Source organism: Phocoena sinus, chromosome 4 (assembly GCF_008692025.1).
Source record: "Phocoena sinus isolate mPhoSin1 chromosome 4, mPhoSin1.pri, whole genome shotgun sequence".
In the NCBI taxonomy this organism is placed as follows: Eukaryota; Metazoa; Chordata; class Mammalia; order Artiodactyla; family Phocoenidae; genus Phocoena; species Phocoena sinus.
The window spans coordinates 11,432,766-11,721,123 of record NC_045766.1 but is presented as its reverse complement, the minus strand read 5'-3'; the positions used below and the strand labels follow the sequence as shown (position 1 = coordinate 11,721,123).

Here is a 288,358-nt window from a genome sequence, read left to right as displayed (position 1 = left end):
GTGTATCCTCCCTCCTCCCTTACCTCTAGGGAGCAGTCCCTAAGAGCAATCTGAGAGGCTGTCTTCTGGGTTTAAGTCCTCAGTATGTCTGTCAAATAAAACATAATTCTCAGCTTTTAGATTGTACATTGTTTTATTCCAATGACAGTTCTGGACACCATGAAGGGACCTAGAGCAGACTTCTCTCCTTTGCCTAAATGCTATGAAGATCCAAAGCCTGGTACCAACAGAGGCCTCTTGTGCCCTTCCGCCTCCTCCAAAAGTCCAGATGAATTTGAGTGAGTCTTTCTTGGTTCTTGGATCTCCTGTTACTGGCTGCTGATTCTAAGTTTTATTTGGTGGTGTTAAACTTCTCTCTGGAGGAGTAAGTTATCCTTGAAACTTAGTTTCAAGAAGAGGTACCTGGGCTATCCTCAGGTGAAAGACACTGGGAAGATTTTGCTCAATTTTGATACAGAGCGAGTTATCCTCAGTTAATTGGGAATTAAAGGAACTCTCAGAGAACTTCAAATGGTGGAGGAGTGAGACGTGGAGATCACCTTCCTCCTCACAAATACATCAGAAATACATCTGCATGTGGAACAACTCCTGCAGAACACCTACTGAACGCTGGCAGAAGACCTCAGACTTTCCAAAGGCAAGAAACTCCCCCATGTACCTGGGTGGGGCAAAAGAAAAAAGAATAAACAAAGACAAAAGGATAGGGACGGGACCTACACCAGTGGGAGGGAGCTGTGAAGGAGGAAAGGTTTCCACACACTAGGAAGCCCCTTCACTGGCGGAGACGGAGTGGCGGAGGGGGAAGCTTCAGGGCCACGGAGGAGAGCGCAGCAACAGGGGCGCGGAGGGCAAAGAGGAGAGGTTCCTGCACAGAGGATCGGTGCCGACAGGCACTCACCAGCCCGAGAGGCTTGTGTGCTCACTCGCTGGGGGTGGGGGTGGGGGGCTAGGACCTGAGGCTCTGGCTTCAGAGGTCAGACCCCAGAGTGAGGACTGGTGTTGGCTGCATGAATACAGTCTGAAGGGGGCTAGTGCGTCACAGCTACCCCGGAGGGAGTCTGGGAAAAAGGGTGGAACTGCCTAATAGGCAACAGACCATTATTTCCATGTGTGCGAGGAGAGGGGATTCAGAGCACTGCCTAAATGAGCTCCAGAGATGGGAGCAAGCCACGGCTATCAGCGTGGACACCAGAGACGGGCATGAAACACTAGGGCTGCTGCTGCAGCCACCAAGAAGCCTGTGTGCAAGTACAGGTCACTATCCACACATCCCCTCCCAGGAGCCTGTGCAGCCCGCCAATGCCAGGGTCCAGTGATCCAGGGACTACTTCTCTAGGAGAACATATGGCACTCCTCAGGCTGGTGCAACATCACGCCAGCCTTTGCCGCCGCAGGCTCTCCCCTCTCTCCCTGCAGCCTGAGTGAGCCAGAGCCCCCCAGTCAGCTGCTACTTTAACCCTGTCCTGTCTGGGTGGGGTACAGATGCCCTCAGGGAACCTACACACAGAGGCGGGGCCAAATCCAAAGCTGAACCCCAGGAGCTGTGCCGACAAAGAAGGGAAGGGGAATCTCTCCCAGCAGCCTCAGGAGCAGCGGATTAAATCTCCACAATCAGCTTGATGTACCCTGCATCTGTGGAATACCTGAATAGACAACAAATCATCCCAAAATTGAGGTGGTAGACTTTGGGAGCAACTGTAGACTTGGGGCTTGCTTTCTGCATCTATTTTTGTGTGTGTGTGTGTGTGTGTGTGTGGTACGCAGGCCTCTCACTGTTGTGGCCTCTCCTGTTGCGGAGCACAGGCTCTGGACGCACAGGGCCTGTGGCCATGGCTCATGGGCCCAGCTGCTCTGCGGCATGTGGGATCTTCCCAGACTGGGGCACGAACCCGTGTCCGCTGCATTGGCAGGCGGACTCTCAACCACTGCGCCACCAGGGAAGCCCTAAGAGCTAATCTTTCAGCAGAAACTCTGCAAACCAGAAGGCAGTGGCAGGACATATTTAAAGTGATGAAAGGGAAAAACTTACAACCAAAATTACTCTACCCAGCAAGGATCTTATTCAGATTCGATAGAGAATTTAAAACCTTTACAGACAAGCAAAAGCTAAGAGAATTCAACACCACCAAACCAGCTCTACAACAAACGCTAAAGGAACTTCTTTAGGCAGGAAACACAAGAGAAGGAAAAGACCTACAAAAACAAACCCAAAACAATTAATAAAATGGTAATAGGAACATACATAATGATAATTACCTTAAATGTATTAAATGCTCCAACCAAAAGACGTAGACTGGCTGAATGAATACAAAAATAAAACCCATATATATGTTGTCTACAAGAGACCCACTTCATACCTAGGGACCCATACAGACTGAAAGTGAGGGCATGGAAAAAGATATCCCATGCAAATAGAAATCAAAAGAAAGCCGGAGTAGCAACTCTAATATGAGACAAAATAGACTTTAAAATAAAGACTATTACAAGAGACAAAGAAGGACACTACATAATGATCAAGGGATCAATCCAAAAAGAAGATATAACAATTGTAAATATTTATGCACCCAACATAGGAGCACAAAAATACATAAGGCAAATGCTAACAGCCGTAAAAGGGGAAATTGACAGTAACACAATCAAAGTAGGGGACTTTAACGGCCTACTTTCACCAATGGACAGATCATCAAAAATGAAAATAAATAAGGAAACACAAACTTTAAGTGATACATTAAACAAGACGGACTTAATTGATATTTATAGGACATTCCATCCCAAAACAAGAGAATACACTTTCTTCTCAAGTGCTCATGGAACATTCCCCAGGATAGATAATACCTTGGTCACTAATGAAGCCTTGGTAGATTTAAGAAAATTGAAATCATATCAAGTATCTTTTCCAACCACAATGCTATGAGACTACATATCAATTGCAGGAAAAAATCTGTAAAAAATATAAACACATGGAGGCTATACAATACTTAATAACCAAGAGATCACTGAAGAAATCAGAGGAAATCAAAAAATACCTAGAAACAAATGACAATAAAACATGATGACGCAAAACCTATGGGATACAGCAAAAGAACTTCTAAGAGGAAGTTTGTAGCAATACAATCCCACCTCAAGAAACAAGAAACATCTCAAATAAACAACCTAACCTTACACCTAAAGCAATTAGAGAAAGAAGAACCCCAAAACTGCAAAGTTAGCAGAAGGAAAGAAAACATAAAGAAAAGATCACAAGTAAATGAAAAAGAAATGAAGGAAATGATCACAAAGATCAATAAAACCAAAAGCTGGCTTTTTGAGAAGATAACCAATATTGATAAACCATTAGCCACACTCATCAAGAAAAAAAGAGAGAAGACTCAAATCAAAACAATTAGAAAAGAAAAAGGAGAAGTAAAGATTGACACTGCAAAAATACAAAGGATCATGAGAGATTACTACAAACAACTATATGCCAATAAAATGGACAACCTGGAAGAAATGGACAAATTCTTAGTAAAGCACAACCTTCCAAGACTGAGCCAGGAACAAACAGAAAATATAAACAGACCAGTCACAAGCACTGAAATTGAGACTGTGATTAAAAATCTTCCAACAAACAAAAGTCCAGGCTTACAGGAGAATTCTATCAAACATTTAGAGAAGAGCTAACACCTATCCTTCTCAAACCTTTCCAAAATACAGCAGAGGGAGGAACACTCCCAAACTCTTTCTACGAGGCCACCATTACCCTGATACCAAAACCAGACAAAGATGTTACAAAGAAAGAAAACTAAAGGCCAATATCACTGATGAACATAGATTCAAAATCCTTAACAAAATACTAGCAAACAGAATCCAACAGCACATTAAAAGGATCATACACTATGATCAAGTGGGCTTTATCCTGGGAATGCAAGGATTCTTCAGTATATGCAAATCAATGAGTCACCATAGTAACAAATTGAAGGAGAAAAACCATATGATAATGTCAATAGATGCGGAAAAAGCTTTTGACAAAATTCAACACCCATTTACGAAAAAAACCCTGCAGAAAGTAGGCATAGAGGGAACTTACCTCAACATAATAAAGGCCATATATGACAAACTCATAGTCAACATTGTTCTCAGTGGTCAAAAACTGAAACCATTTCCACTAAGATCAGGAACAAGACAAGGTTGTCCACTCTCACCATTATTATTCAACAAAGTTTTGGAAGTTTAAGCCACAGCAACCAGAGAAGAAAATGAAATAAAAGGAATACAAATCAGAAAAGAAGTAAAGCTGTCACTGTTTGCAGATGACATGATACTATAAATAGAGAATCCTAAAGATGCTACCAAAAAACTATTAGAGCTAATCAACGAATTTGGTAAAGTAGCAGGATACAGAATTAATGCACAGAAATTTCTTGCATTCCTATACATTAATGATGAAAAATCTGAAAGAGAAGTTAAAGAAACACTCCCATTTACCATTGCAGCAAAAAGAGTAAAATACCTAGGAAAAAACCTACCTAAGGACACAAAAGACCTGTATGCAGAAAACTATAAGACACTGATGAAAGAAATTAAAGATGATACAAACAGATGGAGAGATATACCATGTTCTTGTATTGGGAGAATCAACATTGTGAAAATGACTGTCCTACCCAAAGCAATCTACAGATTCAATGCAATCCTTATCAAACTACCAATGGCAGTTTTCACAGAACTAGAACAAAACATTCCACAGTTTGTATGGAAACCCAAAAGACCCTGAATGGCCAAAGCAATCTTGAGAAAGAAAAACAGAGCTGGAGGAATCAGGCTCCTTGACTTCAGAGTATACTACAAAGCTACAGTAATCAAGACAATGTGGGCCTTCCCTGGTGGCTCAGTGGTTGAGAGTCTGCCTGCTGATGCAGGCGACACGGGTTCGTGCCCTGGTCCGGGAAGATCCCACATGCCGCGGAGCAGCTGGGCCCGTGAGCCGTGGCCGCTGAGCCTGCGCATCCGGAGCCTGTGCTCCACAACGGGAGAGACCACAACAGTGAGAGGCCCGCATACCGCAAAAAAAAAAAAAAAAAGACAGTATGGTACTGGCACAAAAACAGAGATATAGATCAATGGAACAGGATAGGAAGCCCAGAGATAAACCCATGCACATCTGATCACCTTATGTTTGATAAAGGAGGCAAGAGTATACAATGGAGAAAAGACAGGCTCTTCAGTAAGTGGTTCTTGGAAAACTGGACAGCTACATGTAAAAGAATGAAATTAGAACACTCTCTAACACCATACACAAAAATAAACTCAAAATGGATTAAAGACCTAAATGTAAGGCTAGACATTATAAAACTCTTAGAGGAAAACAGGCAGAACACTCTATGACAGAAATCACAGCAAGATCCTTTTTGTTCCACCTCCTAGAGAAATGGAAATAAAAGCAGAAATAAACAAATGGGACCTAATGAAACCTAAAAGCTTTTGCACAGCAAAGGAAACCATAAACAAGATGAAAAGACAACCCTTAGAGTGGGAGAAAATATTTGCAAATGAAGCAACTGACAAAAGCTTAACCTCCAAAATGTACAAGCAGCTCATGCAACTCAATATCAAAAAACAAACAACCCAATCCAAAAATGAGCAGAAGACCTAAATAGACATTTCTCCAAAGACAATATATAGATTGTCAACAAACACATGAAAGAATGCTCAACATCACTGCTCATTAGATAAATGCAAATCAAAACTACAATGAGGTATCACCTCACACCAGTCAGAATGGTCATCACCAAAAAATCTGCAAACGATAAATGCTTGAGAGGGTGTGGAGAAAGGGAACCCTATTGCACTGTTGGTGGAAATGTAAGTTGATACAGCCACTATGGAGAACAGTATGGAGGTCCCTTAAAAAACTAAAAATATAACTACCATACGACCCAGAAATCCCACTACTGGGCATATACACTTAGAAAACCATAATCCAAAGATTAATGTACCACAGTGTTTATTGCAGCTCTATTTACAATAGCCAGAACATGGAATCAACCTACGTGTCCATCGACAGATGAATGGATAAAGATGTGGCACATGTACACAATGGAATGTTACTCAGCCATAAAAAGAAAGTGAGTTTTTTGTAGTGAGGTGGATGGACCTTGAGTCTGTCATATAGAGTGAAGTAAGTTAGAAAGAGAAAAACAAATACTATATGCTATCACATATATATGGAATCTTAAAAATAAAAATAGCTATGAAGAACCTAGGGGCAGGACAGGAATAAATAAGCAGATGTAGAGAAAGGACTTGAGGACACAGGGAGGGGGAATGGTAAGCTGGGGCGAAGTGAGAAACTAGCACTGAATTATATATACTACCAAATGTAAAATAGATAGCTAGTGGGAAGCAGCCGCATAGCACAGGGAGATCAGCTCAGTGCTTTGTGACCACCTAGAAGGGTGGGATAGGAAGGGTGGGCGGGATCGCAAGACAGAGGAGATATGGGGATATACCTGACTGTGTCAATATTCAGGGGCTTTTTGCCATCTTAACTTTCATCGTGTTAACCTATACAATGGAGGCCTTTACTTTCTTAGACTATTTTTGGAAGTAAGCTTTCTGGATCTTGTTTATGTGGCATCCTTTGCACTCTTTTGTGGAGTTGCCTCTTACATCTTATTGGTTTGAGTCACTGTTATCTCATTAATGGACAGATAATGGATCCTTTAAATTGGAGAAACTTCTAAATTGGTGCATTTTTAGAGAGCTCAGTATAAACAGCTGTTTTATTTGTACCTACCAAGAAATTATATATATATATATATATATATATATATATATATATGTATATATGATGGTGAACCTAAGAACTCCTTTAGTCTAAAACAAGCAAACTATATTTAAAAGGCTGAAAGAAATACCTGAACAACAATTACTTTGGTCAACAGTTAGGCCAATTATTCAAGTTAAAAGATTGACAAAAGAGTCTGAGTTCCTTGGCTCAACACCTCACTAGGGACCCCAGAGCCTTTTATACAATATAGATTAAATGGTTGGGTGATAAAAGGTGAGGAAAGCTTCTAGGACTCCTTATAAGACCAAGACTTGGTCTTAATGGAAACTAGAGTTAAAGGTATAAAAGTTGATAGAATTGAGATGAAAGTTTATAAAAATTGATATATTTAAATGGGCTTTATATAAGAAGGTTATATCTCTTTTTCTTAGTTATATTGTGGGATAGACATGTTTTACTGGGGAATGCTTCATCAGCTTGGTGTTATAAGACAGGTCATATGAATCTGCCCCTCAGGAAATACTAACTAAACATGCTAAAGGAAGCCAGTAGGGTTACCTGAGCCTGTACAATATACAGTAAAACTGAGAGCTAATATTCAGAGGCTAATACAAATATTAATAGAGATTTTGCTCTGGGTCTAACCTGTGCACTCAGTTTGAGGGCCTTTGGTGAATGCCTCATACAAGGCTTTGAAGGCATGATAAATTAAACCCTAAAGTTCTAGAACATGGAACTCTTCATTTTCAGTTTAGTTGGAAATATTCTCACCAATATAAAAATATTCTCACCAATATAAAAATATTCTCACCAATATAAAAAATTAAGGAAAGTATAGTTGAGCAAATCAATCTTCTAATGTCATTTAGGCAGCAGACCAGTTCTTTGGGGAATTAAAGGCAACTGTCTTTGTCCTGCAAATCTCAACAAATCAGAAATGTAAATACAGCCCATTGTAACTGAGTCAAAGCCTAATTAGCTTAATCAGGTAAAACCTGAAACCTAGAGGAAAAAAATAGGGAGGGGGAGAGCTTTTTAAAACTCAAACCCCTGAAAAGGCTCCCTCACCCACACTCTAATTCATAGTCTCCTTAAGGGTTTATCAAGGACAAATACAAATCTTAAAAAGTCTTTTCCACAAATAGCAAAGCCTTAGTCATCTGAGAAAAACAATTTTAACTTACTCCAACTGTTTTTTATAAACTAGTAAGTTTATACTGTAATAACTGATTCATAATAAAGTTTTTAAAGTGAAGCTATGAAATCTCTAGTTTTGTCTGTTTGTATGTCTGTGTATACATTATACATATGAGATGTCTCTACCTCCAGAACATATTATCAAAATTAAATTTATAGAAGAGCTCTATTTAATTGATTTAAAAGTAAACACTTACAAAAGAAATATTTCTAAATATGAAAGAAACTGGCCAGAATGAATTTCAGGTTCACATGATCTAGGAAATAGTCAACATTAAATTAATATCTGGTATTAAAGCTAGCTGGTTTTTGGTTTTTTTTTTTTTTTTTTTTGCGGTACGCGGGCCTCTCACTGCTGCGGCCTCTCCCGTTGCGGAGCAACAAGCTCCAGACGCGCAGGCCCAGCGGCCATGGCTTACGGGCCCAGCCGCCCCGCGGGATGTGGGATCTTCCCGGACCGGGGCACGAACGCGTGTCCCCTGCATCAACAGGCGGACTCCCAACCACTGTGTCACCAGGGAAACCCAAGCTTCCTGGTTTGATCAATGCAGATATGTCTTACTTTCATTGTTCCTAAGTTTACTAAAAGTCAATAAGGACATATTATTTCTGTTACAGAGTTTGTCAATAAGAAAAAAATTTACTTGGTATGGTAATATTTTCCATAAGGTATAAAATAAAGATAAATGAGATAAGAGATTTTAGGTGAATTCTTTAGGAATAATTATGTCTTGGGTACCTATCTAAAATAGTTTCTCCAGATTTTGGGTAACTTGAGTTTTGCTAAGTTAAGTTAAATGATGGGAATTCATTGACTATCCAGGTCATTTCAAATAGAAGAAAATACTGGAACATTAATTGCTAAACAGATCTAAATTTCCCTAGTTTTGTCTCTTTACAAGAGGGAAACTAAAGATGTTCGGGTTTATTAGACACATGTCTTGTACCACATTAAGGAAAGAAATTATGGTATGAGAAGTTTTATGTTTCTAGAGGTTATGGGATAGTCAAATCAGGAAATGCTGATATGACAAAGAGTCACAATTACTTACTGCTTGTCAATTTTCGCTAGAGATTAAGGTTTTTAAGGGTTAAAATTGTAATATATAATTAAAGCTACTAAAGTTAATAAGGTAAACATTTCAGTATGCAAGAAAAGTAGAATGTGTGTTTTCAGCAAAGGAAGGTATGAGGAATAGACATACATTTTGTTAAGGGAAGGAATAATTTTGTCTTAGAGCTGATTGTTTCTGGATGGAAAAATAAGGACCAAACTAATATGAATACAGAAAATCATGGAAGGTTTGTAAAAAGGGAGCCCTTTAAAGGAGTTTTGTACCTGGTCAGGCTGGGATTAGATTTAATTAGGTAAATGGATTTTGTTATTAAAAGTAGGCTGGTGCAAGACTAGATTTGGTTCCTCTCTCTCTTAAGAGGATAAAGTTTTCTTGGAATACTGCTTTGGTAACAGATTGTGTGAGTTTCTTTGCCTTTAAGTAATCTGTATTTGTTTTTTGAACTGTTTTGTCACTTTGGTTAGGTGAATAATTATTGTTTCACAGTGACCTGTGATTCTATTTGACCAAGTTTTTTGAACTTTTTTGATAGATTGACAAATTTCCGAAATATCAAATTCTAACTAAAGTTCTTTTGACCTCCAGCTAACTCTGGGATGCTTCAAGGAACCCTGAGACATCTCAGAGAGGAATATTAAACCAATTAGGCTTATTTGGTATGTTATATTCCTTGAGGAGCATTGTCAAGTGATTGAAGATAAACCTTCTTAGGTTATGTTGTATCAGTAAATGTCATTAATATATATATTCCAAAATTTATACAGAATTCCTAAAAATCTGATATGTCCTAGTATAATTCTAGTTATCATCTTAAAATGTTGTATTGTGGGGCCTTTAGGGACTTTCCACCCCCTCACTTGTTCCCGTAAACCAACCTCTTGCGCCACTCCTTCTCCCTAACGAAACCAATTCTTCTCCATATCGTGCGCCACTCCTTCTCCCTATCGAAACCAATTCTTCTCCCTATCGAAACCAATTCTTGGAGTTTTTTAGTTGACGGGGACTTTCCAGCCAGCGGGTAATTTTCCAGTTGCCCTAACAGGTATACGCCCTAACCGCCACAATGAACAAACTACTGTAACGGCCAGAAGGTGGGGCAAAAGTTCCTAAGCCAATGAATTCAAAAGTCACCACATTTACCCAATCATTGTGAGAATATACCCGCCCTATGAGTAAATAAACCTATAAAAAGTATGTGATTCCGCTTTTAGGGGTTCCCCATCGGCCTCCTGCGTGAGGTTCAGGGAACCCCGGTGCATCGGCTCCTAATAAACCTCTTGCGTGTTGCAACGGCTCTCGACTCTTGGCGGTTCTTGGGCGAGTTGGAATCCCTCGTAGACCGTTTGGTTCTAACATCTGGGGGCTCGTCCGGGATCCACACTCGCCCCGTGCCACAAGAATATCGGGAGTTGGAGGTATCAGGTAGGTTTGAGCCTAATTGTCTGTTTGTCGTTCGTTTGTTGCTAGCCGCCATTAGGAAAAAGCCGTGTGAACCGGCTTGCTGTGAAATCTGTATTGGACTCCTGGCTAGGCAGACGTGCCGATAGCTGGTGTCCACGGGCCCCAGGGGACGCCCTGGTGGTCCATCTGGAAGGAGAAACAAATTTTGTCTCCCCTTCATCTGGTTCCGGCAGGTTATATAAGCTGCCATCTGAATTTGAGTTGGTTTCGGTTTTAAGTTCGCGGCGGCAATATCAATGTGTGTCTTTTGAAATTTTATTGTTTTTCTGTACTATTATCTTTCTTTTGACGGACGACAATGGGACAAACTATGACGACTCCTCTTTCTCTCACCCTAAGCCACTGGACCGAAGTTAGGGCTAGGGCCCACAACCTTTCAGTAGAAGTAAGGAAAGGAAAATGGCAAACGCTGTGTACCTCTGAGTGGCCTACATTTCAGACAGGGTGGCCACCCGAAGGATCTTTTTTGTTAGATAAGGTCGGGCCAGTCAAGTCTAGGGTCTTTAATACAGGACCCCACGGACACCCAGACCAGATACCATATATTCTGGTCTGGGAAGATCTAGTTCTCTCCCCGCCTCCGTGGGTCCGGCCCTTTGTTTCCTCAACAGGCACGTCTGCATGCGCTCCAGCACAATCGGAGATATTGGCCCTGAAGAAAACCCCAGACACGGAAAAGTCACCTGCTGCCCCGGACCCGCCAAAGGCGATATATCCTGACCTGCAGTCTGATTTGCTTGTTCTAGATCCCCCACCTCCTTATCCTCCGGCCCTAAATCCCATGCCGCCCCTAGGACCCCCAGCTTCACAACCCTCCGCACCAGTAGGGCCACCTGTTATGGCGGAAAGGGGGGGTCCCTCGGCGGGCACCAGAAGCCAGAGGGCTATTTCCCCGGATTCCACTGCTTTACCCCTTAGAGAATATGGCCCCCCCGATAACCACGGGAATAGGCCCCTTCAATACTGGCCCTTTTCCTCTGCAGATCTTTATAACTGGAAGATGCATAACCCTACTTTCTCTGAAAATCCACAGGCTCTTACTGCTCTAATAGAGTCTCTTGTCTTCTCCCACCAACCCACCTGGGATGATTGTCAACAGCTCCTCCAGACTCTCCTCACAACTGAGGAGAGGCAACGGGTTCTCCTGGAGGCTAGAAAGAATGTGTTAGGCGCCAATGGACAACCTACCCAGTTGCCTAACGAGATTGATGCCGGGTTTCCACTCGTCAGGCCGAATTGGGACTTTAATACCCCGGAAGGTAAGGAGCACCTGAAAATGTATCGCCAGGCTCTGGTGGCGGGTCTCCATGGAGAGGCCAGGCGCCCCACGAATTTGGCTAAGGTAAGAGAGGTAACTCAGGGGCCCCAGGAATCGCCAATCGTGTTCCTAGAACGCTTAATGGAGGCTTTTAGACGATTCACTCCTTATGATCCAACCTCTGAGGAACATAAGGCCACCATAGCAATGGCCTTTATTGACCAGGCGGCCCCTGATATTAGAAAGAAGTTACAAAGGCTGGATGGCCTACAAGGTTTCTCCCTTCAGGACTTAGTAAAAGAGGCAGATAAGGTATATAATAAGAGGGAGACAGAAGAAGAAAGGGAAGAAAGAAAGCAGAAGGAACAAGAGGCTCGTGAGGTAAGACGAGATAAGAGGCAAGAAAGACATTTGAGTAAGATACTGGCCACTGTAGTCAGAGGAGGAAACATTAGAGACAGAAATAGACAGGAAGGGCGAACAACGGATAGAAGGCGGCCATTAGACAAGGACCAATGTGCCTACTGTAAAGAAAAAGGTCATTGGGCAAGAGAATGCCCTAAAAAAAGGAACGGGGGAAGGCCAACCAGAGATAAAATCTTAACATTGGAAGAGGAAGATTAGGGAAGTCAGGGCTCGGACCCTCTCCCCGAGCCCAGGGTAACTCTTAAAGTGGAGGGGGAACCCGTCCAGTTCTTGGTGGACACCGGAGCCCAGCACTCAGTCCTCCTCCACTCAAAGGGCCCCCTTTCAACTAAAAGGTCATGGGTCCAGGGGGCTACAGGAAATAAGCAGTACTCATGGACCACATGAAGGACAGTAGATCTTGGGGTGGGACGAGTAACCCACTCATTCTTGGTCATACCTGAGTGCCCATACCCTCTGCTAGGCAGAGACTTACTCTCTAAGGTGGGGGCCCAGATCCACTTTCAACCAGAAGGGCCCACCATAACTGACAACCAAGGGAGATTACTCCAAATTTTGACCATGAAGCTGGAAGATGAACATAGGATATATGAAACACCCTCGCCTCCACAAGTTGACATGCAGGATTGGATGACCAGGTTTCCACAGGCTTGGGCAGAAACTGCCGGTATGGGAATGGCAAAATATCGCCCCCCCGTGGTGGTAGAACTTAAAACAACCGCCACCCCGGTGACGATCCGTCAATACCCCATGAGTAAAGAAGCCCGAGATGGCATCCGTCCTCAAATACAAAGGTTGCTGGAATTAGGGATCCTGGTAAGATGCCAATCTGCATGGAATACCCCTCTTTTGCCAGTCAAAAAGCCAGGAACTAATAATTACCGGCCGGTACAAGACCTACGAGAGGTAAATAAGCAGGTAATGGACCTCCACCCCACGGTACCCAACCCCTACAATCTCTTAAGTACTCTTCCACCTCAGCATACTTGGTACACTGTTTTGGATCTTAAAGATGCTTTCTTCTGCCTGAGACTTTCTTCTCTCAGTCAGCCTTACTTTGCGTTCGAGTGGAAGGATCCAGCCTCTGGGATGTCAGGCCAGCTGACATGGACTCGGCTGCCACAAGGATTCAAGAACTCCCCCACAATTTTTGATGAGGCTCTCCACCAGGATTTGGCATCTTATAGAGAATCCAATCCCCAGGTAACTCTACTTCAATATGTCGATGATATTTTTTTAGCTGCTGAAACCCAAGAGGACTGCATCAAGGGAACTGAGAGGCTGTTAACAGAACTGGGAACATTGGGATATCGGGCTTCAGCAAAGAAAGCACAAATATGTCAACGACAGGTTAGTTACCTGGGGTACTTGTTAAAAGGAGGACAGAGATGGCTTTCGGAAAGCAGGAAAGACACCGTTGCCCGGATACCGGTCCCCAAGAGTCCCAAACAAGTTAGGGAATTTTTGGGGACGGCCGGATTTTGTAGGCTATGGATTCCGGGGTTTGCTGAATTAGCAGCCCCTCTATATCCTCTGACCAAAAATGGCATTCCTTTTGCTTGGGGGGATAAAGAACAACGGGCTTTTGACCAAATTAAACGAGCCCTGCTATCAGCCCCAGCTATGGGGCTACCAGATATTACTAAGCCTTTTCATCTGTACGTGGCCGAGAATAAAGGTATTGCAAAGGGAGTATTAACTCAGAAACTGGGCCCCTGGAACCGCCCAGTTGCGTACCTATCAAAGAAATTGGATCCTGTGGCAGCAGGATGGCCCGCCTGCTTAAAAATAATCGCCGCAGTGGCCGCCTTGGTCAAAGATGCTGACAAACTGACTTTGGGGCAGAACTTAACGATAACAGCCCCCCATGCATTAGAAAGTGTGATTCGCCAGCCACGCGACAGATGGCTATCAAATGCCAGAATGACTCATTACCAAACCCTGCTGTTAAACTCAGATCGTATTAAGTTTACATCAGCCACAGGACTCAACCCGGCCACCTTGTTACCCGACCCTGACCTGGAAAGCACTACCGTCATCCATGATTGTCAGGAAGTACTGGCTGCGGCACACGGTAGCAGACCAGACTTGATGGATCAGCCCCTCCCCAACGCCGACGTTACCTGGTTTACTGACGGAAGCAGTTTCCTAGAGGAAGGTAAGCGTCGGGCGGGAGCAGCCGTGGTAGACGGGAAAGAGGTCATCTGGGCAGCCGCATTACCGCAAGGGACATCGGCCCAACGGGCTGAACTAATCGCCATGACTAGAGCATTGGAACTAGCAGAAAACAAAAAGGTAAACATCTATACGGACAGTAGGTACGCATTTGCTACCGCCCATGTCCATGGGGCCATTTACCAACAAAGAGGGTTGCTTACCTCGGCGGGCAAAGAAATTAAAAACAAAGAAGAAATAGTGGCACTGCTAGCTGCCCTCATGCTCCCCACTAAAGTCAGCATCATTCATTGCCCCGGACACCAGAAGGACAATACCCCGGTGACAAGAGGCAACAACATGGCAGATAGGGTGGCACGAGAAGTGGCTCTACGGGAAATCATACTAGAACTATCAGATGAGAGTGCTGGGAAACCAAATGATAGGGGAACAATTACCCCAGCCATAACTAAAGGAACATTATCTCCTCAACAAGCAAAATCCATGCTACAACAGATTCACAGATGGACACACTTGGGAACCAAAAAGATGGTGTCCCTACTACACAAGACAGGTTATGATACCCCTGGACTAACTAAATTAGCTGAGCAGATTGCACGAGAGTGCATTCCATGCCAACAGGTAAACTCCCATAAAGGAAAACTTGAGGTCGGAAAAAGGCTCAGAGGAGACCGCCCAGGAGCCTATTGGGAGGTCGACTTCACTGAAATACGCCTTGGAAGGTACGGTAACAGGTATCTTCTAGTTTTTATAGATACCTTCTCAGGATGGGTAGAAGCTTTCCCGACGAAGAAGGAGACAGCTACTGTGGTGGCCAAAAAGATCTTAGAAGAAATTTTCCCCCGGTTTGGGGCACCAAAGGTAATAGGATCAGATAATGGTCCCGCCTTCGTCGCCCAGGTAAGTCAGGGTGTGGCCAAATACCTGGGGACTGATTGGAAATTACATTGTGCCTATAGACCCCAGAGTTCAGGACAGGTAGAGAGAATGAATAGAACTCTAAAAGAGACCCTAACTAAATTGTCCATAGAGACTGGCGGTACAGATTGGACGGTGCTCCTTCCCTTAGCCCTGTTCCGGGCTAGAAATACCCCCTCCCGCTATCACCTTACTCCATTTGAAATACTATACGGGGCCCCACCTCCTCTTTTTACGCTAAGGGAGAAAATAAGTCCTGACTGCCAGAATAACACTGATTTATATGCTAGGCTGTTGGGACTCCAGTTGGTCCAAAAGGAGGTGTGGTCCCAGCTGGCAGAAGCTTACCGACCAGGAACACCAGCAGAGTCTCATCCCTTCCAAGTCGGAGATTCCGTGTACGTCCGTCGGCACCGAACCCAGACTCTAGAGCCTCGGTGGAAAGGACCATACATCGTCCTGCTCACCACCCCCACGGCTATAAAGGTAGACGGCATCGCTGCGTGGATCCACGCTTCACACGTGAAGGCCGCACCAGCATCTGCAACATCGGAATGGCGAGCCCAAAAGACCAGCAACCCGCTCAAGCTCAAGCTTCTGCGATCATCAGATTTATAACTTTAACTTTGTTACCCCTACTGACTGTGAGTAATTTTAGTCCTCACCTGCCCCAGCGTTTAACCTGGCAGGTAATTTCCCAAACTGGAGATGTAATATGGTCTGTTAGCCATACTGCTGCTCCTTGGACCTGGTGGCCAGACCTTTTCCCCGATGTCTGTAAATTAGCTATAGGAGCTCCCAATTGGGACACAGCACACTCCCATGATCGTCAAAATGCCCCATCCATACCCGGTCGAGCCGGCCAATACGGCTGCCAAAACTCGGGTACGCGACAGAAACTTAGCAACCCTACCTTTTATGTATGCCCAGGATCTCATCGCCATAGGTCCCTAAATTATCAATGTGGGGGAAAAGAACATTTTTATTGTAAAAGCTGGGGATGTGAAACCACAGGAGACACCTATTGGAAGCCCACCTCTGGCTGGGACTTTATTAAGGTGACAGCCAATTATACACACCCAACCAACCCCTTAACTTATAGGCCTGAATGTACTAAATGGTGCCATCCCCTTAAGATTTCTTTTAGTGAACCAGGAAAAAAGGATAAAAATTGGATAAATGGCCATTCATGGGGAATCAGGTTTTATAAAGAAGGATATGATGATGGATTACTAATGACCATCAAACTAAAAATTGAAACCCCTACTCCAGTTCCTATAGGCCCCAACCCTGAGATAGGGCACTCTTTGCTACCTTTGGCCCCTCCCACAGCGTTACCAGAGATAAGAAACCAAACTTTTGAGCCAAAAGGAATGACAATCAAGCCCAAGACCCCCCGGGACCGAATGCTCTCATTGGTCCAGGCGGCTTTTGAGGTTTTAAATGCCACAAACCCGGAGGCTACTAAATCATGTTGGCTTTGCTATGCTGCTCCTCCCCCTTATTATGATGCTATAGGATATAATTCTAATTATAATAATGTTAACACTCCAGATCAATGTCGATGGAAACAAGAAGGAAATAGTAAATTGACCCTGGCCTCAGTATTAGGAAACGGTACATGTGTAGGAACGCCCCCCTCGTCCCACCGACATCTTTGTGCCAATTTAAGCCTCCCACAGGGCTCAGGGTATCTCCTCCCTCCTCCGGATGGATGGTGGGCATGTAACACAGGATTGACCCCCTGCATTTCTTTAGAGGTCCTTAAAGCTTCAACCGATTTTTGTGTGTTAGTTCAGCTGGTCCCCAGACTCATTTATCATTCAGATTTATCCTTTCTAGATGAATACGAAGGCAAAAGAAGGTTTAAGAGAGAGCCCATAACCCTCACCCTGGCTGTACTCCTAGGACTAGGAATGGCAGCCAGGGTAGGAACAGGTGCAACAGCCCTCATTCAACAGCCTCACTACTATGATGCCTTGAGACAAGCTGTAGATGTCGACCTCCGGGCATTAGAAAGTTCCATAACTCAGTTAAAAGAATCCCTCACCTCGCTTTCAGAGGTGGTAATGCAAAACAGGAGGGGATTAGATCTGCTGTTCCTTAAGGAGGGCGGACTATGTGCTGCACTAAAAGAAGAATGCTGTTTTTATATTGATCATTCTGGGGCTATTACCAAAACTATGGACAAACTTAGGGAGCGCCTGGACAAAAGACAACAGGAAAGGGAAAATCAAAAAGGATGGTTTCAATCATGGTTTGATAAATCTCCCTGGCTTACTACTTTAGTTTCCACCTTGTTAGGGCCCCTCATTATTTTATTGTTGCTCTTAACTTTTGGACCATGCATTCTGAATCGCCTGATAGCCTTTATTAGAGAACGCATTAGTACGGTACAAGTTTTAATGCTAAGGCAACAATACCAAAACTCGCAAAAAGAAACTGAAATTCCATGATTGAAATTAGTTACAAAAAAACAAAAGGGGGAATGTGGGGCCTTTAGGGACTTTCCACCCCCTCACTTGTTCCCGTAAACCAACCTCTTGCGCCACTCCTTCTCCCTATCGAAACCAATTCTTCTCCCTATCGTGCGCCACTCCTTCTCCCTATCGAAACCAATTCTTCTCCCTGTCGAAACCAATTCTTGGAGTTTTTCAGTTGACGGGGACTTTCCAGCCAGCGGGTAATTTTCCAGTTGCCCTAACAGGTATATGCCCTAACCGCCACAATGAACAAACTACTGTAACGGCCAGAAGGTGGGGCAAAAGTTCCTAAGCCAATGAATTCAAAAGTCACCACATTTACCCAATCATTGTGAGAATATACCCGCCCTATGAGTAAATAAACCTATAAAAAGTGTGATTCCGCTTTTAGGGGTTCCCCATCGGCCTCCTGCGTGAGGTTCAGGGAACCCCGGTGCATCGGCTCCTAATAAACCTCTTGCGTGTTGCAACGGCTCTCGACTCTTGGCGGTTCTTGGGCGAGTTGGAATCCCTCGTAGACCGTTTGGGTCTAACAGTATGTCACAGAAATATGCAAGTTTCTTGTCAATTGTATTTTAATCAGATCTTTATGCCATTTTAAGTCTTTCATTTTTTATAGACAGTCACTGTTTTATTCTGGTGCTTTTACAAAATGAATATCTTTAAGAAGATTCATCAAAAGGGTTTTTTTGACAAATATAAGTTTCTGATAACTTTTAGATTACATCACTGAACTGGGTAAGAAATTACAAAACTCTAATGGAAAACCTGACAACTTCATCCAGATAAACAGGAATTAATTACATGGGACTGAATGAACTGATAAATATGATATATAATTGTTTGACTTTTTTCCTGAAATATACTGGCTTTTAAACTTTGTTTTCCAAAAAACCTTTCCTGTAACACTAACTATGACCTACAAGTTGATAAAATATACCTTTGTAAACAAAGATGAAACTTATCTTTTCTCTCTACCTGATCCTTCCAGAATTTAGCTTCTCCAGCTGGCTCCCCGTGCTCCCCTGTGGATTTGATGGTTTATTGCAACCAGATTACAACTAGTTATACTAATCATTGTTTTAATTTGTTCTCTTTGTTTTCAAATTGTTTATGCTTTGTGTCTCTCTCTGCTGTACTATGACCTTATTAATTTTACTAGCTATATTACTTATCCTGTCTATTTTATAAGATTGTCTCTTGCATTACCCAATGGGGCCAGGTCTCCAACAAAATTAATGATGGCTAAAATTCTTGAGGCAGTTTATCATATATATAACTCTACATAGAATAATTTTAATAGGGCAACTCTGGATATGGGAAGAAGCAACAAGGGAAAATATTTCCTAGACCATAATAGAATAGTAAGACAGGACCTGATCCAAAAATTAGCACTTTGAGTGGCCTATTAACAGAATTTTCACCTGATCTAGGAATGAAACTTCCTAACACAGTGAGACAAAATTGATCGTAAAATGCTTCCCAAACATTGGTCAAATTTACAACCAAGAGGAGGAAATGTGGACTAAGAATGTCACCTGCCATATCAGTAAACAAAAGATGTTGTGGTCATCAAGCCATCAGCCACAATAACGGCCCTTCGTGGTGCACCCTGAGGAGATTCAGGATTTAGAAAAGCAGGATACTGGCCCTAGATAGTTAAGGTGCATATCAAAGGAATGATTTCATTGAGCCCAGACTCTTGCATCTTCCCATACATAGAAAAGTGCTAAATTCATTAATTTGAGATATCTGATTTTCTTTAATTAACAGTAATCTTTTGATGTTCCGATTACCTGTTTTTTGTTTGTTTGTTTTCTTTTGCAAAAACTCCTATATATCCTGGCTTCTCCCTTCCCTCTTCAGAACAGTCCCTGAGAGCTAGCTGAGGGGTTGTTTCCTGGGCTTAAATCCTCAGTGTCTGCCAAATAAAACATAATTCTCAGCTTTTAGGTTGTGCACTTTTTTCAGTTGACACATACCATAAAATTTACCTGTTTTAAATACACACTTCAGTGGTTTATAGTATTTTTTTTGTGTGTGTGTGGTACACGGGCCTCTCACTGTTGTGGCCTCTCCCGTTGCAGAGCACAGGCTCCGGACGCACAGGCTCAGCCATGGCTCATGGGCCCAGCTGCTCTTCGGCATGTGGGATCTTCACAGACCGGGGCACGAACCCGTGTCCCCTGCATCGGCAGGCGGCCTCTCAACCTGCGCCACCAGGGAAGCCCGGTTTATAGTATATTTACAGAGTTGTGCAACCATCACCCTGTTGGGGCCCTGGGTCAGCTGCCCCAAAATGTGTCTCAATGGTACATGGATTATTTTAAATAAAGTACTTAAGAAATGGCCAGTGCAGGAGGGACACTCTGACCCTGCTTTCTGTCTTCCTGAAAGCGGACATATATCTCTCATGTGAAAAGTGCCCTCCTGTTACTGAACCAGGTCTGTTTGCCTGACGCACAACAAACCAAACACTGAGACACCCAGGTGCAGCTGAGAAAGGGTTTGTTCTCGAGGCAGCCAAGGGAGGAGATGGGAAAACAAGTCTCAGGTCTGCCTCCCTGAGGGCAAGGGCACTGGGAGAGTTATAGGAGGAGCATGGGGAAAGGTGATTGGAGATAGGGAAAAAGGTGAGGTAACCAGTGTTCTGTGCCGGTATGTCTGGTTTACATGTTTCTGCGTATTCAATAATGGAGGCCCTTAGCATGATCTGAGGGTGGAGTTCAAAAGGCCATTGTTCAGACACCTTTGCAGGCCCAGTTTTTGGGTCGCTCGTCCCAACCAGCCTTACCTGGCTTGCACTGGACAAGAGCTGAATCCAAGTTCTTATAAAACAACTGGGCTCGGTGAAGCTGGGAAGGTATCCAATTAAAGAGAAGAAAAAAAGGAAAAAAGAAAAAAATAACTACAGCAAGCTTAATCAGTAAGGCAGTTTACAAGTAGAGGGGTTTTAACAGCTGGTTTCCCTCTCTGTTGCTCTGAAAGACAAGCTAAAGAATTCCCGTTAGTCATCAGCTTCTGTCCACTCTATGGGGCATGGTTTCACTCCTTACATCTGGAGGTAGAAGGACATATTTATCACCAGAGGTAGGGAATGCAGCTGGAGAGGCCTGTATAAACAAACCTTATGACTTCTTTAATTTACTACCCTAAGCCCAAACTATGTTTAGATTCTTCACTGGATGGATACCCAAAACTGAAGTTTCATTGTCCTGTCAATTCCTTACAAATGTATTGTTTCTTTGTCTAAAAAGTATAAAGGTTGCCTGCTTTGGCCACTTCTCAGGTCCCTTTTCTATGAGACCTCCATGCATGGGATTAAAATTTGTTTCTTTTTCTCCTGTTAGTCTGTCTTGTATAAATTTTATTATTAGTCCAGCCACAAGAACTCAGAGGGGTAGAAGGGGGAAATTTCCCCTCCCTAACAACTTTGATCCATTTAAAAATATTTTCATCATCTCAAAAGGCACGCTGTACACTTTAGCTATCATTCTTCTATTTCCCCATCTGTCCCAGCCCCATACAATGTTTAATCTACTTTCTGCATATATATATATATATATATATATATTTGCCTATTTTGGACATATCATTTAAATAGAATCATACAAAAATGTGGCTTTTGTGATTGGTTTCTTTCACTTAGCATGTTTTCAAGGTTCATTTATGTTGTAGTGTGTATCAGTACTTCATTCCTTTTCATTGCTGAATAATATTTCATTGTATGGATATAGCACATTTTATTTATTCATTAATCGGTTCATCGATATTTGACTGTTATGGCTAATGCTGTTATGAACTTTGTGCATAGGTTTATGTGTGCACATACATTTTCAATTGTCTAGGGTATATAACCAGGAAAGGAATTGTTGGGTCATACGATAGTTCTATATTTAACCTTTTGACGAACTGCCCAGTAATTACCCAGAATGGATGCACCATTTTACATTCCCAGCAGCAAAGTATGAGGGTTCCAATTTCTCTACATTGTTTCCCACACTTATTATTGTCTGACTTTTTGATTCTAGTCATACCAGTGGGTGTGAAGTAGTATCTCATTGTGGTTTTGAATTGCATTTCCCTAATAACCCATGATGTTAGGCATCTTTTCATGCGCTTGTTAGCCATTTGTGTTCCTTCTTGGGAGGAATGTCTATTCAAATTGTTCGCCCATTCTTAATTTTGTGACTTATCTTCTTGTTATTGAATTGTAAGAGTTCTTTACATATCCTGGATACAAGTCTCTTATCAGATATATGGTTATCAGATACATATGATTTGCAAATATTTTCTTCTAATCCATGCATTATATTTATTGTTTACTGTGTCCCTTTGCTAAAACATAAGCTCTACAAGACCAGACATCTTTTCCTGTCTTGTCCAATGATGTATCCCAAGTGCCTAGATACACATAGCCATTGTTTAATAAATATTTGTTGTTGAATATATTAATCTATTCTTCAAATAGTAACTGCTATATAAGTTGTTGTTGTTTTTCCTGCGTGGAGAATGCAATTCAAAACATGGTGCTAAAATCATCCTATGAGTCAGATCCATAGACCCTTGCTAAACAGGCTCCTAAGCTCCTTAAGTGTTTTTTCCTTCACCTTTAGGAGCTTTTGTTTCATCATTTATAAAGTAAGGAAAATAATATCTCAGTATTTACTCCACAGGTGATATGATCGTGCAGTGAAATAATATATGTAATGTGTGATTCAAACTAGATAGAAGTTTATTTCTTACATAATAGTCTGAACGATCAGGTCTTTCTGCTCCATGAGGAGACCCAGGCATCACATTCCTTCCATCGTTCTTCTTCCACCTCTTAGAGTATTGTCCCTTATATCAGTTCGCTATTGGTGCATAAAAAGCTACCCCAAACTTTATGGCTTAAAACAGTAATTTTTTTTGCTCATGGTTCTTAGGATTGGGAATTTGGTTTGTGCTCAGGTGGGTGGTTCTTCTAGTGGTCTCACCTGGGATCACTCATGCAGATATAGTCATCTGGTGGCCTGATTGTGGCTGGATACTCTAAAATTGCCTACTCCCTTGTCAGCTGTGGTCTCTCATTGCCAAGGAGGCTAACCCAGGCATCTGTACATGGTAGTCACAGGGTTCTAAGAAAAAAAAAACAAACTAGAAGTTGAATAGCACCTTAAGACCTAGGCTCAGAACACTGTTATTGTCACTTGCAGCTCACTGTATTTGCCGAAGAAGATTAAAGGGGTGGAGAAAGAGACTTCTCTTTTGACAGGAGCAGCAGCAAAGTCACATTGCAAAGGGGCATCCATATACAGATGGGATAAATTTGTGGCTACTGCAATCTATCACACTCCCCCCTCTGTATAATTGGAGTTATCTCTTGGGTGTCACATTTTCATTTCAATTCACCCTAGATCGAATGAATCAGGAGCCCTGCAATATGCATTTTAACAAGCTGCACAGGTGATTCTGATGCACCCCAAAGTTTGAGAAGCATGCTCTGTTAAATATGGCAGTGCTGGGCCCAAATAACTCCTTGAGGGCCAAGGTACCCATCCTCAACCTGCAGGGAATCTTGGCTGCTGACATAGTTGTGTTCGTCACTGGGAATTGCCCTCAATTTCAGGGACATGCCTTGCTCAAAGTTACAGTCCCTACCAGCACGTGGTCCATGGCCAATAACTGGCTGAAGCAGGGATGCAAAGGTCCAACCTCTCGTCTCAAATTGGGACAACTCTAAAGAGCTTTCTCAACTCCAGAGCTCTCCATGGATCAGCTAAAACCTCAGTGGTGACCACATTGCAAGTCAGCTTCTTTGCCCAATTTTACAGGCACGCCTCGGAGATATTGTGGGTTTGGTTCCAAACCACTGCAATAAAGCATATATTGCAGTAAAGCAGTCACATGAATTTTTTGGTTTCCCAGTGCATACAAAAGTTATGCTTGAGGTGGGATAGGGAGGGTGGGAAGGAGATGCAAGAGGGAGGAGATATGGGGATATGTGTATATGCATAGCTTTACACTTTGTTGTAAAGCAGAAACTAACACACCACTGTAAAGCAATTATACTCCAATAAAGATGTTCCTGTAGTCTATTAAGTGTGAAATAGCATTATGTCTTAAAAAATTACATACCTTAATTAAAAATACTTTATTACTAAAAGGTGCCAACCATTTTCTGAGCCTTCAGCTACTCATAGTAGTAACATCAAAGATCACAGATCACCATAACAAATATAATAATAATGAAAAAGTTTGAAATATTGTGAGAATTACCAAAACGTAACACAGAGACTTGAAGTGAGTAAATGCTGTTGGAAAATGGCACCGATAGACTTGCTCGATGCAAGGTTGCAACAGACCTTCAATTTGTGGAAAGCATAATATCTGCAAAATGCAATAAAATGAGGTCTGCCTGTACTTTCCTTACTCCCTTACAAGTGTAGCTCTTGAGAACACCTCTAATATGTCTTTTACACACAACTCCCATCTCACAACCTATTTCCTGGGAATGAATACAAGACATGTTTGAAATAACATATGCACAAAGATTTATAATAGCAGAAGTTCAGAAACAACTCAAAGGTGAACAGTAGAGGACTGGTGAAATAAACCGTGCAGCCTCTGAAGAGAATTACAGCTGACATGGAAAGAGCGCTGAAACTAATAATAATAGTGATAAAAGGTAATAAGTATATAGCACTTACTATGTACCAGGCACTGTTCTAAGGTCTTTATGTGTAGGTGCTCTTCCTGTACCCAGGTGAAGAGTAAGGAACAGATCAAGGAAGAATCTTCCAGGTAAAGGAGATTGCATATTTGAAGGTCCAGGGGCAAGACAGGACTTGGAATATTTTTAAAATTCATATTATACACACACACACACACACATACACAATATACAGTACACTAGCAGTATATAATGTAAGTGGAAGAAAGACCAGAGATGAGGCTAGAGACTTAAGATGGAACCGGTAGGAGGATGTAGCGTGATTGGGGCCCTAGGACCAGTTAGGAGGTTGTTATTCTGGTCCCAGCAAGAGTGCCTTGGGTAGGATAGTTTTAATAGACTTAGGGAACAGATTCATGAGATCAAGTTAACCCAATCTGGTAACTTGAACCGGATGTGGGAGGAGAGGCGGATTCGGGTTTGTGTATGAAAGTAGTGAGCGTGCTTTCAGGAATTGGGTTTGAATATATTAAGTTAGGGAAATCCCTAGTAGACATCCAAGTGAAGCTGTCAAGTAAGCAGTTGGATATGTAAATTTTGGATTCAGTCTGAACTAGGGATTGAGTTGGCATTGTGTCCGTGTTATTTACAGGCAGAGATTAGATGAGTTTAGGAAATTAGTGTTGATGGAGAAGGCTTCCCTTCTGATTACCCTGAGGACTGACAGACCAGTCGTTTTATATATATGTATATGTGTGTATATATAGATATAGATATAAATCTATATCTATCTATCTATCTATATAAATCAATATCTTTCAATAAGTGAAACTCTGTGAAACACTTATCTTTAAGGGGGAGATGGAAGGGAAATAGCACAACAAAGGTGATTGTATAGCAGTGTGGAGATAATGAGAAAAGAGTGCTCTAGAAATTCAGACCAATTCAGAGAATTGGAAGCTGGGCCCTGGGGCTTGGCACTTGAGGTTATTAGTGATCTCAACAAGAGCAATGCAGGGTAGTAGAGACCAGACTGTGATGGAATGAAAAATGAAGGTGGAGAGCAAAGGAAACAAGGGAGGAAGGGAAGGAGAGAGGAAAGGAGGGAGGAAGGAAGAAGGAAGGGAAGGAGGAAGGAGGAAGGGAGGGAGGGAGGGAGGGAGGATGGAAGGGAGGGAGGGAAGGAGGGAAGATGAATATGGTGTGTTTGGAAAGAGGTCATTTAGAAAGAAATATATAATATTCAATGACAAATTTCCCATCTAAAATGTCTATTAAGAACATAGCTGTATGACTTTAAACAAGACACTTAACCCCTACTTCATCTAGTAGTTGAGTATTAAATACTTTAATACACTATTAAATGCTTATAATAGTATCTAGTGCATACTAAGCACTTAAAAATGAAAATTCTTGAAATGAAATAGAAGCTATCATTATTATTCTTAGCATTATGTAACTATCACAAATGCCTCACTCTTGTAAGACAGGAAGTGAGCTTATACTTGAAATAGATTTAAAAATAATCTCATTAGTACCAAAAAAAACATAGACAAAGAATGATTAGAGAAGAGCCACAGGGGTGAGAATTTATGTCCTTATTACTTGTTATTTGTCATCCTAATTACCATCAATATTGTCTAACAGGTAGCCTGATCTCTTAGGGAATTGGGGTGACTGAGTTTCTGACTGGAAGTGAAATAAATGTTCACTCCTGAGAGGTGTTATTTCTTTCCACTCCAAAGAACCAGCTGGTGCTATGAAAACAGTTAATTGGATTTAAGCTTCTAAAAGAGCTAATTTTCTTTTCATATGGGAACATTTTATTCACAAAAATCTTATTTTAGCGACTATTCATCTAGTCAATTCTTTAAGAGTTTGGTACTCCAATTATTGTAGCCATTTTCTCCAGAATGAATGCAAATGATTGAATGATTTTCCTTGTTGGGAGCGAGGGGAAATGCTTTCAAGAAAGTCAATACAGATTTTTTTTTTTTCTGAGCAGAAATAAATGTTACTGGCTCTGTGTACTGTAGACCTTACACAGAAAAACCATAGTTATAAGACCTCTATCTATACTGTGCTGTCCAGTACAATAGTCACAGTGGAATATGGCTAGTGCAACAAAGGAACTGAATTTTAAATTTTATTTAATATTTATTAATTTAAATTTAAACATGAATACTCAATTATGCTATGGGAAAACTCTTAAGTAAGTTTTGAACAACTGGAGTATCTAAATTTACTTTTTTTAACTGTAAATTTTATGTAATATAAATACAGATCAAGAATTTTTTATGGAGGCTTCCGTGGTAGCGCAGTGGTTAAGAATCCGCCTGCCAACGCAGGGGACACGGGTTCGAGCCCTGGTCCGCGAAGATCCCACATGCTGCGGAGCAACTAGGCCCGTGTGCCATAACTACTGAGCCTGCGCGTCTGGAGCCTGTGCTCCGCAACAAGAGAGGCCGCGACAGTGAGAGAGAGGCCCACGCACCGCAATGAAGAGTGGCCCCTGCTCGCTGCAACTAGAGAAAGCCCTCGCACAGAAATGAAGACCCAACACAGCCAAAACTAAATAAATTAAAATAAATAAATTTTTTTTAAAAAAAGAATTTTTTATGAAATTAGCATCTGAATTAAGATGTACTGTAAGTGTAAGATACACAATGGATTTTGAAGACTTGTTATGAAGAAAAGAATGTATGATACCTTATTAATAATATTTCATATTTATTACATGTTGAAATGATAATCGTTTGAATATATGGGATTAAATAAAATATATTATTAAAATTAATTTCACCTAATTAATTATTTGGCTTTTTAAAGATAGCTATTGGAAATATTTTAATTATACTTGTGGCTTACATTATGTTTTTATATATACATTCCAAGCTTCATTGAAATCTATCAAAACTACTAGGTAAAAAGATAAAAAAAACAGGATGACTATCATTTTATTTCAAGATAGTGAACTTTAAATTAAAGCTATTGTGCTAATTTTGAAGACATTTTTGGTAGTGACTACCTGAATCAGGCACATTTGAAATAAATTATAGTGGAATATTTGGGAATTAGTCCTAAGAAAATATCAAAATACAGAGAAAGTTTTATGTTAGCTGAAATTCATGGTCCAGAAAAATATGTTAGAGTGAGTGGAAAAATTTTTAAATTTCTTTTAGTGAATGAAAATGTTCCCAGTAAATCACAATATTTGAATTGAAATAGTTGGGTATCTCCATGTAATATAGGGTAAAGCTTCTTTTTCTTCTAAAACTGTACCATGGCCAAATGTTTTTCTCAGGGTCGCATATCTTACTGACTCTATATTCTGCTGGTGGTTTTAGAAAAAAAGAGATCAGAAAGGCTTTGGAAATGTAATGAGAGCTTTGATTGTTAGAGGAAAGACCAGGTTAAGACTGTCAGAAACATTTGCAAATGTGTGAATGCATTCCACCCAAAGAGAGAAGAAAAAAAGTGTCACCAAGAGGATAATTTTGTGCTAATGTCGGGTGACAGCACCTTGGGGTTTCCCTCTCTTTTCGAGACCAGATTTTTCATTTTTCTTGTTCCAGTTCATTCTGACAATGGTGTGCAGCCTAATTACTTTTTTGGGCACGGCTTTAATTGAGGCCCTTTGTCTCTTAAACTCAACCTTACATAATTGTTTGCATTTTTTTTTCCTTTTAACCCCTTCCAACACTGCTTTATTTAGTGAATCTCTATTGACTTTGAAAGCAAAAGGTATTCATTTTCCTGTATTTTGAAATCTAAGTAACCTTGTCTAAAATCAGTTAATCAGCAAGACTTGAGGTGGTGTTATAAAAATTTTATTAGCATATGCAAATCATTTCTATATTGTAATGCATTTCACCCATATCACTTCATAAACTTAGCTATAGAGCAGAATTAAGTGATCTGAGGGTCACAGTCTGAATACTGAAGAAGGATAGTTTGTCTTAATATGTTAACCTTGGAATAATTTTCAAGTGACAGGTTTACAAGTGCTGGTACTGACATTTATACTTACTTTATATTTAAATAATGTGCAGAATAATTTTTATTCACCAATTATACTCAGCATTGCTCAAGCTTAGACCGTCAGTGTTTTAGAGGCTGTTTGGCTTAATGGAAGGAAAGTAGGCCTTGGAATCACAGAATACTGGGTTCTAATTCAGTCCCTGCTATGCCATGCTTTAGGGCAAGTAACTTAACCTCTTTGAACTTCAGTTTCCTAAACTTTAAAATATAAGTAATATCACATATCTCATTGTGTTTTTGTGAGTATTAAATTAGCTAAAGAATGAAAACTACATATACCTTACTGGCACATAATAGGTTCTCAATTAATGGTAGCGACAGCAAGCATTGGGTTACCCAATGAGCTTGTTCCTCTACTTTAACAAGACATTCTGAAACACTTAAGAACATCCAGAGAAGAGAAATAAAAGTCCTGAAGTAGATAAATAGGTAATTCTCAAGCAGGTTTAAGAAATGAGAGGAACACAAATTATTTGAAGTGAATGTGTGACAACTGCTTGCGTTATCTCATAGCCCTCTTCAGATACATGAGGGGTGTTAGGAGGGGAAAAAAGGAGTTCACATCTTTCCAGATACATTTTCCAGAAAAATAAATTAGCTTAAATAGCAACAAGTGATTTAGGGTCAACAAAATGACTACCATTTTAACTGTGAAATGTTAGAACCAATTCTTTTTTTTTTTCTTTTTAATTGAAGTATAGTTGATTTACAACATTGTGTTAGTTTCAGGTGTACAGCAAAGTGATTCAGTTATATATATATACATATATAAATAAAATATATGTTATTTTTCAGATTCTTTTCCATTATAGTTTATCACAACATATTGAATATAGTTCCCTGTGCTATATAGTAGATCCTTGTTGTGTTAGAACCAATTCTAAGAGAGATTTCAGAATTTCCTGGGTGGATATGAGCAGTTGCCTACACAGTGTCCATTTCCCTTCCCCCCTTCTTAGCAGTGTCCAGATTCTCTTTTGCTTATCTAACCCTCATTCATGCAGCCTGAAAATTTTGGGGAGGGAAGCTCCCTCTTTCCTTAGTTCTAGGAGTGGATTTGCAATTGCCTTATGATAATGAACATATCCATCACCCAGGCAGTCCTGGGAGTTAACATGTCTAATCAGAGTGAAGTTTAGGACTCTTGCTTGAATTGCTGGGAAATAACCTCTTTCTTCAAGAATGGTCATTGTATACACTACAATATATAAAAAATATATAATATATTTTAAATATATATGTGTATATATATAACTGAATCACTGTACTGTACATCTGAAACTAACACGACATGGTAAGTCAACTATACTTCAATTAAAAACATCGTTTTTCGGGCTTCCCTGGTGGCGCAGTGGTTGAGAGTCTGCCTGCCGATGTAGGGGACGTGGGTTCGTGCCCCGGTGCGGGGAGATCCCACATGCCGCGGAGCGGCTGGGCCCGTGGGCCATGGCCGCTGGGCCTGCGCGTCCAGAGCCTGTGCTCCGCAACGGGAGAGGCCGCAACAGTGAGAGGCCCGCGCACCACAAACATTCTTTTTTTAAAAAGTTCATTGTGACGTTCATATGGGAAGCCTGGAACTGTGGCAACTATCTCAGTATTATGAGAGAAGCCAGCCTAAGAGACGAAGAGTGGAGAGAGGCCAGAAGAAATTAGGACCCTGATGACATTGCAGCACTGACCAGTCAAACCAACAGTAGCCCCCCGACCTTTGGACTTTGCAGGTATACAAGCCCAAATACCCTCTATTGTTCAAGTGGTTTTCTCTTACTGCAACAAGAAGATGTCCTGAAAGTTACACGGTGGCCATCCATTCTGAAGGTTTATCTCATTTTCAAGTGTTTTTCTTCACCTCCAAATGGGCTATAAGTATCCTCAGGAGCAGCAGTTGTGAGTTATTTTGGATTTCCTATCACATCTAATATCCTGCCCTTTGTGCAGTACATCCTCTGGAAATGTTTACTGAGGATTGTGGCTGACTGGCTTATCTTCAAATCATATTGTATCCTACAAATCTCAGCAGGAGCACAGATTGGTTTTTAGCTTATCTTCAAACCCCCTTCCCACGTTGGGCTCTCATGTCATTATCTTTCAGATGGAAAACGTTTCAGCAAATGAGTTTGCTACCTCTCATTTAGCTCTCTGCCCTTCCAGTGTTAGCCAGAACCTGGACTGTCTGGAAAAAAAATAAAAGGTTTTAGGGGAATTCTACTAAGACCATCACCTCAGTCACAGCTCATTTTAAGAATGTGCTAAATATCTATAGAAATAAAACTTGCAACTCCCAGAACTCTTAGAAAATTTATATTTGAATTCAACTTTATGCATGGCTGGCTATTGCCATATTATGTCAGTAATAGAAAAACTGAACCATTAACTAATTCTCCTTCAAATAGCTTGTGATGTGAGCATTTGAAATATGTCTATGGTAGGAAAAATTATGTGTGGCATATATGTGATTAGCATAGTTTATCACATGCCATGGGCTTCAAAAATCAGTGCTGGGTGAATGTAAGATCCTAATCCTGTGTGGTTCCTAATGTCCTGCTATTGCTGGATGTTTCAGTGTCCCTGTCACTACTGTGCTTCTTACCAGTCTTCTCTTAAAGCTAAAGCATGGGAAGGCTTTCTTTCTCTCCTTCCATGAAAGCTCATGACCAAAAGCTTTTGTAATTAATTTATGCACATATGTAATGATAATTTAGCTAACTCTTTTCATTTCTTTGAAGCTACTTTGACATAACAAAAGCTGTCTCCATTGTTTCCCAGTGAAAACAACAAACACCACTGAAATCACATTTCCATCCTTTCCCAAATGGGAGGCTCCTCTAGTTCCAGGTGGGAGCTTGTAGGACTCAGGACAGGTTACAGAAAATGTCCTGGTTTGTGAGACTCATGGTATTAACAGAATTGAAGTTCTTTGTGTTTGCATAGAATAAATAAAGAGCCAGGGCTGACAAAGTGCAGGCTCATGGCCGAGTTTCTGACCTTTTTAAGACTTGAAAGATGAGAATGTTTTCTCAAATAGTGAGGATTCAAAGCCACAAAGAAAAATGAGACTATCAAATCTGATTGATTTTTTATCAGAATGTCCACAGTCCTTTTCTGAAGACACCCAACAGCCTCTGGTAAGATACTATATTAGTTCTGCTCTTAAGCGTCTTTCCTAGCTCCCGATTTGAAATAACTTGCCTGATTTTCTGGTCATGTAGCCCCTCCCCCCATACTACTTACAGCCTCCACCCTAACTAACACTTACATAATCTTTACCATACATGAACCACTCCAGCCTCTTCGCATGTATTAACTCAATCCTCCTAATAACACTATGAAGTAGATGCTATTATTAGCCCCAATTCACAGATGGGGAGACTGATGGATTTGTCCAAGAGCATACAGCTAGCAAGTGGCAGAACCAGGATTTGAGCCCAGGAAGACTAGCTCTGGGAGTTTATACTTTAAACCACCGTGTTCCATGGTCTCACAGCTGACCTCAGCATTGAGAATCATACTGACCAGCAAATAGGAACAATTCTAAAGCCAGATCAGCAACGTGTCAAAGCTGCAGTTTTGCCTTGGACCTCAGTTTCCATGATCAGGTCAGTATCTTGATCAGGTCAGTATCTCAATGTCACCACTTAGTTTCCCAAGCTATGGTCTTTGTCGAATATAGCTAATCCTTTGGAACTGACGTCTGGGATAAAATCCCCAGGGCCTGATGTGGGAGCTGCCTGATCCTAGCTTGCTAAGCAGTCTTCACCTCCTTACCACCTTGCAGACTCTGCTGCGTACTTCTGCCTGTGTCCCATCACCAGGCCTCTCTGTACCTGACTTGGCCCAGTCATTGCCCAGTTTGTTAGCATCTATCTTTCCCAGAGATGGAGGACAGCTCTCCAGAATTCTTTCATGCTTATGCTGGGAAATTCTTGATGTCTTGTCTGCCTAGTTGTAAGCAGATAGGGTAGAGGGTCCCCAGAGAAAGAGAACCAGGCACAGCTTTCTTGCCATAGGAAAAGCCAGTTTTGGCCTAAACTATTTTGGGTCCTAAGCCTGGCCACAGTGCTTACCCTTGCACAGGTCTCAGTAATTAATGATCTTAAGGGAACAAAAGAACAAACAACTGTTACCAGGCAAGAGAAGTAACAGTAGCAAAGATAAAAAAATCAGATATAAAGGCTCCCAGTTCTGTTTCAATGGTAAAAATTAGTCTGAAGCTTAACCACCAGATCAACTGGAACCTAAGGGATGATGATGACATTTTCTGAGCCTTGTGACTTCAATCAACTAAAGCTTGGACTCTGTCAACCTTTGCCCCAATTCTATGCTGAATTCTCCTCTGCTCAAGCCCCTTCATGGATATGCATGCACCCTTAGCTTAAAAATTCCCCAATTTTGCTGTTTGGGGAGACACTGCTTTGGGAAGATCCCTGGTGTTCTCTTTACTTGCTGCAAGTAATAAATCCTTCTTTCTCGTGCTCTTTGGCTTGTCTTTTGGCTCAATACCCACCAAGAGGCAAATGCAGTTTTCAGGTAACATAATGAGTCTGTATTGATTATGGCCCTTTGTTATCCTCAAAAGTGACCCACCAGCCTTAGTTCTGACCTTTTTTCTTGCTGGGTCTTTACCCCCTCCACCAAACTTTCCGCTCTCTACCTTTCGACCTTTCTTTGGAATCACATCATTTTCTATCTTCTCTCCATTTTGCTTATTTTCCCAACTCTTCATAATATCAACTAGTTTGGTTTCTCCTACAAACGTCCTATTTTCTCGTTGCATATTCTCTTCTGATTTTCTCTGTTTATCTCAATTTTCACATGCTTTTCTCCTATTAATAACTATCTGGTTTGGAATCACCAATTTTCTAAGATAACAGATCATTCATCAACTCTCTGCATGCTAGAAAAACATCCATATTTTAGAGTCATATTTGTCTAATTTGCAACTTTCAGAACTTCAGTTTCCTCATCTGTGAAATAGGATAATAATACAGAGATATAGTAGGAATCACATAAGATCATGCACTGGAAAGCACTTTGAAGATCGTATGACCCTAAACAAATGTTAGGCATTATTAGTACAAAAAACACTAGGGAGTCTTTAAAATATGGAAAGAGTAAGTGATTTCCACTCTGCATCATAAACCAGCCCAAGAATTTGCCACTCTGTTCCTGTTCTCTAATCTTTATAGCCAGTGTTGACATATAGAGCAGAAAGAAGCAAGTGCATTAGGAAAACTCAGAGCTTATAACAGCTGAGAGGATTATACACACAGATCTCTGGAGTCTCTCAGCATCTTTGTCAAATTCCCCGGCACCCTTTCCAAGTCTCTGCTTTCTTCACTAGACTGGGAGTAAAATTTAGATTAAGCCAGAGATTGCAGACTGGTGGTTCACTGGCTAACTCTGGTTTTCTGATAGACCTTGTCTGACAGAAAAATAACCTTTTAAAAAAGATGTATGTGAATGCATTTAGATAATATCGTAGGGTGGGTTTTCCCAGAAGCAGACCCAAGGATTTGGGTACTTGAGTGCTTCCAACAGAAACTGATAAAGGGGTCAGCAAGCAGAATAAGGTAGTAGAAGAAGTCAAGGCAGGGTGTGATTTCAGGTGACACCCAGACTCAGCCTGATCCTACAGGGAACACTAGAGCATAACTGATGTTTTCTCCACCTAGGGTTTATACTTCCTAGAGGTACAGGATGTGGGCTTTTCTACAACCCACCCCATTGGCTATGGATGACCAGGAAGAGGGGAGGCCATCATCTCTAGGCACTTCTCCTGTCCTTATCAGGGATTAACCCTAAGGCCCAAGAACAAACCTCTGAAGGTCACAGAGGTGAAACACTAGTAGCAAAGCATGTAGGGGTTGGGAGATGGGCACACACAGCTGGTAAAAGTGATCTGAGTGTTCCTGTTAGAGTGCCAGCAAGGGTCCATTACAGATGGGCTACATGCTCTCCAGTTTGCCAAAGCCCAATACTTGCCCTTGGTAGCTGCAGCTCCAAGGTTTCTATAATGGAGGGTATTGGACACGACACTGTGGTTGGAAGTGGGGTGCTGGCGTCAGGGACCCTGACTTGAGGTTATGTTTACTTAGCACTTTATACAAGATGAGAAAACATCAGTTGTTCATGTCTAAGGATGGAAAATGTAATGGAGATCATGGGAGTTGGTATTAACGTCTTCTTTTCCCAATATCCAACCTTGTCTTCACCACCATATTTGGCACTTCATTTATTTGGCCTGGCCCCTTTAGGCATTTCAGCTTGGTGACTATATAACTTGTGTGATGGAAGATTAATGGCATTGAGGAAAGTCAGATCTAAAAAGCCTTAGAGTTTTGGGTCCCTCCCTTAACTTTACAGATTTTGAAAAGATGTTCCTAGAAGTTGTGACTTTCATAAGGTCTCAGAGTTAGTCATGGGAGAGACCATGGTAGCACCCAAGTCTCCTCTCTCCATGGGGTTGCTTAGTCCGGAAGGTGGCTTCATCCAGCGCCTCTACACGTGGGTTAGTACGCTGACTCCACAGGGAGACTGAGGGGGATGAACTTATTAAACTGCAGAACGCAATGTAAACGTTTGTGTGGTTATGACCTTGAGAATTATCTTGTCCTGCTGAAACTGATGAGTTTTGAGGGGCTGCAGCTACAGGTTATTACACAGAAAATGGAGGGCATTAAACCTAACTCTCTCTATGATGCCTTTCTAATATCTCCTAAATGTGTTTTATATCCTTAACTTTTCCCACAAATTCATCTGTGAAGGCCTCGCTTGATTTTAGTCCACTGCAGCTGATGACTGAGGTAGCTTAGGAAACTGGCTTATACTTTACATTTTAAAAATGTAAGTGATTCCATCATTGCAACCTTCTGAACTATTCCAAACATTAGTTTGTTGAGGATACGTCCCTAGAAACATGGAAATGCCAATTCAATGAGATAATGCCCAAACCAATATTTAGCACTTTGCTTGGCATAAAAAATGTAGCTGATAAAGTTTTTAAGCAACAGCAAAAATATGTAAAGGACCATGGACTTCTGATTTAGGTTGGAGGGCTATCTTGAGATGCTGTTCATTTAAAAATTTTCCAAGATCTCCATGGGAAGTAGGAAACTTGACTTGGCTGTTGACTGAGACAATTCTCAAGAGGAGATCCAGGGAGGTCTGGCTGACTGGTAGACATTCTTAGAACCTGAATCCAGGACAAAGCAGATGATGATGATGTAGAAGACAAGTCTGTGAGCTGAAATATGAGGGTCCAGTTTGACTGATGGGCTGAAGCTGGAGATTGGATGGGTACAGCGGGAACCTGGGAAGGCACAGCAGGGGAATAGAAAAAGAGAGGCAGAGAGGACATCAATTCCAGCACTTTTGTAGCATGGTCCTGTTCTGGGGAGAGGGCTAAAAGCAGGAGGCTCTGGCCCGAAGAACTGAGGATCACACACTTTGAAAGCCTGCAAGTGAAGTGCTACCTGCAAACCCCCAGGTTATTTTAAGCAGCTAACAATTAGCTTGGCACCAAAAGCTCTCTCATTTATCTATCTTCACCGTTGACATCTGATGGACATTTGGTTCACATCAAACTCTTTGACAAATGATGCTGGGTATGATTTATTTAGCTCTTAAACAATATAAGTGCAACAAACCCAGATCCATGATCTCCCTTCCTTCCCCTTTCAGAAGGCACTATCATTTCAGCTACAGGGACAAGCAGAAGATTCCACACTACGGGAGCTGCCCCCAGCATCCCAAGTCTTTCCTTCTGTTCTGTTAGCCACCCTCCTCCTTCTGTGTGTGGTGCAGGTGTTTCTGAGTTTCAGGCACATGATGGGTTGAACTGGCATGAGGATTGGGTGGTTTAAGCCTTCCTTTTTTTTAATCTCCTACTTTTTTTTTTTAAACATCTTTATTGGAGTATAATTGCTTTACAATGGTGTGTTAGTTCCTGCTGTATAACAAAGTGAATCAGCTATACGTATACATATATCCCCATACCTCCTCCCTCTTGTGCCTTCCTCCCCCACTCCCTATCCCACCCCTCTAGGTGGTCACAAAGCACCGAGTTGATCTCTCTGTGCTATGTGTCTGCTTCCTACTAGCTATTGATTTTACATTTGGTAGTATATATATGTACATGCCATTCTCTCACTCTGTCCCAGGTTACCCTTCCCCCTCCCCGTGTCCTCACGTCCATTCTCTAGTAGGTCTGGGTCTTTATTCCTGTCCTGCGCCTATGTTCTTCATGACCAATTTTTTTTTTCTTAGATTCCATATATATGTGTTTGCATACGGTATTTGTTTTTCTCTTTCTGACTTACTTCACTCTGTATGACAGACTCTAGGTCCATCCACCTCAAACTCAATTTCGTTTCTTTTTATGGCTGAGTAATATTCCATTGTATATATGGGCCACATCTTCTTTATCCATTCATCTGTCGATGGACACTTAGGTTGCTTCCATATCTTGGCTATTGTAAATAGAGCTGCAATGAACATTGTGGTATGTGACTCTTTTTGAATTATGGTTTCTCAGGGTATATGCCCAGTAGTGGGATTGCTGGGTCATGTGGTAGTTCTATTTCTGTTTTTTTTGAGGAACCTCCATACTGTTCTCCATAGTGGCTGTATCAGTTTACATTCCCACCAACAGTGCAGGAGGGTTCCCTTTTGTCCACACCCTCTCCAGCATTTATTGTTTGTAGATTTTTTGATGATGGCTAATTGCCTACTTTGAAAAAAATTTATTTTATTGAAGTATAGTTTACAATGTTGTGTTAATTTCTGCTGTACAGCAAAGTGATCACACACACACACACACACACACAGCACATCCTTTTTCATATTCTTTTCCATTATGGTTTATCACAGGATATTGAACATAGCTCCCTGTGCTATACAGTAGGACCTTGTTGTTTATCCATTCTCTATGTAATAGTTTGCGCCTGCTAATCCCAAACTCCCAATCTATCCCTCCCCTACCCCTCTTCCCCCTTGGCAACCACAAGTCTGTTCTCTATGTCTCTGAGTCTGTTTCTGTTTCATAGATAAATTCATTTGTGTCATATTTTAAATTCCAGATATGTCATATCATATGATATTTGTCTTTCTCTTTCTGACTTACTTCACTTAGTATGATCATCTCTAGGTCCATCCATGTTGCCGCAAATGCAAGCCTTCTTTTTTTGCCCATTAGATCATTCAATTGTCGGAAGACCATCAGACCAGGCCAAGCAGGTAGAGGCAAATTTCATTTACGAGAGGCACAACTTTATAGGGAAAGAAGGTGAAGAGTCAATTTCTTCCTCCCCTGGATGAAGGGGTAATGGGTAGGAATGCTTCCTTTTGGCAGCTCCCTGTGTGAAGTACAAGACAGACCACTTCCTTTTTGTTAACAGGCCTGTTATACCAAGTACAGATAGATATCCCAAACATAGACATTCTCTTGGCAGACTGGGAAAACAGCCTTTTCTGAGGAAAGAAAGTTTTTTTCAATTAGCAAAAAATATTGTCCAGCCCTTGGAGTCAGTGGGCTCCACTAATTGTGTGTGGAAGTGCATTGGATTTCTGTTCTGCTCTGTTCCTATACCCACCAAAATAATAGAGGAGCTGTATTATTAGTCTTTAATGACTAATTTCCTTTTATGACATAGAACTCTGGATTAAATTCTTTTGGTTCAGCAGTGGGGAGCTATTTTAATTCTTCTTTGCATCTGCAACACCCTAAATGCAAAAAAAGTGTTCCATAAATGCTACTTATGATGTTAATTAGTAAGGGAGTCTTGGGTCTTTTTCAGTAATCATGCTTCTCATTTTACCAGTGCATCTCTTTCTGGAGAGCATTGGCTCTAGATTGAATTGCAAAATAGGTTGAGATGTCCCAAGCCGTCTTGGCTCTCTTCCCTTGCTGTCTCCCAACATCACTGGCAGAGAGGCCTTTTCCCTCAGACTCTGGTGGTCTATTCCTCTCCAGTAAAACCTGCTCTTGGTTATGTGTAGTAGAATTCATAAGAGCTTAAAGAGGTACCCTTCCCAAGCCTGTGGTTAGCACAGAGGATCCCAACTAAGATTCCCACGGAGCAGACAGATGACTTAAATGAGGAGATGGAGGGCTTCCCTGGTGGCGCAGTGGTTGAGAGTCCGCCTGCCGATGCAGGGGACGCGGGTTCGTGCCCCGGTCCAGGAAGGTCCCACATGCTGCAGAGCGGCTGGGCCCGTGAGCCATGGCCACTGAGCCTGAGCGTCCGGAGCCTATGCTCCGCAACGGGAGAGGCCACAACAGTGAGAGGCCCGCATACCGCAGAAAACAAACAAACAAACAAAAAATGAGGAGATGGGGTGGATAGTTCCTCCTCAGCTCCAGTCAAATGTGACAGGAAGGGGATGCTGACCCAGTATTGCCAGGTCGTTTTGTTTTTCAAGAGAAGCTGAAAAGCTCAATTTTATGTGAAATCTCCAAATTCTAAAAGTTATATATATATATATATATATATAAATTAAAAATTTTTTAATTTAGGTCAATTAGACTATACACACACAAACCCACTCTTAGCTATCAACCTAAGAGAAATGAGTGGACATATCCATTAAAAATCCTATACAAGAATGTTCAAAGCAGCTTTATTTGTAAAAAGCCAAACAGGAGAAACAAGCTAAATGCCCTTTGTTGAGTGCTGGCTCCTAAATTAGCACCAAAATCACCCACTGATGAGACAAAACTGAGTCAAGAGCTACCTTGATAACATCTTTGTACTGTCTCAGAGCAGGAAGGGTGAAGTCTAGATATTTATTGAAATTTTGGGGAGTGAGTCGTGGTTAGGACCTGGGAAGGGTAATGATAATAGCTTAGGACTGATAGACACAGACAGGCAAGACAAGGGTTTAAAGGGACTAGGAGTGTAAATTATTGTTTGAAGAGTTTCTTTCAGGAAGTTCCCAGAATGAGTAAAAAACTGGTTTGCAACCTTTATCTTCCTGGACAAGAGTTTCCTAAAGCAGTAAAATTATACTGATGAAGCTAGTGGAATAGTTAAGTCATGTTAACGTAGACTGTGATGTAGCTGAACGTAGATGGTTTGGGTTCTCACCTTCAACAAGAGAATGGATAAATTGTGGTATATTTATAAAATGAATATTACTCAGCAGTAAAAAGTGAATAAATGATTACACACAATAATATGCATGAACTTTACAGGCATAATGATGAGTGAAATAAGGCAGATGCAGAAGAGAACATACTGTGTGGTATGTTCAAGAGCATACTAAAAGTTCAAGAATAGGCTAAGCTATAGAGAGATAGGTGCCAGAAACCTGGCCCCTGTGAGGGGAGGAGAAGGGAGGAGAAGAAGCCTCGAAATGTCTTTTATGGGGCATTGGAAATATTCTATGTCTGAGTGGTGATTACATGGAGATTCATTGAGCTCTATACCTAAGATTAGTATACTTTTTCATTATATATATATATATATATATATATATATATATCTTAACCTCAATTTAAAAACATATGAACACATTCAAAGAAAAAGATATGTGGTATATACATTAAAATAGTTGTCCATGGAGGGGGTAGGAGAGGAATGGGAGTGAAGTATGGGGATAAAAGGAAATTATGGAAACAAAAAAGGGACCTTGCAAGAATCAAAGATGACAATGCATCATGAACTACAACAGTGTAATGATTCACTCAACTGTCTCCTCTTGAGATCCAAAATTACGTACATTTAAAAGATACTTTTTAAGAAAAAGTAAAATCAGCTCTGTACATGTGTCAAACACTTTGTCAATTTGTCCTCATTAATGAGGTACCCAGTAAGACATTACAAGCAGTTCAAGGGACAATTTAAACAGCAGAGGTTAAAGGGAATAAAGAACTCTGCAATGAATTTCCAAGTAGATGCAAAACAGATCTATCCACAAAATGGATCTATTTGTTCATCTATGTATAATTAATACATTTCACTGGATACAGTTATTTTGCATTTCTCTGGGCAAGAATCATTTATATTATCAGTTTTCTATTAACAGAACTATTTAAAAAAAGAAACAAAGATAGTGAAAGGAAGAGTTAAGCTGGATGGGTGAGCTACAGAGGATACTACCATTTAGTATTTTAAACTTTTTCTGAGTATATATACATATATATCCATAAAAATATACACACACATAAATTTAACACTAGGAAGTCTGAATAAAACATATATACAGGTCTGTTTTAGCACGTGAACCTTGAGTTTTCAAGTGCTGATTTAGAATGTTAAAGGAACCTTAAAGATCATCTATTTTAAAAATGCCTCAAGCTACAGGAATGGCACTTTCTTGTAGATTCTTGGCCACCAGTCAGCAGGATGGATACATTTTAAGATACAGCCTGTTCTTCCAAATGTCTAGAAACCACCCCATCTCAGCCACCTCTCTTCCTGCTGGTGTGGTTGGCCCTGCTTCTGGAATCTGGTTTCATTGTGCAGTTAAAAAAAAAAAAAAATCTCATATGAGAGGTGTTTGTGCAGATTTCTGATAGAATATCAAGATGCTGTTTTCATGGTTGTCTATCTTGCTAGGTTTCTGTCTCAGGTCGCGGGAGAAGGTGCAGCCCAATTCTTGATCACGAGCCAGAAGGAAAGACAGAGAGCACTCAATTTTACGAAAGGAACAAAGCTCATTTATAGCACAGCACTGCGCACGATAGAATTTCATGAGTCAGTTGAAAAGGATAATTAAACAGTGGAGGTCAAGGACTAGACACAACCCTTCAACCTCCTGCAAATTCATTAGGCAAAATATTGGGCTTAAAAGCTGCAATATTTAATCATTGGTGCATTTTTAAACTAGCTTTATTGCTGCTAAACAATGGTGAGAAAATAATAAAAGCCAAATCCTCAGCAATATTACTTTGTCAAAAAATTATCTTCAGAACATAGTAATGATGTTTCTTTTTTCTCATTGCGTGAATTCCCTAATCTTCTGCTTTGCTCCTGTGGTTTCTTCTCCCTGGGCTGCCTTCTCTCTTCTCAAAATCCTTCTTCCAGGAAGCCCTCGCTGGGGATTGTAGCATGCTAATTTTTCCCCCTGTCTTAAATCCTGAATCCTTTTAGCATTTTTTAATACATAATTTCTTCCGGTACTTTTAAAAAATATTGACTTTACTGAACTGTAATTCATGTATCATAAAATGCACCCATATTGAATGTAAGTTTGATGGGTTTTGACAAATGTATACAACGCTATAACCACCACAACAATCAAGATAGAGAATATTTCCATCACGTCAAAAAGTTCCTTCATGGGCTTCCCTGGTGGCGCAGTGGTTGAGAGTCCGCCTGCCAATGTGGGGGACACAGGTTCGTGCCCCGGTCCGGGAAGCTCCCACATGCCGCAGAGCGGCTGGGCCCATGAGCAATGGTCGCTGAGCCTGCGCGTCCGGAACCTGGGCTCCACAACGGGAGAGGCCACAACAGTGAGAGACTCGCGTACCGCAAAAAAAAAAAAAGTTCCCTCATAATCTGTTTGTTTTCCGTCACTATAGATTCGTTTTTCCTGTTCCCAAGTTTCACATAAATGGAATCATGCAGTATATTCTCTGGTGTCCAGTTTATTTGGCTCAGCATAATGTTCTTGAGATTTATCTATGTTGTTGTGTGTGTCAGTATTTTCTTCCTTTTGATGGCTGAGTCGTATTCCATTGTACAAATATACCACAATTAGTTGGTCCATTCACCTGTTGTTGGAGATTTGAGCTGTTACCATTTTTTTGTGACTGTAAATAAAGCTAATACGAACATTTCTGTGGATATATTTTTTCATTTCTCTTTGGTATATACACACGTTCACAGATACATACATATGATTGTATGGTAAATGTATGTTTAATTTTATAAGAAAACTGCTGAAAAAAAGTCATTGTACCATTTTCAGCCCCACCAGCTTCGTACTAGATATTCTGTTCTTCCACACCCTCAACAACACTTGGTATTGTCAGATTTTTAATTTTTTGTTGCTCTAGTGGCCATGTAGTGATATCTTATTGTGGTCTTAATTTGCATTTGCCTGAATGCTGACGATGGTGGGTGTGTTTTCATATGCATATACCTTCCTTTGTGAAGCTCTAGCACTGTTATGCTTTGCAGCTCAAGGCCTTATGTTCTATTTCTTAAACACTTCTAGCTGGTTCTTCCTCACTCTCATTACCTTGCAGTGCATTTGGTTTGAAGTTCGTTCCCCAGATTGTCACGCACTGGCTCCTTCTCATCAGTAAGATCATGAATATCACCTCCTCAGAGAAGCTTTCAGTTACTCTTCAGCACCTTACCCTGTCTGGTTGCCTTCATAACACTTTTATAGCTGTCTGAAATTATCTTATTTATGTATTGATATTTGCTTATCTTCTTACCATCTATCTCCACTGGAATACAGACTCCACAAGAGTGGGTCTTTTGTTTGTTTGGTTCATGGTCAATAAGGACAATTAAACAGTACAGATCAAGGGCTAGACACAACCATTAGACCTCCTGAAAACCATTAGTCAAAAACCTAGGAAATATTATTTAAAAGCTGTATATTAAATTGTTGGTACATATTTAAAAGAGCTTTATTGCTGCTACTAGTAAAGTGCATGGAACACTGTAGCTTTTCAGTGGGTATTTGCTGAACAAACAGTGGTGTAGATTTCACAAAGTGTTCTCAAGGAGTCTCACCTCCATCATTCATTTATTCAATGCACATTTACTGAAAACTGTGGAAATATGCCAGGCATTGTGGAGCTATAAGAAGAATAGGGATTTCCCTGGTGATTCAGTGGTTAAGAATCTGCCTGCCAATGCAGGGGACATGTGTTTGAGCTCTGGTCTGGGAAGACCCCATATGTCACAGAGCAACTAAGCCCATGCATCACAACTACTGAGCCTGCGCTCTAGAGCCCAAAAGCCACAACTCAGTAGAGCCCTTGCACTGCAACTACTGAAGCCCACATGCCTACAGCCCATGCTCTGCAACAAGAGAAGCCACCACAGTGAGAAGCCTGCACACTGCAACGAAGAGTAACCCCCGCTTGCTGCAACTAGAGAAAGCCCGCTTGCAGCAATGAAGACCCACTGCAGCCAAAAATAAATAAATAAATAATAATTTTTAAAAAAGAGAATAATTATTCCTACTCATAAGTTGCTTATGATCTTTTTTTAATGCACTTTTATTGCAAAATTAATACATGTTAATGATAGAAAGTTAAACAGTACAGAAGAGAAAGTCACGGCTTCTCCAAGACCTAAACTTCTCAGTGATAATTATTAGTAGTAGTTTCTTTTGTATCCTTCCAGAATTTAGACAATCATACACAAAAATGGCATCATAGAAAACATACACTTTTAAGTTGCTTATGGTCTTATGGTAGAGACTAGGACTGCCAGATTTAGTAAATAAAAATACAGGGAGCCCAGTTAAATTTGAATTTCAGATAAACAACAAATAAACATTTTTAGTGTGAGTGTGTCCTAACTATTGCATGGATATACTTCTACTAGACATTTATTTGCTTATCTAAAAGTCACATTTAATTGGACACCTGTGTCTTATTTGTTACAACATGGTGCTGTATCTGCAGTCACAGAAGCCAAGGCACAGGTTGAGGGACCACAGAGGAGAGACTGACTGAGTCTATCAGGCAGAATGAGGAAGAGCTTACAAAACAGACATTTGCACTGGGACCCAATGTATGCATAGGAGTTTGACAGTTGGAACTGGAGAAAAATGGCAGGAAAGGAGATATACAAAGGACAGAGTTGTGGAAAGATTTGGGTGGGTTTGGAAAATCGGATGACTTTTAGTGTCATGGAGGCTTTAGTGCCCAAGAAGTCTGTGGGTATAAAATAGCTGGAGCAGGAAGAAGCAAGACCACAGGCAGGGTCAGACAATGAAGGATCCTGCACACAAGCTACCAAGAGGAGTTTTTACTCTATAGACCAACATTTGCCAGCCTCTTCCTACTTCTACCTTTAAAAAAGGAACTCTGGAACCCCTTTCACAGAAATGTATAATATTGCAGATCCTTTTTGGAATCATTTTTAAAATCATTTTTATGGTATATTATAAGTGAGTGAATGAAAGCAAAAACATATAACTATTGTGTTATAAAGTTTATTTTAAATATACTCCTTAATATCAGTAATATACAAAGATAAATGTTGACTATCTCCCAATTGAAAATAAACGCATGCTGTTTAGTTTACTTTTAACTCTGTAATACGTGTGATTTATCAGCTAATAAATTAGGATATTGAGACAGGCTAGGACTTGGGACACTTTACTGCAGTGCTGCAATGCTGCACCTGGACAAACATCTCCTTGAGCAGCAAAATACAAAGAAACTATATGGGACTAAAAATAACTGTATGCATGCCCACTTGGGGCAAATTCTGGACAAAAGATACAAAAGACCAAAAAAGCCCAACTGCTACTTCTGAAGAGCTGGGAGCAAAAACAGGGTGTTGGGAGCAAAAGCAGGGCACTGTGCATGCCCCCTGCACTCAATACCACCAAAGGGGTGGGCAAACCACCTAAGCCACGCCTCCTGCCCGACCCCTGGACACACCCCTCCCCTCACCCCATATAAGGAACCAGCTCACCCTGCTCCCCACTGCTGAAGCAGGGGCCCCAGTAAAGCCTTGCCTGAATTTCTTGTCTGGCCTCTGATCGATTCCTATTGTTTGGGGAAGGTCAAGAACCCTGGTTGGTATCAATATGACTTATTATACTGTGTTTGTCTTTGATGTCAAGTATACACTAAAATGTTGAAATGGAATTTAATTTTGTTCTATGGCATCAAACCGATTTGAAATTCTTTTCATGACCTGATGCTTGGAATTCTTGCATTTTAACTAAAATATCAACAGGTTTGTATTTACCATTTTATGTTTGACTTTTTAAATGACATGATAAAAGGGCTTCTCTGGTGGTGCAGTGGTGAAGAATCCACCTGCCGATGCAGGGGACACGGGTTCGAGCCCTGGTCGGGAAGATCCCACATGCCATGGAGCAACTAAGCCCATGTGCCACAACTACTGAGCCTGCACTCTAGAGCCCAAGAGCCACAACTACTAAGCCTGAGCTCTAGAGCCCATGAGCCACAACTACTGAGCCTGCGTGCCACAACTACTGAGCCTGCACGCCTAGGGCCTGTGCGCCTAGAGCCTGTGCTCCACAGCAAGAGAAGCCACTGCAATGAGAAGCCCGCGCACTGCAACGAAGAGTAGCCCCCGGTCACCGCAGCTAAAGAAAGCCCGTGCGCAGCAACTAAGACCCAACACAGTCAAAAGTAAGTAAATAAAATAAATAAATGACAAAAAAAGTAAATGACATAAGAGACAAGGTTTCAGACTTCTCTTGGTAAATAACATACATATGTGCTGTTTATATCTAGCAAATTAAAAGCCAAATGAATATAATTGTCACTATATTCCCTCTTTTTAGTACTGTTTTTTTAATTCCTTGATGTGATGTCAAAGCTTTTGGTAAGAATTATACAATTTGCAGATCTACTGAAGTTCCACTTGAGGCAAATTATTAGCAGTATTATTTATTCTCCCTCATCATCTTGTTATATTTCGATACTTATGTTCTATAGGCTTTCTGTCTTTAAGCAATGGTCCTTACAGCTTGATGAATTATTATAGGGCAAACATCCTTGAAACCACCGTTCATGTCAGAAGACAGACTTTCTAACATATGTCCTGTTCAATTTCAGCTCATCCTTATCCCAAGAGTAAGCACTACCTTGACTTTATGATATTTACTTCTTCATATTTTTAGATGGTTTCCTAGCCCAAGGGTGCTGAACTAAACTCGTTAATTTAGTTTTGCCTGTTTTTTCTTTAAAGTTTGTCTTTGAGACTCCTAACTTACAGGTTTCCTCTTCACCTCTTTTTTTCCCCTTGTAATTATTTGTTATAGAAACATGCTGATTTCTCCTGTAGTTTCCCACAGCCGGAATTTTCTGGTTATATTCCCCTTCTAACATGTTGCTCTGCCCTCTGTGTCCCTGTACATTGGTGTTGGATCTTGAGGCTTAGATTCTGATTTGATTGTTTTGGCAATACTGTTTCACAGGTAGTGTGATTTCATCAGGAAATACATATATCTGATTGTCCCTTTTTTCTGCCCAGAGCAGCTATGGATGTCTAATGCCCAGATAATTTAATTCTTTAGGGCTTGCAAAATGACAATATTCCCATTCTCACTTTACTTCCTCATTTATTTGTTGGAAATCATTTATAAAGAGAAACTTTACCATATCTATTATTTATCTGGCAACATAGCTCACACAGGAAAGGCAGGATAAATAATTCTTTCCTTTTAATTACCAATTTTTAAATGAATAGCACTTCCAAGGTAACCAACTACCTGCGTGTATGTGTGTGTGTGTGTGTGTGTGTGTGTGCGTGCGCATGTGCAGCAATGAACTTATGGGTTTAAATATATTTGATGTGTTTAGACCTCTGCCAACTAAAGAAGAATGTCCCTCACCATGTGGTTCTACAAGGATTAAGTCATTAGTCACTGCAGTCACTGACCTTTAACACACCCTGAAAGGAGTTTAAGGTGGAGATCAGGAAGGAGACACTCTGTGCTCTGGGAAAACTGGCAGAACAGGCCTTCAGATAGTGACATATTTTCAGGAGAAAATGTTATGAACCCAATTTATTTCATCTTCCCATATTTAGAAAAGTACTAAAACCATTCACTAAGATATCTGTTCCTCGTGACTAGCAGAAACTTTCTATTGAGATGTGAGCTTGGTTGCATGTATCCACTTAGTCAAAATCAAAAATATGCTGACCTCCTTCCTTACCTCTTCTGAGTGGTCCTTCGGAGCTCTCTGAGAGGCTGTCTCCCAGGCTATAGTCCTCAGTATGTCCCCACATAAAACTGAAACTCACAGCTCTCATGTTGTGAGTTTTTATTTCAGTTGACACACCTCTTATAGATACTACCCTTACACATACGAAAAATGTCCCATCTTTGGGACAACTCTTCAAGTTGGCTCCCAAGTCCTCAAAAGATATATTTTTAAAGTCTTTTAACAACAAGAATCTGGATGTAAGAAAAAAACAAAAAGGAAATAAGAATTTTGCACCAGGGACTTCCCTGGTGGCGCACTGGTTAAGAATCCAACTGCTGGGCTTCCCTAGTGGTGCAGTGGTTGAGAGTCCGCCTGCCAATGCAGGGGGCACGAGTTCATGCCCCGGTCCGGGAAGATCCCACGTGCCACCGAGCGGCTGGGCCCGTGAGCCATGGCTGCTGAGCCTGCGCGTCTGGAGCCTGTGCTTCGCAACGGGAGAGGCCACAACAGTGAGAGGGCTGCGTACCGTAAAAAAAAAAAAAAAAAAAAGAATCCATCTGCCAATGCAGGGGACATGGGCTCGAGCCCTGGTCCAGGAGGATCCCACATGCTGCTCAGCAACTAAGCCCCTGCCCACAACTACTGAGCCTGCACTCTAGAGCCCACGAGCCACAACTCCTGAAGCCCACATGCCACAACTACTGAAGCCTGCGCGCCTAGAGACCGTGCTCCACAACAAGAGAAGCCACCACGATGAGAAGCCCGTGCACCACAAAGAAGAGTAGCCCCTGCTCTCTGCAACTAGAACAACAACAAAGACCCACCACAGCCATAAATAAATAAATAATTTTTTTTAAAAAAAGAAATTTGCACCAAAACGATTTGGTTTGGCTCAGTTAAGGAATTTTGTTTTATAATCTATGCCTCCCATATTTTTATTGGAAACTGAATATTATTTAGTATTTTCAGTTTCATGCCTGTGTGGGTGGCAACATTTATCAAAGACAAGTGACATTAGAATGTGAGTCACAGAAATTCTACCTGACTTTAAGAGAAATTAGAAGGCTGTTTGACAGATCCAAACTATCTTTCTTGTTGGGAAATGACCATGACTGGTCTTGAGGAGGAACTGCCCTCTGACCTAGGGGATGAACAGCCAGGTTTTGATAATAATTCACAGTCTCTGGAGCATTGGAGCTGTCTGGATCCATTTATGTCAAGACTCTTTGTCCTTAATTGCAGCTTCTCTTACTAGACTGTGGGCTGAACTGCTTTGAAAGTGCTTAGTATAGGGAAATGGTTTTTTACTGAAATATTTTAAACACACAGAGAAACAGAAAGGCTAACGTTACAAACAACTGAACGGTGGCTATCTAGACTTCACAAACTTTGTTATTTTGTTATATTTGCTTCAGACCATTTTTTAAAATTTATTTTATTGAAGTATAGTTGATTTATAATGTGTCAATTTCTGCTGTACAGCAAAGTGATTCATTTATACATATATGTACATTATTTTTCATATTCTTTTCCATTATGGTTTATCACAAGATATTGAATATAGTGCCCTGTGCTATACAGTAGGACCTCGTTGTTTATCCATTCTCTATATAAAAGTTTGCCTGTACTAACCCCAAACTCCCAATTCATCCCTCCCCCAACCCCTCTCCCTCTTGGCAACCACAAATTCTCTTCTCTATATCTGTGAGCCTGTTTCTGTTTTGTAAACAAGTTCATCTTGTCATATATTAGATTCCACATATAAGTGATATCATATGATATTTGACTTACTTCACTTCGTATGATAATCTCTAGGTCCATCCATGTTTTTGCAAAAATGGCATTATTTCTTTCTTTTTCATGGCTGAGTAGTATTCCATTGTATATATGTACCACATCTTATCCATTCATCTGTGGATGGACATTTAGGTTCTTTCCATGGCTTCAGACCATTTTTTAAAAGAAAGGAAATATTAAACATATGGTCACCTTTGTTTTCTTCACTAACCCTAGTTCCCTCCCTCATTGTAGAGGCAGCCGCTATTCCAGTGTTGATGGACGTCCTTCCTGTGCTTGTTGTTATGCTAATGTTTACAAGTACATATCTGTGAAAAATACTTAAAACTGTGTGTGTTTCAAAGTTTAGATAAAAGTTATCATATTGTATGACATTTTGTCCACTAACTTGCTTTCCTCATTGAACATTTTGGTTTTGGAATCTATCTTTGTTGATATATCAAGTTTATTGATTTCACTGCTACATAGTATTCCATCATTTGAATATACATGAATTTATTTATTCATTCTGTTATTAGTGTACACTTATTTTTTTCTATTACAACACAATGCTTCAAATAACATCCTCGAGTATGCATATGGTGGAGTTTCTCTAAGGATATATGTAGAAGCAGAATTTCTGGGACGCAGAGTATCATAAATCTTTAACTTCAATAAATATTGCCAAATTACTCTCTGATATCGTTATATATATATATATTTTTTTGTGGTACGCGGGCCTCTCACTGTTGTGGCCTCTCGCACTGTGGAGCACAAGCTCCGGACGCGCAGGCTCAGCGGCCATGGCTCACGGACCCAGCCGCTCTGCGGCATGTGGGATCTTCCAGGACCGGGGCATGAACCCGTGTCCCCTGCATCGGCAGGCGGACTCTCAACCACTGCGCCACCTGGGAAGCCCTCTGATATCGTTATATTAATACATGCCCACAAGCAGGAGTTGAAAGTTCCTATTTCCCCACGTTTGGTGTTATTAGACTTAAAAATTTTTGCCAATCTGGTGGATATGAAATGATACCTCATTGGTGTTTTAATTTTTATTTGCCTGATTACTAATGAAGTTGAATATTTTTTCATTTATTGGCCATTTCTTCTTCTGTGGGTTGTAGGGCGGGGCACCCCAAATTATTGGGGTGTGATGGCTGTAACAGGGATGTACTTACACACTGACAGTCCTCGTATCTTCTTCCCTGACTTACATATTTACCTTACCTTGAATCTATGTGTCTCCCCATTCTTCTGTACATTTCTTGTATCAGGTATCTGAGAAGATAATATAAGGCAAATGAACTGGAATAAAGAGGAAAAATAATAAGCTCGAGGTTAACAAATAAAAAGAAAGATAATAGAGACAGTGAAATCTACTTGGACATAAGAATTGTAAGGCTCTCTCACTCTCTATTTTGTCCATTGGCTTGAGTAGCCCACTAGTACAATATTTCACTAAAGAACTGACAAGGGAATCACAGAATTTAGATTTTAGGCTTTGCCTATACACTCCATAACTTTGCTTTCTGAGGTCTCCTCTTCCTTCTTTATAGTCTTTGAAGGTGTATCTTCATTGTCTGTTTTTTGGGTAGACAAACAGGTTATTGTCTGAGGTGGGCTATGCTGTGGGTAAGATTGGGGCTCTGGAATCTGGTACTAGGTTCATTGCTGGTTCTCTCACTTACTAGCTTTGTCAGTTTGGAAAAGTTTCTTAACCATCTTAGATTTAGTTTCTTCAAGGTAACAATAGTACCTACTTCATAGGGTTGTAGTAATGATTTATGGAGATAATATATGTAAATACTAAGAACAGTGCCTAGGACACAGTAAGTTCTTAATGTCAGTTATGATTAATCATCTAAAGAAATAACACATAAATGAAAATATACTATATAAATTCAACATTCTTATCTTGAGTGAAGAACTCTGAAAGTTTATATGACTTTTCTAGAAGTACATGCATTATTTTCTGTGATCGATAGACATACCAGTAACTTCAGGGTGATTTAAGTGGAAATGATTCAGCTGATAATAGAATTTCAGCCTGGTGTTGGGGAAAAGTTGATGGTATTATGAAAACAGTCATTCATTTATTTATTCATCAAGCATTTATTGAAGACTTAATGATGTGCTGTGAATGCCCTGTATAAGACAATGGGGAAATTAAAAAGTTAAATGATACTTAGTATCTGCCATTAAGAAGTTGAGTAGGGGAAATAGCCACATAAGTAAATTAATTAATTCAACAAATTTTACAACAAGTGTATGTACAGTGGGAGCACAAAGAGGAGGTTGCCAATGCTACATGAATGCACTAGGAAAGCTTCCACAGAGAAGCAAGAAATGAGGAAGGAGACCTCCTCAGCGCCTTTCAAATTCCAAGAGGTAGCTGCTGTTGCATGGAGCCAGGGGAGACCACCATGGTGAAGGGTGGTATTGGGAGGAGAGTCAAGCTAGGAGGGTGCTTGAACTACATTATCTACAGACTCATTGCCAGGCCAGAGATGCAAGGTAGTCATTGAGAGGAACCAAAATCATGGTCAGGAATGTGGAAGCATGGTCAAGTTCAAGACAGAGCCACACCCCCTCTGGAAAGGATCAGTGAAGTTGGAGGTCCAGCCCAGAGAAGCAAGAGGAGGTTTGTGGGCCAGAGCTAGCTGCAGATTCAGGCTTGTTCCATCCATAAGGCTCTTTAGCTTTGCGAAGCACCAGCCTTTGGGATGGTGTGAAGTTATTTCAAGAAGCTATGCCAAGTTGAACAGATGCCGCCTAATTTGCCATCTCATGAGTTTGGTTTTCTGGTTATTTTTCCTCTTTACTCTAGTTCATGTGGGTACTATCATCCTTAGCACAATTTTTACTAACATGTCCTAAAACGCTAAAATCCTGCTTTAAAAAAGTCTCTTCTCCGTTGAGCCATATTCAGGTAGTAAAACACATGACTTACCTGTATTCTGTGACATGTGTCCTATGGAATTGTGTCTAGTGTGTTAGATATAAAATTACATCATCCTAGTTAAGGCTAAATGAGGAAGTCTAAGAGAAGAGGAGCAAAATGTGATGATTCAATGTGGAGAGTGGCCCAAAAGAGAGAGTTGCTTGATGTCCCAGCTACTGAATTCATGGGCCAGATTTAAATGCTGCAAGCACGTCCAGTACTGACATCTATCACCAAATGCATGCCAGAACTGCAGTCCACTTGGCAAATAATCCACATAGTGTGACTTACCTTCCTACTTATGCTATTAATTTGCTTTCCATGGATCAATTACGGTAAAGTGTGATGAGAATTCTAGCCAGATCAAAAATGACTTATCAGTCTCTACAGGAATGGTCAGCTTGCTGGCAAGGCAGTAGCACTTCTGTAACTTTGCCAAAGTTCCCACCTGGGGAGAGATAATTAAACCCAGGCATGAAGCTCAGAAGTCTTTGAAAGTTTACTGTAAGGTTACTTTCTGCTTCAGGATTTGAGGCTGAATTCAAAGGTCATCCTCTGAAAAGCCAGAAAACACCCAAATCACATTTAAAATAATTCTACTAATAAAACCCCCAGATAGCTTCCTTATCATTAATTCAAGGAAGACCTGTCTCTCTTACATCGTCTTAATAAATTACTTTTGCCCCTGGACAAACATATCCTCTGTCGCTCTGCCAAGTCCCTACCTACACGCTGGATCCACATTAACAGAAGAACATAGATGGTGTCAATTGCTGCCATAAGAGAGCTCAGCCTTCCTGGATATGAGGAAGTTAGATTCTTTGTGGTTTGGGCCTTTCCTGGAATCCAAAGTCAGACATAGTACAAAGCTATACTGAATCTAAGGTATTAAACTGAACAGAAAGAACCTTGCTCACATACTAAGCATAGTCTTAAAATTCTGTATTTTCAACTTCCTACCCATAGTGGAAAAGCTTAGGAGAGTGAGCCCCTTCCAACTTGTTTAAATCTCTCTGACCTGACAGATGAAGGCCAGTGTGCTGTGCGTGGGGACAATGGAAGGACACGGTATGGTACTCAATGTAATTGAATGAGAATCCAAAACCAAAGACGAGGATCTAAGGAAATATGAGCAGGTATATGAGGGACATTATGGGCAAATCTTGGGATAGGCTGTGGGCACTTGTGTGCATTCCTTTGCTCTCTGTAGGGCACTATGTAGGTAAGTCAGATCCACTTAAAGGACTGGCATGGGATGTGTTTTCTTATGTGTGTTTTTGTTTTGTTTTTGTTTTTGACCACACTGCGTGGCTTGCAGGATCTTATTTCCCTGACCAGGGATTGAAACTGGGCCCTCTGCAGTGAAAGCACAGAGTCCTAACCACTGGGCCACCAGGGAATTCCCAGGTGTGTTTCCTTTGATTCCCTCCGTTCATTTGGCTTTACATGGTCTGGTATATTCCATTTCAAAGGTGAAACGCAGAATTCCGTGATTATTTTGGCAGCCCCTCCCTTCCTAGTGAACCAAGCACTGGTTCAAGCTTTGATATTCTCGGGAGCCCACTGCATCTTTTCAGTCTTGGTTCAGTGGGTCTTGACTCTGGGGTATGAAGTGAGATAGGGATTTTGTGGCCAGCAGAGAAGAGTGTAATTTCAGTGCAGGCATGTGGAAGGGGGATTCTGGAATACACATAACAGGCAGACTATTTCTGTTATCCAGGAGTGTTCCCAGCAGAGGTCCTCTGGTCTTCGGCAGAGGTGGGGGTAGTAGCAGTGGGAGGAGAGTCAGATGAAAGTTACCACTTTGAGTTTCTCTATACCTCTCTGGCATGCAGGCCTTCGTGAACTGTAGGTATGGCGTCTTGGCACAGACTGGCTCCTAATTATTGTGGAAGGCCATATTCTGGGTGGAGAATTGTATCCAAATGTCATGGTAACTCGATCAGCCTTTAACTCCAGGAGTTCTGTCTCAGCAGCTGTTTAGCAACTGAGCAACTTCAGCAACTTCAGTTCTGTTCAGCAACTCTGAACCCAAATGTTGTGCTCTATTAGGTAAATGGTTTATAGAGGGTAGGAAGTGGGAAGATGGGTGAATGTTTTGAGATCTCTGAGTGGTATCCTACAGAATAAAAATATAATGAGGATGCTAGAGTCAGAGATTGTGCAGTTGGCCATGGAGAGGGATGATATGATGGAGGAAGACAATGGTGAGGAGGGGACATAGCCCTTCTTTTTGAGGATACAAGTAGGAAAGTCTTTGTATGGTGGTGGGGGCAGTCTTAAGTGAAGTTTGTTTCCAAAGTGTCCCCATTTAGATTTAGAACTGGGAAAGGATATATCAGATTCTTACATCACCTTGGCCTTTTCTTTTTATGATTTTATAAAAATTGAAGTATAGTTGATTTACAATGTTGTGTTAGTTTCAGGTGTACAGCAAAATGATTCATATATATATATATGTGTGTGTGTGTGTGTGTGTATATATGCATATATATGTGTGTATATATATATATATATATTCTTTTCCATTGTTACAGGATACTGAATATAGTTCCCTGTGCTATGACCTTGTTGTTTATCCATTCCCTATATAATAGTTTGCATCTGCTAATCCCAAACTCCGAATCCATCCCTCCCCTCCCCGCCCCCCTTGGCAACCACCAGTCTATTCTCTATGTCTGTGAGTCTGTTTCTGTTTCATAGATAAGTTCATTTGTGTCCTATTTTAGATTCCACATGTAAGTGACATAGTATGATATTTGTCTTTCTCTTTCTGACTTACTTCACTCAGTATGATAATCTCTAGGTCCATCCATGTTGCTCCAAATGGCATTATTCCATTCTTTTTCATGGCTGAGTAGTATTCCATTGTATATACGTACCACATCTTTATCCATTCATCTGTTGACGGACATTTAGGTTGCTTTCATGTCTTGACTATTATGAATAGTGCTGCTATGAACATAGGGGTGCATGTATCTTTTTGAATTATAATTTTGTTTGGATATATGACCTTGGCCTATTCCTAACTCCCAAAGTCTTTGTGATTATATTAAGGTTTTAAATGGAGTCGTCCAGGGTAGTTTCTGGGTGAGAGTCTTTCAGGCTGTGAAACAGAGCAGATCATCCTACTGGATTAGAGACCTTTGAAGCCCTTGACCCCTGGGCCTCCTTTGCATAGCTCTGGAGCTCCAATAAAAGCTACCATATCTTCTTGGTCAGTAGAAAACTGGGGCTGGATGATAAAAGATTTCTTGCCCCAACACTTTCCTAAGGCCTGCAGGCATCCTGTTATCATCTATTGTAGATTGAGTTCCCTGCCTGGTGGGGCCAGAGCTGAGCGAGGAGAAGCCAGGGATTCCACCTCAGGCTCTCAGGCACTTATTTCCTGGTGTGGTCTCACAGCTGTTCTATTGTCATCAGCCTAAGAATACTCAGATCGGGGAGTTCTGTGATGTCAGGATTGTTGAAGAGCTGAAACTGCCATCTGTATCCTGTGGTGCTCAAGCATAGAGAATTATCAGAATCACCTGGAGGAGTCTTTGAATGATAGAATCCCAAGCTTCTAGAACTTGGTTTTTTATTTTTAACATCTTTATTGGAGTATAATTGCTTTACAATGGTGTGTTAGTTTCTGCTTTATAACAAAGTGAATCAGTTATACATATGTTCCCATATCTCTTCCCTCTTGTGTCTCCCTCCCTCCCACCCTCCCTATCCCACCTCTCTAGGTGGTCACAAAGCACCGAGCTGATCTCCCTGTGCTATGCAGTTGCTTCCCTCTAGCTATCTACCTTACGTTTGGTAGTGTATATATGTCCATGCCTCTCTCTCACTTTGTCACAACTTACCCTTCCCCCTCCCCATATCCTCAAGTCTATTCTCTAGTAGGTCTGTGTCTTTATTCCTATCTTACCCCTAGGTTCTTCATGACCTTTTTTTTTCTTCTTAGATTCCATATATATGTGTTAGCATACAGTATTTGTTTTTCTCTTTCTGACTTACTTCACTCTGTATGACAGACTCTAGGTCCATCCACCTCACTACAAATAACTCAATTTCATTTCTTTTTATGGCTGAGTAATATTCCATTGTATATATGTGCCACATCTTCTTTATCCATTCATCTGTTGATGGACACTTAGGTTGCTTCCATGTCCTGACTATTGTAAATAGAGCTGCAGTGAACATTTTGGTACATGACTCTTTTTGAATTATGGTTTTCTCAGGGTATATGTCCAGTAGTGGGATTGCTGGGTCATATGTATTTTTAGTTTTTTAAGGAACCTCCATACTGTTCTCCACAGTGGCTGTATCAATTCACATTCCCACCAACAGTGCAAGAGTGTTCCTTTTTCTCCACACCCTCTCTAGCATTTATTGTTTCTAGATTTTTTGATGATGGCCATTCTGACTGGTGTGAGATGATATCTCATTGTAGTTTTGATTTGCATTTCTCTAATGATTAATGATGTTGAGCATTCTTTCATGTGTTTGTTGGCAATCTGTATGTCTTCTTTGGAGAAATGTCTATTTAGGTCTTCTGCTCATTTTTGTATTGGGTTGTTTGTTTCTTTGTTATTGAGCTGGATGAGCTGCTTGTAAATTTTGGAGATTAATCCTTTGTCAGTTTAGAACTTGTTTTATAGAAACAAAAAATTAGCCTTCATCAAGTGGTTCTTACTATCAGCCAGGTTTAGGAACCACTGTATACAATGTCTTTTACATCTAGAATATTGAGCCAAATCCTATAATTCAGCAAATTATTGTTCTTACTAAACTGGTCAAGCTCATTGATACCCTGGAAGCCCAGCTCTGTGTAGGTCAGGGCCACCAAAAGGGCAGGGATCAGAGACTAAGTAAGTTGAAGCAGCTGTCATGTTTTATTTACACTGTTTATTTTTCTCCTTGATACTTATGGAGGCCCTTGTTTTCCGGAGTATACCCTGGTCCTGAGAACTTTCCTTGGAATCCATCGCAGTACATTTGTGATGGGCAAGTATGTTGGAGGACAGTACCTCAGCTTTCTGATCTAATGGTGTTTCTTAGTGGTCATCAGGAGCCTGATGTTCTAAGACTCCATCCTGGTTTGGATATGGAGGTGACTACCTGTCATCATTAGTTTCATAAGAATATATTGTAATTTAAACCTGAAGTTAGAATACAACTATGAAAAGGAAATCCCTAGCCAATTTCCCTCCTCTCTATTAACTAAACATGTGGGATCAAGTAAGTAGGGAGATTTAAAAAAAGTGTACAATGAGTTAGTCAAGGCAGAGGAAGTAATGGTGATGGTGGAGATGTTGGTGATGGTGCTGATGTTGGTGATGGGAGATGGTGGTCATCTTGGTGACACTGGTGACGGACATGATGTAGGAACGGTGGTTACAATCGAGGCAAATCTAGCTGTCTGAGATGACAGCTATTGCCTGGGGCTAGCCTGGGGTTAGCTTTTATTTGATCTTTTTCACATGATGACTGGTGGTGAGTCAGCTACTTTTAAAAGGCTAGGAACAGTGAACAATATATAAATCAAAGCTTTATAAATTAAATATTTCCAATTTGACTCACCATAATTTCTGAGGCATTAAATCTTTATTTCTGAATGACCGTTCACTGTCAGTGATGGAATATTTTAGCCTTAAGTTACTCTGCCCTATTTGCCTCTGTAACATATAGTTACTTTGTAAAGAAACTCCTAAATGATTATTGGAACTCATATTTGAAGAATCATTTTGTGATGAGTAATTGGCATAGGTACAATCTATTAAATATTTCTATTTTCCATCAGATAAAAAATTTTTACACTGAGAATTCTAAGAGAAATATACTGTACCATCCTTGAGGCTACAGAAGTCATGAGGAATAATATTTAAAAGGCTTAGAAGACAAATTATCTATATATTACATTTTTTTCCCTTGGGATGTTGACAGATGATTCAGTTAGGAAATTTTTAAAAGCAGCAAAAATGTGGGACTTCCCCAGTGGTGCAGTGGTTAAGAATTCGCCTGCCAATGCAGGGGACACAGTTCAAGCCCTGGTCCGGGAAGATCCCACATGCCGCGGAGCAACTAAGCCTGTGCACCATAACTACTGAGCCTGTGCTCTAGAGCCTATGAGCCACAACTGCTGAGCCTGTGTGTCACAACTACTGAAGCCCACACGCCTAGAGCCTGTGCTCCGCAACAAGAGAAGCCACTGCAATGAGAAGCCAACGCACCACAACAAAGAGCAGCCCCTGCTTGCCGCAACTAGAGAAAGTCCACGCACAGCAACAAAGTCCCAACACAGCCAAAAATAAAATAAATTAAAAATTTAAAAAAATTAGTATAAAAAAATAGCAAAAATGTGATAATGATATTCCAGACATTAAAATGACTAAAATAACACTTTGTAGCGACATGAAAAATTTTTACTCTTAAGTTTAAAAGTGCTGAAGATAGGATATTAGAAAAAACAGAATATTTATCTAAGAGCATAATTTCACTTAAAGTAAAAATATATTCCACCACAAACTCTCTAATATAAATTTCAATAAGATAAAGCAATTCAATAAACCTATAAAGAACTTAGTCCAATAAGTAAAATTATTTTAATTGTCTTATACTCCTTTTTAGTATTTTTTGTCATTATTGTCATCAACCTGCATTTTTCGTTGAGCAATACTGTATGCTTGGCACCATGCTGGACATTTTACATATATGATCCCTTTGAATGCTCATAGCAGCCCTAGGTGGTATCTGTAATTGTCTCCATTTAACAGATGAGGAAACCGAGGCTCAAGTGTTTTCTAGCAACTCATCCAAAGACACAGGGCTTGTAAGTGAAGACAGGGATGATTCCGAATAAGATCAAGATTAAGCTCTTAACTACTATGCGATGCTTGTCCACAAAAGCATACATAATTCTTAGAGTATCTGAATTCTATTTTTTTTTTTTTTTTTTCACTTAACATTATATCGCAAACATTTGCCATTTTTGCTACATTCTTAATCCAACCCCCGGGCACATTAGCCGTGATCCTCCCCGGGGCTTACTGCCCTCTAGTGGAATTCTGTTCGCAAAGCACTGTGGCCCACTCCCCAGCCCCTGGGATGAAGAGGGGTTTTCTATTTCATTACTGTCTATCGTTACTGTATTATCTTAGATATGGTGAAATGTTAAAAGGTCTTTTCCCTAGCTCCTTTAATGTAGAGAGAGATGATTATGTCCAATTTTCTGCGTTGGGGAGCTGGAAAATAAAGTGAACCCCAGAGAAGTTCTGAAATGCCCTCTAGGGAATGAGGTAAGAATTAGTTGTTATTGGTGTTGAAATCTCCATGACTGCTTTGTTCCCTGAAGTAACAGGATATTTCAAACATCTCCCTTCAAATTGCATGGAAAGGCTCGAGGATGTGTCAAACTGTGTTAACACCAGCACTGGAAGACGAAGTAAGACTTTACTGGGATCCATAAAAAAAAAACTTGTATATTTAAAACACAGGAAATTCAAACAGATCAGGATTTGTTTTCCTCTGAGCTCATATTAATTCTTCAGTTTTCATATTTTTCTAAAGAATCTCTTTCACTTTGATATTGCTAAAAATCTTCATTGGATTAAAATGCATAACTTCATGGACTTGGTTTAATTAGGAAGGACTTGGGTTAATATTGTATTGTTTTGCAGACATACATAGATCTATCTACAGACATAGATAACAGACTTGTGGTTGCCAAGGGGGAAGGTGGGTGGGGGAGGGAAGGACTGCGAGTTTGGGATTAATAGATGCAAACTATTACATATAGAATGGATAAACAACAAGGTTGTACTATATAGCACAGGGAACTATATTCAATATCTTGGGATAAACCATAATAGAAAAGAATATGAAAAAGAATATATATATATATATAAATGAATCCCTTTGCTGTACAGCAGAAATTAACACAACATTGTAAATCAACTATATTTTAATTTAAAAAATTGCATTGTTTTGGAGAAAGCGACAGGGATGGGTTTTTGTTTTTGTTTTTAGTGAATTAGGCCATTATTTCTGCCATTGTTCATCCAAAAAAGAAGCCCTGAGCAAAATTGCTGACGCTATCACACAGGAAAGGCCTAACTGGTGAGTTGTAATTGCTTTGTGTGCCACTGGTGGGACACACCGTGGAGAGGAGGGGGGAAACCTGCCAGTTTTATCTTTATTAGCAAGCTGGATCTTAAATATTAGATGTCTTTTTATGCTTAGTGAATGACCAATATGAAAAAGGAGAAGCAGCAAAGACAGGCTTACATGGCATGTATAGTGTTTAATAAAAGACAAAGAGTTATCCAAGTGTTCTTAAGGAAATTGTATCTCTTCATGCCCTCCCATTAAAATTGCTGATTTCTTCTGAGCTTAGATTTCAGGATAGGGAAGGGGATGGTCAAAAACCTAACAAAAAAGAAACAATTTTTAAGACAAATAGTCCCCCAAGTAATACACAAGTAAATTACTCACACAAAGGATAAAAAAGTCCATGACAAAAATGCTCAATGTAGAAATAAATGTGAAAGTCATGGAATATACATATAGTAAACTCATTTTGTTCACGGAGAGTTTTTCTTTTCCAGCTTTATTGAGATGTATTTGACATGTAACATTTTGTAAGTTTAAGTTATACATGTGTTATACCTGACATATAACATTGGGTAAGTTTAAGGTGTACAGCATGTTGATTTGCTATACGTATATTGCAAAATGGCTACCTTCATAGTGCTAGCTAATTCCTCCATCACCTCACATAATTACCATTTCTTTATTTGTGGTAGGAACATTTAAGATCTATTTTCTTAGCAATTTTCAAGTATATAATACAGTATTATTAACTATAATCACCATGTTATACATTAGATACCCCAAACTTACTCATAACCAAAATTTTGTACCCTTGACTAACATTTCTCCATTTTCCCCACCTCCCAGCCCCTGGTAACTACCACTCTACTCTCTTTTTTAATGAATTTGGCTTCTTCTGATTCCACATAAAAATGATATCATACAGTATTTGTCTTTCTCTGACATTTCACAGCTCACAGTTCTCAAGGCCCGTCTGTGTTGTCACAAATGGCAGGATTTCCTTCTTTTCATGGCTGAACAATATTCCATTGTATGTCTATACCACATCATCTTTATCCCTTGACGGAAACTTGGGTTGTTTTTATATCTTGGCTACTGTGAATAATGTTGCAAAGAATTTGGGAGTGCAGATATCTCTTCGAGATCCTGATTTCATTTCCTTTGGACATATACATATAAGTGGGATTGCTGGATCATATGGTAGTTCTATTTTTTTTTTTTTTGAGGAACCTCCATACTGTTATCCATAAAGAACATATATATATATTATACATATTTCATCCCACTTGCTCTTCTTATAATGTGACCTTGACATGCCTCCACTGAGAGGTGTATAGTCAAGGGAGGGGGTTTATGTCCCTTTCCCTTGAATCTGAGTGGACCTTTGTAATTGCCTCACCCAATGTAAGGTGGCAGATGTGACACTGTGTCACACTGAGGCTAGATTATAAAAGGCAACACAGCTTCCCCTTGGCTCTCTCTCTGGATACCCACCCTGGGAACCTATCTACCATGTTGTGAGGAAGCCCCGGTCATATGGAGAGGCTCTGTGTGGGGCTGCAGCTGACAACCGCAGCCAGGCCTCCACCACCGCCAGCACCAACCTCCAGACTTGTGAGTAAAAGAGCCTTAGGTGATTTCAACTCCCAGAATTTAAGTCTCCAGCTGAGGCCCCAGACAAGTAGAGCCGAGACAAGCTGTCCTCATCTGAATTCCAGATCCACAGAAACCATGACAGATAGTCAATTCTTTTTATTTTAAACCACTATGTTTTGAGATAATTTCTTATATAGCAATAGATAACTAAAATGTGTAGGTCCATATATATATGAGGGTCTCAATCAGGAGAAAGGAGTCTCAATCTTCCTGAATTTCATTAAATACAAAACAAAACAATCAAAACAACCATACCTATCCTATAACTACCAGATTCTTCCCTATACCACCATCTTTATCAGTAGTTCACAAAAACATCATGGTATTGATTTATTATGTGGCAAGCACTGTCAAACTGAATCAATTAACATTTCTGGGGAATTTTCATTCCTGCAGGCAAACCACATTCAGCTGCTAGAAACACATGAACTAAAGGCCATGGGTTTAGTTTTATTTTTCAAGCCACATGGGCATCCCTACCTGCTATAAACAAGAGACCTGTAAATGTCAGACTATAATATAAAAGCCAGCTCCAGTATAATGGCAAACTCTGAACAGTGATGTCCCCTGGAATTAAGTGACTTTAAAAGTTCTAGAATAAGATAAATTTGTTAACTTTTTATAGTAACATCAGTTAAGGGAGCTATTTGTTTAAAAGCAGCAGAAAATCGAACCAACAGTGGCTTAAACAAATGCTTATTTTGCTCTTGTAATGAGAAATTTGGAGATTGGGGCTGTTGACATTGGTTCAGAGGTTTGACCATTATCAGAGCCAGAATTTCTGTGATTCTCTTTTCTTTTTTCTCATGGTCTTAAACTGTGGTCACATTATGACTATTGCAGCTCTGGACAATCTGTGATCAGGGCTGGAAGAAGGTCAAAGGGAAAAAGATAGTGCCAACAGATTTCTCCTTACATCTCAACGGGCAAAACACACCAAGGCCACTTCTAGTGTAAAAAAGGCTGGAAAAAAACAGTATTCAGCTTTCACAGCCTCTATAGTAGAGGCAGCAAGGGAGAAGTTGGTTAGGACTAGATGTTGGATGAACCTGCAGCGTCTGAAATTAATTCAAAAATGACACTTTACCTTGGTCAAATATTCCTGAAAACATTGACCAATAGAATGTATAGATACATCAGGCCTTCTTTTCACTCACAGACTCATCCATCTGATTATAACCTATATACTTATACATTGCAGCTTCCAAAACTGCATGGATTTTTCATTGATCAATTAGTATACACCGTATAATCCTATTTTTGTGAAAAACAAACATGAACGAATAAGCATTCAAAATAATGTGGAAGAATAGACACACACTGAAATATTGACAAAATTATGCATCTTCTCCCTTTTATATTGTCTCACTTTTTTATAATAAAACATATTAACTATGACTAAGAAAAATGAGTAATACATGTAGAAAATTAGCATTTAAAACGTTAACTTTTATGAAAAAGAATATATATATGTATAACTGAATCACTACTTTGCAGTACCTCTGAAACTAACACAACTTTGTAAATCAACTATATTTTCATTAAAAAAATAAAATAAAAAAATAAAAAAAATGTTAACTTTAAAAAATATAAATCAATGAGAGATAATCTCTATTAACATTGGTATATATCCTTTCAAATGGATACACACACACACTCACACTTTTGGACACTTAAGATATGTCAAAATCCTAATATATATTAGTGTTATCTCATTTAATCCAAAATATTATGTGATAAAGTTGCTGCAGAGAATCTTCATTTCTCATGTATTTATTATCGAATGCCCAGAGTTACAAAGCTGAACATGAAAACAATGGTCATAAAAAATAATCACTGATGAACAGACCCTCGATAAACCTACTGCCTAGCCAGATATTGTCCTCACTCAAAAAAACTAGCACATATTTTTGTCTAGCGTATCAATGTCTTTGTTTCTCATTTACTACTTTTGACTTACTAAGAATTTGATCTTAGGTAAGGTATTAATCTCTCTGTGCCTCCATTTTATCATCTGAAAAGTGGGGATGTGGAGTTAATCTACTTCATGGAATGTGTGCACAGTTGAAATGGATCTGGCACAATTTAAGCCCTGTACAAGGGGTAACTTTTAAGTTTATTATTACATGCTTAAGTATAAAGGTCAAATAGATATTGGATACAGGAGCTCTGGGGCTGGGTAAGGGTTTGAGAGAAAAAGAAATTATTGTCAGCATACTGATGATGTTTGAAACCAAAGAACCTGAGAGAAGAAGTCTATTTCTTTTTTTTTTTAAACATCTTAATTGGAGTATAATTGCTTTACAATGGTGTGTTAGTTTCTGCTTTATAACAAAGTGAATCAGCTATAAATATACATATATCCCCATATCTCCTCCCTCTTGCTTCTCCCTCCCACCCTCCCTATCTCACCCCTCCTGGTGATCACAAAGCAAGCACCGAGCTGATCTCCCTGTGCTGTGCGGCTGCTTCCCAATAGCTATCTATTTCACATTTGGTAGTATATATTAGTCCAGGCCACTCTCTCACTTCGTCCCAGCTTACCCTTCATCCTCCCTGTGTCCTCAAGTCCATTCTCTACATCTGCGTCTTTATTCCTGTCCTGCCCCTAGGTTCTTCATAACTATTTTTTTTTTAAGATTCCATATATATGTGTTAGCATACGGTATTTATTTTTCTCTTTCTGACTTACTTCACTCTGTATGACAGACTCTAGGTCCATCCACCTCACTACAAATAACTCAATTTCTTTTCTTTTTATGGCTGAGTAATATTCCATTGTTTATATGTGCCATATCTTCTTTATCCATTCATCTGTTGATGGACACTTAGGTTGCTTCCATGTCCTGGCTATTGTAAATAGAGCTGCAATGAACATTGTGGTACATGAAGAAGTCTATTTTAAATTTTTTAATTTTCCATTATGGTTTATTACAAAATATTGAGTATAGTTCCCGATGCTATACAGTAGGACCTTGTTGTTTACCCATTCTGTATATAGTAGTTTGAGTCTGCTAATCCCAAACTCCCACTCCATCCCTCATCCACCTACCCCCACCCTTGGCACCCTTGTTCTCTATATCTGTGAGTCTGCTTCTGTTTCATAGAGAAGTTCGTTTGTGTCTTATTTTAGATTCCACATGTGATATTATATGATATTTGTCTTTCTCTTTCTGACTTACTTCACTTAGTATGATGATCTCTAGGTCCATCCATGTTGTTGCAAATGGCAAGATTTCTTTTTTTAATGGCTGAGTAGTATTCCATTGTATATATATACCACAACTTTTTTTTGCGGTACGTGGGCCACTCACTGTTGTAGCCTCTCCCGTTGCTGAGCACAGGCTCCGGATGTGTGAGTCATGGCTCACGGGCCCAGCCACTCCGGGGTATGTGGAATCTTCCCGGACCAGGGCACGAACCTGTGTCCCCTGCATCGGCAGGCAGACTCTCAACCACTGTGCCACCAGGGAAGCCCTATATGTACCACATCTTTATCCATTCATCTGTTGCTGGACATTTAGGTTGCTTCCATGTCTTGGCTATTGTAAATCGTGCTACTATGGACATAAGGGTGCATGTATCTTCTCAAATTATAGTTTTGTCTGGATATATGCCTAGGAGTGGGGTTGCTGGATCATATGGCAACTCTATTTTTAGTTTTTTGAGAAACCTCCATACTGTTCTCTATAGTGGCTGCACCAATTTACATTCCCATCAACAGTGCAATAGGGTTCCCTTTTCTCCACACTCTCACCAGCATTTGTTATTTGTAGACATTTTGATGATGGCCATTCTGACTGGTGTGAGGTGGTACCTCATTGTAGTTTTGATTTGCATTTCAGGCGAGGGAGTTTAGATGGAGATCAAGTACCTAGAAAAACAGAAGATGCTATAAGCCTATTATTGAATAGGTCCCAAGTGGTAGGCACCATATTTACTGAATCATTTATCTAACTCTGTAGGAAATCTTTGCTTCTGATGCTTACTTAACATGTTAACCAATGTCTTTTCTATAAAGATTCAAAGGAAAAATCCCATCTTGAAGCTGGTCTAGGGAAAAGTTTTCTTTCCCTATTAATTAGTTTATTTCCCTTTCCTGGACAATGTGAGATGTGTAAACCACAAATTTAACTCTAGGGATTAGTTGCCACAATTTCAAAGCTCAATTGAAAATTCATCTGCAGTTCAATTCACTGGTTCTAAGTGCTAGTTCTTTGTTCTTTTATTTATTTTTGGCTGCGTTGGGTCTTCATTGCTGTGCATGGGCTTTCTCTAGCTGCCTCGAGTGGGGGACACACTTTGTTGCGGTGCGCAGGCTTCTCATTGTGGTGGCTTCTCTTGTTTTGGAGCACGGGCTCTAGGCATGCGGGCTTCAGTAGTTGTGGCTTGCGGGCTCTAGAGCACAGGCTCAGCAGGTGTGGCACACGAGCTTAGTTGATCTGCGGCATGTGGGATCTTTCCGGACCAGGGCTCGAACCTGTGTCCCCTGCATTGGCAGGTGGATTCCTAACCACTATGCCACCAGAGAAACCCTTCTTTGTTCTTTTAAATGAATATATATTGTTTCTGTTCTCATTGTCTTATTTAACTTTGTAGAGTCACTCCAGATCCTTTGTGGAAGAGAGTTGGTGGAGGAGCTGAAGTGGAAGAACAGTGCTGGAGTAGAGGGATGGCTCTGATGAGTGGATTCTGTGTGCCCACCTCGCACTGGAGCTGGGTCCACTCACTGTCCCTCCCCACCCCTTACACCAGACTTCTCTTGGTTCCTTGGTTCAAAATTCTCCCATCACTAGGCTTCACTTTTACTCTTTCCTCTGCCTACAACACTTTACCCTACTCTTTACGTAGCCAACTGCTCATCTTCCAATTCCCAGATGAAGTGCCAACCATTCAGGAATGTCTTCCCTGAATGCTACCCTCCCCCTACTATATATCCTCAACAGACCCTTGTACATTCTCTTCATAGCACTTATTATCATTAAAATCATTTTATTTTTTTGACAACTCTCATCTTCTTCTTTTTTTTTTTTTGCGGTATGCGGGCCTCTTACTGTTGTGGCCTATCCCGTTGCGGAGCAACAGGCTCCGGACGCGCAGGCTCAGCGGCCATGGCTCACGGGCGCAGCTGCTCCGCGGCATGTGGGATCTTCCCGGCCGGGGGCACGAACCCGTGTACCCTGCATCGGCAAGCGAGCTCTCAACCACTGCGCCACCAGGGAAGCCCTCTAATCTTCTTTTAAAAACTTTCTTTCGCTCTTGCATTCCCATCTATTCAAGAACAAAGTTTCACCCAATTCCGTATTCAAAGGAGTCCAGCTTTCTGGACCCAGAAAGTGATAGCAAAATGAAATAATTAGTGGTTTGAAACATTTTGGTCACTTCTTTCTATCTGAAATATTCAGTCCATATTCAGATTTCCCCAACTTTGCACAAAATGCCTTTTATGGCTGTTTCTAACCCTGAATCAGGTTGAGGTTCACACATTGCATTTGAGTTTTATGTATGTTTACAGTCTTTTAGTCTAGAAAAGTTTCTCCACATTTTTTTTGAAGAATCCAGGCCAACGTTCAATTTTCTAGGTTCATAAGATTGTTTCCTGATGATATGGCTTAAATTATTCCTCTATTTTATTTTTTTAAGGTCTGGAAGTTAGGGCTACAGCAAGGCTTGCTAATAAAAATATAGCCTGAGCCAACATATGTAATTTAAAATTATCTGGTAGACACATTTAAAAAAGTAAAAAAAAAATTAAATTAATTTAAATAAGATATACAAGATATTTATTTAACCTATTATTTCTAAAATATGATTTCAATATATAATAAATATTGAAAAGGTATCAATGAGACTTTAAAAATTTTTTTGGTATTAAGTTCTTTAAATGCTGTGTGTTTTCATCTCAATTTGGAGTAGTCACATTTCAAATGTGTCAGATGTGGCTAGTGTCTACCATATTGGACAGTGAGGTCTAGGGGCTTGATTAGATTCAGGTTAAAGATTCTTGGTAAGAATGCTTTATTGGGTGATACTGTGTACTGTTAGCCATGTCACATTTGAACATGTGGATAAAGGGTTTACTGCCAGAGTTTTCCACTATAAAAGATTTATTTCTCGCCCTTTCTAATGTAGAAAGTAACCTGTAGGTATTCTTTGGGCACCATGAGTCTAGTCTATCTTGTTGCCCAACAGCCTTTCAACCAATGATTTTAGAATCCATCAATGATCCTTGTGGGAACCAGTTGTTATACTGCAGGTTACAAATTGGTAATTTCCAATTCCTTTTACATCTATCATCCTGCAATCATCTACAAAAAAAAAGAAAAGATATACTATTAACTGCAGGGTGTTGTTTACTTTAGGGATTCTCTTTACTCCTTTTCCTTAGGATGCAAGGCTTGCAGAGAGTCCACGTGGACACCTCCCGGGATTGGAAGTGAGGCAAAAGCAGCCTGGGGGAGGGAGGAATGAGGAGAGGTCAGGACGACGATGAAGTGTGTGTTAAGGTAAGGCTAATGTCCGTAGCAAATAAACATCAGCATTTCACTGGCTTAACTCATGGATGTTTGCTTTTGCTTATGTAAAGGTCTTATATGGGTGTTGGTGTTTAACAGGTGGTCTTTCTTCAGACAGTAATTCAGGGACACAGGCTTCTACCATTTTGTGGCTCTGGCATTACCTACGGCCTTGAAATCCCCTGCATCTAGGCTGAAGGGAAGAAGAGAGTGAAGTTCATTCCCCTCTTAACTGCCTTGACCTAGAAGTGAAACACGTAATTTCCACTTGTACTTCATAGTGAGAGCTAGTCAAATGGCCCCACTTATATTCAAGGGGTAGAATGGGGTGGAAAGTATAGTTTCTATGGTACAGCTACTTTCCAGAAACATTTATTTTTTCTGTCACTGCCACAATGCAGCTGAGAGGCTGCTGGCCAGAGAATAGAGGAGTGTTTGCTGGCTGTTCCTTCTTTTTACTCTGCCAGTGGCAAGGAAATTTCATTTTTTAATTTACTCTGAAAAACACTAGGTGAGATTCTTTTTAAAAAATCTCCACTGGGCTTCCCTTGTGGCGCAGTGGTTGAGAGTCCGCCTGCCGATGCAGGGGACACGGGTTCGTGCCCCGGTCCAGGAAGATCCCACATGCCCCGGAGCGGCTGGGCCTGTGAGCCATGGCCACTGAGCCTGCGCGTCCAGAGCCTGTGCTCCGCAACGGGAGAGGCCACAACAGTGAGAGGTCCGCGTACCGCAAAAAAAAAAAAAAAAAAAAAGAACATAAAAAAAAATCTCCACAGGTAGACATGATTGCTATTTATAAACAGAAGAAAAGAAAGGAAAGGAAAGAAAACCAAGAGGCGAGTACAGAAAGCATTAAAAAATATTTCATGAGTTATTTCACAAAATGTAGTGGTGGGGAAAAAATAGATGTGGAGAAAATGCAGTAGTACTCTAAACTGAGACAGATTTATCACAGTTTTACACCATGACTTCTCTATTGGAGAGATGTTTAAAGCACTTACATGGTAATCAGAGTCTGAAATGTAAACATAATCTTAAAATACTAACTGCTAAATAACTGCATGTATGTGCTAATTCTTTTATTTATTTGTTTTTTTATTGAAGTATAGTTGATTTACAATGTTAGTTTCAGGTGTACAGCAAAGTGATTCAGACATATATATGTGTATATGTATACATATATATTATTTTCCATTATAGGTTATTACAAGATATTAAGTATAGTTCCCTATGCTATACAGTAGGTCCTTGTTGTTTATTTTATATATACTAGTGTGTATCTGTTAATCCCAAACTCTTAATTTATCCCTCCCCCCTTTCCCCTTTGGTAACCATAAGTTTGTTTTCTATGTCTTTGAGCCTGTTTCTGTTTTGTAAATAAGTTCATTTGTATCATTTTTTTAGATTCCACATATAAGTGATATCATATGATATTTGTCTTTCTCGGTCTGGCTTACTTCACTTAGTATAATATTCTCTAGGTCCATCCGTCTTGCTGCAAATGGCATTATTTCATTTTTTTTAATGACTGAGTAATATTTGTACTAATTCTCATACGTATTTTAGAACTTCCTCATCCTGGGACTCATGATCTTGTCTTTAATGGTAACATTTCTGACAAGGCCACATCTATTTATTCAACAAGTATCTACTGAATGCCTACCATGTGTCAGATACTGTCCTAGGTGTTGAAAATATCCTGGTGAATAAGAATTACAAAATCACTGTCCTCACAGAGTTTATGGTCTGGTGGGAAAACAGACATTAAGCACATAGTTACCCCCTAAAATGAAATGATTTCAATGATAAGTGCTATGAAGAAAAAGTTTAGGGTCCATGAGATTATTATATAATGGGCAGGGGGCGGTTTCAGGGAAGGCTTTCCTGAAGTGTTGGCACTTAATCTGGAACGTGAAAGATGAGCAGATTTTGTCAGGGTGGGCAGGGGTCAGATCATGCAGGGTCTTGTAGGCCAAACTAAGGATTTCTAACTTTAGTCTAAAAACAAGGGGGAGAATCTGGAAGGATGTAAGCATACATGTCTTATAACTGTAGCTGTATTCTAAAAAAGATTACTGGAATAGTAGCCATGTTAGATGTTGAAACAATTTTGTAGTGATTAAAACAGTACTCCCAGATGAATTAAATGGCAACTCAATGGACAGAAGAGAGAGTTCATCAGAAGACTCACTATATATAGGAAATTTGTATATGGTAAATATGTCATTTCAAATAGCTGGAGGAAAAATGGATTACTTGTTAACATGTTTTGATATTACAGTATCCCTCTAGAGGAAAAATAAAGTTGGATCCATACTTCAGAAATTTAAAAATACAAAAAGACCCAGAAGAAATCATGGCAGGAGTATAAAAAATAATATTGTGGGTGCAGAATGTCTTTTCTGAGTAGTAGATTTCAAAATCCAGACATCATAAGAATAATGGTGGTTTGGCTTAGGCCCTGGAGAGATGGCAGTGGGTGGCTTCAAAGCATATTTTGGAGGTGGAATCGACAAGAGCAGGTGATGGGTGGGTGAAAGAGGGAAAGAGTAGAAAAATGTCAAGGATGATCTAAGGACTTCCAAATCTGTAGTTTGAGGAACCCAGTGGGTAGTAGTGCTGCCTACTGAAATGGGGAAGAATGGAGGAGAGGAAGTTGCTGGGATAATAAAAAAAAATTCAGCTCTGGATTAAAACAGTTTGTGCTTCAAAGGACACCAATATAAAAGAAAAAGGCAGCACAGAGGAAAACTATTTGCAAATCTGATAAGGGGTTTGTATCCATAATATATAAAGAAATCTTAAAACTCAATAATAAAAAGACAACCGGATTAAAAAAATGGGCAAAGGGTTTAAATAGACGTTACTCCAAAGAAGATATAAGAATGGCCAGTAAGCACGTGAAAAGATACTCAACATCATTAGTTATTAAGAAAATGCAAGTAAAACCCACATGAGATACTACTTTACACCTAATAGGATGGCCATAATAAAAAAGATAAATAATAACATGTGTCAGTGAAGGTGTAGAGAAATTGAAACCCTTATACATTGCTGGTAGAAATGTAAAATGATGCAGCAACTTTGACAAATAGTTTGGCAGTTTGTCAATACGTTAAACATAGGGTTACCATGTGACTCCACACTTCTGTAACTGAAAGTGGGGTCTGGCTGCTCGCCACTCAAAAGCCAATATTGGTGGAAAGGAAAGTTTGCTTTATTTTGGATGCCAGCAACTTGTGGGGGGAGGGTGGACTTCTGTCCAAAGGCTGACTCCCGCCATGACAATCAGGGGGCAAGAGCTTTTATAGACAGAAGGAGGGGGCTACATGCAGAAACAGCACTGTCAGCTCTGACAGTCACCTTGAAACTGGTCATGTGGTGGTATGACCAGCATCATCTTGATTGCTTTAAGTACAATTAATCTTCAGTTCTAGGGCTGGTTTGTTCCCAGTTCCTTGAGGCCAGTTCTTGGAATTGTGGTAGCTTAAGTCATGGCTACAGTCTGGTCATCATGTAGTTAACTTCTTCCACCTGGTGGGGGTCTCAGCATCTACAAGACAGCTCATAGGATATGGCTCAGAATATTATCTACAGTGCTTGAGGAGGAGCTAAAGGTCCTTGACTATGCTTAATGACTAAACTATTATTATTTAGTCTTGTTGAGCTGTTTTCCTTTGTTTCTGCATTTTGTCACTTCTCTGATCAAACTTATTCTTTGGCTAAAGTTTTTGCACAGACAAAAGGCAGGCAGAGGACACAGCTGGGAAGGACCATAGGGTCCTGCTCCATTTCACTTCCACTCCTAGGTGTTTACTCAAGAGAAGTGAAAACATATGATCACAAAAAGCCTTATGCACGAATGTCCATAGCAGCATTATTTGTAATAACCAAAAAAGTGGAAACAACCCAAATGTCTATCAATTAGTGAATGGTAAACAAAATGTGAAATATTCGTGCAATAGAATATTTGGCAATAAAAGGGAATGAAATACAAGCTACAACAGGGATAATCCTCAAAAACACATGAAGTGAAAGAAGTCAGTCACAAAGACCCACATGTTGTACACCATATACACAAAATGTCCAGAATAGGCAAGAAACAGGAGGTAGATTAGTGGTTGCCTAGGGCTGGGTTAGGGAGAAACAATGGGCAGAATGGGGAGTGACTGCTAATAGTTACAGGGTTTCATTTTGGGGGTCAGGAGGAAGATGTTCTAAAGTTAGATTATAGGAATGATTGCACAATTCTGTAAAAAAAAAAATATATATATAAATCCATTGATTTGTGTATTTCAAACAGGTGAACTTTATAGTATGTAAATAATATCTCTATAAATCTCTTAAAAAATTCAACTTGGGATATATTAACTTTCCTAAGCCTGTGAATCCTCTTAAAGGACTCTGCTCTGGTGTACTTGGGTGAAGGGCATCTGAACAGGTCCTGGGAGATGTCAGAAAGCTTCAGAGTTTAGGGATTGGGTAGAAGACCTGGATGGGGAACAGACTGCTGTCAGGGAATCTCGTTTTCTTCGCCCAGGCTCAGGGAGCTCGGCCACGCCCCTCCCTCGTTTCCTAGCAACCAGCTCCGGACCCGCGCTCCTCCTCAGGCCGTCACTTCCGCTCCGCGACAGGAAGTAGGGTCAGAGCCGGCAGCTTTCCCGGGAGTTCAGCGTTCGCAACGTCTGCAGCCGCTGGAGTAGCGGAGTTTCCCTGTACCTCGCTGTCTGCCTGTCTCCCGAGTTCCACCTCCCGCGGGTGAGGAGGTCCTCAAGGAGTTAGAGGGTCTCGAGGGTCCAGGCCCGCGCGAGAGGAAGGCGAGGGCCGGGAACGCGTGGCAGGCGGGGCGGAGGAGGGGGCTGGCGGGGCGACTCCCTGGGGTCTGGGATCACCTCAGCGTGGCTCGGTGTCTGCTGCGGCCCCGAGAGCTTCCCGCCTCTCCCCCGCCGACCGCCGGGGTCCGGGAGACTGGGACTCCTCTGCGAACCTCCTGCAGGATTCCCTTCTCCCTTCTTTAAAGGAGGACCCCTCGTAGAGAAGACTCGCCGGACTGCTGACTCCCTTCCCCGCCCAGACCCTGAAGTGACCTGCCATGACCTCCGTGTGAGTGAGCGATCGGCTTGTGACACTTCCCAGAGTCCCCCAGGGTAAATGTTTGCACGTGTGCACGGCCGTGTGTACGTGTGTTTTCATTTCCTGCAAAATCTGAGCTAGGAGGACCCTGGGCTGTGTTTGGCAAGTCGGTATTTTGGTTTACTTTTCTTTAGCATCTCTACCAGGGGTTCTTCCTTGTCGTTATGGCAAACCAAAAGACTCTGTGCCTTCTGTTAGCTGAGTGGGAAGGCACACTGGAATTAGGCTGGGTGGGCTCAGGATATGCTGATTGTTTGGATTTTTTTAGCCCGACCTGTTTGTATCAGGCGATTCTTAGTTAGATTTAAGTTTTTTATGTGTTTGGGTTTTCTATCAAGACTAAAGGTTCTTCTTGGACAAAGACTGTGTCATATAGTACTTTTGTAACTTATAGCCCCAGCATAATACTGAACACATTAGTAAAGGCTCATTAAGTTTTAAATTTAAATATCATAAAATACACATTCTGACATTTTCAACTTAATAGAGATGGGGCCTATTTACATATAAGTCAGCTCCTGGAAAGGACAATGTAAAATAACAAGATCTTTTAAGATAAATATGTCTGAAATTTAGAAGCTGCCCAGAAGGATAAGTACAGTGCTCTCGGTGGAAGAGAAATATGGTATATCTATCTTATAGGAAGAGGCCACACAAATAATGGTGTTTCATTGCTTGTTTCTTTTCTTTCTCTCTTTCCTTCCTTTTTTTTTTTTAATAGGTGTTGTATCCTAACTTACTGAGGTGCTTGCTGCCATTATGGGAAACCAGCTCGCCGGCATTGCTCCCTCCCAGATCCTTTCTGTGGAGAGTTATTTCTCAGACATCCATGACTTTGAATATGATAAGAGTCTGGGGAGTACTCGGTTCTTTAAAGTTGCTCGAGCGAAACACCGAGAAGGCCTGGTGGTTGTGAAGGTCTTTGCAATTCAGGATCCCACGTTGCCTCTAACCAGCTACAAACAAGAGCTTGAGGAACTGAAAATCAGGCTTCATTCTGCACAGAACTGCCTGCCATTCCAGAAAGCAGCAGAAAAAGCATCTGAGAAGGCAGCCATGCTCTTCAGGCAGTATGTGCGAGACAACCTCTATGATCGCATCAGCACCCGTCCGTTCTTAAATAACATTGAGAAGCGCTGGATCGCTTTCCAGATCCTCACAGCCGTGGACCAAGCACACAAATCTGGAGTCCGTCATGGGGACATCAAGACTGAGAATGTGATGGTCACCAGTTGGAATTGGGTCCTTCTAACTGATTTTGCCAGTTTTAAACCCACTTATCTTCCAGAGGACAACCCGGCAGATTTCAACTATTTTTTTGACACTTCACGAAGGAGAACTTGTTATATTGCTCCTGAACGTTTTGTTGATGGTGGATTGTTTGCCACTGAGTTAGAATATATGAGAGATCCTTCAACTCCACTTGTAGACTTAAATAGCAATCAGAGAACAAGAGGAGAGTTGAAGCGAGCAATGGATATCTTTTCAGCAGGTACGTGGGTTGGTCAACTTTGCTAGGGTGGGAGTGTGCATTTATTTTAACTCTTGAACATAGAAAATTAATTTTTTTGGTAAATCCTCCTGCACTTTTCAGATAGTTGCAGTATTCTTTCACTGGACGTGTTTCAGTACCTAGAAAATCCAAAGAGTGGTCTACTCATTCAGATGTTTAAGGAATATTTGAATTCTCTCTTCTGTATATGTCAGGCACTGTCTTAAGTGCTAGAGACATAGATGGGTAATCATGTTTCTCTTTTCAGGGTGCTTACACCTTAATGGGGAGATAGATATGATATTGAAAAAAGACATTTCAGTGCACTGTGGTTTGCTGTGGTGGTGATAAGCTTAGGCTGCTGTTACAGGAACGTATGGATACTTAAATGAATCTCTGTGGTGGTGATGGGTAGAGTGGCAGGATCAGGAAAGGCATCTCTATTGGAAGGAAGGTATTTAAACTGAGACCTGAAAGGTGATTGGGAGCTAGCTATGGGAAGGGTAGTTTGTTTCAGGCAGAGGGTGTTGCTTATATGAAGACTTGAAGACCAGAGCATGATGCATTGATTTATTAGGGGACTTTAAGTACTTTAGTACATCTCATCTGGAACGTAGGGTGTGAGGTAAGCAAGGCCCAGATCAGAAGGGGTCTGGTATGCCCATGCTAGTCTATAGGGACATTATCAGATATGTGTTTTAGACAAAACACTGACTGTAGCAGGAGATAGGAAAACCAGTTAGTAGTCAGCTGCCACAATTCAGGTAAGACATGGTGCTGACTGGTTTCAAGTTGTGACAGTTGGAGAAGGAGTGGAGAAAAGTAATGCTTAAGAGATAATTAGTGGGTAGAATTGTTAGGATTTGATTGGAGGATCAAGAACACTCCTGTTCCCCCGGCTTGGGAAACCAGGGGGATGGTGATACCAGTCACTGAGCTAGGAGACACACGAGGAGGAACAGATAGGGGGTGGGAAGATGCTGAGGTCTGTATTAGATGTTGAGTTGAAGGTGTCAGGGGATATGCAGGGGAAGATGTGTGACAGGCAGTTGTTACAAAGGTTTGGTACATAGAGATGTGGGGTGGAGATGGAGATTTGGTAGTTATCAGGAAATGGGTAGTAGTTACTGTAGCCAAGGGTATGCGTTTCTAGTTGGGGAGTTTGTGGAGAAACTGGTGTGTTAGTTTCTGCTTTCCACCCTCCCTATCCCACCCCTCTAGGTGGTCACAAACCAGCTGATCTCCCTGTGCTATGCGGCTGCTTCCCACTAGCTATCTATTTTACGTGTGGTAGTGTATATATGTCCAGAAGTGATTCTTAAATGTTTTTGGCTCCCCTTAAAGACTTTGATGAAACCAGGGACCTCCTTCTTTGGAAAAAAGTACCATACATTCATATACATTACATACACAGACCACATGAAGCTTGGTCATGGATTGTAGGCTATCTATGAACTTCTGGAGGAGAAGTGGGCTGAGGATGGTATCCTGAGGAATACCATATGAATTCTAGCATCACTGCCATTTTTTGTAAATTTTTTGTAAATTTTGCAAAGGTTGGCTTTAATCTTTTTCTCACCTGTAGGTTTTCTACAAAGAAAACATAAATTGAGTTGTATTTTAGATTATTTAGGAAAAGTGATATAATTAATGAAGAAATGTATTTCATCTAGGGGAACAAATGAGCTTTGTTAAACAGGATTGTACCTCTCTCTGTTGGTCTGTTCAGCTCACTAGTCTATATCCCAAGGGAGGGTATTTTTGATGAGGTGGGGTAGCTTCCACACTGTAAATATAACAAGATTAGAAATGTAATCCATCAGTCCCAACCTGATCAGTGAATTTATCTAAATTTATCTTGAACTATTTTTACCTTTTAAACTTACTGTTATGTAAATAGGACTCCTCCAGCTTAGAAATGTGATCACTTTCTAGCTTCAGCGGATCATTTGTAGCTTTTTTTAAAAATAAAATTGAGGTATAATTGACATATAACATTAGTTTCAGGTGTACAACATAATGATTTGATATTTGTATGTGTTGGGAAATGATCACCACAAGTGTAGTTAACATCTGTCACCATATGTAGTTACAAATTTTTTTTTTCTTGTGGGTGAGAACTTTTGAAATCTACCCTCTTAGTAACTATAGTCACCTTGCTCTGCATTCCATCTCCATGACTTATTTATTTTATAACTGGAAGTTTGTTATAGTTTTAAAATTTCAGGGATTGATGAAGAGTTTATATTTATCCTTTCTGTGTGCATTATAGTCATTATAGTTTTGTGACGTTCAACAGAATTCTTACTTAGCATTTGTTTTTCCAGAGTAAAGAGCTCTACATTGTTTTGGCTGAAGATTTCATTTCTTTCATTTCTTTGAAAGAGGTGGGTGGGATCTCTTCACCTCCCACTGCTCCTAAGATTTGATTTGGGCTCTTTGGGTTTGAATGTTAGGCTCTCTGCGTTTGACTGTTACTTTTCCCCATCCTAAGGCCTATCCATGGTTCCTGGCTGCTAGTTTGGGAGAAGTGTATATATTCCCTGTCTCTGGTCATATATATGGGCAGAGCTTTGTTTGCTGGAGATCTTTCATTCATTCACTTGACAAGTATTTGAGTGCCTATTATGTGTAAGGCACTGTTGTGTAGGTGTTGGGAACGCACCTGTGAACAATACTGATAGAGTTTCTGCACTCATGGAGCTTGCATTCTAAGTGTGGGCAGGGAGAGAGAATAAAAAGGTAAATAAGTTAGAAAGTTAATTTTGATTAGTGATAAGTGCTGTGATGAAGTGCTATGATTTCTAAGTGGATGAGGGCTGGTAGATAAAATGAAGGCCTCCCCTGAAGGTGACATTGATATGAGATCTGAATGATAAAGAAGGACTCAGTGATGATAAAGGCAACTTGAACAAATTGTTCTATAGAGAAATACCAACCCATAACACCTCTTCCAGAATACCATTTTAAAAGTTGCAAGAAAGGGGACTTCCCCGGCGGTCCAGTGGTTAAGACTCTGAGCTTCCACTGCAGGGAGCATGGGTTCCATCCCTGGTCAGGGAAATAAGATCCCGTGTGGTGCGTGATGCATCCAAAAAATTAAAAAAGTTGCAAGAAAAAAAATCCTGTATTTACCTCTGTATTAGTTTACTAGGGATGACATGACAAAATACTCCAGACTGGGTAGCTTAAACAAAAATTTATTTTCCCTCAGTTCTGGAAAGTTCCCTCAGAGCCTGGAAGTCCAAGATCAAGGTGCCAACAGGGTTGATTTCTCTTGAGCCCTCGCTCCTTGAGTTCCAGGTGGCCACTTTTCCCCTGGTGTTCCTTCCTCTTATAAGGACACCAGTCATAATGGATTAGGGCCCCACCTTTATGACCTCATTTAACCTTAATTACCTCCTTAAAAGCTCTGTCTCCAAATAGTCACATTCTAAGATGTTAGGGCTTCAACATAGGAATTTAGGGGGGTGGTGAGGGATGTAGTTCAGTCTGTAAACAATCTCCATTTAGTTGTAAATAAATGTTCTTTATTTTTACAGTATTTGGAAATAATTTCAAACTTAAAAACTTGCAAAAATAAAAATAGTACATAGATCCTACATAAATCCTTTACCCAAATTCACCTGTTGTTAATGTCTTGTTCCAATTGCTTTATCACTTATACCTTTTCTCTGCACTCTGTACCCCACACTCCCCACCCCTCCATGGCCCTTTGCCCCAAATACTTTAGTGTTTCCTAAGACCCCAGTATTCTCTTACATAAAGCTTATGTAACTGTATGTTGCAGTTACCAACTGCAGTGAATTTAACATTGATAGAATTATTTACACTTTTTATTCTAATTTTGTATTTGACCCAGTAACGTCCTTTATAGCATTTTTCCTCCTCCAGGACACGACCCAGTCTAGGGTCAGGTATTGCATTTAGTTGTCATGTCTCTTTAGCTTCCTTTAATCTGGAACATTTTCACAGTCTTTCTTTGTCATTATGACATTGACATTTTTTGAAGAATACCTCTCCCCTTAAATTTTTAAAAATTATTTTTATACTCTTTATTTAAAATAATAGACTCATAGTAAGTTGCAAAAATAATGAAGAACCCTTCACGCAGCTACCCCCAGTGACATCTTATATGACTAGTACCATATCAGAATCAGGAGTTGACACTGGTGCATTACTGTTAACTAGACTTACACCTTATTTAGTTTTCACCAGCTTTTACCTGCACTGTGTGTACGTGCTCGGCCTCACCTCTTTCTTTTTCAATAGAATGGTCCTCATTTTGTATGTATCCTGTTTCCTTGTGATTAGATTCAGGTTATTCATTTTAAGTAGGAATACTGTGTAGGTGAAGATGTCTTCACAGTATCGTATCTGGAGGCAAATGGTGTCTGTTGGTGATGTTAATTTTGATCACATGGTCAAGTTCTTGCCCAATTTCTCCCCTCTGTAGTTACTTTTTGTTTTTTTAATCCCTTGCAACTAATAAGCAACCTGTGGGAAGAAACTTTAAGACCATGCAAATATCCTGCCAGTCATCACAGTTTCCTCTTTGATTTGGTGTCTGTTGATCATTCTTGCCTGATCCAATCTTTACTATGATGGTTGCAAAATGATGATCTTCCAACTCCAGCACTACCTCCACATTTACCAGTAGGCCCTCAGCATTCTTGTGTGCTCAAGTGTCCTGTCTTTCCCCTCATTTATTTATTATTATTGGTATGGACTCTTTAATTCCTGTATGCAGTTTGCTAATATTTTTTGGAGGATTTTTATCTATATTAATCAGGGCTTGGTCTGTAGTTTGCTTTACTTGTGATGTCTTTGTCTGGTTTGCTACTAGGGTAATACTGGCCTCATAAATGACTTGGGAAGTGTTCCTCCTCTTCTGTTTTTGGAATTTGTCAAGGATTGGTGTTAATTATTTTAATGTTTGACAGAATTCACCTGTTAAGCCATGTTGGCTTAGGTTTTTCTTTGTGCAAAGTTTTTCATTACTAACTCAGTCTCTTTAAAAGGTCTATTCAGATTTTCTTTCTTTTTAAGTCACCTTTAGTAATCTTTATCTTTCTAGGAATCTTTCCATTTCATATAGTTTATCTGTTTTTGGCATACATTTGTTTAAAGTATTCCCTTATAATTCTTTTCATTTCTGTGAGGTTGGTAGTAATGTCCCCTTTTTCATACCTTATTTTCATAGTTTCAGTCATCTCTCTTCTTAGAAAAGCTTGTCAATTCTGTTGAGCTTTTCAAAGCACCAACTTTTGGTTTTGTTGATGTTCTCTATTGTATTTTATTCTCTATTTCATAAATTTTCACCCCAATATCTATTGTTCCTTTCTTTTTGCTTTGGTTTTAGTTTGCTTCTTAAGGTTATTGTTGGTTTTTTTAAAAAATTAATTTATTTTATGTATTTATTTTTGGCTGCGTTGGGTCTTCGTTGCTGCGCACGGGCTTTCTCTAATTGTGGCGACCAGGGGCTACTCTTTGTTGTGGTGCGCGGGCTTCTCATTGTGGTGGCTTCTCTTGTTGTGGAGCACGGGCTCTAGGCGTGTGGGCTTTAGTAGTTGCAGCACACGGTCTCTAGTTGTGGCTTGTGGGCTCTAGAGCACAGGCTCAGTAGTTGTGGCGCACAGGCTTAGTTGCTCTGTGGCATGTGGGATCTTCCCAGGCCAGGGTTCGAACCTGTGTCCCCTGCATTGGCAGGCAGATTCTCAACCACTGCGCCACCAGGGAAACCCTAAGTTATTGTTTTGAGCTCTTATAAAATAGGTGTTTATAGTTATACATTTTCTCTAAATGCTGCTTTAGTTGCATCACATACATTTTTGTATGTTGCTTTTGTTTTCATTCATCTCAAAGTATTTTCTAATTTTCCTTTGATCATTGGTTGTTTGAGTGTGTTGTTTAATTTCTACATATTTGTTAATTTTTCAGATTTTCTTCTGTGACTGATTTTTTTCATACCATTGTGGTTTGAAGGATGTAATTTGTATGATTTCAGTCCTTTTAAATTCATTGAAGCTTGTTTTATGGTCTAGCATATGGTTTCATCTGGAGAGTGTTCCACATGTACTTGAGAAGAGTTTTGTATTCTGTTGTAAGATGGCGTGTTCCTTTGATGTCTGTTAGATCTGGTTTATAGTATTGTTCAGTTCTTCTATTTCCTTCTTGCTTAAGGTGTTCTTAATAGCTATTTTAGTTTTTTATTCTAAAACTTGACACTGTATGGATAGAAATTAAGAAATTTATTGAGTGTTTATTATGTATCAGGAGCTGTCTTAGTTGCTGGAGTTTTTTCAGTGAACAAAATAGACAAAAATCCTTTATGGAGTCTGCATTCTAGTGGGTATATGGACAATAAAGAAATAAATACATACAATATATAATGTGGCATTTGGTGATGTGGGGAAAAACAGCAGGGAAAGGGGAAGGGGAATGTGTTAGATAACGAGTGTGGGGTAGTTGTAGTGGGGGTGCTTGGAATTTTAAACTGGGCAGTCAAGAAATGCCTTACTGCTAAGATGACATTTGATTCAAGGTCTAAAGGAAGTTTAGGTGTAAGCCATGAGGGTGCGTGGGGGTATAGTATTCCAGGCAGAGGGACCAACACATGCAAAGGCTGTGACTAAGGTTGTTTAAGGATCTCCTTAAGATTTTTAAAATGCATGTCATATACTGATCAGTGAAACTGCTTTGTCTTTTTGGGAATGTAGTTGCTTTATTTATTCCTTGTTTGAAGATTATGTAAGTGCAAAATGAAAGGTATCTCTCTTTCCTTCTCTAATCTTACAGCCACACTTCTTAGCACTTCTCATTTTATAAGTGTGTCTGTTCACTGGTTTACTTTATTTCTTTCTTCCTAGAATTAAAGCTTCATGAGGGCAGAGTTTTTATCTGTTTTATGCACTGAGTCTAGTGTGTGTTAAACACCTGATAACTTTTTGTTTAATGATGAATAAATTGAGTTGTCAGATGTTACTTCTCAGTAGTTTCTTATAAACTTAATATCTATAAATTCATATTTTAAAGGAATACTTTCTTATGGCTTTTAATCTATCTTTATATCTCTGAATGTATGTGTGTATATAACATGTGTAATTGTTTTCATTTATAGAACCGGGAAGTAATTTTATTTGATTTAATTTTTTTTAAGAAGGAGAAAAATTAAATAGGCCTTTTTTGACTTCATACTTTTAGAAACTGATGATTAGGCAATAGACATTTTTCCTGTCTTGCTGGACTGTAGTTGTATGTTGCATTAAACATTTTAATTCGGTTTACTTTGAGTTTTGCATCTTGAGTTTTAGGAATTCTCTGAATTCTTGATCTGTGTTAATATCTTGCATTTCATTTTTAATGGAATTAAATCTGCTATTTTCCAGGTTGCGTGATAGCTGAGCTTTTTACGGAAGGTGTGCCACTGTTTGATCTCTCTCAACTTTTGGCTTATAGAAATGGACAGTTTTTCCCTGAACAGGTGCTGAATAAAATTGAAGATTGCAGTATCAGAGAATTGGTAACTATGCTACAAATATTTCTCACTTTTGCATTAGTCAGTTCTCTGGAATGTTCTGAATTTGGGACAAGCAGTAAAACCCCATGAACTCATATACCAGCCTATTGTTTTTACTTTGTTAGGCAGAAGTGTGCAATTTTTTTCCCCTTAGGCACAGAGCTCATTTGACTTTATATTACACACATACACACACACACACACGCACGCACGCATCTTTCCATTATAATATTTAGCTCTGCTTTGGACAGATTTGGAAGGAAGTAAGGAGGTGCTTGGGGGTTAGAGATTGTCCAGGGTAGAGCTTGCTAGTAAGAAATGAAGAGGATAAATATCTAAAATGAGGAGACAGGAAACAGCGACTTGAATGTAATACAGCAGTATAGGGGCATTTCATATAAAAGCAACTAGCTTTGTGTACCTCCCTTGACCCTGAGGGCAGGTCTGGAAGGGGAGCTGTAGAATCACACATTAGTTTAGCAGAACAGATGTGAGGAATTCTTAGGGAGGTCACGTAGCCGTATATCCACAGTACTGTTTGAGGGGATCTTTTCTAAGTCAATCAATACAGTAAGTGATGCATATGATGATGACTCTGAGCCACGGAAAGGTTATGTATATTTAAAATATTCTTTAGTAAGGTAGGGAAACATGCATTTTGATTTCTCTTACGAATGGCAAATATTAAGAAATAAGATGCTCCAGAGGAAGCCAGTTTAGTTCACGTTCCGTGAACAGTACACTGGATTAGGAGTTGGCATACCTGGCTGTTCTAGGTGTGGCACTCATTATCATGTTGTGTAGGCTAAGTAACTTTATGAATTTGGGCCTACCTTTTCTTAACTGTGAAAGGAGTGAATTTGACTAATTTTTAAGGGTAATCCTCTTTATGTGTCTGGCCCATCTGGAGTATGTTAATACATGATTTCTTGTTGCTTCATAGGATGGTAGTAGAGTCACATATTACTCAGTAGTCAGGTTCTGAAAGTAGTTTGAAAGATAAAGATTAGAAAGAGTCAGAATTACCTCAAATGTCCTTTAAATCATGTGTTAAGTTGCAGTTGTAGCTTTCATTTGATTTAATTTTCTGTTCTCAAATCTATTTTTTACTCTCTTTCTTGCCTTGGTATAGGTAACTCAGATGATTCACCGGGAACCAGATAAACGTTTAGAGGCAGAAGATTACTTAAAGCAGCAGCGTGGCAATGCCTTTCCTGAAATATTTTACACTTTCCTTCAGCCCTACATGGCCCAGTTTGCCAAGGAAACATTTCTTTCTGCAGATGAGCGTATTCTGGTTATAAGGAAGGATTTGGGCAACATTATCCACAATCTCTGTGGACATGATCTGCCAGAGAAAGCAGAAGGAGAGCCTAAGGAAAATGGGCTGGTTATCTTGGTGTCAGTTATAACATCCTGCCTACAGACCCTTAAATATTGTGATTCCAAGCTTGCTGCTCTGGAACTTATTCTCCATTTGGCCCCAAGACTAAGTGTAGAAATTCTTTTGGATCGTATTACTCCATATCTTTTGCATTTCAGCAGTGACTCCGTTCCTAGAGTGAGGGCTGAAGCCTTGAGGACGTTGACCAAAGTTCTTGCTCTTGTCAAAGAGGTTCCTCGCAATGATGTTAACATCTACCCGGAATATATTCTGCCAGGCATAGCCCACTTAGCCCAGGATGATGCTACTATTGTTAGACTAGCCTATGCTGGTAAGAGCTTATTGTCCAAGTAATAACCACTCATATTTTTGAAGTTAGTGACTATAATACCTCTTGTTTCTCTGACATCTTTGGGAATTCCAAGAGTGAACTTTGGTCCTTGAACCATTTGTGTACATTTTAATAATATTCATAGCCGATCTGTTCCTGGAACTCAAGCTTTGTGTGTATCCTTATTTTTGAGGTTATCAGAATTATTAAGTGAAAAATATATAATACCAGAATCTTATGATTTTACTGGGAGTATTATTATTTTTAGTCCAAAGCTTGGGAAGCAGAGCGGCAGTATTTTTGTTTTTATGTTTTGTTTTTTTAAATTTTATTTATTTATTTATGACTGTGTTGGGTCTTTGTTTCCGTGCGAGGGCTTTCTCCAGTTGCGGCAAGTGGGGGCCACTCTTCATCGCGGTGCACGGGCCTCTCACTATCGTGGCCTCTCTTGTTGCGGAGCACAGGCTCCAGACGCGCAGTCTCAGTAGTTGTGGCTCATGGGGCCTAGTTGCTCCGTGGCATGTGGTATCTTCCCAGACCAGGGCTTGAACCCGTGTCCCTGCTGTGGCAGGCAGATTCTCAACCACTGTGCCACCAGGGAAGCCCTGGGAGTATTATATTTAATTTGGAGTAAGACTAATGTTCACAAGTATGTGCTTCAGGTCTAGTGTCTTTAGGCCTTTGTAAAGTTTCTCTGAACAAATACGTTTGTTTGAATATCAGTAGTAGGATATAACAGTCTATTGCTGTTGAAAAAGTTAATTTTGCTGGGTAAATTGGTGTTGAAAGGACCTAGCCCGTTTGTTAAGTTACTGAATTTTAAGGTCCTTTCAGTTACTATGATGCTTAAGAAGTGTGGCTTTTTGGTGATGAGGTGAGTGTGTTATATAACAAACTTACCTGTTTTATTTGTAATTCTCATAAAATAAGTGATACAGATTCATATTTTTAGCTCCCCAAATTAATTTTGAATGCTTATTTCTGCATGGAAAATGTCATTGAAACATTTACATAATTTCATCATTTATTTTTAAAATGTAATCTGATGGAAATCAGGAATTCTGAAGTCTTTGTAAGTAGTACATAACGTGTGGTGATGATATTGTCTCTTTCTTTGAAAGATACTTGCTTATTAGTTCATTATTTTATGATTTACTTGTCATTATTTTAACAGAATATGAAAAGTGGTCTTTGGACTCTGTCTTTATGGCTAGGCACATCCACAAAGTGATTGGTGGTTGTTGGCTTTTTAAAAAATATGTATTTTTAAAAATATTTATCCATCTGCCTATTTATTTATGGTTTCTGATTTCCATAGCTTTATAGGCTTAGAAAATTCAGGATTTCTGAATTTTAGGCTTAGAAAATTTTAGGCTTAGAAAATTCAGGATTTCTTTAAGACATATCCAAGTTTATCATTTGGAACAAAGCATGTTTACAATTCACTTGATAAAGAGAAATACAGTTGACCCTTGAACAACGTGGAGGTTAAGGACGCTGACCCCCCACACAGTTGAAAATCCCCATATAATTTATAGTTAGCCCTCTATCCATGGTTCCACATCTGTGGATTCAACCAACCATGGATTGTGTTATACTGTAGTATGTACTCTTGAAAAAAAATTCGAGTGTTGTTCAAGGATCAACTGTAATTGAACTGGATAAAATTAAATGAAAGAAAAGCTTATGATTTTTAAAAAACAAGCTGTATGTTTAGACTATTATGACCTACTTTTGGCCCAGTGTATCTTGGTCTTTTCTCAATTGTGGTAAGTAGGTAAGGTTCTGATGTGTAGGTACCATATTAACATACTTATATTCAATTTCTAGCAGTCACAGCATAAAAACAATAGCTACTGTTTATTGAAAAATCTGTTTTGTACATACTGCTCAGGATTGCAAGGGTTAGTTGCAAAAGATATAGAGATTCTAAAATAGGTTCTAGATTCTAAGATTTTAAGATCTGTGTATCTCTTGAAACTGACACTTGGAACAACCTTGAGCAGTAGATGTTATAGTGCCTTCATTTCCCAGCTGAGGAATTGGGGATGGGAGAGGCTAAGGGACACGACCAAAGTGTATCTGGACTAGTTCTTTCTCAGTTCTCAGAGCTGCTGGTCTAGACCTTGATTTTGAAGCAACCTGCTTTTATTTTACCCAAGTGTGCTGGGTCTTAGTGGTAAGAGTCCATGGTAACCCAGGGTCAGTGCCAGGACCTTGCAGTGCCCTATGCCACCCAGCCATGTTGAACCATGGCTTAGTGCATGATAAAGCTGCCTTTTTAGATAGAATCTAAAGTCTCTTTGAACTTGTATGGTTAAGTGTAATTAAACCACACATGTCAGTAATTACAAAAGTTTAAAAATCAATTAAAAATTTCTTTTATAGCATTGTTTTTAAACTCAGAGATGCTGGTCTAGATTTGTTTCTTGTGTAAAGTGAACTGACAAGTGTGTTGTAGTTTATGAACTTAAATGGGGAGATAAACATAGATCTGCTCAGACTTGAGAGGTGCCCCGGAAAGTAAGAGATTTTTCCTAATAAAGATATTTTCACTAAAGTGGGGATATTCATCTAGAACCATCAGGGGATGGTGTAGAATTCTCCCATCTTTAGGGTGAGCAGGCATTGCAGGGTATTAATAACTTGCTTATTTAGAGGTAAATGTTTGTTCTACTCAGAACAGTGTTGAACCTGGCAGCAGTGGGGCATGGGACTCCAGGATGAAGGGAATCACTGTATTCAGTAGACTCAAAAATGTCAGTTATTGTGGGATGCATCTCAATTTCGGAGATGTTAAAAAGTGAAGAAAAAGTGAGTCTTAGAATCAATAAAATAAGGTAGTTTATGTTCAGTGCTACTCACAGCTGAGAAGGAAAAGAGTGCAGTCTTTGCGGGTATAGTCGTATATTAGGAAACATGGAAGTGGGAGGAGAAGAAGGATAGAGGCACAGGAATAAATAAAAATGGAAGGAAGAGGAAAGTATAAGCAAAGAGCAGATATAGCTAACAGCAAGTGTGATAGCAGAACTTAGAAGTAGATACTTTCACAGTGGTGAGGAGTATAAATAGTCTTAATAGATGATCAGAGAGAAAGGAGAAGATACAGACCACTGCAGGAGTGTGACAAACAGTCTGGCGCTTTGGTTCACTAAGAACCTCAGAGTATCACTTGTAAAGCAGTCCAATAAGGGTTGATGCACTTTGGTAATGGTTGTTTGAGGTGGATGTGACTCAGTTATGTATGAGGAAACTGAGACTCAGATTGGTTAAGCAGCCAGCTAGTAAGTGCCAAGGTCAAGGTTTAAAAAAAAAAAAATTAATTAATTTTTGGCTGCGTTGGGTCTTTGTTGCTGCGCGCGGGCTTTCTCTAGTTGCGGCGAGTGGGGACTACTCTTCGTTGCGGTACACGGGCTTCTTATTGTGGTGGCTTCTCTTGTTGCGGAGCACGGCCTCTAGGCGCACGGGCTTCAGTAGTTGTGGCACGCGGGCTCAGTGGCTGTGGCTCGAGGGCTCTAGAGCAGGCTCAGTGGTTGTGGCACATGGGCTTAGTTGCTCCGCGGCATATGGGATCTTCCCAGACCAGGGCTCGAACCCGTGTCCCCCTGCATTGGCAGGAGGATTCTTAACCACTGCGACACCAGGGAAGCCCCCAGGGTCAAGGTTTGAGCCAGGGTCTGTGTGATTCCAAAGGCCAGCTTGATCTGTGATTTTAATGTGAAAATGTGTTTCTCTGTTAGCCTACTGCATATCTCTTACCTGATAAACTGTTTAAAAGGTAGGTCTTTGTGGAAGTATTCAGGTTTTTTGCCTCAGATGTTTTGAGTGCTATATTTTGGGCTATTTGGTATTTTTTCCCAGTTTTATTGAGATATAATAGACATACATCACTGTATAATTTTAAGGTATAGAGCATAATGGTTTGACTTAAATATATTGTGCAATGATTACTGCAGTGAGTTTAGTTAGCGTCCATCATCTTATGTAGATATAATAAAAAGAAAAAAAAATGTTTTTCCTTGTGATGAGAACTCTTAGAATTTACTCCAATAACTTTCATATATACCATACAGCAACTTTAACTATAGTTATCATGTTGTACATTTCTGTATTTTTAAAAGAAGCTTATGATTTATTATTAAAACAGGTAGTTTGGGTATAGTTGTCGGTTATGAGATTAGTTACTAAAAGTCTGATTAGGTTAAGTGCTAAGTTGAAAAGTCCTGCTTTTCTTTAGTCTTAATTATTATTTATATGTATTAAGACTTAGGGAAGAAAAATTATAAGTATTACACACATTTATGATTATAATTATTATGAATTTTCTTCCTTTTATAGAAAACATAGCTCTGCTGGCAGAAACAGCTTTGAGATTCCTGGAATTAGTACAGTTGAAAAATCTCAGTATGGAAAATGACCCAAATAGTGAAGAAATAGATGAAGTTACACATCCCAGTGGAAATTATGACACAGGTTGTATGATTTTCTGTTATTTAGAATGAATTGCTGATGTGAACTTGCAACAAACTCTCACTTACAATTTTAATGTAAAATGAAAGAATACCAGATTTATAGAGGGAAGGATTCTGCTGTCTGACTGTTCTCTTTTATACATTGTTATCTAGCCAGAAAATGACCAACTTGTCACCACAGATTCTAAGCTCAGTAGTTTTTCAGCCAGAATTGGTTTGTGTCAACAGCAAAGCTAGCTGAATTATATAATTCTCACAGAATAAAAGGAGAAAACATTGGAAACACCATAGCCAAAGAATCTAAACCTTTTCTCCTTATGTGAGTATATTTTGAGTGTCCTCAGTCATAAACTGTGTTTCTTTCATACTACCTATGATTTATGTATGAGAACCCACACCTTTTACTGTAAAGGAACAATGTGATGGTAAATTCTGTGAGGTCAGAGTCCCTGCCTCAAGTTTCTCTACATCCACACAGCTTTTAACAGGCTTTTAATGAATGTTTATTATGTTAAAGATTTAGAAGTCAAATAATGTACTTAGATCTATTTCAAGATGTTTCTAGTTCAGAAAAACTAGAGAAGTCTACTTTTCAGATTTTTATGCTAATAGACAACTGTATAGTGTCTCAGTTACTTGTTAGAATGGATCATTTTATGCAGCAAATATTATTTGGAGTCGAAGACACTGGAATAATTTTAAACTTATAGAAGGATGTATCACAAAGGAAATACTCACTTTTTTTCACGGAATTACTTAGAAAATAATACTGTCCTACATCCTATAACCATGTAATTGGACCTTTTAAATAATGAAGCTAGGCATTAAAACTTTTGGGGAGTTAATCTGAAGTTTTTCTTAATGTGAACATAGAATTGTGCCTTTCAGACTGCCTTTTCCCTTGACAGTGGCTGCCCTCATTCATTTAGTTGGCAGATAATTGTTAAACATAAGCTTTGCATCAGGCAATTCGTGTGCTTGCTGTAAGCACTAGGGATATAGTGGTAAATAAGACAGAAAAGATCCCTGCTCTTGAGATTGTTTCAGTAAGGAAAAGACAAACAGCTAAGTAAATAAATAAATGAAAAGGGGAGGGTAGGTAGGTGATAAGGTCAGAGAAGAAGGCAGTGGCTAGATCATGTAAAGCCTTGTCAGGACTTGCAATGTATTTTCTGGCTTTCTAAAATATAATTAACCGACCTTTAAAAATGCTTTCTCAAAGGATTGCCCTGTACCATCAGATTATATCCTGAACCAGTCTAGTAATTTCAAGTCCTTGATTAAGTTGATCTTATTGGGGCAGTATGATCTTCCTCTGGTGCTTCCCCATAGGTTTTCTTTGAGCCTTATAGATTAACTAGTGAGATAGTAACCATGCCTGTGGCATCTGCTTATTAGGATGTTATTCAATCTGTATTTCATTTTCCCAACTATCCTTCAGAGCTTTGAGTAGTGGAAAAACTTAGTAATTATAGACTTTCTCTGGTGGCTTCTGTAATCATTCTCTTTTCTCCAAGGAGTGAGAAAGACTGGGTCTATATGTTTGGAGAAAAGAAAATTGATCATATTTTTCCTTTTTTTTAGAGCTCCAAGCCTTACATGAAATGGTCCAGCAGAAAGTTGTCACTTTGCTAAGTGACCCTGAAAATATCGTGAAACAAACCTTAATGGAAAATGGAATAACACGGCTGTGTGTATTCTTTGGACGTCAGAAAGCCAATGATGTTTTATTGTCCCACATGATCACTTTCCTGAACGATAAAAATGATTGGCATCTGCGTGGAGCTTTTTTTGATAGTATAGTTGGTATGTTTTTTGCTTGTTTTTAAATTTATCTTTAAGATTCGAATTATCTTCTCAAACATACTTTCATGCAGTCTGAAAGGTGACAGTACTACCAAATTTTATTAGTAATGAAATGAGTTCCTGGTATTTCTGTCTTCATGCTGCTTTTGGTTGATGGAAGTATCTTTTTTTTTTTTTTTTTTTTTTTTTTTTTGCGGTACGCAGGCCTCTCACTGCCGCGGCCTCTCCCGTCACGGAGCACAGGCTCTGGACGTGCAGGCCCAGCGGCCATGGCTCACGGGCCCAGCAGCTCCGCGGCATGTGGGGTCTTCCCGGACCGGGGCACGAACCCGTGTCCTCTGCATCGGCAGGCGGACTCTCAACCACTGCGCCACCAGGGAAGCCCCTGATGGAAGTATCTTAGTTGATCAAGGGATTGGTTAATAAAACTGATATACCCTTATAAAGGGATACCATGTGGTCATTAAAAAGTATGTTTTAAAAGAAAATTTAATGACCTGGGAAAGTACCATGAAATATTATTAAAATGACTGAACCCAGTTGTGTAAAGGTAACAATAACAGGTCTGAATATACTAAGATGTGAACAGTGATTATCTCATGTTTGTCAAATTTTCTATAGTAAACATGCATCACTTTTACAATCGGAGAATAACAAAGTATAATTATGATTGAAAATCAATCTAATTAGAAAGAATTAAAGCTTATAGGCTTTGCTTTTTGTAAACTGAAAATTTGTGAAAATTTAATCAGCTTTTTTCCTACTTTTTCAAAATGTTGTAATTCTTAATTTTCAGATTTATCTAAAGAAGAGAGACATCTTGTATTTTATATGCATATGACTCCTCTTGCATTTAGATTCAAAATTAGAAAGAAATGGACTTTATTTTGGTAGATTGTCATGTTTGACACAAGATTTAATATTTTTCTTTTTGGAGTAATAACTGATCATTTTCCACCTGATTGTACTGACCTTTTCAGTTTTAGTTTGGGTCATTTATGAAATGTTATATGCTAAAGCCATATTATTAAAATTACCCACTAACCCTTTTTATATCATTTTACACATGATTATAAAGCTTGTCTATTAACTCAAAAGATTTAAAGACTGTTCTGCACACTGGAAAGCTTTGCAGGTATCCAAGCTTTCTTGTGTAGTAGCAGAAGGCTGTAATAGGGTTTAGATTTTGATTTCCAATAATCTGGGAAAGTAACTGCTAAAAGGTTTGCTGTTGGATGTTTTTCCTAAAAAATTAAAAAAGGAAAGAAACTCATATAGCAACAGTATTCCTATTTTTGCGAATATTATTGTGTAATGTTTTGGAGAAAAGGGTACTTACTACTTTTGAAAAGCCTTGAAATTGCTGTTCTTGCTTTGTTATAACTGGAGATTACTGTACCTCCTCTTTTCAGACATCTGTAGTTTGTTTTTAATTTTTACATTAGTTTATTGATTCATGTCAGCCCTCCATCTTGGACTCCATCTAACTCAGTTTCTAAATTCAGTATGCTTCTCACACCTTTCTGTCTTTCATGCGCTCTTCTTTCAAATAATCTTATTTTTATTTCTTTTCTTGGGAAAAGGTGGTTCTTGGAACTTCATCTATTGATTAATTCATGTGTACTTTGAAAAATGGCCTTTTTTTCTTTTTTTCTTTTTTTTTTTTGCGGTATGCGGGCCTCTCACTGTTGTGGTCTCTCCCGTTGCGGAGCACAGGCTCCGGACACACAGGCTCAGCGGCCACGGCTCACAGGCCCAGCCGCTCCGTGGCATGTGGGATCTTCCCAGACCGGGGCACAAACCCGTGTCCCCTGCATCGGCAGGCGGACTCTCAACCACTGCGCCACCAGGGAAGCCCGAAAAATGGCCTTTATGTTAGTTCTTTTTTCATTTTAAAATGATTTTCATTGATTTTTTTGCTTGTTTATAAAAGTAACATGTACTTGCTGTAGAAAAATTGGAAAATTCTTGAAGAAAACAAATCCCCTCCAATCCTCTAGCCCACGTACAGCCTCTGTTAATGTTTTGGTTTTTTCTTCCTTTGGGTCATCCTTGCCTTCTCCTTCCACCCATCGTCCCGTTCTGCCATCTGTGAGGCCTTGTCGTGTGCTGGCTAAGAGCAGGCACTCTTGGCGACAGACTTCTGGGTTCAAGTTCTGGCTTTGTCACCTACTGGTTGTGGTTCTAGGGGAAATCATTTAATCTTTTGTGTGTCTTAGTTTCCCTATCTGTAAAATGGGAATAATAATATTACCTAACTCACTGGTTGTTGCGAAGATAAGATGAATTAACATATGTAACAGTGCCTGGCACATAAGTGCTATGTATGTATTATATTACTTCTTAGTCTTGTTATTTTTTAAACCTTTTTCTAGGAACATATGTATATTCTAAGCATTTTCTCATGTCATTAAAATTTTTTTGAAACCATAATTTAATAGAAATATTTCATTATACAGTTTTATCAAAATTTATTTAACTCTTCTTTTGAATATTTAAATTGTTTGAACTTTCGTCAACCATATATTATACACATAATTATTTACATAAATATTTGCCTGATTATTTTCTTAGGCTAGAAGTCTGAAATTTTAATTACTGAGTTAAATAATATGAACATATTTTTAAAACTTGACACATTTTATAAGCTTTTCAAAAAGATTATATCATTTACTACTCTGATCAGCATTGTTTGATAGTACTGCACAGCCTTCCAGTGTGGAATAGGCTTTAGTCAACCTTTGCCTGTTGGTAGCTTAAAGCAATGACTTGTTTTAGTGTATATTTATTTGCTTATCAGTGAAGGTGAAAAAAATTTCTCATGTTGATTACTCATTCATGTTTCTTACTCTTTGAATTTTTAGTTTATTATTTTGGCCCCTTTTTTGATGGTATTATGCTTTTCTTATTGATTTTTTTCTGAGCCTTTTATATATACATTAAAAACAATAACTTTTTATCTTTTCTATGGCACTTTTCTCAAATAACTTGACTGTTATTTTTTATGTCTTTTAAAATAATTTTAGTGTTGTCTATTTGATCTTTTCCTTTGTGATTTTTTTTTTTTTTTACTTTTGTGCTTAAATATTTTCCCATTTCAGAATTAGGTTAATAATTTGTTGGGCGCATGTCTGTTTTGTTTTGCTTTGTTTTAATGCTTTATTTTTTCACATAAAAATATGAACTGTTTAATTGATCTTTATTTTGGGCTGTGGTATGAGGTGAAATCTAAATTTTTCTCAGAAATATAACCAATTTTCCTAACACTATTTACTAAACATTTCATTTATTTTCCATTGATTTGTGAAGCTTCTGTTATCACCTGTTGCATGCATATATGTTTTAGGGTTACTTTTCTAGATATCCTATTCCATCGATTTTTTTTTTACTTCTGTACTCAATATTATACTCTTTTTATAGCTATATTATATTTTAATTATTATATATTTATAAGCAACTTTAGTATCTGTTAGAGTAAGCTCCCAGATGTCAATCTTCTTTTCCAAAATATTTTGAGCTATTTTAGCTCATTATACATTTCAGTTTGTAAAGTTTTTAAATATAATCCAATGGAATTTTAGACAGCGTTTTTTCTTTTATTACAGAAAAAAAATTCTAAAATTATTTCTCAATACAGTAGAAATATGCTTTTGCAGATCACTCAAAATATATGAAGTAAGTATGGAAGGCAATAGTTGCACTTTCCAGAGGCACCTACTCTGGTTTGTGGTTTTGGTTTGATATCTTCAGGTGATTATTGCCATGTCTCTAAATAGTATTTTCATATTACTCTTTTTAGGATTATCAACTTTACACTTTATCTCTTGACTTTTTCGTATGCCACATGAAGATTTAACTCACTCATATCATACCCCAATCCCCCTTCGCCTCTGTTTTGAGATGTAGATCTTTAGTTTTTGTTTTTATAACTTTAAATAATTCAACCTGTTTCTTATTGGTCTACTTCTTACTTGGACTACAAGAAATTTAGTGCCTCCCTTCCTCCCTTCCTCCCTTCCTTCTTTTCGTTTTTCTTCCATTCTAATTCTTTTGTTGGTTAATAATTCAACTAATTGTTAATTGACAGTTCAACTAAACAACTGCATTTTCATAGTTGATAATATTTACATTCTGTTATGTAATTGTACTAAAGTCTTTTGTGCTTGTATAGACTGATTCTGAAAATTCAAAACAATTTACATGATTAAGAATGTGTAACTTTTATTGACTTTAGAGCCAAGTAGTGCACTATATTTATAACTGCTTCACCACAATTCTAATGCCATAACTCCTTTATCACTTGATGAGAATGTTTATAGCATCAAGGATTCTTTTTTCTATCGTCTGCAAACTACTAAATGCACATTTTAATTTATATCATTTTTACACTATGACTTTCTTGAACAACTTTTTTGTTTGTCATGGAGTTTCAGAGTTTTTTGTTTTCCTTTTAGAGAGAAAAGTAATATACCTTCCTCACTTTATATTATCTAGCTTCTTTCTTACCGGTTTTATCTATTGCTTGTAGTCTGTTCCATTTTTCTTCTTGATAACATTTTCGAAGTTTATTGATCTTTAGGTCTAATTTGGGCTGATTAATTTCTAGCTCTTTACTAGCTATTATCCTTTTTTCCCCATTGAATTCCTGGGTTATATCTACCATTTTGTACATTCTACATTTTCTTTATTTTCCTGGAGTACATCCCTAAGTACTTTCTTAGAAATGTTTGCATGGGAGGTAAACACATATAGTCCTGGCATGTCTCAAAATGACTTATTTTTGTTTTCTTATTTTATTGACAGTTTAGGTATAAAATTTCGCCCATAACCTTGAAGGTCTTGCCCTGTTGTCTTCTAGCCTACATTGCTGCTGAAGATCATCTGATGCCAGTCTGATTCTACTTCCTTTTTAGGGAATCTGTATTTTTCTTTCTGTAAGCTCATAGGATCTTTTTTTCCCTTGGTGCCGCAGAATTTCTTGCAGATTTGCATTGGTGTGGGTCTTTTTCATCTATTTTGCTGGGTAGGAAATGCAGCGTCCCTGCCTGGATTGTTGCTCGATATATTTGACTTTTGATTAATTTTATTGTTTTACTTAATGGCATTTGTACTTTCAGGTATAAAACAGTCATGTAATATTGCTTCTCTTTTTCAGGTGTTGCCGCCTATGTTGGCTGGCAAAGCTCCTCAATTCTCAAACCCCTGTTGCAACAAGGTCTTAGTGATGCTGAGGAATTTGTTATTGTGAAAGCTCTTAATGCCCTTACCTGTATGTGCCAGTTAGGGCTGCTGCAAAAACCCCATGTCTATGAATTTGCCAGTGATATTGGTAAGTTTTTGTTTCTCAAAATTAGGATGGGAAAATTAGGGAGTGGTAAGAGAAATAACAACTGATAGGGCATTGTAAAGTTTCTAGGCAATCTAGAGTGAGATTTTCAGCTTCATTGTCCCTGTTTTGTGTGTGTCTGTGTGTGCACACCCATGTGCATGCTTATGCCTGCATGCTTGTATGTATGTGAGCGACACGTAGGCACACACACAGGAGCACTGGCCCTCCAGCCCAGGTTGGGAAATATACCTTTGTTTCAATCTGTAGTTAAGTCTTGATGATCCTTGAAAAATGAAGATTTTTTTTTTCTTTTGAAACACAATGTGCATTAAGTCTTTAACTGCTCTGAATAGTCAGCTTATGTTTTTGGACACTTGACCATTAATCAAGTTGAAACTGGATGTGGAGGATTGTCTGTGACTTCTGTCATTGCACTGATCTCCAGTTAAGCATTCGTAGTATTGACGTTACTACTGTTAGTAATTTTATTAAACAATGAAAGGAATTAATTCCTTGACCTTTATAACAGTTATCTAGGTCCATCAACTTAAAGTTCAGAATAAGAGCAAACAGGTACATGTGACACATTGTAAAATTAAAAATACTAGAAGCTCTTAGTCTTCTTAACACTTCATTTTAAGAAAGTAACCAATGTATTGATAAGATTGCAAGTTGGCTTTGCACTGAGAAGACGTGAAATCTTAGGAAATTGCATTTTTAGATAAAATACTTTATTGCTGCTGAATGCTTTGCCAAGAAAATTTATAGAAAGCCAAAATTAGTTAGATTTGGTTAATAGGTTTTTCTTGAGGCAATCCTCAGAGAAAAAAGACAAAGGAGTTTTTATTTTGATAGTTGAAATTAGATGGTTAGATAGTAGGTATAAAATGTCTGGAAGTTTTTAGGCATGAATGTAGCTTTTTAAAAGAAAAATTTTTTGGAAATCTGAGCCTATATAGGTTTCTTATTTTGTACTCTTAATATTTATAATCATTCTTTTAGTTTGTAACACTAATTTGGTTTGAATTTTTTGATGATTATGTTAAAAAAGTGACAAATTTAATAGAAAAGTTTTGAGTATTGGCAACATAATCATGATAAAAATCTCTATTACACTGAAATGATTTTGATTTTTTGTGTAAGCTGCAGAGTGCTAAACCTTGAGGGAGTCATCTCTGTTTTCTTCTTAATTTTTAAAAGAGCTAATAGCTTGGGAAACAAAAATTATTAATATAATGAAAGATGTTAGAATGTTTTTTGAATTTCTTATCCTGTGTAGTGTAAGGCAGACGTAGAAAGCACCCCTTTTCATAATAATATTAAAGAGAAAATGTATCATCTTAACACACATATCTTGCTGCCTGGAATATTTTCCTGCTCATTCTCATTGTGTGAATTCTCACATCAGTGTTTTCTTTTTTTCTCCTGTGAAAGTGGCATTACCTCCTAAGGGTCGAGTTTTTCTTGCTTTCGACTTTGATTTTCTTCATTCTAATGAAAATCTTTGTATATAAATATGTACTTGTATACTCTAATTTCACATAATACATTCCTTCTGTTGCCTAATTATTTGGAAATTATTTTTGAGATTTAATATGGCATATAACTAGCATTTTATTTATCTGCAAAATGGATGTCCATCCATTTTTAAGCAAAAATTATCATAAAAGATAGTTTTTTACCCCTCCTGTCAAATTTTGCAGAAATTTTTCTGAGTCCTATGGGTTTTAGTCATTGGTCATAGGATGAACATATGGGGTCCTCATGTATCTTAAGTTTAGTATCAAAATAAATTATTATCTTTAGATATAGAATAAACCTAATGTGGTACAACTTTTTGGGTGTGATGCTTTCTTAGAACTGGAACTGAATTTGGTACTAGCTGTGGGGAGGAAAAAAACCGTTGCTGAGAAAAATCAAGCAAATAGTCACTTGTTGGCATTTTGAACTATTTAAAAGAAGAAAGTTTTCAATAACTTAGAAACACCTACTTACTTAAAACAAGTGATAAACTGTATGCATCTCTCTGTTCTGTCTTTATGCGTGGTTAGCCTGTTGTAGTGATTCTTAAAGGGAATTATGGTGGTGGTGGTGATTATCATGATTAAAAACTACACTCTTCCCACTTAGACATTGTGAAAACTCACCTTTCCATCTTCTTGTCCCCAGATAATTGGAAATGTATTGGATGTTTTATAGGAAATCCTTGATTCTGGTTTCTTGTATTTGGAGTCTTGCAGGTTCTTTGTATCAGTTAGCTACTGACTGATATAATAATGCTGTACAACAATCAACCACAAAATCCCAGTAAATCCTTCGGTCAAGTTCTCAGCGTGCATCTGTGAGCTCAGTGGGTGGCTCTGCTTTAGGCCTTGCATCTCCCAGACGCCTGTGGTGATTGTGGTTTATCTGTCTCATTCTGGGGCCCAGGTTGGAGGGGCAGCAACCACCCAGGTTATGTTCTGGGTGATGGCAGAAGCCTAGCTCTGCCACACATTTCAAGCCTCTGTGTTACATCTGTTGACATTCCACTGGCTAGAGCAGGTACTGTGTCTTAGACAAGAGGGAGGGACAAGAGAAATACCCTTTGTACACCATGAGCACCAGGCAAGAGTGACCATATAACAGAGATAACACAAAGAATTGGGACCACTATTTCAGCCTCATCTAGTGCCTAACTCCGCCAGGTCATCTTGAGTTTATTTCTTTTTTGGAGATTTTTCAATGGTTTTTCCAGTCCTCATTTTCTCTGTTGTGAGAGGGAAACAACCAGCCCTCCCTTGTTGGCCATCTCAGAGGCTGCAGGGTGTTTATGAAATAATCAAAACCACCTCCATGTGTAGTTAGAAGAATTGGAAATGGGAGAACTTTGGAGACAGATATCTTGAACAATTTTCTCCTCTTCCCCTATTTATATAAGTAATATTAGCATGAAATAGTACTTTTTTAATCATTTCTTATTTTTTAAATTTACTTTTTATTGAGGTAACATTGGTTTATAACATCATTTAAGTTTCATGTGTGCAACATATTTCTACTTCTGTACACACTACAGTGTGCTTACCACCAAAAATTTAGTTTCTGTCCATCATCATTCAGTTGATCCCCTTTACCCATTTTGCCCTCCTCCCTGCCCCTCCCCATCTGGTGACTATTACTCTGTCCTCTGTATATGCTTGCTTTGGTTTGGTTTAGTTCATTTATTTTACTTTTTTTGTTTGTTTGTTTTTTATATTCCACATATGAGTGAAATCATGGTATTTTTCTTTCTCAGTCTGACATATTTAACTTAGCATAATACACTCAGGGTCCATCCACATTGTTGCAAATGGCAAGATTTCACCTTTTTTAATGGCTGAGTAATATTCCATTGCATATTTATACCACATCTTCATCCATTGATGGGCACTTAGGTTGCTCCTATATCTTGGCTATTGTAAATAAAGCTATGGTGAACATAGGGGTGCATGTATCTTTTTGAATTTGTATTTTCTTATTCTTTGGATAAATACCCCAAAATAGCTGGATCTTATGGTAGTTCTGAATGTTGAGAAATTTCCACTCTGTTTTCCATAGTGGCTGCACCAATTTACATTCCCACAGTATATGAGGTTTCCTTTTCTACACATCCTTTCCAACACTTACTATTGCTCATCTTTTTGATAATAGCCATTCTGACGGATGAGAGGTGATGGCTCATTGTAGTTTTGATTTGCATTTCCCTTATAATTAGTGATGGTGAACATATTTTCATGTGTCTGCCAGCCAACTGTATGTCTTCTTTGGAAAGATGTTTGTTCAGCTCCTCTGCCCACTTTTTGTTTAGGTTGTTTGTTTTTTTGTTGTTGAGTTGTATGAGTTCTTTATATATATTGGACATTAACCCCTTATCAGATATATGACTTGCATATATCTTCTCCCACTCAGTAGGTTGTCTGTTTTGTTGATGGTTCCTTTTGCTGTGCAGAAGCTTTTTAGTTTGGTGTAGTCCCATTTATTTATTTTTGCTTTTGTTTCTTTTGCCCAAGGAGACATAGCTAGAAAGATTTTGGTAAGACTGATATCAGAGAGCATGCTGCTTATGTTTTCTTTTAGTGGTTGTGTGCTTTCAGGTCTTTAATTCATTTTGAGTTAATTTTTGTGTATGGTGAGAGATAGTGGTCTAGTTTCACTTTTTTGCATGTAGTTGTCCAGTTTTCCCAACACCATTTAAGAGACTGTCCTTTCTCCATTGTATGTTCTGTGCTCTTTTGTTGTCCACGTGTGGGTTTATTTCTGTCTGGATGATGATTTACCTATTGATGTAAGTGGGGTGTTAAAGCCCTTTCTGTTACTGTGTTGCTGTCAGTTTCTCCCTTTAGGTCTGTTAATAATTGTTTTGTATACTTTGGTGCTTCTATGTTAGGTGTATATATGTATATTAATCACTGTTATGTCTTTTCAATGAATCGTCCTGTTTATCATTATATACTGTCCATCTTTGTCTTTTGTTACCTTTTTTTGGCTTGAAGTCTATTTTACTTGATATGAGTTTGGCTACATTCCCTCTCTTTAGGCTGTAATTTGGAGTGTCATCTTCCATCCCTTCACTTTGATCCTGTGTCTGTCTGCAGAGCTGAGGTGAGTCTCCTGGAGGCAGCATATAGTTGGGTCTTGTTTTTAATCCATCTGGCCACTCTGTGTCTTTTGATTGGTGAAGTCAACCAATTTAAATTTAGGGTGATTATTGATAGATGAGGACTTAGTACTGCCATTTAATCTTTTGTTTTCTGGTTGCTCTATATCTTCATTGTTTCTTTTTCCTTGTGTTTCTGTTTGCCATTTTGGTTTGGTGGTTTTCTGTGATATTTTTCTCAGTTTCCTAATTTTTTTTTTTTTTTTTTTTGAGGTACGCGGGCCTCTCATTGTTGTGGCCTTTCCCGTTGCGGAGCACAGGCTCCGGATGAGCAGGCTCAGCGGCCATGGCTCATGGGCCTAGCTGCTCTGCGGCACGTGGGATCTTCCCAGACTGGGACACGAACCCGTGTCACCTGCATTGGCAGGCAGACTCTCAACCACTGCGCCACCAGGGAAGCCCCCCTCATTTTTTTAATGTTTCCTGTCTCTGCTCTAGATTTATGTTTGTGGTTACCATGAGGTTTGTATAAAACATCGCATAGGTAAAATAATCCTTTTTCTACTGATGGCATCTTCATTTACCTCTGTGGGTTCTGTCCTTTTCCGCTTCCCTCTTTGTCATTTTGTTGTCTTAAACGATCCCTTTTATGTTGTGAGTTTGTTACCAAATTGAAGTAGCTATAGTTAGTTTTTCTGCTTTCCTCCCCCCTTTAACCTCCTTTATTATGCTATAATAAAGTGTTTAAAAACCTGTTCTCATAAAGAGTTGCTGTTTTCTGAGTCTGTGTATTTATCACCTTACTCAAAGTTCTATTTACTTCTGCCTTTTTGTTTCTGGTAGATGACAGGTCCAGTGTTGATGAACTCCCTCAGCTTTTGTTTGTCTGGGAAACTCTTTATTTCTCCTTCATATGTGAATGATAACTTTGCTGGCTAGAGTATTCTTGTGTCACAGTTTTTATCTTTCAGTGTTTTGAGAATGTCATTCCATTCCCTCCTGCCTGTAGAGTTTCTGCTGAGAAATCTGCTGGTAGCCTGAGTGGGGTTCCTTTGTAGGTTACCTTTAAAATTCTTTCTTTGTCATTGATTTTTGACAATTTTAGTATAATATGTCTTGGAGAAGGTCTTTTTGCATTGAGGTAATTAGGTGTTCTCTTAGCTTCATGGACTTGTATATCTGGTTCCTTCCCCAGGCTTGGGAAGTTCTCAGCTATTATTTCTTTAAATAAACTCTTTGTTTCCTTCTCCTTCTCTTCTCCTGGGATACCTATTAGCCTAATTATGTCCTTCCTAAAGGAGTCTGATAGCTCTTGTAGAATTTCCTCAGTTTTTAAATATCTTATTTCTCTTTCTTCTTCTACTTTTAGATTTCTAGTTTTCTATCTTTGAGCTCACTAATTCTCTCTTCCATATGGTCTGCTCTATTTCCAGTGCTTTCTAATTGCATTCTCCAACTCGTTTATTGAGTTCTTCAGCTTCAGATTTCTGTTTGTTTCTTTTTTTGAGTTTTAGTCTCTTTGGTAAAGTGTACCTTCTGTTCATTAATTTTATTCCTGAGCTCATTGAACTGTCTCTGTGAGTTTTCTTGTAGCTCGTTGAGTTTCTTCATGACAGCTATTTGGAATTCTCTGTCAGATCTCAGTATTCTTTGACTTTAGTTTCTGGAGAATTTTCATTTCCTTTTTGTGGTACAGTGTTACTGTGGTTCTTCATGGTGCTTGATGAGTTATTCCTCTTCCTGTGCCTTTGAAGTAGTAAAAACCTTTCTACTTGATTGTAATGACTCAACAGGTTGGAAGTTAGAGGTCTTTCTCTTTGTTTTCCAGTAAGTGGCCCGACAGCACAGGTTTTTAATTTCTTTTACCTGAGCTGCCTCTGGTTATATTTGAGAGTCTACAGTTTCCACCCTCCACTGCCTCTGTTAGAGGTGTCGCCCTGTGACCTCATTATTGCTTCTTGTGCCTCTGGTGTTGTTGGTGCTTTGCTGCTGCCAGTGTTGCTGGCATCATTGCCTGGGGCACCAGGATAGTGAGCTCTCCTGCCACGTCCAGGATCCTCTGAGTCCCAGGCTCCACTGTCACAGGGTGAGGGGGAGGATGGGGTGGAGCTGGGATTGCATGGGCATCTCTGCCGTGTCTGGAATTGTAAGGTTCGAGGGCTTTGCTGCTGTGGGTGGAGGTGGGGGGGCCAGAGTTGTGGGTGCCTCTGTGGCTGGAGGGATGGGGTCCCAGGCCCCACTGCTGTTGCTGCCCAGTTACCTGTGATTGCTGCTGTGGGGGAAGGGCAGAGTCATGTGTACACCTCCCCTGCTGCTACCATGTTCTCTGGGGCTGCAGGCTTAGCTGCCATGGTCAGAGGTCCAGGACTACAGTCACCACCTGTACTGTTCTCCTGGTTCTACCTCCTCTGTTTGTTCCAGTCCACCCACCTCTAGCTGTACAGATAAGTGGAATTCTCCTGCATCTGGTGTGTTGGGCAGAGGCACCTTTGTTGAGTTGTGGATGTTTTACTGGTAGTAGATAAAAGGGGAGACACAAAGGGAGCATCTCACTCCACCATGATGTTGACATCACTGTGATAATATTCTTATTTCTCTGTTAGCCTGAATTTCTTCTGAAATTTGTATACTCTAAATGCCGATGCTTTTACATCCTCAGAACAAGTACTTTTTTTTGCTTTTAGAAATTTGAATTTTTTTCTAAATCAGGTTAGTTTGGATGTTTGAATTTTATTCTAAATCTTACTTCCGTTAGTTGAATCATTGACTTTAGGTGTAGTACAGAAAATAGTTAAAATAAAAGCTGTGAAAAGATATTCATTTAATTTTCTTATATCTTAAACTCTTTAAGAATGGGCATCATATGTTTTCTGGCTTTTAGTTTCCATTCATAACGCCTTGTGAATGAATTTATGAGTACTGTATTTGATGTCATCAAATCTTTGCATTAAAAAGAATGTCAGTCAGGCGAAATCATTCCCTTAATTTAAGCTGTGGCTTGGAGGAGAAACAACTCAGTTTCTTTGTCCTTTATGTTGTAAATGGTATGTCCTTGGACTTTGTGGAGGTATTGGGTGGGGGAGTAATAGTTTGCTATATACTGTTGGGACTTTTTATGTCTCTCTCCAATAGTTTTTAACCTAGTCTTGTAAATGAGTATATGCCCACTGATCTTCAGCCCTGACTAAAAATATAACAATTTAAATCCTAAGAAAAGAGGTAGCTATTTTTACTCTTCTATGGTATTGCTGATATTTATGGTAGGAAATATTATAATAGCAGTATGTTCACTTGGTTCAGTTTAAGTCCCAGGATAATTGAGTATATGAAGGCAACCTGATAGTAACATTTGGTATAATCTCTTTATCAATTGTGTTATAAGGTGAAAATTTGTTTATCTTGATAGTGTGAGACTGTTTATGAACATCGTTTAATCCATACCTTTTTTTCCCTCTTAGCCCCTTTTCTGTGTCATCCCAATCTGTGGATACGCTATGGTGCTGTGGGATTTATCACAGTGGTAGCTCACCAAATAAGCACAGCTGATGTCTACTGCAAACTGATGCCTTACCTTGACCCATATATTACTCAACCAATAATACAGGTATGCATGTTCCAACTTGGAATCCATCTTCCCTCCAAACTGTGCCCCTTTAAAGAAAGGTTTAGAGAGTCCTATTTTTATTTAAAATTTTAAAGATTTAAATTGGGCTACAGCATTTTCACATTCCTTTCAAGCTAGTTAATGTTAATGGAACAAACACATTGGAAGGTGAGAGAAGTTCAAGAGACTTACATGTACATCATGTTGTACGTAATGCAGCACTCGGTAGTTCATCCTTTTTCCTTTTGTGCAGTGTTGTAAAGCATCTGGTATTAAGTGAAATATAGCAGAAACATATATTAATGGACCTGCTTTCGTTATAAAAGTATAACTGATTTCAGTCCAACTCCACATTTATAATAAATTTGAAAAAGGATTTTTCAGAAGTTTGTTTTTGGAGCACTAACTGGTTCTGTTTTTTGTTTTTTTTTTTTTTTAAATCTAATGACTACCCCACCCCTCTTGTTCCCTCCCTCCCCCCGCTTACCAAGCAGTGTAGCACTTGATGATAAACTTTGGGTCTTTGGTTTGTACAAGGCAGTTATTTACCAGTTTGTCAGTGTTTATACCCTTCATTTTGCTGGACAGCCAACTATCAAAATAGATATTTAAATTGAATGGACTGTTGAGAGATGATTCTAGCTGTTAAAACATCCTAAAATGTCCTATTTTTTACTAAAAATCTAATTTTGCTTTTGCAAATTCCCATTCCTCTCTAGCTTTCTCTTACTTGTATAAGCCCCAGTGTGCCTTCCCTATGGTTGGAGAAAATGGCCTTGGATATCCTTTGCAAACAAGTGGCTTTGACTGCCTTCAATCCTTACTTTTCATAATAGATTAATCCAATTTGTGAAATCATCATTCTCTATTTCATAGAGTTTGTAGATTTAAAAATTTTTATCCCAAGAAAAGTTTATATATCCGTGAAAGATGGATAATATTGCTAGAAAATATGTCCCCCCTTTTTGAAGTTTATTAAGGCTTCCTTGGAAATCAGGTCTAGAGATTCCTACTACTTTGACTACATATTGTATTTAGAAGTTAGGCTCTTAAACTCATAATGAAAGAAAGAGAAAGTGTTTCTGGGATTGAAAATTGCATGTGTTTGTAATAACTTTTAGTTGTGGCTTACTAAAATAAATCTGATATATAAGTGGTTTGTTAGAAATCACCATTCTCTTTGTTTTCTCAGAAATTATTATTATTATTACTTTTTTCTTTTATCATTGTTTTATATTTTGAAAGGCCAGGCTCAGGAGTTGAGAGACTGATTATATGCTTCATAATTTTTACCTTTCTGCAGTTTGGATTAGACAAAAGATACCTTTTTATGCTGGTTTCTACTGGCCAACTTTCCAGGTAGTTAAATATATCTAAAGAAAGTCCTCTTGGTTACTGTTTAGTAATGCTCATCCTTTTTATTGTAAGTGCATTGGCAAGGAGAATATTCTTGGGGATTAAAAAAGGAGGGATTTTATGAACTCTGTGGAGAGAGTAAAGTTTTTTAGAAGTGGTTGAAGCTATTGGGAAAACCTGATGACTGAAGGGTGGCCCTGTGGCTGTTGAGCATCTTCTCTGGATCAGTACCTTTGGCTACTTGACCTGTGAACTGCAGGTACTTTTTAGATCTAGGAAGTCATCTGACATTTTGGGATCTAGAAAACTTGGGATCTAAACTTTTCTAGTCTGAGTATTTATTAGTAGTATTCAAGTATGATAGACACAGATGTCTACTCAGATGCTAACAATGAATGAAGAAATACCGTAGCTCTCTAAAGGTCACTGGTATTCTTTTTTCTTCTAAGCAAAAACTGCAGATATTGATATCTCCCATTTTCTTAGAAAATGAATATCTATGTTAACTTTACACAGGTTATGTATTTATTGAATTTGAAAACAGATGTACTCTATGTTGTATCTTTGGCTGATTCTTTTTATTTTTCTAATATAGATTGAAAGAAAACTTGTTCTACTCAGTGTTTTAAAAGAGCCAGTAAGTCGTTCTATATTTGATTATGCTTTGAGGTCTAAAGATATTACTAGCTTGTTCAGACATCTTCACATGCGTCAGAAGAAACGAAATGGGTCTCTTCCTGACTGCCCTCCACCTGAGGACCCTGCCATAGCACAGCTTCTGAAGAAATTGCTCTCACAGGTTGTATCACCTTTCTGAAATCTTAACATTTAAATGCAAAATTTATAAAAACATTGAGGTATACATGTCACTCTTAAAAATACTTAAAAATATTTTAAGTTGTATCATAACAAATGAGTAAATAAATCTGGCAAATATGCATTTGCTTTGGTATCTAAGACATATTATGATGATGATAAGGCATTGGATTGAGCTAAATAAAGGAATCATGAGAGACCTAGTAAGTTTTTTTGTGATTACTGGCTATGTAAATGAGGGAAAGAGTAGGTATAACCTTAGATTTAAGTAATATTCTTTTTTTTTTTTTTTTTTTTTTTTTTTTTTGTTTGTTTGTTTGTTTTGCGGTACGCGGGCCTCTCACTGTTGTGGCCTCTCCCGTTGCGGAGCACAGGCTCCAGATGCACAGGCTCAGCGGCCATGGCTCACGGGCCCAGCCGCTGCGCAGCATGTGGGATCTTCCCAGACCGGGGCACGAACCCGTATCCCCTGCATCGGCAGGCGGACTCTCAACCACTGCGCCACCAGGGAAGCCCAAGTAATATTCTTGATTGCATTTCATATTTCATCAAAAATATAATGAAATTCAGTTAAAAGGAACATTACAAAACACAGATGCAATGCAGGAAAATCCTGGTTTATTTCAGTTCGAATTTAGAGAGTCTTCACTATGTGCAAACAGCTAAAATAACTGGGGTTTGTAATGCGTCTTAGATTGAATAAACCAGCAGTTTACTGCTATATCTTAAAAGTCTGTGAATTTGGATCCTTTTAACAAATCTCGTTAGAATTAGGAAGTGATCTTTTTATTATGCTTGGCATTGGTAAGTCCTCTTTAGAAATATTAAATCTAGATTCAGCATCCTGTTTTAGGAGGGATGTGTGGATCCTGGAGAAGACAAGGTAGGAGTGAAACTGGTTAGAAATAAAGGCTATGGTTTCTGAATAAATGTTCTTTGAGACTTAAAGTGAATACTGAGGGACACCTGACTGTCCTTAAGTCTGCAGGACGTCTTGGTTAAGAGAATGAGTATCAGTCATTGTCTTGTCTAAGAGAAAAGAAGATGAGGAAATACTTCCATCGCAGAGAGCGAATTGTTCAGCTTTGGGCTGTAAATCCTTTCATGTATTGTACTTGTTACTGAATGTACAGTGCTGTTTGATGCCCAGACATTGGTTTGGGTGATTGAATGTTGGGATAGGCTTCTGTGGGAGGCTGGTCAATAACCATCTTGGTTCTTTTAGGTCTAAGTTTATCTGGAAACTAGAGCTGCCTCTGAATGTCCCTTCTAGGCCAGTGGTTCTATTTCCTATATTTCAGAGGACTTCCCTTTGATGTGACTTGAATTGCCAGAGAGCTTTTTCTTTGAGTTTTCTTTTAACATTGGCTTGTACATTAGATGTATTTTCCAGTTTATGGAAAATTGGGTATTGAATCACATTTTTCAGTTGTTTCTCCTGAGTAAGTAATCCTTAACAAGATTTCAGCATGCAGTAAAAACCACCCCAATTTAGATGTTTCTTTGAGCTTGGGTGGTGCTATTCTTTGTATTATTCTCTCTCCTGCAAATCCTGTATATTAAGTTGAAAGCTTCTATACTGAAGTTTTCTCTTCTTTGTAAGTCATTAATTACTTCAGGGAGCCACTGCAGTTCCTAAAACTTGCTTTTCACCTTGCTGCGGGTGTCAGTTTTCCATTGCCATGGGTAAAAGGAGGGAGAGGGACGGGACAATTTCTATAGCCTTTCTACTTCCTGCTTCCTACTGCTCTTCTCTCAAACCCTCCCACCATTGCTGCTCCCTTGGTGCCAGCCCCCATCACTGGTGCCATGATGAAATCACTAAACCCACTGACTTGTATTCCTCTACGTGTCAGTGCTTGATGTATTCATTCATCTCTCATTTGTATGAGTGGAAAAGGAATATGGAATTCCCTGTTTTATGTTGTTTCTGTGAATAATAATCTTAGGAGACTCTTCAGGGGCAGGAATACTCTTTATTAAGCTGTAGTTGCTGCTGGTGGAAGGAACAGCAGGCCAGAGTATCTGAGGTCCTCAGAAGTAACAGCACAACACTGGCTTCCGTTGTTTGAGTACATACAGTGAGTCTATACCTTCTATATTGTGTGACTGTCCTTGAAATAAGCTTGAACAATAGTTAGCACCATTTTATTAGATAAGAACACTGAAGCTCAGCAAGCCTAGTTAATTAACTTCCTGTGTGCACACAGTTCAGTAAGTTTCAAAGCTAACATTGGAACCTGAACCTGTCTTTACTCCACATGCCCCTCACTGTGCCACCTTGCCTCTCAGAATAAACAGAGGACAGGGAGCTAAAGCTGAAAGGCTTGCTTGAGTTTTATGTGGACTTAGGAAGAAGTCCTTGGGCGGCTCACCTCTTCCAGCCCTTTGCGAGCCCTTTCTCTGCCTTTCCTTCTTTTTGGTCCCTGCACTACCGAGTTTCTTGGGATTACTAGAGGAGGCTTGGAGCCAGGGGGCGCTTTGGAGGTAGGAATTGAATCCTTTTCCTAAAGTCAGGGATACAGAGGGAAGAGGCATGTTTTTAGCCTCCGCAAGTGGGAATTCTGAAACCTCCTGCAGAATTTTTTTTTACTTGGGGTTCTGCGGTGCTCTTTAGTGTAGGACCACTTGAGGACACTTGAGATACAGTGTGAGTAAAATAGGCCTTTCCAGAGCAGCCTAGCATTGTTTCTGTGGTATGTTCAGAGCACCAGATAATAGACTTAAAGAACACTTTTGGAACATGTGGGAGTTGGAATCTGCCTATACTCCCGATTTTCAATAGGACTTACCATCTGGAGATGACAAATGGCAGGGCTGTTTTAGATTGATCTCATCTATGAGAGCTCCCTGGTTTTTTTTTCTTATTTATTAAATCAGACACTAATACAGAGTACAAAATGATTTCACTCCTTACTTTAAAAAATGACAAATACTTGACATATTAATCTTTTAAATATTTTTAATTAAAATTTTTTTGACTGGGTAGTATAGACACAAGGTGTAAAATTGAAAAGGTATATAAGAAGATATATAATAAAATGTAAGTATAATAAAATGTATAATAAAATATAAGTTTTCCTCTAACCTCTGACTCCTGGCCATCCATTTTGCATTCTCTGTTGATTGTGACTTTTATGCTGTTGGGTGCTGAATCCCTTTATACAGTTGGCCCTCTATATCCATGTGTTCCACATCCATGAATTCAACCAACTGTGGATCGAAAATATTAAAAAAAAAAACAACTCCAGAAAGTTCCAAAAAGCAAAACTTGAATTTGCCTCATGCTGGTAACTATTTACATAGTTGTATTTACAACTGTTTACATAGCATTTACATTGTTTTAGGTATTATAAGTTATCTAGAGATGATTTAAAGTATATAGGAGGATGTGTGTAGGTTCCATGCAAATACTACGCTGCCATTTTATATAAGGGACTTGAGCATCTGTGTATTTTGTTATCCACAGGGGTCCTGTGGATGGCTGTATAGTGTTAGATTTGTTCTACAGTTAAAATTACTTGGAATTGATTTGATCCTGTTAAGCCTTGTTATTGAGCTTTGTTAGGGCAGATCTAGAGCAACCTTGGGTCAGTGGCCAATTTAGCTTGACTCCTAAGGACTTGTGAGGACATGATGCTCTGTCTGGTGAGGTCTCTCATCTCTGGCTGGTAGGAACATGAGTGATCTCCAGCCCTGTGTGAGCTCTGGGATTGTTTGGCTTACTGCTTTCTGGTTGCCTTTCTCTGGTCCCAGGTGATCCTGTTCACACACAAGTAGTTCAGCGCTCAGTGGAAGGCTGGAGGAGCCCTGACCATAGCTCTTGCTCTGTGCCGCGTCCCCCTTCTCCAGGTCTCTGCCCCACACATTTAGTCTTTTGGCTTCCTGGAACTCTGATTTGTCTCTTGAACGTGGCTTTATTGAATCCTATTTGAGTTCCATGGCCTGGAAACTCTTCACAGAGTAAGCTGGGACAGTCATAGGACTCACCTTTATCTTGGGGAATCACAGCCATGTGCTTCCTGTTTTCTAGTGTCTGAAAGTGTTTCATATTTTTTTCTCTGGTTTTAAAGTTGTTTAAAATGGGAGGGTAAATCTTGTCCCTGTTATACATCATGGCCGGAAGCAGAAGTCTGAAGGCACGTTAATGGACTCACATTAGCATTGCACTTTGCTGGGCTTGACCTCTGGTTAGAGCAGAATCTCCCAGCTTGTTTTGCTTTTTCAAGATTGTCTTGGCTGTCCTTTGTCCTTTGCATTTCCATATACATTTTCCAAATGATGTGTCCAAATATTTCACCTTGTCACTTCAATAAAAAAAATTGTTGGTATGTTGATTGAGATTGCATTGGAACCTATAGGAGAGAATCAGATCTTGACAGTGAGTCTTCCAGTCCATGAACATGGTACGTGTCTTCATTTAATTAGATCTTTAATATATCACAATAATGTTTTATGGTTTACTTTGTAGAGCTTTATGCATCTTTAATTATAAATATTTTGGGTATTTGACTTTTAATGCTATTATAATTGGTATATTAAAAAATTGTTTTTGCAGCTGGTATATAGAAAAAAATTTGTTTACTGATCTTGTATCCAGCAACCTTGTCTGACTTAGCAATTCTAATAACTTGCTTATGTGCTTCTTTTGAGTTTGTACATTCACAGTCCTACCATGTGTGAATAGTAGTAACAATATTACTCATTTTTCCCCTATGTGAATCCTTTTGTTTTCCTTGCCTTATTTAAATGAGGAGGATCTTCAGTGTAGTGTAAATGGAATTTGTGATAGTGGGCATTCTTGTCTTGTTTCTCATCTCAGTGGGAAAATTCTCAACATTATACTATTTAGTGTGATGTTTGTTAATAGTTTTTTTGGTACAATCTTTTTATTAGATTAAGGAAATTCTCTTCTATTTCTGGCTTGCTAAGAGGATTATTGTGGAAGAATGTTAAATTTTATCAAATGTCTCTTCTTTATTGAGATCATTGCATGTTTTTTTTTTATATTGTTAATGTGGTTAACTATACTGATTTTCCTATGTCATATCAACCTTTTATACCTAGATTTTTGGACTAATCACAACTTAAGCATATTATATTTATATTTAAATACACTTTTATTGTAAAATACATAAAAAATAATAAACTCAATTTAAATAATATAAAGTAATATAAATATTATGCAAAATGTTTTTTTGCAGTCTGGATTTCGTTTGCTGATACTTAGTTTTTTTTAATTTTTTTTATTTAGACTCATGAATGACTTGTCTTTCAGTTTTCCTTTCTTGTAATTGTCCTTGTCAGGGTTTTTTCTTTTTTTGATGGTGCACTTCTAACATTTTTTATTGAGATATAATTCACACACAATAAAAGTCACTCTTTGAAAGTGTACAGTTCACTGGTTTTTAGTGTATTCACAAAGTTGTGAAACCATCACCACTGTCTAATTCCAGAGCGTTTTCATCAGCTAAAAAGAAACCCCATTCCGGTTAGTTGTCATTTCCGCATTTGCTTCTCCCCCTGGCAACCAGTAAATCTACTTTGTGTTTCTTTGAATTTGCCTGTTTTGGATATTTCATGTAAATGGGATCGTACGATATGTGACTTTTGTGTCTGGCTGCTTTTGCTCTGCAAAATATGTTCAGAGCTCCTCCATGGTTGGGGTATCTCTCCACTTCAGCCTTCATTATGGCCTTATGATGGCCTTCCCTTGTGTGGACTAAAGCAGAGCCTCCTTGTGAGCTGAAACATAGACTAAAAAAAAAGAGTAGAACTCTTACCACAGCTGTCAGATTGTCTAGGCAAATTTTAGGAGAAGTGTAAGTAAATGAATTTCAGGTTAATATTGGAAAATATTCAGTCAAGGATCCCTTATAATTATTGTATCACTACTTTAATGTTATTTTAAGAAACAAGTAATTTCTTAGCTTTCTGACTTTCTAGAGTTTATGTCCTCTTGTGCCAGCAGATTGTGACTATTATCTTAAACTCCAGTTTTAGAGGGATTTTATATTGAGGACTTAGGGAATTGTCATTTTATTTTTTTTCGTTTGCATAATAAAAACATTCTAGAGGAGTCTGTGGATGGTTGGAAAGTTAAGAAAATGCAGAACTGTCCATGTACCAGAATATTTAAGTTGCACATTGAATTTGTTATTTAAATTAGTATTCTTTAGCTGTCAGGCAATTTGAAGTGTCTTGGGTGGATTAACTTATTAAAATTTGATAATAACCGTATGAGGTGGGTGCTAGTAATTATCCTCATTTTATAGATAAATAGAGGTCCAGAGAAAGTGGGTAGCTTGCCCAGGGTCATACAGATTGTAAGTAATGGGGCTGGAATTTGAACCGAGGTAACCTGACTCCAGTCATTCTGTTACCCTGGAATGCTGGTGGGTGTGTTTCTTATATTTGCCTGACAGTCCCTGAGGTGTGCAGAATGCTTTATATATCAGAGTGCCTTCACAACAGTGTCACACTGCGTATTCTCAACACATCTAGGGACCAAGTTGAAGTACATACACTTTCTTTTGCTTCATATTATATTTCCAGAATTTTTGTTTAGATACTAAATGTTTGTTTATTCAAAGTTATATATTAAAGATCTGCTAGTTACCACACACTGTATTAAGTTCTTTGGAGATTTCAAAGATGAATTATATTTGAATGTCGCCTTTTAGAAAGAATGTTAAGATATAAATCATGATACAAGGTTGAAGATGCCACAATAAGGGAGAGTGTCTGGGAGATCAGAGTTATGAGATGTTGTTCTTTATTGATAAATTTCTGTTTCTCTTGCCTTTACTTGCTTCATTTTACCATTCTGACTCTGAAAGTTTAAACTGAGTGGTTTGACCCTTCAGCTGTTAGTCATTTTGAGGCCTGATATTACTTGCAAAAAAAAACCCCTAGGACATATGGTTTCATTTGGTTTTAGGGAATGACGGAGGAAGAGGAAGACAAACTCTTGGCACTGAAAGACTTCATGATGAAATCTAACAAAGCAAAGGCCAATATAGTGGACCAGAGCCATCTCCATGATAGTAGTCAGAAAGGTGTAATTGACCTGGCAGCCTTAGGCATAACTGGGAGACAAGTTGATCTTGTTAAAACCAAACAGGAACCAGATGACAAGCGAGGTTAGTACATTTATGTGTGTGTATGTTTAGCTTGTTATTATTAGTTATTTCATAAGGCTAGTTTTAGCTGATTAGTAGTAAAACTAAAAAGTCACATTCCCCAGATACAGAACTTTCAAATATAGTGAGTGACTCCATTACATAGCGGGAAGATTTGGGGGAGGAAAAGTGGAGAAGTGGGCTAACAGTTAAGAAATTAAATAACCTTCCAAATTCACAGGTCTGTATGTGTCAGAGTCAGAATTCAAACCAAAGCCTAACTCCAAAGCCCTCCTTTTGCTTCTGTGGAAGTATATGATAGAAGGTGAAATTCTGTTTTTTAGTCCTTTAAACACCAACCAAGGCCAATAGTCCATATGAAATGAGGTAAAGTTTCCTAGCTTGTCGCTAGAAGGTAACGCCCAGTGAATTGAAAAGAATAGTCTTGCAAAGGAGAGACTAGAGACACCGTCACCATTTGAAGTCTTGAGATTTAAAATTGTCGGCTTTTGTGACAGTGACATTGACTCTGTGTGAGGGTTTTAAGATCTCACGCATTCTTCCTTTAACCCTTTTTGGAGATACACTCACTTCCAAGCACATGGATCCCTCTATTTTAAGATCCCTTTATTCCAGTATCAGATTTTGAGGGCAGCTGACGAATTACATTTAAAAAAACTTCTAACTGCTGAACTTGGAATAAAGTATTTGCAACTTAATTATTAATGGTTTGCAGCCATAAAATGTAAAGTATTCATACAGGTTAATAAGAAAAACTGCAAGCATCCGAAAGAAAAATAGGGAAGGATTTGAACATACAAGTGATAGAAGAATAGAAATACACATGTTTGAAAGGTCAACAATTAAATGAATGCAAATAGAAATGAGATGCCATTCTCTGCCTATGTGATTAGCAAAGACTGATGCCTGTGTTAGCAAGGGGGCAGGGAAATGGGCATTTTCACTCACTGTTGGTGAGATTATAAATTGAACATATTCTTTTTTTTTTTTTTACTATTTGACTCACCATTGGAAATTTCTCATAGAAACGCTGACAGACATGTGAAGAAATATGTATAAGAATGTTCTCAGTGAAAAAGGAAATAATTGAAATGTCCATTAATAGGAGAATGGTTAAATGTTCAGGTATATTAATTAATTAGGAGAAAAAGCAAGTTGTGAAACTGTATGTATTATTTAATTTTTGCAAAATAATATAGTAATATATCATTCAACTTTATAGTTTATGAGGTTTACAAAGTTATGGGAGCAATTCATGCCAAAGTAAAGTTTTGGAATGCCAAAACTTTGTTACTTAGTGTACTTTTTATAATCAGAGTTTTTGAAAAAAAGCGTTTCTCATCTATCTGTAGTCAGGAGGTGACCGTATTGCAATTGACTTTTTATTCTTTTTTTCCCCCCATGTAACTGATACTGGATATAGAGAGGTCATATTTAGCAGTGTGGTCAGTGACATTTGAAAAGTTGTTTTTGTTGTTGGTTCTTCAGATAAAGTGGTTAGTTGAAATTGAGCTAGCCTTGGGAAACTAGGAAGCAATTAGGTCTAATTATTAACACTGTTGAAAGAGTGCGTCTGTCCATCTGCCCCAGAGATGAAATGAGAGCTAACAAGTTTATATGTAAATATAAATAAATTGGTCGTCATAAAGAACAAATAGCACATGAAGTCCATTGCTGTCCCCCTCCCCCCACAAAGAGCAATAAAAGCACATATTTGTTGTAGATTATTCTGAATCTTTTTTCATAGCTAGAAAACATGTAAAACAAGACTCAAATGTAAATGAAGAGTGGAAAAGCATGTTTGGGTCACTGGAACCACCAAGCATCCCACAGGCCCTACCTAAAGGGAGTGACCAGGAGGTGATTCAGGCTGGGAAGCCGCCTCGTTCCGAGTCCTCTGCTGGCATTTGTGCCCCTTTGTCGACTTCTCCACAGGTATCATCATCCAGGCAGTAGAGCGCCTTTTGTCTTTGGATCCCGTTCTACTGTTTTGGATGTTTAAAGGCTGTGTACTGTACTGGAAAAATCAATACAGTGACTTGTCCTTTAGGGAGGATCTGTTTCTTTCTAAGAGAGGTTTATCTTTAACTTTATAGCTAAGGGGAGGTCTAGTATTGAAAGCACCAAAAAGGTCTCGTTTTAGAGTACTCACCAATAAAGTGGTCTGAAACTGTGGGTTGAAGATGTCATTATGAACTGTTATTCTAATTAGGCTGCAGTGAACCTTTAAAATCTTCTTATTCTTCTTCTAATATAACATAATTATATCTGTAAAATAGCAAAAATACTTCTGGGAAGAAAAGGCCCAAGTTTGTTCTGTGTGAGAAATGTCATCATGATTTTGATATATTTGAGTAAGTTTGTAATTTGAGGTAACTCTTCCCTAGCCAATTATATTTTAATTGAAAAATATGAATTGAACCAACTGATAAATTAAAATTCTCTTCAGTTAAATTAATGAGGATTTTTGTTTAACATTATTGCTACACTGATAATTTTTTTAAAATATAGAGTCCTGGAACTTGTGGTTAAACTGCATTTAAACTAGACTTTCATTGAAAAAAATGTCCTTGTATTTAAATGGATTTAAAAATTGGTACATTAATAAGGACAGAAGGCTGGTGTAATGAATAGAGAGAACATGGGTGCATTTTTATCATCAAATACACTTTGCTTGTGACACAAATATGTATATTCTTTTTGTTTTGCAGGTTCCAGAAGTGACAAACGTCCAAAATAGAAAACCAACAATACAGGTTTTAAGTAGTACAATTTTACCGTCCACCTACCAGATTCGGATCACAACGTGTAAAACTGAGCTTCAGCAACTCATACAACAGAAACGGGAGCAGTGTAATGCCGAGAGGATAGCTAAGCAGATGATGGAAAATGCTGAGTGGGAGAGTAAACCGCCACCACCTGGTAAATGTGCCATTGATAGGTAGTTGTATTCCAGCCCAGGTGCCAGAGCCTGGAATCTGATGGAAGAAACTGATAATCAGTTACAAGGCAAAGGAAGTGGGAACAAAACTGTCACTTTGAAAGCCCACACGAAGAACCAATAAGTGAGAAATCCCAAGTCATTATTTGTGAAATTTGTATCTTCTTAGCTGTGGCAGTGCCTTTTAGGCCAGTAACCTACTGTTGTGTCCTGTCTGTGGTCCATGTTCCCCATTTAGAGTACTAGGTTTTACCTACCTGCTTAGTGTCATGCCACTTTCTCATTGAATGTCAGGCTTCTTAGAGTAAATTCTGGCTTTTTATTTCTGAAGGGTTTAATATTAATTTATTGAAACAAAAAGGGTAAAAACATTTAGAAAATAATGGGTGCTTTAGAAAGAAAACAAAATCACTTATAACCATCACTCAGCAATCATGAACATTAAGATTTTGGGGAAAGCACTTCTGTATTCTGAGAAGATTTAGAAGAAACTTAGAGATATTTCAGATGAAAATTGTATCTCACTGTGTTAACAGACATGCCTAGTGTTATGTGGTGGAGCTAGTCTTTGATATTGGATTGGCAGATTTTAAAAAACATTTTTAATGAGTTTCTGTATAGATTTTAATAATAAAAATGTAGCTTGAAAACTGAGAAGAAATGTATAGTGTGCTTATGTGTAGAGACTGAAAAGTCATGTGAATCCCCACGGGCTTCCATTGTGAACTCAGGGAAAATTCTGGTGGAGAGCAATGGTTTAAAGATTTTAGAAATATTATTAAGTGGTAAGTGGCATCTTTAGTCACATAATTTTTTTTAATGAAAATAAATATCCTGGAATGTTTAAGTTGTTTCTGTAATATAGTTCAATATGATTTACCAGCCCTGCTTTAAAAACAAAAAAAGGTGACCACACACTATTTTATGATAGAATCTGTCTTTATAAGTGGCATTTTAAAGTGGAGCTATACATTTAATTCAGTAATCCCAGAAAAGGTGTCAGATTTTGTGGTTCAGGAAATGTGCAGTGACTGTTGGGCTTCTGATTTTTTCTTTCCACACTTGAGTGGTTGTGTGAAATTGATTTTCTCTAGGGGGAAATGTTCAACCTAGCCTGCTAGATTATCTAGACTTCATGGCAAAGTGTTTTTGATTATTCTCAAATTCAGCATATCCTCCTTAGAAATCGCATTCAGCTGTTCTTTCCACACATTTGAGCTAGAGATCCAAGGGGAAACATTTTTCTATCGTTGAGTATGCCAGGTATGGCAATGGTCTTGGTTTCATTTTTGTTTCCTAGTAAAAGAAATAAGTTGATTTTAAAATGACTTCATTATTACTTAATTAGGCACAGTGCTGCTCCCAATACAGTATAATCTTCAGCATAGCTTTCTGTTTTGTTTTATTTTAAAATTGATTAATATTAAATATTATTAAATGTTATGCCTAATATAAAAGTTTATTTATCAAATATTGAAGATTGTTTTATGCAAAGACCTATGCTAGGTATTGTGAATGATTCAGAATGAATAAGACATAGTTCTTTGGCCTCAGGGAATTTATAATTTATTAGAGGAAATTAATTATACACAAAAAGAATATACATAAACAGAAGTGTATAGATGTCATAAAGAAAGTACTAGAAGATCCTTGGGCATTCTGAGGCTATAATTTATAGTACTGTTTATACCAACCTGTTGATATCACAGAATAAATGATTGCAGGTAGGGAAGAAATAAATCAACATTTGGGTGTTTACTGTGGCCCTGGGACAGTGTTAGACTCTTTATATCTCATTTACCAGTACAGTCATCCTTTGGGTTAAGTAATTTCCCCTTCATTTTACGTTTGAGTAAATTGAAGCTCACAGAGTTTAAATAAGTACCCCAAGGTCACACATGAGGGTGTGGTGGGTGTTCGAGGCTTTCAGGACTGGGCTGCCTCCCTAGTGCCTGATTTCTCTAGGTCAGGGTAGCCATTACCTCTTGCTATTAAACAAGTAGTTAGGGTTTTTCCGGGTAGCAGGTGACTATTGTGCCTTCTCAGACACTGGAGAAGGGCCCAGTGCAGTCTTTCTAAGGCTACGTGAACATGGGTGTCTTTCTCCATAGGCGATAGTATCTGTCATAGTCCAGTAGGGCACTCTGAATTGGCTAGCTGTTGGGACCCTTTGTTTAGTTCTTATGATTGTTCTCCTGTTGGCTGTTGGTGCTTGTAGCTGGGGGTGAAGGAAAGATTGTGTTTGTAAACTGCAACTTAAGACACACTCCTTTGCTTTTCCTTAGGGTGGCGGCCTAAGGGGCTACTAGTTGCACATCTTCATGAACACAAATCTGCTGTGAACCGCATTAGAGTCTCTGACGAACATTCACTTTTTGCCACATGTTCAAATGATGGCACAGTGAAAATCTGGAACAGTCAGAAGATGGAGGGGAAGACCACCACCACCAGGTAACCTATGCATAGGTGGAGAGTCCAACCATCCATCCATTCAGTCAGCAAGTATTTATTGAGTGCTCATTCCGTGACAGGTGCTATTTTAGATACCAGCGATACAGTAATGATAAATGGACACAAATACATGTTCTGTGGAGCTTTCCTTCTAGTGGGAGGTGACAGACAATAAACAGTGTAAATAAGTAAAACATATAGTGTATTAGATGGTAAAATACATTATGGAGAAAAATTTGGCAAAAAAAGAGAGAGAGAATGCGGTAGGTTGGGTAGAGTAGAGTTTAAAGAACTCATCTGCTGCCTCACGGAGAAGATGTCATTTAAGGAGAGACCTGACAAAGGTGAGATAAAATGCCATGTGGATGTCTTGGGGAAGAGCATTCTAGGCAGCAGACACAGGGGCTTCAGAGGTTCTGAGGCAGAAAGATGTTTGGCATGTTTGAGGAAGAGCAGAAAGGTCTGTGTGAGTGGGAAAGAGGGTCAGAGGGCCCGAATTATACAGGGCCTTGCAGGCTATTGTGAAGGACTTGGACTTTGACTTTGAGTGAGATGGGAGCCTTTGGACGGTCCTGAGCGGTGGAGAGACATGATCTGAATTAAACTTCCACAGAATTACCCTGGCTCTTGTGTTGAGAATAGACTGAAGAGGTGCAGGGCAGAAGTATTAGGAGGCTTTTTCTGTAATGGAGCGAGAGGGGGATGTAGTGGGAAATGATCAAATTCTGGGTATGTTTTGATGGTGGAGCCATCAAGATTTGCTGAATGGGTTAGAGGGAGTATGAGCATATGGGAAGAGTCAGAAAATGATGGAGTGTCCAGCTGTAAGGACAACACATATTGTAACATGACCCACTGGAGTAGTCAAGAGAGAAGTAATTATTGAAATCTTTAAGACTCTTCAAATATGCATGATGTGATTATGATAAGTGGGATTATAAGAATTATTTTAGGTTTGTACAACTTATAGTTATCTCCCTACTTGATATTCATATTTGTTCTGTGCCTAGTTTGGTCTGGGTCTGAAAAGAAAGCTACTAGAAATCAAAATTGAATCTTATGTACATGAAAAGATGTGGGGAACCTTTGGTGCTTTTCTCCTTATCAGTTCATTGACCCAGAGTTAACTACAAAATGGTCAAACAACAAAATATCTTTGATAAACTAAAATAATTCAAAAGTTTACTCCTTATCAACCTGATATGATTTTGTTCTGTTTATTTTTAAAAAGAGCTCTATATTTTTACAACATGCTTAATTCTTTTTCATGTTCATTCTGTCTTGGCATTGCATTGGTAAGAACATAAATCGAAAACCAGTAAAAGAATCCTGGCTCCATGTAGCAATTTTTTTGTCCATATTTTATTGTGAAATTTTCAAACCTCAAGTAAAGTTGGGTTTTGCAGTGAACAAGCATATGCTTGCTGCTAGATTCTAAATAATTAATAATTTTACTGTATTTGCTATGTCATATAATTATCCATCCTCTTATCAATTCATCTTTCAAAAATGTGTTTCAAAGTGAGTTGTAGACATGAGGAGACTTCCCCTAAAAACTTCAGCATGCATATTGTTAATATTTGTTTATATTTCTCCTTTTCTTTTTTGGTATAAAATTCATACTCTGTGAAGTACACAGATCTTAAACGTTCCATGAGTTCCAGCAAATACACACACTTGTGCAGCTTAAACCACACTCAAGATACAGATGTAACCAGGATGAACCCTCATGTTCCTTTGCATGAAATCCCTGCCTCTTCCCTGCCTACAACCATTCTTTTGATTTTCCCCCACCGTATTAGCATTTTGATTATATTTAAAAACCTCTTCTGATAATTATTTTCCAAATGGTTCTTTGTTACTATCATCGTTAGTTGCATTCATTATTGCTTTTATTAGGAGGGTGAGTTTAATTGACTTGAGTAAACTTAACTTTGCAAAAACCTCTCTTGTTAATTCCAAATGATCTTTATCACAGAGCCATGCCTTCTGTATCCCAGTGTCATATTTTAGGCAGTGGTATACCAGAAAATGCGGCAATTTAGCTGACAGTAACTGTAGTCTTTGGGAAGTTTGTATGATGATTAGGAGATTGGGTTCCCATCTGGCCACAGCTGCTCTCTTGCTTTGCTGTAATACCTGCTCTCTTGTTTGTGGACTGCAGTAGACCTTGGCTTGGAGGTGCTTCATTCTAGGTCCAGGGAGGGGAGGAGGGGAAGGGAATAGAAAGTGTTGCCTTCATCACATACCTTTGTGAACTGATGAGGGAGAAGGAGGCCATTATTATTGCTAGAACCATGTGGGGAGCAGCTGGTGGCTGGGAAAGAGCAGCAAAAGTGATATTATATTTTCTTAGGAAATCTACTAGTACATTCTGACTGCTGAGGCTTTTCCCTTATGCATTATGTTGGCTGACCACCCCAGTTTCCAATTCTTACTTTCTCATTGAATTTGGATTCGTGATTTAGGCCATCTGGATCTTGCTCTGCCATTTTCCTCTTTCTTATTTGACTTAAACTTTTAGTTTGTCCCCTGGGGACTAATTCCTTGAAAAAATTGCTGTTTTTCTACACTTTTACATAGATATTTTCAATTTAATCCTTTGTAGTATTCTAAACTGTCTTTTCCATATACACTTTTTGTGCAGCCCCATTTTTGGCTCATTTAGCTTCTCAGTTTTAGGGAAGATTGATGTATTTGGTACTTGCTGAATTTGATGGTAAAACATCTAAGTGGAGTTTTGTCCCAATGAAGAGTTGAAACAATATGAAGCATCTGCAAGAAAGTTATCAGTGTTAAGATTACATATTTTAGAGTCATAGATAGTGTTGGAAGCTGAAATTTTTGAGTGCTATCACTACCCTGAACTAAAGGGCTATAAAGACCTGAGGAGGCCTGAGGCCTGAATTTTACAAAATTGAATTTTGGGGACAGGAAGCGAGTAGTCAGAAAAGAAGGGAGAAGAAGCCATTTAAGTTATGTCATACTGCAACAGAAGAGAGGGTTTAAGAAAGGGACTTATAAACAGCTCTCAAATGCAGTAAAAAAACCAAGTGGCATGAAAGCCTAGTAAAGCATTTGGGTGTTCTCACACAGTGCCCTTTGGTGAAGTATAGTTCATACATCCATAATCCCTGGAGGGCTTTTGGACATTATATATTACAAGCCTTTATGATGTACATATCCTAAGGAGATACTAAGAATAAACTCAGAGATTTAGTTTTAAGGCTGTTCAGATTGGCTTTCTTTTTAATTGTAAAAAACTGGAAGCAAACCAAAAGTTCAACAGTAGGGGGTGAAAATGGATAAATAAGTGATTGTTGTTGGAAATACATTTTTTGATATGGAATATATTGATACAGTGTGTGGAAATATGGGTTTGAGAAGTAGGTTTAAGAACCCAGGTAGGGTTTCTGTTTTAGAATGACAGAGTAAGGGACTTTAAAAAATCTGTTCCTCTATAAAAACAGTGAGAACACTGGCAAAACTGTCAAAATCAACTTTTTCAGAATTCTAGAAATAAAAGTCCTACATCAATCTGAAAATTGTTATTCAAGAAAAACAGCTGACTCTCAGAACAGTGAGCCATGTATGTGGTCCCCAGTTTCATCCCCCACTACCAAGCCTCTGTGATGGCTTGTTGAAGACTAACAGTCCCACAAACTACAGTAACTATGAAAACCAACAGCTAAGTAGCCACTGGTAGGGTGTAATGGCTTTGGAACTCCCCCAAAGCCCCATCTCCAGAGAATTGTCACTATTTGACCAGCTTGCTGAAAAGCTCCATAATCAGGGCCTATCTTTATTTTGACCTGACTATTGCTTTGTGCTTTGAGAAAAACTCTACCCATATGGGCATTTGTTGAATTATTGGTGGTATTTGTTTAACATTGCAGCTCCCTGAGGTGGCATTCCCAGTTGTGTAGCTCATAAGAGGCTGACAAAAACTTTAAAGGAAGAGTGAGATATCAATAGGGGCCTTTTGAAAAGTTTGGATGTATTCATGGATATCTGTAAGACCACATGCACTTGCACAGTTGTGCACAAGCCCAAGAAAGAACTGAGGAGACCCCAGGTTCTCACCTCTGGCTGACCTTGAGACTCTGTGCAAGCAGGAAATGAAGGATAAGGCCAAGTTGTAAACTGCTTTGGCTGAAGGTGTGTCCAACAGCGAGCACAGAGAGCCTCAACAAAGGCTGGAGCCCTTATCAGTTCATGAGATGTAAGGAAATGTCAATTAGCTGACCACTAATCTAACTGACAAGAGTTCAGTGGCCACACATGAGAGAGAATACAGACTTTGTAGAATTAGTCCAGGCAAATCATTAACAAACAGCAATGACATTGGTATAATTATTTCTGAAGTTGATTCATATCAATTAGAATGTCCAGTTATGGACAAAAATTGCAGGTCAAGCAAAGAAATCAGAAAGTGTGTCCTATACACAGGAAAAAATGCAGGTAATAGAAACAGTACCTCACTGATCCCAGACATTGGACTTACAGACAATGACCTTACAATTAAGTGACTAAAAATATGTTCAAAGAAATTAGAAAGAAACCATGTCTTACAAGGGTTGAAGGAAGTATGGAAAAAATGTCTCAACAAATAGATAATGTCAAAGGATAAAATGATAAGCAGAAATCCTGGAGTTGAAAAGTATAACTGAAATGAAAAATTTAGGGCTGAACAGCAGATTTCAACTGGCAAGAGAATAAAACCAGGGACTTGACAATAGATCAGTTTGACATCCTCAGAGGTATGAAAACTAAAAAAAGAATAAAGAAAACTGAACAGAGCCTCAGAGACCTGTGGAACAACATACACATGATAGGAGTCCCAGAAGGCAAGGAGAGAGAAAAAGGAGCAGAAAGAATATTTGAAGAAGAAGTGTTTTGAAACTCCCCCAGATTTAGACAAAAAAAATTAATCTGCCACATCTGAGAAGCCCAACAAACTCCAAGTAGGATAAAGATCAAAGAGAGCCATACTAGAGACATTATAGGCAAATTGATGAAAGACACAGAGAAAAATTTTGAAGCAGCAGAGAAATGTGACTCATCTCGTACAAGGGATCTTCAGTAAGATTAACAGCTGACATTTCATCAGAAAATGATGGAGCCTGGAAGTCAGTGGGATGATGTATTCAGAGTCTTGAAAGAAAAAGAGTGTCAATCAATAATTCTATATCTAGCAGAATTGTCTTTCAGAAACAAAGGAGAAAATTAAGACATTCCAAGTTTAAATAAAAATATGGAATTTATTGTTAGCAGATTTTCCCTAAAAGAAATACTAAAAGAGTCTGTTGTGCTGAAAGGAAAGGACATGAGACTAACCTGAACCACATGATGAAATAGAAGAGCATGGGGTAAAGGTAGATACATGAGTGAATATAAGACAGTACAAATTATTGTTTTCTGTAACTCTTTTTACCTGCTGTCTGATTTGAGGAGAAGACTATATAAAGAAATAATTATAAAACTGTATTGATGGGCTTATAATATATAAAGGTGTAATTTGTATTACGTTAATAGTACAGACAGGGGAGGAGGGAACAGATATATTGGACGCAAAGTTGGTATTAATCTGATTGTTTTTTAGACGTTAATTGTATTTCCCAGGGAAACCACTGAAAGAAACACTTAAAAACATTTAGTAAAACACAAAAACACATAGTAAAAGAAACTAGGGAATGAAAATGGTGTACTAGAAAATATCTTTTTAACACAAAAGAAGGCAGCAGTAGGGAATAGAAGAGCAACAACCAAAAAAAAAACCCACAAAAACCCATGTAAGACACAGAGAAAAACAAATAGCAAAATGTCACACATAAGTCCTACCTTATTGGTAATTCCGTTAAATGTAGTCAAAAAGCAGAGTTGGGGGGCTTCCCTGGTGGCGCAGTGGTTGAGAGTCCGCCTGCCGATGCAGGGGACACGGGTTCGTGCCCCGGTGCAGGAGGATCCCGCATGCCGCGGAGCGGCTGGGCCCGTGAGCCATGGCCGCTGAGCCTGCGCGTCCGGAGCCTGTGCTTCACAACGGGAGAGGCCGCAGCAGTGAGAGTCCCGCGTACCGCAAAAAAAAAAAAAAAAAGCAGAGTTGGCAGAAAGTATGACAAAATATGGTATGACTATGTGTTGTCCAAAGAGACATCACTTTAGATTCAAAGACACAGTGTGAGAGTAAAAGGACTGAAGAAAAAGATACTTCATGCAGACAGTTCCTAAAAGAGAGCTGGAGCGGCTATGCTAATATCAGACAGAATAAATTTTAACACAAAAATTGATACTAGAGACAGACAAGGACATTTTATAATGACAAAAGCGGTAGCGCGTCAGGGAAACAGCAATTACAAACAAATGCCACTAACAGCAGAGCCCCCGAATGGAGAAAAAACTGACAGAATTGAAGGGGAAAATAGACAATTCAACAGTAATAGTTGGAGACTTCAGTACTCTGCTTTCATTGTAGATGGATCAACAAGGCAGTAGAAGACTTGAACAACACTGCAGACCCACCAGCTCTAACATACAACTATAGAACGCTCTACCCAGCTACAGCAGAATACACATTCTTCTCAGGGGCACATGGAACAATTCCAGGTTAAATCATATCTAGGGCAGAAAACAAGCTTCAATAAATTTAAAGGCACTGAGCCCTATCAACATATATGTTCTTTAACCACAGTGGAATGAAACTAGGTATCAGTAACAGAAAGCAGTTTGGAAAATTCACAGGTATGTGGAGATTAAGCAACACATGGCAAAATAAGCAGTAGTTCAAAGGGAAACTAGAGAATATTTTGAGATGATTGAAAATGAAAACACAGCATACCAAAACATAGGGATGCAGTCAAAGGAGTGTTCAAAGAGAAATTTATATCTGTACACATCTGTATTTAAAGAGAAGAAAGATCATAAATCAGTAACTTAGCCTTAACCTTAAAAATCTAGGAAAAAAAGAGAAAGTAAACCCAAAGCAAGTAGAAGGAAGGAAATCATAAAGACTAAAGAGGAAACAAATGAAATAGGGAATAGAAAATAAAGGTGAAAAACCAACAAAAGCAAAAGTCAGTTCTTTGGGAAGATCAAAATTGGCAAAGCTTTTCTACAATAACCAATTAAAAAAAGGGAGAGGACTCAAATTATTAAAATTGGGAATGGAAGAGGAGTTGTTACTGTTGAGTACGCTACTATGGAGTACCGAGGAATACTACGAACAGCTGTATACCAACAAATTAAATGACCTAGATGAAATGGGCAGATTAGATTCCTAGAGAGATACAACCTGTCAAAAGTGAATCAAGAACAAATAGAAAATCTGGATAGACCTAAAACAAAAGGTTAAATTAGTAAGTAAAAGAAAAACTTCCCACAAAGAAAAACCCAGGCTGAGATGGCTTCATGGTGAATTCTACCAAATGCTTCATGAATTAACACCCATCCTTCAAAAACTTTTACAAAAAATAGATGAGGGAACATTTCCTAACTCATTCTATAAGGCCAGTGTTACCCTGATACCACAACCAGATAAATACATCACAAGAAAACAGCAGACCAAGACCCATAGTTAATATGGGCATTAAAATCCTCAACAAAATACTAGTAAACTGAATTCAACATAATAAAGGATTATATACCATGACCAAGTGCAGTTTATCCCAAGAATGCAAACCCTTTTCAATATATGAAAATCAATCCATGAATATATCATATTAATAAAGGATGAAGACCACATATGATCTCAAAAGACTCTCATAAAACATTTGATAAAAATCTAGCACCCTTTTATGAGTAAAAACAATTTAACAAACTATTATAGACAACTACTGATAAGGACATCTATGAAAAGCCCACTAACTTCATACTTGATGGTGAAAGACTGAAAGCTTTCCCCTAAGGTGAGCCAGATAAGAATGTCCACTCTCACTGCTTTCATTCAGCATTGTACTGGAGGTTCTCCGTGGGGTAGTTAGATAAGGAAAAGAAATATAAGGCATGCAGATTGGAAAGGAAGAAGTAAAACTATTAGCTGACAGTATGATCCTGTATATAGACTGTCTTAAGCAATAAAAATAAAATAATGGAGGGACCTTCAAGATGGTGGAGGAGTAAGACGTGGAGATCACCTTCCTCCCCACAAATACATCAAAGATACATCTACATGTGGAACAACTTCTACAGAACACCTACTGAATGCTGGTAGAAGACCTCAGACTTACCAAAAGGCAACAAAATCCCCATGTACCTGCATAGGGCAAAAGAAAAAACAGGACAAAAGAATAGAGTCGGGACCTGTGCCACTGGGAGGGAGCTGTGAAGGAGGAAAAGTTGCCACACACTAGGAAGCCCCTTCACTGGTGGAGATGGGGGCTGGGCAGGGGTGGGGGGAAGCTTCTTAGCTATGGAGGAGAGCACAGCAATAGGGGTGCAGACGTCAAAGCGGAGAGATTCCCACACAGAGGATTGGTGCCGACCAGCACTCACCAGCCTGAGAGGCTTGTCTGCTCACCTGCAGGGCCGGGTGGGGCTGGGAGCTGAGGCTCCGGCTTTGGAGATCAGATACCAGGGAGAGGACTGGGGTTGGCTGCGTGAAGACAGCCTGGAGGGGGCTTGTGTGCCACAGCTAGCCAGGAGGGAGTCCGGGAAAAAGTCTAGACCTGCCTAAGAGGTAAGAGACCATTGTTTCGGGGTGCGGGAGGAGAGGGGATTCCTTCCCTGTTGGCCCACAGAAGGCAGAGAGCACCGCTTAAATGAGCTCCAGAGATGGGCATGAGCCGCAGCTATCAGCTGGGACCCCAGAGACAGGCATGAAATGCTAACGCTGCTGCTGCAGCCACCAAGAATCCTGTGTGCAAGCACAGGTCACTATCCACACCCTCCGGGGAGCCTGTGCAGCACGCCACTGCCAGGGTTCCGTGATCCGGGGACAACTTCCCCGGGAGAACACATGGTGTGCCTCAGGCTGGTGCAACGTCATGCTGGTCTCTGTTGCCACAGGCTCGCCCCGCATTCCAATTATAACTACTGTACCCCTCCCTCCCTCTGGCCTGAATGAGCAAGTGTCCCCTAATCAGCCACTGATTTAATCTTCTCTCTGAGTGGGAACACATGCCTGAGGGCGACCTACACACAGAGCTGGGGCCAAAACCAAAACTGAACCCCAGGAGCTGTGCAAACAAAGAAGAGAAAGGGAAATTTCTCCGTGAAGCCTCAGGAGCAGCGGATTAAATGCCCACAATCAACTTGATGTACCCTGCATCCATGGAATACCTGAATAGACAACAAATCATCCCCAAATTGGTGGACTTTGTGAGCAACTGTAGGCTTGGGGTTTGCTATCTGTGAGTGATGTGTTTCTGATTCTTATCTTAGTTTAGTCTTTAGCGCTTGTTATCATGGGTGGATTTGGTTATTGGTTTGGTTGCTCTATTTTTTGTATTTTTAAAATATAATTTTAATAATTTTTTTAATTTATTACTTTAAAATTTTCTTTTCTTCCTTTTTTCCTCCCTTTTCTTCTAAGCCATGTGGCTGACAGTGTTTTGGTGCTACAGCCTGGTGTCAGGCCTTAGCCTCTGAGGTGGGAGAGCTGAGTTCAGGACATTGGACCACCACACACCTCCCGGCCCCATGTAATATCAATCAGCGAGAGCTCTCCCAGAGATCTCCATCTCAATGCTAAGACCCAGCTCCGCCCAGTGGCCAGCAAGCTCCAGTGCTGGATGCCCCATGTCAAACAACTAGTAAGACAGGAACACAACTCCACCCAGCAGAGAGGCTGCCTAAAATCATACTAAGTTCACAGACACCTCAAAACACACCACTGGATGCAGCCCTGCCCACCAGAAAGACAAGATCCAGCCCCATCCACCAGAAACACAGGCACCAGTCCCCTCCACCAGGGAGGCCTACACAAGGCCACTGAACCAACCTCACCCACTGGGGGCAGACACCAAAAACAACGGGAGCCTGCAGCCTGCGAAAAGGTAACCACAAACACAGTAAGTTAGACAAAATGAGAAGACAGACAAATATGCAGCAGATGAAGGAGCAAGGTAAAAACCCACCAGACCAAACAAATGAAAACGAAACAGGCAGTCTACCTGACAAAGAATTCAGAGTAATGATAGTAAAGATGATCCAAAATCTTGGAAATAGGAATGGAGAAAATAAAAAAAACGTTTAACAAGGACCTAGAAGAACTAAAGAGCAAACAAACAATGATGAACAACACAGTACGTGAAATTAAAAATTCTCTAGAAGGACCTCAATAGCAGAATAACTAAGGCAGAAGAATGCATTAGTGACCTGGAAGATAAAAGAGTGGAAATAACTACTGAAAAAAAAGAATGAAAATAAATGAGGACAGTCTCAGAGACCTCTGGGACAACATTAAATGCACCAACATTCAAATACTAGGGGTCCCAGAAGAAGAAGAGGTAAAGAAAGAGACTGAGAAACATATTTGAAAGAAATTATAGTTTGCAAACTTCCCTAACATGGGAAAGGAAATAGTCAAGTCCAGAAGAACAGAGAGTCCCATACTTCCCCTTGGATAAATCCAAGGAGAAAACATGCCAAGACATATTAATCAAACTATCAAAATTAAATACAAAAGAAAAAATATTAAAAGCAGCAAGGGAAAAAGCAACAAATAACATACAAGGGGGAATCCCTGTAAAGTTAATAGCTGATCTGTCAGTCGAAACTCTGCAAGCCAGAAGGGCAGGACATATTTAAAAATGATGAAAGGGAAAAATGCTACAACCAGGATTACCCAGCAAGGATCTCATTAGATTCGTTGGAGAAATTAAAAGCTTTACAGACAAGCAAACGTTAAGAGAATATAGCACCCACCAAACCCAGCTTACAGCAAATGTTAAAGAAGTTCTCTAGGCAGGAAACACAAGAGAAGGAAAAGACCTACAAAAAGAGAACCCAGAACAATTATGAAAAATGGTAATAGGAACATACATAGCGATAATTACCTTAAATATAAATGGATTAAATGACTCCAACCAAAAGACATAGACGGGCTGAATGGATACAAAAACACGACCTATATATACTGCTGTCTGCAAGAGACCCACTTCAGACCTATGAACACATACAGACTGAAAGTGAGGGGATTGAAAGAGATATTGCATGCAAGTGGAATTCAAAAGGAAGCTGGAGTAGCAATTCTCATATCAGACAAAACAGACTTTAAAATAAAGACTATTACAAAACACAAAGAGGACACTACATAATGATCAAGGGATCAATCCAAGAAGAATATATAACAATTGTAAATATTTTGCATGTAACATAGGAGCACCTCAATACATAAGGCAAATGCTAACCAGCCATAAAGGGGAAATAAATAGTAACACAATCATAGTAGATGGACTTTAACACCCCACTTTTACCAATGGACAAGATCATCCAAAGTGAAAATAATAAGGAAACACAAGCTTTAAATGATACATTAAACAAGGTGGACTCAGTTGATATTTATAGGACATTCCATCGAAAAACAACAGAATACACTTTCTTCTCAGTGCTTATGGAACATTCTCCAGGATAGATCATATATTGGGGTCACAAATCAAGCCTTGGTAAATTTAAGAAAATTGAAATCATATCAAGTACCTTGTCTGACCACAATGCTATGAGACTAGATATCAGTTTACAGGAAAAAATTGTAAAAAATACAAACACATAGAGGCTAAAAAATACACTACTAAATAACCAAGAGATCACTGAAGAACTCAAAGAGGAAATCAAAAAACACCTAGAAACAAATTAACATGAAAACACGACCACCCAAAAACCTATGGGATGCAGCAAAAGCAGTTCTAAGAGAGACGTTTATAGCAATACAATCCTACCTCAAGAAACAAGAAACATCTCAAATAAACAACCTAACCTTACACCTAAAGAAACTAGAGAAAGAAGAACAAAAAAACCCCCAAAGTTAGCAGAGGAAAGAAATCATAAAGATCAGTTCAGAAATAAATGAAAAAGAAATGAAGGAAACAGTAACAAAGATCAGTAAAACTAAACGCTGGTTCTTTGAGAAGATAAACAAAATTGATATACCATTAGCCAGACTCATCAAGAAAAAGAAGGGAGAGGACTCAAATCAACAGAATTAGAAACGAAAAAAGGAGAAGTAACAGCTGAACACTAGGAGAAATACAAGGGGTATGAGAGATTACTATAAGTAACTATATGCCAATAAATGGATAACCTGGAAGAAATAGACAAATTCTTAGAAAAGCACAACCTTCCGAGAATGAACCAGAAAGAAATAAAAAATATCAACAGACCAGTCACAAGCACTGAAATTGAGACTGTGATTAAAAGTCTGTCCGCCACAAATAAAAGCCCAGGACCAGATGACTTCACAGGCGATTCTATGAACATTTAAAGAAGAGTTAACACCTATCCTCCAAACTCTTCCAAAATATAGCAGAGGGAGGAGCACTCCCAAACTCATTCTAGGAGGCCACCATCACCCTGATACCAAAACCAGACAAAGATGCCACCAAAAAAGAAAAACTACAGGCCAATATCACTGATGAACATGGACGCAAAAATCCTCAGCAAAATACTGGCAAAACAGAATCCAACCAGCACATTAAAAGGATCATACGCCATGATCAGGTCTGGTTTATCATCCCAGGAATATAAGGATTCTTCAATATATAAAAATCAATCAATGTGATAAACTATATTAACAAATTGAATGAGCAAAACTATATGATAATCGCAGTAGGTGAAGAAAAAGCGTTTGACAAAAAGTCAACACCCATTTATGATAAAAAATTCTCCAGAAAGTAGGCATAAAGGGAACGTACCTCAACATAATAAAGGCCGTATATGACAACCCACAGCCAACATTGTTCTCAATGGTGAAAAAACTGAAACCATTTCCTCTAATATCAGGACCAAGACAAGGTTGCCCTCTCTCACCACTATTACTCAACATAGTTTGGAAGTTTTAGCCACAGAAATCAGAGAAGAAAAAGAAATAAAGTCCAAATTGGAATAGAAGAAGTAAAACTGTCAGTGTTTGCAGATGACATGATACTATACATAGAGACTCCTAAAGATGCCACCAGAAAACTACTATAGCTAATCATGAATTTGGTAAAGTAGCAGGATACAAAGTTAATGCACAGAAATCTCTTGCATTCCTATACACTAACGATGAAAATCTGAAAGAGAAATTAAGGAAACACTCCCATTTACCATTGCAACAAAAAAGAATAAAATACCTGGGAATAAACCTACCTAAGGAGACAAAGAGACCTGTATGCAGAAAAAATAGACACTGATGAAAGAAATTAAAGACGATATAAACAGATGGAGAGATATACCATGTTCTTGGATTGGAAGAATCAACATTGTGAAAATGACTCTACTACCCAAAGCATCTACAGATTCATTGCAATCCCTATCAAAGTACCAATGACATTTTTCACAGAACTAGAACAAGAAATTTCACAATTTGTATGGAAACACAAAGGACGCCGAATAGTCAAAGCAGTCTTGAGAAAGATAAATGGAGCTGGAGGAATCAGGCTGCCTGACTTCAGACTATAGTACAAAGCCAAAGTAATCAAGGCAACATGGTACTGTACAAAAATAGAATTGTAGATCAATGGAAGAGGATAGAAAGCCCAGAGATAAACCCATGCAAGAATGGGTTTATCTTTGATAAAGGAGGCAAGAATGTACAGTCAAGAAAAGACAGCCTCTTCAATAAGTTGTGCTGGGAAAACTGGACAGCTACATGTAAAAGAATGAAGTTAGAACGCTCCCTAACATCATATAGAAAAAAACTCAAAATGGATTAAAGATCTAAATGTAAGGCCAGACACTATCAGACTCTTAGAGGAAAACATAGGCAGAACACCCTATGACATAAATCACAGCAAGATCCTTTCTGACCCACCTAGAGAAATGGAAATAAAAACAAAAATAAACAAATGGGACCTAATGAAAGTTAAAAGCTTTCGCACAGCAAAGAAAACCATAAAGAAGATGAAAAGGACAGCCCTGAGAATGGGAGAAAATATTTGCAAATGAAGCAACTGACAAAGGATTAATCTCCAAGATGTACAAGCAGCTCATGCAGCTCAATATCAAAAAAACGAATAACCCAATCCAAAAATGGGCAGAAGACCTAAATAGACATTTCTCCAAAGAAGATATACAGATTGCCAGCAAACACATGAAAGGATGCTCAGCATCACTAATCATTAGAGAAATGAAAATCAAAACTACAGTGAGGTATTACCTCACACCAGTCAAAATGGCCATCATGAAAAAGATCTGCAAACAATAAATGCTGGAGAGAGTGTGTGAGAAGAGGGAAACCATATTGCACTGTTGGTGGGAATGCAAATTGATATAGCCACTATGGAGAACAGTATGGAGGTTCCTTAAAAAACTAAAAGTAGAATTACCATATGACCCAGCAATGCCTCTACTGGGCATATACCCTGAGAAAACCATAATCCAAAACCACAGTGTTCGTTGCAGCACTATTTACAATAGACAGGACATGGAAGCAACGTAAGTGTCCACCAATGGATGGATAAAGAAGATGTGGCACATATATACAGCGGAATATTACTCAGCCATAAAAAGAAATGAAATTGTGGTATCTGTAGTGAGGTGGATAGACCTAGAGTCTGTCATACAGAGTGAAGTAAGTCAGAAAGAGGAAAACACCGTATGCTAACACATATATATGAAATCTAAAAAAAAAAAAAATTCTGACGAACCTAGGGTCAGGACAGGAATAAAGACACAGATGTGGAGAATGGTCTTGAGGACATGGGGAGGGTGAAGGGTAAGCTGGGACGAAATGAGAGAATAGCATTGACATATACACTACCAAATGTAAAATAGATAGCTAGTGGGAAGCAGCTGCATAGCACAGGGAAATGAGCTCCGTGCTTTGTGACCACCTACAGGGGTGGGATATGGAGGGTGGGAGGGAGACACAAGAGGGAGAGGATATGGGCACATGTATACATATAGCTGATTCACTTTGTTATACAGCAGAAGCTAACACAACATTGTAAAGCAATTACACTCCAATAAAGATGTTAAAAAAAAGAAAAACCTATTTGAACTAACATGAGTTCCACAAAGTTGCAGAATAGAAGATTATGTTGTATTTATGTGTACAAAACTTAGTTGGATTTCTGTTTGCTAACAGTGAACAATCCAAAGATGAAATAAAGGAAACAAGTCCATTTACTCTAGCATCAGAAAGAATAAAGTACTGAGGAATCAATCTAACAAAATAGCATAAGACTTGAATAGTGAAAGCTGCAAAACATCATTGAAAGAAATGATTTATAAAAAAAAGAAATTATAGAAGACCTAAATAAGTGGAAAGACATCCAGTTGATCTTCAGATTCTATGAAATCTGTATGAAATTTCCAGCTGCCTCTTTCTGCAGAAATTGACATTCTGATCCTACAGTTCATAAAGAAATGCAAAGGACTTAAATAGCCAAAACACTCTTAAAATTTAGGAAAGAACAAAGTTTGAGAACTCACACTTCCCAGATTTGCTACAAAGCTACAGCAGTCAGGACACTGTATTACTGGCATAAGGATAAATATATTAATCAGTGGGCTAGAACTGACATGCAGAAGTACATTTATGGTCACTGTTTTCTGAGAAGGGTGCCAGGACAGTTGAATGGGGGATAGAATAACCTGAAAAGATGGTGCAGGGATTACTGGGCAGCCACATGCAGAAGAATGAGTTTGCAGAGAAGTTTTCAAAATGGATCATAGACCTAAATGTAAGAGCTAAACTATAAAACTGAAGAAAACATAAGCATGTAGTTCTTCGTGACCTTGGATTAGGCAGGAGTTTCTGAAATATACCATCAAGAAGCACAAGTGACAAAAAATAGATGTGACTTCATCAAAAATAAACATTTGTGCTTCAAAGGACACTGTCAAGAAAGCGAAAGGAAAACCCACAGAATGAGATAAATATTTTAAAATCATATGTTTAAGTACCCTGAGTATATAAAGAACTCTTAACAATAAAAAAAAAATTGAAAAGCAGAGGATTCAGATAGTGTCGGTCCTTCATACCTGTGGGTTCTGTAGATTCAGTCAGCCATGGATAGAATATTTTCTCTGGATATGGAACCCTTGGATACAGAGGGCTGCCTGTACGGACTAGAGCATTCACTGATTTTGGAATCCACTGGGGGTCCTGGAACCACTCCCCCAAGAATATGAAGGGGTAATTGTAGATTTCTCTCCAAATAGGACCAATATGTACACAAAAAATATTCCACATCATTAGGGAAATGTAAATCAAAACCACAGCGAGTTACCGCGTCACACCCACTAGAATGCTATAATCAAAAAGACAATAACAGTGCTGGAGAGGATGTGGAGAAATTGGCACCTTTGTACATTGCTGGTAGGAATGTAAAATGATGCAGCAACTTTGGAAAAAAGTTGGCAGTTTCTCAAATGCTAAACATAGATTTACCTTATGACCCTGCAGTTTCATTTATTCTGGGTATTCTAGCTATAAACCCAAGAGAGTTGAAAACATTTGTTCACATGAAAATCTATAAACGAGTGTTCATAGTAGCATTATTCATAAAAGCCAAAAGGTGGAAACCAGAATGTCTATCAGCTATTGAACAGATAAACAAATGTGGTGTATCCATACACTGGAATATTATTTTGGCACAAAAAGGGATGAAATACTGATGAATGGTACACCAGTCACTGAATTATACACTTTAAAATGTTGTACTTTATGGTCTACAAATTGTATTTCAGCAAAGCTGCTATTAACAAAAAGTGAACTAGAGAGGCATGATTAATTAAAAATATATAAAATATGATTCCATATTAATTTGAAAAGCAAATATGAATATATTGTAATATGTATAGAAAACTCTTTGGAAGGATATATAAGAAAATGTCAGTAGTGTTCCTCTGGGTGGTAGAAGTATGGTTTTACTTTTCTGTATTTCAGTAATTTTTGTATATTTAATATGTGTTAATTTGTATAATAAAATTAAATAAATTACAAAAGATAGAGATGAATAAATTTGGTGATTAGGGACTTGTGACCTTTTAGGGGAATGGCCCCTTAGAAGGCTGAGTATGCAGCCCTTGCAGGGGGCAGTGAAGGAGGGACTTTGTGGTGATGGGAGGCAGGCACCCTGTGTAGGTGAGGGTCAAGAAGTTTGGCAGTGAACTTAAGGAGGATAGGCAGCTTGAGAGGTCAATGTGTGAGAGAGGCTGAATATTATAATAATATTGTGCATTAATGAATGTTTTATGACTTATATGTTATTTACACTATGTCCCGGTTGCATAAATTGGGCAGTCTTTGTTTTGTAAATGAGTAAACTGAGATGCAGAACAGGTTAATGGCTTGACCTAGATCATATGGGTCGTCAGAAGTGGAACTCAGCCCTTTGATTCCAAAGCCAGTGCCTTTCCTGCTGTGCCAGGCTGCATCTGAGGGATTATAGAATAACTGCAGGGGTAAGAGTAGGGCTTAGGAATTGCAGAGAGGAAGGAGAACTGGGTCAGGGCCACAAGTATGGGAGTTCCAGCTGGAAAGGAGGATGGACAGTCTTTCTGTGATTGGAGAGAAGTGTGTGAAGGTGGCCATTAAAAAATATCAGAAGAAAAGGTGATTTTGTACCAGTGCTTTTGAGGGGGATGATTGTTTTTGTTATGAGGTCAAGGAGTGAAACAGACCTCAGAGTAGTACTTTTTGTTTGTTAACAGTCATGTGGCTATTTAATATCAGCAATAATAATACTCTTGTGGCTTTTCAGAAACGCAGTCTTACTTTTCTTTTGTGCAGGTCTATTCTTACATATAGCCGAATTGGGGGACGTGTCAAGACACTCACATTCTGCCAGGGTTCCCAATACCTAGCCATAGCGTCTGATAATGGTGCTGTCCAGCTTCTTGGAATTGAGGCCTCTAAGCTGCCCAAGTCTCCTAAAATTCATCCTCTACAAAGCAGGTATCTGTCTATCTTTTGTGTTTTGTAAACTGCATTTAGTGTACTATAATTTAACCCTCCCTCTCTAATACAGTTTGGATCAACTGAGGACCTTTGAGAATTTACTTCTTTTTTTAAGCACATGAGATAAATAAAATTGTGCTTCCAACTCAAATCTATCACACATAGTTTCAGGAAACTATGTCTGCCTATTACTTTCTGCCAATTTGCCGAAAGGTCAGAAGGGCAGCTTTGAACTTGTGGCCCATCCCAGTCTGGAATCTGTCTGAATAACCTAATTATCAGTTACAGCTTCTGTCTCAACTCTGGCTGGCTGATTTGAAAATGTGAGTGTTCTTCATTAAAGAAAATTCAAGTGTTGTCAGCATTTTGTTACTTGGCATTAAAACCTCTGGAGGTGATGGGAACACAGAACAGAGGTTTTAGTCAGATGATTTGCTCATTTTAAAAACAAGGTCCTGGCTGGTTTTATCTGAGAATTTCCTCCATTTCTTATAAATTGTAGTTGCCTGTAGATTAAACACATGCAAGGTAAGATATTTAAGATCAAGCAGAATAATTTTTCAACTGACTAGTATGTGCTGCACAATGAAAATTCCAGAAACGAATAAGATGTGTTGTACTCTCTAAGAAACCACAGTCTAGTGGGAGAGACAGACCAGTGAACAGATGATTTCAGTGCAGTGTGACAGTGTGCCCTGTGACAGGGATGGGGGGCCAGCTTGCAGGTGGATAAGGAAGAAGGCCTGGAGGGGGTGACACCAGATGTAGCCAAAGCAGAGTAGTTGAGTAGGGTGGGGCAGATAAGTCAGACGTATATGCTATTCTGGAAAACATGAAGTTATAGGGAGGAAGACAGATCCATGGTTACCACAGCTTGGGGATAGGGGTAGGGGGTGACTACAAAGGGGCTGCACAAGATACATTTTGGGGTGTGGAGTTGTACTGTATGCTTCTGTGGTAGAAGATACATGAAATGGATTTGTCATAATGCATAGAACTGTATACCACAAAATGAATTTTACTGTATATAAGATTAAATTAAAAAAAGCCCGAAGCAACCAGGATATTGGGGGAGAGGTAGAGTACAGCCTATGGCAGTCAGTCTAACTGTTGTACAGATGAATCACATAGTCACGTGGAAGAGTAAGGGGAATAAAGGAGGCAGCTGAACAACTTGGGAAAACTGCAGGCTAATGACAAAAGGAGCCGAGCTCAAACGTTGTATTCTAGTTGGTTGTTTTTCACATGGTTATGGTTTAATAATTCCAAAATGACTTTATTTGTACACTAGGGTTGAATAAGTAAACGTATTATAGATCATGAGAGCCAGGTTTCTCATTGGAGGAAAGAAATTACAGACAAGGGAAGAGGGCTGGCTAGAATGGAGCCTGGTGCTGGATAGATATCAGTATGGACTCGATATCAGTATGACTCATGACATACATCTTTGTGTATGTGTATACACACATGTATATATACACACACGTACATGTAGACACACACAAATAGATACAGAAATAGAGTTGGGTCTGTGTGCATGAAGGTAGTATACAGAATATATTTCCTAGCTCTGGCCGTTGAGAGGTACTAGACACAGGGACATCCCCATAGCGATGAGCACTTAGCTCATAGACCTTGGTTTTAAATGCCATTCTCTAATAAAAGGGACCAGGACTCCTTGAAAAACTGGTTGATTCCAGAGCCTGGGCAGGGAAAACACAAGATGCATCTGGAGCATCCTGTGATGCCAGAAGGTTAGGAAGTGGTCAGTAAGAGCACATTGCAAGGGCGTTTGAGCCAGCCTGACAGAGTGTCCCATGGCCAGACTTGGAGCAAGCTGAGCAACAAGAGGCAACGACTGTGTTGGGTCATAACTCAGAGGATAAAATAAATGTCCACAAGTCCATACTGACAGAGACGAGCTGACAAGAGAAATGGCAGCTTTTCTGTACAGAAGAATTCTAATAAGCGTGGAAGGACCAAGGGAAATAGAACACCACAGGCATGATTTGTCCACAGGTCCTAAAATTAGTGGACAAAAGTTTACACAGAAACAGGTTTTTGCATAGTCAGAAAAGAATTTCCCCTAAGTATAGAGTAGTTATAAATGGAAAAATAAAAAATAATAAGTTTACAGTGGAGGGTCCTGCCAGGCGCTACCTTAGCCACATGATCCAGGTGGACACCACTGGCATCACGTGCTGACGTCAGGTGCTCCCGTCTGTGCACTGAGACGGGCACGTCACACATGTGGCCTCCCTCCCAGTAAGGCACCAGCTCTGTTTGTGAGAACACATGACATGACATGACATTCAGAAATGTCAAGGTCGTGAAAGGACAGACTGAGGCGCTGTCATAGGTGGAGGAGATGAAGGAAACGCGGCAGCTAGATGCCAGGCGGTGTCTTGGTCTGGAGCGGTTAGGTCACTAGTGGGAAAACTGGTGAAATCCAACCATGTTTTGTATCTTATGGGTTACTGTACCAAGGTCAATTTCTTAGTTTTGATAAATGGTCTATGTTTATGTAAAGTGTTAGCGTGAGGGGAAGGTGAGCGAAGGATATACGGAAGTCTGTGTACTATTTTTGCAACTCTTCTGTAGTTCTAAAATAATTTTTAAAAAATGGTCAGCTATCATTGTCTTATGGGTCACAGAGTTTTTATTTCTTGACCATGGTTGGAATATAGATTCATCTTCAGTGGAGAAGGGTACTGTGTTTTTAGTGACTGGAAAAGTCTTTGCCTTTTGATGTGTGTCTCCTTAGAGTCCTAGACCAAAAGGAGGACGGCTGTGTGGTGGACATGCATCACTTCAACTCCGGGGCGCAGTCTGTGCTGGCCTACGCCACTGTGAACGGCGCTCTGGTGGGCTGGGACTTCAGGTCTTCCAGCAATGCCTGGACGCTGAGGCACGATCTTAAGTCAGGTCTCATCACTTCCTTTGCTGTGGACATCCACCAGTGCTGGCTCTGCATCGGTGAGCTGCCTTTCAAGTCCTTGACTGGGTCTGGATGCTACTGTCTGGAGTGGCCTTCTTAGGAAAGCTCTTTCCTTTTTCTTCATTGGTAATTTTCCCCCGTGTCCTTTCTTTTCCCCCCATAATTATTATGTTATAATCACTTGCATTTTATTTTTTTCATTAAAAAACAGATTTGAAAAAGTGAAATCAATATTCCAACACATAAAACAATTTCCTTTCTCTTCATTCTTAAATGAGCCTCTTTATAATCATTATAGTGATCAGATTTGCTGGCATTTTCTTATTCTGCCAGGGAAGCAGCAGGCTTAGTTTATGGATGAAAGCATTTGAATTTGGGCACACTTGGTTTTAAATTCCATTAACCACTGGCAAGCTGCTTATTAACTCTTTTAGGTCATAGTATCCTCATTTTCAAATGGGGCTCATCCTTTCAAGGGCTGCTTAGAGGAGTCAGTGAGGTAAAAGCATCCAGCACAGGAGAAGAGCTAAACTGGTTTCTTGCCTTGTGATTCCTCCCCACCCGCCTTTCCTCAAATGCTGAAGATGTACCCTGTGCTCTTGCTTGCTGCTTTCCTCTGTTTTAGTTTCACCTTTTTCTCTCCTAGGGCTTTGAACCTGCCCCTTTAGAAGGTACTAGAGTTTATTCATTCCCACTTGGCACTCTTTTTTCAGAAGAATTATAATCTGCTGCACTTGAATATTGGTTTCTGGATTCCCTAACTTGCATTTGTGACATTAAGTATCTTTATTTTTATATAGTTTTTATGAAATGTATTATTTTTTTGCCTTTTGTGTGACTAAACTGTACTGGTTTAGGAATATGTAATGCCAGGCCTAGAAGAGTAGCTATTACACACGTAAAAAATTAGCAAATGGCACTGGTGGCTCTCGGGGGCAGCCAGTACTGCTGTGGCTATTTGAGCCATTGTCCTGGAGAGGGGCAGGGCGACAGAGGGACCCGCTGCCCCTTTTGTCTTTTCCCACCCCCATCTCTCCACTGGAACTGGAGACCAATCTCGGTGTTAGGGTGGACATTATTCTTTGGGATGGGGGGCCTTTTCTCTGTGGGGTTTAAGGTGCCATGGGCAGATATGCACGCATTCACCCCAGTTTCTACTGTGATTGGACACCCATGCCTGTCTCCAGAACGTTTCGGAGAAAAGGGCACATGGAAATGATTGAAACTGATGATAGCTGCAAAGCTGCTACCACTTTGGGATTGGTAAAGTGATCACTGAATGCCAGTAAACCACCTCTGGTTATTTAAGGCAGCCTGAACATTTTGAGAAGACATAAAGATTCACTTTATGTCTTCTCTAGGCCTTCTGGGTTTTTTGTGGGCACTTTTGGCAGTTAGTAAGTGTCAGTAATTAATGAATCACTCGTTTTCACTTCACATCTGTTAGGCCGTTTTGTAGTAGCGTCGTGCCAGTGCTTTGTATCTTTGGCGTAAGGCACTGTTTGACACTGGGGTTGGGGAGGGCAGCTTAGTGAAAACAAAGCCTTGTCTCCAAGTGGCTAAGCCAGGTTGAACGCACATCTGTACAGAGCTCGCAAATTACCACTTGATGACTGTAGCCTGCTGTGCTTTACCATGGGTGGTCACCTTCTGGACTTCTCTTCCCCTCAGGGACAAGCAGTGGTACCATGGCGTGTTGGGACATGCGGTTCCAGTTGCCCATTTCCAGTCACTGCCATCCTTCCAGGGCCCGCATCCGGCGCCTCTCCATGCACCCGCTGTACCAGTCCTGGGTGATCGCAGGTAAGAGGGAGGGCTGGCTCTCGGGGTTGGGGGCCCTTCTTGGAAAGTGCAGAACCCTCTGCTGCTTAGACTCATGTTCTTAGAGTTTTATTTTACATATGAGCCAAATGCTTGCTTTTGTTCAGTTCTGATTATGGAAGAAGTTCCCACCACTGATATCTCATTGTCATTTCTTACTTATGTTTCAGAATGATCTCATCAATCACACTACCACCTTCCATTCCTACCATCATTTCCTTTCCATTTATCTTCTTTCTCTTGTGTCCCCTATTTTTGCTAAAGTTCTCACCGTCTTCCTGGAAATCTTAAGTTAGAAGCCTTGAGTCATCCTTCTCAGCTGCCATTTCTGTTGAATTTCTTGCAAGCTTCCCTCCCTTTCTCTTGTTGGGCATTCAAATTTTCTTGTATGGATTCTCTGGCAAGACACTTGGGCAAGTCTTTGAAACTCATTTTCCTCAACGGTAAAACGTGGTTAAAAATACTTAGCTAGCAGAGGTTGTAAGAATTTCAGAAAACACATGTAACGCACATAGCCTGGCATGCAAGGAGTGCTTGTTAAGTGGTAGCTCTCGTTACTCTTATGTTTCCTCGCTGGTCCCCGTGCCTCTGGGCTCTTCCTGGTCCCTTCTCATCCACACAGTGCACCTCATGCGCTGCTCCTGTCAAGGTCATCACGCTGCCAGGTTCAATGGCCGTGACTTAGCCTGCGTCTTACGTGATTTGTCTCTTGGTTGGTTGATCACTTCCTCTGTCTGAAACACTTTCCTCACCTGACTTTGAGGACATCACTCTCTTGGTTCTTCTGTTGATTGATTTGCTGATTCTTCCTCCTCTTCCTGCTTCTAAGCTGTAGCCGGCCTCAGGGCTCAATCTTGGTCTGAACCTCTTCTCCTTCTGCACTGGCTCCCTGTGTGAGCACATCCAGTCCCCCGCAAAATAGTACCAAATTTATTCAGGGTTTTATATGTGCCTATGTAAAGTCTTCCCTAAGATGTCTGATAGCCGACTGAAACCTGACCTGTCCATGCTGAACACTTGGCTCCTCTCCACCAGCTGCCCGCCCCGTATCACCTCCTTGAGGACCTGAGACCAGCCTGCTCTCCCTGCAGTGTTGTCCCAGGAAATGGCAGCATTCAGGCTCAAAGCTCAGGAGGAAGCCTGGCGTCGTCCTTTGTTCTTCTTTCTCTCTCATCCCACTTCCAGTCCATCAGCCAGTTGTACATGTTCTGTCTTAAAATATGTCCAGAATTGAGCACCTTTTACTATTTCCATCACTCTCCCCCTAGTCCAAACAGCCATAATCTCTTGTCCTTATTAGTGCAACATCCTTGTAACTCCCTGCTTTTATTCTTACCAAAGACTGTTCTTTCTTCTGCTCAGTACCTTCCAGTGGCTCTCAGATAACAGCCAAACTCCTCACCATGGCCCAGAGACTTTATGGGATCTGTCCCTGCTACCTCACTGACACTCTTGATCAGTCAGGGTTCCAACAGGAAACACATGGCATACCCAAGGTAGGATAATTTGAGGAGGACTTATTGTCAGAGGAACTATTTACAAAGGTGTGGGTGTGAGACATCGTAAAACGCAGTGCAATAAAATAGGGCTCCAGCCACAGGGGCTTCCTGGCCTTTTCCTTGAACTAATCACATTCCTGCTTTGGGGCCTCTGCATTTTTGGGGGGTTGTTGTCACCACTAGGATGTAAGTTCTGTGAAAAAGGGATTTTTTTTTGCATTATTTGCCTTTTCCTCAGTGCCTAGGACAGTGACTGGTTCATAGTAAATGTTGTTGGTTCAATAAATATTAATGAAGGACTGAAGCCTGGGGTATTGTCACTATCCTGCTCAAAATTACTTTCGAGAAAGCCTCTCTCAGGCCTGCAGCTTCCATTCCCTAGAATCTTCCTTCCACTCTTCCTGTCAGATGTGCTCCAATCAGACCACAGCACCCAGACATGGGTGTGTGTGCTTTACTCCTTCCATCCTTTCTGCCTGAAGTGATCCATGTGCCACCTGTGTCTCCAGCCTCACTTGCTCTTTCCATCCCAGTGATGACATCTCCACGAGGTGGCCTTGATTCTCACCCACTGGATGTGACCTTTGCCTTCCTGAGTATAGGTGGAACTCTGCATTCTCTCTTTTTGTGTTCATTGTCTTATACTTTATTTTTTTTTCTTTCCTTCTAGACTGTAGGTTTCTTTTCTTTTAAAATAAATTTATTTATTTTATTTATTTACTTTTGGCTGTGTTGGGTCTTCGTTGCTGCACGCAGGCTCTCTCTAGTTGTGGCGAGCGAGGGCTACTCTTCGTTGCGGTGCGTGAGCTTCTCATCGCAGTGGCTTCTCTTGTTGCAGAGCATGGGCTCTAGGCACACGGGCTTCAGTAGTTGTGGCACATGGGCTCAGTAGTTGTGGTTTGTGGGCTCTAGAGCACAGGCTCAGTAGTTGTGGCACGTGGGCTTAGTTGCTCCGTGGCATGTGGGATCTTCCTGGACCAGGGCTCGAACCTGTGTCTCCTGCATTGGCAGGCGGATTCTTAACCATTACACCACCAGGGAAGTCCTAGACTGTAGGTTTCTTGAGGGCAGAGTCTGTTTATGCTTTGCCTTTCCACCCTATACTTCTTTCCACTTGGCTGGACACCAGTAAATATTGACTAGTAGGCTATAAAAAACATTTCTTTTTTGCACTCCAGTGTGGTGGCAGGGTCACAGTATTATTTAAAAGTATTCGTGAGTGTTTCTTGCAGGATGGGAGAAAATGGAAATGGCTGTAGGCTGACTACCTCTACCAAGACATGAATCCCTAAGAGTGGAGACCTTGTCTGAGTAACGTTCTGGCCTGTTTCCCTCAGCTGTCCAGGGCAACAATGAAGTATCCATGTGGGACATGGAGACGGGTGACAGAAGGTTCACGCTCTGGGCCAGTGGTGCACCACCACTGTCTGAATTACAGGTTTGCTCCAGTTTTTATTATAAAGGCCAACATAATCTCCCACATCCCAAGCACTTTCAGGCATTTTGCCAAACATGATATTTGTTGGGCTTTTGGGTTATGTTTTAAATTTGGGTTTTTACTAAGTATTAGGTGGGCATTGCTACCGTGTGCTTTCCAGTTCCTGCTTACTGGTGTCTGCTTCTGTGGGTGTTTTGGTTGCCAGCTCCATAAGGTTTGTGATGTCTCTTTGGAACCCCAGTAAAATATGGGTTAATTAGGAAAAGCACAGATTAAAGCTTAGATCATTAAAAAAATGGAACATGACCCCTCATACACACTTTTTTAAGGGTGCTTTGTTGGGGAAGAAGGTAGGAAAGATTTTCTTCTCCTTTAGTTGGGGTCCTTCTCATCCCAAATAGAGAATTTTGGGAAGCTGAACAGGCTCTGCTTCTTCATTCAGGATGATATAGAGCAAATGCATTTTAAATTCCCAAAGAAAGAAGATCTAAGACATACGTGATCTGTCTCTAGTCTCTTCAGTTAACCACAGACAGCTGACTTGTCTCTAGAAACGGCTACATCCTTTATGGGCTACACTGGTGTCTGTTATTTGACTCTATTTCTTTATTTCCTTTAAGCCTTCTCCTCACAGTGTCCACGGTCTCTACTGTAGTCCTGCAGATGGGAACCCCATCCTGCTAACAGCTGGCTCAGACATGAAAATAAGGTACAGTAAAGACACTTGATATCCAGCACTTGAAAGGAGAAAGGTAGTAAAATGTGGATGAATACTGCGGTTACCACTAGGCGTTGCTTATTATAGATACCAGCAGTAGTGTGACGTTTAACATCATCTGCTTCTTTCAGGGACAGCTGTTAATACTTCGTTTGTAACTAATTTTAGGCTCTTCTAGAAGATTGTCTTTTCCTAATGCAGAAGAGAACAATATAGCATTGATGAGTGTCAGCCAGTAATCATTAGTCCCTCTCCTCCTCCTTTGAGATTATCACCAGTTGTTTCCTTTACCCCAGGTTTTGGGACCTGGCTTACCCAGAGAGGTCCTATGTCATTGCAGGAAGCACTAGTTCTTCATCTGTGTCCTACTACAGGAAAATCATTGAAGGCACCGAAGTCGTCCAGGTATAAGCAGTCTTTCTTTCAACTTTTTGTGGGAACAAAAACGGCTTTCATAAATATCATGTTGATTCAAATAAATGGCTTGGCCAAGAGTGGCACTATTTCTTTGAATTTAAAAAATGTGTTTTATTTTCTCTTGACTTTTCTGTATTTTTTAAATTAACTTTTATTAAAGTAGAATGAACATAGAAAGTGCATGTGTAATTACACTGCTCAAAATAAGCACTTCAAACACTTGCCAAGTCCTTAAAACAACTTTATAAGGAAGTGCCTTTATTATTTTCCTTCTGCAAATGAGAAAGTTAAGCACAGCGAAATTGAACACGTCTAAGGTCACCCAGCTAGTAAGCAGCAGCGCTGGGACTCACACCTGGCTGGTGGGGCTCAAGAGCTTGTGTTCTTGAGTCAGGCAGAGGCTGCAGAGGAGACGACATACTTGCCAGTGCTGGGCCTGGTACGTGGTCAGTAAATGAGGGGCTTCCTTTGTCACAAGTAACAGTGAGCTTCAGAAGGGCTTGAGTGTCTGACAGGTGTTTACATCCATATCCCGGTTGTCTCTGCCTCTCTGTTCTTTCCCTTTGTTCTTTGATGTTGACAGAGGTAATATGCACAGATTATTGGCCTATTTGTAAGTTTTCTGTATTTGTAAGTGGCTACTTGTGGTGTGGAGTCCAGTGACCGGAAACCTAGAACATCACTTTGTACTCTCTGCTCAGTGTCTTTGTGAAAGTGTGACTCCTTCATGGGAGAGCTAGCCTAAACAAGAAGAGTATTCCTCAGAAGCAGGAGGACAGACAGGTGGTAGAATGTGCTACAGCCTTTAACTTCTGGCTTTCTCCTTGACTTTTAACCACCAAACAGGAAATTCAGAATAAGCAGAAGGTGGGACCGAGTGATGATGCCCCTCGGAAGGGCCCAGAGTCTCTGCCTGTGGGTCACCACGACATCATCACAGATGTCGCCACGTTCCAGACGACACAGGGCTTCATTGTGACTGCTTCTAGAGATGGGATTGTTAAGGTTTGGAAATGAAAACTGAGTGATTTGTATAATGTGTAAAAATATATAAATATACTATAACTCAAGAGAAAAAGTATTTTTAGAGAACAGAGTGAACACAGATTCATTTGCTTAATTTTCAGAATCATGTCTGTTTCATGGTTAAACAAATCCCATGTAAGGTGGTTAAGGAAGTTGCTGGCATACTTGTATATATCTTAGCTGGAATTAGCCAGACAGTAGTATCTGGGACTTTCTTACTGTATATATCACAGAGGTGAGGAATTTAAGATGCTAAGACTTAGGTGATCTCAGTTTACTTTGTATTAAAAAAGATGACTGAAAGTTGGTTGTAAGCTATTATAATGTAAACACATTTTTTGCTATTAAAAATGCTATTCAAACTAGCCAATAAACTGTATTCAAGCATCTTAAAGGGTTTTTGTTTGTTTTTGTTGGTGTTTTTAACAGTAAACATTAGCAGAAGAATAACCTCTCCAGCAGCACGTGTTCTGAAGACATGGACCCAGTGTTGCAGGGACTCAGTGAAAGAACTAGGCCTTATGTCCAGGTCTCTGGATTCTCAGTATCATGCTTCCTGCTCTAGCCCATCTATCTTTCTTCCAGTTTTAGAGCTGGCCTTGTTAGATGTTTAACCCTGTAGACTTGATCCCCTGTGTGTCAGTTTCAGAGTAGTGTGTCTCTTCTTGGTCATCATTACTGTTTTTTATAGGCTCTACTATAAATTCTGAAACTTGGCCCATCAGCTTGCTTTTGTCCAGTGTATATTATTTATTAAATGCATGAAAAGAGAAAAATAAAAAGATTAAGCTGTTAAAAACATGCCCCAAATTTATATTTTTAAAAGACCAAAATTTGGTCTTTCCCACTAAAATAAACCCTTCAAAATTATCGATTATTGTTCACACAGGAACTTCTCATCCACATTTAATTGTCATCCACTTGCAGAAGGGTTTATGGTGTTCAAAATATTTTAGTTTGAAATTAGCTTACAGGAGTCTGTAAAACCAAGAAGTTGAACAGATAATCTGAGTCTAGGGAAAATACTTGTTTAAGAAATACTCCAAAAATTTAATTTGTATAATTACATAACTTAGTATGAGACATGATAGTTGCAGTGCATAGGATTCAACACACTTAGTGTTTAGACAAGTAAACAATAAAACTATCAGAAAACCCCATCATTCAGAGAGGTCCAGGTCAGGAGTGATGGACTCTGATGGGCCGGGGAGCTCAGTGGATCCATAGAATATGCAAATTTGACATTGGCGTTTTCATGTTGTAGTGCCTCTGTTTCCCTTAATGTGTGCTAAGACCATATTTATAGAGGTTCTAGCTACTAGGTCAGATTTAGAGTCTGCAGAGGTTGGGGGAAGTTTTTTTTTTTTTTTTTTTTTTTGCGGTACGCGGGCCTCTCACTGTTGTGGCCTCTTCCGTCGCGGAGCACAGGCTCCGGATGCACAGGCTCGGCGGCCATGGCTCACGGGCCCAGCCGCTCCGCGGCATGTGGGATCTTCCCGGACCGGGCACGAACCCGAGTCCCCTACATCGACAGGTGGACTCTCAACCGCTGCGCCACCAGGGAAGCCCGGGGGAAGTTTTTTGAGACATAAACTTGTTCTGAAAATGGGCCCCAAGCCTGGAGCCATTAGATAAGCCACAGACTGATAAACATGGGGAATGCTGAGGGAAGAGATGGAGTATGCTGATGGAGCTGTAATCCTTTTCCCCTTATCTTCCTACCACTCATTCTCCCCACTTAAAAATCCTCCCGGGCTTCCCTGGTGGCGCAGTGGTTGAGAGTCCGCCTGCCGATGCAGGGGACGCGGGTTCGTGCGCTGGTCCGGGAAGATCCCACATGCCGCGGAGCGGCTGGGCCCATGAGCCATGGCCGCTGAGCCTGCGCGTCCGGAGCCTGTGCTCCGCAACGGGAGAGGCCACAGCAGTGAGAGGCCCGCGTACCACAAAAAAAAAAAAAAAAAAAATCCTCCCCCCGCAGCTTTATAAAGGTCATTTGGTTGAATTGTTACTGAGTATTACAATCTGACGCCACATTGAGTTTGCATTTCTTTTTGAATTCTGGGGGTTTTCTTTAACACGTTTGATTCATAGTTCAGTGCAGAGATAATAGAATAAATTGTCCTTTATAGTCAATTAATTTATAATTCTATATCAAGAACATCACTGCTTATTTGTGTGATTCTTGGTTTAAATAGGGTTTTGTTTAATTTACACTCAATTTATGGTACTTTCCCCTTTAAGAGGAAGAGGTAAATCATGGAAAATGTTAATATTAGCGATTAATGTTTTTAAAAGGAACTTACTATTTACACTATGCTTCAGACCCCTCACCTACTAATGACTAAAACGATGACCCAAAATGCTAAAATAATCTCAATCACCAAGGAAATATTTGTTTGGTGTACTTTACTTACCAATGCTGAAAAGATAGACAAATAACATTTTAAAAGTATTTCCAACAATAAACAGAAGAAAGGAATTTTTGCTTAATCCAGAGTTAACCAGAAAAATCCCTTTTATTAAAATACCTCTTAAATATTGCTCATCAATTTCCTGTACTTGAAACAAATTTTTCCTGAACTCCTAAGCACCATTTAGGATACATGAAGAAAGCTGATGTGCTTTATTCTTCTGTGTTACCTGAGTATGGATACAACCTTTTAACTCCTTGCTCTTTGGAGACATTGGGAGCTATTTCTATGGAGTTGCCTGGGTAAGGATGGCAGAAGTGATTTGTAAAAACACTGCAGATGGCTCTTTCCCAGGTTTTATGAAGAGAGGTGTAGAAAAGAAAGTCAGATGATACCTGCTGGTATTTGGTGTCCGTAACCCTGTGCCCCATGCATCCGCGCAGGGCCTCCCTCCCTTTCTGGAGAGTATGGCCATCTGTGCAGCCAGGCCACTACCACCAACTGTGGAGCCAGCTCTTAAAATTTGCCATTATGTCTAAATTAAGTATTGCTTCTTTGGTGTCTAGTTGTTGAAAACATTAGCCCTATCATAAGATTAAAAATCAGTTACGTGATCTGGATGGGAGTGAGGAGAAAGAGCCACCAGAGATGCACTTTGAATACCTTTCCTGGTTTCACTCTGATCTCTTTTCGCATCTCTGGCGCCTCCGCCCCCCCACCAATAGGGATTTGTAGATTAAGACATGGACACCTTTATCTTTTCCAAACTTGCTGTGCATTTAAGCTCTTTTTAGAGCTCTGCCCGTCCTCTTTGCTGCTGCTCACTATTTACTAAAGAGCTACCTGATGGGTAACTCAGAGCATGTTGTGTCTTTACTATTCTTGTCTAAAGAATACATGCATTAGTAAAAATAATAATAATAATAATGGGAAAGAAAGAATAAAAGTCTATCAAAATGGCCAGGCAGGAGGCTCTACATAATTTATGTTCTGGGCAAATATGAGTTTCTCGGTGAGTTAAGGAGGATTTGGAGCTGGGAAAAATTACCCTCTGTTTCTCACCTGTCCAAGCAAACAAACAACTGCACAAGGTGGAGGAAAGCTTCCCGCACAAGCCTATTGGCGATCCAGTCAGTCCAGACAGAGACCGGGGTGTGTTGAAATGGAGTCGTCGAGGAAGGTCAAATTTTCAAAGTTACGACATACAAACGGCATCAATTTCTAGGGTTAATGTTAGGATCTCCCAAAACATTAACCTTTGGTTAAATAGATGAGCATTAATCAGTCCTAAGCTGAGAAAGAAGGCTTGGTTTATAGAAAGTGGATTGTACGGAGACCTACAATTTAAAACTCATGAGTGTTGGCCCATGTATATACACATATACACATTTAGCTTCAAATTACATCGCCATTAGACTTTTCAAAAGACTCCTTTTATTCTTCCATCTTTTAATGATAACAGTTCTTGAACATACCAGTCTCGGAATTATCAGGAATGGTCAAATAAATGGACAAGATATATCTTAATACCAGAGAGTGCAAGGGGTCAAGTTCTCTGATGACCCACCACCTGTGGCCACAAGGTCCTCCAAAGCGGACCTCGGATGCAGACAGAAATCCAAGTAAAAGTCGTCCAATGTTGTGTTCATGAATTTAGTTATTTAAGCCCAGAGTCTTACCATGCTTCCTGAGGCTAAACTCTTCGAGCACCTTTATCATGTTGTTTGGGAGCCGTTTTTATCACTCCTTTCCCACTTTTAAAGGTATGGGATGTGTTTCTCGTAAAATTTTGAACAGTATCATCTCTGCTGCCTCTTGCTATTCTTGACAGATATTTTTTATGTTGAAAGAATTTTGCCTTCTGTAATACATCTTCTTTGAGGGTAGCTTTCTGTGGTCCAGGAAGGAAGCTATACAATGAAAGAAAAGAAACCCCATAGAAGATAAATACCATTTCAACTGTAACAGATTCTATGTTAACCCGTCTTCCTAAATAATTGTGCACCCATTCCTTGTTGCATCCTTCCTTCAGGGTAAGTTTATTGAGATGATTCAATTGGGGATTTACACTGAACAGGTATATTAGAAGCTGATGAATAAGATACCTTGTCAAAATATGCAAAAGTATAATTTTAATAGGGAAGTTTCTTCTTCATGGAGTATATTTCACTCAGAACTTCATATGGTTGGCTCCTGTTTATTCAGATGTTGGTTCAAATGGTACCTCCTTAGAGACCACCAGATGTATAGTTTTCCCAGTCCCAGTCACGCAGCACAACATGCTCTTATATTTTTCCTAACACTTATCACTATCTCATTTTTATTTACTTGTAAACTTTGTGATTTGTTCCCCCTTTTCCACCATCTCAGACAGAAAGTGTCATTAGACCATGTCTTGTCACCATAGTAACCCCAGGAACCTAGAGGAGTGCTTAGCACATGGTAGATACAAGTATTTGTTTAGTGAAAGCATCAATGAATGCCCCTTCTTCCCTCCCTTCCTCCCATCCATCCATCCATCCATCCGTCCATCCAAATGTTCATGCTTTATGGAAGGCACTGTGTTAGGTACAGTGGGGGACGCAGAAATAGCGCCCAGTTTGGCAGGCACACAAGACGTTTGGTTGGGAGTCAAGAGTAACCCAACAATAAAGGGAAGCTGGGGTCAGACTCTGGGAGGCCTTGAATGCCAGACTGATGACAGGGAATCAGAAGCCAAGTGCTGACCAGAAGTCCTAGCCTGTCCAATCAAACTTTCTGTACTGATGGAAATGTCCTATGATCTGCACTGGCCAGTATGGCAGCCACTGGTCACATGCGGCTGTCGAGCACTTGAAACGTGGCTAGTGTGACCAAGAAGCTGAATTTTTAGTTTCATTTAGCTGAAAGCTAGTGGCTACTGTAGTGGACAGCACAGAAAGGGAGCCATTTCAGACCTCATCTCACAGGGAGGCAGTGGAAAGAGCCTTGGGTCCTGGAACATTCTTACATTCTAGGTCCTCTATTACTAGAGCAGCTCTGAGCGGATCACTTAACTAGAGGGAACCTTGTTCAGGTGTAAAATGAGGATGACAACCACCAATGTTGCTGTGAGCGACAATCGAAGTCCCATGGTGTCTGCTGGTTACAGATGAGGAGACTGAGTGTGAGGCTGCAGGAACGGCAGAGCTGAGGCTACAATCAACTCTTCTGATAGAGTCCCGTGTGACTTCCACTCAACTAGGTTTTTATCCAGGACACTATAGAGACCTATCAAGATATTTGGAATAAGAAAGTGAAATGATAAATGTCATGCTGTCAGAAGCACCTGGATATGGGTGCAGAACCACAGGAGGGCAGGCGGCCTGGGGCAGAGGTTAAGAAGCTATGTGGAGCCTGGCACATAAGCTCTTCCTAAAATTTTTAGAATAAGTGAGAGCCTGGTGGCATAAGAGAAACTAACTGAATTGTGGTCACCGGAAGAGTCATGAGAACTCCAAAATGTTGAGACTAGGAGGACAGTGGCAACGTTCACCATATTCACCATGATCCATTCCTTTGCATTTGGATTTTTCTGCTTTATCCAGCTATAAATCTGATCTGTCTCACAAAAACATCACTATTTAGAAAATGAGTAAGTAGAGGATGTAAAAAGAATTTAAAGTTACTCTGCTTTCCCCTTTCTCTCTCTGTCTTTGTCTCTGTCTCACACTCACTGCATATTCTTCTTTCGTGTATAATGAGAGCTGAGGGTAAGGGAGACATCAAACCAACCGAGAAGCCTAGCATTCACGTCACACAGACCCTGAGGCCTCCACACCTTATGTACTGTATGTCTGGGCTTCTGTCAGTGCTACCAGAGATGTACTACATTGATCAACAAACTCCTCCCAATCACCAAGAACAGCGGCCATGGCTAAATTCCAGTGCAAATACAATTTCCTTACACCTTACCCATTTTGCTCTTTATATTTTCTTGTTAATTTCCAGACTAAATATTATGAACTCAAATCCTCCAAAGTTGTAACTGTATGCACAAGCTATGGCCCCACAGATCGTGAGGGGACATTCTTTCAGGTCTGGAACATACTGTTTCCATGACTTGAGTTTATCTTGTCTATACTGGTCTCTCCCCTCCACCCTCATTCTCTTTCCCTTTGCATTGGCTCCTTTTTATAGTAAATTTAGTTAACTTTGTTGTCTTCCTCCCTCTTTGTTAAGAAGAAGTTGTTAAATTGGTAATTGCTTCTATAGCATTGCGTTGCTATTTTTTCCCCTCAAATATTTTTAATCTTAAAAGGGTTGAACATGATAAACACCACATCTCTGAATTTTCACCTTTTCCACTGTGTCATACGTGGAGTTGGTATTGGAGAAGCATTTGATAAGAATCATTTGATTACTCTGGGAATCATACAGACTTTCTGCTTTTCTTTCTCCCATTCTATATTGTTCAGATGCTTCTTTGCTGATGGGTAACTTCGACAATATGTAATCAAGATAAAGAAACAGGAGTGAAATACCGTCCATTCATTTTGCAATGTGTGCCCAGCACCAGTAAAGCTTCTAGAAAGCAAGATGTGGCAACTCGGTAAAATGTGGTAGGTGGAACTAATTGTAGATTTCAATCCTCTGTGATCACAGATTCCTTCAACCATGCAGACAACCAGGAGTCAGCCCAGCTGCATTTATTAGTTGACTGGATGCACTGGAGTGGAAAATGCAGACAAGATTACTTTTATTTTGAGAATTCTTTTAATCTTAATATACATTTTTGTGTGTCTAGAAAACACACTTTGGAAAGCAGAATTACAACAGATGTATATTCATATGGCACTGGCGACTGTGTCCATTTTTACAATTCAATTGTTCCGGTTCTGGCCTGTCATCGCTTTCAAGTCTGGCATGAGTGCTTATCTGCCTGGATGAATAGGCAGGTGGCTTTCAGTCTTTCACTGTCTCTGAGTGGATCTAAGTGCTTACATAGAGGCTGCCCTGCAATCTCTCCTTCGTGGGCATGTCTCTTGCTTGTGGTTTGATTCAGTATCTTTTACCAGAGAAGAACAGCTTTTACCTGTATATCTCAGAATCTGACAGTGGAATGATCTAATTCTCACGTGGCAAGTCATCCTATGTCCAGGCCTCTTGCCTCTGAATCCCTTCTGTTGAAGAGCTCAGGCAGGCAGTTTCAGAAGAAGCTGTGTGCTTGTTACCTTTTATTATAGTCTTTGGTTACTTAGAGAAGGCCTGGGGAGTCCCAGCCTAACACATGGTCAGGGAGTCACTGATGGCAGTGTGGATTTCATGACTCAATTCCTTATGCCCCAGCATTTCCTGACATTTCACCATTCCAGGTATGTGGGAGAATCTGAGCCTCCAGTGTATCTTAGGGCAATGTGAAGTGGGAAGAAACACACGGTGGGAATGGTTTTCAAAAAAGTCTTTAATTTGTATAGGCTGGTTCCCGCACCTGCCCTTGCAATTATCTGTAATATGTGGAGCCTGATCCACGTGCAAATTCGAAGCCTCTTTCCACGCTACCAGACACCTGCAGTAGGGGGAGCCCTGCTCCTCCTGGACTGACCGCACAGGCCGGTTTAGACACGACTTCAGAAGCATTTGCTGCTGGACAGTTCCCCTGCTTCCCAGCAAGGTGAGAGGCTTCTCGGAGCTTCTGAAGCTGGGGCTTCCGGGCCGGGGGGAGGGCCTTGGGCCCCATCACCACACAGGAATGCACACAGTGCACAGTAGGAGGAGCCGCACTGTCAGAAGCATCTGTCTAAGTGTGATTCTCAGGGGCTGGGGCACTCTGATTTCAGTCAGATGTGGGGCACGTATGCACGTGTTAGCATGATTTACGCTGAAACAAACAACCACCAAAAAACCCCTCTCCTAACTGATTTCAATTATTTTTAATTAAAAAATAAGTAATATTCGTATATGCAAAGGCTATGATATATATGTATATTATTATTTTAAAATAACTTCTGCCTTTGTTGCTGATAAATTTTTTTTAATTAAGATATTTTAAAAAGTAAATTTTCTTATTCCATTCTTTGGGTATATTCTATATTTTTCTATAACATTGCTTTAAAATATTTATTTATTTTTTTAAATTAAAAAGCAGTTTTTACATCTTTAAAAAAATTGAAGTATAGTTAATTTACAATATTGTGTTAATTTCTGTTTTTTTATTGAAGTATTTAAAAAATTTTAGTATATATATTTTTTCTATTACACCTTAAGAGCAATGTTTAGCTCATTAGCTTTTAGAGTTTAAAAAATTTCCCTAACGTACTATGGAAAACACTATGGAGGTTCCTCAAAAAATTAAAAATAGAACTGCTATATGATCCAGCAATTCCACTTCTTGGTTATTTGCCTGAAGAAAATGAAAACACTAATTTGAAAAGATATATGCACCCCTATGTTCATTGCAGCAAAATTCACAATAACCAAGATATAGAAGCAAACTATGTATCCATCTACAGATGAATGGATAAAGAAGATGTGGTGTATATAGACACAATGGAATACTACTCAGCCACAAAAAAGAATGAAATAATGTTATTTATAATATGGATGGACCTAGAGGGTATTATGCTAAGTGAAATATGTCAGACAAACACCGTATGATTTCACTTATATGTGGAATCTAACAAACAAAACCTGCAGAAACAGATTCCTTGATACAGAGAACAAACTGGTGGTTGCTAGAGAGGAAGGGAAGGGAGGATGGGCGAAACAGGTGAAGGGGATTAAGAGGCGCACACTTCCAGTTATAAATAAGTCACGGGATGAAATATACAGAATAGGGAATATAGTGAGTAACAGTGTAACAATTTTAAATGGGGACAGATGGTAACTAGACTTATGGTGATCATCTAGTAATGTATATAAATGTTGACTCACTGTGTTGTACACTTGAAACTAATACAACATTGTATGCCAATTAAAAAAATTTCCCTAACATAAGAAATAAAACTATAAACTTTCCTAAACTATGAATTCTGAAGCATCCCACAAGTTTTGGCATGTAATATTTTGATTATTATACAGTTCTAAGTATTTTTAAGTTTTCACTATGATTTTTGTTTCATTAGTTATTTAGAAATGTGATTTTGATTAAAAAACATATGGGCTTAAAAATATTGTTTGTATTAATTTCTAACTTAATTGCACTGTGATCAATTGGACTGTATGAAGCCAGTTCTTAGAAATTTGTTGACACTTGATTTATAAGCTAAAAACTGCACAATGAACCCCTGTACACCCTCCACGCTGATGCAATAGTTGTTAATGTTCCGTGTGTTCAGAAGAATGTCTCATTCTTCTGTGCAGGATTCTATACGAGTCTATTAAATCAAGCTTGTTACTTATGATTAAATCTTTATATCTTTAATTTTTGTCTGCTTGACCTAACAGTATTCAAACTGATGTAGCGACATCTCCAACTCTGATTTTTTTTTTTGGCAGTATGTGGGCCTCTCACTGTTGTGGCCTCTCCCGTTGTGGAGCACAGGGTCCGGACGCGCAGGCTCAGCAGCCATGGCTCACAGGCCCAGTCGCTCTGTGGCATAGGGGATCTTCCCAGACCAGGGCACGAACCTGTGTCCCCCACATCGGCAGGCAGACTCTCAACCACTGCGCCACCAGGGAAGCCCTCTGATGACATTTTGATGCCAATTTCTCCCTTTTCAATTTCCACATTGTATATTTCAAAATTATTTTATGACCCTCTTATAAATTTAGAATTGTTGTATCTTCTTCATGAATTAAACACTTATCATCATGTGCTGACCGCTTTATCTCTACAAAATGGTTTTGTTTAAGAGCATATTTTATAGGACTCACTTCACTTAGAAACTAATACAACATAGTAAATCAACTATACTTCAATAAAATAAAAAAAATTTAGGTATATTTTATCTGATATTAATATAGCTTTTCCAGTTTTCTTTTTAAAATATTTGCCTGTTATACTTTTTCCCCATGATTTTACTTTCAACTTTTCCATGTCCTCATTTTGTAGCTGTGTCTCTTTTTTTTTTTTTTTTTTTGCGATACACGGGCCTCTTACTGTTGTGGCCTCTCCCGTTGCGGAGCACAGGCTCAGGACGCGCAGGCTCAGCGGCCATGGCTTACCAGCCCAGCCACTCCACAGCATGTGGGATCTTCCCGGACCGGGGCACGAACCCGTGTCCCCTGCATCGGCAAGCGGACTCTCAACCACTGCGCCACCAGGGAAGCCCCTGTAGCTGTGTCTCTTGAAAACAGTTATACCTGGATTTTATTTTGTTTTCTTAAATCCGTCACTCTCTAACTGGAACTGGCACGCTTAGTCTGTACATTTTTGTTATAATTACTGATATATAGAACTGGGTTGGATTCTGCTGTCTTACTTTGTGCCTACCACTTGTCCTTTTTTTCTGTTCTTGCTTTTTTACTTAAAAAATATTACATTATTGTTTGCTTTTATTCCATTTTCCCTTACTACATTTCGGGTAGTGAGCTACTTTTTATTTTTTTTCATGTGTGCCCCCCAAATTTTAATATATTTTTTTAACATCTATATTGGAGTATAATTGCTTTACAATGGTGTGTTCGTTTCTGCTTTATAACAAAGAGAATCAGTTATACATATACATATATCGCCACATCTCTTCCCTCTTGCGTCTCCCTCCCACCCTCCCTAACCCACCCCTCTGGGTGGTCACAAAGCACCGAGCTGATCTCCCTGTGCTATGCGGCTGCTTCCCACTAGCTATCTATTTTACGTTTGGTAGTGTATATATGTCCATGCCACTCTCTCACTTTGTCACAGCTTACCCTTCCCCCTCCCCATATCCTCAAGTCCATTCTCTAGTAGGTCTGTGTCTTTATTGCCATCTTACCCCTAGGTTCTTCATGACCTTTTTTTTTTCTTAGATTCCATATATATGTGTTAGCATACGGTATCTGTTTTTCTCTTTCTGACTTACTTCACTCTGTATGACAGACTCTAGGTCCATCCACCTCACTACAAATAACTTAATTTCGTTTCTTTTTATGGCTGAGTAATATTCCATTGTATATCTGTGCCACATCTTCTTTATCCATTCATCTGTTGATGGACACTTAGGTTGCTTCCATGTCTGGCTATTGTAAGTAGAGCTGCAATGAACATTGTGGTTCATGACTCTTTTTGAATTATGGTTTTCTCAGGGTATATGCCCAGTACTGGGATTGCTAGGTCGTATGGTAGTTCTATTTTTAGTTTTTTGAGGAACCTCCATAATGTTCTCCATAGTGGCTGTATCAATTTACATTCCCACCAACAGTGCAAGAGGGTTCCCTTTTCTCCACACCCTCTCCAGCATTTATTGTTTGTAGATTTTTTGATGATGGCCATTCTGTCTGGTGTGAGGTGACACCTCATTGTAGTTTTGATTTGCATTTCTCTAAAGATTAGTGCTGTTGAGCATCCTTTCATGTGTTTGTTGTCAACCTGTATATCGTCTTTGGAGAAATGTCTGTTTAGGTCTCCTGCCCATTTTGGGTTTGGGTTTTTTGTTTTTCTGATATTGAGCTGCTTGTAAATTTTGGAGATTAGTCCTTTGTCAGTTGCTTCATTTGCAAATGTTTTCTCCCATTCTGAGGGTTGTCTTTTCACCTTGTTTATGTTTTTCTTTGCTGTGCAAAAGCTTTTAAGTTTCATTAGGTCCCATTTGTTTATTTTTGTTTTTATTTCAGTTTCTCTAGGAAATGGGTCAAAAAGGATCTTGCTGTGATTTATGTCATAGAGTGTTCTGCCTATGTTTTCCTGTAAGAGTTTTATAGTGTCTGGCCTTACATTTAGGTCTTTAATCCATTTTGAGTTTATTTTTGTTATGGTGTTAGGGAGTGTTCAAACTTCATTCTTTTACATGTAGCTGTCCAGTTTTCCCAGCACAACTTATTGAAGAGGCTGTCTTTTCTCCATTGTATATCCTTGCCTCCTTTATCAAAGATAAGGTGACCATATGTGCATGGGTTTATCTCTGTGCTTTTATCCTGTTCCATTGATCTATATTTCTGTTTTTGTGCCCGTACCATGCTGTCTTGATTACTTTAGCTCTGTATAATAGTCTGAAGTCTGGGAACCTGATTCCTCCAGCTCCGTTTTTCTTTCTCAAGATTGCTTTTTCTATTCGGGGTCTTTTGTGTTTCCATACAACCTGTGAAATTTTTTGTTTTAGTTCTGTGGAAAATGCCATTGGTACTTTGATAGGGATTGCACTGAATCTGTAGGTTGCTCGGGGTAGTATAGTCATTTTCACAATATTGATTCTTCCAATCCAAGAACATGGTATATCTCTCCCTCTGTTTGTATCATCTTTAATTTCTTTCATCAGTGTCTTATAGTTTTCTCCATACAGGACTTTTGTGTCCTTAGGTAGGTTTATTCCTAGGTATTCGATTATTTTTGTTGCAGTGGTAAATGGGAGTGTTTCCTTAATTTCTCTTTCAGATTGTTCATCATTAGTGTATAGGAAAGCAAGAGATTTCTGTGCATTAATTTTGTATCCTGCTACTTTACCAAATTCATTGATTAGCTATAGTAGTTTTCTGGTGGCATTTTTAGGATTCTCTATGTATAGTATCATGTCATCTGCAAACAGTGACAGCTTTACTTCTTCTTTTCCGATTTGGATTCCTTTTGTTTCTTTTTCTTCTCTGAGTGCTGTGGCTAAAACTTCCAAAACTATGTTGAATAAGAGTGGTGAGAGTGGGCAACCTTGTCTTGTTCCTGATCTTAGAGGAATTGGTTTCAGTTTCCACCATTGAGAACGATGTTGGCTGTGGGTTTGTCATATATGGCCTTTATTATGTTGAGGTGGCTTCCTTCTCTGCCTGCTTTCTGGAGAGTTTTTTATCATATATCATAAATGGGTGTTGAATTTTGTCAAAAGCTTTTTCTGCATCTATTGAGATGATCATATGTTTTTTCACCTTCAGTTTGTTAATAAGGTGTATCACATTGATTGATTTGCATATATTGAAGAATTCTTTCATTCCTGAGATAAACCCCACTTGATCATGGTGTATGATCCTTTTAATGTGCTGTTGGATTCTGTTTACCAGTATTTTGTTGAGGATTTTTGCATCTATGTTCATCAGTGATATCGGCCTGTAGTTTTCTTTGTGGCATCTTGGTCTGGTTTTGGTATCAGGGTGATGGTGGCCTCCTAGAACGAGTTTGGGAGAATTCCTCCCTCTGCTATATTTTGGAAGAATTTGAGAAGGATAGGTGTTAGCTCTTCTCTAAATGTTTGATAGAATTCGCCTGTGAAGTCATTTGGTCCTGGGCTTTTGTTTGTTGGAAGATTTTTAATCACAGTTTTAATTTCACTGCTTGTGATTGGTCTGTTTATATTTCTTCCTGGTTCAGTCCCGGAAGGTTGTGCTTTTCTAAGAATTTTTCCATTTCTTCCAAATTGTCCATTTTATTGGCATATAGTTGCTTAATCTCTCATGCCCCTTTGTATTTCTGCAGTGTCAATTGTTACTTCTCCTTTGTTATTTCTAATTCTATTGGTTTGAGTCTTCTCCCTTTTTTTTCTTTTTTGATCAGTCTGGCTAATGGTTTATCAATTTTGTTTATCTTCTTAAAGAACCAGGTTTTAGTTTTATTAATATTTGCTATTGTTTTCTTCATTTCTTTTTCAGTTATTTCTGATCTGATCTTTATGATTTCTTTCCTTCTGCTAAGTTTGGGGATTTTTTGTCCTTCTTTCTCTAATTGTTTTAGGTGTAAGGTTAGGTTGTTTATTTGAGATGTTTCTTGTTTCTTGGGTAGGCTTGTATTGCTGTACTTCCCTCTTAGAACTGCTTTTGCTGCATCCCGTAGGTTTTCGGTTGCCGTGTTTTCACTGTCATTTGTTTCTGGGTATTTTTTGATTTCCTCTTTCATTTCTTCAGTGATCTCTTGGTTATTTAGTAGTGTACTGTTTAGCCTCCATGTGTTTGTATTTTTTACAGAATTTTTCCTGTAACTGATATCTAGTCTCATAGAATTGTGGTCGAAAAAGATACTTGATACGATTTCAATTTTCTTAAATTTACCAAGGCTTGACTTATGACCCAAGATATGATCTATCCTGGTCAATGTTCCATGAGCACTTGAGAAGAAAGTGTATTCTATTGTTTTTGGATGGAATGTCCTGTAAATGTCAATTAAGTCCATCTTGTTTAATGTGTCATTTAAAGCTTGTGTTTCCTTATATATTTCATTTTGGAGGATCTGTCCATTGGTGAAAATGGGGTGTTAATGTCCTCTAGTATGATTGTGTTACTGTCGATTTCCCCTTTTATGGCTGTTTGCATTTGCCTTATGTGTTAAGGTGCTCTTATGTTGGATGCATAAATATTTACAATTATTATATATTCTTCTTGGATTGATCCCTTGATCGTTATGTAGTGTCCTTCTTTGTCTATTGTAATAGTCTTTATTTTAAAGTCTATTTTGTCTCATGAAAATTGCCACTCCATCTTTCTTTTGATTTCCATTTTCATGAATATCTTTTCCATCCCCTCACTTTCAGTCTGTATGTGTCCCTAGGCCTGAAGTGCGTCTCTTGTAGACAGCATGTATACAGGTCTTGTTTTTGTATCCATTCAGCCAGTCTGTGTCTTTTGGTTAGATCATTTAATCTGTTTACATTTAAGGTAGTTATCGATATGTATGTTCTTAATGTATTTTTAAAAGAGTCTTCAACAGCCTAACCATCAGCCCAAACAACACAAATTCCTAGAACACTTTAAGTTCATTCATTCCCCATGACATATTATTGCCCCTTTTTCCAATGCTGTCTTTTTTCCCTTTAAAACTCAAGGCTTCATTTTTTAATAACAAAAGATAATTTTATTGTTCACTGTCTTTTCTCATGTTTAAATAATTAATATTTATTAATACTTATATTTATAGTCTTAGTACAACTTGTTTTTTCTGTTAAAGCCACCAAGGGCCAAATGTTTTATTTTCATAGCTTTTTAAACAAGTACAGCTTTTTGGTAACCCTACAAATTTGACATGACTATAATTTAAAAGTACAACACTTATTTAGATTTACCTAAATATTGACAATTTTTTTATCATCTACTATTCTTGCATCACAGTCCTTCCTTCTGTGGTCTTTATTTTCCTTAAAGTACTTTTTTTTTTTTTTAACCTGGGCCCCCTGCATTAGGAGTGCAGAGTCTTTTTAAAAATTAATTAATTAATTAATTAGGCTGCATTGGGTCTTAGTTGCGGCATGCGGGACCTTCACTGTGGCGCCTGGGCTTCTCTCTAGTTGTGGTGCACGGGCTCCAGAGTGCGTGGGCTCAGTAGTTGCGGTGTGTGGATTTAGTTGCCCCGTGGCCTGTGGGATCTTAGTTCCCCTACCAGGGATCTAACCCATGTCCTCTGCATTGGAAGGCAATTCTTAACCACTAGACCACCAGGGAAGTCCCTGAAGTACATACTTTAGAAGTTCCTTTAGCAAAGGTCTTTTTGTGATGAACTATTGTTTTTGTCTTTCTAAATTGTCTTTGTTTCACCATTTTTATTTTTTATAAATTTATTTATTTTTGGCTGCATTGGGTCTTTGTTGCTGCACACAGGCTTTCTTTAGTTGCAGTCAGCTGGGGCTACTCTTCGTTGTGGTGTGCAGGCTTCTCATTGCGGTGGCTTCTCTTATTGCAGCGCACGGGCTCTAAGTGCGAGGGCTTCAGTAGTTGTGGGGCATGGGCTCAGTAGTGGTGTGTGGGCTTAGTTTCTCCACGGCATGTGGGATCTTCCTGGACCAGGGCTCGAACCTGTGTCCCCTGCATTGGTAGGCAGATTCTTAACCACTGCACCACCAGGGAAACCCTCATTATTTTTGAAAGACAGTTTTTCTAAGTTGGCAAATTTTTTTTCCTACTATTTAAAATGTTCTCAATAGTTTTGTGGCTTCTACTACTGCTACTGATTATTCAGCTGTCAGCCTAATTATAGTTTCTCTGCAGATGTCCTACTCTTTATTTCTGGCTGCTTTTAAGTTTTCTTCATCCTGGTGTTCTGCATTCCCCTACACCATTCCAACTGCTGTTTCTTTCTATTTATGCTGACTGTTATACCTTGTCTTTTCTTCATCTTTTAATTCATGTCTCTAATAAGTTCTTGAAGAGGATCTTCCCTTTATGTCTTTGAATACTGTCTCTGATTTGTTATTTCTATGTCACCTTTCTAGAATTCCACTTAGCTATAGGTTAGATCTTTCCAATCTGTTCTGTCTCTAAACTTCTTATATTTATTTATCTTCTTTGCATTCTGAGTAATTTCTTCAGCTTTATTTTTCCAGTTCATTATGTTTCTCTTCAGATGTGTCTATTGCTCTGTTTAATCCATCCACTGAGTTTTACAAGTTATCTTTTTACTTTGAAAATTGTCAAATTCACAGAATATTATAAAGATCAGAGAACCATGAATAAATACTGGTATATCTTTCATCTAGATCAGTGGTCCCCAGCCTTTCACCAGGGACTGGTTTTGTGGAAGACAATTTTTCCATGGACGGGGTGTGTGGGAGAATGGTTCAGGTGGTAATGCGAGCAATGGGGAGCAGCAGATGAAGCTTCGCTGGTTCTCCCGCTGCTCACCTCCTGCTGTGCAGCCCTGTTCCTAACAGGTGCTGGTCCTCGGACCAGCGGTTAGGGACCCCTGATCTAGATGGTTCTCCACCTGTTACCATCTTGCTACTCTGTGTGAGTGTACACATATATGCATATATATATATCTATATACACACATATATACATATATATGCATGTACACATATATACTTATATATGCATATACACACACTTTACTTCCTTTTAGGAAACCATCTGAAAGTAGGTTGCAGCCACCGTGCATGTTACTCTTAAATACTTCAGCATACCTCTCTCAAGAAAAAAGACATTCTGTTACACAAACATGATACTATTACCACACATAAGGAAATTCACATGAATCAATAATATTACCCAACATATTGTTCATACTCAAATTTCCCCAATTATCCCCCAGATGTCATTAATATAAGCTCTTTTTTCTAATCTAGGATCCAATCAAGGTTCACACCACTACATTTGGCTGTTATGTCTCTGTAGTTTCTCCAATTCTAGGACACTACCTCACGTCCCTCTGCTGTTCAAGACATTGAAACCTAGGGAGAATATAGGCCGGCTGTTCTGAAGAACATCCCATATTCTGGAATTGTCCAATGGTTTCCTCATTATTAGACTTGGGTCAAACATCTCCAGCCAGAGTCCCACATGGGTGATACTGCATCTCCCCCTGCCTCCCTCATGAGACACATAGTGTCAGATCCTGGTTACAGTGGGTAGGGCCAGACCTCACCATGTAAAGGCACATTTTCCCTCTGTCATTAATAAATATGTGAGGGGTTCTGTGGGACTGTAAATAGCCTGCCCCCCAACTTGTCACCCACTGGTTTTAGCATTCCTTGATCCTTGCCTGACTCAGTTATTACAATAGGGATTACAAATTGGTAATTTTCTAATTCTACCACTTTTTCTATATTTATTAGCTAGCATACTTCTATAAAAAAGAAATTTTCCTCCCCTTCTCTCTTTTTGGGTCTCTAGATAGACCTGTGGATTTTTTTTGTGTGTTTGTGGTACGCAGTCCTCTCACTGTTGTGGCTTCTCCCGTTGCAGAGCACAGGCTCCGGACGCGCAGGCTCAGCAGCCATGGCTCATGGGCCCAGCTGCTCCGTGGCATGTGGGATCTTCCTGGACCGGGGCACGAACCTGTGTCCCCTGCATTGGCAGGCGGACTCTCAACCACTGCGCCACCAGGGAAGCCCAGACTTGTGGATTATTAAAATTCAGTGTTGTAATCCATTACCATCATTAGTCTTTCTGATGTTCAAATTGTTCAAAATTGGGCCAGTGGGAACCCTTTCAAGACAACTCCTTTGTCCTTTTGACATGACAGTTTTTGCTACTTTCTTGCTTTCTGGCATAACAAATGTTCCAGGCTGACATTGTACTTTCCCTGTTACAGGTTAGGATTAGTTATTTCTCCAAGAAACCTGGTTCCTTTTAGTGGGAAATGATACTTAGAAACCAAGATCTGGTTATCAGGTCTGCTCATTGCCACTGGGGTGTCCCATTGGTTGTTTTAGTTAAACAATTAGATTTTCTATTTTAAAAAACTCTTATTTGATTGTTTTCATATCAACCTGGTCATTTTTTTATTATCTCTCGTTCCCTCAAATTATATTTTATTATCATGTAGTGGTAGATTTTGTCCAAATAGGATAAAGAAGGAGAAAAGGAGGAGGAAGGGGACACATTCATTTATCAAGTAATACCAAGCAGGTAATACCTTCGCAACTGGCGCGTGGGCTGCCGCAGATCTGCAGAGCTGAGTTTGTAGCACTTTGCTTTGATGTTTATTGGTGGATATTTGTTGATTGCACCTAGGAAGAAAAGAAATCTGTGAGGGGACTCTTATTCACAGCAATTAACATTACAGCAATCTGCTCTGCATGCAAAGTGTCCCTTCACTGTTTTCAACATCCATCAAAGGAAGACACCAGCTAAGGTGGCCATATGAGATGAAAGCAGATTTCTCAGGGTGGTCTCTAAAATTGGGTTTAGAAAATGCATGACTGTCAAATTTATAAGTGGAAAAGTCAACTTACTTTTCAATAAGGTGCCCTTAGCTGCTAAAGTCCATCAAACATTAGAGGAAAAATCACAAGCCCATCCTAACAGTCTGGTCTCTGACATGAACTAATTAGAATAGTTATTTTTTACTTGCTCCTTTGGAATATTAAAATGCAAAGGGAAAAGGATATTTCCTTTATGGTCTCCATATCAATAACAACAACAGTAACCACAGTGCCACCTTGGGTTTAATTCATTATAATTCATTTCATCTGAAGTATATTAATTTTTCATAATATGAAAGCATGCCTCTTCCCACACCATTTAAACATTAAAAAAACATTTTTTGATGAGAAACTTTAAAAAATGCATTATTATTTCCATGAAACAATTTAATTGTGTGTTAAACACAATTAAATCTCTTCCTGATGGTCTCAGGTCATCTAAGTAGCAAGTTGGTCCTGGGCTGTGATCCAGCACTACCTTCTGAGCTGCTATTGTAGACTGGGCTGTGTGTTTCTAGACTGAATGGCCAAGACTGTGATGTTTCCTTTATGTATATCTGATTTTTAATTATCTGTCTTAACTCTAAGGTTGTCCGTCAGTAGTTTTGCATAGAAAATATGTCGATTCTGATGTGAACTGTGTCTGATAGCCAATTCTGTCACAGCAGTGTGATAAAAAAGAGTCACTTAGAGAGGGAGCTGGACTGGGATGCCTAGGAGGGTGAGGACCACATCTGTTTTGGTCCCTCCTTGATACCCCATACCTCAACAGTGAGTGGCTCAGAGTAGGTACCTAATACATACATGTTAATGTTGAGGGGTGAGTGTGGGTCTGGGGGCCTGCTATTGAATGGAGCATGTAGGATTGAATATGATTATGTTAAAATCTTTTCAACTTTTTGTACTTTCACACTATCGTTTAAAGATTGGAGATTTCTAGATACTTAAAGTTTTAGAACACTTTAAACCCCAAGTAATTCTTCTTAAAACATCTCTTCCACTTTCCCTGGGTGATGGGGTTCGGTGTCATTTATCTAATCATACAGTTTGACTAGTTACCATGAAACACCATTAAGAATTTTGCTGAGCTGGGGAAGGAAATTCCATCTTAACTTCCTTTCAACTTTCTGCCTCATAAGGAGTGTTTCTTTACAAGTTGCTGAGAGTCTTTCAAGGTGTTCTTTCATTTCACCCTTACAAATGCCTTGTGATTTCTTTTTTCAGAATGACCCCTGGCCTTCATTTATTTTTTCCCTTTTTTTTTTCCCAGCTCCTGTTTCTGGATCCTATTCTAGAACCCATCCACACAAATTTCATTCTGGGAGCAACTGCTCCTATACCAGTGTCTCTCAAACTATAATGTACATATGAATCACATGGGGATCTTGATAAAATGCAGATTCATAACAAAATGTCTGGGGCAGGGCCTGTGATTCTGCATTTTTCAGAAGCTCCCAGGTGATGCTGGGATGTTGGTCCTAGACTCACACCTAGAGTAACAGAGGACCAGAGGACATGACATTAGCCCTGCCGACCATTTCCCAAGGCTCCTCAGATCTCACTGACCCTGACTAGTCAGTGTCTTTGCAGCCTTAACTGGTCTCACCATGAATGTCAGTGACAAGTTTGAGACACAGTCAGAATTTTCCTTAAGCTACACTGGGTGCCCTTTAGCCTGTGTGTTCACTTTCCTTTATCTGTACTCCAAAAGTAAATTCACCACAAAAATGATCAGAAATATGACAGTGCTTTTCTTCAACCTCCAGTCATATCAGGACATAGCTTCTCTTAATCCATCCTGTTGCATTCAAAATGAATTGCATACTTTGAAGGCAAGCTCACTCCAAGAAATACAGCCCACGTTTCTTTTTCATGGGCACCAGTTACACTAATACTGGCATCATAAAAACTCATTAACAAAGCTAAGAAAGTTTTGCAGGGCTGTATCTTTTATTCTGACAGGTAAAATGGTATCTCCTAATACTTCAAACTCTGCCTTTGGAACTTGTAAAAGCAAAGCCAAGGATTGTTGAATTTTTCTCTGGCTCTCTCTTTTGGGGTGTTAACCAGTCAAACTTTCCATCAAAGGGCAGCGTGATAATGTTACATGCCAAGGGTTTCTACTTTGTAGCTAACAGTCCAGGCTGTGACTTCACACCCCCAGACTGTGCTGCTCCATGTAGACTGCGAGCAACTGCTTGTTATGATTGTTTCTCCATAGGAACCAGAAGCATAAAAAAGATGAGCCAGAAAATTCAATGCTTAGAAACCAGAGGCTTCCTCCCTCCACATCCATAATTACATATTTTCCTTGCTGAGCCTGCAGTGCCCTTGAAGACAGAGGTTTCCAAGAATCCATGTCAACTCATCAACCCTTCTTTGGGGAGTACCAAGAATACTCTTAAGGTGCAAGAAAGAACAGATTTTATGACTTACGCCTGACTGAGCTTATAAAGGCCTTCACAAACTTCACACCATATCTGTGGTCAGGCTTATGAATGCGGCCAAGCTGGACCAAGTGGTGATCCAAAGGGTAGCTGGCTAGATCTTCCAGTTCCTGGTCGTTCCAAGAAGGGCCAAGGGAAAACACAAATAAGGCATAACCTTGGCACTTGGCTCTCAAGGATTCTTTCTTTAAGGTTTCCCTATCCAAGTGACTGGTTTCCCCAGCAGATATCACAAAAATGACTTTATTTCTTCTCAGATTGGGTGTACTCAAGAAGACATTGTTCAGAGTCCACTGTAAGGCATGACCAATAAAAGCATCTCCATTGAGCTGCTGAACTGATTCTTCCACGTGCCTCTTCATGAGGCGTTTACTCGTGTAGGTGGTAAGGTTGAATTCACTTCTAACGGGACTCCTCTGAGTGTTGGGTAGGAAGTGGGGGGGAGCATGGCTTAATAGGGCCACCCGGTCTCCAGTGACAGAGGTCTCAGGCTCTGGGGTGATGTCAAAGTGATCTAACAGTGCTCCCAGGAAGCCTCTTATGTCTTCAAATTCTGCACTTCCCATGTGCCGGGAGCCATCCAGAAGGAAAGCAGCGTCCATGTAAGATTGCACAGCTGGTGGTCTGGCTTGGTCGCAAGAAGCATCTGGCTTGCAGACATCTGCAGACCAAAAGTCACTTAGGGTTACTAAACAGAAACGGACAGAAAAGGAAGAGATAGCATCTCAAACATTTCGACATTTGGAAGCTGCATAATCTTTGATGTTAAAGTAGTAACTAAATGATTTTGAGGTCAGCAACAGGAAGATTTCCTAGTACGTGGTTTGCATTTTGAGCCCCAAAATACAGATTTTTATACACAGCCTGTCTTGAGTTCCATTCACTAATATTATCTGACTTTTTAAAATTAGGTTGTTTTCAACAGAAGTTTCATCTTGGCTCTGCTTTAAGTTTATAAAGATTGAAGTGGACAATTCATCTCATGATTGTACATGATATACTGTATCATGACATAAAAACTAACGATCTCTCTAACTGACAATACACAGGTTAAACCAATGGCCCCTATCATCCCATGTACACTGCTTTACTATGAAAAGTAATCTGCTTAAAAAGTAAGAGTGAAAAAAGCAATGCATCTTTTATTTCAATTTAAATAAAGGTTTATAACTCTATCTATGTAGAGACATTAAGGACAAAACTACTGCTCATGTCTTATGTTCAAAGTACCTATTAGTTGAAAGCTCAGTATGTGTTTGTTAAATAAACGAATATAAATACTACATGTTAACGGACTTTCATAAAATATGAGGTCATTTTAATAATTATGCATATCTCATTTAAAAAAAGGTATAGTAATAAAAACAGTGCATTAATTTATTGAACCTGACCACAATGAATATTCAGAGGAATAAAATTAACTTTGAAATGAAAGGATCTTAGAGGTCACCTAATCTTCTAATTTTACTGAAGAGCCTGAGGGCGGGAGAATAGAGTTATTTTGCCAGAGGAGACACCAGCATCTCTAGAAGGGTCTGCGTATGAAGTCAGTGTGGTACTGTTTGAGGCAAGGCCACATAGTACAGCAGAGGGGAGACCCCTTGGCCTGAGAGCCAGGATGCCTGGGTTCTGGTCTAGCTGTCCCCAGTAACAAACATGCTGTGCACCCCCATCCAAGCCAAGACTGGGCCTTAATTCTGCACAACTAGGTGCTTGGATTAGATTCACCCAGAGAGCCCTTTCAGGGTTGATATTCTGCAATCCTAGATTTCCAATAACAGTTGATGGTTAAGGATGAGAATTAAAGAGAATTTTCTCTTTAAAAACTAAAGAGAAATGGAAAAACACACGTGTGGACAGCCAGTACTTAGATATGGGCCTGGCCATGAACAAAAGCTGTCAGATGAAAGGTTAATAACCAGAGTGCAGATCCTTAGGGGATGGAGCAGACTTCAGAACTTCAGTCTTACTCATGGACTCAATAAAGATATAAGCTCTGAACAAGTTATGATTCCCTTCTTAAAATTCAATAAAATTTGATGACGCTGTTTAACAGTCAGATGATAGCACAGTCACCTGTGTGCAAGGCAGTTTCTAAAATCAGGGACAGTAGCCTGCCCATTTATTCAATTTTGTGGGGTTTCTTAATTGCAGGAAACAACAGCCAAAATACCTTCCATTATATGCCTCAGAGACAAAACAAGGATTTAAGCCAAGAAATGGAGCCAAAATATATCCCCAGACACACACTGGCAACTTCTGACCATGCATCAGACCAGCACAATGCATCACTGATGTGTCTACGCACAGCTGAGAACTCTAGGGGGATGTATTTGCCCATGGTGTGGTGAGCTCTTCGGGAGGCAGGGGGAGGAAATGATCAGAGGGCAGCAGAGGGGAAGACAGAAGGAAGAGAGGGTTATTAGGAGAAATCCCACTTCTCCCTTGGAGTCGCCACCTCCCTATGAAGTCACTCACATGACCAGAATGAGCATCTCATTGACACACATGCAGAAGGAGAGGAATTAAGCATTTTCTTCAAGGCCAAATACAGAGTTTCAGGGAACAGCATAATAAGATCTGTGTTTCTCATAAGTTGCAGGTGTCTTAACGCCAGCTTTCTCGGGTTTGATCTGGCTGTGAGCAAACTATTTCATCTCATCTGTAAAATGGAGCTAATAACCTTTCAAACATTTTAGGGTGATTATAAGGATCAAATGAAACAATGAGAAGAGTGCTTAGAACACAATAAACCCAATAGCCTAAGCATTAAGTATCATCATCATCACCATCAGTGTTATATAAAGCAATTAGAACAGTGTGTGTCTAATAATGAATGTCTGATAACTGGAAGTTATCACACCCACCAGTAACCTCAGTGGGTCCCACTCTCTTTGTAATTATTAGAACATTCAAATTCTTAGAATACTCAAACACAGGTCTGTCTGGTTCTCCAGCTAGACCTATAGATTGTGTATAAAACACAACCACAGACAAACCAGCATTGCACATCTTTCTGATGCTTAACATTTGGGAGCCTGAGAAAACCTCTTTCTGAATTTCTGCTAATTTCCACTCCCACTGTAAAGCATTTCTTTGGGGTTGTGAACATTTGAGATTTAGAAGACTCATAAATATACAGCATGAAAAAGTTGGCAATGGGACAGGCTAAGTTTTTCTAAAAATGATTCCTGCTTCCTAGAAGCTGCATGAGCTGAGAGGCTCCATCTGTGGATGAGGCTGTGTGGCGAGATGAGGCCGGAGCCCCAGAGAGATCCTCTCAAGGCCACTAGCGTCTCTGCTGCCAGGTTCTAGCTGCTCCTGCCAATGGTGACTCACTGCACTGCTTAACCGGCCTGATCAAGTTATGTTCTCCCTGTGGGTCTCACCGTAGCAGAAAGTGCACCGCTGGAGTCCCTCTAGTGCTGGTGAAGAGTCAATCCTGTGTGGAACCATGATGACTTGGAATCTGCCAGTGTCGTCAATCTGCAAGAAGCAGAAGCAAGAGGAAGAAGAGCTTCATGGGTGGGGCTGCAGGAACCTCCCAGGATGGTCCAGAGAGCTGAGATCTGCAGAGGGAAGTGGGGGGCCCTCCCTCTAAGAGGGTCCCAGGGAGGCTGAAGGGCAGAGGGGCTAAGAGCACTCTCTGGGTTTAACCCACGACTTTCTCTTTAGCTGGATGACAAGTGGTTTTGCCTCTGTTTCCACATCTGTGAACAGAATAGTCATACTACTCCCTAAGAGGGCTACTGTGGGCACTAAATGAATTCATAATTGAAAAGCACTTACTGGCACCAGGTAGGTGCCACATGGGTCATCAGAGACAGCAAAGCACTTCCACTCACAGCCCAGTGAGTTCGTTCTTATGTTCATCATTCCCATTTTACAGACGAGGAAACTGAAGCTCAGAGAAAGGTTAAAGGACTGATCAAAAGACACTGGACATGGAAACCATTTAAGGAAAAGGACCAGAGACACCCCTCTTCCCAAGTCCAGACAAGTATGTGAAATCACAGATGTGCTTTGGAACTGGCTTTGAGTTCCCACCACGAACAAGGCATTGACCCTGGCTTTGAAGTGCAGAGCCAGATTCACGACCAGGCAGCTCTCCTCTGAACAACTTCCCACCCTTTCCAATTTGGCCCTATTATTAGTAACCTCCCCGAGGAATTTGAGGCTGGAGAGAGGCAGACAATATGGAGGCTCCAAATAATGAAGAATAATTAGCTTGTCAGTTAACTGACTCAGAGATCACTGACAGTTGAAAGCGTATTGTGGGTGTGATCCTACCCAATGCCTCAGAGATGTGTCACACAACATTTAGTCTCTCCTGTGAACCCATCTGGCTAACCCCCTCCCCTCCTTCTCAGGGAAGCTTCCTTCCCATACTTGATCCACAGAGGTGCGACTCAGGCAGCTGTGTTGGTGTGGGGTGACCCCATCTCTCAGCAGAGCGGATTGCATCAGGGATGGACACCTGAGCCGATCAGAAACCCAGAACTGGGGTCCTGAGGGCAGTGCGTCTCCCCATCTTAGTGCTGAGCACGGACAGGGCTGCAGGCTGGTCATCTTCTATGTTGTTCACTGAGGAGCAAGGGACATGGGAAGGGGTGGGTGGGGGCTTTCCTGAGAGTTATCTCTGTTTCTTCCCATCTTTTATTCTCCCGTGTATAAGAGATGGAGAAATCAGCACTCCCCTGAATTCCTCCCTGGGAGACCACTGTGTTTGCCTTCCTAAGCCATCTGGGTGGGAGGCGGAGGCTCGGAGGGAATAAGTGGTAACTGAAGCTTTTAGCTAAATTTCTAGGCACAAATGCATAGAGAAAGGAAGGTATGGTGTCTGACAAAGACTGAGAGGGAAGAAACAGAGTGAGAGTGAGCATCGTGTGGTTTAAGAGAAGAGAGGAAAAGAAAATACCCTGTGATGAAATTCCACATATAAGCAAGTTTTAAAAAATGGTACAAATGAACTTATTTACAAAACAGAAGTAGAGTTACAGATATGGAAAACAAACTTATAATTACCAAGGGGTAGGAGGGATAAACTGGGAGATTGGGATTTACATATACACATCACTGTATATAAAATAGATAACTAATAAGAACCTACTGTCTAGCACAGGGAACTCTACTCAATACTCTGTAATGACCTATATGGGAAGAGAATCTAAAAAAGAGTGGATATATGTATATGTATAACTGATTCACTTTGCTGTACACCTGAAACTAACAACATTGTAAAGCAACTATACTCCAATAAAAATTAATTAAAAAAAGAAAAGACCCTGTGATAGTCGGGTGGCAGAAAAGGGACAGGTGGTGGGGACATAAATGGGGAAAATTTGTGAATGGGGACCTGTAAACACAGTCTTGACTCTTGATTCTTGTCCACCAGAAGACACAATTAGCCTGAATTATTAACGGCTTTTAATAGGTGTCTGGGCAATATTTCCAGTGAATCATGCCATTGCTTCATCTGGACTGTGATGAGGGACCAGGAAACCAAATCCAGAGAGCATGGATCAGTCCATCTGATAGGGGCAAAGTAATTTCTTATTGCCAACTATCAGGGTCTGGGAAAAAAAAGTCACAGAAGGCTTGGGCTAGAAGAAATTTTAGAAGCCAATCCCACCATTTCATAGATGAGGAAAGTTAGCCCAGAGTGGGGAGGAATACAGATGCCTCCAGTTTAAACTTTGCCTCCTGCACTGTTGGTGGGAATGTAAATTGATACAGCCACTATGGAGAACAGTATGAAGGTTCCTTAAAAAACTAAAAATAGAACTACCATATGACACAGCAATCCCACTACTGGGCATATACCCTGAGAAAACCATAATTCAAAGAGTCATGTACCACAATGTTCATTGCAGCTCTATTTACAATAGCTAGGACATGGAAACAACCTAAGTGTCCATCGACAGATGAATGGATAAAGAAGATGTGGCCCATATATACAATGGAATATTACTCAGCCATAAAAAGAAAGGAAATTGAGTTATTTGTAGTGAGGTGGATGGACCTGGAGTCTCTGTCAGAGTGAAGTAAGTCAGAAAGAGAAAAACAAATACCGTATGCTAACACATATATATGGAATAAAAAAAAATGGTACTAATGAACCGAGTGGTAGGGCAGGAATAAAGGCACAGATGTAGAGAATGGACTTGAGGACACAAGGGTTGGAAGGGGAAGCTTGGGTGAAGTGAGAGTAGCATCGACATATATACACTACCAAATGTAAAACAGATAGATTGTGGGAAGCAGCAACACAGCACAGGGAGATCAGCTCCATGCTTTGCGATGACCTAGAGGGATGGGAAAGGAGGGTGGGAGGGAGATGCAAGAGGGAGGAGATATGGGGATATATGTACACATATAGCTGATTCACTTTGTTGTAAACAGAAACTAACACAGTACTGTGAAGCAATTATACTCCAATAAAGGTGTATTAAAAAACAAAACAAAACAAAACAAAAACTTTGCTCTCCCCACATAAGACCTACCTTCCACCCTCTGCCTGAGCTACTTTGACTATAGTTTTGTATCAGGGGATTCTAACTTGATTTGGAACAGTGTTCTCACCATGTCACCCAGAGATTGCTGCCCTTTGTTCACTGGTTGGTGTTCTGTGTGTCTACCATGTGGCAACTTCCATCCTTCTGGCAGTGGCACTAGTTGATAACTTAGGCTTCACATTTAACCATGTATCAACATGTTGGTGTCAACCTAAAGCCATACTTTCCACTCATTGATTCTAGTGTGTCTTTTTTTTTTTTTTTTTTTTTACTGGGAGAGACCTCAGGGGGTCTGTGCTTTCCACTCCCCTTCCCCCAAGTAATTTCCTAATCAATAAAGTTCGGCAGATGTGGTCTTAGAGATCACTCATCCTACCACACGTCATTGGAGCAACTGTAATTAGCATATCACAGAAAAATTCCCCAAGATGAATGTGAGTTGGGGATTTAAAATAAAAGGGTCCTATGGGTCACTTTTCTTATTGCTCACTTTCTTGTGGATTCAAAGATGCACCGGCTTGGATGATCCACAGATGGGTAAAATGAGCCTTCAGTACATCATTCTGGATGATATCCTGCTCTTTGCTTTCTCAACATCATGGGGCTCCATGAATTGGTGCATTCGGAAAAGATACCATTAACACTCTTTAGACAATTCTCTATTAACAAAGGAAATCCATATAAAAATAAAAGGGCAGGGTGCTCAGAGTGCTAAAGTTTCCCATTAACCCTCTCTCCCCCCAATTTCAGCTCTGTTTCATCACTAGAATAATCTGTAATGTCAACTATTACACCTAATGTTTCTCTCACCTGCAAAGCTAAACAGCAGAGTAAAGGGAAGAAAATAAGGCTAGCTATAAAGGACACATTTCTTATATATATATTAGAAAGGGAGACCCAGCCCACATTAGAATTCTTCACGGGCAGCAAATAAAATTTCACCAGAATTAAGAGGTAATTGCCCAACAAATTTAAAGGAAAAACCCTATGGACAAAACAAAGCTGAGATTGAGGTTTTTCCAATCAAAAATGGTCTTCTATTCCAGAAGGATGAACAGCTCATCACTTGGCTTCAGACCATCATGAAAAATTTCCAAGATGGTGATCACACAACACGTTTGCTCAGAAACATAGGGAAATGAGCCCACATTTTCAGAGCAGCTGCTTCTGAGACCTGCCACATGTGTCTACACAGGTTCCAAATTTCAGTTGGATTCTACTGAACTCTCAGATGAATCAAGATATAGAAAAGTCACAATGGTTATGAAACGAACAAGGGGTTTTGTGATATGGCCTCCAAATAAAAATTTATTGTGTCATTAAAACTTTGAGCTCTGTTCTTAAAGTACTAATAAATGACAGTTTAAGAGCAAGCGAAGAGATGGATAGAAGAAAGAAACAGAAGGGAAATGGAGAAGTAATAACATCATCTCTCTTCTGCAATGTCAGGTATTGGGTTCTCATCAATTTGTTTTGAGCCCTTCTAGACAACCCTGCATAGCTCCATCCTCTAATAGGTGAGGTCTTTTGGTTTTCTACTTACTCTTTTGTCCTCAGAGCCTAGGATGGCACCTGGTATATATGAGCTGCTCACTCAACATCTGTTGGATGAATGAACCTTGGGACCAAGTCTGACTTCTGTCTGCAACTCTAACTCTTTTTCTACCCAAGGGATATTGGGGCCAATACTGCTCCAATCTGTGAGGGTCATTGTCAAGAATCTGAACATTCATTGGTGCTCTTTTGAGATCAATTCCTTCAAGAAAGGAACAAGGAGTCTCTAGGTGATGTGGGTAGAATCTCTAAGTGGGACTGTTAACACTCCAAAGTTTAAAAGAAAAATTCTACAAAATATATTTTCTAAAGTTATATGCTATGCATATACCTTTGAGAGGGTAGGTGGAATTGCATCTGTTTAAATTTGTATCGCAAGTACCATCAATCATTTGTGTCAGGATATTAAGCTGTCTCCTATTTTGTGACTAAATAAAGCCAAGGAACAATGGTTGTTCCCAATAAACAGAGGGAATTAGGAGGACTCTGTGTGTAACCAAATCCACTTACAGAATCTTTGAGCCGCTGCCTCTCAAAGCAGCTTCATTAGCATAGGCGGGCCCCAGTCTTCTAATTTATGTGCATTTTCTTTTCTGAGCCTCATAGATCAGGCTGCTCATTTACATAATTCTGAGTTAGTTTCAATGATGCTAATAGCAGTTTCAGCTTCTTTACAACCCAGACTTTAATACATTTAAACAGATTTTAGTTCACCATCAAGAAACTGATAACAATAATAATTAAAGCAAGAGCTACCATTCTTGAGTGTTTGCTATGTCCTAGGCACTGGTGCATGGAGTTACATCATTTCTTCTTCACACCAATGCTAGGAAACAAGCACCACTTTCTGCATTCTACAGAGAAGTACTATATTTCAATTCTGGTCTGCTTAGTTTAGCACTTTCACAGAAAATTAGGGAGCTGGAGAGGGTCTCAAAAAAGCCACTTAATCCTAGTTCTCCAGGAAAGACAGAAGTCACCCTTGCCAGGTGAGTAACCGCCCCTACAAAAGGCCTTCAGAGAAAGGTGGTGTCTTGACCACCTACATTTAGCCATCTGGCCCATGGCAACGTTAAGTCAATCTTGCCTTCAGAAAGCTCTTACTCAAATCTAAACTGGAGTTTCCACTGCTATGATTCCCAGTTTCTCTAATAAGAGATTTTGCTAACTTGGAGTTGGCTGGCTAGTTTTCTCCAGTAATAATCCTGCACACACCTGAAGGCAGTGACTCGGTCACTTCTCACTTTCCTTTCTCTACATGAATTAATTTTTAAACGCTTGTCCTTCTGGTTCAGGTTGCATTTTCCAATACCCTTTGCAGATGCATGGGGTCTCTCCTCATGGCTTCCCCATGAATGGAGAACAAAGCAGCATGTTTGGTGGTCACAGATGACGAGGACACTCTGCCAGGTCCAGCAGGTGTTTTGTAAGGAACCCCTGCCACTGAGGCTCTACTGATAGAGTGCTTTAAAGGTTGCCGTGATCCTAGGTGGTTTATTTAGAAATGCTACACAGTAAGATTTTTTTTTAATTAATTAATTAATTATTGGTTGCGTTGGGTCTTTGTTGCTGTGTGTGGTCTTTCTCTAGTTGCAGCGAGCAGGGGCTACTCTTTGCTGCAGTGCATGGTCTTCTCATTGCTGTGGCTTGTCTTTGTTGTGGAGCATGGGCTCTAGAGCGCAGGCTTCAGTAGCTGTGGCGCACGTGCTTAGTTGCTCCGTGGCATGTGGGATCTTCCGGGAGCAGGGCTCGAACCCATGTCCCCTGTGTTGGCAGTTGGATTCTTAACCACTGTGCCACCCAGGATGTCCCCACAGTAAGATTTTAATTTTCAACCTAAGAAGCTATAACTGGAATGGCTTTTCCTTTATAAAGTATGTATATTTACATGATTGGTGAAGTTATAAAATCAGTCCTTTGGTTTCCATTCCATGACCACATCAGTGACATCCACGAATATTTACTGGCTACCCAGATTTAGTATCTTTAGATCTGGAGCCAACTCAGAGAGTCCCTTGGAGAAGCGTTAGAATAGAGGTCTGGATTCAAGCCCTGACATTGCCACTTGTCAGCTATGTGAACCTGGGCACAGGGTCCACCCCTCCAGACTCAGTGTTCTTACCCGTACAATGGGAATAACAATGCTTCCCATCTCATACACACTGCTTGTGGGAACTAAACAGGATGATGCCCATCAAGGGCTTGGCATGTTCCTGGTACATAGTAATAAACACTTAGTACAGCTCCATGCTTTCTTGTAAATGCCCCTGAATACAGGCAAAAAAGAGAGAGAAGAGTTATGAGGCAGCTTGCCTTTCTTACCACAAGCGAGCGCTCGATGGCGGGCACCTGGCCAAAGGCGATCACCACCGGGATGATGTCCAGGGCGCTGAACTCCAGGCCGGCCGTCGTGATGGTCTGGGCATCCGCAGATGGGCCGCCACTGAAGAACGTGGCGATTCTTCTGGCGTGAGCCCCTGGGAGCATCCGCTTGAAGACATTCCTGGAGACAAACCTCATGGCCTTGCCAATGTCCCTGCTGGACGTGGACTGCTCATAAGGAAGGGCCTTGATCTCTCTGAGGAGTCTGTCCTTCCTGTAGGCGTCGGAGAAGCGGATGAGGAGCCTGGTGTGGGAATCGTAGGTGAGCACGGCCACGCGCGCGCCCGCAGGGCAGTGGTTCTCCCGGACCCGGAGACCGCTCAACAGGGAGGTCATCATCTCCTTCATCCATGTGAACTCTGGCTCCGTGACGCCCCGGGACTGGTCCAGCGCGAACACCAGCTCCGTGGGATGCACAGGGCACTGCGGGGCTCCTAAAAGGCCAGAACATGTGCCTTACCACAAGAACACTTGCTTAAAAATGAAAAAAAGATATGCACATAGAAGGCGAAGTAATTTAGATGTTAAATATTAAAATATGGAAACACAATCATTAAATATAAATAACTTAAATAGTAAAACAAACACTTAAATCTTTAATAATTAAAATGGTATTCTAAAAACTGACTTTGATCTTTTAAATAAAGCAAAAGATGAACTCATTTATGAAACAGAAACAGACTCATAGACATAGGAAACAAACTTACGGTTACCAAAGGGGATAGGGGTGGAGATATATTAGGAGTTTGGGATTAGCAGATACATGATATTATATATAGAATAGATAAACAAGGTCCTACTGTATAGCACAGGGGACTATATTCAATATCCTGTAATAAATCATAATGGAAAAGAATCTGAAAAAGAGTATGTGGGTGTGTGTGTGTTAATTTCTGCTGTACACCAGAAACTAACACAACATTGTAAATCAACTATACTTCAATTTAAAAAATACAAGAAAAGTCTATAATTCAATTTGAGTTTTAATGAAATTTGTAAGTTCATTACTAAAACTCCTAAATAATAAAGAGCTCATGGACATGCCCTTTTACCTACAGAGATTGGATGGATGGTATCATGTTTGTTCCTGAAACTTTGTTAAACAAACTAAAACATACATTCTTTACTTAATAAGGAAATTTAACAGGGGTTAAAAAGGGATGGATGTGAAAGCTCTGTTGATAATTTCAGACAGATTGGGATTTACCCTCTCTGTGCCTCAGTTTGCTCATCTGTAAAATGACAGTCCTAACCGCACCCACTGCCTAGGCCTGTGCTGGGGATTAAGTGAATCAACACAGGTAAAGAAAGCACTTAGGACCACAGTGCCTGGTACACAGCAGGTGCTCAACTAATTTTCACCATTACTGTTATTATTACAGACTTACTCATTGTGAAAAAGAACAGCTATATTTCTTAAAAGAATGAGGAAACCTTCAACTGATAAATTTTTATTTAACAGTTAGAAATGAAAGTTTAACCAATAAATATGCCTTATTACTTAGAGAAACTCTGAATTAGGATGGTTAAAGACGAATGTAAGTGTTAAGATTTATTCATTGATCCCAATTCATTCATTCTAATCGCAGTATCCTGCACTTATCACAGTCGGAGATTTATATATGTCTAATTATCTGATTAATGCTTGCCTCTCCCACTACTTTATGAAGTGTGGAGACAGGGATGATCTCTCTCTTGAATGCCAGATTCTTAGTCCCTACCATATAGCTGGGATCTCATAAATGTTGAGTGAAAAAGAACCAAACAAAGGACAGTTCTTTGCAACAGGTACAGGAAAAACAGAACTTTCTGGATAGGTGAGATGCCTGGTGTTGAGATACATTCTGGTAAGAGGAAATCTGGCTGATGTGCTCCCCTTGGAGGGTGCTGTCTCCTCTCATTCAGAGGCCAGCAACTCAGCTCTTTCCAGGCGAGCTCAGGACTCAGACCCACCAGGACTGGCTAGGTTGGCCAGGCTGGCCCAGGAGGGGTCCCCCTCTCAGCTGGGCTTCATCACCTTAGTGCTAGATTATCATCTCCTCTGGTCCTAGACTCTGTGACCTTCACAGGCAAAAGGACCAGTAAGAATAAATGTTCAAACCCAATCAAACTGTGTATCTCAGTGGAGACAGGACAGGATTTATTAGCCTCTGAGTCTAATTTAGTGGGCTGAGCAGATATTAAAAAAATCAAGGTCACGTCAATTTTACAATAAAAAATGGGTAAAATTATGACCAAACATGACAGTGGTCTGCTTGCTCTTTGTCTGGGCTGCTATTTCATATGGGAACAACAGCAGTGATAACAACAGTGCAGCTTCAGCTGTAATTTAGAGGTAAAGGGAAAAAAAAGATATAAACACTGGCTGTTATCAAGTTTTCTGGAAAAAAACACCTACGGGCTAACTCAGCTTGTTGCCAGGACCCCGAGGATCTTGAGGAAGGCTGGGCTGGACTGTGGAGGCACCGAGGAGGCCACCCTCAGACGTGGACCCCCACATGGAGACCCAACTTACTGCCCGGAGCAGGTGACAATGAGTAATGAGGAAGGCAAACACAACACCCGCCACGTGACTACCACCCAGCAGTGGCGGCCCATCCAGGCCGCCGCCATATTTGCCTGGAATAGCTCCACGTGGCCCCCTCCCCCCAACACTAGCCCTCTGGCTTTTATGCTTCTCATCCCTACAATCCACTCTCCCACAATGGCCCAAATAAGCTTTAAAAAATTGTTCATCAGTTTACGTTTATACCTTCAATACTTTTAATAAGCTCTTTAATACCCTTCCATTCCAATCTGAATAAAATCTGGCCTCCTGATTATAACCTACAAAACTCAGTGCAATCTGGTCCCATTTCCTTCTCCATTTTTGCACATGCCATGACCCCTCCTCACCGTGTCTCAGTCACACTGGGCTTCCGTCAGCAGCTAGAAAACACCTTTGTGTTTTGTATCATGGCCTTTGCACTTGCAGGATTCCCTGCCTGGATCTTGCAAAGCTGGCTTCTTTTTATTCTTCATCCAAACTTCAATGTCATTGTCTCAAAGAGGAGCCCTCCATTCAAAGGCATTTCTCCCCTCCCCTAGTGTCATTTTGTGACAGGACCTTCCATTATTTATCTCTTTCACAGCAACTAAAATATTCTGTAATTCTTTCCTTTGTTTACTTACTACCTGGATCCCTCCATTAAGATGGAAGCTTCTGAAGACAGGAATTATGTCCATCTTATTCAGCCCTCTGTCCCCAGTGTCTGGGACAGAGACTGGAACATAACAGGCTTCCAAAACACATTTGTTGAATGAGTGAACAAGCAATCAGAAGGCATGGATTGATGGATTTATACAAAAGGTATAAGGGTATAAAAGTATAAGAGGGTGATGATGGGTTTATACAGAAACATCATGTAATAAGCTTTTGTAATATTCCTGAAAGATGGCCCAGAAAGATATTAAGCCAACTTGGTAATTAACATCAGCCAAGTGCTCCACAGATTTTAGCACTATGTGAGCTGCACATGCAGCTTATTTGCTATCTGATCATCCCTACCTTTGTTCCACACACTTCTGCCCTTTGCATCTTAATCCCTAACCACAAGACTACAGAGACAGGATAACAAATGGAGAGAGAAAATGGAGGGAGGGAGAAATGTTTTTGAAATTACAAAAAAATCTCTTGGTAAGGTAAATGGCAATGTTAGTCATTAAAATATAAATAATTTAAAAAATCGAACCACTTCGTTGGCAAAGAGCTATGAGACTCAGTTTAAACTCAAGTGATTTATTGGAGGCAGAGATGTGCTACCAGTATGAGGCAGCAAAGAAGTCCAGATAAAATTTTTATCATATGGCAGGCAACACATTGTTCTAACTCATCTTTCCAGATGTACCACATTTTGGAGCTTGATTATAATATGCTATAAATAAAGATTACTCACCATGTCTGCCAGCTGGGGGAGAAGAACAAAGGAGGTTGGGTTATTATTTGGTAGGGTAACAGTGTTCTGTATTGTGTAAGAAATCAAGGCAGCCAAGGCTCCGCCTTGTGAGCTTTTTGTAGATGACTCAAAAACCAAGGCAACAAATAGGGTTTGGAGAAATGCAGACAGATCCAACATGTTGGTAAAAGCACAGGTCCTTCCGTAGGGAATGGGATGGGAGAAATAGGAGGGTCATAAATCAGCGGCGTATAGCCAGCTGTCAGAGGGAAAGGATTTCTGCCTGGGAGGGAACATTATGTTGCAGAGAGGTGCACTGAATTTGGAAAGTTAAAAGGTCCTAACCACTCTTTACTCTAGATTTTCCCCATGTAGATATCTATAGCTATCAACTACATATATGTATACATATATGTGTACATATATGTAATGTGTGTGTGTGTGTATATATATATATATATATATATATACATCAGAGACGGATTTAGTCATAAGTAAATGAAGCTTAAACTTTAGGACCGTACTGTCCAATATGAAAGCCACTAGCCTCATGTGACTATTTACATTTGAATCAATTAAAATTAAATGAGGGACTTCCCTGGTGGTCCAGTGGTTAAGAATCTGTCCTGCAATGCAGGGGACGCCAGTTCGATCACTGTTTGCGGAACTAAGATCCCACATGCTGCGGGGCAACTAAGCTTGTGCACCGCAACTACTGAGCCTGTGAGCCACAACTAGAGAGCCTGTGTGCTGCAACTACAGAGCCCACATGCTCTGGAGCCTGTGAGCTACAACTAGAGAGAAGCCCGTGCATAGCAACGAGAGATCCTGCATCCTGCTACTAAGACACGATGCATCCAAAAAAAAAAAAAAATTAAAAAAAAAGAAATAAATTCAGCTTCTCAGTTACACTAACCATCTATCAAGACTCAAAGTCCCATGTGGCTAGTGGCTACATATTTAATAGTGCAGTGGATACTTCCATCATTGCAGAGAGTTCTGGACAGCACTGCTCTCGACCTCTCACCCACGAGGCCCCTTGCAAGGCCTTGAGAAGGGCCTTAGCCACGTGTTCACATGATCATGTGATTTTATAATATAAGTCAGTGGTTGTGATTTCCTTTCTTGTCCTAAAGGACACTTTTGAAGTAGCTTTGTACCTACTTTTGGATTTATGATTTTGTATTGAACATCTCAAATTTTAAAAGATCAGGCTTCATCATACTTGGATTTATCCTTGAGTCATCGTAGTTCACACGGCTCCCATGTCAGAAGCCCACTCTGCTAATCCAGCCCCAGAGCAACCAGTCTTCATGACCCAATGCATAGATTTTGATTCCCACATACGGATGGCTCCGTTCTGCTACAAAAAGGCAGAGTTAAGATCAGCACTGCATTCAAAGCTTTGAAAAGTCTGTGTCTTTGAGACTGATGCTCTCTACAGAAATGGGCTCTAATTTGTCTATCTTCTCCCTTCAAATACACTTTCATTTTAGAAAATTGAGATATTTCCAAAAAGCCTGGAGGGAACTGTGACATTCTTTTGAGTCCTAGTGTTTATCTGGGAAGTTGTTACGCATTTGTAGGTGAACATTAAATAGCCGACTCTCTCCTCATCTTGTCCGTGGCGTTCTTTTGATGCTGCTAACACGTATTTTGATAGAAGATGCTGCTATAAGGGTCTCAAAGCAAATTCAAAAGAGCATTTGCCAAATCAAAACGCCTTTTTGCTTTTAAAATTTTGAGAGTAAAGAAAATACAGGCAGAATGAGTAATTTTAAAAGCAAATAAGTCTAACTCAAGGTAATCAAGCACACCTTCTCAGGGAAGGAGTAACAAATGATAAACAGAAGTCAGGGCTCCCACCCACTAGGACACCCCTTTGGCATGGCTAGCTCTTTTACACCAGCTGAATTCAACACTTAGTTATTGTCAGGGGTTAATCATTTTAAAAACTTTAATGTGACTCCCCACTGATTGATTTCACCATCAGGGGAGTTCTGACCTTGTGTCTCCATTTCCCCCTGATTAAAAGCACCAGATATAGCCTGACTTAGTGCTTGGAAGCATTTCAATAGACATGCTGGCCGCCAGAGAGGGAGTCAATAGTCACCAGTGTATGCTGCCTCAAAATATACACAGTGACATCTCTAATTTTAAGAAATTGGCTGGTAAATTGTCTCAATTTTGAGTGCAGAATTTGCTGCTTTTCCTCTATGAATGCTGACACCCCGGGTGATCATTCTAAGTGGGGTACTTACGACTGTGGTCCTGCACATGCTGGATGAGCTCACATGTCTGCTCAAAAATAAAACAGAAGGAATTAACCAACAGACTTCCAGGTCCTAGAGCTGAGAAATAAATGTCACAGGGCGCTCAGGCTCCTTTGGAGTTAGCAGGTACGTACGGAGAAGGAAGGCAATCCTTTGGCCCCTTTCACACCCTAGAGAAACAAAAAGAGTGTGATTTCAGGGCTTTGGCCACACACATCAGGAACCAGAATGTGCATCAACATTACTCTAAGAAAAAAATAACTTCTTAACGTTTTTATTCTAAGTTCAAGGGAGAAAAGAATTCATGTAGGATACTCATCACCTAATTAACAATAACATTCTAAGGGGAAGAAACTGTAAGCAGCGAGTGTCCAATGGCCACTTTCCCCTAGCTGCATCTCTGGATGATAAAGGTTGTCCAGAAGCTAAGGATGGAGCTGACAATGAGACACTGGCAGGGAGACTCTGGAGCTGGTCCTCAGCCTAGAACTAAATAAGCCTGAACCATCCCCTGTGCCTGCCCCTCCTTAAGGCAGAGGTATAGAGTTCCCCAATGCTTGGCCTTGGCCACTGGGCAGCCGCTGAGCAGAACCTAAATCTATTCCCGCCACTGGTTGGATGACAAAAGGACCAGACTCAAACTGAACTTCTGGAAAGGTAATCCCCATTGTCTTCCCAAAATGAATAGATATATCTCTGGGTTGGGGATAGAAAGAACAAAGTGGAATTGGTTTGAATTTCATGTGTTCAGTCTCATCTTTGGAACAGGAAGAGTCTGGCTGCTCTCACACAGAGACAGGGAAAAATGCGATGGCGCCCCTCCCAAACTTCCAAAGAAAATAAGTTCCATGTGAATGCAGCATCAGTAACTTATTAATTTCCTCTCACTTTCTTTCATTCACTGATAACTTACTGACTGTGAGAAAAGGGTAAGGATTGGCCAGATAAATAAAATTCACAGATCATTGAGAAATCTCATTCTAGATGAAACGAGAAATCTCTTTTCATTTCCTCCTTCAATTCCCCCCACCACCCAAGAAATGGCAACTGATATTTAATCGGCATTTTATTCCCTCTTCTCTCTGAGCACATTAAAGGTGGAAAAATAGTGAAAATCGTTGCCAAACTGCAAAGACTGAAAGCACACACATTTGGATAATGAAGACTTCAGACACTGACTTTTTATTTGGAAAAGGAGCTGATGTGATTTATGGGTTTTCAATTTACCTTGCGTCCAGGAGGTCCCAGCTCCCCAGGGGATCCCGGCTCTCCTGGAAGCCCAGCAGACACCTCAAAGCAGAATTTATTTACTTTAGAATTATACATACATGTTTGTGGGTGTGGCTGTTTTACATTTCAAAAGCAATACACTTTCATTTTAGAAAATTGAGAGATTTCCAAAAGGCACACAGAAGGAAAAAATCCTCAGCAACCTCTTCTCCCCCAAATAATCCTTGTTGACATTTTGGTGTCTTTTCCTCTGGTCTTTTATTTGTTTATCCTTTTTTTTATTAATCTATACATATTTTAATATATTTTTATACTTTTTCCTGTTGCCTTTTAAACTAAATATATACCTTGGGGCATTTTCATGTTACTAAATATTCTTTCACAAAAATCACCTTTCATGGCTGCCATAGTATTCGATTACATGGATATACCATAATTTATTTAATCAGTCCATTATGGTTGGCATTTAAGTTTGCTGTTGTTGTAATAAGCATGCCACTATAAAGTCATATGTGCAATTCTGATTATTTCCTTAGGGAACATTGTTAGAACTAGAATTGCTGGGTCAAGGGAGAAATTTTTATCTAAATAAATTTTTATCTCAACTTATCTAAATTTAGTAGGTGACTAAACTGAAAAACAAACACATGAACAAAACCCCAGAAAAATAAAAATTTAAGTATAAAAACCTTTGAAGTAACTACAACAAAAAAATATTTAGCCGTTGGCTGGAAATATTTGTAGTAAAATGGGGAATAACAGCAGTAAATAAAAAGAACATTTGTTGACTATTTACTTTATTCATGTGCATTCAACAGTATAATTTATCATAAAGAAAGCTAGAATTTAGTTTAAGAATTAGGAAAAATTCCTTTGCTCATTCACAATGTCATGTTTTTTATAAGAATAAAAAACAAAGTTGTCTAAAATCAACTTAATTTGTAAAAGCATTGCCTATGGAACAGAAAATAATTATTGATGTCCTTTAGGTCTTCCAATGATATTTACAGCATGCTGGGTTGAGTAAAAATACAAAACAAAACAACAACCTTACTGATCATATTTTATTTAGAAGATATAGATTAACCTCCAGGGCAAAAAAAAAGCAGATTGAACATTGGCATTTACTTTTGCTCCCTCCAGTGTCTTACTAAAATAATAGTAAGCAGATTTTATTAAAAGGCAAAAATATGACAAGCATGGGGAGAATGAGAAAGGAGACAACAGCCATCAAACTTCGGAGGCTGGAAAGCAGAAGTACCAGTGTTAAATGACTTAGAGCTGAAAAAGCTGAAGCCTAGGCCAGCAGCAGGGAAAGCCAAGAATCTGTGTGTTTTATAACACACTCTCAGAAGGTACCTCCAGAAGTGGAGGTAAAGGAGAGAGGGAGAGGCTTAATAAGGCAGATTGGTTGAAGATCATTTTAGGAATCCCCAAGCCTCCTCCCCATTCTCTACCATTGGGTGAATGTCTCTTCTTCCTCCTCAGTGACAGAGGTAAAACCGAGGTGTCTGCACTAGGAAACCCCAGGCAGAGCTGAGGGCCAGTGGTACCATCCAGAAAATAAGGTGATCAAATGAAGGTGTGGAATAGATGTGAGACCCCTAGAAAGCTGGGGTTCCCAGAAAGCTGGCAGCCAGAACTTCACCCTCAGGCAGGAGGTTGAAAGAATCTTCTCAGGGGAATCTGACTAGATTTGAGAAGAAAGACCCAAAGATGCTGATATTAGACGTTTGCTAAGTAACAGCTCAGATCACTCTGTGACACTTGTAGTTGACGAGCCCCACCCATCTCCTCGGGGTTTCCAATCGGAATTTTTGTCCTCAACTCTTCAATACAGAGAGTTAGCCCATTCCCTGGAAACATGAGAACTAGAGAGCAGGACAGATAAAAACACACGTCAGGGAACAGACTATGTTGGGCAAAGAAGACTCCAAAAATACTAATTTATATCCTCAGGGAGATGAGATGTTTCAACCATAAAACAAGAGCAGGATAGTATAAAAAAGCAAAAAAAATGAGTGCTTGAAAATTAAACTATGAGAGAAGCATTGTAAGATAAAGTCAAAGAAATCTCCCAGAAAGTAGAGCAAAAAGACAACTTTCAGAGAAATCGGAGCTAAGTGGCAGAGGGATTGCCAGGTTTTCCTAACAAACCTTGTGAAATTAGTTGACTCTCTAAACCAGTAGTCCTTAACTGGGGCGGGGGGGGGGGGCGGATTTTGTGTCCCTCAACCCTGACTCCTGTGGGGACATTTGGTAATGTCTGGAGACATTGATGGCTGTCATAATGGTGGGGTAAATGTGGATGATGCTGACTCTAGTGGGTAGAGGCCAGGGATGCTGCTAAACATCCTGCAATGCACAGAGCAGCCCCACAGCAATTATCCAGCAGTGCTGTGGCTGAGGAACCCTGCCTTGAAGTATGTGCATGTGTGTCAAGTTGATAAAAAGTATAAATAAATACAAACATACCTCTATACCCAAAATAAGATAGGTTCAAAATCATGGCAAAATTTTTAAAACATCCTTCAGTTGGGGGAAAAAGGTGAAGATTTAGAAAACTGAAACTAGGAATGTAATCATTCCAAGAGAACTAAAGAGACACTCAAAGCTTTATCACTAAAACCTTCCAGTGGGAACTTCTGGTCTTTCAAAGGGAAAACCTGGAAGTTTTCAGTGTCCAAACTTCAAATTCAAAAATACAGAGATGTAGAGAAAGCAGCATGACAGGTGAAATAAGCAAGTTAAGAAACAGTGATGAAGGGCTTCCCTGGTGGCGTAGTGGTTAAGAATCCACCTGCCAATGCAGGGGACACGGGTTCAAGCCCTGGTCCAGGATGATCCCACATGCTGTGGAGCAACTAAGCCTGTGTGCCACAACTACTGAGCCTGCAGCCTAGAGCTCGCGAGCCACAACTACTGAGCCTGTGTGCCACAACTACTGAGCCTGCATGCCTAGAGATCGTGCTCTGCAACAAGAGAAGCCACTGCATTGAGAAGCATGCACACCGCAATGAAGAGTAGCTCCCACTCGCCGCAACTAGAGAAAGCCCGCACGCAGCAACAAAGACCCAATGCAGCCAAAAATAAATAAAAATAAAAAGTAAATTTATATTAAAAAAAAAACAGTGATGAATTGTCCAATGTGGGAAAAAAATTCAAGTAACCAAAGGCCAAGAGAAAAAGATGATATATTTATTCCCCATTAGTTTATTGCTTTTTAAAAATGATTAACGTGCCATTGGGCAGCAAGGGAACCCAAGAAACTGCTGACCATGTTTGCATGCCTCCAATGTTCAAGGGTAAACTACCTCATTAACAAGTAGAGGGAAACGATCCAGAGATTTGGATTAATTTGAAAGTCTTTTCAAATTATCTTTCTTTTATCGGTCTTCTTCTTCTTTTTTTTGAGAACAAAAATGTTAAAGGATAGTTATCCAAAAACATGTATGAAGAAAAGAATTATATCCAGGAAACAGTCCTCTTGGGAAAAGCAGGATGGAGGGAAAGAAGTTTCCTTATTTTGTACCCCTAAAACCCACATAAATAATCTCTTCACATAAAGTTTTTGTTATACTTTCCAGGAAAAAAACAGATCAGAGTAAAACTAACTATGGTGGCAAAACTGAAAAACCACCTCAAATAATAGTTTTATCAGACTTTGTGTTTTTCTTGTCCAGCAATTGACATGGTATCAAGATCAGTTTACCTGATCAGTGCTGTTCTGAAGAAAAGAGATAAAGATGGTCTCAGGAGATAATTGTCATAAGATTTTGTTTTTTATAAAGCCATCATCTCAGTTTTGCAGCTTATGATATATAAAGAGTCAGCAAAGGCAAAATCCATTCTTAGCACACGAGAACCCAAGACAAGCTCGGGATGCTGATGCTTCTGAGGGTGCCGGAGATGGGTGTTTATTCTGAGTGGTCCAAAGCATTAGGCAACGTCTAGGTCCTCCAGGGAATAAAAAGGACGCATTCATTACAGTATATTATTTTACATAATAAATGGAAACTTTCTCCTAGAGCTCAAGAGATACTTTCTTGAGCTAAATTGGGAGAGGACCACCTCATTAAAGTAGTTTAACGAGACCTTAACAGGGGAGACAAGATGCCAGTGGGCATTATATTACACGAGATCTGCGGGGGGGATGGGATTAAACTGGCCATATTTTGTGGTGCAAAAACAGTTTTGACCACAAGGATTCCTTAAGAAACAACACACAACTTATTTCCAGTGTTAAGAATGGTACCTTGTCAACCAGATCAGGTGAACTTGGTCACTACGAACCTTATTGCTGGCAATGAAGGATGAGTAAAATATCATTTCCCTTCCCCAAGTTTGCCTTAACAAAAACCACACGTTTTACAAGTCTTTGGGACCAAATGACAACTCAAATGACTGTAAAAGCATGAAAAAGGACTTCCCTGGTGGCGCAGTGGTTAAGAGTCTGCCTGCCAATGCAGGGCACACGGGTTCAAGCCCTGGTCCGGGAAGATCCCACATGCCACGGAGCAACTAAGTCCATGCGCTAAAACTACTAAGCCTGCGCTCTAGAGCCCGTGTTTCACAACTACTGAGCCCACGTGCCACATCTACTGAAGCCTGCATGCCTAGAGCCCGTGCTCTGCAACAAGAGAAGCCACCACAATGAGAAGCCTGAGCACTGCAACGAAGAGTAACCCCCGCTCACCGCAACTAGAGAAGGCCGTGCACAGCAATGAAGACCCAACGTTGCCAAAAATAATAAAATAAATAAATAAATAAACAAAAAAGGACTTCCCAAAGTAGCTGAGGTTGTAAGGCTTTGCAGCCTGAGAAACTTACCATCTTGCCTCTAGTGCCCTTGGGTCCAGTTTCTCCTGGACCACCAGGGTCCCCAACCTCACCCTAAATAAGTTCAGAGAAATAAAATAAAATGGTTAGTAAAATCAAAGGAATATATCTCATTGTATTTTTATACTGATTCCAACATGAAGACATTTTTCACATATATTTTTATTTTTAATAGTCTTCTTTGAAGTGTCTTCCCCCCAATAACCCCTCATTTTAAAATTCTCGACACAGTACACTGGAGCCTCACTATTTTATTTCTCTGTCTCTCCAGCCAGAACACTGCCTCCTTGGAGATATGAACTGTGCTTTTCATTTTGTCCCCTGATCCAATCACAGGACCTAGCATTTACTGAGCTCAGAATCTTTCCAGCAGAAGTGAAAGCCTTAAGGTAGAGGACAGCATCGCTAACTTATTATCTGAAGGTGCCTTATAAACACGTTGGGAGAATTGAGGCAGGTGAGATCAGGTAATTTTGGTTTTCCTTACATTTTACTTCCCTTTGAGCAAAGAGGAAAATACATATGGTAGAGGGGAAGGAGTACACGTGAGGAGAAAAATAAGGATGATTTCTTCCTTTACTTATGAATTAAAAACTAGAAATGAAATATTATTTTTAAAAGTCTGCTTCCTCCTTCTCCCCTTTCCCCATAAAGTTTTCTTTTTATTCATTTATAGTTAACTATCCTTCTATTATCCTATAATACATTTCATAAGCCCAGGAGTATCTCTGATTGATCCCTAGTTAGTATGAAGTACACGGTACCTTAGGTCCAATTTCTCCAGGGAATCCTTCTTGCCCCTATAATCGACAGTGGAGAAAATTAATATATGCACATATCACCAGGGTAGGCTTATATTGACTTTAATTTTGCCTGCTGCCTTATTTAGTTTAAGTGCCTCTGAACCAAGGAAGGGCCAGAACAATTGAAAGTGAAACTTTATGGCACGATTTGAGAAACTAACTCCAATTTCTAAATTAAACTATTTACTGGTCTCACCAAAATATCATGACAACCTAAGACAAATGGGTATATGCACACATCTGACGAATTACACATCAGCTCTCCTTCAAATGTAGACATTCGACAGGATAGCTGGCCATCTGGCCAAGTGTTTCTGAAACAGTCTTCTTAAATGGATTTCAATTTTGGGGAAGAAATTGGGAAAGCCTGCCATCTAAATTTGATCATTGGTTTTCTGGTCCTCTGTTTACTTTCTTTGGCCACAGACTATAGTTGAAGAGGTATGATAATCCTCATTTGATGAAAAACATATTTTATTTAAGATAAAGTTTATTTTCTGATCATTAAAAGATCTCCACAAATATATTTAAAATATAGAAGGATAGAAAGAAGAAAAATCACCCAAATCTCACTTCCCAGAACAGTTACTATAAACATTTTGTCATATTTTCTTTAATCTTTCTAAATGCATTTCTAAAATGCATTTTAGCACAATTGGGATAAATGCTTTTTCTTATTACATTCTGATTTTTACTTGACATTGTCACAGAAGTTCTATACAATTATGTATAAACATTTACATTCATTTTAAAGAGTGGCTAATATTTCAATGTTATAAGCTACTTAATGGTTCCATTTTTAACAAATATTAAGGTTGTTTTCAATTATTCTCTATTCTAATGAAAATTTCACTGGAAATCCTTCATTCATTAGGTTTTTTTTTTTAAAGAAATTTTAGCTGTTTGGGGTTTGTTTATTCTTCCAGACAGCCTCTTGCATCATTCCCATTGGGATTTCATTTAGAATTACACTGATCCTTTATAATGTTTTAGACTTTCCAACAGAACTTGGTATGTCTCCATTTATTGAAATTTTATATCTCAGTAATTTTGGTCATAGGTCTTGAACATTTTTGTAGAAAGGATGTTCTTAACTATATTATGTTTTTGTGGATGTTATTATGATTTCTAAGTGGTTATTGTTGGTATATAGCAATCACTGCTTTTGATAAATTTATCTTACTTCCAGACACTTAAATATTCAGTGACAATATAAAGTTATAATTCTGATATAAAGTTACAAGGTTTAATTTTGAAGTTACTGCTTGGCCCAATGCATTTGGAAAGGCCCTGTAAAACTTCTCACTAATGATTAGAGTAAACATAGTCAGAGGGCAAATTTTGGAATGCCTCCCTAAGGCTTTAGATTAGATGTAATGTTCAGGCTGGAACCAGTCAGGCCCTGGCTGTGCATCTCTGCAAAGAACAGAAAATTAATTTCAGGTTTCACTTGTTGCCTGGCCCTTAGGTTTAAGTTGTTTTCTTTTTTTCTACCATATTCCCCACAAGATATCAGCAAATAAATGATCAAAATCTATCTATGAAGGTCCAAGTCTACCTTATTCACTACTTTCTTTTTTCTCTTAAATGTGGCCATAAAGAGCAACAAAAAATAAATGGAAAATGACCAGCTTTCAGTCGATGTGTCTTACCTTTGCTCCTTTACTTCCAATACTACCATAACCTGGGTTACCATCATCACCCTGTAAACAAAGCAATTATTTACAAACATCCCCTACTGCAGACAGAGGCAGGCTTATTCACAAGAGAACTAGACAGCCAGTTTTTTGGTTTGATTAGGAAAAATTAGGCAGCAGGATTCTCCCTCTGGGGCAGGCCACTGACATAGTGGCACTAAAGGAAACTCTCAATAACAGGCACAGAAAATGCACTGTCACTTAATCTCACTTGTCTCATCTGTAAAGACGAATAATAATTGTACCTGTTCATCATGTTATGAGGATTAAATGAGAAAATTTCAGGTGTATAATAATCTTAATAAAAGAAGGTAGAAGTGTTATCTCTCCTGGATAACATTTGTATTTTAATACCTTAGCTCTAAACCATTTTCAGTTTTCTGGATAAAAGTAAGATCTCCTAAATGTCTGGGCACTGGCTACTGTTGGATCCTTGTAGAGGTCTTAGTGAGAAGCCCTGAGCACTGGGGGAAATGTGGGCTTAGTTTCCCATGAACGGGTTTGGATGAGAGGAAAGAATGCAAGAAAGGTTATGGGGTTGTTAAACACAAGTTTTGTCCATTTTATCATTTGGCTTCAAGAGCATCCAGCCAGGATGCTTGGTACCTGGGAAGTTGCTCCCTTGGAAAAGATGGTCAAGATGAGGATGAAATCTCAATCACTAGAAAGCTCTACAGCTAGATTAGGATGTTATCTTCAACACGCTCTTCAGAGAACCACACCTGATATCTATTAAACTAAAAGGATTCCAAGAGCCAGATCAAAAGTAGGAATAAAATGCAAACCGGCAAGCCTCGAGGACCCCAAAGGCCAACGGCTCCCTTTTCTCCCACATCGCCAGGTTCTCCCTGTCAAACAGAACAATGAAATGTGTCCTTATTAGGTTGCTTTTGTAAAGGAAATTAGAAACGATGGCACTAAGACAAGAATTTTCAACTGCATCCATGTGTATCACAGTGACAATGAGCTTGTGGCCAGGACTGTGTCTGTAAGCAATACAAGAGGAACTGCTGTTGTTGGTGAGTGAAGTCTCCTCCATTGATAAATGAAGCCCCAGCAAGTCTGCTGTATTGTTTAGTGCAAGTTGCCATCTTAGCAGCTCAGTGCTATGAGCTGCACCCTTGGAAATGTCTTACCATGAGTCAAAGAGGAGGCTCTGTACTATCTTAAAAAATTAACAAAACAGTTTTCCATGATGATCCATGCAAATCTTCTGGCTGCTGCAGAAACAAGAGGCCTATTAATCTACTTTTAATCAAGATAGCCAAGGTAGCATGACATCCCTGGCAACAGTTTCTGACTTCTGACTAACAGAACACCTACTGTGGATTATAAATCGATCTCAGTATTACGGTGAGAAAATCCAGCTACATGGGAAAGTTAACATAGGTTTACAAAAGAAGGTTAACTCCTCTTCTTAAAAAAAAAAAAGCTTTTAAAGTTTAGATTTTAAATGTACAAAATGTTGTGAAGACAGTACAGAGAGTTCCTATACATTCCACATTTAGCCGCCTCTATTGTTAATATCACATTAGTTATATTAGTAGGAACATCTGTCACAGCAAATACATGGATATTAACTCATTAACTAAACCCCATACTTTATTCAGATTTCCTTAGCTTTTCCCACTTAATCTCCTTTTCCTGTTCCAGGACCCCATGTCTCTGTAGGCCTCTAGATGGGGACAGTTTATCTGGTTTTCTGGTTTCTGATGACCTTGACAGTTTTGAGAAGCATTGATCAGATATTTTGTAGAATGTCCCTCAGTTGGAGTTTGATTGATGTTGTGCTCATGATTATGCTGTGTTTTATGAGTTTGGGGAGAAAAGACCACAGAGGTGAATTGCCCTTTTTATCACATTGTATCAAGATTATATCCTATCAACATGGCTGGCACTATTGATGGTAACCTTGACCATCTGACTGAGGGAGGCTTGGCTAAGTTTCTCCACTGTCTAGTTATTCCCCCTGCCCTTTCCACAAAGCTCTCTCTGGGAGAAAGAGTGTTGGAAGGGTGCCCAGCCCATGCTGAAGGAGTGGGAGTGGTTTACTCATTGTTAAGGACAGAATGACAACACAGTACATGTGAGGAGTCCAAATGAACAAATGTCCACCAGCACTGACTGACCCCGGGGGGTGGGCGGTGGGAAGAGATAGTGTTCCATGGAAGAGAGGCAGAAGATCACCTGCCCTGAAGCCTTTCTTTCAGGGCGGTGTCCCCCACAGTGTGCTCTGGGGGCCACCTGCCTCCAAATTACCTGGGGTCCACGGGAAAAAGGAAATTCCAGGACCCCATCAGTATCAGTCTCTGGTGGTGGAGCCCAAGGATATGCCTTTATAAATAAGCTTCTCAGTGGATTCTTACGCACACTGAAATTTGAGAAATCTGCTTTGAGGCAGGAAGACAAGGGAAGCCATGAGGCTTGTCCAGGGTCAAATACTTTATTATTGGTTACAGCCAGATGTTGAGCTCAGTATTAATTGCTGGGTCGCTTGCCTCCCTGGGAACTTGAGCTTAATGGAGTAAGGCAGGAGTAAGTGTCTGGGACTCATCTCAGTTAATTATGAGTCTAGAAGACTTGGTCCACCTTGGGGCTGCCCAAAGGGTTTGGGTTTGCTTTGAGGGCACTTACCCCCCAAATTCTTGCCCGGTCCATTCAAAAGTCCCTCTTATTAATAATGATATTCTTTGGCACAACTACCCTGCTCCTGTCTGTCTCCTTCCACACTTCTTTCTACATGCTCAGCTACATCCCCCTCTAGGGTCCCTCCATCCCTGTCATGGTCCCTTCCAACACACCCTATGGAGTGTCTTCATTTCACATGCAAACCTTCACTATACATCCATGATGTATGCTCACACACATCCTCACTGTAAGATAAACTGTGTTCTTACCAGTGACACCACTTCCCCTCGAGCCCTCTCCAGGGCAAGAAGGCAGCAATGTATCTCTTCCAAACTTTCCTTTCCAGACCATTATTTCTACACCACATGCTCTAGTAATCCCTTCCTTTTCGAGCTGATTATCCTTGTCATCCGTGGATCGCATTTCATCCTGCAGTCAGCTGTCTTTGTAACGCTCGGCTGCTGGCTCCATCATGTCCGCCCTTCTTAGCAGTTCTCCATTCCAACGCTTGCCCCTCTTCTTATGCCCTCAAGAAATTTCTCCATTAATTATCTACACTTTCTCACATCTTCAACTTCCTCCTTTCTCTCTGTTTTTCTTTTCTCTGTTTATAAAAGTAAACTACAGCCTCTTCTATCATTGAAAACAAATAAATAGCCTGCTCCAATCTGTTCTAGACCTTGCCAGTACTAGCAGTTAATGTCCCATCTCACCCCCAAAGCCTAGTTTCTCCAAAGAGTAGTTTACTGTCCAGCATCCATTTCCTCCTCATGAACACATTGTTCAGTCCTCTGCAGCCAGTCAATTGCTACATTTTGGAATCTATTCTTTGGCTCATTTAGCCATCAGATGTGGTGGCTTCTCCACTCCTCTCTTTCTTACCTGCTCGATGCCAGCTGAGACTCCTGACCTCCCTTTCTAGGACTCTCCTTCTCAGCATCCAGTGTACTTTTCTGCTTCTTTCCCATCCTCCACTTACCCTTCTTACAAATGGTCATCACCAAGAGTCCTTTTAAACTCCAAATGATTCTGAAACCTCCATCTCCAACCAGTCCTAGACCCTCTCCTCTATTCCCCAAACCAAGCACTTTTCCTCACTCTTATTCCTCACTCTAACTTTCCCACTTCTGTGATGGGGTTCCTGCTCATGCTGGAAGCCCAGAGCCATCCAGCCCTTTTCTCTCTGCCTCAGTTCCCTCTTGGGAGAGCCCTACAGAGTCATCATGGGTCCCTCCTGTCCTCACCCTGTTAATACATCCAATCACTGCTTGTCTTGGAGACTGTGAGAGGACACCAACCTGCCTCCTAGCTTCTAATCTCTCATCCTTCAAAATATTCCCACATTGAGTTGCCTATTTAAAACCTTCCGAAGTCTGGCTGTGCTTGTACACGGCAATCAAAAATTGTAAATAACACTGTGCTGGCTACCTAGTCAAGTCAGTCACCACAGACTTTCTTGTTCTTTATGGTCCCCCAAACAGGATCATTTTTCATCCCCCAAATACCGGCTCATGGGTTTTTTTCCAATCCTGTGTTTTCCTTCACATTATTTCTTCAACTTAAATTCCTCATGTCCCCTCTGCTTGCCAAATACTTCTTACCTTCCAAAGTCTACTCAAAATCTGCATCCTTATGATGCCTCTTTTCCCAGCCCAGAAATACTTCTATTAACACTATGTTTAAACCTGTTTCAGTCCACTATCCCTGACTAGTGTTTTATGTCATAGATTCTTGTCTTGAAAATATTCTCAATTCTGTGAGGTTGATTCTATGTCATATTTATCATTACACAACCCAGAAATTCTTTCATGAAACAAATATTTTCTAAGCATTTATGACATGCCAGGTACTGTTCGAAGCTCTAGGGATACATCAGTGAGCAAAACAGACAAAGATCTCTGCTCTCCTGGAACTGACTTTAGTCCAGCTGAATGGCAGTGTAGTGTCTTGGTCTTTAAAGGTATTCAGCGAGAGTTTGAATTAATGGAGGAAAGAAATAAAGGAAGAATAAATGAAGAGAAGGAAGGGTGGAAGGTGGGGGAAAGAAAAGAAGGCCTGCCCTAGAACAGTCCCCCTTCCCTGAGATCCTCAGCTGAGATTGGGTGTAGCCCCTTGTGAGATGAGGCTGAGCTGGATTCCCTGACTTCATCTGGGTCCACACCCACGTCCTTAAATGCTGCTGGCTCTCTAAGAACCAAGCCAGGGTATAGGAGCAATGAGATATGTTCTCTTTTGTGTTGAAAGGGCTCTGGCTAATATAACCAGACACACTTCCCTTGGGGAGAAAACCTCAGCTTTGGTGTGTATAAAAGAATGTGACTTACTTTATTTCCTTGGCTTCCCACACGGCCTTGACTCCCTGCCTCTCCTGCTGGTCCTGGAAGCCCCTGGAACAGAATAAGGGTTGCAAGTATAGCTGAACATAAAGCAGCTTTCCTTGAAACATTCTGTGTCTCTTCTAAGATGAAAATGAACCAGAGATGGGAAAAGAGTTATGGCTTTGGAAAAAAGTATCACAGCTGTCAAATGAAGACTAGTAAATAAAAGAAAATTAATAAAGTAATTCAGGCCAGATGTTGCCTAAATGATTGTATTTCCCTGTGAGTCTTCTCTTCGAAAGAGATTTTAGTTTCTCACTGTTTTGCTGTTATAGCAGATGTTGCTAAAATGTCTAAAATTTGAAGAAGGCATTTCAGATGACGTTTGTCTTGGACTGTATTATTCCTGTTTCCTCGTTTTGAAAAAGCATGTTGTTGTTAAGGTCAGCTTATCTTTATTTGAAAATAATATGATTAATACAATACAAAACTCAAGAAACTTTACTAAAAATAATTAGCCCTCATAAGATATGTTCAGGTGGTACAAGATAAATATTCTGACATCATTTTCTCTTTCCTAGAAAAGTTAGAAAAGTAAATGTAAATAAATTTCCATTTATCAATATGAGAAGAAAACTGTAAAATACTCAGAATAAATTTAACAAGAAAGATAAAAGACCTACATAAAGAAAGTTTTAAGATTTTACTGAAGAACATAATAACAAAATTTAAACAAATGGATAAATATACCATGCATCAATGTGGAAAGTCTATTTGATATAATAGAAGTTTCTAATATTCTAGAAAGCATACTTTCTTGGAACAGCTTTAGAGCTGAACATTAAAAAATTCCAATTCAGAGGCAGCCCAACTGCCTTCCTATGCTATTGACACTTGGGATCGGATTTTTTCTTTGGGATATCCAAACATATGGCAACAGATATCTCTTTTGGTTAAACTGTTTACAGGTACTTGTAAATAGTCCAAACACCAGTGAATTGAAATCATTTTCACATTTTTTTTGCCATGGTTACTATAATTTAAAAATAAACAAACCAAATCTGTGTAATAAGCATGATACTTAGTAAAGTAATTTTATGAGAAAAAAATTAACATTAACCTTTTCATCTTTTAAAGAATTAAAGATGTAATAAGTTGGACATAAAAAATTTCCTAATAGGAAAGATTGTTGAACAATAAGTTAGCTACTAGGAAAGATAATAATGATCTTCCCACAACCTTCCATTTTCCCCTCTTCTTCATCTTAAAAAAGAAGTCTCAATTTCTTCATCCTCCAAAGCTCTTAACCCTTTCCCTTCTAACTTTTACTTCCATCACTGCATGGAGCTCCTATGACCTGCATGTTCAATGCAGTTGACTTTTTTCTGCTCTTACCTTACTTGAATTTGATCATGTGTTCTTTGAAACTTTTCCATTAACTTTTGTAACACCAAGTTACCATGGTCTTCCTGGCCCCTTTCTGGTCTCTTCTCAGTAAACTTTGAAGATTCTCTGTCTTCTATTTGCCTCTTAAATCTCCATGTACCCCAGGGCTCCTCTAACCTTATTTTCTCACTTCATCCCCTCTTCCTGAGTGACACCACATATATTTTCACATACCACTTCCACAAAATGATTCCTAAATATATGACTCTGGTCCAAACCACTCAACTGAACAGCAGAATCATCTATTAAAATGCCTATTGGGTATTTCATAGGAACTGGTTACCAAAGAAAATCATATTTGCCACCAGTCACACTCAGTCCTATTCTTTTCATAAGGAATGGTGCCACACTTAACTTCTCTTGAAACCCAATCCGGAAACCTAAGAATCATCCTAGACCCCTCCCTCTAGTTCATCTCTCAAAATCAATCAGCTACAAGTCCTACAGGTTCTATTCCCTTTCTTTTTCCATCTCTTTTCCATTCCCATGGCCATCACCTACGTTCAGGCCCTTCTTGCATTCTTGCCTAAATTCCAGGCTTCCCTGAATGTAGCCTGGCCTCATTCTAATCCATTCTCCTTTCTTTTTCTCTTTTGATTTAAAATGTCAGGCTGATGATGCTATCGCTTTGTCTGAAATTCTGAAATTCTGAGTAGATTTCAGAATAAAATGGAAGGTCTTTATTGATATGTAAAATCCCTCAAAATGTGGGTATTGCATGCCTCTGCAGTCATCAATCACTCTATGGTCATGCTCATCAAACCAACTGAAGTCCCCAAATTCTTCCCATTGTCTTATGTCTCCACACTTACACAAGATGTTCCCTTAGCTGTTCCATTTTCCCATCTAGGGAGAGGTACAATCTCCCTTTCTTGAAAATCTTACTTTTAGCGTCACTGTTTCAAGAAGAAGACCTGGACTCCCTGGCTGAATTGGGCCACAGAATTGTCCCACAGATTCCTCTACTCTGTAGGTAGTTGTTCATTTATTTCTCTCATCCACTAGATGCCAGCCTGTACACTCCTTGAAAGAAGGGGCACATCTTATTGACTTCATATCTCTGGAACTTAGTATTGTATGTAGAACCAATCAATCCACCCATCCATTTCTCTATCTATCCACCCACCTATCCAGGAATGGTCCCCAAGAGGGATGAAATAGTGTGTTTAGCTTGTTGGTCTTCCATATGAAATTTTCATGTACTTCACATGTACATGAAATGTACTTCTGAAGTAGAGAGATTTTAATTGTCCTTGACAATAAGAGGTATATTGGAAATCTTGCTTAAGAACTCACTTTTTGTGCTTCCTTCAGACATAATGAGTTCTATGAGATGAAGGAGATTTCTCAGAGATTACTTCCTGTATAGTCCCCACAAGCACACACAAGCACAATGAGAGATAATCCTGTTTGAAAGTCCTTCAAAATAAAAGATTTCTTAGATGGATGGATGGAAATGGACAGTCTTGTAATTAGAACATCAGAAAACCTGATCCTGTTTCCTGTGCAGAATCACACAAAGTACCAAACCAGGGTTTGTGACTGCTTGAATGGGGCTTAAACTTCAGTGAATTGTTACCCAGATATATTACCTCCTCAAATACAGCTGGTTGTAAAAGGGACTATGTTTGTAAAGGAAAGAAGGAAAATTCCCTGCCACCCCTAAGATACCAAGGATCAAAAATTTGCCTGGATCTGAGATCAAGAGCAGTTGTGGAGTATAAAAAGGAGCTCAGGGCATCTAAAGGGAAAGAGAATTAGCCCAATCTCCATTGGCTTTGTTGTAATGACAGCCTTTTATTGAGCAATGATTTTGTGGAAGGCACTGTACTAAGAGGTATATATTTATATATAGGCTTCTTCAGTCCTTACAACAGCACAATGAGATACATATTCTTTTTTTTTTAACATCTTTATTGGAGTATAACTGCTTCACAATGGTGTGTTAGTTTCTGCTGTATAACAAAGTGAATCAGCTATACATATACATTTATACCTATTTCTCCCCCCTCTTGCATCTCCCTCCCACCCTCTCTATCCCACCCCTCTAGGTGGACACAAAGCACTGAGCCACGAGGCTGCTTCCCACTAGCTATCTATTTTACATTTGGTAGTTCAGATACATATTCTTAACACCATTTTACCACTCAAAAACAGGTTCTCAAAGCATTTAACCACAAATCAATCAGTTAATAAGAGGATGAGATGGGAACGCAACCTGATTCTGACTCTAAAGACTGAACTCCCAGTCACTCTGTCTGCTGTTCTGAGGCCCATGTCTGGGACAGGATTCCAAAACTCTTACCATCCATGCACCAGCTGAGACTGGAGTTTTAAAAATGTGAATCTCCAAGCTTGATGCAGGAGTCTGGGGCCAGATCTAACCTCCAACATGGGGACTTGGGCTGGGGATCACGTTCCCTTTGAGACTCTGACACAGAGTCCTTGGCAATCACAACTGCTTAAGTGAGGATAGAAAGGAGGTGTTTAGAGAGGCGTAAATGTTTTAAAAATGTCCTCAGGTAGCATCTTATCACAAGGGATCGTACTAGGAGTTTGGGATAAATGGCTGGGGCACTGCCAAGAACACTTTGACTTTGGGTGGGATATGGCAGGGCAGGGGCAAGAGGTGTGGGTTCTTCCCATACTTAAAAGGAATCTGGATCAGTTTTATGGGGGTAAAATCTTTTCTACACTCACAACCGGCAAATATCATGCTGGGATGGAACAATTCAAGGAGATTAAATGCTCAGCTTCTGTAAGAGTCAGATATGAGCTAAGTCTGAGAAATAAAAATCAAAAGACCAGCAAGGGGTGAGCTAATGCAAGAGCAAACCCCAAGACACCTGAGAAGATGCTGCCCTGGATGGTGCTAGTGTAGGAGATGGCCCCCAACCTCAACTTCTGATCCTTTTGCATGCACCCTACACTCCATCCACATTGAACCATTTATGGTTTCCCAAACTCACCTTGATCTTTTTTCAGACAACCTGGTTCCTTTCCTGTGCCTGCCTCTCCCTTGGTCACCTGGAAAACACCTCCTTATCCTGCAAAAGCTAAGCCACTCTCTTCCTCCTTTAACTTCATCCATTCTCCCACCACTCTACCTTGGGTATAATTCTATTTTAACATTCAGTACGTCACATCTCAATTATTTGTTTGCATGAGTTTCCTTTATGAGACTGGGAGTACTTGAGGCTAGGGTCTATGTTTCATTCACCCTTTTATTTTACTACAGGAAGTGCTCAGTACATGTTTGTCAAGTGAGTAAAATAAATGGTTGATGGATCATCCAATCTGGATTATGCAGAATGATGAAATTCAATGACTGCAATATAGATTATATATTGTTATAGTGTTACTATTATTATGGCCTTCCTTGGATTGGCATTAGCATGCTTTGGGCATAAAATGAGCCTGTTAACTTAGGTAATGTTGATGCAATATAGTAGTAAAAACATTTATATGATGCGTATTATATTGCAGGCACTGTTCTAAGCTCTTATATATATTAAACCATTTAATTTTCACAACAATTCAATGTGGTAGCTATTATTACTATTCTCAGTTTACAGCAGGGAAAACTGAGGCACAGAGAGGCTAAATAATTTGCCCAAGGCCACATGGCTAGAAAGATACAAACCTGGCAATCTAACCCAGGCAGGCTGGCTCCAGACTCTGTGCCCTTGACTACTATGCTATGCTTTAGAAAAATAACAACAGAAACTATACTTTGTATCCCAAATTTGCACTGAATAATTTCAACCTTTCTTGATATTTCATATGATGCTTGATATTTCATATGATATTTCTAAGTATTTAAAGAATAATTCCAGCTCTAAATGGAATTAGTATTTTACATCTTATTTTCCATTTCTTTTCTAAGCATTGGTTATATTAGTGTAGGACTTGAAGGTAAACCAAACAAGAAAGGAACAAAGGAAGGTACAAAAGAATATGCCATTCCTTTCAAAGTTCTTTCTTCTTTCTCATTGTACCATGGACTGTACTTCTTTTATCTCATAGCTATATACTTGGCTGGATGAGCACGTTTGATCTAAGCAGAATTCCCCAACAGTGCATAAATTAATAAGTCTTCAGAACACTGTCAACAGAAATCACATCCCTTTTTCTAAATGTACATCCTAAGAAACACTTTAAAGCCTGCAGTTAGAAAACACTCATGTAATTCCATTCAAGAGGCTGGTCCTTGTGCTGTAAAACATTATGAAGTCTATGTCAGTGAATTTATAGAGCCAATAAAGAATAATACTCTCTTGTCTATCTGATTGTGTTTGTCTCCCATGGTTTTCCTTTGAAAGCAACAATGTTGAGATCTAATTCATCACCTCCTAAGCACAGAAAATTCTATACATCTTTGAAATGGCACTTTCACTGTTTTGACAAGGGTATTTCCAGAAAAGCAATCAAAGAAAGAAACACATTTTCCAGCCAGTTAAACAGAAGAGCTGGGCTAGAGGGAAGTGGTGCCTTTTGACTAACTCTGGTGATGCCAAGATGCTGGATGATTTATGACTATGACCATTCCTGCCAAGGTGAGATTAAAGGGGACCCTCTCATAGAAGTATGCTACAGGGCAAATGGAATACCTTATTTGAGTAATAGCCACTTGGATACAATTTTGGATTCTAGAGCAAGGGAATTACCAAGCTCTTTGGATTTCAAACCTTTTACATCTCAATATTTCATATAAACAGATGAGACAATCACCACATATATGTTTCCTTTGGCATTTACTGTTTTTTTTTTTAAATCCCGATTTGTGGTGCCAGCAATGATTCAAGGATGTGAATCCAAAATAGCTGCATTTCATCAGTTTAGTCCTACGTGAAATTTTAAAGTTTTCATGCTTTTTGAAGGGGCACATTCATCAAAATTAGGAACAAATATCATTATGAGCAGGAATTAATATGCTTTAAAATATTGGGTCATGAGATACAAGTTCATGCAAATAGCTTCTAAAAAATTTTGATGATGAACATATCCACTTAAGCATTGGACCACTGCCCAGTTTAACTAATGGACACAGAGTAATGGATTCCCTTTACCTTCATGTTAGCCCAGAGCACAAGTCCCAACTGAGACTCATTCATTCATTTACTGATTAATTCATTATACAAATGTGTGTGGAAGCACTCTTATTCTGGGCTCTGGGACAAAGTCCTAGCCATCACAGAGCTTACAGTCTAGAAGGGAAGACACACAGCTATACAAATAAGTATATTCTATGATAGCAGGTAGTCAAGGACCAGATCATGTACAGGGACTTGCTGCTCAGAGTGTGGTCTCAGGACCAGCAGCATCAGCATCACCTAGGAGCTTGATGGAAGTGTAGCATCTCAAGCCCCAACCAACAACTACTCAATCAGAATCTGCATTTAAAAAAAAATAATTTTATTTATTTATTTATGGCCATGTTGGGTCTTCGTTGTGGTGTGTGGGCTTTTCATTGTGGTGGCTTCCCTTGTTGGGGAGCACAGCCCCCTAGGTGCATGGGCTTCAGTAGTTGTGGCTCATGGGCTCTAGAGTGTAGGCTCAGTAGTTGTGGCACACGGGCTTAGTTGCTTCGCAGCATGTGGGATCTTCCCAGACCAGGGCTCGAACCCATGCCCCCTGCATTGGCAGGCGGATTCTTAACCACTGTGCCACCAGGGAAGTCCCCAGAATCTGCATTTTAACAAGTTCTCTATGTGATTATTATGCACTATGAAGGTAGAGACGTGCTGATATTGGACAGTTCATTCCCAATGCTGGGTGTGTATATTAGAACCACCTGGAGAGAATTAAGATTTAAGTGGTCTGGGGAGAGTTCCAGGTGGAAGAGTATTTTACAGTCGTCCTGGGAGATTCTCATGTGTGGTTAGTTGAGAACCACTGAAGTAGGCTGTATTCTGGGTGCAAAGGGAAGCCCCTGAGGATGGGGATAAATAAGTCACATGACCTGATTTACATAGAGGAGGAATTCTTAACCTCATAGTAATGGCTGAGCTGCCATCTTCTACCTCTGTGTCTGATTCTGACATAACGACACCCACTCCGTAAGGTAGGGAACAGAATGTGATGTGGCCACCACATCGACCCGCAAAGTCAAACTTCATACACTTTGCTGGTTCACAGGCAGTAGATAACTCCATCTGCAGGGAGGAAACCATAAGGACATCCACATTCAAGCCAAGATCAAAGCCAGATGCAGTCACTGTCTCTCATTACATACCTGGGGACCTTTACTTCCCAGACCTCCTTTTTCTCCTTTCATACCAGCCTCTCCTCTTGGGCCCTACAACAGAGAATTAAAGCATTATTCTCTCCCTAAAAGAGAATACTAGATTATTAACTTGAATATTAAAAATGGAAATGCGAAGTCAGTAATGTGGACAGAAATTGGAAAGAGAACTTCACTCATGGTTTTGGTTCTGTCTTGATCGGTCGAACTCTCCCTCTCTGCAAGGATACAGGGTCCAACCTAGCCCTTAAATGGTTGGGCATTTGTAGTCAAAGTGAAGAAATACTGAACAGCCGAATTTTCCGGTATTGCTTTCTAATTATCCTAAGCATGTTTGTACTCAAAATAAATGTATTTCTTAAGTTAAAAAAATAATCCTTACTTATGTAAATCTGAAACTGGGATAATTAAGTGGATTTTCTATGTAATGACCACACTGAATACTGGTCATAAATAAGACATGGCACATGGTAAGATGAAATTTAGATAATTCTACTTCTGTAATATTATGTTGACTATTAACTTTGGCTTCATATGTTATGTGGAGGAACCTTCATGCTATGCTTGGTTTTTGCATCTCCTTTTAAATTATGTCATAAAAAAGTAAGAGTCTATAAAATGGAAGAAGAGATGTAGTATTACTTGTTTAGTATGAAGTAAAGCCAGCCAATCTATTGAAATGCTTCCCCACGATCTCAGTGGCAAATATTTCTCACTTGAAGGTAAGAAAAGTGAACATTCCTCGGCTGCCAAGTAAGACAAAGAAAAGCCATTGAGTCAGAAAGAGACAGAGGTCCCAGGGGCAGACTGTTTACTGCTCTGAAATCTTGGTAAAATGTGGATTAAGTTTCTCCTCTGATGTCTAAGGATATTTTGCCCAACTTCAGTGCAGCAGGCTGTTAACATATAATAGTTACTTCAATTTTTTTAATCTACGTGAACTAAAACTTTGAAAAATTGCAGGACCATTGCTTATCCTGCATTTGCCAAAGAGCAAATTTACTTCTCAAGATTTCAAAAGTAAAAGTTTGGAGAGAAAAAAAAATGTTCTAACTTTCTTATATCTGACCTTTCTTTCACCTCAGCATTTTTGAGGACTTCCCTTCCCTTCTCATGATTATTTTAGGCTACATTTTGCTCTTTCTGGCACATGCTTCTTCTCTCCTCATATAATCAGGGTAAGAGCCAACCATGGCTTGTTCCTTGCAAAGGAAAAAGTGCTTGAGGCAGCTCCCTGGAGAAGTGAACTAGAAAGATGACTATAGATAACCCCGCTGAACATCTCAGCTCTATTTGGAACAATTCTTCCTAGGCTAGAGTCACTTTTTCTACATCACAGGCATCCAGATATATAACACTGAGCTCTTACTGTGCTAAATTGACCAAAATTTCCAGTTTTGAGGCTCAGTATTTTCCTTGGTTTGTCTCCCTATGATACACTAGCCAGCCTGGACCCTGTCCTGGACTAGCCAGCACAGGGACCACTACCCAGCGTGTTCATTCCCTTTCCACCTCTTGACTGGGACAAAACTCAGATAAAGGAGACCAAATGCTGTACAAGTCAAGACTGTGTTCCTTCCTTACTTTACTACCCTGAAAACACTTGAAACATCTGTACTTCTGCAAGGGGATTGGAGGTATTCTATCAAGGCTTCAGATTCTTCTTTCCATTCTCAAAGCCTGACTAGTCTTTTTTTTGAACATCATTATTGGAGTATAATTGCTTTACAATGGTGTGTGAGTTTCTGCTGTATAACAAAGTGAATCAGCTATACATACATATATATCCCCATATCTCCTCCCTCTTGTGTCTCCCTCCCACACTCCCTATCCCACGCCTCTAGATGGTCACAAAGCAGTGAGCTGATCTCCCTGTGCTATGCGGCTGCTTCCCACTAGCTATCCATTTTACATTTGGTAGTGTATATATGTCCATGCCACTCTCTCACTTTGACCCAGCTTACCCTTCCCCCTCCCTGTGTCCTCAAGTCCATTCTCTATGTCTGTGTCTTTATTCCTGTCTTGCCTCTAGGTTCTTCAGAACCATTTTTTCAAAGCCTGATTAGTCTTGATACGTACCTGAGGACCCTTAAGTCCCAGTGACCCTGCAAGTCCATCTGGGCCTGGGATGCCTGTTTTCCCCTGTGGGGAGAGAGAAATCAAACTGTTAACATTGTTTCCTGAGAAATTTTATCTTCTTTATGTGCAAGATTCTAAATATTTTTCCAATCACAATGTAAGTGCAGAATCTTTGCAAATATGAAAAATAAAGGTAAATACAGCAAGGGAAATGAAAATCTTCTAGGGGCTTCCCTGGTGGTGCAGTGGTTGAGTGTCCGCCTGCCGATGCCTGTGCTCCGCAACGGGAGAGGCCACAACAGTGAGAGGCCCACGTACCGCAAAAAAAAAAAAAGTTTAATTTAGACTATTGGATAGCTTAAGTTTACATCTCAGTTGTTACACAGTTAGATGAGATTAAATGTCCCTCACTGATGCTTTTCCTAGAAATCATAAAGAGGAAATTTCTCAACACTTTCTCTTCCCAATCTCATTTCATTCATTTCACACCATTTTTCTGGATCCACTCTCCATTTTGTTGCAGTCTAACCTTGAAAAAAGTGTGTGCAAGTGTGTGTGTATGTGTGTATGTGTGTGTGTGTGTGTGTAACATCTGTGGATGGTAAACTCTTAGTCTTTGTCTATCTGAAAACGTCTGTTTTACATTCATTCATAGTTTAACTAGGTATAAAATTCTAGGTTAACAGTTATTTTTCTTCTGCACCTGCAAAACATTACTTTGTTGTTTTTGGTATGTTTTATTGTTGAACAGAAGCCTGCTGCAATCTAATTGGTTATTCCTCTCATGGGTAAAAGTGTCTTTTCTCTCTGGTAGTGTTTAAGATGTTTTCTTAACATTCTGGAGTTTTACCATGATGTGATTGTGAGTGAATTTGTTATTTATCCTCATTGTATTTTCAAGCTGAAGATGTGTGGTTCCTCAATTTTGTAAAATCTTAGTCACTGCTCTTTCAAAAATATTGCAGTTTCATGTATTTATTTATTAATTATTTATTCATGATACATTTATCACCAATATGTACAAAGGGGATATGATATGACAGTTGGTATGGTCAAATTTTGAACAAAACCTTCAGATTATCTAATTTGTATTAAGGTTTTACTGTACTCCCAGTTAAAAAGGGGTTTGTGCAAATTATAAGTAAGGTTAAGGTTAACTGAACAAAAATCTAAAAGAAAGATCACCCACTGAATTACTAGAGTTTGTATCAATACTTGAAATCCAGACAAAGTTAAATTTAATGATAATTGGGCCAAGTATTGTCTCTTAACTTTAATTTTTAGAGTTTTTAATTAAAGTGCTCAAATCTTAATTTTCATTTAAGGTTTGAATTCTTTAAATTGTAGCCTAAAATTTTTCCAAAATTTGATTCCACAACCATTATTATCAAAAAGCGAAAGAAATTTAGGCTTGGAAGAGACTTTACAGAGTCTATTCAGGCTCCTTGACTAGACACAGAATATTTATCATTTACAGTTAAGAAAAAAAAAAAAATCACTGTACCTGTGGGCCTGTATGTCCCCTCTGGCCATGAACTGCCTACAATAGGGAAAAAAAAGGTAGATATCTTTAACTCTGAAGAAATGCTTTTTTATATTTAATTTAAATTAGTAATGGACACTTTAAGTCACTGACATTAAAAGAAAAATTCCCATATATTGCTTTAAATTATCCACTTCACCATGAAAGCAAAATGTTGCCAACTCTGAATTTCTATCCTCAGGCAATAGGTAATTAAAGCTATAGATAATGTAAATCTATAAATACTTGTGAGAATAGACTGTGGTCAATAATTTATCCTCCACTAAACTACTACTAGAACTTGCCACAAGCACCAAAATTGGCTGATTTGAATTGTACTTTTCATTTTTCCAAAGTACTACCAAGTAAGCCAGAAATCAGGAGTAGAAGTGGTCAAAAGGCAGGAAGCCACAGGAAACACTGCGAGAATTAACTTTATGAACTTTATTATAGATTAATTTCAGAAGCTAACGATAGCCAAACTAATTTTATCCCCCTCCCCTTCAAGAAGCCAAATATGCTTACCTGTCAAAAATGAAAGAATAATCTTAAGCAATTACTCAATTCAATATGTTAATAAAATATTCAATCAAAAAAATGGATTTTTCCTACTACTCTCATATATAAGGTTAAGGTCTGAGTATATTCTAGATCAATATTTCATAAATCTGGGAATCAAGAGACAAAGATATTTTATTGTCTAACTTAGGATCTCTCAATAAGGTTATAACATCCAGGATTTACAAAAGTCAATAAATATCAGACAACATCTTCTTGATGGAAATTTGAGATATTCAGGTCAAATTTCTGTGTGAGGTCAGTATTGCAGACTTTAAATTCTTCTAATCATATTTCAGTCAAAATCTATTGTTATTTCGGAAATAGACTATGTGTCTGGGGAAATGGTTGGAGGCCTATTTCTTTAAAACCTGAAGAGTTATCTTGAGATGAAAGTCTAAACCTCCCTATCAGAGAGATGAAGAGCAGCTCTCTCTACTCTTTTTACACAAGGGTTTATCTTTTCTAGTTCAATTCACTGAAGTTTCATTCAGAGAAATATATACCTAAGATCTACTATCTACAAAGCATAGAGGATGGGAACCATAGGAGCATAAATATGACACACAGTTCTTGACCTCAGAGGACCCTCATTCTCTGGGTTAGTGGGTAGGAGATAAATATTACAAATATTTATGAGGCAGAATATGTCAAACAGCATAAGAAAGGGGAAGACAGAATTATGGGTTTCTCCCAATCGAAAAATGGGCAGAAGATCGAAATAGACATTTCTCTAAAGAAGACATCCAGATGGCCAACAGGCACATGAAAAGATGTGCTAATTATTAGAGACTTCAAATAATTAGCAAATCGAAATTAAAATGAGGTACCACCTAACACTGGTCAGAAAGGCCATCATTAAAAAATCTACAGGGGGGACCTTGAAGATGGCGGAAGAGTAAGACGCGGAGATCGCCTTCCTCCCCACGGATACACCAGAAATACATCCACACGTGGAACAACTCCTACAGAACTCCTACTGAAGGCTGGCAGAAGACCTCAGACCTCCCAAAAGGCAAGAAACTCCCCACGTAACTGGGTAGGGCAAAAGAAAAAACAGAGACAAAAGAATAAGGACGGCACCTGCACCAGTGGGAGGGAGCTGTGAAGGAGGAAAAAGTTTCCACACACTAGGAAGCCCCTCCGCGGGCGGAGACTGCGGGAGGCAGAGGGGGGAGTTTCGGGACCGCGGAGTAGTGCACAGCGACGGGTGCGGAGGGCAAAGCGGGGAGATTCCTGCACAGACGATCGGTGCCGACCGGCACTCACCAACCCGAGAGGCTTGTCTGCTCACCCGCCGGGGCGGGCGGGGCTGCGAGCTGAGGCTCGGGTTTTGGTTTTGGACGGAGCTCAGGGAGAGGACTGGGGTTGGCGGCTTGAACATAGCCTGAAGGGGTTAGTGCACCACGACTAGCCGGGAGGGAGTTCGGGGAAAAGCCTGCACCGGCCGAAGAGGCAAGAGACTTTTTCTTCCCTCTTTGTTTCCTGGTGCGCGAGGAGAGGGGTTTAAGAGCGCTGCTTAAAGGAACTCCAGAGACGGGCGCGAGCCGCGGCTAAAAGCGCGAACCCCAGAGACGGGCGCGAGCCGCGGCTAAAACCGCGGACCCCAGAGACGGGCGGGAGACGCTAAGGCTGCTGCTGCCGCCACCAAGGGGCCTGTGTGCGAGCACAGGTCACTCTCCACACCCCTCTTCCGCGGAGCCTGTGCAGCCCGCCACTGCCAGGTTCCCGGGATCCAGGGACAACTTCCCCGGGAGTACGCACGGCGGGTCTCAGGCTGGTGCAGCGTCACGCCGGCCTCTGCCGCAACGTCACGCTGCCTCTGCAGCCGCAGGCCCGCCCCGCACGCAGTGCCCCTCCTTCCCCCATCCCCCAACCCCCGGCCTGAGTGAGCCGGAGCCCCCGAATCAGCGGCTCCTTTAACCCCGTCCTGTCTGAGCGAAAAAACAGACGCCCTCCAGCGACCTACACGCAGAGGCAGGGCCAAATCCAAAGCTGAGCTCCTGTGAGCTGTGAGAACAAAGAGAAAGGGAAATCTCTCCCAGCAGCCACAGAAGCAGCGGATTAAAGCTCCACAATCAACTTGATATACCCTGCATCTGTGGAATACCTGAATAGACAAGGAATGATCCCAAATTGAAGAGGTGGAATTTAGGAGCGAGATCTATGATTTTTTTCCCTTTTCCTCTTTTTGTGAATGTGTACGTGTATGCTTCTGTGTGAGATCCTGTCTGTATACTCTTGCTTCCACCATTTGTCCTAGGGCTCTATCCGTCCATGACTTTTTTTTAAAAATTCTTTTTCTTAATAATTAAGTTTAATTGTAATAACTTTATTATACTTTACCTTCGTTCTTTCTTTCTTTCCTTCCTTCCTTCCCTCCTTTAGACAACGAATCACCCCAAATTGAGGAGGTGGTCTCAGGGAGCAGGATTTATGATTTTTCCCCCTTTACCTCTTTTTGTGAAGGTGTATGTGTATGCTTCTGTGTAAGATTTTCTCTGTATAGCTTTGCTTCCAACATTTGTCCTAAGGTTCTATCCGTCCCTTTTTTTTTTTTTTTCTAAATATTTTTTAATTCAATAACTATATTATACTTTATTTTATTTTTACTGTATCATCTTTCTTTCTGTCTTTTTTCCTTCTTTCCCTCCTTCCTTCCTTCCTCCCTCCCTCCCTCCCTCCCTCCTTTCTTTCCTTCTTTGCTTCTTTCTTCCTTCCTTCCTTTCCTCCTTTCCTTCTTTCTTTACTCATACTTCTACTAATTCTCCCTACTTTTTCTCCCTTTTATTCTGAGCTGTGTGGATGAAAGGCTCTTGGTGCTCCAGCCAGGAGTCAGGGCTCTGCCTCTGAGGTAGGAGAGCCAACTTCAGGACACTGGTCAACAAGAGACCTCCCAGCTCCACATAATATTAAACGGTGGAAATATCCCAGAGACCTCCATCTTAACACCAGCACCCAGCTTCACTCAACGACCAGCAAGCCACAGTGCTGGACAACCTATGCCAAACAACTAGCAAAACAGGAACACAACCCCACCCATTAGCAGAGAGGCTGCCTAAAATCATAATAAGGCCACAGACACCCCAAAACACACCACCAGACATGAACCTGCCCACTAGAGAGACAAGATCCAGCCTCATCCAGCACAACACAGGCACTAGTCCCCTCCACCAGGAAGCCTACACAACCCACTGAAACAACCTTAGCCACTGGAGACAGACATCAAAAACAACGGGAACTACGAAAGTGCAGCCTGCAAAAAGGAGACCCCAAACACAGTAAGATAAGCAAAATGAGAAGACAGAAAACACACAGCAGATGAAGGAGCAAGATAAAAACCCACCAGACCTAACAAATGAAGAGGAAATAGGCAATCTACCTGAAAAAGAATTCAGAATAATGATAGTAAGGATGATCCGAAATCTTGGAAGTAGAATGGACAAAATGCAAGAAACAGTTAACAAGGACCTACAAGAACTAAAGACGAAACAAGCAACGATGAACAATGCAATAAATGAAATTAAAATCACTCTAGAGAGGATCAATAGCAGAATAACTGAGGCAGAAGAACGGATAAGTGACCTGGAAGATAAAGTAGTGGAAATAACTACTGCAGAGCAGAATAAAGAAAAAAGAATGAAAAGAACTGAGGACAGTCTCAGAGACCTCTGGGACAACATGAAACGCACCAACATTCGAATTATTCCAGAAGAAGAAGAAAGAAAGAAAGGGACTGAGAAAATATTTGAAGAGATTATAGTTGAAAACTTCCCTAATATGGGAAAGGAAATAGTTAATCAAGTCCAGGAAGCACAGAGGGTCCCATACAGGATAAATCCAAGGAGAAACACGCCAAGACACATATTAATCAAACTGTCAAAAATTAAATACAAAGAAAGCATATTAAAAGCAGCAAGGGAAAAACAACAAATAACACACAAGGGAATCCCCATAAGGTTAACAGCTGATCTCTCAGCAGAAACCCTACAAGCCAGAAGGGAGTGGCAGGACATACTGAAAGTGATGAAGGAGAATAGCCTGCAACCAAGACTACTCTACCCAGCAAGGATCTCATTCACATTTGATGGAGAAATTAAAACCTTTACAGACAAGCAAAAGCTGAGAGAGTTCAGCACCACCAAACCAGCTTTACAACAAATGCTAAAGGAACTTCTCTAGACACGAAACACAAGAGAAGGAAATGACCTATAGTAGCGAACCCAAAACAATATATAAAATGGAAATAGGAACATACATATCGATAATTACCTTAAATGTAAATGGACTAAATGCTCCCACCAAAAGACACAGATTGGCTGAATGGATACAAAAACAAGACCCTTATATATGCTGTCTACAAGAGACCCACTTCAGAACTAGAGACACATACAGACTGAAAGTAAGGGGATGGAAAAAGATATGGCATGCAAATGGAAACCAAAAGAAAGCTGGAGTAGCAATTCTCATATCAGACAAAATAGACTTTAAAATAAGGACTATTAAAAGGGACAAAGAAGGACACTACATAATGATCAAGGGATCGATCCAAGAAGAAGATATAACAATTGTAAATATTTATGCACCCAACATAGGAGCACCTCAATACATAAGGCAAATACTAACAACCATAAAAGGGGAGATCAACAGTAACACATTCATAGTAGGGGACTTTAACACCCCACTTTCACCCATGGACAGATCATCCAAAATGAAAATAAATAAGGAAACACAAGCTTTAAATGATACATTAAACAAGATGGACTTAATTGATATTTATAGGACACTCCATCCAAAAAACAACAGAATACACATTTTTCTCAAGTGCTCATGGAACATTCTCCAGGATAGATCATATCTTGGGTCACAAATCAAGCCTTGGTAAATTTAAGAAAACTGAAATTGTATCAAGTATCTTTTCTGACCACAACGCCATGAGACTAGATATCAATTACAGGAAAAGATCTTTAAAAAATACAAACACATGGAGGCTAAACAATACACTACTTAATAATGAAGTGATCACTGAAGAAATCAAAGAGGAAATAAAAAATACCTAGAAACAAATGACAATGGAGACACAACGACCCAAAACCTATGGGATGCAGCAAAAGCAGTTCTAAGGGGGAAGTTTATAGCAATACAAGCCCACCTTAAGAAGCAGGAAACATCTCGAATAAACAACCTAACCTTGCACCTCAAGCAATTAGAGAAAGAAGAACAAAAAAACCCCAAAGCTAGCAGAAGGAAAGAAATCATAAAAATCAGATCAGAAATAAATGAAAAAGAAATGAAGGAAACAATAGCAAAGATCAATAAAACTAAAAGCTGGTTCTTTGAGAAGATAAACAAAATAGATAAACCACTAGCCAGACTCATCAAGAAAAAAAGGGAGAAGACTCAAATCAATAGAATTAGAAATGAAAAAGGAGAAGTAACAACTGACACTGCAGAAATACAAAAAATCATGAGAGATTACTACAAGCAACTCTATGCCAATAAAATGGACAATCTGGAAGAAATGGACAAATTCTTAGAAATGCACAACGTGCCAAGACTGAATCAGGAAGAAATAGAAAATATGAACAGACCAATCACAAGCACTGAAATTGAAACTGTGATTAAAAACCTTCCAACAAACAAAGCCCAGGACCAGATGGCTTCACAGGTGAATTCTATCAAACGTTTAGAGAAGAGCTAACACCTATCCTTCTCAAACTCTTCCAAAATATAGCAGAGGGAGGAACACTCCCAAATTCCTTCTACGAAGCCACCATCACCTTGATACCAAACCCAGACAAGGATGTCACAAAGAAAGAAAACTACAGGCCAATATCACTGATGAACATAGATGCAAAAATCCTCAACAAAATACTAGCAAACAGAATCCAACAGCACATTAAAAGGATCATACACCATGATCAAGTGGGGTTTATTCCGGAATGCAAGGATTCTTCAATATACGCAAATCTATCAATGTGATAAACCATATTAACAAATTGAAGGAGAAAAACCATATGATCATACTCAATAGATGCAGAGAAAGCTTTCGACAAAATTCAACACCCATTTATGATAAAAACCCTCCAGAAAGTAGGCATAGAGGGAACTTTCCTAAACATAATAAAGCCATATATGACAAGCCCACAGCAAACATCATCCTCAATGGTGAAAAACTGAAAGCATTTCCACTAAGATCAGGAACAAGACAAGGTTGCCCACTCTCACCACTCTTATTCAACATAGTTTTGGAAGTTTTAGCCACAGCAATCAGAGAAGAAAAGGAAATAAAAGGAATCCAAATCGGAAAAGAAGAAGTAAAGCTGTCACTGTTTGCAGATGACATGATACTATACATAGAGAATCCTAAGATGCTACCAGAAAACTACTAGAGCTAATCAATGAATTTGGTAAAGTAGCAGGATACAAAATTAATGCACAGAAATCTCTGGCATTCCTATATACTAATGATGAAAAATCTGAAAATGAAATCAAGAAAACACTCCCATTTACCATTGCAACAAAAAGAATAAAATATCTAGGAATAAACCTACCTAAGGATACGAAAGACCTGTATGCAGAAAATTATAAGACACTGATGAAAGAAATTAAAGATGATACAAATAGATGGAGAGATATACTATGTTCTTGGATGGGAAGAATCAACATTGTGAAAATGACTCTACTACCCAAAGCAATCTACAAGATTCAATGCAATCCCTATCAAACTACCACTGCATTTTTCACAGAACTAGAACAAAAATTTCACAATTTGTATGGAAACACAAAAGACCCCGAATAGCCAAAGCAATCTTGAGAACGAAAAAAGGAGCTGGAGGAATAAGGCTCCCTGACTTCAGACTATATTACAAAGCAACAGTAATCAAGACAGTATGGTACTGGCACAAAAACAGAAAGATAGATCAGTGGAACAGGATAGAAAGCCCAGAGATAAACCCACGCACATATGGACACCTTATCTTTGATAAAGGAGGCAGGAATGTACAGTGGAGAAAGGACAGCCTCTTCAATAAATGTGCTGGGAAAACTGGACAGGTACATGTAAAAGTATGAGATTAGATCATCCCTAACACCATACACAAAAATAAGCTCAAAATGGATTAAAGACCTAAATGTAAGGCCAGAAACTATCAAACTCTTAGAAGAAAACATAGGAAGAACACTCTATGACATAAATCACAGCAAGATCCTTTCTGACCCACCTCCTAGAGTAATGGAAATAAAAACAAAAATAAACAAATGGGACCTAATGAAACTTCAAAGCTTTTGCACAGCAAAGGAAACCATAACCAAGACCAAAAGACAACCCTCAGAATGGGAGAAAACATTTGCAAATGAAGCAACTGACAAAGGATTAATCTCCAAAATTTACAAGCAGCTCATGCAGCTCAATAACAAAAAAAAAACAACCCCATCCAAAAATGGGCAGAAGACCTAAATAGACATTTCTCCAAAGAAGATATACAGAATGCAACAAACACATGAAAGAATGCTCAACATCATTAATCATTAGAGAAATGCAAATCAAAACTACAATGAGATATCATCTCACACCAGTCAGAATGGCCATCATCAAAAATCTAGAACAATAAATGCTGGAGAGGGTGTGGAGAAAAGGGGACACTCTTGCACTGCTGGTGGGAATGTGAATTGGTTCAGCCACTGTGGAGAACAGTATGGAGGTTCCTTAAAAAACTACAAATAGAATTACCATATGACCCAGCAATCCCACTACTTGGCATATACCCTGAGAAAACCAAAATTCAAAAAGAGTCATGTACCAAAATGTTCATTGCAGCTCTATTTACAATAGCCAGGACATGGAAACAACCTAAGCGCCCATCATCGGATGAATGGATAAAGAAGATGTGGCACATATACACAATGGAATATTACTCAGCCTTAAAAAGAAATGAAATTGAGCTATTTGTAATGAGATGGATAGACCTAGAGTCTGTCATACAGAGTGAAGTAAGTCAGAAAGAAAAAGACAAATACCGTATGCTAACACATATATATGGAATTTAAGGGGAAAAAATGTCATGAAGAACCTAGGGGTAAGATAGGAATAAAGACGCAGACCTACTGGAGAACGGACTTGAGGGTATGGGGAGGGGGAGGGGTGAGTTTTGACAGGGCGAGAGAGAGTCATGGACATATACACACTAACAAACGTAGTAAGGTAGATAGCTGGGGGGAAGCAGCCGCAAGGCACAGGGATATTAGCTCGGTGCTTTGTGACAGCCTGGAAGGGTGGGATGGGGAGAGTGGGAGGGAGGGAGACGCAAGAGGGAAGACATATGGGAACATATGTATATGTATAGCTGATTCACTTTGTTATAAAGCAGAAACTAACACACCATTGTAAAGCAATTATACCCCAATAAAGATGTTAAAAAAAAAATCTACAAATAACAAATGCTGGAGAGGGTGTGGAGAAAAGGGTACCATCCTACACTGTTGGTGGGAATGTAAATTGGTGCAGCCCCTATGGAGAGGTTTCTCAAAAAACTAAAAATAGAGTTGTCATATGATCCAGCAGTCACACTCCTGGGCATATATCCAGACAAAACTATAATTCAAAAAGATACATGCACCCCTAAGTTCATAGCAGTAATGTTCATAATAGCCGAGACATGGAAGCAACCTAAATGTCTATCAACAGATGAATGGATAAAGAAGCTGTGGCACATATATATGATGGAATATTACTCAGCCATAAAAAAGAATGAAATAATGCCATTTTCAGCAACATGGATGGACTTAGATATTATCATATTAAGTAAAGTAAGTCAGAAAGAGAAAGACAAATACCATATGATATCACATGTGGAATCTAAAATTGGAGACACATGAACATATCTATGAAACAAGCAGACTCACAGACATAGAGAACAGATTTGTGGTTGCCAAGAGGGAGGGCAGGTGGGGGAAGGATGGATTGGAAGTTTGGGATTAGCAGACGCAAACTATTATATATTGAATTGATAGACAACAAGGTCCTACTGTATAGCATGGGGAACTATATTCAATATCCTGTTATAAACCATAAGGAAAAAGACCATATATATATGTATATATATATATACATATATGTATATATATCTGAATCACTTTTCTGCACAGCAGAAATTAACATAACATTGTAAATCAACTATACCTCAATAAAATAAATTATAAAACAAAGAAATATGGGTTTCAAAAAAAGCAATCATATCCACTTGGTCATTTCAGGAAAATCTTCCTAGAGAAAGAGATTTTTGAGATGGGTTTCACAGGATGTGTAGGAGTTTTACAGGTAGAGAATGAAAGAAGTCTTTCTAACAGAAACTACAGCCTAAGTAATGAAGCAGAGGCTGGAAACTAGGAAGAGTGTTTGATAGTCTGGGTCAAAGGTGAGAGAAAAGGGGAGTAACAGGGTTACTAGGCTGAAAATAGTAAGCTGAAGGGTTCATACTCCATTTAAAAGAAACCACAGGGCTTCTTGGAGCAGAAAGTATATGTGCTTAGACTTGGGCTTTAGGTGGATACATCCAGTTGTGGTAGGAGAAACCGAATGCAACCCTATATTCAGGCAAAGTAAGGGATGTGGAACTTGTTTTTACATCCAAAATCCTTCTCTGGTTCACTGTCACAGTGTTTGAAACACTATCAATAAACATTTGTTCTCTGTGTCTTTCACTTGTATTTAATAAAAGAAAAAACAAAACAAAGAATTGGAAATGTGAGGTGGTAATATTTCTTGACAGTAAGAGATATATAATTCTCAAAGAGGAAAGAATGATTATTAAAAAAAATTAAAAATTAGGAGGTTAGGGTATGTTTGTGATACATATTTTAGCTTATGATGATGTTTAGACATTGACTCCCTGCAATGAAAGATGAGGACATAGTATTTTGGAACTTTCCCCATACCTTTTCCCACTTTTCTATTTGCAGATGGTTTTTAGATGGTTAAATGTATAACATTTACATTTTTTCCTGTAATCATTATTTCTATGGTTTAGTCTTATTTATACACAAAGGATCATGGGGGTTATATTGCTTGAGTTTTTGAAGGCTTGATCATATTGATTACTTATATGCTTAAAGGACATTTTAGGTAGGTATAAAGATCTTGGACCACTTTATTTCCATCAGAACTCTGTAGCCATTGTAATGCTCCCTATTGTCCCTGAATGTTGAGAAGGCTGAAGACAGACTGAGTTTTCTATCTCTATTGCTTGGAAATTCTTGATTCTTCTTTTCCATAATAAGTTTGGGAATTTCACTGCAATGTGGCTCAGTGTTGATATTTTTGTATCAGTGTTTTTCGCTGAGTCAGAGTATGCCTTTTCTTTCTGCATATTTGAGTCTTTGTTTCAAGAAGTTATCTTTTATTACATTTTTGAAAATTTTTACATTACATTTGGTGTGTTTAATAACACAAATTGTACATTTATTGGCTCTCCATTGTCAGTATTCCATCTCTAGCACTGCTTTTGTGGCTTCCTGATTACCATATGCCTGGATATATTTTCAGTCATCCTTGTTCTAATTTTTTGTTGCTTCTAATATATCATAGTTCTACATGTATTTCCTTTTCCATTGCTCCCCAAGCACTACCAGTTTGCTTCTTCACTTTCTATTGTCTTGTCAGATCTTTAGACTCTTAGAGCAATCATTTGTCTTAATTTTTTTGGAGAAATATTTGCCAGAGTTATTCTTCTTTATCATTGAATACTTCCTCTTCTAATGAGGGTTTATCTGTCCTTTGCTCATGTAGTTTTCCTCCTCTTCTCTTGCAATTTCTATGCATAGGTCCTGATTAATAATCATCCAATTAATTCATAATAAAGCCTATTAATATTTCTGATTATTAATCACTTTTGAATAGGGCTACCCATTTACTGAATAACTGTATGGGGTGTAGCTGGACTTGTGACAGTAAACTTGATACAGATATGTTGTTTCAAACGCTTTGTCATTGTGAATTATTTCTTTTACTTATGGCTACCTCTTCCTTCAAATTTTGGCCTTTAAGAGACATGAACTCACACAAAGCCCCTTAAGTCATAGTTTCTTTGAGTTGTAACCGTTACTGTTTCTTCTGTCTTTGCAGCCTCCCTGGCCTAGGCTACTAAGTTGTAATTTTAAAAATGGAACAGTCTTCAGTTTCTCATTATTTCTGCCTCCTCTGCTAAACCGTATTTGTATCAGTATATTCCCATATCTTCTCAAAATCTACAGTACCCCTGGATTTTGTTCATCAGCTTTTTCAGGACTAGAGCAGGTATTTTTAGATACATCTGATCCCTGATTCAGGTTTGAGTTGGTATGTGTCAGCTTCCAAAGCCTGCCTTATTAGGATCCAGATTTTAAAACAGTTGGCCAAACATGAAAAGATGTTCAACAACACTAATCATTAGAGAAAGTCAAATCAAAACTACAATGATGTATCACCTCACACAGGTCAGAATGGCCATCGTTAAAAAGTCTACAAATAACTAATGCTAAAGAGGGTGTGGAGAAAAGGGAACCCTCCTACACTGTTGGTGGGAATGTAAGTTGGTGCAGCCACTATGGAGAACAGTATGGAGGTTCCTCAGAAAATTAGAAATACAGTTGCCATATATGATCCAGCAATCTCACTCCTGGGCATATATCCAGACAAAAGAAAAGACACATGCACCTCTATGTTCATAGCAGCACCATTCATAATAGCCAAGACATGGAAGCAACCTAAACATCCATCGACAGATGAATGGATAAAGAAGATGTTGTATATATGTACAATGGAATAACACTCAGCCATAAAAAAGAATGAAGTAATGCCATTTGCAGCTACATGGATGGACCTAGAGATTATCATATTAAGTAAAGTAAATCAGAAAGAGAAAAATACCATAGGGTATCACTTATATGTGGAATCTAAAATAGGACATAAATGAACTTATCTATGAAACAGAAACAGACTCAGACATAGAAAATAGACTTGTGATTGCTAAGTGGGAGGGTGGGTGGGGAAGGAATGGATTGGGAGTTTGGGGTTAGCAGATGCAAACTATTATATATAGAATGGGTAAACAACAAGGTGCTAATGTATAACACAGGGGACTATATCCAATATCCTGTAATAAACCATAATGGAAAAGAATATGAAAAAGAATGTGCATATGTGTATAACTGAATCACTTTGCTGTACAGCAGAAATTGTAAGTCATTGTAAGTCAACTATATTTCAGTAAAATAAAGTAAAATAAAACCTCTAAAAAATAAAATAAAATAAAATAGTTGGCCAATACCGTCACCATGCATGGCTTGAAGCTGTAGTCATTCTTTGTTAATTTATTTTAAATTTCTTTTGTTGTTTTTGGTGAGTTGCACAGAAGGGGAACAGTATTAAAAAACCCCTTGACTGTGCCATCTTTAGCTGGAATTTACTTTTACTCAATGACACTGCTGAATCTATAACCCAAGAAAGGGCCATATTTCTCAGGAGTTGTGTGATTTAAATAATACATGGTGTCACTGCCTTAGCCTGTAGAGAGATTATAGCCTCTATGAAACAAGAAAAGTACATCTCCCATGCCAGGATTTTTTGGATGATATTCCTTAAGTTCAAAATATTTTCCTGGGGTATGTAAACTGGCTACACCCTTTCAGAAAGTAAAATAAATAGCAAATGTATTTTTAAAATCTTTAGATGCATTAAAAAGGGCTTTCCCAACAATTAAATTCTACACATTTTAAACATAATCCCTGTTCTTATTTCCATTTTCTGTGCCTTGCAAAGAAGAATGTGTTCCAAGACATAAAAATATTTTCCCGATGGAGTATAGTATAGCTGGTTCTATGAACTTCTGCTTTGAAAATACAATGCATAATAAATGAAATGTATTAAACTACTCTTTATTTGTGCTCAATTTTAAAACATTATATATATATATATATTTTGGGAGTGGTGGAGGAAGTTGGAAAAGGCTGGATAACTAAATAAAGAATGGAAAGAAAATGTTGCACAATGAGAAGAGACAGGTCTAATTTAGAACCCAATGCAGGCATTTAAGTGTATTTTATTAAAGTTATCTCTTCTTAATGGATAAAGATTTTGTTTTATAATGTCAGTACTTTCCCAAGAAGTCAAGCACAGAATCTTTTTTAAAAAGTACTTAGTGGGGGGCTTCCCTGGTGGCGCAGTGGTTGGGAGTCCACCTGCCGATGCAGGGGACCCGGGTTCGGGCCCCGGTCCGGGAGGATCCCGCGTGCCGCGGAGCGGCTGGGCCCGTGAGCCATGGCCGCTGAGCCTGCGCGTCCGTAGCCTGTGCTCCGCAGCGGGAGAGGCCGCGGCAGTGAGAGGCCCGCGTACCGCAAAAAAAAAAAAAAAAAAAGTACTTAGTGGGGGCTTCCCTGGTGGCGCAGTGGTTGAGAATCTGCCTGCTAATGCAGGGGACACGGGTTCGAGCCCTGGTCTGGGAGGATCCCACACGCCGTGGAGCAACTAGGCCCATGAGCCACAACTGCTGAGTCTGTGCGTCTGGAGCCTGTGCTCTGCAACAAGAGAGGCCGCAATAGTGAGAGGCCCGCGCACCACGATGAAGAGTGGCCCCCACTTGCCACAACTAGAGGAAGTCCTCACACAGAAATGAAGACCCAACACAGCAAAAATAAATTAATTAATTAATAAACTCCTACCCCCAACATCTTAAAAAAAAAAAAGTACTTAGTGAAAAAAATAACAACAAATGAAAAAGACCCCAAAAGGTTTCGTAAGCAAGTGACTTAATTTTGCTCTCAGATATATTTTTTTTTTTTTTTTTTTTTTTTTTTTGCGGTACACGGGCCTCTCACTGTGTGGCCTCTCCCGTTGCGGAGCACAGGCTCCGGACGCACAGGCTCAGCGGCCACGGCTCACGGGCCCAGCCGCTCTGCCGCATGTGGGATCTTCCCGGACCGGGGCACGAACCCGTGTCCTCTGCATCGGCAGGCAGACTCTCAACCACTGCGCCACAGGGAAGCCCCTCAGATATATTTTTATAGGCATACATTACATATAATCTTTTTAGCAATATGGAGGTTCCTCAAAAAATTTAAACACAGAACTACCATATCATCCAGAAATTCCATTTCTGGGTATTTATCCAAAGAAACAAAAACACTAACTCAAAAAGATATATCCCCATGTTCATTGCAGCATTATTTACAATAGCCAAGACATGGGAGCAACCTAGGTCTCCACTGATGTATGAATGAATAAAGAAAATGTGATACACACACACACAATGGAATATTATTCAGCCATTAAAAAGATGGAAATCTTGCCATTTGTGACAACATAGATGGACCTTGAAGGCATTATGCTAAGTGAAATAAGTCAGAGAAAGACAAATACCCTATGAGCTCACTTATATGTGGAATCTTAAAAAACCCAAAAAACCCCAAAAATCAAACTCATAGATACAGAGACTAGATTAGTGGTCGTCAGACGTGAGGGATGGGGGTGGGGGTAAAATAGGTGGAAGGGGTCAAAAGGTATAAACTTCCAGTTATAAAATAAATGGTCATGGGATGGAATATACAGCATGGCAACTATAGGTAATAATACTATATTGTATATTTAAAAGTTGCTAAGAGAGTAGATCTTAAAAGGTTTTCATCACAAGAAAAAGAATTCATAACAACGTGTGGTGATGGATGTTAATTAGACTTACTAGCTGAATGGTGGTCATCTTTAATATATACATATATGGAATCATTATGTTGTACATCTGAAACTAATACAATATTATCTATCAATTATATCTCAGTAAAATATATATATTTTAAAATTTAGCACAAATAAAAACCAGTTTAATATATTGCATTTATTATGCATTCTATTTTCTGAGCAGGAGCTCACATAACCATATATTGTAGTCCACCCAAGAAACTATTTTTATATCTTGGAACACACTCTTCTTTGCGAGTCAGAGAAAATGGAAGTAAGAACAGAGGACTCACACCAGGACTGACTGTTCTAAGCAGTCATAAAACTGGGCAGAGGAATGGAGTCTTGGACTTTAAGCCTCAGCTGGCCTAGTGAATAGGCCAAACTTTGACCACCCTTCCCCTAGTCGGCTGCTCTTGTGTTCTCTTTGCCCAGCTCTTTCCTCTGATTGGTAACTTCCCCTGCAGCCAGCACCTTCCTGCCTCAGCTTCAGGGCCCTTCCAGAGTCCTTTGCCAGCTCTGTCCCAAGTCAATTTCCCTAAGGTAGTGAGTCCCAGTGGAACCATCCTGCCCACTCCCACCATCAACCATTTCATCCCAATACAGGCTCCTCTGCAGTGGGCTGACTTGTCTATGGGGGTTCTTACTGTCTTTCTTCTGGAGCCTGGGGTTCCAGGGGGGCCTGGCCAGCCTCTTCTTCCCTGTCAAAGGAACAGACAGATGTATGACAATAATGACACAACATTGACATGTGTGCTCCAACATTGGCTTGTTGTGCTCCTGGGAGGGTGGATGGGGACACACCAATTAGAGTTATCCTCCCTATGGGATGTGGCCTTAATCCACTGGTCACAAATCATATCTCTCTGTGGGTATGACTTCATCTGTTCACCACCACTGTCTAACTTGTGTTTGGGCTATAAGTTAGAGTATTCAAATCAAACTGTCTCTACTGTGTTGCCACAGAGTGGATAATTGATGATCCGTGTGTCAGCGATGGCTACAACTTGTTTGGATTTCTACCTTTGGACTCCTTGCTCTGTCTGGCTAAACTTTGTAGATTAACACCCTAACGTGAGTAAAATCTCACAATACACACAAGTCTTCCCAAGGTAGAAAAGGGGGGAATGACTATGAGTCTATAACAAGACTTACATTTATCCCTTAATAAAAATGGCAGGTAACATTTACTGAAGGTTTATGATGTAGCAGGGTCTGTCATCGAATTCCCACCATCCCCTTTAAAAGTAAGCTATTTGTCCTATTTTGAAGATGAGAAAATTGAGGTTTACAGAGAGTACCTTGAGGTCACAGAGCTGGTAAGGAACAGAGCATGAAATATGACCTAGGCCTTTTCCCAAAGCAAAGATCTTTCTACCATATCAGACCTCTCCCACAGGTGGAGTCACCAAAGAACTTCCTTACCAAGAAGATCCAGAGACACACATTTTCCAGATAATTATTTTTTTTAATTCTGAAAAATCTCATATTTCATGAGATTAATAGATCTACCAGACCTTGTTCTTGTTCTTTTTTTTTTTAAAGATTTAATTTTATTTATTTTTGGCTGTGTTGGGTCTTTGTTGCTTCACGTGCGCTTTCTCTAGTTGTGGCAAGGGGGGCTACTCTTTGTTGCGGTGCACAGGCTTCTCCTTGTGGTGGTTTCTCTTGTTGTGGAGCATGGGCTCTAGGCACATGGGCTTCAGTACTTGTGGCTTTCAGGCTTCAGTACTTGTGGTTCGCGGGGTCTAGAGTGCAGGCTCAATAGTTGTGGCACACAGGCTTGGTTGCTTTGTGGCATGTGGGATCTTCCCAGGCCAGGGATCGAACCTGTGTCCCCTGCATTGGTGGGTGGATTCTTATCTATTGTGCCACCAGGGAAGTCCTGATCTTGTTCTTTTTTTTATCATGTACTATGTATAACATGACATCTTTTTAGGCTATGTGTCCTCTGGATCCTGGGAAGGCCAAAAACTTTTTTGCTAGTGCTTTCTATCAGCTGCCTTACAGTTTAAGTTAGAGTTTAGATGTTTGAGACCTCAGTGGTATGGCTTGGTGAAGAAAGTCACCCCAAATTCAGAAGAAGAGAATGTGTCTTAAATCCCAGGGTAGTAGATAAAGAGGAATAAAAGATCATTCTGCTCCTAAAAATAGTTTTTCTGTATTAAGTATATTCACTCTGATTCCAAAATCTTTATATGCCTTTCGTATTCTACCACTAAAACTCTGAGCCCCACAGTTGTCACATCATCACATGTTTACTTCCAAAATCTCACACAGTTACCTGTCTTCCGTGTTCCCCTTTCAAGCCATTGGGTCCTTCTATGCTATTGTCAAATCCAGGAACTCCCTAAAAAATAGAGAATAAAGAGAAAAATTGATAGGCTTTGAAACTTTTTCCTTAAAAATGTAATTTGTGTGTAATACACCTGGTCACCCCCCGAAAAGGTGAAGAGAAGGTCAACCCATTTGAAAGCAGAAATAGGCTAAATTATAAATGGTTTACAAATGTTTTCTTTTCCTTCCATGCTTTGCATTATCAGAGGAGAGAGAAGACCTAAGATGAGTGTGTGGGGTTGAAGTGAGAGCTCATGATGGAAGGCAGAGCCCAGGGAAGCAAGGGTGACATGACTTGTGTTTAGGTATTTCTTTCTTGCTACTACCATATTTCTCTTAACTTCTGGTCTTCTTTCTTGAGGCCTCGGCAAGTTTGTACTCGAGGGTTGGTAGATTTTACTCTCCCCAGCCCTTGGGAGAAGGCAAAGATTTTTTTGTTTCGTTTGTTTTTATTGAAGTATAGTTGATTTACAATGGTGTGTTAGTTTCAGATGTACAGCAAAGTGATTCAGTTATATATACATATATATCTATTGTTTTTCAGATTCTTTTCCCTTATAGATTATTACAAAATATTGAGTTCTCTGTGCTATACAGTAGGTCTTTGTTTGTTATCTATTCTATATATAATAGTGTGTATATGTTAATCCCAAACTCTTAATTTGTCCGTCCCCTACCTTTCTCCTTTGGTAGCCATAAGCTTGTTTTCTATATCTGTGGGTCAAATGTAACTAAATTCATTTATATCATTTTTTTTAAGATTCCACATATAAGTGATATCATATGATATTTGTCTTCTCTTTCTGACTTACTTCACTTAGTATGATAATCTCTAGGTCCATCCATGTTGCTGCAAGTGGCATTATTTTATTCTTTTTTGTGGCTGAGTAATACTGAAGGCAAAGGTCTGTAACGGGTTCCACCACAAGAACAAGAGGACCCTGAACAGCGCTGAGGACTGTACCTGCCGCCCACCCTCTCTTTCTCCTCCTGGGTCCTTGGCCGCCTTCTAACCTCATTTGCTCATTCCTAGTTTTCTGGTTTTCAGAAAATCCTGTAATCTTGAGTTTTTCTCAATATTTATACAAACGTTCCAGCAGGAACTCATTGAAAACAGGCACACATTATGGGATGTTATCCTTGGCAGGCCAAACTGAAAGCTTTCTATCTTGGGTAGTTAGGACCACAAACAGAGCAGCCATGATGCCTGGATGATCAATTGAGCCAGTCAACTCGTCAAAGCTCTAGTAAATGGAGAGAGAATGGCAATTATCCAGTCCTGATGAGAGCCAGCTGCCTGGCTGTTTGGCTGATAGCAGATTAGATGACCTTCATCAATCAATAAGTAATTTGAGATCACCAACAGGGACACAGCATCATTCCAGATACATCAGAAGCTTTTTAAACAAGCAGTTCCTACACTCACAGAGCTTATAGGCTAACAGAGTGAAAAAGATGGGCTTAGAATTTACTTTATAACTGATAGCACTAAAACTTACATGAATAAATATTTCTCTCCCCCACATACCAAAGCCAAAGATTATTTTCTTATGTCTTCTGTTTTACCCTTAGGTTTAAATATTTGTTAAGTTTTCCAGGCAGGTATACCTAAATTACAATATTAAAGAATTGTATTTCCATGAGAAAAGTAAGGAAGAAAAAGGAAGGTAAAGTACAAAATTTTCTTTCACTGGGTGTATACACTTCTTACTATAGTCCAACTCTGCACTATTTAATTGAAGAGATGACATAAAAAATCATATAGCAGCACATTGTACAGAACAGAATGTTTCACTTTCAATACAGACCAGCTGTGTGGTCAGTCTGAATATGATCTGGCCAATTTTATGAAATTGGACAAAAGAGCATCATCTAATACAAATTTTTGATTAAACACGGGCTTCTAATAATAATATGCTTTAGAATTATGAACCTTACAAAGCTCTGTAGCTCAGACAAATGAGCTAGCTCAGTTTTCCCCCAAGATTACATGAGATTTAACCATACCAATGCTTTCTTAGGTCAGCTCCCAAGGCGATAGAAATAAAAGCAAAAGTAAACAAATGGGACCTAATCAAACTTATAAGCTTTTGCACAGCAAAGGAAACTATTGACAAAATGAGAAGAAAACCTACAGACTGGGAGAAAATATTTGCAAATGATGTGACTGACAAGGGCTTAATTTCCAAAATATATCAACAGCTCATACAACTCAATAACAAAGAAACAAACAACCCAATCAGGAAATGGGCAGAAGACCTAAATAGACATTTCTCCAAAGAAGACATACAGATGGCCAACAGGCACATGAAAAGATGTTCAACATTGCTAATTATTAGAGAAAGGCAAATCAAAACTACAATAAGGTATCACCTGACACTGGTCAGAATGACCATCATTAAAAAGTCTACAAATAACAAATGCTGGAGAGGGTGTGGAGAAAAGGGAACCCTCCTACACTGTTGGTGGACATGTAAACTGGTGCAGCCACTATGGAGAACAGTGTGGAGGCTCCACAGAAACTAAAAATACAGTTGCCATATGATCCTGAAATCCCACTCCTGGGCATAAATTAGGCATAATTCAAAAAGATACATGCACCCTAATGTTCATTGTGGCACACTTTTTAATAGCAAAGATGTGGAAGTAACCTAAATGTCTATCCCCAGATGAATGGATAAAGAAGATGTAGTATATATACACACAATGGAATAACCACTCAGTCATAAAAGAGAATGAAATAATGCCATTTGCAGCAACATGGATAGACCTAGAGGTTATCATACTAAGTAAAGTAAGTTAGAAAGAAAAAGAGAAATATCATATGATACCACCTATATGTGGAATCTAAAATATGATACAAATGAACTTATCTATGAAACAGAAACAGACTCACAGATATAGAGAACAGACTTGTGCTTGCCAAGTGGCGGGGGGTGGGGTGGTGGTGCTGGGGGGGGGATGGAGTGGGAGTTTGGGATTAGCAGATGCAAACTATTATATACAGAATGGATAAACAACAGGATCCTACTGTCTAGCACAGGGAACTATATTCAATATCCTGTGACAAACCATAATGGAAAACAATATGAAAAAGAATGTGTGTGTGTGTGTGTGTGTAAATATATATATATAATATATATATATAAATCACTTTTCTGTACAGCAGAAAGTAACACATTATAAATCAACTATAATTCAATAACATACATTTAAAAATACATTTAAAAATTTAGGTCAAAATGGGAAATTTCAAACAAACAAACTAGCTTTTACGTGATCAAAAATTCTCTCTGAATAAGCACAGATTTTCAAGAATTTGTGCCATTTGTGTGTGTTCTATTGATTCTATCAGCCTTGTTGTCCCCAATTTTTTTCCGTGATGGTAACCCACCAAAAAACACACAGAAAAATGCAGATTTGTCTTTGATTTGAGATATATATTCCCAAGTGTCTGGGAAGAGTTATTATGCATTGAAAAACCATCTGAAGTAAGTATATAGTGACAACACATCACAGGGAAGATACAGTGAGTTGAATTTTCAGCCATCTCAAAGTCATAGAACACTTCTCTTTAGATAAAAATGCTTTTACAGGGCTTCCCTGGTGGTGCAGTGGTTGAGAGTCTGCCTGCCGATGCAGGGGACACGGGTTCGTGCCCCAGTCTGGGAAGATCCCACATGCCGCGGAGCGGCTGGGCCCGTGAGCCATGGCCGCTGAGCCTGCGCGTCCGGAGCCTGTGCTCCGCAACGGGAGAGGCCACAACAGTGAGAGGCCCGTGTACCGAAAAAAAAAATGCTTTTACATTATTCAGATTCTTTTAAAGGTGTTACACAATCATCCAGACAACTAGGGGGAATTCTGATTAAAGTGAATTACAATTTTATGGCAATACTCCAAGTGAATTTTTAGCCATCATATACCAATGACTGAAATGTCTTTATGTTTGAACTACTATTTCTTAATTATACTTATTTGTGGATAGATTTTTGTTTCTGATTAGACACTTTGAAGTTGTTTGAAACTCTCAGGTCACCAGATTATTATCAGATGTCACTTAGTAAACAATGTTGTCTTCAAGTGAAAATTCTTCTGCTTTTTAAACAAAGTTATCTTCAATGTATACATAACATTTATATTTGTCAATATATTTTGTACCAAATTCTTTCTCTGATCAACCCACTGTATACTGGAGGAGGAGTTATTAAAGACAAAGTCCTGTGACATTCCCAGTTGCCTTTCATCCTTATCAGCACTTGGTATTGTCAGTTTTATAAATTTTAGGCTTTCTAATGAGTGTGGTACACTGCTCTGGTACATTGATGGCGAGAGTGTAAATTAGTACAAAAATTTTGGAAAACTGTTTGGCTGTAAAGAAGCTGAACATAGGCGTACAAGTTATCATCCAGACGTTCTACTCTTAAAGTATAGACCCAACAGAAATGTGTACAAAAGACATGTACAAGAATGTTCATAGCAGCACTATTTATAAAAGCTATATCTGGGAACAACTCAAATATCTATCAATAGCATAATGGAGAAATAGATCACAATATATTCACACAATGGAATATTATACAGCAATGAGATTGAATGAACTACTGATATTCACAACATGGATTCATCTCACAAGCATATGCTTGAGCAAAAGAAGCCAGAAACTGAAGAGTGTATCCTATATGATTCCACTGAAAAGTTCAATAGTAGGCAAAACTAATTTATGGTCCTGGGATAGTGATTACCTTAGGGAGGGCTGGTAGTGATTGGAGTAGACCTGAGAGGGTTTCTGGGATGCTCTACTGTTGTCTAATGTTCCATTTCTTTACCTGAGTGGTGAGTGCACAGGTGTATTTATATTCATTCAAGCTATGCATTTATAATTTGTGTACTTTTCTGATGCATGTTACAGCTTAACAATAAGTTTGAGAGATTTAACAAATAGCATGGTGATTATAGACAGCAATACTGTATCATATACTTCAAAGCTGCTAAAAGACTAGATCTGCCCATATCCTCAAGTCCATTCTCTAGTAGGTCTGTGTATTTATGGAAGGGTAAGATGTGACAAAGTGAGAGAGTGGCATGGACATATATACACTACCAAACATAAAATAGATAGCTAGCAGCCACATAGCACAGGGAGATCAGCTTGGTGCTTTGTGACCACCTAGAGGGGTGGGATAGGGAGGGTGGGAGGGAGGGAGACGCAAGAGGGAAGAGATATGGGAACATATGTATATGTATAACTGATTCACTTTGTTGTAAAGCAGAAACTAACACCATTGTAAAGTAATTATACTCCAATAAAGATGTTAAAAAAAAAAAAGACTAGATCTGTCATGTTCTCACCAGAAAAAAGAAATGATAATTATATGACATGCTAGAGGACTTAGCTAACACTATGGTGATAATCATAATATATAAATGTATCAAACCAACCCGTTATATACTTAAACTTACACAATGTTATATGTATATAACATTGTACATGCAAATATATCTCAATTTCTAAAACTTTAATAAATGTTTTAAAAAATGCTAAATCCTAATTCATTGAGGTTTTGGAGACTGATGTGTGGGCATAGTGATCAAAGTCCTGTAGTACTGAGGTCTAATTGGACTCGGCATATCCCCTAGGTTGGCGTGGGTCCTGCTTCTTTTGGTGTAGGTCATGCCTACTCAACTGGGTTGCATCCCCATGACAGCAGGTGTTTCTGGGTCATAAGTTTTGCTTAATGTACTTTTAGTTGGCTTAGACTCAAGGAAATGAAGCTAATATTTTTAATTGAGAAAGACTCTTTGGGAATAGAAAAAAGAGATGGCTTTGTTTCTTTCATTCTGTCCATATTTCAAGATACCCAGAGGAAGATAATGGAATGGAGAATTCCTTCATAGCTCTGAAGCACAAGGACAGTTCTGAATATGTAGTCTCAAAAACTACATGTGCAAACAATGTGCAAGGTCTTCTCACTATCCATACTCATACTGTATATAAATAGGATCAGGCACAAGAAACCTACTTTTAAAATTCTAAACAGTTGTGCCCATGATGATTTCATTTCAGGACTGCTATTGTAGTACCTTAAAGTGGGCTCTCTTTCCCTATCAGAAGTGCTGATGGGAAACAAGCCCTGATGTGATGTTAGTTTGCAGCCCCCCAGTCCCAGCACTTACAGGGTCTCCGCACAGGCCCTTTGCTCCATGGTCACCAGGAATCCCTCTCTCTCCTGGGATTCCCTAAAGTTAACATAAATCAGAAGAAGGACAAGATAAGAATTTTAAATAACATTAATAAAAACGAAGAGCTTATCTTCTCCCTGATTTGAATTATTAAATATTTTCCTGCTAAAGTAACTTTAAAACTAGAAAGAGGAACAACTGATAGTTTCAGGCATCGTACAAATACTTTAAAAGTGACCTTAAGTATTTGCCACAGTGGTAAACGCTGTGTTCCAGACACATTTGTTGTCCTGTTCAGTTTTTACAACTACTTTATGTGGCAGGTATTGTTTTTTATCTTTCTTTTGATGAGGCAGCTGAGATTCAGAGAGATTATCCATTTTCCCCAAAGGGGTTGCATCAGCTAGAAAGTAGGTTCTTGACTCAGCTGTTCACACTCTCAAGACAGATAAAGTGGACGGTGGAAGTATGGCTGCTGCTGGGATTTGTTCCAGATGGAAAGGGGTGACAGACACCTTCAGAGTGCTGCCGATCCCAAGGCTCTCACAAACACCCTGTGACTGTTCTTAGTATGGTAGCTTCTTTTCAAGATTACCCCCAGTTCTTCACTTTTCTCTGTATCTATTCCCTTTGCCGTGAAACTCTACAGTGCCTTCCAGCTGTGGGGGGGTAAGATTCCCTACCCCTGAGTTTGGCTGTGACTTGATCTGGCCAACAGAAAGAGATGCAAATGTCGCCATGAGAGCTCCAACCCCAGGCCCCAAGAAGCCTTGAGAGAGCTTGTGTGTTTCTACTTGCTCCCTTGTTCTTCTGCCACAGTCATGAAAAGGTCATGGTCAACATGGCCAGGCAGCTCTCCAGTCCCAGAAAGAGGATAAGAGACAAGTGAAACAAAGCCCCCAGCCAACCTAGAGACACATGAGCAAAGGTCAGCCATACTCAGCCTTGATCAGCTGAACTTCTCAGACACAAAATGAATAAATGTTTATTGTTGCATGTGATTGAGGTCTTGTGATCATCACAAAGCAATTTTGTGGCCCTAGCTGACTGATATACCTGGGGTAGCTGTTTTACTGTTAATCACACCTTTAATTCCCAGCACAGTTTTCACGTTGTCCCTTTATTGAATACCTACCTGGGCTCCTTCATCTCCTTTTTCTCCTTTTGCTCCTGGAAGACCATTTTCACCCTAAAGACAGAGAAGAATAAACTCAAATTCCCATTTTCTTAGTGAGAAATAGCTCAGAACGGTTTTCATGGTACAAAGAGAAGGCTCTACCTGTTCTCCACTTAACCCATCAATTCCACTTTCCCCAACTTCTCCCTGAAAAGACAGATGCAATCAGAATAGAGTGCATTGCATTTATGTGGAAAGAAGCCAGACACCAAACAAAAAGTCTAATTTTGTGTTCCATATACAGGCTCTTTGGGGGCCCTGGGTTCTATCAAAGATTACTGAATCACAGAAACTCAACAAATAATATACATTGCCTGCAATAAGTAAGGCAAGAGTAAACAAAATGAAATGGTTAGCAATAAAAAAGAAAGGTCAACAGAAACTTCATTTGTGCAATCTACAGGTCAATCATCTCAAAAATAAAAACATTTCTAGATAACAGATGGGAAGATAAATGATATTTAGTACGATACCTCCTGTCCATTTAGTCCCCTGTTTCCCTGAAAATAGAAATGACAGTAGGGGTTAGCGTAGGAAGAAGAAATTAATGTTGGGAAGACTTCACAGTGTCTTACGTGACCCTTACCTTAGGACCTTTGGCACCATAGCATCCTTTAGTACCTTGCTCTCCCATTGGTCCGGTGGCTCCTCTTTCCCCCTGAGAAAGAGCACATATTCAGGTAAGCTTTTTCTATTGTCATCTGGAATCTGTCTTGGAGATTTGACAGCTTTTGTGTCGGAAAAAAAATTTGCAACTACTCATGGTTTACAACCCAGAATTCATGCTTATAAAAACTGAGAATGCAAGTGAATCAGAGCCACTCTGATGACAGCTGTTTGTGTTGGATCCCACCTGGATACTTCCCAGGGTGGGGTAGTATCTAAATAAAACAGACATGCAAACAACTGGCTGCTAAAATGCATTCTCAAGGTTTCAGGAGATATTCCAGGAACAGATAATGAATAATTGGTGAGACATCAGAACAGGATGCTCTAGGTATGGTCTAAGCAAGAGGCAGATTTTTAGACCAAATTCCATCTCCCTTCTCTCTTTCTCTCTTAAACCAAGAACTGCTCCTGCAATCCTTGTCTTGGTAACCCCACCAGTCTGTGCAGTCTTGTGAGCTGGAAACAAAGATGTCATCCTCAGCATCTCTCTCTCCAAGTCGTCACCAAGTTACGTCCACTCAACCTCCTTAACATATCTATTCATACTGCCCTAAACTAAGATTGGGACCTCTTTGTCTTGCACCTACTACTGCAAGACTTCTACCTGTAATCCTTACCTTATCATCCTCCGTGATGTTGCCTAATCATGCTTTCTAAACCCATACTCTAACCATTTTTAGTCCTGTGCTTAACATCATTGAATTATGCCCATCAATTGGAAGACACCTTCTAAGTCTTCCACAGGGTATTCAAGACACCCAGTACTCTGGGTCTTGCTTGCCATACAACCTCCTCTCATGGTCCTGGGCTCTGGCCATGTTGACCATATGTTATTCTGCAAATACACAGTTCTCAGTTACACACAATTGATCACACTATTCTCCCTGTAGTAGAATGTTCTTCCCACAAACTTTGCCTAGAGAAAGTTCTATCTGTGCTTCAGATGCCTGCCCAACCATCAACCCCTGTCTACAGTCTTCCTCTCCCAAGCCCTAACCATCACCAGGGCTGTTACCTGACTCTGTTAGGTATGTACACGGCCACACTCTATCACACTGCACCGCATTATACCTCTAGTAGAGTCCTTGTGTATAAGGACTGGAACTACTGTTGTCTCATTTGCCTTTCCACTACTCTGGAAATTACCTGAGATAGGAGCCATAGTTTTTCTTCTCTTTCTTTACTTCTATTTCTAGGGCCTGGCACATGGTAAGGCATCTTAATATATATTTGTTAAATGAATGATGAGTGCATTTATGAGTGAGGTCTTTGATAAATAATATGGTAAATTGTAAGATACTTAATATACACTTGTTAAATGGATGGATGGATGGAAGGAAGGAAGGAAGGAAAGAAGGGAAGATAGATGGATGAACAGATGCAAGAAAGGGTGAAGTCTTTGACAAGCAGTGTGGTGAGTTGGTTTACGCAAGCAAAATGGATCAGAAAGGGGGAAATGGCAGTGATTTGACTCCCTCAGTGAAAAAGATAACTTTTGCATTGAGTTTATTATACAATGTTGGTGGATAGTCAAAGAGAAGACAGTAGGTTAATAAAACACTTGTGACCACCAGAAGGCTGATGAAGATTAGGAAAGACCTCAGACTTTGCCTACGAATCCTTAGAACTTGACTTTTCTTGCTTCCTTCTAAATTGACACAAAGATTTCATATTATAGATATGTTTTTAGGAATAAATGGAGCTGGAAAAAACCTTGACTTACAGCAATGCCCTCCTCTCCCAGGTAGCCTTCACTGCCTTTAAAACCTGGGGGTCCCTGGAAATAAGGAAAGGAAGGATACATTAGTACTCCATAGACCAAAACCCAGAGGTAATCAAGCAAAATTCTTCAACTTTACAGTTTTACTTTATGTAGAATAGTATGATTTTGAAAAAAACATTTCCCCCTCCATAACCTAAGCTGCATTTATACACATAAAAATAAATGGAATTTTGAGACAAGTATCCAGATAACTCAAAGGTGTGTGTGTGCGTGTGTGTGTGAATCATAATATTTTCCATAACTCTCTCAGGTGTTATATATAGAGCTGGAGTTTTTTTTTTCTAGACAAGCATTCAAATGAATACAGCTATAGTTGCTTCTGACAGACTAGAATTATCCTCTTTTCATTAAAAAGTTCTTTTTGAGGATTTATGCTACACATAAAATAGACCACACACATTTCTTTCCATTGTTTTTTTCTGAGACATGTTTTAAAAAAATTCTACCATTCTTGGGACTTCCCTGTTGGTGCAATGGGTAAGATGGTGTGCTCCCAATGCAGGGGGACCCGGGTTTGATCCCTGGTCAGGGAACTAGATCCCACATGCATGTCGCAACTAAGAGTCCGCATGCCACAGCTAAGGGGCCCACCTGCTGCAAATAAGACCTGGTGCAACGAAATAAATAAATAAATATTAAATAAATAAATAAATTTAAAATTCTGTCATTCTCTTTACATGAAATCAAAGCAGTCAGGAAATAATTAGCCCAAAAACTTTCTTCAGAGAGACAGCCATGGTGATTTGAAACTTATAGTGCTATCTATAAATTATTCAAAAATCAAACACACATGTAAATAAGCAGTATTGAAATTGTTAAACATACCCATAGTATTTTTATACATATTTGAACATTTCCTCAAGCCCCAAATCATATTTTTACATACACGAATCTGTTGTTAGTTATTGTTTTTATGCTTGGCCTGTTTTACTTGGCAACATTTTGGTCTGGCTAGAGCTGAATGAAACATCTTAGTGTCTCTTGCTATGACAGGATGATCTGATCTAGCTTTTCAGCAGACTGTACAGCCTCTTCCCTACTTTATTTAAATTCCTCTGCTTCCATTAAAAGTGGAAATTGAAATAACTCGTCAGTATTCAGGAGGTTTTCATTATTCAACATGAGAGATCACAGTTTATTTTTCTGCATCATGGTCATCACTGCCAGAACATGGGATAATCAATGATCTCTGCAGTTTTTCTCTTGATACTTGTATAGAAAGGTTTTTTAAAGTATCCAATTTAGAAAGCCAAGAAAAAGCTATCTAATTTGACATATAAGAAGAGGAGTATGACATATAAGAAGAGGAGCTTCTACCTAGAAGCTAAAAACATCCCTTATTTCTACCTAAACTTGGGTCTGAAAAACATATTGTATTCAAATAAAGTAAGCCATGATCGTAACTAAAATCACCTTTTTCCCTGCTGGTCCAGGGTCTCCCACTGTGCCATCTCCTCCAATGCACTTGCAGAATAAACAGCAGCATGTCCTTTCTGCAACACTGACCTTCGGGAGGGTAGGAATACATTACATTTGGTGGCATCGCTTCCCAAAATCACACACCACACAAGCTCAGGGATGTGATTTGAGAAGCCTGTTCACCACTCAAGTGACAGTGCTCTGGAGAGGATGCAGGAGACATTCTTTACCTTCCGTCTTTCCTTCTGTGATCTGTACCATATGAGGAATTCAGAATCAACTCAAAGACATTTTGTGTTCTCAAAAAGGCATCAGTTTAGCCACGGCCAATTCATTGCACACTGATTTATTAATGAGATCTCCTGTGCCCACACCATCCCAGCACTGACCATTGTATTGTTAATTACCCTATATAATTCTGCCCCTAATATTTTGTTCAATAGAATGAATACATGCTGTTTTCTCCTTTTCCTGTTTTATGAAATCTTTGTATGCCGGAGGATATAGACAGTGTCCAATGTCACACTGCTTGGCATGGAGTTCAATGATCAACACTTCCAGAACAGTTTGTGTGGGACAGGATTTCAAAGACACCAATTACATGTCCAACATTTCAGAAGCACTTGCTGTAGAGGGTGGGCACATGAAGAGATTTTATACTCTGGTCACATTTTATAGTCTGGCCAAAACAAAATGTTTTTTTGGCAAAAAAATTTGAGTGAATTTCATCCTGCACCTAGTTAGTCATCCCCTAAAAAAATGGACATATTCCATTGCATTTTTACAATTAACCCACAAGATTTATTTTTACGAAAATTCTGCTTGCAATAAATACTATGCTTTGCCTTAGTGGGGTAGAATCAATCTTTGTGCTGAGAAGTTTCCTATCAAAATTCTAGTGTGATGAAAAATGAAAATCTTTTGTTATAATCACTTAGCAACTTCCCCTCTTTAATTGTTTCTTATTATATAATGTTTCTTTTCTGACATTAGAAAACTCTCTGTTTTTTTCCCCTGAAAACCCAATAAAGCTTTAAATGTGTGAAACCAAATAACAACAGCAAAATGGATTCTATGATTTCATGTTAGATGATATCAATTTTCTTTGCATCACTAAAATCCTACAGCATCAACTCTTTTACTATTAACATTAAAACTGGCTATTTCTAAAATTAAAATTTTCTTATACAGTGTTGCATTTATGTGATATCTAAAAAGTGATAGGCTTGTTTGAAGAATAACTTCCTCCCTCTATGGATTACCAATTTGAAATTACACATTTCAAAGAGTAGTAGACACAAAAATTTTTTTGTAAAGTAGACACCGTCTTCCCTTGTAGAAAGGAATTACAACAAAAATTCCATATTCTCTAAGTAATTATTTTTACATAATTACTACACTGAACACACTGTCACATATCTATATACAAACTCTATAGGCAGAAAGTAGCAGGAGCTAGAACCTTATTGGAAAGTATCTTGATATGCTGATTACAGATTTTATAAATTATAAGCAAATTACAAATTATCAGCCATTCATTAAAGGTAAAAGTAGTGCTAGATATCTTGGTAATATTTCACCAAGTTAGTTGAATTCTTGTATGTTTCTGAAAGAAATAGGATTGCGATGCATCTTATCTAGGTGTTAGGTTCTAAAAATAGATCATAAAGCAAAAATCTCTATCAGTCAAGACAACCTTTAAAAAACTTTTCATTCTAAAGTACATCATAGGAGGTCTATCATCACATCACTAGTTTTTCTTCCAAGATTGGATGAGATGCTCTTTTCTTAGTTGAACTCTCAATGGATTTGGCTCTCGTTCACAGGTCATGTTGCAGAGAAAACACACATCTTTTTTTTTTTTAACTTTTATTGGAGTATAGTTGATTTACAATGTTGTGTTAGTTTCAGGTGTACAGCAAAGTGAATCAGTTATACATATACATATATCCATTCCTTTTAAGATTCTTTTCCCATAGAAAAGAATCTTCAGAGTAGAGTTCCCTGCGCTATACAGCAGATTTTTATTAGGTATCTATTTTATACAGAAAACACACATCTTAAACAGAAGAATGATATTCAGTGTGGTGAGTCATGGCACTTAGGATCTGCAAGGGATGTGAAAACTGGCTGGCTGAGGGAGCAGCCGAGTCACCCCTGCTAGTCAGACACTCTTGGGTGCTTATGTTTATTGACTGTAATTTGGGCAGGACTATAGGTGCTATTTAGTTTCTTCTTCTTTTTTTTTTTTTTTTTTTCCAAGCATATAAATTAAACATGCTTTCAGACATAGGAAACCAACTTATGGTTACCAAAGGGGAAAGTGGGGGGGGAAGGATAAATTATGAGTTTGAGATTAACATATACATACTATATATAAAATAGATAACCAACAAGGACCTACTGTATAGCACAGGGAACTATACTCAATACTTTGTAATAACCTATAAGGGAAAAGAATCTGAAAAGAATATATATATATATAAAAATAAAACTGAATCGCTTTGCTGTAACCTGAAATTAATACAACATTGTAAATAAACTATATTTCAATAAATAAATAAATAACAACAACAAAAAGAAACATGCTTTGACATCTGTCTACTATATTACATTTCTTTCAAAACACCCTCTTATTTGGGCTTTGCACAAAATCAGAAAAGCCTGACTTCACTCCCAAGTGAACAAAATTAGTTCAAATTCGTAAGCCTAAATATGAAGCCTATATACAAAACAAATAGAAAGTTTAAACTCACCAGCTTTTTCTGAATAACTTACCAGGTGCTTTGACAGTCGGCTCCCAAGATCCCTCATCCCAAGAGTGAGCTGTGTCCTGTATTCAAATCCTTTCCCAAATTCAATGTAGAGAAGGTCAGCCAGGTCATTGGAATTGGTGGCTCCATCCAGAGCAACTGTGATGAGGGCATTCAGGCCTAGCCAACACAGTTGACAATTCTCCAGGTGAGGGGACTTTGGTTACTTTAATCTTTTTGCATAAGTATCTAAGTTGTTATTCCAGGAAACCAGTTGCAAGAGGAACACTCATTTTACTGTCCACTTCCCCCAACCACACACTGTAAAACTGTCAAGTGACAAGACCATCATCAGAGAACAAAAGGAATTCCATTTTTCAAAATAAACTAAATTGGAGAATAATTTATATAATAAATTATAACAGATCCTTGAGTTCTCTGATGATATGAAGTAAGATAGTGAGTTTAAAAGAGTCCACAGAGAAAAGGGAACCCTCCTACACTGTTGGTTGGAATGTACATTGATGCAGCCACTATGGAAAACAATACGGAGGTTCCTCAAAATACTAAAAATAGAGCTAACATATGATCCAACAATCCCACTCCTTGGCATATTTCTGGAGAAAACTCTAATTCAAAAAGATACATGCACCCCAATGTTCATAGCAGCACTATTCACAATAGCCAAGACATGGAAGCATGGAAGTAAATGTCCATCAACAGATGAATGGATATAAAGAAGATGTGGTACATACACACACACACACACACACACACACACACACACACACACACACACAATGGAATATTATTCAGCCATAAAAAAGAATGAAGTAATGCCATTTGCAGCAACATGGATGGACCTAGAGATTATCATACTAAGTGAAGTCAGAAAGAGAAAGACAAATACCATATGCTATCACTTATATGTGGAATCTAGAATATGATACAAATGAACTTATTTACAAAACAGAAACAGACTCACAGACATAGAAAACAAATTTATGGTTACCAAAAGGGAAAGGGTGTGGGGGAGGGAAAAATTACGAGTTTGGGATTAACAGATTAAAAACTTCTATATATAAAATAGATAAACATTAAGGTCCTACTGTATAGCACAGGGAATTATATCCAATATCCTGTAATAAACCATGACAGAAAAGAATCTGAAAAAGAATATATCTATATATATCTAAATCACTTTGCTGTACACCAGAGACTAACACATTGTAAATCAACTATACTTCAATAATAATAAAATAATAATGAAGAGTCCATAGAGCATGCTAAAGCACAGAGGAATTCATATGTCAAGAAAGGGAGTGTTCTAAATTTTTGCCACTTGAAGGGGAGATCCTTGGAGCAGCAGCACTGTCTTCACCCGGAAGCTCATCAGAAGTGCAGGATCTCAGGCCCCACTCTAGACCCACAGAATCAGAACCTGTATTTTAATAAAATCCCCAGGTGATTCATATGCACATTAAAGTTTGAGAAGCATAGCTCTAAATGACAATCCAGTTGGAATTATAGGTACAAGAGACAGTAAAGGACCCCTTGTCAGGCAATCAGGAACAAATGTCATATAAGCAACCAGAGCTGTGGCTCATAGGCTTGGAAGTTTATAGAATACTTCAAATAAAACTTTTAGAGACTAACAAAAGTTTGACTTATTTTGCAAAGTAAGGACATTAAATGATGATAGTAATAAACCTGGCAATCATTAGGGTGGAGGTAACCATGGCAACAACTGTGCTCTCATTTATTAATAATTACTATGTGCCTGGAAGTTGCCTAAGTGCTTTACATGCATTATCTTATTTGTAAGATACAAGCACAACGTTATAGGTAAGTGCGATTACAGCTCTATTTTACAAACAAGCAAAGGTTTACCCCAGACAGCCTGACTCCAAAGCCTACACTCAGAGTGCATTTTAATAACAAAAATGTACCAAGGACATAATCATAAAAAGCAGTCCTAAAGTTGAATAAATTTAGTTTTATGAAAACATGACTATATTGGCATAACTTTTCTCATTTTATTAGGGATAGGTGAAGAATTCTTTGGATGGGACCTAAAAACCAATGGCTCAGAATAGATAAAGAATGTTCAAGGACTTGGCAGAGTTAAGAGTGCGTTCTTATATGATAGAAGTATGACTCTGAGAGGAAGAGGAGAATGAAGAGAACACAGTTTCAGGGAAAGAGTGGGAGGCTCAAGTTCTAAGAGATGCAAACAGTATGGTTGCTGAAGTGGAATAAAGGAAGAATCACCAAAGAGTAAGGTGACCAACTTGTCCTGGTTGGCCCGAACTTTCCTGGTTTTAGTGCTGACAGTCTCTGACTTGTCTCAAGCAAACAAAGACAGCTTGTCACTCTTCCAAGAGTGAGAAGGATGGGGAGAAGGGCGATGAGGGCTGGGAGAGGCAATGAAGAATGCTGAGTTCATCAACTGGCATTTAACGATGAAAAGAAGGCATGCCAGTGGGTCTATCTATAAGGGAAAAAGATCTCACATCTGATTTTTCTTATAAGTTCCAGGAAATGTAAAAGTTTAATAAGAGTTATGAGAACCATGGGATTGTTTATTTGCAGAAAATATGCATATAACTATAATTTGTAACTGCTTTTCTCAGGATGGAGGACTTGATCCTTTCAGACTCATCCAGTACATGAGTCATATGATCTTAAATAGTATCTTCAATTCCTAAAAAATGAATTAAGAAAGAAAAGATTTCAAAAATTGGGAGAATAAAGAATCACTGAGAAGATTCTAGAGTACTGGATCTTTTAAAATGAAGAAACTGGTTCATACCCCAATCCACGTGGATTAAAGTGATATCCATCATTGAGGATACTTTTCTCCTGATCTCCTCTTGTTCCACGGTGATGGCACAGTTTACATGTATAGATTCTGGGCCTCAAGTTAGAGAGGATCTCCTGGGTTAACAGATCATAGGGCCCAGCATCAACTGAAATCGTCTATATTTAGATAAAGGAAGCCAGAGCCAGAGGTGCTCTTTGTTCCTATTGAGAGACATTCGACACTTTTCAAAGAACATTATGGCCCCCACCCCTTTATCTTTCCCATTCAAAGATTGTAGCTAGTGTGAGTCCTCCAACTTTTGCCTCTTTTTCAGTTGTTTCGGCTATTTTAGCTCCTTTGCATTTCCACATACATTTTGAACCAGATTTTCTAGATCAACAAATATCCTGCTATGATTTTGACTGCGAGTTAACTGAATCTATAGATTTGTTTGGAGAAAATTGAAATTTAACCATATTGAATCTTTATATCATTGTTTAGTAATTTCAGCAAACAACTATATTTTGTTAAATGTATACCTCAGTATTTCACGTTGTGTGTACATTGTAAATGGCTTTTTAAATTTTGTTTTCCAGTTTTTCGTTAGCATTTGGAAATATAATTGATTTTTGAATATTGAAAAAAAGATTCTAAATTTCTGAGGATATTCAAAATCTACCTTCTGAAGTTGAAACTCATTTACTAGTTTTTCCTTGGGAGTTGGAAGAAAGAAGATTGGTCTTAGAAATCTGGGTGTTCCGAGAGAAACTTCCTGGAGAAAACTCTGATGTTGTCTGTAAGAGAAACATCTTTCCCCCACAAAAGAAAAGCTGAAATTGAGAAAACCCTACCCACCCACTCTAGGGTCCCGTTCTCAGTCTTCATTAACATCTCCACCTCAGATCAGGAAAAAAGGCCAAGACTTGACAGAATAAAGGGAAGCAGATTTAGTAAATAAAATAAAAATTCTTACTCTTCAGTTGTGAATTCAGCAATTTGTTTAAGATGGAGGAAAGAGAACCAGACAGAAAAGACAAAATCTAATCGGCCTCTAATAGTTAACCTGGGAGACAGATGTCTTAGGCTAAATTCCCTAGAAGCAGAGACTGAGATAGCAATTTGGACACACACAATTTATTGAGGAAGCACTCTCTGAAAGAAGGGGACAAAGGTAAGCAGGGTAGGACTGGGGAAGGATCTGAGCAAGACAGTGTTTCAGCTAACATCTAGCGTCAGCCTGATCCCTTGGGAACTCTGGAGCATGAGTTACACTACAAAACTGGCGCCACTTTGAGGCAAAGGTCCAAGTCTCTGAACTCTACCTGCTGCCCAGGTGTGGGATGGGGAGTAACATTCCAGGTAAGGTGGCTCCCACTGGCAAAGGGCAGTTCCTCAGAGAAAGGGGAACCTGTGGGTAATGTGTTAGCAGCTGGAGGATGGGGGAACCTGTCTGTAAAGGGGTCTGGGTGGAGTACCAATTACATCCACTTATAAGTATTTCTATTTTCAGTCAAAATGGAACATGTGAATGCATTTTCCTTCCACTGATCCATATTTTAGTATGAACTGACAATGAGTCAGAAGAGGCATTGGTTTCTAAAGTCGAAAGCCTGGTGCCAGAGCTTTACAAACTCATAAGCACCATAGTTGGTCCATCTGTTATCTGAAGGAAGGAACTGATTATGAAATCCCGAAACATGAGTAAACTTGTCCAACACTGCTTGTAACTCTGGAAACTTTAAGAGTGATAGAAGAAAATAATCCAACTCTCCCATTCCTTAGTCAAGGAGAAATATACGTGGTTCACTTCTGCTGACACTAAAGACATAGCAATATTAGATAATGCGGGGCAAGGGAGACAGGAACATCCTCCAGGAAAGCTTAGGAAGAAGAAATAAAGTAATATGAGAGAAAGGATAGGACACCGTATTCAGTGCTGTTTCATATGGGGAGAGGAAAAAGTAGGTGCCAAAATGCTGTGAGAGCTCATTTGCTCTGCCAAGTGCATCCAGAGTGGAAAGGCTGGCAAATTCAGTGCTATTTGAGTGTCTGGAAATGTAAGAGTTAGAAATGAGTTTTGAGATTATAAAGTTCATCAACACTCCTTTCCCAGTCCTCCCCATGCTTGGTACCTTCTTTTCTAAGTTCATCAGATTTTTGTTCAAGTTTTTCAACATCATCATCCAATCCATCTGAAAATAAGAGAACCACCTAAGAAAGTATTCAAAAAAGAAAAATGAGTAAAAAGGAAGTCATTGCACCAAAGACCAATAAATAAAATAAAACCAAGTTACCTTTCCCCGAGCAGCTGATTTATTCTGAAATGCACCCCACAGAGAACTCAAGAGGTTTGCGTTGAGAAGAGATGGTCTTTTAACTGTTACATCCTTCAAGCTGTTCAGTATGCTTTCACTGTAGATCTCAAACTTGGGGGAATATTTTTCCATTGCATTGGTCACTTGAAAAGCCACACTAACCTGAGTCTCCGTGCCCACCTCACAGCTTACCCCACTGAGGGACCTGATGGCACGTAAGATGTCTTGAAGGTAAGTTTCCATCCAAGACTGACCTTCAAGCAAATTCTGCCCATTCTGCTGAGTTGAGATGTCAAATCCCACCACAATGTCCACAAAGCAATCTAGGATTCAAGGGAAAAGCATATCTTATTAGACTAACAAATAGCTTTATTTGACTTGGATGTCATATCTGAATCACGGGACTTGGAATTCTTGTTTCTGTCCCAGTTATAAAGTTGGAAAAAATGAAAGAGCATGAGTGAATAATGGAAGAGGCTCAGAATCACTCTTTCACAAGCTGTTAAAGTGTTACTTTTTTAGCATCTACAAAATCTAGATGATTCTATAATGAAGTTCTGAAAGATTTCATTGTGTCCATTGAGAAAGCTATGTAGTCCCTTAAATAGCTGAAATATGTTGTGGAAATGTTAACAGTCTAAAATAGGAAATTCATATCATGCTATTTATAACTGAGGTCATTCAACAAATATTAAATTATAATTATAAGGGAAATATAAAAAACATTTGAATAGAGAAAGTAATTTAGAAAAAATAAATCACAAAAGACTCCTAAGGGAATGATTTTGATGGTTTATCTTTCTGAAAAGAATCTTTGATTCCTCTTTTTGTCTCCTAACATCCACTCAGAAAAGAAAAAGTAGAAAGAAAAATAGACACTCTGTGAGACCCTTTGAGATCTTGCTTGGTTGGAGTCCTTCAAGTGAAGAAACTGGGTACCGAGTTACCCATATTCAACCGTGTCAAAGATGGCTTTGTGCCCAGAGCTCAGCCACTCAGGAAGCCAAAGCCACTGCTATTTTGGAGTTTAAGGAATACTTAGAGAAGCATTGCATTTAAAGTGCTTTGCTCTCATCCTTATTAACTCTAGAGACATTTAAGCACTGGAGAAACTACAGGGGCTTGAAATTTTAAGCTGAGCCTCCTAACAGGAAGATAATGAGAAGGGTAAAATCCTATGACATACACAACTCTTTTTTCAAGAGCTTTTAGGTTGACTAGAAACTTCAACCTTTTCCAGCAAATTCCACACACACACAGCTTGCTTGATAAAATAAGGCATAGGGATGTTTATTTTTAATTTGCATTATTTAGAGAAGCAGTTTTTCAGGTATTTGTTGTGTAGACAAACGCCCGCCTTCCAGACACACTGGTCAGTTGGGCATTTGCAAGTCTTTGAAACCAAAACAACAGTTTCAGTTCTTAAAACAAGGGACAGGAACTTGATTCACTTTTAATGATAAAAGAGTTGGGTGAGGGAGAAGAAACCTTATTTGATAATCAATTTTCACCATGACATTCAAGGTAAATCAAAGTCATCAAAACATCTGAAAGGTGAGTTTTCTTATTTTACTGTACTTAATTGGAAAATGTCTTCTCCGATACTCAGAAAGTGAGATAAAAATAAAGGAACTAGTCAGAAGGAAGCACTCGAATATGTCCCTTCCAAACTTCCTCTTAAATCTATATCCTTTCATTTCTATTTTGAGATTGAAAGTTTCACTCTTGGATGAACATTGCTTTAATCCCTGAACAGAAAACCATTCATTCACCAAAACACATTACTGCCTTCAAGGAAAACAGTCTCTTGTGAAAAAACAAACATTGGCAAATATGCCAAAATGTCATTGAATGTTCCTGGGAACTGTCCCCTTTAAAAATAAAGTGTTTTAACCTTTTGTCTAGATTACTGAGATTATAAACTCTAGTAAACAAGTTCCTGGTGTTTGTTTAACTAATTCAAATTGACAAATGAGTCCATGATAATGTGATCAAAGGAACGGAATTTAGGGAACAAGTCCAGAGGTGGCAGTCATATGTCTACAATTATATACAGGTAGAGAGAGTGGGCCATGCAAATCATGGAATGGCCTTGCAGACTCTGCAGGACATCTGCCCTCAACTCAAGAGGCCTTTGAAGAGGCAGGGATGATTTTGGAAGTGGGCTAGGAAAAAGGCTAAAAGTGGATTTCCAAAGAGAAATAATGAAGGATTGTAGTTATCAATAGGATAACAGGAGTGGGAATCAAAAGGGGGTAATAAATGCAAGGGAAATTAAGAAGGTAATCCATGGGATTGGCTACAGAGGGTGATAAACACAAGTAAACTAGTACCCTGAGAATTTGCCAAATAGCAGTGTGGAACCCTGGATTGGGGAGGCAGAGTTTAGTTTTAGTCCTGTACAGGTCACTTCTGTGTTACTACCAAATAACTTCTGCCAAATCTCTTAACCTCTCCGGGCATTAATTTTCTTGTCTATAAAAATAAGAAGATTATATATTTCAAAATAAAAATACAAAAGAACAGAAAAAAAAAGGATTGAACTAGACAGTAATGGTCTCCTGCTAAACCCCAAAGCTGATTTTAATTATCTGACTTATAAAGAAAGTCCTTAATTGGAGTTAATGATGGCAGACTTTTAGTATTAAGAAATACTGTCAAACAAATGAACATATTTATGAAACAGACTCACAGACACAGAGAACAAACTTATGGTTACCAAAGGGGGAACGGGATGGGGGAGGGATAAATTGGATTAGCAGATACAAACTACTATATATAAAGTAGATAAACAACAAGGACCTACTGTACAGCACACGGAACTATATTTAATGTCCTGTAATAAACCATAATGGAAAAGAATATGAAAAAGAATATATATATGTATGTATGACTGAATCACTTTGCTGTATAGCAGAAATTAACACAACATTGTAAAGCAACTACACTTCAATAAAATTTTTAAGAAAAAGAAATACTGTCAAGATGGTAGGGTATATTTTTAAGATTAGAAGACAGATTTTTGAGATTTTTTTCCCTTTTCTCAAAAGTTTTTGAGCAAAGGGCAAAGTCGGGCTGTTGACTGTTACTAGCTGGGTTAAGAGAAAAATTTCTTTGGAGATTTGAAAGAAGGGGATATCTTAGATAAAAAAAGAGAAAGAACGATCTAGCAAATATAGTTAGGTGAAGACCTAGTTTATATACCTCCCAGATTGCTTCTGCCCTCCCCCTCCCTCGGTCCCGGCCGCGCACACACACACACAAGAGTTGGACATTTGTCCACTGGAGAGCCTTGGCAGCCGCCATCGCTGGGTCTCCCACACTATGGGGGATGGGCAGGCTTTGACACGGCCTCCATCATTCTCACTGCTGTAGTTCCTCAATGACTCTGGTGCCCACGTCCAACCCAGCTGAACTCACGGGATCTCTGGTCCCTTCCACTACTTCAGCCACAGATACAACGCACTGCTGGCCCCGTATCTGGTTTTCCAAAGGGCTGATAGCACGATGCAGTAGGGTGGGAGAGTAAGTCTCCATGGGGTGAACTCTGACCAGTGAGAGGCAGTAGATAGGAAGGAACCGGCAGATAACCAGCCTTTATTCCCCCTGACAGGCTGGTCTGTGCAGTGGTTCTGAGGCTTCCCTGGGTGATGTTCTGCAGGACCAACGCACCAGTGATGCTTTCTCAAAAGCTGTAGCTAGCTTGGTGATGTACATCTTGTATGTACTTTTCTCTTTTCTGTATCACTTCCCTCCACTCACTCTTGCTTCCCTGGGACTGTACTCCCACTGGAGTATTAGCACATAAACTGTGCTTTAAGCTCTGCTTTCTAGAGAATGCTATTAAGACAGGAACATAAAGAGATTCTTGTCAAGAAAAGTTGGAAATGACCATCTACTTTTTCCTTATATTTCCCACATTCCTTGAGTCAAATCCTGAGGGTGTGTCTACTTCATCTTCATCAGACTGGCCTTTTGCTGAATCTCCTTTTTGACTCATCTTCCATGATGATGAAAAAGATGAGAGGTACTCTCGATTCTTTTGCTACCCAGTCACGGCTCCACACCAGAAAAGGCAGCAAGTCCATACCCTGAAAACTGCCTGGGGTCTCCTTTGGGTGGTCAGAATAGGTAGACTCCAAAAAAATCAGGAGAATAAGATAAGAAAAGATAAGAAAACAGACTTTGGAGTTGTTTAGGGGAATGTGATGCATGTTGAGGCATTAAATTGGAATATGGCTCTGAAATGTTGCTAAACTACTAAAGTTCCTGAACCAAGGAACTCTTGGTACATTGTCCTTCTGTGAACTAAACTACTGCATCCCTCCATGTACCTGTGTTAATGAGATCACTTCAAGATACCCTCTGTAATACGCTGTGAGAGTTACCAAGACATGCTGAACATTTATACACACTTCCCATGCATTCCTCACATGTCCTTATGAAACACAGAATAAGTAGAAATGCTTCTAATTCTCATTTTGCAGAAGGGGAAGCTGTGACTTAGAGAAGCTGGCCTGAGGTCTCATAGTTATTATGGTGGATCTCACACGTGGGAATCAGATCCAGGCATGTCTGGAGCTCCTATGCTGAACGACCTTATTTCACCACCTCCAGGGTATCCAGTGATGCCAGATCAGGCAGGTTACAAGTGTTAGACTGTGCTGTTGGAAGTGACAGCTTAGCAGTCAGTGGCTTCCTTAGGGAGCAGCAGCTTTTGAGATATAAACTCATGATGTCTTGATAAGTTTCAGCTATTAATTGTTGAAGCACATCACTTATAATGTAAGCATCAGATAACCTAGACAGCGATTATATCAAGAGAACTGGCAGCTTATTTAACAACCCACAAATGGGTTGGAATCAGACAGACCTAGGTTTCAAAATTTGCTTACTTTGTTGCCTCCTGTATGATCTGGGTCAGGTTACCAATATTCCTTAGAGCCCCAGTTTCTCATTTATAAATGGGAATGAAACCAAACCACAGAGGGTTTGGGAGTTTAATGAGATAATGCATTTAAAACACTTTAAAATGCTTGACCCTACACAGAAGCACAAGAAATACTGATTCTTCCCTCATATCTCCATGCAGCTGACCATCCTTTCCCATAAATTGAATCCTAAGTACAATCAGAGAAACAGAGATGATTTAACTGCACAAATGTGAAAAGAAAGGCCAGTGACCTCTCCAAAGTGGTGCATATTTTAATAAGAAGCAAAGCTGGATGTTCAGGCTCTGAATCTGGTTTGCTTTGAGACACACCAAGCTACTGTCTGATTTCCTTGGTTTGGGGGTTTATCATTTAAGAGGAGCTAGTATCCTCTGCTATGTTTGCACAGGCTTTTGAAGCTTTATTAGCTTTATCATTCTATCCTCATCATTCCTCAGCCCAGGCTTGGCTACAAAGGCCTCATACATTCTTGTTTGCTACAGTAATCACTTCAAGTTTACCTTTATAGGGTACTTTCCTTATTTGTTTATTTATTTATTTATTTATTTATTTATTTATACATTCATGACTGCTGTTTTGACTTTCCACATGGTCTTCTTTCATCCTCTCTAGGACAGACTAGATGGTTCTGGGATCATTTTCTGCCTAATAACTGGAAATGGGTATTTCATGTGAAAAAGGAAAGTCATGTGGAAGGTTTGGCTGAGGTCACCAGGCACATTCCAAAGTATGGGGGGAAAGTAGAGTGGGATTTACAAAGGTGATAATTCCTGACCAATGACAGGACTCTTAACCTTCAGCTCACACACTGGGTCTTATAAAAGGTTTGAGCTTGGAGTTTAGAGGAGCACTTTTGGAGACAATGGTTGGTGTGCCATGAGGTCTCTCCCCGCAAGCACACACACACACAAGGAGAGGAGGTAATGTCCTCTTTAAGTCGAGAGAGGAGATTTGAGAGGTAACTTGGAGATGACACAGCTTAGAAATTCTAAAGAATGAGACAGGATGGCACGCTGCTCTCTGCAAAGGAGAGGCACCCACACCAGGGGGCTGGAACTTCCAGTATTTACTGGGGAAATTGACATGTAATTGTTTCCCATGGAGGTGATACAGCTGCATGTAAGAAAGAGCTGTGTTGGGCTCCTCTGACCTCCCATCCAAGAAGGCCACCTGGAGGGGCAAAGAGCTGGCAGCAGATAAAGCTGGAGGCATCACTAGATGCCCAGTGGCTGAGAAAGGCATAAGGGAACATCTGGAATTGAGAGATGCTCACCATCCTCAGGGGAGCTATGGTGGAGAGACAGTGATGCTCTGACAAATGTGCTTTGGTAGGGGTGGAGGGGGTGGGGGGCAGGAGGGGAAGTCTTTGAAACATTCATGAATGGGCCTAGCTTTAGACATGGGCTACTGAGAAAATGAAGTCCTGAAAAGTGCCATCAAGTAGGAACTTTCCTGAATCTCTTTGGCTCCTCTCTCTTCCCCAGCCCATTCTGGAGAGGCCAGAAACCATGGTCAGTAAGAAAAGGGCAGGGCCTGGGAGAAGGAGGCAGAAGTGGGAGGTTGGGAACAATGGATAGAATGCCAACCGTGTGTAGTCGCTTCTGTCGTGGTGAGTGGCCTGTGGCAGGGAAAGCACAGTAACCTTCACGCAGTAACCTTCACGTGAAATTTGAATAGTTCCACGGGGATGGACATATTCATCACCAAGAAGAGGTTCACTTATTTCCTGAAAGTGACTGAGGGCAAGGGAAGAGCTGACCCCCATGAATAAACTGAATGGGTCAATGGTAGACAAAAGTGAAGTGACTTTATAATGGCATCCCAGGTGTCATGTTTATTCAAAGTAACATTACATATGCATTTTCTCATTTCATCTTCACAGTGACCTTCTGAACTAGGTGTTCTGTCATTCACATTTTACAGAGGAGAAAATTTTAAACTTAGAAAAGTTAAGCCACTTGTCCAAGAAAAAATAGCCATGGAGTAGGAATTTGCAGCCCAGTTAACTGTCCATTTCCAGAGCTGCCTCTTAGCAACCCCGTAGCCTTCCTCTCCCAAGTGGAAATCCACGGTTAGTTATAATCCACAGGTAGTTATACAGAATCACAGCTAACCCAGTCAGAACTTTTAGAAAAATAGAAAAAGCTATTTATCCTTGAAGACCTTTCTTTCAATCTATTGGAAAAATGTCAAAATGTGCTAATTTGTAAGAAGATATTTACCAACTTCTGCAATGAAGTTTCATAACAAAGCTCTAAACCTCTACAGATGTTGCCTCCCTACCTGTGGCAGCACTTGGCAGCCCAGTTGCCAGGCAACCCAAGTCTGTCAAATAGTTCATTTCTTTGGGACACATTCATCAGCCTCGGAAACCAACCAGAATGTAAACAACGGCCTTCTCCTCACACCTTCTGAAGCTGAGGCATTCCCATTCACAGAGGGGGCATGTACTCCCAGCAGAAGAGGAGAGAAAAGGACAGAGTCTCTCCAATATCCTGTTTCTTAATCCACAAGTCACAAAAAATACTTGATAACTGTGAAAAGCTTAATTTGAAATCCGGAGGCACAAAGCTACGTTTTCCCACCAGCCCCAGGGAAGGAACAAACACGAAGGACACTTTCAATACTCACTGCTCTCACCCCCCGAGGTACAGATGTTGCGAACGATCCTCTTCTTGACCTTTTTCAGTTCGTCAAAGTTGTGAACTGTCAGTTTTTTATCGGCGGTCCCGGTGATCTGAACGAGCTGCTGGTCATCCACATCCCCGATGCCCACGGAGTAAATGTTGATCCCTCTGTGTCTCAGCTCTTCAGCGGCCTGAGCCACTTCGTCTTGGGACTGGCCATCTGTGAGGACCAGCAGCACCTGCGGGGTACCTGTGTTGATCCGGCTGCCCATGTCCGGCTGGAAGTAGTGCCCTACCTGCCGGAGAGCAGAGCCAATGTGCGTGTATCCAAAGATCTGCTGGATGTTTTCAATCTGAAAGGAGATCTCCTTTTTGCCGATGAAAGTTCCCAGTGGAAACTCCGGCCGGTAGGTGTGGCTGAACTGGGCAGCTCCTATACGCACTCTGTTGACACTGACATCGAAGTCTTGAACGACAGATGCCAAGAATTTCTTCATCTTCTTGAAGTCATCTGGATGAATGCTATTCGAACCATCCATGAGGAACACGAGGTCTACTTTTTCAATTTCACAATCTACAAAGTACACAGCAACAAAATCAGATTTTTATTCTTTCTCTAACCCAGCAGAAGTCAAATGTTTCCAGCTACAGAGAAATGCCATTTCTGAAGGTGGTTTCTTAGCTTAAGCCACCCTGTGGTCCCATTAACTGGAGAGGAAACAAAAACAAACAATTGGGCATAAAGGCAGAATGAGGCATATACAATTCCCGCGTCCTTTTAGGCTTCTCTTGACTTTTCTGTTTGGTCTCACACCGAGATGTCAAAGAAATGGGTGTGGTGCCACAGAAATATTGTTCTCACCTGCAATCTAGCTTTAACTCTTCCAGAAAGCTCAGTGACAGTAGCAGCATAGCAAGAAAAAGCACACTTCCATTTAGGGATGCAAACAAGAGACAGATGGTCTGTATTATTGGCTTGGCCTTGCTGGCCAGTTGAGCCAATAAGTGCTTTTCTAGTTTCTTAGGGCAAATTGAGCTTTGAGAATCATGACTTCCAGCCTATATCTAGTCAGTTTGTTTCTTAATCAGCCCATTTTCTGGTGTATACAGGCAAAAATGTCTACTTGAGAAAAATGTTTTTGAACAACACACTATGGCTTAGAGATGCTTCCCTTGTCTTAACACAGCAAATTAACAAAAAGAATGTGAAAGGCCGTTGCCAGTGAATGAGTTATGCTTGGCACGAGCTCATGTGTGTTCCTTAGCCTTCTGGAAAGCATTATCATTTCCTTGAATTCCCCAGAGAGCTCACCATTGAACTAACTTTATTAATTCTCATTTTAACCTCAGAAAATGTTAAAGGTGTCTGAGATTCCTGTAGCCGAGATAAGCAAGGAAGAGATAAAATATAGAGTAAACAGATCCTTCGGGAATTGGTTAGTTCATTAAATTCCTTTGTTTCAGTGCCCAAGGGAAAACTTCCAGTATAAAAATTCAGTTTCAACTTCTACAGTGGACTTGAAAGGGGCAGATTGATTTTTAGACATTGGCCAACAGAAAGTAAGAGATTCATCCTGGTTTTCAGTGAGATCCAGATGGAATTTTTTAGTTTTGTGAAAGAAAAAGACAGTAGCTGCATTCTCAGGAGGCAAGGCATATGAAAAACAGGAAAGTTAAATAAGTTTTAAAAGCAACTGCACCAAGATATTGAAATCCTTGATTAATATTAATTCATCTAATAAAAAATACTTGGTATTTTTGGTAAAACACATCCTGATAGAAATACTAAGGAATTTTAATAAACCACAATCTTCCTTTGAAACAAGTGTAAAGTGGCAGCTGAATGAATGAATGAATGCATACATACATACATACATACATACGTACATACAGCAAAGCAATTTCCAGCTGCCAGAATAGAAACACAGCATCCAGGGCAAAAGGTCCTGCTCACAATCTTCTCTGGAAACATCTGAGGCTAAAACTGAGGGCTTAACATTGGGCTCCATATTGCAAATGAACTTGTGCCATAACAGAAACGGGTGAAGGCACAGGGGACTTCCAGAATGGAGGAGAGAGGACTTCAAGCAGTGGTCACTGGTTCTTAGGAAGAGAGGGATTTGATTTCTTGTGTAAAGAACAGGAAGGAGAACTAAAGGGTGAAAGTGGCATGTAAACACAGTTGTGTTCCAATAAATAAAGCCTGTTTGAAATGGTAAATTTCCCATCATTGGAAGAGTTTAGGCAGAAGTGAGTGGGAATGTTGTGGAAGGCCAAATGGAACATCCTGAGGTCTTTCCAATTTGAGATTCCACAGTGTGGGAACTTCTGCAGAACACTCAGTGCCCCTTCTCTTTGGTTTCTCCCTTATTTGGACCTCTGCTGATAATTAAAAACTTAATGGATGAATCTTACCTACTTTTGAAGAGTTACACACACTGGCGGACACATCTGAAAATATCCCCTTCAGGCCTCCAAAAGTTTCCACAAAGAAGTACTTGTCACTTGATCCTGCCATGGCCAGCAGCTCCACGGGGTTGGCACCAGCGATCCCCACGGCCAGGACAAGGATGCCCTTGTCCCGTAAGGCCTTGGCTGTGGCATTGAGCTTATCGGCATCATGGGATTCCCCATCGGTGATTACGATGAGGACCTGGGGGACCCCCTTGTGCAGGCGGCTGCCCCGGGCTTCAGTGAACATGTGGTCTGAGAAGCCCAGGGCCTCGGCGGTGTAAGTGTTGCCCCCCATGGGCTGGTCATTTTGAAGCACCGAGATCACCTCCCGTTTTGTGCCAAGGTTATCCAGATAAAACAGCACCTCTGGGTCATCTGCATACTTCAGAGCCCCAAACCGGACGTGATTCTTGCCCACATCAGCTTTTTTCACCAAGTCAATCATGAAGTCCTTCATGATATTATACTCATCACGGTCAATGCTGCCAGAGCTGTCAATTACAAACACGACATCTAAAACTTCAATGCGCTTGCATTCTGAAGGAGGAGAAAGGAAAACTGGATGAGATTAGCTTGCACATCATGCAGGACTCCCCTCCCCCACCTGTTTTTTAAATGCCAGTGTCTCGTCTCCATAGGATCAAGCTGTACATTGGAATGTCCGCTCCCTGGACAACAGACACAACACACATGTATTTGTGCTGCCAGTACATAGTAATGCTCATTTAGGTGGCTTTTAGGACAAGGCAAATGTGACGTGAAGCCTACTGCAGGGGTTGGGAAGGGGGTGGGAAGGTGGGTCACAGGATCATCAGGGATAAACATGTCAAGTGCTTTTGGACCAAAAAAAAAAAAAAAATTCAAAATTCTGAGGAAATTTTCCTGTGTTTAAGTGGTACCTTCAACATGTGCTTTCATTTACACTAATTTGTTTATTTTTTTTAAGCCACAGGGACCATGAGATTTTATTCTTAAAATGAACCCTGGGAAAATGACCAGATGAAAATGAATTTGGCAACACTGTATATTTTTTCATGTTTAACTTTTCAAGGTTACATTTTCTCCCTTTTTGACTTTCTTAAGACATTATCTGTTTTCACGATTGGGCCTCATCATAAAAATAAACCCATTTCACACCTGGCCCAACCAAGTGGTCCTAGCATGACTTCTCATTAACTTTTTAAATGTAGAGTCAATGCCATGGAAAAGTAAAGCAGGAAAGACCCAATTAGTCCATGTGTGTATCACATTCTAACTCAAGGTACAGAGTTCCAAACTCCAACTCACTCATTCTGGAGAAGTGGAATTGTAAGATGGTGAATGATTTAGTCTCTATGTAGCACCATCCCTCTACAGGCCTTAGGAAGGTGTGTTCCAAATGTTAACTCATCCATTCTGGAGAAATGGAACTGTGAGAAGATTCCCCCTGCCCCCTCCGAGGCTCACCACATTCCCTTCCTTGACAGTCACTTTATTGCTCCGTGGTAGGGCTGTTGCAAATCCTAAAGCCAATGCACTTCCCCCCCTAACTAGAGGCCATGTGTACAGAGCCGTAACCAAATTCTCCAGAAAGTCTGGGTCCTCACAAGGAGAAACTATGTCCCTCTGGCCTTCGGCTGCCCAGGGGACCTGCTTGGATTACCCAGGGGGCTGGGGGGTAGACTGCTCAGTGCTGGCACCCTTCAAAAAGGTCAGATTTGTTCTGGGTGGAGTTACCAGGACATGTAATCCAGGTGTATTCCTCTTGTCACAAAACATAGACCGCAGTCACCAAGACTTCTAGTGGGGGTTGACAAGAACTGTTATTTGAACAACAGAACAACGTCCCTCTTTTCCTTCAAAATTCCATTAAGATCCATCTCCTCCATAGAGGTTTTTCAGAATGCCTCTGTCATCAAGTCCCATGGGTCGCAGTATAAATCAGCCCCTTATTTCTGCTGAACCTAAGTTTTATCAATTCCCTTACTCTGCAGTCTCCTAGGAACATGTGGGTGACTACCCTATTTATTTCCTTGGAAGCATCCATTGCTCAAGTTCCTATATTATATTCCTCCTTTATAGGATTTAATAAATATCAACATGTTTTTATAAAGATTATCTCATTTTATGTAAGTATTGATTTTAAAAAATTGTAAAATGAACAAACATGTATAGCGGATGTTAGGTCAAAGGGGAGACACCTTGCCCAGGAGGTTATACCCCTCTATCGCCTGTCTCAGTGGACCACACATAGCCCCCAAACTCAGATTATACAAGGCTGGGCCCCTGCCTCAAGGTGAAACCGACTCTGTGATGTAATTCATGCTCCAGTGCTCCCCGGGGGATGAGGCTGAAGCCAGACTCTAGCTGAGACCACCTCCTTGCTTAACTCTTACCCATGCCCTGTCCTGCCCTCCTTACTTCTCTTCTGAAAACACCTCCCCAATAAATCAAAAAGTCTACAAATAATGAATGCTGGAGAGGTGTGGAGAAAAGGGAACCCTCCTACATTGTTGGTGGCAATGTAAATTGGTGAAGCCACTATGGAGAACAGTATAGAGATTCCTTAAAAAACTAAAAATAGAGCTACTGCAATCCCACTCCTGGGCATAAATCCAGAGGTAACCATAATTCAAAAACATACATGCACCCCAATGTTCATAGCAGCACTGTTTACAATAGCTGAGGCAAGAAACAACCTAAATGTCCATATATATAATGGAATATTACTCAGCCATAAAAAGAATGAAATAATACCATTTGCAGCAACATGCATGGGCCTAGAGATTATCATACTAAGTGAAGTAAGCCAGATAAAGACAAATATAATATGATATCACTTATACTGTGGAATCTAAAAAGAAAAAGATACAAATGAACTTATTTACAAAACAAACCCACAGACAGAAAACAAACTTATGGTCACCAAAGGGGAGGAGGGGGGGAAGGGATAAATTAGGAGTTTCGGATTAACATATATACACGACTATATATAAAATAGATAACCAACAAGGACCTACGGTATAGGACAGGGAACTCTACTCAATATTTTATAATAACCTATATGGGAAAAGAAACTGAAAAAGAACATATATATGTATGTATGTATAACTGAATCACTTTGCTGTACACCTGAAACTAACACGACATTAATCAACTATACTCCAATAAAATTTTTTAAAAAGCAAAAGCAATAGATAAATAAATAAATAAATAACTTCCACAAGAACTCCTGACTCAGCTTCTGCTTCTAGGGAACCAGACCTAAAATCCAGTACGATACTATTTTCCTTAAATGGAGGATTCATCACCCTAGTGCTTTGTCTACGAAAAGGAAAGCATCTAGGTGGATCAGAATTGTTCCTTACTGTCTAATTTAACAGTTCTGTTGAGGAAACTTTCATTTCTATAAGCAAGTCAAAGCCACTAGGATACAATGTTCAAATAGTAGTCTGCTTAGTTCAAGAAACAATGACTAACATGTATCTGTGGCATTTGGATAATCCCCCTATAGTGAATATGCCCACGCCTACCTTCACGGGGGCTGCATATTCCAAAAACAAGGTCGTCTTCAATGTGTTGCAGAATGTCAAAATTCTCAACATAAAAAACCATCTCTGGCCTCCCACTGATCTCCTCAAGCTGGGTGACATTGGAGCCAAACACCCCCACGGAGTAGATAATTATGCCTTCTTGCCGAAGTGCCACTGCTGGGTCCTTGACTGTGTCCTGAGCCTCACCGTCCGTGATGAGAATGAGGAACTTCCTGACGTTGGGCCGGGCCCCCTTGGCAGGGCTGAAGTACTGAGACACGAAGGTCAGGGCGCTACCGGTCAAGGTAGTTTCTCCAATGTGAGCCATTCGGTCTATTGCATCTGAAATTTCCCCCTGGGACATATATCTGTTGAGCTGAAACTCCTCCTTATTGATGTCACTGAACTGGACTACACCGATTTGCACCCTATCTCCCCCAATCTGAGATTTGCTCACCAGGTTTTTCATAAATGTTTTCATTTTGATGAAGTTTTCAGGTCCTATACTGCCAGAACTGTCCACCAGAAACATGATGTCGGCCTTCATCTCTTTGCAGGCTACACAAGAGAAAGGAGATGGGTTATTCAAGTTGGCTTTGTGTAAAAAGATTAAGAGTGAACAGAAAAACCCAAAACACAAAAAATTCTATATGTAAGTTAAGCATGTACTTGGTAAGGGCTGTTATCAGGTAAATAATGCATTGAAGGCAATGAGAGGGAGCCTATTCTCTTTGTTATTTAGTAATTTGCTTTAATATGTAACTCAGGGTTTCTCAGCCTCAGCACTACTGACATTGTGGGCTGGAAAATTTGTATTGTGGAGGGCAATCCATGCACTGTAGGATACTGTAGGATGTTTAGCAGTATCCCTGCCCTCTACCTGTTAGATGCCAGTAGTGCTGCCCCAATTATGACCACCAAAAATGTCTCTAGACATTGCCAACTCTTCCCTAAGGGGGCAAAATCACCCCTGGTTGAAAACTACTGATCTAACTCTAGAAGATTTCATACATGTTTTATCAAAAAGCAATTTAAATAAACCTGTAGTACTCCTTAAAATCAGAAATCATTTGATCATATTACACAGGCAGTATCTAATCATAGATCTATCCTCACAGGGATTTGTGGGGAGAAGCTAATTAATACTTATTAGAAGCTAATTAATTAGCACTCCCCTAGTTATCACCACCAAAATTGTCTCTAGACATTGCCAACCATCCCCTGAGGGGGAAAAATCACCCCTAGTTGAAAATTACTTATCTAGCTCTAGAAGATTTCATACAAATTTTATTAAAAAGCAACTGAAATAAACCTGAAATATTCTTTTTATGCTTCAGATAATAATAATTAGAGCAACACTATAATGGGCCCTTCATTTTGTTCTGGATAATAAACAGCTCCACGAGTCAATGAATCTCAGCTTGGTCATTTATGCTGTTTCTGCACACCTGCAGCGTCAAACACTGCAGAAAGCAGATGCAAATTGTTATGTATAGGATGGATAAACGAAAAGGTCCTACTGTACAGCACAGGAAACTATATTCAACATCCTGTGATAAACCATAATGGAAAAGAATATGAAAAAGAATGTGTATATATGTATAACTATACAGCAGAAGTTAACACAGCATTGTAAATCAACTATATTTCAATTAAAAACGAAAAATAAATACTGCAGGAAAGCAATTTGGGAGCTGAAGTCCAAAGGCAAGGAGTCCTACCTTCTTCGGCACAGATTTCTTGAACAACCTGGTTTCTTATGTCTTTCAAGGCATCAAAGTCATGCACATAGTACACCCGCTTCTCCTCGCCTGCGATTTCTCGCAGCTGTGTCTCGTTGGCCTCCTTGACCCCAATGGCATAGACGTGGATGAGCTCCTCTCTCAGTCTGTTTGCGGGCCCCAAGATGCTGTCCTGGGACACACCGTTGGTCAGGACAACAAGGTGGCTTGGCACTCTGTTTTCCCGCTGCCTCTTTGCTTTCTGCAGCAGCCCCAGAGTGAAGTTCAAGGCTGCGCCTGTGTTTGTGTTCCCGCCCAGCTGCCTGATGTTCTCGATGGCCTTTCCCACATCATGCTTGTTGGTGTATTTACTGATCTCAAATTCCAAGTCCCAGCGGTCAGCATACTGGACAGCCCCAACTCGCACCTTCTGGGGAGCGATGTTGAACATCCCTACAACCTCCGACAGGAAGGTCTTCATTTCCTGGAAGTCCGTGGCCTGGGTGCTCCCAGAGCCATCGATGAGCAGATAGATGTCTGCTTCCTCAGTGTCCACACAACCTAAAATGCAACACGAAAATTGAGTGTGGCATTGGGGCAAGTGGGACAGAGACACAGGGGCAGGTGGGAGGAAGGGCAAACACCAGCCTCGTCAGACAGAAAAATGGGAAACAGTTTCTCCATGTTAAAGACCCAAATGAATTATCTGTGACAGTTTGAGATGATTTGCATCAAGAATCAGAGTCAATCTGGATGCAGTAAAAGATTAGAAAGAAAACATGAAGATGCTTTTTACAAGTCACTTCTCTTAGCAGGGAGTAACTGCTTAGCAAAATGTTAAGTGGTGATTTGCGAGCTAGAGAAGGTAGCATTTAACTGGACATGGTGGACAAAGTGCTGTCTTTCTTGAAATCTTGAACAAAGTATTTACTCTTCATCCACTCCTGGTCAGTTAACACAACCAGGGGTATTGTCAGTGGCCTTATTTATGCCAGGCAGTGACACTTCTGCAGTCGTCATGCTGTAAATATTTGTTGAAGGATGCAGATATATATACGTATTGCGTGCACACACATAATTTATGAAAAATACATGTGTATGTATGAAATATATGAAATACATTGCTTTCTGTCTCTCTCTAAACTCACTGATACTAGAATAGTACCTCCCAATAAATTCATTACTCTGTCCTCAATCCAAATCATGCTTCCTGTTTATTCTCTAAATTGGAATTTGAGGCTGAGGGAAGAAGAGGAGGGAGAGAAAAGTACTCATACAAAAAAAAAAAAGAAAGGAAAGAGCAAGGAAACATGAGAGGCAAAGGTGAGAAAGGAAAAAGTGCAGAGTGGGAAATAACAAAGGAAGGTATTCTGGAGTGTTGAGAAGTAACAAAGAATCCAAGTAAAGCTGTGCAAAAGAGCAAATAAAAAAAGAAATCCTTTCTTCCCATTCCAACACCTCAATAGCTTTTATTCTCCCCCAATTTACGTTTCTTATTATCAAGTTAAATTAAAAAGTCAGGAACTCACTCTCCCTCCCTACATCATGCCTGCCAAGCCCTTTTGTACACAGAACACCTGCAAGACAAGAAAAAGGCAAAACGATGGGAATAATCCTTCTCTCAGCAAAAGGCTTTACCAGATTTGAGGGTTTCAGTCCTTTCGGAAATGACAGAGACTGTGTGTGTGATCTGGTTCCGCAGTTTCTTTAGAAACGTCTGGTTGTGGGCAGCCAGGTCGGAGAAGGTTTTCAGTTTGGAGATGTACTGCTTGGCAGGGTGAGATGCGATCTTCTCCAGCTGGGCGTCGCTGGCCCCGTCTATGCCCATGGTGAAGATGGTCACGCCCTGGCGCCGGAGGTTCACAGCAGCCTTGGTCACGTTGTCCTCAGACGGGCTGTGGGTCACCAGCACAGCTATCTGTGGCACCCCCTGATTCTTCCGACTGCCGTGCTGCACGCTGAAGACCTCCTTCCTGATCTTTCTCAAGGCAGCTCCAGTGTAGGCCTTCCCAGCCTGGGGAGAGAGGCTCTGTATATCCTGGAGAACCTCCGACTTGTTTATGCCACTGCTCAGTGGGTTAATCACCTTCGTCTCATTGCTATAGGCCACAAGGCCAACCCTCATGCAGTTTTCCTTGATGTCCAGAGCAGATACACTTTCTTCCAGGAATTCTTTAAGATAGTCAAAGTCCTCCCAGCTGCCGCTGATGGACATATCCAACAGGAACACAACATCTGCCACAGAAGGGCCTTGGCAAACTGTGGGCAAGGAACGAACAGGCAGAGTTTCAATTCAGCATCTCTGCTCAGCATTAAAAGACACGGAGAACTCAACCAGAACTTAGTTATGCCCTTAAAGATGGAAGGAGGTGTACAAAATGATTATGAAGCTGAGATCAGAGAGTCCTGGGTTCAAAGGTGGGAGCTTAGCTAACTTCCCAGCTCCAATTTCCACATCTGTAAAATATAGGTAACCATAATATTGATCTCATAGAGTTGTTATGGGGATTAAATGAGATCATGTGTTTAGCATGGGGCCTGGCACATAAAAGTCACTCAGTGAACAGAAGCTACTGCTATTGTATTAAAATCACTAATAAAATCAGTATTTATAGTCCAAACATTCTTAAAGGATGGTAATGGAATAGCAATTGACATTCCAATATTTTATTTGGGAAAGATGCTAGTAATAGGATTCCCATATTTTCATAGATTGCTACAAGAAAAGCAGCATTCTCCAGTATCAATAGACAGTTTTATATGTCATCTCACTCAAACTGACTTAACCAGACATAATGTGAGTTTCTTACATCACTTGTTTGGACTTGTACACTTTGAGCAAATTGTTTTTTTACTGGCTCTCTCCTGCCCCTCTCTTGGATGGTGTTCATAAACTCTTGGCCATTCTTGCTAATAGGAGAACACAAGGGGACAGACCAGGACAGCAGGTTGGAGTTGGAGCAGAACACGGGGAAGCTAATTTAGAACAGAGCTGCAGGAAGGGGCAGCACGGGACTGAAACCACACAGGCGTGGCTCTGACTCCAGACTGCAGCCTCGTCCAGGGCCAGGTCACATCATCTCTAAGAAGGCCCGCAAGTACCTCTCTGTGGAACAGAGGTTTTGGACTTCCTGAAGTTGTTTCAAGCTCTAACATCCTGTGATGACATTATATGGCTTCTGGAGTCAAGGATTTTTTTAGGAGCAAATCAACCTTTTAAATGAACCAGGAATAAAACTACATAGCAACTGAAGCCCAGGAAGAAAGCTCAGGCAGCTGGGAGCAGGGTGGAGGCAGCCTGTGAATGATGAGCAATAAGTGAAGCATGGAAAACCAAGGCTCACCAAGTTCACTGGATTTAAAAAGGCCACAATCATTCCAGAATGATTTATGCAGAATTTAACATCTGAAAATGCAGCCCAGCTTTTGGGGAAGGGGATGTTCATAGAGTCTCCATCCTCTCCTCTTGTTGATCTTCCAAAAGCATTTTATCATCATCCCTACACACGCGCCCTGAACCCACCTTCCACAAGAATGTCATTGACTGCTCCTTCCTTGTACTGAGCCGCATCCTTGAGAATCTGCGTCATGTTTTGGGAGAACGTGCTGAGGTCTCGGACCGTCCGGAGGCTGTAGTGGAACTGGCCTGTGGCCATGGCCTTCAGGGTCTCCTCGGACGCCCCCTGCATACCCACGGAGATGATCCTCACCCCGTCGTTGCGCAGCGCCTTGGAGGCCTCTTCCACGGCATCCTCAGACTCGGCTGAAGCCAGGACCACCAGGATCGGAGGAAACTGTCTCCTGTCCCTCCTGTTTGAGAAGTAGGTTGTGTGTACCTCCTGGAGAGTCTTACCAATCCTCAGGGAGCCACCCAGGAACCTGAAGTTCTTCTTGAGGTGGTTCAACATGGGGCCTCTGCTCTTGAAGGTGCTGAGCTGGAATTCTCTGTGGAGCCCATCACTGTACTGGGCCAGGCCCACACGGTACTTGTGGGCCTCTATGGGGAGGCTGGTGATCATTTTGTTGATGAATGTCTTTACAAACGGGAAGGATTTAATTCCCATGTGGTCAGAGCTGTCCACCAGAAACACCACATCGGCATACTCAGGGCCTACAAACCCATAGACAAACACAAACAAAGCAAACTTCAAAAATTTACTACCAAGTTTAATGCCAACCATATGGGAAAAACATTACTTCCCTCTTTTGTTTGTATTTGTAATATCTTTCCAATGCGCTGAAAATAATACACATTCTCTCAAGAAAAATATTGTTTCTTGGGCTGATTCTTTATACACCCTCTCATTTGAACTGATCATGAAATTAAGCATCACTTTTGCAAGGAATTAAGTAGAAATAGGTAAATATAAACAAGTTAAAAATCATGGGTTTTTATATGTTTAGCGAATAATTTCCCCGTGTCTTATTTTCTTTCAGAATTTGACCTCAATTTATATCAACACGATAAACATTTTCATTGAGAATCTAATCAAATCAAATTTGAATGGAGAAATCTAAAAAATAGCCTTTCATTGTGATTTCCACTTAAGCAAAGCAACAAGTGATCTGATTAACTTATAAACATATTAGTTTTGTAGTCAAAGTGTCAAATTGGTGAAGTTTAAAAAGAATCCTAAAAACCATAAATATGAGATTGCATTAATCTTTCTTAAAGTTATTTACAATATTTTTTCATGAGTGGGCATTATAATTGATAAATTTATTCTCACAAATGTAAAATGTGATAGAAACATTAGCATTCCTACCTTAAGCTAGGAATAGGATTATACTTTTAATTTCTATTAAGAATATAATTTTTATAGAGAAATACAATACTTTGCTGAGCTTTCAAGGCTTCATTTGATGCCAGATTCAATGCTAGGTATGTAAAATTATATTTTTATGTGATAGAGAGTTATTTGGTTCAAGCACAAAATATCACTTGCTCATGATCTGTCTGCTGGTTTGAATTCAGAGCTCTTACAACTGTTCTGTAAGCTCCATTTCTGGTCCAGGGAAGGAAGGGAAATATTTGTGTGTGTCTCGATGGTGTATGTTTAAGAAAATACAGTGTAATTGAACAAGTGATGTGAGTCCTGACTTTGTTATCAGCTAATTCTTCCAGCTCTGTCAAGCCATTCAATATACTTGGGCCTCCGTTTCCTCATATTTAAAATGAGTAGATTCAACTAGAAAATATCTAAGGTCTCTCCTCACTCTGAGTTTCTGATTATCTGAAATAGTCACAAGATAAATTCTAATCAAATTAAAAGAACTTCAATCTTTTCTTGTCTACAACTGTGAGGAAATCAGCTTTGGCACCCCAGCATGTTACTTCATTCTCTTTAGAGCAGTCTGATCAAGGCATAGTGGATAAAATCATTCTTTCTTTTCTTCTAAACAACATGATTTCAACCAGTTTGAGATTGCTTTGATGATCGTATAGCCAGCAGAATCTCAGGGGAAAAACTAATGGGATCAACATCTTCCTCCAAGAGAAGTCTGGAACCCCTCTGAGGACTGTCAGGTGAGTACTGCGTAGGATGGCTTGACTTGTGACCAAAAGTGACCTTTCTATTCATGGACAAATCCCCACATTTTGTATGGAGAAAAGAAATGTAGCCACTGGCACAGGAGGCATATTTAGGTTCTAACCAGGCCCATCACTATATGTGAACCACAGAACAACTGGGGAAAAAGCACTGTCTTTCTTTAAAAAGCTTAATAATAGGCCTAGTGAGATATCAAAGGAAGATGTTTGCAGGGCAAAGTCTAATCTGTCTCTCCAGAAAATTTGCTTCCAAGGTCAGAGTCCTTGAGAAAACTGTAAAAGCCAATCTAGGTGGCCCTGGACATGAAGCGACCAGTATAAGAACTGATTATTTAGGAGGTGGTAGAGGCTGTGAAGGCTTGGCCAGTATTTTGACTTCAAGTCCACTGGACATAGATTGCTGACAGTGGATGGCTCTGGAGCTCTCTCTTCAGGGTAAAAGCACTTTCTTTACAATAATCAGACACTCAGTTTAAACTGGAGCCAAATCTGGATGCTTAACCAAGACAAATGTTTTGGCACAAATGAATTAGGAAGAGACATTTCAAATTTTCCAGGCCTGAACCTAATGTTAAAAGAGAATTTTCATGCAACCTCCCAGAAGACCTAGAAGTAGTTGAAACTGAGGACAAGAAAATAGTTCTCATATCTTCCTATTGTGAACAAGGAATAAAATCCAGAAACAAATGATCTTCAAAGGAACACAGGGTGACATCAAAAGAAACTGAGCTGCCACTCCCACCTTTACTATCATCAAAATCAAAACAAAGCAAAACAAAACACTTAACTTTTAAGCAAGTCAAACTCATATATTATTTTCCATAATGAAAATTAAGGAAAAGAATTCTTTTCATTTTTTTCCTTACCAGAATGTTGGTTGACAGAAACATGGGAACAAATTATCATAAGGAGCAAAGTGAGCAGCATTTTCATATTATAACCTGAAAAATCACCAACTTGAAATCTGAAAAGGCAAAAATATAAACATCTAAAATTGTTGTGGATATTATTTGGAAATCAAGACTCAAACACATATGAGCACACAAAATTATATAATAAATTGGGTGAAGACAAGGAATTTCTGAGGTTCCCTGACCTTTGGCTCTGTGAAGTGCCTTGGAGAAAAATGAACCGTCAACATTTACAGAATCACAAAAGCTTCTCCTGGTCCCCAGACCCTGTAGAAACATGAGATTTTAGATTGTCAATGGAAGCAGCCAGATGCATTCTAGTTCCACCAATATTATGTGTCCCTACTAATCAATTTTCCTATAGCCTCATGTCACCCTCTGTCCACTCATTGCCAAGACAATTCAGAGTTCAGAGTTGGGACACAGTCTGAGAGCTGATTTGCAATTTTTCCATCATGAACATGTAGGTGTGTTTCATACTTGAGAAGTATTTCTAGATGTGGTCAAAATTCTCTTTTCTCCTTTTCCTACGTGATTAGAAAGGTAACTATGTCCCTTTATTCTTAAATTTGAGAGAAGACATAAAGAAATAAGTAGTGACCCTCCATATTGCATACGATGTCTTGGCCCTCAGAATGATGCAATTGGTACCATTTTTCTTCCAACAACCTAGAACCACATGAAGCAAAGTTTTCCAATTCTGGTTTGGCCTAAAGCATTTTCAGCCACCTTGAATTATTCGTTTCATGGGATAAAATAGGATATTGAAGATATTGACAATAAATATTTCAATTAAACAGGTTGGGCTCATTCATTCACTCATTCATCCACTGAATAAAACATGAATTGATCCGTGTTAATAAACTAGTATTTCTGTTTCTTGCTTAATTCGTAACCAAATGTGTATTTGATACAAATGGCCGTCTCATTCCTTGTCAGGCAGGCTCCTATTGCTTAATATTTCACCCTTTCAGAAAAGGGACCTTTGCCATGAAAAATTCCATCCCCACTTCCTCATCTACTCCATCGTCCCTCTGACATTCTGGAATTTGGGACTCTGTTCTGTTCCTTCATAGGAAGACTAGATGATTTAAACTTTTCAGGCTGTGAGTCAATTTATCCATTCTATTTCAGAGGAAATCAATAAGCTGGAAGGGGCCTTTAAGAGGTTGTTTTTAGTCCAACCTTTCATTTTAGAGGAACTTTGGTCCCAAAGTGGATTGTCCAAAGTGAAAACCAAGTCATACTATGTGTACAAATTTTCTACTAATGTGTATAACGATAATAACAAAGTCTACCATTTGGTCAGTCTTGACCATGTTCCGTGTCCTGTGCTAGCAGCTTTATACTTGTTCTCCTGTTTCATATCGATAGGAAACCTAGAAGCAGGTCATATTATTGTTCCTATTTTGCAGATAAGGAAACAGATTCATAAAGGGGAATGTGATTCAAGGTCACACAGATAAAATGGGCCACAGTTCAGACTAGAGCCCACATATATCCAATTTTAAAATCTGGACTCTCAAACTTAGTTCCTCTGCATCCCAAACTCAGTATTATTTTTAAAATTTATTTTATTGAAGTATAGCTGATTTACAATGTTGTGTTAATTTCTGCTATATAGCAAAGTGATTCAGTTATACATATATATTCTTTTTCTTATTCTTTTCCATTACGGTTTATTACAGGATATTGAATATATTTCCCTGTGCTATACAGTAGGACCTTGTTGTTTATCCATTCTATACATAATACCAAACTCAACATTATGAACACAAAAAGTGTCTCCAAGTTTTTTGGTTCTATGTCTCTTTTTCAAAGTATTAGGGGTTACTGGTACTTGTTTTCATGCCTTTTTATTTTTACTTTTCAAACCAGGGCTTTACCCTCTTCACTTCTTTTCTGTCTATATTATGAACTTTATAAATGAGTGCTATCTTTAGGAGTTATGAGAGATAAGAGACTTTAGTTTACTCCATAGGATAAATGCCAAAGACTGGAAGAAATTAGTACTGAATGGAAGTTAAAACCTGGAGAGAAAAGTGAGGGTTACCTAAGGCCACAATAGTCTCAAACTGTATGCAGCATCTGGAAATTTCGCCATGCAGGTGGTCAATACTACTGATATATTAAAAGTTGAGTTCCTTGGGATAGCGTTTTGTAAAACAATTTTCTTTTTTTTAACATCTTTACTGAAGTATAATTGCTATACAATGGGGCGTTAGTTTCTGCTCTATAACAAAGTGAATCAGCTATACATATACATACATCCTCATATCCCCTCCTTCTTGCGTCTCCCTCCCACCCTCCCTATCCCACCCCTCTAGTTGGTCAAAACGCACCGAGCTGATCTCCCTGTGCTATGCGGCTGCTTCCCACTAGCTATCTATTTTATATATGGTAGTGTATATATGTCCATACTACTCTCTCACTTCATCCCAGCTCCCTCTTCCCCCTCCCTGTGCCTCAAGTCCATCCTCTATGTCTGTGTCTTAGTTCCTGTCCTACCTCTAGGTTCTTCAGAATTTTTTTTTTTTTTTTAGATTCCGTATATAGGTGTTAGCGTATGGCATTTGTTTTGCACTTTCTGACTTACTTCACTATGTATGACAGTCTCTAGGTCCACCCACCTCACTACAAAAAACTCAATTTCGTTTCTTTTATGGCTGAGTAATATTCCATTGTATATATGTGCCACATCTTCTTTTTCTTTTTAATAATACTTTCTGTATTTAATTACTTATCAAATCCTATGTAGTTTTTTAAACATCTTTATTGGAGTATAATTGCTTTAAAATAGGGTGTTAGTTTTTGCCTTATAACAAAGTGAATCAGCTATACATATACATATATACCCATATCTCCTCCCTCTTGCGTCTCCCTCCCACCTTCCCTAACCCACCCCTCTAGGTGGTCACAAAGCACCGAGCTGATCTCCCTGTGCTATGCGGCTGCTTCCCACTAGCTATCTATTTTATATTTGGTAGTGTATATATGTCCATGCCACTCTCTCAATTCGTCCCAGCTTACCCTTCCCCCTCCCCGTGTCCTCAAGTCCATTCTCTACGTCTGCGTCTTTATTTCTGTCCTGCCCCTATGTTCTTCAGAACCATTTTTTTTTTTAGATTCCACATATTTGTGTTAGCATACAGTATTTGTTTTTCTTTCTGACTTACTTCACTCTGTATGACAGATTCTAGGTCCATCCACCTCACTACAAATAACTCAATTTCGTTTTTTATTATGGCTGAGTAGTATTCCATTGTATATATGTGCCACATCTTCCTTATCCATTCATCTGTTGATGGACACTTACGTTGCTTCCATGTCCTGGCTATTGTAAATAGAGCTACAATGAAAAATGTGGTACATGACGTTTTTGAATTATGGTTTTCTTAGGGTATATGCCCAGTAGTGGGATTGCTGGGTCATATGGTAGTTCTATTTTTAGTTTTTTGAGACACCTCCATAGTGTTCTCCATAGTGCCTGTATCAATTTACATTTTCACCAACAGTGAAAGAGGCTTCCCTTTTCTCCACACCCTCTCCAGCATTTATTATTTGTAGATTTTTGGATAATGGCCATTTTGACCAGTGTGAGGTGATACCTCATTGTAGTTGTGATGTGCATTTCTCTAAAGATTAGTGATGTTCAGCATCCTTTCATGTGTTTGTTGGCAATCTGTATATCTTCTTTGGAGAAATGTCTATTTAGGTCTTCTGCCCATTTTTGGATTGGGTTGTTTGTGTTTTTGATATTGAGCTGCTTGTAAGTTTTGGAGATTAATCCTTTGTTAGTTGCTTCATTTGCTAATATTTTTTCCCATTCTGAGGGTTGCCTTTTCGTCTTCTTTATGGTTTCCTTTGCTGTACAAAACGTTTTAAGTTTTATTAGGTCCCATTTGTTTATATTTCCATTTCTCTAGGAGGTGGGTCAAAAAGGATCTTTCTGTGATTTATGTGATGGAGTGTTCTGCCTAGGTTTTCCTCTAAGAGTTTGACAGTGTCTGGCCTTACATTTAGGTCTTTAATCCATTTTGAGTTTATTTTTGTGTATGGTGTTAGGGAGTGTTCTAATTTCATTCTTTTACATGTAGCTGGCCAGTTTTCCCAGCACCACTTATTGAAGAGGTTGTCTTTTCTCCACTGTACATTCCTGCCTCCTTTATCAAAGATAAGGTGACCATATGTGCGTGGGTTTATCTCTGGGCTTTCTATCCTGTTCCATTGATCTATTTTTCTGTTTTTGTGCCAGTAACATACTGTCTTGATTACTGTAGCTTTGTAGTATAGTCTGAAGTGCAGGAGCTTGATTCCTCCAGCTCCGTTTTTCTTTCTCAGTATTGCTTTGGCTATTCAGGGTCCCTTGTGTTTCCATACAAATTGTGAAATTTTTTACTCTAGTTCTGTGAAAAATGCCATTGGTAGTTTGATAGGGATTGCATTGAATCTGTAGATTGCTTTGGGTAGTAGAGTCATTTTCACAATGTTGTTAATCCAAGAACATGGTATATCTCTCCATCTGTTTGTATCATCTTTAATTTCTTTCATCAGTGTCTTATAGTTTTCTGCATAAAGGTCTTTTGACTCCTTAGGTAGGTTTATTCCTAGGCATTTTATTCTTTTTGTTGTAATGGTAAATGGAAGTGTTTCCTTAGTTTCTCTTTCAGGTTTTTCATCATTAGTGTATAGGCATGCAAGAGATTTCTGTGCATTAATTTTGTATCCTGCTACTTTACCAAATTCATTGATTAGCTCTAGTAGTTTTCTGGTAGCATCTTTAGGATTCTCTATGTATAGTATCATGTCATCTGCAAACAGTGACAGGTTTACTTCTTCTATTCAAATTTGGATTCCTTTTATTTCTTCTCTGATTTCTGTGGCTAAAACTTCCAAAAATATGTTGAGTAACAGTGGTAAGAGTGGGAAACCTTGTCTTGTTCCTGATCTTAATGGAAATGGTTTCAGTTTCTCACCACTGAGAACGATGTTGGCTGTGGATCTGTCATATATGGTCTTTATTATGTTGAGGTAAGTCCCCACTATGCCTACTTTCTGGAGGGTTTTTGTCATAAATGGGCATTGAATTTTGTTAAAAGCTTTTTCTGCATCTATTGAGATGACCATATGGTTTTTCTCCTTCAGTTTAATATGGTATATCACATTGATTTATTTGCATATATTGAAGAATCCTTGCATTCCTGGGATAAATCCCACTTGATCATTTTGTATGAATCTTTTAATGTGCTGTTGGATTCTGTTTGCTAGTATTTTGTTGAGGATTTTTGCATCTATGTTCAGCAGTGATATCAGCCTGTAGTTTCCTTTTTTTGTGGCATCTTTGTCTGGTTTTGGTATTAGGGTGATGGTGGCCTCATAGAATGAGTTTGGGAGTGTTCTTCCCTCTGCTATATTTTGGAAGAGTTTGAGAAGGATAGGTGTTAGCTTTTCTCTAAATGTTTGATAGTCTTCACCTGTGAAGCCATCTGATCCTGGGCTTTTGTTTGTTGGAAGATTTTTAATCACAGTTTCAATTTCAGTGCTTGTGATTGGTCTGTTTATATTTTCTGTTTCTTCCTGGTTCAGTCTTAGAAGGCTATGCTTTTCTAAGAATTTGTCCATTTTTTCCAGGTTGTCCATTTTATTGGCATATAGTACTATGCAGTTTCAGCTGTTACTTCTTTTTCATTTCTAATTCTATTGATTTGAGTGTTCTCCCTTTTATTCTGGATGAGTCTGGCTAATGGTTTATTAATTTTGTTTATCTTCTCAAAGAACAAGATTTTAGTTTTATTGATCTTTGCTATTATTTCCTTCATTTCTTTTTCATTTACTTATTTCTGATCTGATCTTTATAATTTCTTTCCTTCTGCTAACTTTGTAAAACAATTTTCTTGAAGCCTTTAAATGGAATGCAAAATCTGGTGTGCTGTATGGCTATACAATGTGGAAGCCCAGTGGAAGGGGCTCTTGAAGTGCTTATGTGCCTTGTTTTGTGTGTGTGCCAAGCCACACAAAGGACTAGTATGGAGAGAGGGGGCACTAAATCTCTTAGTTAATGCTGGGGAGGCTTTGGTTCATTTTTACCACATCAAAACATGGATGGATTGCCTATGGATTTACATACCAAAAATTTTAAAATATCTAAATATTTGAAATAAAAATTGTAAATACTCAGAGACATTAGGGGAGAATGAAGGAGATATATAAAGTAACAACATAAAACTTAAATTCATGGCACACCCCAGCTTAATATAGCAACAGTCAGATTGATTGCTTCTTTTTATAGAAACACTCTCACTCTCAATGGTACAGATCTCTTTAATCAGAATTTTTAGTACTCCATTCACTCTTTAATCAGAATTTTTAGTACTCCATTCATTCTGATTTAAGCAAGCTGAGGCTAATACACTTTTCCCAGAAGTTATACGCTATAAAAAGCCTTTAAAAATATTTGAATCTCTTAGCATAATACCCTCAAGGTCCATCCATGTTGTTGCAAATGTCAAGATTTCATTATTTTTTTATGGCTTAGTAATATTTCATTGTGTATATACATCTTGTTTATCCATTCTTCTATGGATGGAATAAGACAGAGAAAAACAAATACTGTCTGATTTCACTTATATGTGGAATCTAAAGAACAAAACAAATGAACAAACAAAACAAAATTGAAACAGACTCATAGGTACAGAGAGCAAACTGGTTATTGCCAGAGGGGACCTGGGTGATGGGGAATGGATGACACAGGTGAAGTAGATTAAGTGGTACAAACTTCCAGGGGTGTAATGTACACACACATAGGGTATATAGTCAATAATAGTGTAACAACTTTGGTACAGTGATGATCATTTCACAATGTATAAAAACATCAAATCACTATGTTGTACACCTGAAGCTAACATAATATTGTATGTTAATAATAATTCAATTAAAAAAAGAAAGTGAAAAATATCTGGATCTCTGTAAACTTTCTGTCAAGAAGGAAGAATGTTTCTAATTTAAGCTACAGCTGCAAAAGCAATACAGCCACCCAATACTTGGCTTCAAACCCAGAATCTTTAGAACTTGTGCAACACCTCTCTTAAGGCTATTAACAACCAGGGGCTTCGGGGAGACCTCTGCCCCTATGAGCCAATTCATAATCTAGGACATGTCTTTGAAAAAATATTAAAAGCCCAGAAGGGATACAGAAAAGACCTCAGCAGAAATAAGATAAACACTATTTCTTTCCTTTAAAATGAGCATGCAGGAAACATCATTTCTAAGCACCGATTTTACCTTGCTTCAGAAACATGAATATTGTCAGCTTTTGTATTGTAAGAAGCAACACGGGATCTGTGCCACAAAGTTCAAGATAAATGGTTGTTTGCTTAGTAAACCCCTCATCTCTTTACTGTTTCCCTTCCTCCCTTCTCAGAAGTCAAAAGGTAAAAAGAAAAATGTTCAAAGTGAGACTTCATTTCATATTGAAATGCTGCAGGATAAATCCTTGGCACACAATGGTAACAAATAAAGATTGGATCAGTGATGGTGAGCAAAACAAAACACATGAGCAAGCACTCGCCAGCCAAGCCAGTTTCATAATTTTACTGTTCATGTCACACTTTCCCCCAAATGCATTTTCTGGAACCACAAAAAGAGGCTGTATGGGGATCATATTTGAACAAGGTCATGCAGGTGACCTTGACACTGTAAAATGCACACTCTTCTGTGCTGAGGGATGCTTGGCTCAGCAGGAAGAGCACAGGCTATACAGTCTCATGACCTGGCCTTCACGTGGTTCCTAAACTGTTGTGTGACTTTAGGTAACACCACTTCACTTCTGTATGATTCTCATCTGAAGCACAAGGACTACATTCTCTCTAAATTCTAGCAGATCCACACAGTTAACAGTTCTGTGATCTAACAAATAGTACTAGAAGAAAAAAAAAAAGAATAATTAAGCCAAGAGCACACTGAAATACTGAAATCACATTTTGAAACAACCCCCAGATAGAGTCCCTGCTGGTCCTTTGTGGGAGGGGCCCACACCAGCCACAGCAGGAGCCTGTCTTGACTATTGATCCTTTCCATGTCTGAAACTGCTGGAATCCTCCCAGAGCCCATGACATAAACTTAAGAGAACTAAAATTCCAACAAGGCAAATCCACTAGGAACGAAGTGCCCAACTTAGAAATTAGAAAAATTACAGAATAAATCTAAAAGTACTTTAGGGATACTGAAGTACTAAAACTTTGAGCAGAAATCAGCAAATTAAAAAACAAAGGTAAAATATTTTTGGGATCATTTGTATATTTCGTTATTAGACAAGTTTCTCTGAATGTGTAGAGCACCCAAAACCACAAGGAAGAGGTACAGCATTCTCTCCTGAGCGTGAAGCCAGCTCTAGGTGTTGCTTCTGCAACTGCCATTAGCCAGTGATAAGCCTTCTTCTCTTCATTTGGGAGAGTAAGAGGGAGGGAATGCTGTCTGAGTGGTTTTGAATGAGAAAACAAACAAACAAAAAACAAAGATAAAGAGGGAGGGATAAATTAGGAGTTTGGGATTAACATAAACACACTACTATATATAAAATAAACAACAAACACCAACTGTATAGCACAGGGAACTCTACTCAATATCTTGAAATAACCTATAATGGGAAAGAATCTGAAAAAGAAATATATACATATCTGAATCACTTTGCTGTACACCTGAAAAAAACACAACATTGTAAATCAACTATACTTCAATTAAAAAAAGAAAGATAAAGAAAATTAAGTTTTGAAAACACCAACCTCACAATAGACTGATCAAAAAAAAAAGAGAGAAAACATAAGTTGGTAACTGTATAAAAGAAGACATAACTATACGTAAGGCAAAGACTTTTTTAAAAATTGAAGCATTAGTTTAAAATATTCACAGGAAGAAAACCCCAGGACAAGATAGATTTATTGGCAAGTTCCACCAAACTTTTAAGGAACAGATCATCTGAATGTTTTACAAATTATTTCAGAGGCTAGAAAAAGATGAATATTAGCCTTTTCATTTATATGGAGCCAGTAAAATCTTGATAGGCAAACTAGTTAAGGACTGTATGAGAAAGGGAAATTAAAGGCCCATTTTACTCATGAATATAAATACAAAAAAATCCTAAATAAAACATTAACAACTCAACTCCTTTAGTGTATAAAAAAGATAATACACCATTATCAAGTTGGGTTTATCTCAGGTATGCAAGGATGTTTTAAAATTAAAAAATATATTTTTCCAAAGAAGAAATGCAGATGGCCACCAGGCATATGAAAGGATGCTCAACATTGCTAATCATCAAGGAAATGCAAATCAAAGCTACAATGATATATCACCTCACACTTGTTTAGAACAGCTATCATCAAAGAGAACACAAATAACAAATATTGGTGAGGATGTGGAGAAAAGGGAACCCTTGTACACTGTTAGTAGGAAGGTAAATTGGTTCAGCCACTATGGAAAAGAGTATGGAGGATTCTCAAAACACTATAAATAGAGCTACCATATGACTCAGCAATTCCAGTCCTGGATATATATCCAAAAAGCAAAAACAAAAACAAAAACCCCAAAAAAACACGAATTCAAAAAGATACACCCCAATGTTCATGGCAGAATTATTTACAATTGCCAAGACATGGAAGCAACCTAAGTGTCCCTCAACAGATGAATGGATAAGGAAGATGTGGTGTATATGTACAATGGAATACTACTCAGCCATAAGAAAGAATGAAATTTTGCCATTTGTAGCAACATGGATGGACTTGGAGGGCATAATGATAAGTGAAATAAGTCAGACAGAGAAAGATAAGTACTGTATGATATCACTTGTATGTGGAATCTAAAAAATACAACAAACTAGTGAATATAACAAAAAAAGATGTAGACTCACAGAATAAACTAGTGGTTACCAGTGGTGGGGGGGCAATATATGGATGGGGGAGTGGGAGGCACAAGCTATTGGGTGTAAGACAGGCTCAAGGATGTGTTACACAACACGGGAATAGAGTCAATATTTTGTAATGACTGTAAATGAAAGTAACATTTAAAATTGTATAAAAAATACAGTATTGAGGGAAAATAAATTTAAAGATTTAAAAAAATAAATATGGCCAGAAAAATTAGAAAATACATAAATATTACCACATCAACACACTAAAAGAGATATACTATAAATATGAAAGGAAAACCACTCCATTAATCCATAATTTAAAAAAAGAATTAGCAAACTAGGAGTAGAAGGAAACTTAACTTGATAAAGGATATATTTTTAAAATCTGAAATATATATCCTAATAGGAAAATATTAGAAGTGCTCTTTAAAATGAAGAATCAGAAAGGTGGTCCTCTTTCACTCCAAAGTTCTTGAAAAATTAAAGCCACAAGGATAAAAAAAAGAATAACAAGATGGCGGAAGAGCAAGACGCGGAGATCACCTTCCTCCCCACAGATACACCAGAAATACATCTACACACGGAACAACTCCTACAGAACACCTACTGAACGCTGGCAGAAGACCTCAGACCTCCCAAAAGGCAAGAATAAGCAGAGACATAAGGATAGGGATGGGACCTGCACCAGTGGGAGAAAGCTGTGAAGGAGGAAAGGTTTCCACACGCTAGGAAGCCCCTTCTCGGGCAGAGACTGTGGGTGACGCAGGGGGAAAGCTTCGGAGCCGCGGCAGAGAGCACAGCAACAGGGGTGCGGAGGGCAAAGCAGAGAGATTCCCGCACAGAGGATCAGGGCCGACCAGCACTCACCAGCCCGAGAGGCTTGTCTCCTCACCCGCCAGGGCGAGCGGGGGTGGGAGCTGAGGCTCGGGATTGGGTCGGAGCGCAGGGAGAGGACTGGGGTTGGCGGCGTGAACACAGCCTGCAGGGGGTTAGTGCACCAAGGCTAGCTGGGAGGGAGTCTGGGAAAAGGTCTGGAGCTGCCGAAGAGGCAAGAGACTTTTTCTTCCCTCTTTGTTTCCTGGTGCGCGAGGAGAGGGGATTAAGAGCGCTGCTTAAAGGAGCTCCAGAGACGGGCGCGAGCAGCGGCTAACAGCGCGGACCCCAGAGACGGGCACGAGAAGCCTGTGTGCGAGCACAGGTTACTATCCACAACCCCTTTCTGGGGAGCCTGTGCAGCCTGCTACGGCCAGGATCCCGGGATCCAGGTACAACTCCCCCGGGAGAACGCACGGTGCGCCTCAGGCTGCTGCAACGTCACGCTGACCTCTGCCGCCGGAGGCTCACCACGCATTCCGTGCCCCTCCCTCCCCGCGGCCTGAGTGAGCCAGAGCCCCCGAATCAGCGGCTCCTTTAACCCCGTCCTGTCTGAGCAAAGAACAGACGCCTTCCGGCGACCTACATGCAGAGGCAGGGTAAATCCAAAGCTGAGCCCCTGGGAGCTGTGAGAACAAAGAAGAGAAAGGGAAATCTCTCCCAGCAGCCTCAGAAGCCGCAGATTAAAGCTCCACAATCAACTTGAAGTACCCTGCATCTGTGGAATACATGAATAGACAACGAATCATCCCAAATTGAGGGGGTGGACTTTGAGAGCAAGATTTATGACTTTTTCCTCTTATCCTCTTTTTGTGAGTGTGTATGTGTATGCTTCTGTGTGGGATTTTGTCTGTATACCTTTGTGTCCACCATTTGTCCTAGGGTTCTTTCCTTCCTTCCTTTTTTTTTTTTTTTTTAATTTTTTTTCCTTAATAATTATTTTTTATTTTAATAACTTCATTTTACTTTATCTTCTTTCTTTCCTTCTTTCTTTCTTTCTTTCCTTCCTTCCTCCCTTCCTTCCTTCCTTCCTTCCTTCCCTCCTTTAGACAACGAATCATCCCAAATTGAGGAGGTGGACTTTGAGAGCAACAATTATGATTTTTTTCCCCTTTTCCTCTTTTTGTGAGTGTGTATGTGTATGCTTCTGTGTGAGATTATGTCTGTACAGCTTTGCTTCCACCATTTCTCCTAGGGTTCTATCCGTCCATTTTTTGTGTTTTTTTCTTAATAATTTTTAAAAATTTTAATAATTTTATTATATTTTATCTTACTTTATTTTACTTTATCTTCTTTCTTACTTTTTTCTTCCTTCCTTCCTTCCTTCCTTCCTCCCTCCCTCCTTCCCTCTCTTCCTCCTTTCTTTCTTTCTTACGACTTCTACTAATTCTTTCTATTTCTTTCTCCCTTTTATTCTGAGCCATGTGGATGAAAGGCTCTTGGTGCTGCAGTCAGGAGTCAGTGCTGTGCCTCTGAGGTGGGAGAGCCAACTTCAGGACACTGGTGCACAAGAGACCTCCCAGCTCCACATAATATCAAACAGCAAAAATCTCCCAGAGATCTCCATCTCAACACCAGCACCCAGCTTCACTCAACGACTAGCAAGCTACAGTGCTGGACATCCTATGCCAAAGAACTAGCAAGACAGGAACACAAGCCCACCCATTAGCAGAGAGGCTGCCTAAAATCATAATAAGTCCAAAGACACCCCAAAACACACCACCAGATGTGGAACTGCCCAACAGAAAGACAAGATCCAGCCTCATCCACCAGAACACAGGCACTAGTCCCCTCCACCAGGAAGCCTACACAACCCACTGAACGAACCTTAGCCTCTGGGGACAGACACCAAAACAACGGGAACTATAAACCTGCAGCCTGCAAAAAGGAGACCCCAAACACAGTAAGATAAACAAAATGAGAAGACAGAGAACACACAGAAGATGAAGGAGCAAGGTAAAAACACACCAGACCTAACAAATGAAGAGGAAATAGGCAGTCTACCTGAAAAAAAAATTCAAAATAATGATAGTAAGGATGATCCAAAATCTTGGAAATAGAATGGAGAAAATACAAGAAACATTTAACAAGGATCTAGAAGAAATAAGAGCAAACAAACAGTGATGAACAACACAATAAATGAAAATAAAAATTCTCTAGAAGGGATCAATAGCAGAATAACTGAGGCAGAAGAACGGATAAGTGACCTGGACGAAAAGACAGTGGAAAAAACTACTGCAGAGCAGAATAAAGAGAAAAGAACTGGGGACAGTCTCAGAGACCTCTGGGACAACATTGAACACACCAACATTAGAATTATAGGGGTCCCAGAAGAAGAGGGGAAAAAGAAAGGGACTGAGAAAGTATTTGAAGAGATTATAGTTGAAAACTTCCCTAATATGGGAAAGGAAGTAGTTAATCAAGTCCAGGAAGCACAGAGAGTCCCATACAGGATAAATCCAAGGAGAAACATGCCAAGATACATATTAATCGAACTATCAAAAGTTAAATACAAAGAAAATATATTAAAAGCAGCGAGGGAAAAACAACAAATAATATACAAGGGAATCCCCATAAGGGTAACAGCTGATTTTTCAGCAGAAACTCTTCAAACCAGAAGGGAGTGGCAGGATATATTTAAAGTGATGAAGGGGAAAAACCTACAACCAAGATTACTGTACCCAGCAAGGATCTTGGAGAAATTAAAAGCTTTACAGGCAAGGAAAGGCTAAGAGAATTCAGCACCACCAAACCAGCTTTACAACAAATGCTAAAGGAACTTCTCTAGGCAGGAAACACAAGAGAAGGAAAAGACCTACAATAACAAACCCAAAACAATTAAGAAAACGGGAATAGGGACATACATATCGATAATTACTTCAAATGTAAATGGATTAAATGATTCAACCAAAAGACATAGACTGGCTGAATGGATACAAAAACAAGGCCCGTATATATGCTGTCTATAAGAGGCCCACTTCAGACCTAGAGACACATACAGACGCAAAGTGAGGGGATGGAAAAAGGCCTTCCATGCAAATGGAAATCAAAAGAAAGCTGGAGTAGCAATTCTCATATCAGACAAAATACACTTTAAAATAAAGACTATTAGAAGAGACAAAGAAGGACATTACATAATGATCAAGGGATCAATCCAAAAAGAAGATCTAACAATTGTAAATATTTATGCACCCAACATAGGAGCACCTCAATACATAAGGCAAACACTAACAGCCATAAAAGGGGAAATTGACAGTAACACAGTCATAGTAGGGGACTTTAACACCCCACTTTCACCAATGGACAGATCATCCAAAATGAAAATAAATAAGGAAACACAAGCTTTAATTGATACATTAAAGAAGATGGTCTTAATTGATATTTATAGGACATTCCAACCAAAAACAACAGAATACACTTTCTTCTCAAGTGCTCATGGAACATTCTCCAGGATAGATCATATCTTGGGTCACAAATCAAGCCTCGGTAAATTTAAGAAAATTGAAATCATATCAAGTATCTTTTCGAACTACAACGCTATGAGACTAGATATCAATTACAGGAAAAAAGTCTGTAAAAAATACAAACACATGGAGCGTAAACAATACACTACTTAATAACCAAGAGATCAGTGAATAAATCAAAGAGGAAATCAAAAAATACCTAGAAACAAGTGACAATGAAAATACGATGGCCCAAAACCTATGAGATGGAGCAAAAGCAGTTCTAACAGGGAAGTTTATAGCAATACTATCCTACCTTAAGAAACAGGAAACATCTCGAATAAACAACCTAACCTTACACCTAAAGCAATTAGAGAAAGAACAGAAAACCCAAAAGCAGAAGGAAAGAAATAATAAAGATCAGATCAGAAATAAATGGAAAAGAAATGAAGGAAACAATAGCAAAGATAAATAAAACTAAAAGCTGGTTCTTTGAGAAGATAAACTAAATTGATAAACCATTAGTCAGGCTCATCAAGAAAAAAAGGGAGAATACTCAAATCAATAGAATTAGAAATGAAAAAGGAGAAGTAACAACTGACACTGCAGAAATACAAAGAATCATGAGAGATTACTACAAGCAACTCTATGCCAATGAAATGGACAACCTGGAAGAAATGGAAAAATTCTTAGAAATGTACAACCTTCGGAAACTGAACCAGGAGGAAATAGAAAATATGAACAGACCAATCACAAGCACTGAAATTGAAATCGTGATTAAAAATATTCCAACAAACAAAAGCCCAGGACCAGATGGCTTCACAGGTGAATTTTATCAAACATTTAGAGAAGAGCTAACACCTATCCTTCTCAAACTTTTCCAAAATATAGCAGAGGGAGGAACACTCCCAAACTCTTTCTACAAGGCCACCATCACCCTGGTACCAAAACCAAAGATGTCACGAAGAAAGAAAACTACAGGCCAATATCACTGATGAACATAGATGCAAAAATCCTCAACAAAATACTAGCAAACAGAATCCAACAGCACCTTCAAAGGATCATACACCATGATCAAGTGGAGTTTATTCCAGGAATGCAAAGATTCTTCAATATACGCAAATCAATCAATGTGATACACCATATTAACAAATTGAAGGAGAAAAACCATATGATCATCTCAATAGATGCAGAGAAAGCTTGCGACAAAATTCAACACCTACTTATGATAAAAACCCTCCAGAAAGCAGGCATAGAGGGAACCTACCTCAACATAGTAAAGGTCATATATGACAAACCCACAGCCAACATCATCCTTAATGGTGAAAAACTGAAACTATTTCCACTAAGATCAGGAACAGGACAAGGTTGCCCACTCTCACCACTATTATTCAACATAGTTTTGGAAGTTTTATCCACAGCAATTAGAGAAGAAAAAGAAATAAAAGGAATCCAAATCAGAAAAGAAGAAGTAAAGCTGTCACTGTTTGCAGACGACATGATACTATACATAGAGAATCCTAAAGATACTACCAGAAAACTACTAGAGCTAATCAATGAATTTGGTAAACTAGCAGCCTACAAAATTTATGCACAGAAGTCTCTTGCATTCTTATACACTAATGATGAAAAATCTGAAAGTGAAATTAGGAAAACACTCCCATTTACCACTGCAAAAAAAAAAAGAATAGAATATCTAGGAAAAACCTACGTAAGGAGAAAAAAGAACTGTATGCAGAAAATTATAAGACACAGATGAAGGAAATTAAAGATGATACAAATAAATGGAGAGATATACCATGTTCTTGGATGGGAAGAATCAACATTGTGAAAATGACTCTACTACCCAAAGCAATCTACAGATTCAGCGCAATCCCTATCAAACTACCAATGGCATTTTTCACAGAACTAGAACAAATAATTTCACAATTTGTATGGAAACACAAAAGACCCCAAATAGCCAAAGCAATCTTGAGAACGAAAAACGGAGCTAGAGGAATCAGGTTCCCTGACTTCAGACTATAAGTAATCAAGACAGTATGGTACTGGCACAAAAACAGAAATATAGATCAATGGAACAGGATAGAAAGCCCAGAGATAAACCCACGCACATATGGTCACCTTATCTTTGATAAAGGAGGCAAGAATATACAATGGAGAAAAGACATCCTCTTCAATAAGTGGTGCTGGGAAAACTGGACAGCTACATGTAAAAGAATGAAATTAGAACACTCCCTAACACCATACACAAAAATAAACTCAAAATGGATTAAAGACATAAATGTAAGGCCAGACACTATCAAACTCTTAGAGGAAAACATAGGCAGAACACTCCATCACATAAATCACAGAAAGATCCTTTTTGACCCACCTCCTAGAGAAATGGAAATATAAACAAATGGGACCTAATGAAACTTAAAACGTTTTGCACAGCAAAGGAAACCATAAACAAGACAAAAAGACAATCCTCAAAATGGGAGAAAATATTTGCAAATGAAGCAACTGACAAAGGATTAATCTCGAAAATTTACAAGCAGTTCCATGTAGCTCAATATCAAAAACACAAGCAACCAAATCCAAAAGTGGTCAGAAGACCTAAATAGACATTTCTCCAGAGAAGATATACAGATTGCCAACAAACACATGAAAGGATGCTGAACATCACTGATCTTTAGAGAAATGCAAAGCACAACTACAATGAGGTATCACTTCACACTGGTCAAAATGGCCATCATCCAAAAATCTACAAATAATAAATGCTGGAGAGGGTGTGGAGAAAAGGGAATCCTCTTGCACTGTTGGTGGGCATGTAAATAGATACAGCCACTATGGAGAACACTATGGAGATGTCTTAAAAAACTAAAAATAGAACTACCAGACGACCCAGCAATACCTCTACTGGGCATATACTCTGAGAAAACCATAATCCAAAAAGAGTCATGTAGCACAATGTTCATTACAGCTCTATTTACAATAGCCCAGAGATGGAAACAACCTAAGTGTCCATCAACAGATCAATGGATAAAGAAGATGTGGCACATATTATTACTCAGCCATAATAAAAAACGAAATTGAGTTATTTGTAGTGAGGTGGATGGACCCAGAATATGTCATACAGAGTGAAGTAAGTGAGAAAGAGAAAAACAAATACCGTATGCTAACACATATATACGGAATCAAAAAAAAAAAAAGGTTATGAAGAACCTAGCAACAGGACAGGAATAAAGTGGCAGATGTAGAGAATGGGCTTGAGGATACGGGCAGGGGGAAGAGTAAGCAGGGACAAAGTGAGAGAGTAGCATGGACATATATACACTACCAAATGTAAAATAGCTAGCTAGTGGGAAGCAGCCACGTAGCACAGGTAGATCCGCTTGGTGCTTTTTGACCACCTAGAGGGGTGAGATAGGGAGGGTGGGAGGGAGGGAGACGCAAGAGGGAAGAGATATGGGGATATATGTATATGTATAACTGATTCACTTTGTTATAAAGCAGAAACTAACCATTGTAAAGCAATTATAGTCCAATAAAGATGTTAAAAAAAAAGTCAGTTGTGGGCTTCCCTGGTGGCGCAGTGGTTGGGGGTCCGCCTGCTGGTGCAGGGGGGTGCGGTTTCATGCCCCGGTCCGGGGGGATCCTGCGTGCCATGGGGCGGCTGGCCCATGGGCCCAGGCCTCTGGGCCTGCGCATCTCGAGCCTGTGCTCCGCAGCGGGGGAGGCCACAGCAGTGAGAGGCCCACGTATGGCAAAAAAGTCAGTTGCATTTCCATACATACACAATAAACAACTAGAAAACTTGACCATCTTCTTAGAAGAGTCACATTAACATAGCATCAACATGTCAAATACCAAAAAATAAACATTAAAATATGTAAAAGACTGATACCAAAGTTTATAAAACTTTACTGAAGCACAATACACCAAGGGAATGGAATAGACAGTCCAGAAATGCCCATGCATAGTTGTTATGGTAGACAAGTGGGTGGGAGGGGAATGGTTATTCACGTGGAAATAGGTGAAATTGGATCTCTCTTTAACACTGTACACAAAAGTCAACTACAGAGGGCTAAAGTTCTTAAATGTTAAAAGCAAAACTTTAAAATATTAAGTAAAAACCATAGGTGGATATATTTCCAACCTCAGTTAGGGTTAGGGAAGCATTTCTTAAACAAGACACAGAAAGTACCAAAAAAAAAAAAAAAAAAGAATAAATTTTATTACATTATTATGAGAACTTCTGATCAAAAATATCTGAAAGAAAAGGGAAAGATAGTTTACATATTGGAAAAAGATTTTCACAATACTGACAGAGAATTGGTATCAAAAATATATAATATTCCTAGAATTTCTAGGAATAAATAATCAAAAAGAAAATGGGCAAAAAACATGAATGAAAAACATAGAACTCAAAAACATATGGGCACTAACCATATGAAGAAATATTAAAATTCATTTGTGCTCAGGGAAATACAAATCAGGATCACATTGAGATATAATTTTACAATCAGCAAAAATTAAAAAGTCTGACAAAATCTAGTACCAAAGAGGATGTGGATGAGCAGGTCCTCAGTTTACACTGTTGGTGGAAGTGCAAATTGGTACTACCACTTTGGAAAACAGTTTGGCATTATCTTATAAAACTGAACATTCTCAAGCTCTGTAACCTTGCAATTCTACTCTTGGGGAAGCTCTTACACATATGTGTGAGGTGATGTATTTAGAAACCATCAACAAAATGAAAAGGCAACTTACCCAATGGGAGAAAATATTTGTGAATCATGTATCTAATAAGGGGTTAATATCCAAAATATATAAAGAACTCATGCAACACTAAAAAACCAAACAATTCAGATTAAAAATGGTCAGAAGATCTGAATAGACATTTTTCCAAAGAAGACATACAGATAGCCAACAGGTATGTGAAAAGATGTTCAATATTATTAATTATCAGGGAAATGAAAATCAAAACCACAATGAGATCACCTCACTCCTGTCAGAACGGCTATTATCAAAAAGACAAGCAATGACAAATTGTTGATGTGGGGAAAAGGGAACCCTTGTGCACTGTTGGTGGGAATATAAATTGGTGTAGCCACTATGGAAAACAGTATGGAGGTTCCTCAAAACATTAAACATAGAACTACCATACAATCCAGCAATTCCACTTTTGGGTATTTAACTGAAGACAATGAAAACACTAACTTGAAAAGATATACGCACCCCCGTGTTCATTGCAGCACTATTCACAATAGCCAAGATATGGAAACAACCTAAGTGTCCACTGATGGATGAATGAATGATAAATTTTGGAGTACACACACACACACACACACACACACACACACACACACACACACACACACAATGGAATATCATTCAGTCATGAAAAAGTAAAACCTTGCCATTTGCAGCAATAATATGGATGAAACTTGAGGGCATTATACTAAGTGAAAGAAGTCATATACAGACAGACAAATACCGTATGATCTCTCCTATATGAGGTATCTAAAAAAACAAACAAACAAAAAACAACCTGCCAAACAAACAAACAAAACCCAAACAAAAAATAACCAACCTCATACAGAGAAAGATTGGTGGTTGCCAGAGTTCGGGGGTGGGGGTTTGGAGAAATGGGTATTATCTTTTAAGAATTTTAAAAGCTAATCAAAGATAAGAAAAGAAAATTTAAAATATAAATATTGGGAAGGAAGAAATCAACAGTCTTTTTTCATACATGACATAATCATCTATGTAGGAAATCTAAAAGAATCAACAAAACACTTCTGAAACTAATAAGCAATTATAGCAAGGTTGCAGGATACAAGGTTAATATACAAAAGTCACTTTCCTATATAACCAGCAACGGATAAGTGAACTTTGAAATTAAAAACATGATACCATTTACATTAGCACATCCTAAAATTAAATACTTAGTAATAAGTCTAACAAAATATGTACAAGATCTATATGAGGAAAATGTCAAAATTCTGATGAAAGAAATCTCAGAAGAACTAAATAAATGGAGAGATGTTTCATGTTCAGGGATAGGAAGATTCAATATTGTCAAGACATCAGTTCTTCCTAACTTGATTCATAAATTCAACACAGCCACAATCAAAACCCCAGCAAGTTATTTTGTGGATATTGACAAACTGATTCTAAAGTTTATATGGAAAGGC

The 288,358-nt window shown here is 39.5% G+C and overlaps 2 protein-coding genes and 1 non-coding gene across 8 annotated transcripts; 2 read left to right on the top strand and 1 right to left on the bottom strand.

The window, feature by feature from the left end:
- The first annotated feature begins 72,897 nt into the window (after positions 1-72,897).
- Positions 72,898-146,952, top strand: PIK3R4 (phosphoinositide-3-kinase regulatory subunit 4). Of its 6 annotated transcripts, none has more exons than XM_032630509.1 (21): positions 72,898-73,031; positions 73,294-73,420; positions 74,128-74,898; positions 82,287-82,420; positions 83,550-84,132; positions 88,471-88,605; positions 90,189-90,410; positions 95,566-95,739; positions 103,813-103,958; positions 105,910-106,113; positions 113,071-113,272; positions 115,020-115,207; positions 115,984-116,194; positions 118,499-118,664; positions 136,537-136,701; positions 139,469-139,680; positions 141,314-141,445; positions 144,300-144,400; positions 145,021-145,109; positions 145,415-145,523; positions 146,382-146,951. In XM_032630509.1, exons 3-21 carry the CDS (start codon positions 74,166-74,168, stop codon positions 146,550-146,552), a joined length of 4,077 nt encoding a protein of 1,358 aa, XP_032486400.1. In that variant the 5' UTR covers positions 72,898-73,031; positions 73,294-73,420; positions 74,128-74,165; the 3' UTR covers positions 146,553-146,951. The 6 variants fall into 6 exon arrangements, with proteins under 6 accessions (XP_032486400.1, XP_032486403.1, XP_032486401.1 ...); XM_032630512.1 differs by having other exon boundaries at positions 72,899-73,031; positions 105,910-105,951; positions 146,382-146,952; XM_032630510.1 differs by having other exon boundaries at positions 72,899-73,031; positions 73,294-73,376.
- Positions 146,953-150,430: 3,478 nt separating this feature from the next.
- Positions 150,431-267,975, bottom strand: COL6A6 (collagen type VI alpha 6 chain). Its single transcript, XM_032630447.1, has 36 exons — positions 267,915-267,975; positions 265,021-265,608; positions 263,136-263,756; positions 261,498-262,058; positions 259,777-260,334; positions 256,226-256,801; positions 253,815-254,384; positions 246,211-246,554; positions 246,049-246,127; positions 241,139-241,293; positions 238,355-238,447; positions 236,882-236,935; positions 235,076-235,147; positions 234,963-234,989; positions 234,592-234,636; positions 234,448-234,501; positions 233,307-233,369; positions 227,080-227,145; positions 225,443-225,496; positions 209,513-209,548; positions 208,009-208,071; positions 205,921-205,983; positions 198,246-198,308; positions 194,079-194,141; positions 193,249-193,299; positions 191,558-191,593; positions 190,785-190,847; positions 185,952-186,014; positions 184,859-184,894; positions 184,713-184,749; positions 182,452-182,463; positions 178,457-178,950; positions 171,455-171,551; positions 168,055-168,726; positions 165,330-165,423; positions 150,431-150,882 (listed from the first exon to the last, which is right to left on the bottom strand). Exons 1-36 carry the CDS (start codon positions 267,973-267,975, stop codon positions 150,666-150,668), a joined length of 6,801 nt encoding a protein of 2,266 aa, XP_032486338.1. The 3' UTR covers positions 150,431-150,665.
- An 8,254-nt stretch (positions 267,976-276,229) lies between these two features.
- Positions 276,230-276,440, top strand: LOC116753720. The gene has a single exon (XR_004349822.1). It is a non-coding gene; the product is annotated as a small nucleolar RNA U3 (small nucleolar RNA).
- The last annotated feature ends 11,918 nt before the right edge of the window (positions 276,441-288,358 follow it).

What these genes read in the sequence shown, in the direction of transcription:
- PIK3R4 (XM_032630509.1), top strand. Translation starts at nt 74,166, where the DNA reads ATGGGAAACCAGCTCGCCGGCATTGCTCCCTCCCAGATCCTTTCTGTG. An exon ending in CAGTGGAAATTATGACACAG is followed by an intron (nt 88,606 to 90,188) that starts GTTGTATGATTT and finishes CCTTTTTTTTAG; the next exon opens with AGCTCCAAGCCTTACATGAA. An exon ending in CTTTGTCGACTTCTCCACAG is followed by an intron (nt 115,208 to 115,983) that starts GTATCATCATCC and finishes TTTGTTTTGCAG; the next exon opens with GTTCCAGAAGTGACAAACGT.
- COL6A6 (XM_032630447.1), bottom strand. Translation starts at nt 267,975, where the DNA reads ATGCTGCTCACTTTGCTCCTTATGATAATTTGTTCCCATGTTTCTGTC. An exon ending in AATATGCAGCCCCCGTGAAG is followed by an intron (nt 256,802 to 259,776) that starts GTAGGCGTGGGC and finishes CTCCTCCTTCAG; the next exon opens with AATGCAAGCGCATTGAAGTT. An exon ending in TGATGAACTTAGAAAAGAAG is followed by an intron (nt 241,294 to 246,048) that starts GTACCAAGCATG and finishes TGTGTTGGCTAG; the next exon opens with GCCTGAATGCCCTCATCACA.